Source organism: Dendronephthya gigantea, unplaced genomic scaffold (genome assembly GCF_004324835.1).
Source record: "Dendronephthya gigantea isolate DGI-Jeju-01 unplaced genomic scaffold, DenGig_1.0 000067F, whole genome shotgun sequence".
Taxonomy (NCBI): Eukaryota; Metazoa; Cnidaria; class Anthozoa; order Malacalcyonacea; family Nephtheidae; genus Dendronephthya; species Dendronephthya gigantea.
In genome coordinates, this window is record NW_021163077.1 from 71431 (window position 1) to 308899 (window position 237469).

The following is a 237469-nucleotide window of genomic DNA, read 5'->3' on the forward strand; positions in this document are numbered from 1 at the left end:
TTACAGAAGTGTATTTTTAATATACCAGATTCTACACTAGAAAACTTCCAACTTCTGTAATTTGCTTTGTAAACGAACTAGAGAGCAAAGATGATTAGTAAAAATGTAAATAGACTTAACGAGCTTAGCCTACACGATCCAAGGGAAAATATGCTCAATATATTTAATTAGATTCAACATCTATTGGAAATTGACGGTGTTTGAAACCGTTTTGGCATGCATGAAAACGATAATGAAAACGCTCAAACGTTACCATGTGCACATTATAATCTCGTGCATACAAATTATGGTATTTGCAGTTTTTTTGATACACCCTGTAGTCTTTGAATCGTAGATATTCCACGTGCGATTACGGATTATTTAAATATAGCCAAAATCTTTGTTTTTGCAGTCAATGAACACTGCCGGAAATATTAATGGTAGTTGGATTTCTCAATAAATCAACCAAATACCTTTGTTTTCTTTGTTTAAAACAAATTAATCAATGGTCCTTCTATAACGATTTTTGTCTAATTTATTCAGCCAGTAACTTACAATCTCTCCCTGGCAATGCATGCTAGTTTCGCGTAGAGGAACGTAGAGAAGAAGGAGGAAGTGTTTAATTTGAAACCATTTGAAACCATTTAATTTGAAAATTGAATTGACGAGCAAGGGTATGCACAGAGGAAAAATAACGAATTGAAGTTAATATTTTACGGCAACAAGGTCAGTATATATAATTCATCGCAATTATCGTTACTTGGTTTGATTTATAATGGTAATAGAACGAATATAGGAGTGCTATTAATTGCAAAATCATACGAGTGATTACAAAATCAACGGAAGGCGTAGAGGGTAGAGGGAGGTTGATTTGTTAGTCACAAGTATGATTTTGCCATTAATTGTACGACTGACTCAATTCGTTCGATAACTTCGATTACTTATTAATTATATGCCTTCTGTAATCAACTTGTTTTAAGGAAAAGTACTAAAACACAATTTAAGCTCATGAAAGGGTGCGATTAATGATCAATCGCCCTCCTCTTAACCAATGAAATTGCAGTATTTGCTGCTCATTACAAAAGGTATATAATTAATGAAAGTAATCACACAAAAATTACATTCACAACCTAACGTTTCGACACTCCGGTCTACAGTATAGTGTCTTCATCAGGTATCCCTCAATCCCGCATCGTTCGCAACGCCCTGAGGCTGGCTAGGCCACTGTTTAAAACGACAAATAAAAACAAAAAGAAAGACTACTTTTCAACTCCGTCGACAACGCCGGAGTAATTTTATTTTGCTAAGAACACACATGATGTGATATTATAGGATAATGATGATTTTTTTTAAACATTTAATCTCCATTCCATACACATGGTCGTCCTGATCCAATTGGAAACGCAAAGCATGGGTTAGCTTGTGCTACATAGTTGCTCAATTTAACCTTAAACTCTTGGTTAAAATCAATCACACCATTTGCTGATGAGTGCTTATATAATGCGTTCATTTGACTTGTTTGCTCTGCTTCTTCTGCTATCGGAACCAATGTACAAACAGGGTTAGGAGGATTCTCCTGCGTTGATGCAAATGGGTACTCATCGGCTGTACATGTTGTAGTCGCTACTAAATTCTGACACGATCGGTTTCGGTTGTATCTCGTCTCCGCGCCACCCGATGTTCTTGTAAGCCTGTCTGGTTTTCCTACGGTTTGGATTGCGTAACAGATGTTCTCGCAAGTGGCTTGCATATTGGTGCAATCAAATCTAAGCACAGGCTGGAGAAAAATCACAGATGAAGAAAATATACGGTTATACAGGTACAGGTTAAAAAGAACTATTTTTTTTCTATTTTTATCCTTCTTCCAGATTAACATTTTTTAAAGATTTGCCTATAACTTAACTCAAAGTCTTTGAAAATTGTCTCAGTTCAGGAAACCGAACACCTTTATACATCCTTCATACCTTTACTAGAAAGCCGGGACAAATTACCTCAGGCACATGTTGACTCAGTTTGTCACAAAGTAAGAAATAGATATCTTTTACTTACTCTGTGGCTTTTCCGAGGCGTCTCATGACGTAATAATTTTAGATCATGATTTTTATATATATATATATATATATATATATAATTATATATATATATATATATATATATATACCGTTATAGAAATACTTGTGGGAGTTTGGAAGAGCTTGAAATAACGTGAAAAAACTCGCCCCACTATAGAAACTGTATAGAAACACAAAAAATGTTTTTTATTTCTTACTAATCATGTTTATGATATCGGGAGTAAAATACTTACTATCCATTTCATCGTAGCATCTGCAGAATGCCACACCGAGCTTCCAAAAATAACGAGAGTAATTACAAGCGGCACAAGCTTCATTGTAGAATGTCCTATTGGTATAGATATAATCTTTGTCAGTATGTTAACAGTTAACTTGGATGCTTACCGTGTCAACTAGTTGCTGTGAATCCTGTGATCGCAGCTTCGAATGCACGACTAGCTTCCGAATATACTCGGCACAATTCGGCAAGCTTTCGGCGAATTTTATAGTTCAGTGTTTTATAGTTCACTGAACAATCATACTATGAAACAAAGAATAATTATTGGAAATTTGTTCCCACTTTTAGCAAGAATTGATAATAATATGATAACGATTACGATAAATCGATATAACTCAAATTATTTGCTTTAGACATATATTTGCTTAATTTTGGTGTGATTCAAAGAATTAATATGTAGCTACTTCTATATAATTTTGTGTGAATATCAGATTGCATTTCGTATCCAAAAAGATGAAACTGAAAAATTCTAGTTCGGAAAACTCTTCAAGCCATGGCCACATTCGATACGGTCTACTGAGATCCGCGCCTGATATCATATTACACTAATGATATAAATATATACTGTACAAATATGTACTGAAAGTTTCTTTATTACTATTAAAACTTTCCTACAAAACGTACTCATTCTGTCCTTCTGACACTCAATCTGCATCACTTTACCACTCTGAGGTGCATGCATGGTCTTAAGGTCTTACCAGCTATAGGTTATGTTATGTGATTCAGTTACAAAGGTTCCGAGGCTTAGTTTTCAAGGCTTAATTTCGTATAGTTTTGCTGCATACGGTACAATTTTTTTATTCCTTTGGGATTTTTGCATCAAATTTCTTTGTATTTTATTGGTTCATATTGTGACGGTTTAATTTAATTGTTTATATATAATAAACGGATTAAAAACATACTTGAAAATGAGAAATTTCAAATTTATTCCTCGTGTTATAATAGATTACTTGTTCGCTGTGCTCATTCATAAGATATCTCTAGTATATATAGCTATAGTTTTAGTACCCTGACTATTAATAGTAATGATATAAGATCAGGACTCACCTGAATTTTTTTTACCGTTGTTCTTTATAATTAGAGTGTCAAAGTGTGAATGAAGTCCTCCTTAATAAAGCACCAGATTATCTAATTAGTATGACAGTTACCAGTAATTACCAAAGGGACAAAAAATGCATGAATGGTATCGAATGCAACACAGTGAGGTTTATTTTGAAAAGATTTTTTATCATTTTTACATCTAATCTTGCCACCTGGTTCTTTTCTTGTGTAAAGTAACGCTTCGTGTAGTGATAATGTGATATAATTAGAGTGTCAAAGTGTGAACGATGACCTCATCACAGATTATCTATAATCAGTATGACAGTTACCAGTAATTACCAGTAACTTTGTTTTAACAAAGTTCGCAAAGGATCGAAGTAAAATTCCCAAAATATATATTTAAAAAAGTCGACATATTTAAAAAAGTCGACTGTGGATGTATTTTTGGATATGGATTTTTATTCAAAGGAATGAAAATAAAGAAAATGTGGAGAGTCTGAGGGACCGAAAGTGCTTTGATGCAACATATAGCGAGATTTATTTTAAAAAGATTTTTAATCATTTCTACATCTAATCTATAGCCACCTGGTTATTTTTTTTTTAAAAGATTTTTAATCATTTCTACATCTAATCTATAGCCACCTGGTTATTTTTTTTTAAAGATTTTTAATCATTTCTACATCTAATCTATAGCCACCTGGTTATTTTTTGTGTAAAGTAACGCTTCGTGTAGTGACAGTCGGATATATGCAGGACGTGTTTTTGAAGCTGACCAGTTTGCGCTTGGCGTACGCTTGTCACAATTGCTATTTACTAAAGACCCTGTTACACGGTGCAATTTTTCTTGCAACTTGCAATGCAATTCTACTAGAAGTAATAAAAAAATAGTCAGTGCGTTCGGTGGTAGGATTTCTCATCGTTAAATCACTGCAAAATATATATGTCTGGTTTCCTTATGTTTTGGATCGCGTAACAGATGTTCTCGCAAGTGGCTTGCATATTGGTGCAATCAAATCTAAGCACAGGCTAAAGAGAAAAATTTCTGATAAAAGAAAATATGCAGTTATACAGGTATACAGATTAAAATTTTTTTTCTATTTTTATCGTTCTTCCAGATTAATTACATTTTTTTAAGATTTACCTGACTTAACTTAAAGTCTTTGAAAATTGTCTCAGTTCAGGAAACCGAACACCTTTATACATCCTTCATACCTTTACTAGAAAGCAGGGGCAAATTACCCCAGGCACATGTTGACTAATAGAGTAAGAAGTAGATATCTTTTACTTACTCTGTGTCTTTTCCGAGGCGTCTCCTCGCCACTCACAATGTTTACCACCACATTTAACCATCCCCTTAACTGAACATTCAACTCTTTGCAATTTAACCCTAACCAGATGATCTCTACGGCTTTTGGATCTTCGAAAACATACCATACTAGGCTGTTCAGGCATAACACTCAAAAACTGCCCAGACAAACCTACAATATTTTGCAATTCCCTAAAAATACCATACAATTCACACAAGCCGGGTGAAAATCTATGACTATATATATATATATATTTATATATTATTATGTTACAGTTATATTATAGAAATACTTGTGGGACTTTGGAAGAACTCGAGGTAACGTGGAAAAACACGTAAATACATTTTTGAAATATTTTTGTAAATTTATAGTTTTCTGGACATTTTAAAATCTTCTCCTTTTTTCTTATGCACCCTGTATATATGCAGTTTTAGTACGCCCGACTGGCCATTTATAAGATCATCGCTCATATACACCTGAGCTTCTCTCTCTCCTGAAAACTCTTTAACTACATTTTCATAGTTAATCATAGGTATTAATTCGGAAATACACGACTGTGATTGGCCAATTCTGCCCTTAACTACAGTTATAAAAGTTAATTATAGCCTTTTATACAACTGGCCTCTGAACTTTTGACAGTGTTGTTCTTTAGAGTCTTTGAGTGTGAATGAAGACCTCGTCACAGATTATCTAATTACTATATATGACAGCAGTTACCAGTAATTACCAGTAACGTTACTTGTTTTAACAAAGCTCGAAAAGGAAGAATAAAATCTTTGATAAATAGATATGTCAAAATCACAGTGATATGGATATATTATTCTATTTTAAAAAATGAAAATTAAGATTAATATATGATATAATATCTAATATTTAAATAATATATTGAGAATCTAAGGGGCTAAAAGTGCTTGAATGCAACACAGGAAGAAAATTTTTTATCATTTTTACATCTATAATCTGGGCACCTGGTCCGTGCACAATTACTAAATAACATATCAACCATTATTATGACAACGAAACAACAAATGCAATACTTGTAATGTATATAGGCTATATAGTCCGTTTAAATAAGCAAAGGACAACTGTTGTGATGTAAATAGTACATTGAGAACGTTTTGGGAGATTGAAAATTTTGGAACTGAAAGCAAGCGATCGATAGTAATGACCAACGAAGAGAGGAATGCATTGGAGAAAGTGGAATCGTCATTAACGCACAATGGATATCGCTACTCTATATAGCTGTTCCGTGGAAAGAGGATAGTCCGACTCTTTCAAACAATCGAGAAATGGCAATGAAACGTCTGGAGAGCACGGAAAGACGCTTGAATGCCAAAGATACCTTTGTTAAGAAAGAGTACGAAAACACCATAAAGTCATATCTTGAAAAGGGTTATCTACGAATTATTATCTCCGAGGGTTATCTACGAAGGGTTATCTCCGGTTGTCAAGCTGAACAAGTCAACAACAAAGGTGCGCATAGTGTTCGATTGTTCGGCGAAGTACATGAGGTATGTCGTTGAATGATGTCATAGACGCTGGGTCAAAGTTACAAACCGAACTGTTCGTACGTTTTCGACGAAATCCCATTGGGATCGCTTGCGACATAATAGAGATGTATTTACAATCGAGATAGAAGAGAAAGATCGTCCCTACTTTAGAATTTTGTGGCGAGACTGCGAGAGCAACCGACAGCCTGATGAGTTCGAATTTACGAGCGTCGTTTTTGGAAAAAATTCGGCGCCTATGGAAGCACAATTAAGTGATTTAGCATGAGGAAATGAACGTCAAAGACGACGTAAAAATGGCGAATAAATGGCGTGATGCGCCTAAATATGGACATGCCACGCTATTTGCTCGTCATTTTTACGTCGCCTTTGACGTTCACGTCTTCATGCTAAATCTCCCTAATATGTCGCCCAAGAAAACGCTTGTCGTTTCCAAGATCGTTATCCATTAGCAGCCGAAACGGTTCTAAAGTCTACATATATGGACGATAGTATCGATTAGCGATAGCATCGAGGACGAAGCCAAGGCCAAAAAGCTTCAAACAGAACTGCAAGAGCTATGGAATTAGAATGCTGGTATGAAAGCCAGAAAATGGGTCTCGAATTCGAAGCAAGTTCTAGCAACTATTTCCAAAGAGCACTGAGCATCTGAACTAGTAATTCGAGACGCAGATCAACCAGTGACCAAAACGTTAGGCCTCTCGTGGTTCAGCGAAGAGGCTCCCCCCCAGTTCCAGCTCCGCCGACGACTACATTCGCCCCAGCGACTAAGTCCCGAACGTCATTCATCGTGGATGCGTCTGGTTTGCATTCACGCACGGGTTATTTGAGTTTTGAGCAACATGCAGAAAAAATCAAACCGGATATCTGAAATACCACTACATCCAGATAAAATTCAGGATGCGGAAGAGGATATCATTCGCAATGCACAAATATAAGTTTTTTCCGAAGAGTACCAAGCCCTGAAAAGCAACAAGACAATCCCATCGAAGAGTCCTTTGATCAGGTTATCACCTCGAATTGATGCGAACGGAATCATTCGTATGGACGGCAGGCTGACGTATGCAGATTACCTTCCGTATGAAGTAAAACATCCCATAATCCTACCCCGAGGGCACCACATAGTAAAACTAATTGTTAAATATTACCACGAAAGAGCAAATCACACAGGGGGCGTGAACTTTATCTTATCTCAACTATCGCAAAGATTTTGGATCATAGCCGCACGGGAAAAGATTCGAAGCTGGGAAAACGGATGTAACGAATGCAAAAAGAAAACAACGAAGCTTGCAACACAAGTAATGGTTCCACTGCCCAAAGTTCGTCTAAGGTTCACCTTTCGCCCATTCGACCAAAGCGCTGTGGATTACGCAAGACCTTTTATTACAGTACAAGGCCGAGGGAGACAGCGTCAAAAGCGATGGTTATGTTTGTTCACGTGCCTTGCGACGAGAGTGATCCACTTGGAGATGGCCTGGGCTCTGGACACGGAGAGTTTTCTAAATGCTTTTACTCGATTCACCAGCCGACGAGGTGTGACATCTGAAGTTACCAGTATAATGGAACTAATGTTGTGGGGGCTGTAAACGAACTGCGAGAATTGGTGGACAATTTATCCAGACCGTATTCAGCAGAAGACAAACCACATCTTCATTAAAGTAAAGTGGCCCTTTAATCCTCCAGCCGCTCCACATTTTGGAGGAATACATGAAGCGATGATTAAGGAAACAGTGAAATTCGAGACGAAGAATTGATTACCGCATTTACTGCTGCCAAAAGTTTGATCAACTTCCGTCCTTTAACCTATCAGACGACAGATCCTGAAGATTTCACGCCATTAACACCAAACCATTTCTTGCATGGGCAAGTGGGCGGAGTAGCGGCTCCCGAATCGGTTGACTACACCACTTTTAATTTTTGGAATCGTTGGCGAAGGGTACAACAACTGATCAATCAAGTGTGGACGAGATGGAGAAATGGCGATGTTGTGCTTGCGTTAGACAGCAACCTTCTAAGAGGTCAATGGCCTTCAGGACGCGTTATCGAGACGTATCCTGGCAAAGATGGTCACACGAGAGTGGCAAAAGTTCAGTGTGAAGAAAGAACCTTAGTTCGACCAATACACAAGCTGGTACCATTGTTTCAAGAAAACAGATAGAACAATATAATTTCGAACAGTTCGTTTAGAGACGCGCTCTACGCAGTGCAATCTTAATCTTTATAATTGACATTTTATGATTGATATTGGGCGTTGCTTAGCAACGGGTTTTAGGTTCGTTGGAGAAACGTTATTCAAAAGAGTAAAGGGGAAATATTACCCTGTTTTTTATTTTTCAATTTTTCTTTAATTAAATTCAATTAAGTCTTATAAATTAGTTCGAGTCTGGAGAACAAAATACTTTAAACGAAATTTCAAATTTATTTCACCGTTGTTCTTTATAATTAGAGTGTCAAAGTGTGAACGATGACCTCATCACAGATTATCTAATCAGTATGACAGTTACCAGTAATTACCAGTAACTTTGTTTTAACAAAGTTCGCAAAGGATCGAAGTAAAATTCCCAAAATATATATTTTAAAAAGTCGACTGTGGATGTATTTGTGGATATGGATTAATTTTATTCAAAGGAATGAAAATAAAGAAAATGTGGAGAGTCTGAGGGATCGAAAGTGCTTGGATGCAACATATAGCGAGATTTATTTTAAAAAGATTTTTAATCATTTCTACATCTAATCTATAGCCACCTGGTTATTTTTTGTGTAAAGTAAAGCTTCGTGTAGTGATAGTCTGATATATGCAGGACGTGTTTTTGAAGCTGACCAGTTATGCGCTTCGCGTACGCTTGTCACAATTGCTATTTACTAAAGGCCCTGTTACACGGTGCAATTTTTCTTGCAACTTGCAATGCAATTCTACTTTTGAGAGATGTATATTTGGAAACAACGAAACTTTTGTGTTTATTACACTTTATGCACTTTTCTTCTGTAATACTCTCACTGACCTATACATCTCTTCAAAGTAGATTTGCATTACAAGTTGCAAGAAAAATTTACCGCGTGTAACATGGCCTTAAGTAATATATCAACTATTACTAGAAGTAATAAAAAATTAGTCAGTGCCTTCGGTGGTAGGATTTCTCATCGTTGAATCACTGCAAAAAAGGAATGCTTTGATAAGAATCCTCACTCATCTTTCAAACACTTCAAAATCAAAATAATCTATACAATTCTTACAACTTCGAAATCCCAAATTAATGAAAGTAATCACCTAACGTTTCGACACCCCAGTCTAGTGTCTTCATCAGGTATCCCTCAATCCCACATCTTTCGCAACGCCCTGAGGCTGGCTAGGCCACTGTTTACAACGACAAACAGAAACAAAAAGAAAGACTACTTTTCAACTCCGTCGATCACGCGGAGTAATTTTATTTTGCTAAGAATCTACAAGTACACATGATGTGATATTATAGGATAATGATAAACTTATTTAAGCATTTAATCTCCATTCCATACACATGGTCGTCCTGATCCAGGTGGAAACGCAAAGCATGGGTTAGCTTGTGCTACATAGTTGCTCAATTTAACCTTGAACTCTTGGTTAAAATCAATCACACCATTTGGTGATGAGTACTTATATAATGCGTTCATCTGACTTGTTTGCTCTTCTTGTTCTGCTATAGGAACCAATGTACAAACAGGGTTAGGAGGATTCTCCTTCGTTGATGCAAATGGGTACTCATCGGGTGTACATGTTGTAGTCGGTACTAAATTCTGACACGATCGGTTTCGGTTGTATCTTGTTTCCGTGCCACTTGATGTTCTTGTAAGTCTGTCTGGTTTTCCTACGGTTTGGATCGCGTAACAGATGTTCTCGCAAGTGGCTTGCATATTGGTGCAATCAAATCTAAGCACAGGCTAAAGAGAAAAATTTCAGATAAAGGAAAATATGCAGTTATACAGGTACAGGTTAAAAAGAAATATTTTTTCTATTGTTATCGTTCTTCCAGACTAATTACATTTTTTAAAGATTTGCCTAATTTAACTCAAAGTCTTTGAAAATTGTCTCAGTTCAGGAAACCAAACACCTTTATACATCCTTCATACCTTTACTAGAAAGCCGGGACAAATTACCCCAGACACATGTTGACTCAGTTTTGTCACAAAGTAAGAAATAGATATCTTTTACTATGTCTATGCTTTTACTTACTTTGTGGCTTTTCCGAGGCGTCTCATGGCTCAATAATTTTAGATCATGATTTTATATATATATACCGTTATAGAAATACTTGTGGGAGTTTGGCCGAAGAGCTTGAAATAACGTGAAAAAAATCGCCCCACTATAGAAACTGTATATAGAAACACGGAAATTTTTTTTATTTCTTACTAATCATGTTTATGATATCGGGAGTAATATACTTACTATCCATTTCATCGTAGCATCTGCAGAATGCCACACCGAGCTTCCAAAAATAAAGAGAGTGATTACAAGCGGCACAAGCTTCATTGTAGAATGTCCTATTGGTAGATATACAATCTTTGTCAGTATGTTAACAGTTAACTTGGATGCTGACCGTGTCAACTAGTTGCTGTGATCGCAGCTTCGAATGCACGACCAGCTTCCGAATATACTCGGCACAATTCGGCAAGCTTTCGGCGAATTTTATAGTTCAGTGTTTTATTAGTTCACTGAACAATCATACTATGAAACAAGGGATAATAATTGGAAATTTGTTCCCACTTTTAGCAAGAATTGATAATAATATGATAACGATTACGAAAGATATAACTCAAATTATTTGCTTTAGACATATATTTGCTTAATATTTTAGTGTGATTCAAAGAATTAATATGTAGCTACTTCTATGTAAATGATGTTTGAATATTAGATTTCATTTCGTATCCAAAAAGATGAAACTGAAAAATTTTAGTTAGGAAAACTCTTCAAGCCATGGCCACGTTCGATACGGTCTAGATCCGCGCCTGATATCATATTAAATGATATAGCCATATATAGTTTTAGTACCCTGACTATTAAACAGCAATAATATAAAATCAGGACTCACCTGAATTTTTTTCACCGTTGTTCTTTATAATTAGAATGTCAAAGTGTGATTGAAGTCCTCCTTAATAAAGCACCAGATTATCTAATTAGTATGACAGCTACCAGTAATTACCAAAAGGAGAAAAAAATGCATTGCATGAATGACATGAATGCAACACGGCGAGGTTTATTTTGAAAAGATTTTTTATCATTTTTACATCTAATCTAGCCACCTGGTTCTTTTTTGTGTAAAGTAACGCTTCATGTAATGATAATGTGATATAATTAGAGTGTCAAAGTGTGAACGATGACCTCATCACAGATTATCTAATCAGTATGACAGTTACCAGTAATTACCAGTAACTTTGTTTTAACAAAGTTCGCAAAGGAAGAGTAAAATTCCCAAAATATATATTTAAAAAAGTCGACTGTGGATGTATTTGTGGATATGGATTAATTTTATTCAAAGGAATGAAAATAAAGAAAATGTGGAGAGTCTGAGGGACTGAAAGTGCTTGGATGCAACATATAGCGAGATTTATTTTAAAATGATTTTTAATCATTTCTACATCTAATCTATAGCCACCTGGTTATTTTTTGTGTAAAGTAACGCTTCGTGTAGTGATAGTCTGATATATGCAGGACGTGTTTTTGAAGCTGACCAGTTAATGCGCTTGACGTACGCTTGTCACAATTGCTATTTACTATAAAGGCTCTGTTACACGGTGCAATGTTCTTGCAACTTGCAATGCAATACTACTTTTAAGAGATGTATATTTGGAAACAACGAAACTTTTGTGTTTATTACACTTTATGCACTTTTCTTCTGTAATACTCTCACTAACTTATACATCTCCTCAAAGTAGAATTGCATTACAAGTTGCAAGAAAAATGTTACCGTGTAACATGGCCTTTCACTCATATTTCAAACACTTCAAAATCAAAACAATCTATACAATTCCTACAACATCGAAAACCCAAATGCCCGGTCCTAAACAACAGCTTAATATCGCAAAATAAAATTAGGACACGGTACGAAATTCGGAAGTCGAGCTAACGCAAAAACACAAAAGCGTGGCAAATGCCAAACAAAAATCTCAAAACGACAAAGCATCCAGCCGTGACGTCAGGATTAGGAACACTGTTTGACAATCTGCATCACTTCATTGCTCTGAGGTGGGTGCGGATCTGGGTTGGTCTAGGTTGTATAGGAGGGTCTAAGTTGTATACAATCCAATTCACAAAACTTCGCGAGGTCTGAAGTGTTAGTTCTCAAGTCTCAACGCCAAAGATAGTTTTTAGATTGAAAACTTGATAGTATGAAATTTATTTCTTGTGTTAAAGGATAGTATATAGGCTCTTTATATATTACTCGTTCGCTGCGTTCTCAGTTCTCACTCTTAAGATATCGTAATTCGTTCTTATAAGTTAATCTCTACATATAGCTATGATTTTATAGTACGCCGACCATTAATATGAAAATAGAGCTCACCTGAATTTTTGACACTGTTGTTCTTTAGAGTCTTCGAGTGTAAATGATGACCTCATCACAGATTATCTAATTTGTATGCATGACAGTTACCAGTAATTATACCAGTAACGTTATTTGTTTTCACGGCAAAGCTCGAAAAGGAAGAGTAAAATCTTCGAAATATATGCAAAAATATTGACAGTGTAAATATATAAATATATATCTTATTTAAAAGAATGAAAATTAAGAGAATATATAGTGAGGCTGAGTTACTAAACGTGTTTGAATGAGACATATATAGGAAGATTTATTTTGAAAAAACGTTTTTATCACTTTTACATCTAAACTGGACACCTGGTAATTTTTTTGTTTTGGAGTGATAATGTGATATAACAGCGCCTTTTTTAAGGAGTTCTATTAAGAGTCATCGATCCCCCTGTTTAAATACAAGCAATGTTATATAAAACATAGAAGCATGTTTCTACAAAATATTGACTTTGCGTACTATTACAATACTATATCGAACCATTAACAGTAACATCAAGTTCAATACTTGTAAGGTATATATACTATATAGCCCGTTGATTAAATATTGTATAAATATATATTGTTTTATATGTATTGTTCTATAAGAATTTGTTGTTTTATATGTGTACTGACGGTTTCTTTAATATCATAGGTATAGCTACTGTTCTGACTGTATGATTGTCTTGGGAAAACTCGTATGCTAAGAGGACCGGAGGACTGTTTCACAATCGTAGCGGCTGTCCCCCACTCAATCTGCGCATCACTTTATCGCGCTGAGGTGGACATAAGGTTTTAGCAGGTTGTAATTCATAAAAGGCTTCGAGGCTAAATTAAAAGGCCTATAAGTTAGTTTTTAGTGAGGGAGAAACCGAGAGTGCCAATGCAGAGAAAAACCTCAAACGGCACAAGGGACTGAGAAGAGAACTGGACTAAGTGTTGGATAGCGCTATCCACCATTCAGTTTTCATAAAAATGGGGATCTTCTTTAAAAATTGTCAGTATAGACCTATTCGAAAAAGAGGCAGAGGCCTGTGGCGAGGCACATGAAAGCGAGGTACATGCTTGATTTCACTTTTCCGCTGGACCTGTCAGAAGCTACAAAAACGATGTTTCTTTCAATCAAAATCCAGAAATAAACAAATAGTTTTGAACTAATTTTGACCGAATAAAATCTGACTAGCCTCGATTTTCAGTGTAACTCGCTACAGGTCTCATGCTCTCAGTTCGAATAGGTCTATATACATAATTTGCATATAAATAATTTGAATTTTGGCTACACTGTAAAGGCCTGTTTGCATGCACTTGCGATTTTTGCTGTGATGTGATGTGAGGTTTACTCCTTTCGATATATGTGAACGAGTAATAAGTTACGAATGCTCTTATATATGTGTATGAGCTACTATTTGAAACTAACCAACTACAAGGTAACCTTGTCAAGGTTGGTAAATTAACATAACCTCTGTTTAAAGTGAGATGAGGATGAGATTTATGAGGTATATTATCTTATTATCTATTGTTTGAATTGCATTCGACGCGACTAAAATGCGACGTATAACCTAGGCCTGAAACGTCCCATATTTTGGTCGCGTCGAATGCAATTCAAACAATCTTAGATTCTCATTATCTTTATGAATTATGAGATGATAAACTCATTGCCATCTCATCAACGATTGTTTGAATTGTATTCGACACTACCAAAATGCGACGTTTAAACTAGGCCTAAATGTATTCAGTAACTTAAGCCTGTTTCAGACGTCGAACTTTTCATGTGACGAACATAAACTCATAAAGCATGTGTTGTTAATGATGAGCTGAAGTCTTTGTTTGAGTTCATTTGCATTCGATTTAGCTCATGAAAAGTTCGACGTCTGAAACGGATCCTCGTTGCGCTGATGGTTTCGCATAGGGTAGATGATTGTCTATGGTTCCATTTAGAACCAGTTCAAATCGCAGAACTGTCGAGTACTTTTGGATAGAAATTGGATTGATCCTGCATGTGTTCTAACGAGCAAGCTTGTGGACAAAGAGACGAATACGACACAAGACCCCAACAACCCCAACTGTAATAAATATGGCTATAAAACTGTTTACTTGCTGCAACAGGTTTGTACGTTCAAAACATGCGTATTTTGCCTCCTTCGGCTCCTCATATCATGTGAACTACGACGTGTGGAAAACACGACACTCAATCGGTGAGAAACGAATACAGGCGACAGGTTAGTGGTGTTATTTTATATATTTCTCCCATTTTGACCATATGGTCTATTAATTATGCGCTTTATATCAGTTGATTCAATGATCAGTTGAATACATGTTGTGTACTTATTAGTTATCATTAAATGACGGAAGTAGTTATATATACACCAATTGTAAAGCCAAATGTATAATAAATTTAGTTCTTCATGTTTATAACATTTTTAGATTCGTTGTGCCTTTAATTTTAAAATCGAATACGCATAAAAACGTTTACTTCTTAAAATGATATTTTCCACCACACTTGCGCGAAGTTCACTTGCACGATGTTCATTCTTCAAATCAATTGTTCAATATGACACGGAACTTGACTCAGTGCTGTCTGTATTGGACAATGCACCATAATTTGCTCTCTTTCGGTCCCTGTTTTGACTAAGTTGGGAATGTTCGAGAGGTTTTACGTCAATTGTTCAATATGACACGAAACTTGACTGCTGTCTGTACTGGAAAGTGCACCATAATTTGCTCTCTTTCTGTTCTTTCGCTGTTTTGAATACCTTAGAGCTGGGAATGTCCGAAAAGATTTACGTCGCTGACATGAGCATTTTAGGATCTTGTAAATCGCAGCTCTGAATTGACTAGACCTGATTGCATACACGTAAGGATCGATTGCGGAATTTAGTAGAATTAACCAGAACGCCGCGTCTCTGAACCATTGGATAACCCCACAGTTGCAGTTTGTACAAACGTTTATATAGTAGATCATGGAACCTGCGGAAACATAACAAAGCATAAACGTCCCCACCATTAGTCCTAGTGTTCTTGTTAATTTCATTTGAGTTAAGTTGTCTTTTTCCCGATGCATCTCATTTTTCTGCCATTGTTTTGACGTTTTCTTTAACCGAGCACAAATACGACAAGATGCAAAGCAGACTAGCACTCCAGTGAACAACACACCAAAATTGATCAGGATAAATGATTCGAATACGTAGTCCATTATCCAAATCAACATACCAAACGTTATTGCAACTATCCATATAACCGAGGAAATTATTACGGTCAGTTTCACATTAAAATGTTCCCGATAACAAAAAGGTGAAATTATCGCAAAATACCTTTCGCAAGCTAGAGCTGCTATGCTTAAAATACTCGCCATTGTCAAAATAAAGTACGGTATACGAACTGCAATGTTTACTGATGAACTAACTTCGTGTTCGGGGGCAACAGCTTCAGTGATATGGGCGAAGATCATAAAAGGCTCTGCGACACAGCCTACTATGAGATCAGCCAGACCAAGATTGAACGTAAAACAGTTAAACTGCGTCCTGAGTTCGCGATTTGGGTCCACAATTATAGCTAGACATATCAAGAGATTCGTAGGTACTGTAACTACGAGAAGAAAGGCGGAAATACCCGCCGAAGTGATGGAAAGTTCCATTGGCGCTGTTGTATTCATACATTCTTCCAAAGACTCATCAAAATAACCTGTTGACATGGTGGATTAGCTTTAAATTCAAAGTTGTCACAATTAAGTTTTAGAATATAAATCAACCAAACACTCTTTGCTCTTGTAAGTGTGAATGAATATATTAAATGACCGTGATCTGCAATCGACAATATTTATATGCAATACGTGGGAGGTAAAGGTCAAACCCCATGCATATCATGAGCTTGTGTAACCCGGTCATGAAATCGGTGCAATGCTAAACTATGCCACTGACGTTTAGCTTTCAAAGTACAACATGTTACTATAGTGTGGGCGATATTCTACACAAGAATATATTTTTTCTTTTACTCAACACTGCCGTGGTATAAAGAGATAAAAGTTTCGTTGTTTGTGAATATAGTTTTCCTGGAAAATGCTTCCAGCTTCCAGACGAGTATTTTGTTGGAAAACAACTTTTCTGTATATAACTACTTCTAAGCCTAAGGGCATATGATTCTCGGATGCTGCTTTCGCCCGAATCGAAACCGGACGTCGATTCGCCGACGCAACAAGATCTTTTGGTTTCCACTTCTCATTGATGGATAACTTTTTTGACGGATTTATATCTTCCACTGAAATATTTATGATGTTCTACATTTCAGTCAACCTAGTAAAGTTACGTTTTCTGTGCATCTGTTTAAAATTTAAAAGACATTTTATATAAATCGTTATTTAGACATTTTATCTACTTTTAACTGATTCTTGGAAAAAAGACAGGCCAGTCAGGTCTTGCATAACCTGGTACACTTCTTCTGAACAATAAAACAAACGATCGAGTTTTATCCATATCTCAGCCAGGGTGAAAAACTAAGCATGCTCATGCTTCGTGCGAACATATATTATGAAGAACTGTCTTCGTTATGCTCGTAAGTGAGTGCAAAATCTATCGTGATTTGCAAAATTCACATAATGAAAGCTTTTATTCATACTCCAAAACCTTTCGCAGAGGGTCTGTGTGCGGGGTAATAGCCGCCCAGTTTAAAAAGTGAATGACTGTGATACATTGTGCTTTTCACGTGCTGAACGCATTAAGAACAATGGAAATAAGAACAAATTGTTGCTGTCTCAGCATCCCATGCATTATTGACGTTCTACCGTCAAGATCAGGGCCAAGCCCAAATAAAAACTGATAAAAATTTCAGAAATGAGTGATGCAATGAATTTTTTATATCTTTATTATACTCGACGAGATCACAAGATCCATTTTTTATTACACTCCCCCAACGCATTCGTGATTGCTCTTTCAGTTCACAGAGATCCAGGACTCATTTCCCAGTGCAAATCATTACTATCGCAATCATTACTGTCGCTATTGCAATTCAAGAATCAAGGAATAATGAATTACTGAATGAATACTATAGTATGATCAAGATTTATAGATCAACTGCGTCCGTTCTTCGATTTGACACGAGGCTTGGCTGCTATCAGTGCTGTCCAACGCCCCATAATTGGTACTTACTCTTTGTACGTTTCGTTTGAAATATCTTATCGACTGAAATGTCCGAGGCTGTCTACGTTGCCGACATTTGCATTTAATAATTTTGTAAATGGCATTCCGAAATGTACTTGACCTAATCGCATAGACGTAGGGATCGATGGCCGAGTTAAGAAGAATCAACCAGAACGCGGCGTCTCTGAACCATTGGACCAGATCACAATTGCAGTTTGTACATAAATTTATAAAGTAAACGATGGAACATGCCGGAACATAACAAAACATGAGCGCTCCTATCATTAAAGAGAATGTCTTTGTTAGTTTGGCTTGAGTTATCATATCTCTCCCTCTTTTTATTTGATTTCGTTCATTTTGCTGCCATTGATTTGAAGCTCTCTTCAAGTTAACCCTAATACAGCAAAAAGCAAAGCACACCAATGTCCCCGTAAATAACGCTCCTGAATTAATAAATATAAAGCTCTCGAGTATGTAGTCAAAAACCAAGTTTAGCAAGCCGAACGTGAACGCGATAAGCCAAATAATCGCGGCGAATACTACCGTGAGTCTCACGTTAAAATATCTGCGGTAAAGAAACGGCGAATTGATAGCTAAATCTCTCTCACACGCTAGAGCCGCGATGCTCAGAACGCTTGCCATCGCCGAAATAAAGTATGGTATATGAAACATTTTCAGAACAACATTGCTAACTTCGTGGCCGTGCTCGGAGGCAAACGCTTCAGTGTAATGTGCGTAAATTGACACCGGTTCCGCGATACAGCCGACTATCAAATCAGCCAGACCAAGATTGAATGTAAAACAGTTGAATTGCGTCCTGAGTTCACGATTTGGGTCCAAGATTATTGCTAGACATACCAGAAAGTTGGTAGGAACCGTAACAACGAGTAGCAATGCAGAAATACTTGCTGATGTGATGGATAACGCGACTGGTGCCGACGTATTTCCACATTCTGCTACGGCCATCTCAAGGTGATGCATATTCTGGTAGGCTTACCGCTTACGGAAAGATTTCCCCAATGGTGTGATTGCCGAATAAGTTGATAGCCAAACAATCTTTCTAATATTTACGGAAATGCTTCAAAGATTAAACAAATGTGGGTGTGTAGGTTCACATTACCATATCACGAAATTGATCTCACAAGTTCAACTTTGAGCGCGCAAAGAATAATGGGTTGAGGCTTTTGAGGTAAGGCAAAAAGTTGCCTAGAGCGAAATTTCTTAATGTACGACTCTAAATAAGCAGTAACTTATTTCTTATGCGCCTTGCTGGGGTTTACGGTTTTGCAAGCCAAGGAAAACTTTAAGTGCTATATTTTTTAAGTGCTACACTTTAAGTGTTTTATTTGCTCCTTTGTACGCGAAAAAATTGACAAGTTTTCCTTGACAAGGAGTCTTGTTCAAAAGCTAGTCATGCCAGCTTTTCAACAAGGAAAAATGCTTGTGTGTACGGCGCAGTAGGAAACTTTGTCAGAAAAATTTGTTAAATTTTTCGCGTACACACGAGCAAATAAAACTTGGCAATTATAATGAATACTGTTACACGGAACACTTTGCATAATATTTCGTGTCTTTGTTAAAATACTTCTGGCATGTTTATTTCGGACACTATGATCATAATGCATTGCGAACATGAAAAAAGTATAGGAAGGAAATCAGTTCAAGGGGCACCAAGGATTGTTTTGATTTTGTATACTAGATTACATTTGAACCCAGTCCCTAATCGCCACCCTTTTTCTACAGCCTAGTCCCCGGCCTTGTAAGCGCGCGCTGTTAATTATGCTAGTCTGCTTTTCCTAAACGCAAATGGCGAAATCCGTAAAATAACGATAAAAACGAATGATGTATGCATGCTTGTCATCTTGACGGTCGTATTTCGACGTATAACAAGCCGGCTGATAATTTAACACTACAGACAGACACTTTTATAGTGTACTGGAGAGTGTACTTAGAATAATCCCTAAAACCAGCATCATGAAATATTAGAAATTACATTTCCTATGGTAGGTGGGAAAATATATTCAAGTTTGCACCTAACTCATTTTCAACGCATTTCACCGATTTGACAAATTTACAAAATATATTCCACTTTACTAAAAATATTTTGGCTTCATTAAATTGATCAGTTTTAAAAGAAATCTGTAGAACCATAGGCGTGCGGGCCTCTTTCGATTGGGGGAAGGGAATTATAGGAGTGGGGAATTATATATATATATTGTATATATAATATTACGATTGATATCTATAGATATAGAATAAACAATATAACCTGATATTTGTACCCGAAAATCCAAAATATCTTGCCCGGAAAATGGACGGTATACACCGTATTGGAAAGTGGAGCTGCAGTCCATACCCCCCTGACCCGTATGCCTATGAATAGAGCATGCTAAACGAATACATGAACATCGCTATTGGTCGTCTGATTTACCAGGCCATTGCCTTTGTGTGCGTTATCTAGTTTCAATAGTATATATGAGTGTAAAACATATAAGTTTATCCAAGTAAGAGTTTCAAAAAGTTAGACTTTATTATCAGTGACCTCTGTAACACCTTTTTCCACTGTATGCATATTCACATCTTCATTTTCCTCACCAGCTTGTTGTAGCCTCAGAATTACCTTGAACGCGGAACGGAATTTTGGGGAACGAAACGCGTAACAAAAAAAATTCACGCTCGAATTCGCAATGACGAAGACGAATTGAAGATCGCGAAACGTGTGAATCTCGTCGCAAGTGCAACTCTCGCAAAAATTCATCGCGTATATGAGAATTGTCGAGGGCACGTAGCAACAGAGGACAGCGATGAGAATGACCATGAACATTTCGGTGATGCGCTTTTGATCGTTGTGTGACGGAGGGGTGAGTGCTGTGGGTGAACTGGGGGCGAGTTCTCCGTTTGTATCTTCCGTTGACGACCTACCTGCGCTATGAAATTTCATAATAAGGCGGGTGTAGGTGAATACCGTAACAATGATCGCAATAACCACGGCAGTATTGGCAAATATGAAAGCGTAGCGGATGTAGCCAACTTCGAAATAGATACAAGGGAGTCCTATTGAGATGACCCATATCAATGCGATGCATCCCAACAGCGCCGGGCGGTTCATCAGCAAGCAATGTCGAGCAGGGTGGACTAGGGCGAGGTAGCGATCACATGCCAGCAGGATTATGCTGAGAACGCTGGCTGTACACGAGATGAAGTATGACATGTGTATCGCTTGTATTTCTGCTTTGGAAATATCCTGATTTCTGCCTTCTTTGAAATGGATGTGAATTGACAACGGATCCGTGACGAGACCCACAACCAAGTCAGCTATGGCTAAATTTGTTACCAGGAAGTTGAAAGAGTTGCGCAGATTCTTATTGGGATCGAAAGTGACTGCCAGGATCACAAGGAGGTTGCCAGGGATATTTATGAGCATAAGAACAATAGAGATGCTCCCGGTGAAAAAAGATAAGGCATCCGGAGCGCCTGTTGTTTTACACAGCGGTTCAAACATAGTATTCTTGTTCACAAGTACCTAAAGAACAAAATGATGTTTTAGTTGCACGCATGCAGTCATTATTTACGGCTGTGTTGCCTTCTAGTTTCTGATCCGACATTTGATGTTTTCTGATAATTTATATCTGCGTTGCGACCGGCAAGTACAAAACACGGAAATTTAGATAGCGTGTGGTGAAATAAAGAAACAGACTGCTTTCATGTTTATTGCGCAACTGATCATGAAAAATGTTTACTTTTAGTCCTTTCATGCCTAGTTTAGAGGGACTGCATTTACTCACATATCTTGTGAAAGCTTTCAATGGTGAAACGGATCAACATTAGAGATGTGACTAAGTCAGTTGCGTGGCCACATGTCACAGGCATAAATATGCTGTTTTGGCATCATTTTGGTTTCAACACGTGCAATGTTCCACAACTGTGGTTCCACGTCTCTACAAAACTACAATATCCGATAACAATTTCTTATATTGAAATACATATGATCTACGAGCTTTCACATTACCATCACCATTACCATTGGTAATGTCGTAGATTGGAGATTGGACCTTAAATAATACCAAATGCGACCTACGCTTTATGCAACTTATATATACGATATATTTATTCACCTTATATATAACAATATGACACTGCGTTTCTCCAACCCCACACTTAGCGTCTTAGCCTCATCGTAATGCTGGGGTGACCTGACGCAAAACTGCTCATCCATTGTTTGAAAGAACTTATAAATGTGGCGTGCTCAACATATTTCCTTTTCACAATCGCGGGGGAAATATTCATCAAGATAAATTTTGGCATGAATTTTTCTTATTAGCATAATTCAAACTCTCGTTTTTCGCCATGGAATACAATCTAGTAGATACTCAAGCTCTACTCAAGGGGGCAGTGGGCACCGTTTCCTACGCCCCGGCTTAGGTTAAATAAAACAAACTTAAGTCTTAACCATCGCTGTCTTCTTTTGGAGCTTGGCCCAGAGGGAATTCCCTCGTTTATCTTCCTTGACAACAAGCAGTTGCCGAATGTGTGATATTCGTTATGGTAACTAAATCTACGGTTTTATATAGTTATTTCGTGCAGGTTTATATGTCGACAATCTGGAAGCGTGAAATATGGCTTCAGAGTCCTTAGCCTGTGACGGCGAAGTATGTCAGCAAATAAAAATAAAATTCCACGCTTTGAGTACTGTCAAGTCTTGTCTAAATATTATCTTAAAGGATTTAACACTCCCCAAAGTTATGCAAACAAGGCTTATTATAATAACACAGCACTGATTTTTTTCATTCTTTTGACCTAAGCTATTGACGAAATTAACTAATCAACTTTCAGGCAAAATTGATGAAAATTAAAACCTCGACCTGACGCGCGTTATCCGTTGTGAAATGTTGACACTGCAGGAATATTAAAACATACTCATGCATGGAAAAATAAGCAGCTCTGAAATCAATAGTATGTGCGTGGTGTTTCAAATTAAAGACATGCCATGAATGCATGCCGTTAATTTAATAAAGTTTCACTAATGTTTCATTTAAATAAAGTATCGTCAATGTACCATTTACCAAGAAACCTTTTAACGGCATCTGCGCAGGTCACAGTTATCATTAAGTGCATGCGTGCATGTTTAGTTAGCTTTCTCGGCCGAAATAATTTACGTTACGGTATGGGATCCGGAACTATTTTTACCACCAAATATTCGCTCGAATATATATGTTCATTTCATAACTGCAGTATGTACGCCACGCAGCCGGTATGCTATGTTTATCGCTTGTACACGGTTAGGTGTTAAACGCGAATTATGGTGTCGTAATATTGATAATTTTCGGCGTAAAATACGTAAAGAAAATATGAGGCACGCTATACACAAAAACGACTGTTAGATCACAACGGGAAAAACGCTACAGTTTAAATCCCGGCAATGATGCTAGTTAGTACAACTGTACAACAAATCAGCTCTATACTCAATTCGCAGCTAAGGTAAAATTGGTAAATTGTATGTAGATATTCATATATAAATTAGGTTTATACCTGCTCCAAATGTCGTACGTTTCAGCTTTCTCGAAGTGGAGTAGAAATTGACCAAACAACCTCTTTCACAGACAAATCCTCTTTACTGCTGCCCGCTATAAGCTGCACTGGCTGGAGTTCAAACGCATATATTGACATGCAAAAACAATAGCTAAATGTAAATTGCGGTGTAATTCGAGATGGATGGATGGAAGTGATGATTTATTATCAAATTGACACCCACTTGCCCGAGTTCCACTTGGCAAGCAGCCTGTGCACAGCCTGTATTACGCAGGCGAGAGGCGATAAATGAAAAAAAATTTTTTTCTCTTTCTCTCTCCTTGTTAATTATGCTCTCACAGTCGAGGAGCGCAAATCATATATTGGTCCCGTTCAGGTTATGCGCACGCAGACCAGGGCGAAGCCCGCCTCCCTCACCAAGACCACTTCCAGTCTATGAGTCGTTTTCTGGCATATATTTCAACTATCTGTGGAATCAAATATGTTCGATTTGAATACAGAAGTAAAAACAAATTCACACATCCGGATGAATTTTTAATCGGTGAAAATGACTTGTACGCCACAATTACAATGGAAACCAGCTCACCGATTAAATGGAAACGAGCGTCAGAGTTCATGGAGCACATCTTTGGCGGTTAGGCCTCAGACGTCGAACTTTTCATCCGCCGAACCTAATGTTAATGAGCTAAAGTCTTTGTTTAATCATTTGCATTCGGATTCGGCACATGCAAAGTTCGACGCCGGTTTGAAGAGGGCCTTAATTAGCAGGTAACCTAGAGCGGTTCAGTGGATCAGTTTTCATACCGTGTTAGACAGCATTTTTTCTTGCAACTGCAAAGCATCCAATTTTGAAAGATGTAAATTTGGCTACTTATTACCCTCCGTGCCGGTGGATATATTTCCAAAAAGGTGCAGTGTGCAGCACGGCCTTTATATATATTATAAATGTTTTCATTGTCTAGCCAACTATATAGCAGCTGCTCAACTTGAAGTTCGCTATCCAGTCTGTATTTCATTCAGCGGTATAAGTTCTAAAGTCGATAACTTTCCGCCCAGGGCCGGTTGTTCTAATAAGCTATAGGTTATCGTTAACCCTGGGATATCTTGCATGGGAAAAAATGTTCAACTTCATAAACAAGCGATTAAAAAAATTGATGTAAAAATTGAGTTAACTCAGGGTTAGCTTAACCGGCTTTTGAACAACCGGCACCAGAATATTTAACCTGGCGACTAATGGTTTTAGTATAAATTTCGAGCTGTTTACAAATAATAATCAAGTAATCAACATAATTTCATAAAAATTTCTTCAAATTACTTCAAATTTCTCAATCAGAATGCAGAAAAATCAATAGCCACCTCGAAACTTATACTAATAACTGATTATTCACCCTAACTACGAATTTCAGAGGAAGTATCTCCGGGTCTTTTCAGACGTAATATATACTTAAAGGCGTTCTGGAACCGAGGGGAGCGTAGAGCATAACAAAAGAAATTGACACTACTGTTCATAATTACAAATAAAAACTGTAAATCACGAAACCAATGCAAGGTTTTACAGCTGCAAGTCTCACAAAAACTCATGACATAAATGAAAACGGTCGAAGGACCATAGCACAAGAGCATCGCTATCAACACAACCAAAAACATTTTGGTAATTTTTTGTTCCATTGCTTGGCAGCTGTTGTAGAGAGCGTTGGTCGTTTGAGTTGAGGCAATCGTCTCTTGTGCGAGCTGACTTTGAAGATCTTGAGTCTGATGTAGACTGTTTCCGATTTGATTATTTCTATTCCGTGGAGGCGTAACTGGACTGTTTTGAATTGTACTCAAAGATAACTGGCTGTTGTAATTCAAAGTGTCCCGATTATTCCCAGTATACATCGAACGCCTGTTATGAAACTTTTTTAACATTAACCCGTAAATAAGACAAGTTATGACAAATACCGCAACCAATGCCGTATTGGCAAAAATAAACGCGTACGTTATAAAACCGACTTCGAAATAAAGCAACGGTAGCAGGAGTGATGTCACCCAAATGCCGGCGATTGTGACTAGGATTCTTTTTCCGGTAAGTTTGTTCCTATAGGTATGTGGGTTCCGGATGGCGAGATATCGCTCCACGGCTAAAGTACCCAGATTGAGAACTGATGCAGTAGCGCTAATGAAGTATGACATATATGAAGTGCTTCTAGTTCTTTTATGGATAAATCCAAGTCCAGAGCTTCTTTGAAATGTATGTACACGGACAGAGGCTCAGTAACAGTCCCCACGAGAAGGTCCGCGCATGCCAAGCTGCACATGAGGAAGTTGAAAGGGGTACGTAAGTTCTTAAAAGGATCTCGAGCTACCGCTAAGGTCACTAGGAGGTTACCTGGGATATTCAGCAGCAAGAAGATGAGGGACCAAATTGCGGTGAAAAATGACACGTGATTTGGGCTACCTGTGGTGTGGCAGCGATCTTCGAATTCTCCCTGGAAATATTGCATTTTTGTCGGTTCTTTCACTTTCTCCTACGTTATTGGGTTGTTATAAGAAAGAAAAATATTACCTGAAAATGGTCAGTAAATTAATGGAGAATTGATTGGTGCAGGTTTTTCGATCAATATTTTGAAATTACGCGATATAATTTAATTCTAATTATCAGTGATTTAGTGTAAATTGCTAATATTCTTAGATTTACAGGGGGTTATAACAGTCAACAGTCAATCGGCGGAATAGTTACGGCAACGGCCGCAAGGGAAAAAGGCCATGGGCATGGCGTGGAAAAGATGTCTGCATTTTTCATGCAACCATCATGTACAAACTTTTGCATGCTATGATAAACAGGCATCATAATATTTTGAGACGAAAGCTCGAGGCTGTATTACTGCAACTGGTTATAGATTTTTCCTCTTTAGATAAAACGCTGTGCACGTGAATGACGTGATATGTAATTTTAATCAATCCTGTGCAGGATATTAACAAATGCTTATTTGATAAATACAATTGATGATTGTTGTTTTAGATCTTTCCCACGCGTTCGTCAGTGTTTTCACAAATTATTTACACAGCAGTGTCAGCTGATTTCACACAACATTGACAACCGTATTTTAATCACAAATTGTTTTCCCAAAATAAACTATTTTTAAACAAAATGAAAATATCAGTATTGCCTTGCTTTTGTGTGACAAATGTCTAGATATATCTGTTGCTGCAGCCAAGAAAGTTTTACTTGAGTGTCGAAAGTTAACAATATATGTATTGAGATATTATTATGAGTTTGTGTGACAAATCCGTCTATTATAACTCTGCTTATAATGCCGATGGAAATGTTCTGCATGTCCTTCACTGAAAATCACTTCACTCCAAAGAGTCCTTCACTGGAGGGAGGCTGTTATATGGTTAAAAATGCCCTGATACTCGAGTGAACAAAATATAAGGTTTCGTACATTAAAGTCTCTCAATCTTTCGTTTGGAATATTCGACTCGGCACTCTCAAGCACTGTCAATTTCTTGCTAATACACCACTATAAATAGGATATATTTTCATCTTTACAATTTAGCATCGTATATGATATCTGCTAAAGTGTTGTCGAATTGATTATCAGATTATTCTTTACCATGGACACTACCTTGTAAAATTAAAGTTTCACCAACACAGCGCGAAAGACATCATTGACATTATATATGCGACAGTAGAAAATAGTCATATTCCTCTTACCTATATTTTACACGCTGAATTTTGTTTCACAGTTATTTCACAGCCTTTTGCACACTGTAGCTACGTTGAATTATTATGAATAAACTTTGCTGGAGCTGTGTCATATTTGTTTAAACAAAAATTGGATTTGCGCAACGTAACATCCGGAGTATTTTGTTGTATGTTTTGCTTATGAATATTGAATGTTTGGTAATTGGTATATGTCATGGAACCTGTCATGTTTCTTTTGCTCTTTTATATACATGAACGGCCTATAACGCAAATTATTGCATTGCACAGATCACCAAGCTATAATTACTATATCTATGCATGGCCTTTTTTGAAATATACTTTCTGTTTTTCTGCGCAAGATATTCAATATTCAATATCCAATATTCAATATGTGATATCGTATCGTAATGAAATTTTGAGAACTTTTATCCCACCTTACTAAATTATTTTTATTATTTAGGCAGATATATGTTTGTTTTAACAATATGTTTGGATGCAGATTTCCTTAAACACTCTAAAATCATCAGTAATCCGTCTGGCCGTTTTTGCCGTATAAAGGAAAGCGCCCATAGACTACCATTAACGAACTGAAGACAAACTTTGAATACTGATTTACTAACATTTCAAAATAAGAACAAATGCTTGTCTAAACCTCGGAGATCTTAAAGCGTAACAAAAGAAGTTTAAACTGGAGTTCATTATGACAAACAAAAACTGTAAGTCGCGGCACCAATGCAAAGCAACACAACTGCAAGTTTCGCAAAAACTCATCGTATATATTAGGACAGTACTCGGTCCGTAACACACTAACACCGCAGCCATTACCACCAAAAACATTTTTGTAATGGTATGTTCCAAACGGACTGCATTCTTACGCTTTTTAACGCTGTCGACGTCCGAGTTTATGGACATGGGATTCTTGTGTCTTTTGCTGTTGACAATTTCCGAGCTATCATCCGATGTTGTCGTGCAAGAATCGTCCCGATCTTTCCTCGACCGCTTCCGAAACTTGCCCACCATCAGAGCATAGATGAAGCAGGTTATTACGATAGCCACAATCACTGAGGTATTAGCGAATATAAAGGCATAGGTAATGAAGCCGACTTCCAAGTAAACGAAGGGAAGGGATAATGAGATGCACCAGATGAGGACTATTGTACACAGGATCCTTTTCCCGGTTAACTTGTTCCGATAGGTATGAGGAAACCTAGATATGAAGATTGAAGACAAGACTTTAACAAAAAAATATCTTTCACTTAGATTTTGCTTCACAACACCATGATTGCATATGTACCGAAGACACGAAAATAGATGCAAATAAGATCACTTGATTTTGGTCGTATTTGCCTCTTGTGCATTCCGAGCAAGAAATCTAATGCTAGTGCTAATGTGGTGAGTAATCAATATACGCCACCAAACTCAAAACGGTTTCTTGTTTAGTCCTACAAGATACTGATAATATTGTTGAAATGCCTACCTGATAGCAGCATATCTCTCAACGGCCAGCGAAGCCAAGCTGAGCACAGAAGCAGTAGAAGCAATGAAATAAGAGAGATGGAAAACTCTGATCTGAATTATAGATATGTTCTCTTTCTGAGCCTCCATAAGATGATAATGGATTGATAACGGACAAACAATCGTGCCAACAATCAAGTCCGCCACACTCAAGTTTGTCATGAGAAAATTAAACGGACTGCGTAGGTTTTTATAGGGATCACGGACTACAGCTAGGACCACTAGAATGTTACCAGGAATGCTTGTGATCAGGAATAGGATTGATAATGACATGGTGAAGAATGCGAGGAACTGTGAAGCACCAGTTGTTAAGCAACGTTCTTCGAATGTTCCTTGAAAATACGCCATTTTGGTTGAGTTTACCTGAATCAGAGTGAAGTTTAGATCACTTTCTAAAGCTTTGCTGGACACGATGGACCATGGTCTGCCTGTCGAGCAAAGTCTACTGTCTGGAAATCAAAGGAGAGGCCTTTCTCCAAACATCCATTCTTCAAAAAACTCTGTTAGGATATAAACTGCTTCTGCTTCCAAATATAGCTTGGATTAATTTAGTTTAAACAGCTTGTACTAATGAAACATGCAAGCAAATATTTTGGAAACGAGCTGTCGCAAACGCTGCCCACCTGAAATTGAGTGAAACCTGACAACAGCTCCACAGTTTGATGTAGGAACTTGTTAAGCGGGAACACAACTGGCAGTTAGTGTTTGCAAAAACGTATTTAAAAAATTTAACTGCCTGATGCATTCCTCAATTCGAACTTAAATAAACAATCTGTTTAGTGAGTCATGCTATCAAGCTTATCGAATCATATTTAGCCATGCTATTGAACCCTGATTCTTATTAATCACCGACGGTTGAACTTTAATGAGAACTAGGTCTGACTGTCCAACATGTAGGATGATGCATGTACCTTTTACATGACCAACGAAAGCGACGATGAAACCTATACTTAAAGGTCTGTTCACATGATCCAATTTTGTTGGATCCAATCCACGTCTGATGGATGTTTTATAGTCTCTTGTCTGAGTGTAATGTATATATTAGCAGCAAATCTACCGAAGCCAATGCACTACTGCTTCATCAATGACCGACTACATTCCATACGTCAGAAATGAATTGGATCCAACAAAATTGGATCGTGTGAACCGACCTTAAAACTAACTGTATTATATAACTTACATTCGCTAAATGTCGATGGACGTCTTTCAAGTCCAATGTGTCTTGCTCCTTTTTTGGATATTTATAACTTTACACACCGACTTTTATATCTTTGTTGACGGATATTAATTCAGTCGTTTGTGCAGGTGCTTTTAAGGTAAAATTTCATTTAACTTTTGCATCATTAACCTTTTATATTTAGCCAAGTATAATCGAAGGATAACTGACAATGGATGCACGGTACGTAATTGCCCGAACGTCAGCTCCTTCCTTCTGAAGGTGAAGTTTCACGTCACATAGAAACAATTGAAAAAGTTTGAATTTTTAAATTTCATATCGCTTTATGCCTCGAGCATGACTTGCATTTCAGAAAACAATTATTTTACAGATTATATCGCATTATCAAGCGCCTTTAATTTCAACCATTAACTTATCGTTTATTTAAAAGTTCACAGACTTCATGCTAAATTGCTGCAGCTGTGTAGCATATACAATTCTCCGTCAAGATCAGCAAGGAAAATACTTAAAGAGCGATAGATAGTCTTCGGTCCATTAATATTATGATCATAATTGCAGTCATCGATGTCCTAACGCTATTTCACGATCATGCAGATGATGGAGTGTGGGTGGGCTCAGAATTCATCGTTAACTGTCTAGTGCGACGACATAACATCTGAAACAAAGCAGAGAATGCCTCGCGGAATCTTGGTGATCGCATGGCATAGCAAAAGAAGTTAACAGACGATGTCATGATTATAAATAGAAACTGTAGATCCTTGAACCAATGTAATGCATTGCAACTGCACGACTCACAGAAACTCATAGTGTAAATCAGAACGGTTGCAGGACCGTAGCAAGATAATAGTGTTACCATGACGACCAAGAACATCTTCGTCATCGCGTGTTCCCAATGGACCGCGTTGTTGTGCAAGCGAGAATTCGAGGGTTGGGAACTAGTTGCCAAATTGACTTGCGAAACCGCAGCCATTTCGAGGTGACGGTTATGATCTTTGAATTTATACAGCATCATACCGTATGTGAAACAGGTAATGGCAATGGAGACAACGACTGTAGAATTTGTCAGTATAAAACTGCAGGTGATATAATCGACCTCGAAATATATGAACGGCAAGCTTAACGATACTATCCATATACCGGCAACGGTGCCTAGGATCCTTTTACCGGTGACCTTGTTCCGATAGGTATGTGGATTGGATATGGCGAGGTATCTCTCAACAGCCAGTGAAGCGATGCTAAGTACTGAAGCAGTTCCGCTTATAAAATAGGACATGTGGTAAATATGTAATTCGAAATCTGTAACTTTAATTCCGAGGCCTTCTTTAAGATGAAAGTTAATCGAGAGGGGAATGGTTACCACGCCTACGATAAGATCAGCTAAGGCAAGGTTGCCCATGAGGTGGTTGAAGGGACAATGAAGGTTCTTGTGAGGATCGATAGCCACTGCTAGGATCAATAGGACATTTCCAGGAATGTTTGGGATAAAAAAGATAATAGACAACGCAGTTGAAAAGAATGAGAGCGCTGTTGGTGCTCCTTGAATTTGACAGATGGTTTCGAACTTCTCTTGGAGATACTCATAAACCATTTTGAATGCTCCCCAGAAGGAATCTGCCAATAGAATCATGAAAATAGTAGAGAATGTTGTCCGGCAGTCTATTGTATACTATTATATATCGAATAGAATATTTAGAAAGCCTTTCTTCAAAGTATCTTGGTCAGTTCTAAAACAATTGTAATATCATCCATGCATGTCACCTCAAATAACACGACATCGTAAAAAAGCGACCTCACAAACATTAATCACAGGAAAGTTTCACCTGTGTCGACGTATAAAAACCAAACTAAACTGAACTCTTTAAGTGAACTTCAAACATCGAACTTCAGTAATACTAATAGTAAACATTTGTGATTCTATATTGTATAGACGATAATATCTTACAGTGATAAAATTCCTTTCGTGCGGTTGGAATTTCGAGTTTTTGCTAACATATCTAGATTCATTAATCTTCGGCTGATTAACATTTCATTCTCTTCTGGGGACATTAAAGCCAAATGAAACTGCGTGAAGGGTCAACGGGGAGACAGGGGAATCAATAAGATTCTCAAATCTTAGACATGATTTTACCTTTGTCTGTCGGCTTTATTGTTCAGCCGCTTCAAGAACAGATATCTTTTGTCCACATGCCCACTTTCCGAAACGAGATCAACTTCGTCCGCTTTCGGCAGAAGAATTGAATTCCTTTTTAATTAAAACTCCTCGCTTTAATTTTAAGTTCACCGGCGGAGCACTTCAATTTATTTGTTCCTTGTTTAAATTTACATTTATCACCAAATTATTTTGAAATTAATATCTCATTTATTGTATATCTATGCATGTGTGCCGCGAGTTTTAATTTATCTAATGAGCAAGAAAGTGTTGAAAAGTGCATTCTTTTATGATCTGCTGATGAAGTTTAATGAACGTGATTAGAAACCCGCTAATGGAGATGTTTTTTTTAATAAAAGATAAACTTTTGAATTATCTTAAAGATTTGTTTAAAAGACATGCCTAGTAAATAGTAATCGTAGGTCAAGAACATCTTATGGCGGTTGCTTCGGTATGTTGCCGGTCCATGGAAACATGCAATATACTGAGATACCGGTACGCTGCTTGCCAGTTTAAATACCTAATCAAACTCGCTGCATTAGGAATGTCCTATCAGTGTCGACAAGCTACAAATAGAACTAATACTCAGTCAAAGTTTAATATTCGGAAACTTGAATTTACCTCTATTTTATGTTTACTTTGTAGCCTCACTGCAGTTAACGTGAAGAAGAACATGCAGAATAGCTGCAAAATATTTTAGAAAAGATTACGAGTTAAATACTTCAAGATAGATAGCTATAGACATAATTTACTAGACCGAGGAGTTTCAACAACAGCGTCTTTAAGATAAGCCCTAACATAAGAACAAATGGCTATGTACTATTTACATTTTTTAATTGAATATAACTCAGTAGTGAAGTGAGCTAAGGAAGACTGAGGAACGTTCTGCTTGTGTTTATTTATCGTGATAATTATGACTTGATAATCGTAAATAAATGTTTAAACATCAGAACAGCACTTTTGATCTTTAGGCTTTTTTGGAACTTGATGTTCTGAAGACGGAGTTGACATAGTCATGGAATTTCCTGCAAATTTGGTACGTCCTGGTAATCTCAAGATTGTTGCAAACGCCTTCCTAAACCTTGGCGACCTTAAACCATAGCAAAAGAAATTCACAGACGAATTGAGAAGCACAAACAAGCACTGCAAATCTCTAAACCAATGCAAAGCCTCGCAGCTGCATGTTTCGCAGAAACTCATCGTGTAAATCAATATGGCGGAAGGACCATAGCAGCCGAGCACTGCTGCCATGACAACCAGAAACATTTTTGTGACCTTGGTTTCCATGCGAACCGTGTTGTCACGGCGACAGTCGTTGTCATGGTTACTGATGACGTCATGTCTATTCGTTTTGTCACCATGCCTACTGTGGTCCTGGTGATCTTTACTGACCACGCAACACCGATCATTCTTTTTCTTTTCTGACTTCTGCGCGCTCTGGAAACGAGTTTTATCCGTTTTGAATTTGTATATCATCAGACCGTAAGTGAAACACATGATAACGAGAGCTAGAAAGACTGTAGTGTTTGCCAGTATAAATGCACAAGTTATAAACCCCACTTCAAAATATATGAAAGGTAGTGTGAAGGATACGAGCCATATTAAAATGACTGTCATGAGGATTCTCTTTCGGGTTAACTTGTTGCGATAGTTGTGGGGATTTCTGATGGCGAGGTATCGTTCGGTTGCTAGTGACGCAAGGCTCAGAATGCTCGCCGTGCATGACACAAAATAACTCATATGAAACAGTCTGATTTCCTCTATAGATAGCCGCCCATACAGACCTTCCTTAATATGATAGTTGACCGACAACGGTCCAGTCACTAAACCTACTATGAGGTCAGCGACGGCTAGATTTGACATGAGATAGTTAAACGGGCTCCGGAGGTTTTTATGAGGATCAAAGGCTACAGCAAGGATTAGAAGGAGGTTCCCAGGGATATTTGTAACTAAAAGTACAATCGATATTGATGCAGTGAAAAACGAAAGGTAACTTGGTGCTCCTGTGGTGTGACAGCGTTCTTCAAACGTTTCTTGTAAGTAAGACATTTCCAATGTCGACGATGACCCTTACTTGAAAAGATTTACAGCAGAAATATTGGGGCTAAAAAAAGCAAATTAAAAAATGTGAGCCTTAGCTTCTACAACAATAGTACCTCAAACATAAGCTCTTTGTCACTCGCCTTTAGTGCCATAGCAAAACGCCAAATTCGCTTGTCTTATCGTTTCATATTTAAAAGCTCAGCTGGTCATTAATTTAAATCCTGTATTTCAATATCAGCTATATGTATATAATGCGAGATCATGCGTATATAGCTCTGTCGTTTTTCATGCAGTTCAGTCTGTCTGCTGAAACACTTATATTCTGCCATTTCATACCGAAATCGATGACAATGCATGCTATGCGAGAAGAATATATTTCAGTTACAATCAATTATTTATATATACAGTATATTGTTACAGAACGTATGTATGCGATTTGCTTTCTAATTAATTTGAAGCACACCCCTTTTTGGTGTAATCATTTTTTGTAATCTAGACATTAATTGCATTGACATCCTAAATTCAATATCTCTTCTAGTTAAAAAAATTCTGCTGCTAGTGGGCGTAGCTCGTAATAATCAGGTGTCGTTTTGACAGATTTTTTTAAATTTTAATAGTATATTAGTGCATATGACTGACTTTTCTCGACTTTGAATCAAGGCTAAGGGATATGATATTAATGTCGCATTGTCCTCGTCTGACACAAAATACTATCTTCTGTATAATAGAATGATATTCCTTTCACGAGTAGCAATCTTTTTAGGTAAAATAATCTTACCAACTATTATAACACACTATATACACTCTGTTTGCATATAGATATAGTGACTTTATTTGAATAGTGACCGTAAGTTGTTTTCATGTTTATGTTTTTTTTGTTCTTCGAACTGATGTTTTGTCTAATTGTCCTATATTTCATTAAATTCAGTCTGCTGATAATGTTCCTTGCATAATGATTTGACTCCTCAATCATGCAAGGATATGACCTAGGCGAGGCAATCTGATATGAGTCACGACTGGAAGGAAAATCAAGCGAACTGAAAATTTCGTTTAATCGAAAAATTCATCTTAGTGGAAAACCAACTTTATTTCGAACGCATGTAGACCACTGATCAGTGATGTAGACTATAACCCTATCAATAAGGACGATATTTAGTACAAATTGAAGAGGGGTCATATCAAGTTTTTTTTGAACGATCAGATAGCCTTGGTAGTCAGCTGACTAAATAATAAATAAATTCCTAACTTCAGCTGTACTTCAGCTCAACTGATTTAGTTTAATTGTATGTGAAATTTCAGTCAGCACATCAAAACAACTATATCATTCATGCCGTTCATATATACGTTTACTCTATGGGCGAGAAATATTTAATAAATATGTGTAATAAATAGACTTCCAAGGGTGATAAATAATAAATTATCGAGCGAAACAGGGTTTCCTCTTTTCAGCTGCGCAAATGTAGACTGAAAAATAAAAACTATTCGAAATGAACAGCGGCACCGGAACCATGGGGGCAGCTTCACAACGCGTGCCCGGCTGCATGCATGCCCTCTTTTTACCGCGTACGGGGCCGGAGTAGTGGCAGACCTGCATGCACCCTTTACTATAGCATATAATAGTGTCATACATTCACTTTTCACCTTTCAGCTTAACACTATACAATATATAATTACGATACCCGCTCTTCGAGTTAAAACTAACCGATAGTATTATTGAAGATGCGCTCTCTCACTACCAATAAAAATCCAACTTTATGCGGTAAATAACTATATACTGTAAAAGCAATGAAAATGAATTTATACTCGTGCAGTATTTCCCAAACATATTATTTCCTAGCTCCTATTTCATTTCATTTTGTAACTTGTTTTCATATATGTTATGAAAACAATTTTTTGGCATCAAAAAATATCTTCAGTATTAACCTAGTTTTCACCGAAAGCGAAACATCCCGTACAAAAAATATAATCGTTTCTGTGCATACGTAGACAAAAACGTACGACTAAACAAACGAATTGCTATAGTTCTATTGCTGCCAGCGAATTTGGATCAGTTGTATCAGAAAATCGGTATTCTCTGCAATTGAATTCACAAAAAATAAAGTAGAGTAAATCATATAAAGAAGGAAAAAAGGGAACAATTTGACCACTTTCCAATTTTCGTATATTTCTTAATTCCCTTTTAACTCTTCGACGTTTTCAAATAAACCCAAAAGAGATTAAACCCAAACACACGCATGCAGTCTGTCATATCTCTCACAGTGGCAATATTGGTCTGTGTTATCAAAGTCAGATATATTAATTGATATATTATATTACATATAGGCTACAATATGGTCATTAACGACATCACAGCTTGTGAAAATGAGAGGCATGCTCATATTAACATTTAATATATACAACGATAGTATATATTTATATATTTCACGTGTATAAAGCCATATTCAATGATTATGAATGACATTCGGGGAAAAAACACGATATCGTATACACCCTGAATGAACTGAGTGGTAACGTCGCATGCGGCATTTAGTGGAAATATGTTGTTGCCTGTGTCGTTCACTGAATACCAAAAAGCTTAAATTGCACTAACACGAAATGAAATTGAATTTCCAGAAGCCAAGCAGAAATGACTTCGCTTCTCTACAAAAACGGATCCTCCAAGGCTGGATTTCCACTTACAGAGAAATGGTTCGTTAGCGAATATATTTGCACATTTTCTTTAGAATTTTAACAGCATAAATTAGTTCAACATGATCAGTGTTCTGAATTCAAAAAAAATATGCAAATATTATTTCTATTTCTACTCAACTATTTCTCTGCAGGTGGAAATTCACCCTATAATAGTCTATTAAGCATCGCAGAAAAGTACGCTTTAACTCTCAGATATCTGATACAGCATATGTTCCTAACGTGACTGTGGGGTATTGCATGTTCAATCGCGTTTTCGCCTGATTGCCACTAGGCATTGACATAGAATCGGCCGAGAAAATATATGATATCGGAAATTAGTACTTCCTTGTAAATACAATCGAAGTCAATATTTTTCTATATATGCCATAGAAGAATAAAAAAATTGTTGAATCGTTATCATGTGTTATTGTCGAAAGCTTTAAATCTGGCATTTGCTTTACATCTTACTCATAATTCGTAATATTATATTTATTAATATGTACATTGAATTCCCGAAAGCTCGGTCTATATATATACCGATCGTACTTTTAATAGCGTAACTTACGTCGTATAACTTGTTAGGGTATTAAATGTATAAAATTAAAGACTATAGAATCATGCAAAGTAATAGTTACCGTACTTCCTTATAGGGAGTGTAAAATTGTCTCTGGCGGCTCCGCATAAACAGCGTTCAACTTCCTTCAGCAGGTAACGCAAATTGAGCGATATCCAATTACATCACATGAACCTGTTTCCAGGAATGGCCTGGGAACTAGAGTACAATCTCGAAACCAGAGCCCACGATCCAGATCGCGGGCTCTGGTTTCGAGATTGCGATTATTTATGAATAATTTGATGTTTAGACTCGAACCTTTCCAGCTTATCTGAGATCAATGACGTCATGAAGCGTGGTAGGAGTTAGGGTCAGGTTAGGATTAAAATTAGAAATACATCCGTAGATTCTGAACGTGGAATTACTACCAGAGTTTGCGTATGCTAATCTCGTGTGTGCTAATGTAGACACTGAGAAAGTGCCCTGTGGTTTCAGATCATGCGTGTTTACTTTGTCATATAGTGGGGCACATTTTCATGATAGAAACCTGGTAAAAAATTAAAATTTCTTTTGCTCCCTGGCCGTGCCCAACGTAATGCTACGATTCGTCTACCTGAAGCATTTAATGCAAAAAATACATCCTCGTTCCTAGGTTTTTTCGTGCACTGAAAACCTAAGCACGAGGATGGCCAGAAATAGCAATAATTGATCGGCAGACCTGAATTTAGCCTCTTCTACTTTCTGTACTTCTGTTTCTATACTGCATGGGCTGGCAATTGGAATACGCCTAATACGTAAGCTAGTTTGCTGTAATATCTACGGTATAGAGCAGGAATGCGGGATATAAGAATTAAAATATTAACACACTTCAATTTATTACTATTTTCATTTCCATCAAATGACTCATTCCTGAACCATTAATTACTGACAAATTAAAGCGTTGTCGAAGATTGGAATCAAAATTGTTCTCATAATATTTTAGTTTACATTTAATGTTAACAGGGTCTGTTACTGAAAGTACACAATTTTAATGTGATAATAATGCTAGACTACGCATAGTCTGTTGAAGCGATTGAAGCGAAAAACTACAGCCACCTTTTGTTTGACCCAGAGCGTTTGTGACGCAGGCTATAATAACGCTAGCAATCAAGTGTGAAAATCAGTAAACATCTCCGTTTATCGAGGATTGATCATTTGGGATTTGAAATCGAGAGGACCAGGCTAATCAGTGATGCAACCTGAGAACGAAGCCCCTGGCTGAAGGCCGTGTTAATAAACGAAGCACCTTTCTTTGCGATTCTTCAAGTGCGATTCTCTTTGGAAAATGGAAATTAGTGAAGAGTTTGAAATCAATTTCCCTCATTCTGTGTCGAAATGTATGCATGAATGTACAAGAAAACATTCGTAGGTGTACTAAAGCCTGGTTTCCATTTAGTCGTAATTGTCGTGAACATGTCATTTTCGCCGATGAGAAATTGTCGGGATGTAAATTCGTCTTCATTCCTGTATTCAAATCTGTCATTGTTGACTGCACACGTATAGAAATATTCTATCACATAAGCCACCTTGACATGTTCACGACACTCACGACTAAATGGAAACCAGGCATAAATACCATTGCTAAATACGAAAGTCTCGTAGTTTCCAAATTTCCATCGCTCAAAAGTAGAATCGCATTGCAAGTTCCAAGAAAAATTAAACTTCAATCCGTTTTCGACTTATTTTCGACACTTTCATAACTACAGAGTTAAACTCTATTTTGAATCAACACCACACGTAAACTGTTTTAGGACTTCAATGGTTCAACCTCATCTCTTTATACATTCATAATGTCAGTAGAAGAATCAGCCATTCTGGCTCCCGATTGCTGCAAGTCACTGCTTGAATTTAATCTCAAGATCTTTGTAAAAGCCTTTCGAAACCTCGATGAACGCAACGCGTAGGCAAAGAAGTTGACACTGGAGTTTGCAATCACAAACAGATATTGTAAATCCCTAAACCAATGTAGCGTTTTGCAGCTACATGACGTACAAAATTTCATCGTGTAGATAAGGACAGTGGAGGGACCGTAACAGAATAGCAAAGCAATCAAAACAACGAGAAAACGTTTTGTTATCTTGTGTTCCCATTTTACAACGATGCAGTTATTGCGACTCCCAGGCGTTGTGTGTTTATACCCGGCAATGTTTTTTTTATGTCGATCTTCGTCCTCAAGACTTTCTACTGAAATTTGTTGATGCATCTTGCGAGATATACCCGCCTTACTTTCATGTTCAATTGAATTCTCCAGACAGTTGGCAAGAACTGATAATCCATTTTCTCCTCCGGCGATCCCTTGGTGGTGAGATTTCGAGGGTGCATTTAGTCGTTGTTCCTGATTTTCTGGCGATATCCTTTTGGCATTTTCTACAATGGTGATATTATGCCGACAGGTTACCGGTGTCGCATTTTCATCCGAAAGTTTACCAATTATTGGTAATGGCGTGTCGCTTCTTCCTCTTGATCTCAAAGCACGATACATTAAAAAGTACATAAAACATATTACTCCAATAGTCATCACTACTGCTGTGTTCACAAAAATGAACGCATAGGTAACATATCCCACTTTAAAATAGATGCAGGATAGAGCGATGGATAGCGTCCATATTAAGATAACTGTAAGGAATACACGTTTTGTGGAGAACTTGACTTTATACGTGTAAGGATACCTATAGAATATTCAATCTAAGTGTTAGCAGGGAATGAAAAAATTCTGTTTTCGCACTCATGCACGGAAGTGTTAATAACAAGCCTAAAATGTAGCCGACGGCAGCAGATAACCTACATCTTCTTACGGTACTGTTTCGGGTACTAGAGATTGCACTCACATCCTTTCGCTTGATTTTCTCTTAGCGGTAGAAAATTCGAAAGCCGGGTTTGCCGTAGTTCCAGGATTTCCCGACTACTAGAGTAACATTTGCCGACTGACTACTATAGAGTAACATTTGCCGATTCGCTGACGAGTGGGTATTTTTCCCCCAGCACTTCCCTATCCCTTCCTCTAGCACCGCCCCTGGGTAGTGGGTACCATAATTTTAACTTATTTTTAAAATATTTTTATTTCTCTCACTGACCTGACAGCAAGATATCTCTCCATAGCTAGGGTACCCAAGCTGAGCAAAGACGCCGTGCACGAAACGAAATATGACATGTGAAGAACAGAGAACTGCCCTAATGTCACGTGTTCACTATCGGCCTCACTCCAATGAATATAAATAGACATTGGCTCGGTTACGGTCCCCACCACCAGGTCTGCGACTGCAAGGTTTGTCATCAGAAGATTGAATGGGGTACGTAGGTTCTTATTGGGATTTAACGCTACAGCTACGATCACAAGAAGGTTGCCAGGAATATTTAGGATCAAAAAAATGAAAGAGAGCGTGGTAGTAAAGTAGGATATCTCCGGTGTTGTGTCATGTCCAAAACATTGTTTTTCAAAGTGAAACTGCATTTCAGACATTGTGAATGATCGTTGATTTCTTGTCAACACAAACTCAGATTTATTTTGTAGAAATTATTCGTCTCTATATGATGAAAAAGAAAAAAACGGCAATCAGGTGTGGTTCTAGTACAATATCTACATATTCAAGCAGTTGTATCACCTCGACAGAATTTCTGCAATTAATGGTTTTAATTTTCCACCAGCGCCTAGGCTAAACTAGGAAACATTATTGTAACCTGATTGACTGGCTTTTCCTCTAGTATTAAATCGACCAAACGTCAGAGACGGAGAAATAGCAATAGAAAATTGTTTTGTTTTTCGACACATTCGCTTCTAGATATTTTGGGAATCCATGAACGGTATAATGTTAATTAAGTTTGTGGAATTATGGCAACCTCGGACCTAGGGCATTTCTCCCCTCCATAATATGGAGGCAAAATCCCCTGGTGGCGAGGTTGGAATCATGTATGCGTGAAATTGAATTAAATTTTTATCTTCTTGACTTTATTTAAACTAAGATGAATATCTATTTACCCAAATCGGAATTAATGGAATGAAGGCAAAGAATATCAAATTGTAAACAATGCACTTCCGTCTTCTGGAATTCGCATAGGGAAAGCAGTGAAGCTGTACGTGATGGTTTCTGAGGTAAATCATGATTCATTTCTAGTACAGTGCTTTATCTCTCAGATCATCGACTCCAGTTTTCATGCCTGGCGATATTAATTACCCATTACAGTATCAGTTACCATTTAAAGGCATTAAAACTATATACAGCCAATGAGCCAGATCATAAATATCTTTTAATTTTTAATGACGAGACGAAGCATATAATATGAATTCCGCATCCAAATACGATATAAATTATACTGCTTGTATACTGTCATTTCTCAATCTGAATTATGATGTAAAATACAGGCAGGCAGTGAAATTTATTAAAAATTTGATACAGCTGCGAGCAAATATCTTTTATAAACAAAGTGAACCACCGTGAACCGATAAAAGTAACCATTAAAATTGATTATAAAATACTAAAAAATAGCACTCACTTCTTATTACGAGTAAATCGATGCGTTCGGAATAAGTTTCCAGTAAGAGTAAAAAAATAGTATCTCCAGACCTCAGATGTCAGTTGAAACAATATTCCATCTCTCGTATTTATGTTAGTCCGAAAGGTTAAGTGCTTTGATATGTGTTTTGAAATCGGGATCCCTAAGGTGGTGTCGTGCTAACAGTGGGCGTGTCGTTACCTGAAACCAAATATTCGCATCGTATTTGAGACACTTCCTATTTTCAAGGCGATTAAAAACATGTACTCACGTTTAGATTGGGAGTTCGTATCTTTTGTATCTTGGATGCCAATCATGCCATGCAATTTTAAGACAATCATGAATCGGTTGAATCCGTAAAGTTTGGATTTCTGTTAGAAGAGGGTCAGCTAACAGGTTGGACCTGGCTGACTAAATTTTATGAAATTATTTTTCTCAGGTGGGTAGACCAATATAACTAAAGAGCAGCGAGGGAAATGAAATAGGAACACAGACAGATACTGCAGCAATTGCCTTTCAATGGTTATGTACATTTGTATAGGAATTTAGCGGTACTTTATGATTTAGTTTTTAGTAAGTGATGATAGTGAGCCATGGTGTGTTTTGATATGAAAACACGACAATATTTTTTCTTCCTTTTCCTTTATCACTGACATTGCTAAATCTGAATTAATAAAAAAAATAATAAAAAAACGTGGACAAACACGGCGTCCTGTCCTGCACAAATGAAAACATATTAAGCTGGAAATGAATGCATGACTGAAACATGAAGTTGACTGAAATTATCATAGCTATAAACGAAAATTCTTATCACTTACGTTGAAGGCTGATAGGCCGGAAGTGCGACAAGTTTTATACTGAATCATGACCTTAAACAGGGAATATTCCCTGTTTAATTAAGGCCATGATGACCATGTTTATACTGAGATTACTTCAACAAACATTAACATACCATGCGTGCAAAATTGCTTTAATTAGAATAGGTAAATGTTTGGACAGTAAGAAAAGATTTTTTAGTCTTTGAAGTCTCATTTACACCGCCAATATTTCTTGGCAAACCGTGATGAGGTTGTCCTTTATGTGACATGGGAATTTGCGAGCAACTCGTCCCCGGCAAATGCACTTGTACATGTATCCTAAATTTTTAGAGAATTTGCTTGTGTACAATTAACGAGACACCAGATTCGCATGCACTTTTTTACCGTATATAGCCCTTAAAATTATGATATGTCTTAGTAATAACAAATTTGTACAAAATATTGAAATATGAAAAGTTCAGCATGAGCAGATAGGCCATCTCTTTCTAGTGAGTTGATCGGTATCGCAGGAAAGCAATTTAGCCTTTCTCACGATGACGTTTTGGGGTACTTTCAATTTTCTGAAATGGATTTAAAAATTATGTTTAAACATCAAAAGCAATTTTTTTAGAATAAACAGACCTTTAGAAGAATAAATTCAGCCTAAAATTAAAGACAGTCGCCGTTACCAAGTCTTACGCTCACGGTTTTTGAAAAAAGTACCCCAAAAATGGTTGCATATTCGTCATCGTGAGAAAGGCTGATTGAATGTGTGTAAATGTAATCGGGGTGGATAAACGCCTATTTTCTACGTACAAAGAGAAAAAACTGTAACCCTGTCTTCCTCATATGTTTTCTCCCAATATTTTATTCAGCCGACTAGTGCATTCACTACAAAAGCGATCTATAGAAATCTACATATAATCCTTATTTCCAAAGCAACAGTTTATGAACAGCAAGCATATAGCGTTGTTCGCTAAAATAGGCTTGTGCAACTGTGCTTTTGACCCTATATATATAATTAAAATAAGGAACCCTAATTTGAAAATAGTCTAATATTCAATAACGAAACAGAAAATATACCATGTACATGCGGCTACTAGTTCTTCTTGAGTTAATAGGTATTTAACCCATTTTAACGGTCCGTGCGTGTGATAATAGAGAGTTCAAGTTTCACGTTCTATACCTGAAACAGCAAACGCCAGGTGAAGAAAAAAAATTTGGCTAAAGGAAAATAAAGAGCAAATGTACTCGATTTTTAAAACTTCAGGCGCAATCAATGTTTACAAGCAAGTGAGAAAATTGCCAGAAACGAAAATTCGGCCGAAACATTTCGGCCTTGCCGTTTGCCTTTTCCCAGAAAAGCGAAGCTTAAACTCCTAATGCCAGTGTAAAATGTGTAAAATAATTTAGCTATTATTTCCTTTTTCAAGTAGATAGGCAACGTTTTTCAGTTTTCACCCTAAATGCGAGTATTCAAATTATTATCCGTCGAAGAATGAGTGACTCGTGTCCCAGAATTGGACACCGGTTCCTGATCTGACGATCTTTTGATCCTTAAGATGTGCGCGAAGGCCTTTCGGAATCTCGGTGACCTCAGTGCGTAACAATAGAAATTCACGCTGCTATTCATGATGACAAACAGGAATTGAAGATCGCGAAACCAATGCAGGGTCGTACAGCTGCAGGATTCACAAAAGCTCATGGCATAGATGAAGACAGTCGAAGGACCATAACAGCAGAGAAGCACCAGCAGTACCACCATGAACATCTTCGTAACTTTTTGTTCCCATTTCGCGGCAGTTTGACTGTGTACATTGCTATGTGTTGTGTCGGACTCTGGCGATTTACCCCCCTCGGCGGCATTATCATTCGTTATCGTGATTGCGTCATCGCCCCTGGCTCTTTGTTGAAACTTACGCAGCATCAGACCGTACGTGAAACACGTTATCGCAATCGCGAGCACGATAGCTGTATTGGCGAAGATGAAAGCATACGTGATGTAGCCAACTTCGAAGTAAACGAAAGGGACGGTTAGCGAAATCAGCCAAATGACTCCGGTGGTTAGGAACACCCGTTTAGTTGTGAACCTGCAATGAAATACGAACCACCATTTTATCAACGATAACCCTTAACCATGACCTAATCCTTGCAGTTTGTCATGTAATCTAATCCGATCTAACCTAATCATAATCCTAATATGATCATAATCCTAATAGTCCGTGACGAACGCATTCAAAGAGTAAGAATATAATAGGTTGGTAGAAATAGGTATAGACATACGCCTGGTTATGCAAAGTTCTCTCGTATAATCAATGGAAAGATAATAAAAAAGGTAAAAAAACTGAAAATCAAACTCTCATTTGACTGAACTGAATGTATACGTCATAGAAACGTTATGAAAAATTAAGATTGCGATATTGCATTCAATGAGTTCGAGGAATACAGGCGATACACTACATAACTTTTAACTGGAGTAAAATTTGATGATTATAATCATCATTATCTTTTATTTTTTCATTTAGTTTGCCAAATCACACTAGGGGTTTTTAAGAAAAACCTACACTGGTATATATTTTTACTGATAAAATTATCCCTTTATTGACTTAACAAAAGTTTACCTATTTCGATATGTATGTGGGTTCCTGATGGCCAAGTACCGCTCCACAGCTAATGTTGCCAGGCTAAGCACTGAGGCTGTACACGATATGAAATACGACATGTGTATTGCTTGAACCTCGCTCAACAACAAAGGAGACCTGATACCCTCTTTCCAGTGAATGTAAATCGATATAGGGTCGGTTACAGTTCCCACGATGAGGTCCGCGAATGCGAGATTGGCCATGAGGTAGTTAAATGGGGTACGGAGGTTCTTAAAGGGGTCTAGAAGTACAGCTAGGATGACTAGGAAGTTACCAGGAATGTTTAGGATCATAAAGAGGATCGAAAACGTCGTGGTAAAAAAGGAGAGATGACTTGGGGCACCTATGGTTGTACATCGCTCTTCGAATGTTCCCTGGAAGTAAGGCATTCTTCAGTTTCAGTTGCGGTTCTGTACGAATTACGAAAGTCTAAATGAGAAAATAGTTTGAAAAATCATTAGTGAAAACTATTTCCTATAAACAAAGACAATAGCTAAACCTAGATTACCCGTGTAATAACACCACAGGTAGTTTAAGCAGTAATTATTGCCAAATTTTCTCTCTTTTTTCTGCCAGTGGGGACAGTCGTCAGAGAGCTTTAGGTTGATGTTTTTCCTTCTACTGCGAACGGCAAACCGCGGCTTCACGTTCAGATTTCGCCGATTGACGTACGTTTGCGGTTAAAGTTAGCGGAATTCAGTTGCCCGCGTTTTAGGCTACTCTTTCCTGCAATCTACCCTCAGCACTCGTTGACGGTGAGGCTAGATTACTTCACTTATTTCCGCGCAGTAAACCTTTTCCGCGTCTGTATTTTACATTATTCCCCTTTTTCACTACTCCGCTTCCGCCATTCTGTTTTTCGGGTTTCAAGAAAGGTAATTTGTGCCGTTTCTATCACTTGTTATAACTTTGGTGTTTTTTTAGCATTGATCCAGCTTTATAGGTCAAATGTCGAACTACTTACGCGCCGAATGTGTTGAGAACAATAGATAATAAGCTAAAAGGCCTCGCTATCCAATGTTTTCCATCAGTTCGGCGCGACGTTTGACCTAGGCTTTAGTTGTGAAAGCATTTACATGACACGTTTGCGATCCGCCAACGCGACGCGATTTTTGTTTCCTCATTTTTAAAAGCAACTAAGTTTGATCATGTTATGATAATCTTTAAATTACCGAGCGGTAGTACATTTTGAGTTTGACGTCTGGTGACCAAAATCATTTCCTTTTAGAATTGAATTTATTTGCTTTTGAAAACCGACTATTCGCGTCGCGTTGGCGAAACACGACTAGTGACAGTGTGTAGGGGGGCATTAAAACTCGTTATTATATTGGCATTCCATGCAAAGGCCAATTTTATAGCCATCTTAAAAATGCCATTTTAAATTTAAAGTTGAAAGAACTTCCGGAAAGCACCTATGCACCGTATTCCACCGTGATTCCACAAAATTCAATTCCGGGTATTTCGGCAGGTCGAAAGTTCCTATTGTGCATGTGGGCATTTCCGCATACCAGCGTTCCTTAGCATTGAAGTGGCAACTGCCAAGATTGACGCATTCATTTATTATCCGTAATGAAAAGCAGGAATTATAATCATATATATTGAAAAGCAATAAAAGACCGTAAACCGCGTGGTTTTATTGAAACCGTCTATATAATCTTTCGAGAAAGAAGTTCAAGGAATAAAAGTTTTGAGAAAGAAACTCTTTTGAAAAAGAAACTCTTTTGACGATGGACAAAGATAATTGTGACACGTGTTTGCTGTTTTCGAAATGAGCGATTTACACTGAATTTACACAACCCAGATCGAAATGCTTTCATTCTGAGAGGTTTAGCCTTTTTCATGACAAGATGTCTTAAGAAGCCTTTTCCGGGCTGTTATTTATCATTTATGACTAAGCATCTACTATTTGTTGATGATTTGACGTGAAAAGTTTAACACAACAGGAAATGAAACAAGAGACAAATTATACTAGCACCTCCTAGTGAGAATGTTGAAGCCAACACAAAGAGCTTTTTCGTGTCTATCGATGGCGTGTAACGAAATTATATCACTGTTGTTCAACTTGTATTACAGAGCGCTAATGGCATTAGTCCGTCTGTAGAAGCATCAAGACACCTTGAGCTGTTTTATGTATTCTGTAGTATAGCCGCGAATTATTGTATATACCACAGTTGACGTGTTTGGGCATGCACCTTAAACATTCTTAGCGCTCTTTTAATCTTTGCGAGTTCAGACAATATAAATTCACACACATTATTCACTCTTTTGACCAACCCGCGTGTGCCAAGTTTTGACTATTTTGAACCAAGACCAAGATATGCCTTAGTTTTGACTATTTTGAACTGTATCCCTAATCCATTGAAGATATATTTCTTTTACATTTTTTACATAACGCGAACAAAACCCTATATAGTGTAATATTTGATTATCGCAGGTCAAAATTTAGAACAATTATTACATCCTATAAAATGACATATTTGTATTGTAAACGATTTGAACTTATTAACAACGATTGTAAATATATGAAAATGTTCTCGCCGAAATAATTTAAGTTGACAAATCTGAGTTGACAATTTGATGAATTTTATCTTTATTAAAATAAGTATATAATCGCTGCAACTTCCTGCATCATTCCTTGACCCTCCCTCGATATTAAGTCACAAGTATTGCAATATCAGGTTGGCCACAAGCCGAAGGCAATCAAAAAAAACTTTCTATTTTGCGGTCTTTGTTTGGGTGTGCACTTCCTAAAAGGCTTCGTACGCCATAAATATTAAAACTACACATTCATGCAATCAACTCAACGGAAGCAATAAAAATGCCCAATTGAATTATGTTTTACGCTGGTTTGACTACAGCATTTTTGCGTAATAACAATTGATTCAGGGGTTTTATATATACTTATATAGTTTGTATGAAATCAGGAAGATGTCTCGAAAATTGTCAATGGCCGAGTGACAAAATTGAACGTTCAAATTAAACTCATTACACAACGATTTTTTTTTTATTTACAAAAGTTTCCAAATATATAAACTCCGGTCATCACAGGTTAACCAGGTCATCTTATCTTAGTATTGTGCGTGGAATCAGCCGTATAAGTTTGGGGCTTATAGTAATAATTACAACAACGATAATATCCTGTATCAGCGGAATTGAAAGAAATCCGAGCCGATAGTATATATAAAATTTTTCCTTCATTAAAGATTTTTGTATAAATGCGAAGATTTCGTTGGTGTCACATTTCTTGAGCAGGTCCTAGGTGGACACCATGCATTCATGCAATTGGTGTTAACCGCGTTATATAGAACGAGATATAGAACACATACCTACCTACGATGGAATTAGAATAATACATATAGTATATTGTGGACTGGCCCTGTATACCGTCGGCAATATAGATATATAGGTTCCACTTCCTCAAAGGCATTTCACTACCTCATGGACATATATATAAATAATATTCATGCTTAATACGTATACCTTAATTTAGGTGATCTGCATGAATGAACCGAAATAATAATATATTTCAACTATACAATTTCATAGAGGTCCCTCATTGGTGACAAGTAATAGTATCAATTTATGAATATAACGATTTTTTCCATTCCAATGAAGTCATACATTGAAGTTTATCCCCGACTTCGCCGTTTGCCCGTAAAGCATCACTTAAACCATAGCTTAAACAAAATTTCAGGTCGCCACATTACGTAGATATTTATACAAACATGTCACTTACTATTCACAGTTTCCAAATATCGCTTCTTTCTTTTCGACAATGTGCGAATAACTCTCACGCGAAGTGAGAATTTATGAAAAATCTCCTAAAGTAGTTTGCTCTGAGCTTGGTGGCTGGTTTGCTCACTTTGCTGCACTAATGAACAAGTGTAACGGAATATGATACCCTTGTCCAACGAAGACAAATTGATTTTTGGTAACTTGACACCTTGTGGTTTTACCACGCCACACTCACTTCACCTGTGCTTCGCGTGACGAGACTGGAAAGAGTGGCAAGTGCTTGTGTATTCGACTGATTTATTTGTGCAGCTGCATCTCAAAACTCATCCTTTTATAATTTAAGAATTTGCAAAGTTAAAAGACCGTGTAATATATGCAGGATAATTCAGGATGCGGTTATTTGAAGAATATTCCAGCGATATTTGGTGTTTGGGTTATTTTATATTTTGACATAGGTAATTGGAACCATATTGTAGTTCTTATATAGTTATAAGTTAATTTGTAACAATTGTCTGAATTAGACAAACTAGAGAAAAAAAAGACGTTATGTGTATGTGGGCTAAAGGGGAACATAATGAGTAATTTGTTGAATGGTTAATTGCGAATTGAGGGGCGTAGAAATAGAAATAAAAATAACCAGATGGGGTAGTTTATTTTATATTTTGACATAGGTAATTGGAACCATATTGTAGTTCTTATATAGTTATAAGTTAATTTGTAACAATTGTCTGAATTAGACAAACTAGAAAAAAAAAGACGTTATGTGTATGTGGGCTAAAGGGGAACATAATGAGTAATTTGTTGAATGGTTAATTGCGAATTGAGGGGCGTAGAAATAGAAATAAAATAACCAGATGGGGTAGTTTGGAATTTGTTGGACAACCGCCAACCATGTGGTGTGTTTGAAATAAAATTTTTTTAAAAAAGGGGGTTTTTGTTTATGATGGAGTTCTTCAAGAAACTATGTAGTTGCGTTTGTAGTAATAGGTTGTGTAGCGTTATTGGTGGTGTTTAAGTCAAGGTTATGTAAGGAGGTAGGTAGAAAAGTAAAACAGAAGACAAGAAGGCAAGCGTGCGAATCAGTATCCCCGTACGCGGCGTTTCATCCTTTTGCGGACTCGTCAGCGGGGAGCAGGGTTGGCTTTGTGTGAAGGAACAATGAAGATAAGAAGTGAGTAAAAGTGGTGTGTGTTTGTAGGAGAATCATAAAGAATCAAGGTTAAAGTTATCAAACCTGCGTGAGAGTGTATTCGTAAAAGGCAAAATGGTAAAATTAAACTGTGTGTCTTACCAAAGTTGTTGTTGACTTTAGATAAACCAACGCGGTGAGCCATCTCAGGGTTGATGTGAAGTCGAGTGTAATTTTACTTAAAAATTGTTTTGAATTGCTTGACAGCAGAGCTAGTGTTCGAGCTTGTATCCGTTCAAGAGACTTGATCGAAAAGGGGTCAAGGATTGCACGTGTGTGCATAAAATGCGTTAATATGTTACGTCACTGAGGTCAGGTGTCAAAGTCTGTGTTGGGGATAGTGGGGGTTTACGTGTCAATTATGGTTGTGTGTGGACATCCGAGGTTTAAATGTGTTTTGGTTGTAAGTTGTACTTCATGTAGTATGGTTGGTTATAATTGTTGAAGTTCCTTTTATCACCGTAGTCATGAAATAAAAAATTGGGTTGAAATGTTTTGGGATTTTTGGCGAGGAATTACAGAATTACAGTGCAATATCGTCATCTGTGGGTAGTAAACTACCCCGGGTTCTAAAAACTTCCGTGGGTCGATGTTCGGCGATGCATCAACCGTGAGGGTTTCAATCGTGAATATAATAGGGTTATCAATTTGAGGTAGTCAAGGTTTTTAAGGTTTGTATTTTGAAGTTTTATGATAAGCTTGTAAAACGTGCATATAATTGTGAGTGTAAGGTTGTAGGTATATAGGTATCATTATTTAGTAGGTGTTTAAATTGTCATCGGTAATTAGAAGTCAACGTGGACGTTGTCATGCGTTTGAATTACTATAACTATATATATATATACAGCATATGGATAGCGGATTGTACATTATATTACATAAGGATTGTTCAACGTGACTACATTATCCATGACCATGTTCATGTGGTTTGATTTGAAGTGTATTTAATCCGTGTGGTTGAACATTTAGGTTTTGTTCGGGCATCTGGTCATATTTATGGCTTAATTCTGCTATAAGGACAAGTATTTTTTTAAAAAAATAATTCTATACTTATGTCCGCAGGATGCCCAGGATGCCAGATTTGATGTGACTGGTTAAGTCATGTAGTTTTGTTGTTTTCACAGGAGAGTGCCACAGGGTTTGCTTGTCATGTGTTAATTGGTTCTTGCATGTTCTCACTTGTAACCCAGTGTGTCCCAGGAAGTTCTTTGGTTTGTTATATCCACTCTGGTGTTTTCAAGGTGGTATTCAGACTCAATGTCAATTGGGAGTGGTCAAAATTTTTTTTGTATCTGTGTTTAGGATGGTGTGGAGGTTTTTGGCTGGTTTTGGTTAGGTTTGGGGTTGATGGAAGGCCTGGGGGATTTGGGTTATGGGATGTTATTATGTTTGGTTAGCGTTGTGTCTGGTATTAAGTTTTGCTGTGATAAGTGTGTCTCTCAGGTTAGTATTACGTTGGTAGGCTACAATTGGAGGTTCTTGCCATAGACTCCTCAGTGTGGGGTCATTCTCCAATATGTTCCAGTGTTTACGTAGGATGTTTGCAATATATTTTGTTTGTGTTGTATGGAATGGAGAAAATTGGGCGGCTTGTGTTTTTTTGGCTTTGTTTCCTATTGAGTAGGTCTGTTTGGGTGTATTGTAGGGCTTTGTTGAAGTTGGTGGTGATGGTGTCGTGGTCATATCCGCGATGGATCAGTGCAATCAGGAGGTGGTTTAGTCGTTGTTGTAATTTGTTGTTGTCTGTAATTATGCGTCTGTATCGTAGAGCCTGACTGTAGATGACTGCGTTCTTGCATGTGGTGGGGTGGAATGAGCTTTTGTGTAGTAGAAGGGTTTTGTCAGTTGGTTTAATGTACAGGTCTGATTCCAGTTTGTTGTTTTTTTTTTGTAGATAGTTGTGTCAAGGAAGTTGACAGATTTCTCAGAGAAGGAAAAGTCAAATTTGATGGTAGGATGAAAATTGTTTATGTATTTAAGGAATTTTTCCAGTTTGTCAGTGCCATGTGTCCAAATTGCAAATATGTCATCTATAAATCTTATCCATTCAATAGGTATAAGATTTTCAGGAGCTTGTTGGAGGAGCTCCTGTTCAAGTGCTGCCATGAATATGTTTGCATAGGTAGGTGCCATTGGTGATCCCATAGCAGTGCCATGAATTTGTAGGAAGTGTTCGTTGTTAAAAGCAAAGGCGTTCTTCTTAAGTACAAGGGATAGGATGTCATGAACTAGTTTTTCCATTTCAGGGGTAATTGTGTTGATTTCTTTCAACATGTCTATACAGGCTTGGATGCCTTGATCATTAGGTATGTTGGTATAGACTTCTTACGTCAATAGTAATAAGTATGAACTTGTCTGGTAGTGTGTTATTCTGAGCAAATATCCGGCATAGAAAGTCTGTAGTGTCCTGGACATATGATGGTATGTGTTGTAGGAGTGGTTTGAGTAGATGGTCAGCATATTGAGAAAGCTTGACTGTTGGTCCACCACAACCGGAGATAATAGGTCGACCTGGAATGTTAGTTTTGTGTATTTTGGGTAAAAGGTATAGTTGTGGTGTCCTGGCTTGATTGTCAATTGTGAGATATTTAAATGTTGTGTTGTCAATGGCCTTAGATTTGTTGTGTGCTAGGGTTTTGGTTTCAGTTAGAATTTCAGGGGTCGGGTCATGTGTTAGTTTCTGGTAGTGTTTCTCATTATAAAGTTGTCTATATGCCTCAGTAAGATAATCTTCCATTGGCCATATCACAATGGCTCCTCCTTTGTCTGCTGGTTTGATTATTATATCATCATCCTTTTTTAGATCATGGAGTTTTAAGGCTTTGTGAGGATAAGTGGTTTTTGTAGTTTGTTTTTGTGTTCCAAATTCAATTTTGAGATCGTAGAGTACATTTGATATGTATTCTAACAGGTTGCTGTTGTCGGGGTTTGGTGCTGTGAAGTTACTGGGTAGTTTAAATGGATGTTTTTTAGTGTCCTTTCTGTTTCTGAAGAAATATTTATTGTACATGCTTTTTTTATATTTCAGAAAAGAGGCATATATGGTCTTGTATGGTGTGTGTTTGGGTGTCGGGACAAAGGTAAGGCCTTTCGACAGGGTTTTTTGTGCTTCCTGTGAGATGGGTTTGTTAGAGAGGTTAACAATAGTATTGTGTTGGGAGTTATATTTGAGTTTTTTATGTAGTTTATTTTTGCTTTTGTGTCTGTTGTTATTGTGTTCCGTTGTGTTTTCAAATATTTTAGGATGTTTCGTTTGTTGTAATTGTTTGTATCTGTGTTGAGTTTTATCTGTTTTGTTATTTGTGGTGTGTGGGTTTGTTGCGTCTGAAATATTTGTTGTTGTGTGTGAGATGGAATTTATGTGGGGTGCTGATTGTTGTTCATTGTTGTTTCGTTGATGGTTCGGTGTCTGTTGTTATTAGGTTGTCATAGTGGGTTGGTATTCGAAGTTGTGGTGTTCTTGTTACGTTGTTTTGCTAGTACTAGTTGTTCCGGGTTTGTGGTGGTGTGGGGTGTGGGTTTGCATAAGGGGTTTGGTTTGTGTCTGTTGGTCGGTGGTGTGTGGGTTTGTTGGTTGGTTGGCTGGTTGTTCTGTATGGTGTCTATGGGGTGAGGAGGTTGGAGTGATTCTGGTATTTTGTTGTTAAGTCGTTTAGTTTTATGTTGCGATTGTGGGATGGTGCTAGGCAGGCTTGTTTTGTGTATTTGGTTGCAATGGCGTCTGTTTGTTGTAGTATGTTGTTGGCAGTTATTGTGTCACATTTGTTGTTGATTTGTGCAGATTTGTGTTGTATTTTGAACTCTGTGTTTGTTTATTTCCTGTTTGTGATAGTCAATGTTCAGTCAGTAGTTCTTGTGAGGCATTCATTAAGATGTCCTCCCATCTTTGTCGTAGGTCTTTGTTCAGGTAGTGTTTGCTTTTGTGTGTGATTTCTAGTCCAGGGGGTAGTGTCTGTGCTTTTTTGTGTTCTTCCAGTTCGTCAAGTGTGCATTTGAGTTTGGATAACTTGGTTTTCTGTGTGCTAATAATGCGGAATGTTTCCAGGAGGTGTGGTGGTATGCTGTTGGGGTTGGGAATGGATTGTGGTTGGTCATTGTGTGGTGTGGTGTTGGTTGCGATTTGGGGTTAGTTGTGATTTGGGGTGTGTTGTTTGTCTCTGGGTTTTCGTCTTCTGTGTTTAAAAGTTTTTGTTTTTCCTTATGTAGGCCTTCTATTATTGAATCAGTTTCCTGATCGGATATGATCAATTTGTGGCCAAAAATAAGGGAGGTGTCCAAGTCTGTTATGTCTCCGTCGTCAGTCTGTAAAAATTCGTTTATTTGTTCCTCGGACATGTCCGGTGAGGGTGGGGGGTTGGGTTGGATTGGGCATGGGTTAGTGTCAAGGGTGGGGATTGCGTTGTCAGGGTTATCAATCAACATATTCTGGGGGTCGGTTAGGTTTTTGGTAGGGTTTTCGGTCGGGTTGCTTCGATTTTTGGAGTTGAATGGGACTTCTTAAAAATTAAGGTTATCCTTTGTGAGTAATAGTTCCATTGAGTAGTGATCGTTGTGTTTGTTAGTAAGTGTGTTAGGGGTGTGTGAATAAACAAGGGGGACTGTTTTCTGGTTAACTGTATGAGATTGATTCAATTGTTACAACTAGAACTAAACAATATGGCGAGCTTGGTGGCGCTCTCTGGTTATTTTTATTTCTATTTCTACGCCCCTCAATTCGCAATTAACCATTCAACAAATTACTCATTATGTTCCCCTTTAGCCCACATACACATAACGTCTTTTTTTTCTCTAGTTTGTCTAATTCAGACAATTGTTACAAATTAACTTATAACTATATAAGAACTACAATATGGTTCCAATTACCTATGTCAAAATATAAAATAAACTACCCCATCTGGTTATTTTTATTTCTATTTCTACGCCCCTCAATTCGCAATTAACCATTCAACAAATTACTCATTATGTTCCCCTTTAGCCCACATACACATAACGTCTTTTTTTTCTCTAGTTTGTCTAATTCAGACAATTGTTACAAATTAACTTATAACTATATAAGAACTACAATATGGTTCCAATTACCTATGTCAAAATATAAAATAAATATACGACAAGAGGAGTTCTTGATTTTTTTACCACAAAAATTAGGCGTAAAGCGGTTTCAAAAAAGACTTTCTTTATAGAAACTATTATACATGCATGATAAAATAATTGTATACGTGATGATGCATCATAAAATAATTGCATCTCAGATTTTAAAGTGTAAATAATTGTGTAGACTACAAACGTCAAACGTCTTGCGCAAGATTTTTTACTCAAAATATCGAAAGCAAAAGATTTTTTTGCACGGACGAAGTTTGTGAGTTGGGTATGGTTAATGAGTTTATTATCGTGATATATGTTAACCTTTTTTACAAAGAGGAATAATTGTGACTTCCTAGTTTCGAGTGAGAAAACGTTTACCACAAAAATTAGGCGTAAAGCGGTTTCAAGAACGACTTTCTTTGTAGAAACTATTATACACGCATGATAGGATCATTATACATGCTGATGCATCATGAAATAATTGCATCTCAAATCTTAAAGTGTAAATTATTGTGTCTCTGACCTTGTGTATCCATGATATATCTGTCTATTTCATTTTATTCAATTGCAACGAAAAAATATAGATTTAAGTAATTACCTTAACTTGGAAACCTAAATTTTTCATCTAGTACCTGTACCTATATAGTAACATTAAGCAAGCATTCGGTGTGATATGATTTTTGAAAAACATACATGTTAGTAGACATGCATGCAATTAACCTGAGGTTCTGATTTAAAAACATCCTTTTTATTTTAATACATTACTCAAGTCTCATTGACTAAACTTTTTCCAGTCTATTATAGTTGTAATTCGGGCTAGATTTACCAAAGGCGATTAAACGAACTTAGACAAGCAAAAGGTATAGTTCGTCTTCCAGTTCGTCTGTGTGTAAATCATCCGTGTTAGATAATAAATAATAATAAAAACTTATAAAAAAAAATATATATATAATTATATATATATATATATATATATATATATATATATATATATATATATATACATGCATGCAATCACTAAATTGAAAAGCAGAGCTTTTATATTTCTATACCCAATACATATAAAAAACACTGATTAGACTCATTTAAACTGCATTGTATTGTATAGTCATGCAGTGCACATTATAATATTGAATGTGGAATCAAGACAATATTGCATGTAACTCAGTTCCTCTAATTCTTAATTCCTTGATATGACATATGTACAGTAATTCCTTATAATAAGCCCATAGGCCTTGTCATGCACACACCGTCGTGATATGGGTAAAACCATCAAGTGAGTATAAGTATAGGGTTCAGAATGAACTGATGATACGTGTCGATGATGCATTGCTTCAGCCTTGTTTCTGTTGATGTTAAATTAACTTTGACGGGTTTCACCCAAGTTCTTTGTCTTGAGTTCATTTGCATAAAGTTCAGGTCTGTGTCGATAAGCACGACGTCTAAACGCCGCTTCACGTACGTGTTAGCTCGCTCGTAGACTAAAATCATGACGCGATAGTGCCGTCAGTGGAAATCCGCTTTATTCGTGCATGTACGCAAATAACTATAAAGAAGGCCATCTAGACTACAAACGTCAAATGCATGTTTGTACAAGATTTTGTACTCAAAAGATCGAAAGCAAAAGATTTTTTTGCACTGACGGAGTTTGTGAGTTGGGTATGGTTAATCAGTTTATTATCGCTAATTATTATCTTGATATATGTCAACCTTCCTCTACAAAGTGGAATAATTGTGATTTCTCATGCAGTATCGAGTGAGAAAACGTTTTAAATTTCGTTTACTAGTATTACACAACGTTTTCCAGAACCAATTGTAATCAGGCAGTATCGCAGACAGCAAAACCATCGGACTTATCGGGACTGATAAAAACAGTTAATTTTTTTCAGTTTTGAACGTTTATTTGGTAAATCATTTGAGCATTTCATTTCACGCAAAAACGTATGCAAACACTGACAATTTACGACTGGAATTCATCAAAGTATTTTGGAGGCTATTTTTGAAACCAGGAATAGGTAGAAGGGAAGACGGGGAAGGGAACACGGGAAACGATAAAAAATGAAGGAGAAAAGCCGGAATCTTTAAAACAAGAAAAACGAAAAGCTGGAGTCTTAAAAACAAGGAATGAGAAAAGCCGGAAAAACAGAAGAAAATACACAAAGAGACCAAACGAGGCAAATCTTGCACCAGTTTTTGGAAGTATGCTAACCTCTTTCAATGAGGAAACTTCGATTTTTTATAGCTGTTAAAATTGCTATTTTAAAGACTAATGATTATCTGTTATATGGGACATAAACTGTCACCGTCATGCAATCCTTGACAGAAAGGCTAATAGTGATAGTGCTAGTCTGTAAGTCAGGTCCCGACAACGTATAAACTTAATTTTTTTTCGCGACCTTTCGCCAGTTCTACTTCAGTATGCAATGTTTTAGCTTGGTTTATTCGCACTCGTTTTTGTCGGAAAAGGTATTGATTTTCATCCATTTTGCTCGACAACTATTACTTATCACTTATGGATGTCCCACCCAGCCAATGTGGTGGTGAGCTTAGATAGAGAAAAATATCAAAACGAGGATAAAAATCGAACCAAAATGAGAGTAAAACGAGGCTTATAGTTGGAATGTTGGATAATTAGCATTCAGTTTCTTTCAAGTTTCAACCTTTTACTACTTAAACTGCTGTTGTATCAACTGGGTCCCAGAGCTCTACGTCAGATTCGATTAAGATTACCTTTCAAGTTTCAAAATATTGTTGCCTTTCAGTTGTGTTTGTTGTCAGTCATTTATATCTTCACATTAGGAATTCTGAATACAAGGGTTCAACCACGAGCTGCCTTTTTTTGGCCTTTGAATACATATCAAACTCTTGTAGTACAAATTGGGACATTTGCCCTAGCTAGAGTCTAGTCTCTTTTGAGAGCAATACCGCGCGGCCATAAACAAAGATGGCGTTGAGATCGAAGCGAATTCATGAAGCGAATTTTGAAGCCGGCCCATCTCGGCGTTTTGCCGATGAATACATTAATAATAATGAGTTTTCGTCCGCAAACACGTCAACTAAAAGAAGATTCATAGCCATAGGTTTCTCCGTTCTTTTGCTCAGTGCCTCTCTTTTGATAAAGTATATATGAGTAAGCTGAAATATAGACACAGAGTGTTTATCAACTCCGAACAAAGATATTTTAAACTTTTAATATGGACAATCATCAAAAATTTATAATTTTAATACTTACTTGCTTATTTCGTAATTAAAAGAAGGAACTGTAGTCCGTAGAAAAGGCGTACTTTGTTCGTATTCATGCTCTATCCCTTCGACGGAATGAATTTATGAGGTAAACAAAACCAAAATCGAGAAAGAAACCCCGAAAAACCGAAGATATAGAGCCATTGGTCCACTCTTAATTCGCTTTGAATATGTATGAATTTGGTATCAAAATTTGCGCCAAATCATGTAGATTCCAAAAATGGAAGTAACTAGACGTCACAATGTATTGCAACAGCGCTAGCTCCAGTTTCCCTCTCACTTCCGCCGTGAGTAGGTCACTCAGCGGTGAAATTCTATAATAGCGGCGTACTAAAAAACCCCAAAGTCCAGGTCTAGAACGTGATGAATCTGTATGAAAATTGCATTACCAGACGTGCCGAAGGTGAAATTTTTAAATCCCGCTGGTAACTAAGATGTATTTTTTACGCACAACGCACGAGCAGGAAAAAACCACGAATTTTGAGTCAAATAATATAGCCGCGCAGCTGGAAGCGCGCTAACTTGAAACACGATATACCTTTTGTCTACACAGAGTTTGATATGTATGAATAATTAAATTTATATTTATATTTATATTTAGAACACTTACTTGTGATAAAAAAGCTTTTGTTTTAATAGCGAAGAATTTAGAAACCATCGATTGTTATAATCTATAAACCTTGTCTCATGAAGACAAAACGAAACTATTAAGCATTTAAGCTCAATGTAATATTTTCGTTTTGTCATCGACATCGTGAAATAAATTTTCCGGCTAAACTTAACTCTTTGCTTTTATTACAGGCAGTTGCTCTAATTTTTATATATCACGTTAAATGTAGTTATTTATATATTCGTAAGACAACAAACAGCTCGTAGTTGGAGGACCCTCTGCGTTCCTAAAGCGCCAATTCTTTGTTTGCGCATGACGTTTCGGCGCCATCTTTATTGACTTTACAAAGTTTTATTTCAAATTTTCAAAATAACCTTTCAAGTTGTTTTATCAACCTTTGCGCTCAGAGCTCAAGATTTAATTTCTGAAAGGAGAACCTGAATACACTAACAACAAATAGCTCGTACATCTCAAGAGTCGAGAGATGTGATCCTAACCATACTCCCCCCCTAAAATGATAATCGGCACGCCCTTCCCTGATTATTACGCGCTTGCATCATCATAGAATAACACTGTTTTGGAAATTTTACTCGTTTTTTTTCCAGCAAATTGTTTATTTTGTACTTTGAAATAAGAATGGCAGAAGTAGGATGGGATGAAGTTACCTATTTAACGAAAAGAACTCCAAAAGCCGGAGAAATGCGTTCTCAACAAGTATAAAAATTAATTACAATGTCAATGTGTATATATTATAGGAACGCTTTGGGATTATTAATTATACTTTAATTTTACGCCTATGTACATTTAGGCTGTTCAAGCAGCTAGGAGAGAAGGAAAAACAGTTGACACGTCGAAGAAATGTAAGCATATTCTATGATTAAATGTTTTAAGTTACCAATAATTTCAAAATAATTACAGTATATAAAGTTATAAGCGTGTGATGTGTTTTGTATAATTTCACCTCCCCCCCCCCCCCCTCTAAAGCCGGATCTGGTTCATTCATTGATGACATTGAGTTAACATACAACATACCGACTACACATTGAGTTAACATACAACATACCGACTACGCTAGTACACAAATTGTATATTGCATCGTGTAGATAGACCTTTAGGTGATGGACACACAATTTATGCAGGTCTTATATATTTAACCTCCATTAGTTTCTGCTGGACAGAACAGACAGCACTCTTCGGCTAAAGATACTGCCAAGCTTGATCGAGAAACAGAAGAACTTCATCGTATGTACAATATAGAAATGATTTCATAAAAACATGCTCTGTATCTGGTTGATATATGAAATTATTTACTGTTACAGATGAGAGGGTATCATTAGATGTTGGAAAAATCATTCAAAAAGGAAGAATGGAGAAGAAGATGAGTCAAAAAGATCTTGCCACAGTAGGATTTTTTAAGACAAATATTTTTTATTTTTACACCAATTGAAGATCATATTATAACATGTTTTTCTCCAATACTTTTAAGAAAATAAACGAAAAGCCTTCAGTAATTAATGATTATGAAGCAGGCCGGGCAATACCGAACAATCAAATCATGGCAAAAATTGAAAGGGCAATTGGTACAGAATTTTAATGCATTATCACATTTATGGTATTGCCTTTATCATAATTTTAATTGAATGTCTTTTTTGAACAGGACTGAAGTTAAGAGGAAAAGACAAAGGACAACCAATGGGTGGGAAAAAGTAACAATATTGATGCTCATGTTGTTAAATCTTGGCAGCAAAAAAAACGGTGGCAAATATATTTAATTTGTGCTGTAAATTCTTATCATTAAACGTTCTATTAGTTGAGTACAGTACAGTACAGTACAGTACATGGAAACTTACACATACCAAAGGGTTGTAGTCACTACACTAATAGTTTTAAGTTGGTTCAGATTAAATATAAACTGGTTTAAGGTATGTTTTATCTAGGATGTCTATCATCAAGTGCAAGGGGGAAGAAATCCCTTATAAAACTGTTAAAAAATGTTTAACAACAGTGGCTTATGACAACTTGTTTGAACAACTATCCATAACTATCCATTCAATGTACAATTTAGGAGCACATATGGTTTGATTTCTATAGATGAGGGAAATGACATTATTTTGTAGCACTTGTGGAGGAGTTGTCTTAATAGAAGGTGATTGTAAGGTTTTTTCTACCCATTGAAAAAACCTACTTGTAATTTTGTTGCAAGTGCTTGCATCTAATCAAAATCAGCATAAAGGCATTTGCAGCAAGCTTGCAAGTTGCATGGTCATTGTGATGAGTTAAGGGGCCTTTAAGGCCAGTGAGGTGGAAGAGGGGTTGGAAAAGAGGAATCCAACCTAGGATCCTGGATCCAACCTAGGTTAAGAAATGGGATTTTACCAGTAATTGCTTAGGTTCTGGTTATAGCCAGTGTTTAGTTAAAAATTTTTTTAGGTTAAAGTTAAGATTATATTCGTAGATTCTGAACATGCAATAACTAGCGATAAATGGACAACCCAGTTTGTATTCCAAACATTCCGAATGAGGTAGTTCATTACTTCATTATCAAAAGGTTTTTAAAATAAACCCGCGCGTGCAAAGTACACGCGAAAACAAACGCAAACGAGACGCCATATTTCAAGATGGCGGACTCGTCAGGTGAAACTAAAGATGCAGAAAGCGATATAAACGAAGACTTGTATAAAGGATACGAACACGATCCTGATAGGATTGAAAGACTTTTTAAAGATTTAGACCGGAATAATGACGGCAAAATCGATGCAGATGAGTTGGCGGCAGGACTGAAGAGACTTCGAGTGCGTCACTCAAAGGGTCAGCTGGAAGTAAGTTTTCTAAACTTTGTTTGGAAATGCCAGGTTTTTCTCGATTAAAATGATGAGGGTAAAGAAAGGCCCAGGTATCATAATGCTCTTGCAAGGCTTCTGTATCATGAAGCATAGTACCTAACTGCTGCACAGTACAAACAGGTTTTTTATAATAATAGTTTTGTCCTACAGTCCTACTTTGGTTTTAAATCATCATTTCCTGATAGCTTTTATTTTGTTTAGAGAGTTATAATACTTAATGCGAATTTCAGATATTTTAAATGCCTGTTTGTAATTTCACGAGAGTGTATGTATTTAAAATGCTATTCCTTTCAATAAATTATTTTAAAATTGCCAAAATAATTCCTGCCGATTGATGCATGTCATAATATTGCCATTAGCACCATGACATTGCTGTTTTATTTGTTTTGGATATCTAATAATCCCTGAGCTATTATCTAGTTCTTTAGTGCTATTAGCCAGTTCTTTATGTAATATGTTTTTCCTGCTATATAATGTTGCGAACTTCTTGAGATACTGTGGAAAAGATTACAAGAATGCAAACATGAACTAGAAAATTATACCTGTATATAGTTACTGTATATTAATTTAACTGATGAGTAGTCAAACCATGTTTCCTTTCAGTCCTATTCATTATGAACATTGTAATTTTCAGCTGTGTTATATAGGGTAGATATATATTTGTACTTTCATTATTCAATAAAGTCTTAGTTGACTGGAAAAATGTGGCAACATTCCATTATGTTCCAACATACCACTATGACTTAAATATAACCAAATAGGAAATAGACTCTTTCACATTGGTGCATTATTAGGTTGTCTATCAGCTGATAGTTTGGAGTGTTAAATGCACTATCTTGAAAGTATAACAAAGTTTACTTACATTGCCAATCCCTCTTTGAGACACTAAAATAGAGCATAATACGATTGACCAATGTGCTGTTATTGTTAAACCTGAGTTTTGCTAAAAATGTATGCCCTTGAATTTTTCCTCAGGTTAAATGTGGGAATTTTTTTATATTTAAGAAAATTATGTCACTTGGTGATCAAAGCAAGGATGGTTGTTTATCGTTTGATGAATTTTTAAAATATATGTCAGACCATGAGAGAAAATTGTGGCTGGTTTTCAAGTCAATTGACACTGATGATAACGGTAGGATAGTGTCTGTACTTGCTATTTGTAGAAGGGGATTTTCAATCAGCTATCAAGCATTACAAATTTTATACAAATTTTATCCCATTGATCTGGTTTTGTGTTTAGTAACACTGCTTTTGTTGGTAGGTGAAATTAGTATAACTGAGCTTAAAAAGGCTTTTAAGAAGATGAATGTAAATGTGACTGAAAGTGAAATACATTATCTCTTAAAATGGTATGTATATAATAAACTTATTTACTCTTCCAAGTGTGTTGACAAGTATGTTGACTCACTATATCAATAATATATTTACAGTATGGATACAGATGGTTCATTGAAGATAGACTGGAATGAATGGAGGGAATATCATTTATTAAATCCTAGTGGACATTCAATGCATGATATAATGCAGTTTTGGAGGCATTCCAGTGTAAGTTACATGTGCTATTATCACAGGAAAAGCAAGGGATGGTAATAGAAAATCTAAATGCTAATAATAATACAAATTATAATTTATTTAGTATCACTGGATGAATTAACAGATAGTTTTTTTATCAAAGTATATAGATATAGGTGAGGACTTTGCTGTTCCAGATGAGTTTACAGTTGAGGAGAAAATTACAGGAATGTGGTGGAGGCAGTTGGTGGCAGGAGGTGGTGCTGGTGTTGGTAAGCCATGGTCATGACTATCATCCTCAACATTTTCTTTAAATCCTGAAATATCCCAGCCCTGGTGAAATACTATTTTCACATCTTATATTTGAATACAAATAATAACTTAATGTCCACTACTACATGACCCTAATTTATTGTTTTTTGCTCTAACATAATTTCTGGATTGAACTATGAACATTTAAATGGCATATTGTCAGACATATTTTGATCCTGTCATTATTACATCATCTAAATACTATTTTTTTAAGAAACACTTGGGTTGAGAACTGATTTATTCCTTCTTTCTTAGTTTCTAGGACGTTTACTGCACCATTAGATCGTTTAAAAGTTTTACTACAGGTTCGTAAAAGGACTCAAGATTTCAGCTTACACACACATGGCACCCATCCTAAATACAAAGTAGTAACATATTTCACATTTTCTGCGACCCATTTTGTACACTTTACGAACAAAGAAAAGTCCACAGAATTGGAGAATGTTAACTAATGCTCTTAAAGAGACATAGTATACGTAAGAATCACTGGCGTTTAGCCAGAGTCCGGTGTTGAATTTTATACTTTCCATGAAATTTATTTTCAATGAAAGTCTTGCAATGCATTCTTGCACCGAAAACCTTTGAGATTCCAAAACTAGATCGTTACTATTGAACTTGCTTCCTCCGCATCTCTTATGTATTAAAAATAGGCATATTTGGCTTGCACTAGCTGTGTCGGGGAAGCGAGAAAACGTTTTTCCTCGCCTTCCATGACACAGCCAACCCATACCTAATAACCTGATATAATTTAATACATAAGAGATGCCTGCGCAGGAGGTTATCGAACAAGCGATTAAACTCCATTTTACCCGGTTTCAGGTAAAAGCCACAGGCAGAAACAATCTGGGAGTGTTGTCAGGCATGCGTAAATTAGTGGAGGAGGGAGGTGTGAGATCATTATGGCGAGGAAATGGTGCTAACGTTATCAAGATCGCCCCGGAATCAGCTGTGAAATTTTTCGCCTATGAAAAGGTATCCTATGTGATAAGAAGTGGCTACTGAGGGATTAAATGTTATTCAAACGCGATTAAACCACTATATATATATATATATATATATATATATATATATATATATATATATATATATATATATATATATATATATATATATACGGGGAAAAAGGCCCTGTTGTGTAAAACTATACTATCTCCATAGTTTAATCGTAGATGAGTCCAAAATTCTGACTGACCATTTCTGTCACTAACAATAGATATAGTAACTTCCTATTTTATACCCTATATATCCTATTTACCCCTCCACGGTATTGTTAATCTATGTAGTCTCTAAATGGTATGCATTTGATTTGGCACATCAAATTGTTCGTGATTTTGTGTATTTCTCAGGCCAAGAAACTTTTTATGACACACGATGGTCAGATAGAACCTTGGCAAAGATTGATAGCTGGCAGTTTAGCAGGCATTGCTTCACAGTCTTCAATTTATCCTATGGAGGTAGGAATGAATTGGTAATTAGGTGTTTCAGGTGCTAACTGGTATTGGGAGGCTATTCACTGACCACTACGTTCATGATATCCTTGTGGGTAAATTGAGTTGCAAACCATAACAGCCTTTTTGTAGAATACTATTTTCTGCCTATACTGGGCAAACTGAACACGCTTGAGCGTGTTTGGATTTTAAGTAAAGACGTTACCTGCAAACGATTTTCAGAAGCTCGCTTGAAGTATTGCGAAGATTTTCATATATCTAAGGTCACGCTACAGGCCCCAAATGCTACACTACTTTTAGGTTTGCTTTTGCTGAAATTGACTTTCTGAATTAGCACCGGGCGACCTGGCCCCTACCACAATTCATAGCGGCATTAGCTTCATGTTTGTTCGCAGAATTCATTGCAAAACAACGCCTTAAAATTTAAGAAATCTGTAATATTCACGTCGTTCAAACAAATAACATGATAGCTTGTTTTAGAATACAGTGGCGTCGCCAGCATGATAAGTTGGGGGGATGGGCATATTCATATACTCGTGTTTTACATTATTCATTTCTTTTCAAATTGATTGTTTTAACGGTCTGTGAACATGAATATACATGAATATGTTATCGATACTGGCGACGCCACTGTTAGAATACGAGCTACATTAGACTGTCACAACTCACAACACTTGAGACATCTTTTTTTATTGCAATTTTTTAAATACTGATATAGGCTAAAATAACTTCTACTCCTTGCTCTAGGTGCTGAAGACGCGCCTGGCATTAGCACGAACAGGACAGTACAGTGGACTCGTACATGCCACAAAGGTTATTTTGGAGAGAGAGGGGTTGCGAAGTTTTTATAGAGGATTGGTGCCTAGTTTGATAGGAATAATCCCGTATGCTGGTATTGATCTCGCTGTTTACGAGGTACGAAAGACATATTTTCACATTATTTCAACACTTTTTAAATACCTTTCACTAGCGCTCGATTTAACTGACGATAAAAAAGAGCCTGCTTCTGTCATACTGATTATCTGTCAGGAAAATAATTTCTGCCAGGAAAATTATTTCTAGGATCACTGGTATGGATGGTATTCCGATCATGCGTAGATCATTAAAAGGAGGTCGCATCAACGGGGTGGGCGTATGGCGTCGTTACACTGTAGTACAGTTGACGTTTGCTTCTCTTTCATTATAGACTGTGAAACAATCATGGTTGAACTATCATAAGAATGAATCAGCAGATCCGGGTGTGTTAGTTCTATTAGCATGTGGTACGATATCCAGCACTTGTGGTCAGTTGGCAAGTTATCCCCTGGCTTTAATCAGAACCAAACTTCAAGCTCAAAGTAAGTGTGATAAACCGGAAAATGTATGATTTTTGAAACATAGTCTGTGGTTTGGAACGGGGTTTTTGTTAAGGACCTTCACCTGAAAGGTCGAATGGGTGAAAGGGTTTTTTAGGGGCCTTTTTTTTCATCCTAAATTTTTTTCTCGAGCCTACAATCTTTAGCTCGAAGGGAGGATTGCAGGCTCAGTGTTTAGATTGCAAATTCCCCAATCTCGTTATTCAGTGGACTGCTCAATTGCTAATGAGAGATTCTTTCACCTCTAGCTGGTGTGGGTCGTCATGAGACAGTTCGAGAATTAGTCTCCAATATATGGCAAGCAGACGGGATACGTGGACTGTATAGAGGGATCATACCAAACTTTATGAAAGTAATTCCTGCAGTTAGTATAAGTTATGTTGTTTATGAAAAACTACGGACGTCGCTTGGAGTTGCGCCAAGCTGACTGACCAGGGCTGCGGTGGGACGACGAGAGACCCAAAATCACGCGTCACGCACGTGATATACGAACGTGATGTATGCAATTTTTAACATTCTTGACCGCCTTGGTCATGGTTATTTTATGTGCGCTAAAGCACTTTTCCACAATGCCGAGTCCGAGGAAATGAATTGAACTCATAATCGACCTAATTTCCCATACAAGAGTGTACGACAAGATCCACAAGGCCAGAAGGAGCAGAAGTTTTAAGAGCACCGCTAAAAGGCGACACACACCGGACCCGATCCACCAACGCGACGCGATTTTTACGAATTTTTTAGTTTTCAAAAGCAACTAAGTTTGATCATGTTATCATATTCTTGATAATTACTGAAGGAGAGCATATTTTGACATGTCTGAGGCCTATAGCTCTCAAAAATTACGTCGCGTCGGCGAATTGCGTCCGGTGTGTGGGAACCCTTTAAGAGCGCGATTTTCACGCAGCCGAGACCATGGTTACCTGAATACCCATGGTCAGTAACAATGTACCTACCAGGTTTTCACCCGATCCGAATTGCCTTTACAGTTTATATGATTGTGAAAAATGACTGGTAAAGATTATTCAAATCGTGGCGAAATTATTTAAAAAGTAATTTTAAGGAATTATATCAGTATAAGGAGTATACAGTAGCCGTACTCAAGTTTAGGGCATCTCTGCACGAGCTGCAATAGTGAGCAAGCCTGTTTAGCATGTCGATTGGCCGAAATGTTGAGTAGCTGGCATGTCATCGACGACCATTACTTTGGAAGGTCGATTAAGTGGAATCGCGGGAGGGGAGTCCACTGTAAGGCTCAGTGTCCTACTGTATGTTTTCTATACTGTGTGATTATTAACCTTACCAGCCGTGAAAAGTTTACTGATAATCTACGGTTTTTAAATACCAGCAAATGCTGGTTTCCAATCAGGAATATTATTTCCAGGATCAGATAAGAAAAGAAAAATTGTAAAGACCCGCTCAAACGTTTTCCTGTGCGATTTTCTCCTTTTGATAGATGTGAACGAGTATTTGTTATTCATTCACTTGTTCACATCTCTCAAAATAATCCCACAAAAATTCGCAGCAATAATCTGAAGTGAAATGTACCTTTATTAAAGCCACTAGTATTTGTCGAAGGCTTACAGATAAAAGAAGCTTTCTTGCCCGATCTAGTCCACAGGTTTTAGTTCTCAGCGGTTAGTGTCTAAACAAGGATCGCAAGTTCATTTTTCGCAAGTATTAATGATTGACTAAACAATTTAAAATGCGTTTTACGCTAATATTTATACCAATCATGTATATATATACGTATGAGAGACGAATATATTATATAAATTTCGAACAAATGTCTTTTTCTTATGCTTGTAGTTAAAACGTTTTAAATTGTACCCCATTTTTTGGTCAGAAGGTATGTATTCTATTACACATCATCCTCAGGCAAATCCCGATCATTCTCAGGAAATATGAAATTCAAATAGGTTGGGCCTGTTATCACCCTCCCAAGAACAAGTATCCAACGGGGGGGGAGAAGATTGCAAATTTCTCGTTGGGCTGACAAATCTTCTTTTCCTGGATAGATGAACCAGGCTTTGTTACCAATTCATTGGTTAATAATTTAAAACTCTGCGCAATTACATGAAAAATTTTCAGCTCCAATGCTGCGTTCAACTTGGGGTCGCAATATAAAGTACCCGAGCAAAAATTAATACATATCCCGGGCATTGTCAATGTTTCAACCCAGGGCTGGTGTTATTTACTTTTATTGAAATTTTCTATTATGTAAATAATAAAATAAATAATAACGTATGTATATAATAATAAGTATTTCATATTATTATATACATACGTCATTCGCTGTTCATGCTATGGGGTCGTATGCAAATGTTTATCATTATAATTTTGGCTAAATTTCGCCAATTTAAATTATTCTTGCTTTCTTCATCCCAATTTTTATTATAAATTGACAACATTTTAACATATAATGGGTCGCTTTGCTCGAGGATACTAATTACATTGAAATAGCGAAAATAAATCGTACTAAGCGTACATAAAACAATATTCAGAACAAAGTAAGATTATAAAGCAATAAGAAGGAAACAGTAGGGGGCTCAAACGGGAACTAGCTTCGAGAGCAACTTCCGCCAACTTCCCATTCTATCCTCCTCCCATATCGAGCCCCTGCCCTGCCGCGTAAAGCCCTAATTCCACGGGCTAAATTTTCAAGCGAAATGCGAAATATTTCGCCTGCTTCTTTTGAATTGCGAGCGTTGAACCTTGGAATTAGGCCCTAACTCATTTATTTGAGGTCTAATTCGCTTAACGTGAACAAAACTGAATTAATTGTTTACGTGTGCGTTTTACTCATTTCATCCCAAAAAATTTGCTTCCTGAGAAGGTTATGTAATGTAGCCTCTTTCCTGCTTGATGTTTTGGGCACGTGGGGAAATGCGACGTTTTGATTGGGCTACGTCATGAATGGTTTACGTCGCACTGTGGTGTGTAATAAATTTGTAATTCTGTAGCAATTAGAACGTCGAGTACGATGTTAGCTCTTGCGAAGTTTGTTAAGGCCAGGGACTTCTGGGGTGCTTACCGACAATCAAAAAATTTTCCATCAATTCATTGTGGTGTTCGTTGTTCAAGCCAAGATGCAAGTGCCGGCGTACCTTACAAAACATTGCAGGTAATCCATGTGCTGTTGCTGATGTAGCTTGGAATTTTATTGATAGATGGAAATTTGATGCAGAGAGATCTCAGACTGGTATACGTCTGTACAGAAGACTCCTTGTTAGGGCCTAATTCCACGGGCGCTTTTTCTCGGCGAAATGCGAAATATTTCGCCTGTTTCTTTTGAATTTCGCTTGAAAATTTAGCCCGTGGAATTAGGGCTTTATAAGAGTCTTCTTGTCTTTATAATATTGCTTTGTAATTTCGGGGATTTAAAAGTTAGATTGAATATTATATTCCTATTTGTGTATATTTATCATATTCATATTTATCCCCATACTCGGTTGTCAGAATGTCCATGGCCCTATTTTTTGTAAATATTTGATTCTACTTAATAATTTTTATGTAATTGGGCAAAAATCTTAACAAAAAAGGTCGCGATTGTTCAAAGACGACGCAGCATAAAGAGATGCAGCTTTACACTAAACACGAATTCTTAAAAGAAAAGGTGCTCGATAGGGGGGTCTTTCATTGCCTTTATTTTAAGCACAACACTATTAAACAGCGATGCTTTTTATCAACAACGCGAAGGGCTCAAGGATTTGCGCCAGACGATCATGCTAGCCTGTCTAATGTCTATGAAGCAGTGTGTTTATTTCTAGCCATTTCTGTAGCAAATCTATCTCGGCTTGCAGAAAGATTGATAACATTTCCCTATTCTGCAGTGCTGGGGCCAGTTGTATTGATAAAAGACTGGTTAAATTTTGACTGTAGTTAAAGACAGAATTGGCCAATCAGAGTTGTGTATTTCTGAGCTAACTTGGATTTAACTATGCAAAATGTAGTTAAAGAATTTTTTTACAATAGCCCCTTGGCCCCCTGATGATTAAAGGTCAAGTCCTTATGCATCACCCATTGCGCTTGAGTGTGCTTCGAGTTGTTGACATCTTTTGAATACACTGCTGTGTATAAAGGATTTTTTTGGTAATTCAGTTATGAAAAATTGTGTGCTTTATCAAAGGTTAGAAATGGGTTAGAAATGTGATTGTTCAATGAAAAAAAATCAAGATTTGTTCTAGATATTTAGAAATTTTTGGTGACCATTGACCTGCGACAGGCCATAATGCCTAATATTTTTATAGAGCGATGACACAAGACCACCTGATGCTGTTCCTAATGAAGCTGATGTCGTCATCATAGGTGGCGGCTCTCTAGGGTCCAGTACTTTATATCACCTCACTAAGCTTGGTGTAAAGAATGCCATCTTGCTGGAAAAGAGCCAACTTACGGCAGGCACAACCTGGCACAGTGCTGGCCTTGTTTGGCAACTACGACCTAGTGATGTGGAAGTGGAACTACTCGCTCATACCCGGGCCTTAGGCAATGAAATTTTAGAGGAGGAGACTGGACTATCAACTGGATGGATTGGAAATGGGGGTCTTTTTATTGCTGACAATAAGGAAAGACTGGATGAATACCAGCGACTAATGACGGTTGGTTCTATGATTGCAGCATTATTACCACACATTAATGATTGCTAATCCAGAAAAAATCTTCAGGAATTTGTTGAATGAAACCCTTTTCAAATAACTATACCTTTTGCGGTTTTGCCTACTTGTTTTGTCTCCCAATCCCCTGATTATGATTGGTTAAGTTTAACATCAACTATAAAGACTGGCCATGGTATCAACAGTATGTGAAAAGGCTCAAAAGAGTAGCTCCAAAAATGGTGGTTGTAATGGTCATCATAAAAAAGCAACTGTTTATTTATTTGACCATTATGACCACCGTGATTGACAATTGCTTATATGATATCATTGATATGCCATTTTTTTTTTCTATAGTTAGGTAAAGTTTTTGGTGTAAATTCTCATGTTTTATCACCAAAAGAAACAAAAGAAATATACGCTTTGATGAATGTTGATGACTTATATGGCACATTATACAGCCCAGGTGATGGAACCTTAGACCCAGCAGGTTGGGCAAGTACATTGACAAGAGCTGCCAAGAATGGTGGTGCACAGGTAGTCACTGACACTACTGACTAAATCCCTTGTTTTTAACCCACTGCCCTTTACTGAGAATTCATAAAAATGATAAAAAGAGGAAAGTGAATATAGAAAACGTTTTATTTTGTATTTGTTTGAATCAAAAAAGCATACATACCCAAAGAGCACCTCTTGCAAACCCAAGAGCATAGTAGCCCAACAATGAGGTTAACAGTTTTTGATGAAATAAGTCCATCATAAGACTGATTAACAGAAACTCTCGCCAGACTTCATAAATTTAGACCGCGCGCTGCAGTACGTGAACGTCAGGTCACGTATACGTATATATATAGTATATTAGACTGTCTGTTAATCAGTTCTGCCCAATACGACGGATTTCTATTGTAAACTATCGCACTTACAAAATAAATCCGCCTGAAAGAACTGAATATATGAATAAAATCGATATTATTCTTAGGTCTTTGAAAACTGCCCAGTCACAGGAATTACTACCAGCGTCGATGACCTAGGTGTAAAACGCGTGACAGGTGTTGACACACCTACAGGACATATTAAGACAAAGGCTGTGGTGAATTGTGCTGGGGTATGGGCACCGTATCTTAGTGAGATGGTTGGAGCCGCTGTACCATTGGTCGCGATGTATCATTCGTACATTGTTACAGAGAGAATAGAGGGGATACAGAACATGCCGAATGTCCGTGATCACGATTTGTCTGTTTATCTGAAGTTACAAGGCGATGGTTTGTCTGTTGGTGGTTATGAACATAATCCAATATTTTGGGACAATGTGAGCATAAATGATTGAAAATTATAACTCTGATTACGCTATTTTTTCCCGTGAGAACAATAACCTACACATATTTATCTGGGTACTCACCCATATAGACATTTTATCCATATGGTTATTTTATCCGTATGCCAACACGTTTTGCCATGATATTTTGCTTGCCAGAAATTAATGCTTGCATAGCAAAAGTTTATATATTTTGGGAAGTCAAATACCACCCTTATATATTTGGGTAATCAAAATGGTAGAATGCGAAAGGGTATACCATAAGCCGGAAAGCATCCCGAAGTGCAAAATTGAATGGAAAACTTGATACGTTTAATGAATTTATTTCTTTGTTCAGGTGAGCAAAGATTTTGCTTTTGGTCTTTTTGATCTTGACTGGGACGTATTCAGTGCTCATGTCGATGGCGCTGTCCACAGAGTTCCAGCAATTGGAGAGACTGGGGTCAAGTCAACCGTGTGTGGACCAGGTAATGAAATTAGAAATAGTTTACGGTAAATATTAAGATGCTGTACTTCTTCTAAGTTCATCATCCTTATTTGACTAACACGACGTTGTTAGTATTGGAAGGGACTATTAGATGTAAATGGAGCAACATAGAAACCTTCCTGCAGTAACCCACAGTTCTTTATAACTCACTGTATTTGTGTACTGTTCATCTAAGAGATTTACTTTCACCAGAGTCCTTCACCGCGGATCACAAACCATTGATGGGCGAAACTCCTGAGTGTCGAGGTTTTTATCTTGGGTGTGGTTTCAATTCTGCTGGCATCATGTTGTCAGGGGGGTGCGGAAGAGAGTTAGCCCAGTGGATTGTTCATGGTCATCCAACACTTGATATGTATGGATATGATATTAGGTAATATATAGAGCTTGTTTAAGCTAAATTACATTAACTAGAATATGCTTCCTTTATACCAGGGCGAGCTTCCATCATAAATAATTGATTAAACGTAGTCCTAGTGTACCAACTTATTACTTAATACTCAATTACTGTTCATTATTTTGTTTCTAGACGTTTTCACTCATCTTTAACCTCAAATGATAAATGGAATCGCGAGAGAAGTCATGAATCGTATGCGAAAAATTATAGCATTGTTTATCAACATGACGAGCCTTTAGCGAGCCGGAATATGAGATGTGATCCATTTCATAAGGTGGGCATTTTTGACGTCGGGCAGGAAGCTTGTAGTTTTATTGTTATTATATAAATATAATCCTATAAGAATTTCGAATGGATTGGTTGTTTACTATCATTTTTTTGTGACAGAAAAGTAGAATTCTCGATCCTCATATAACCATTATCTTAATCTCAACCGTAGTCATCGTGTGTAACTTGGAAAGTGGTGTAGAAGTTATCTGACATCATTATGCCTTGTCAGGTCTTACTAGATGCTGGATGTGTATATCAAGAGCGCTTAGGATGGGAAAGACCCGGATGGTTCGCTCCAGGCTCCAAACCAATACTCAATGAGTATGACTTCTACGGTGCTTATGGAACGGAAAGAAAAATTTCTAAATACGAAGAGCTGCTGACAAACGATTACACGTTTGATTTCCCCCAACATCACGACATTGTAAGTAGAAATTTATCCCTTCGCAACGTTTCATATTTTATAAAAACCTCATGCCAGCTTGGCAAAGAAATATCCTGGGCATGCTTGCTCTTATATTTTTTATTATCTGCCAGATTGGCAAAGAATGTGAAACTTGTCGAACGAAAGTCGCTGCATTCAATATGTCGTATTTTGGAAAGTTTTATATCACTGGGCCTGATGCACAAACGGCTGTTGACTGGATATTCTCCAACAACATGCAGAAACCTCCAGGTATGCTTGAAACTTCTAAGTCAGTGTATTGCGTGACTAGCAAGGGCGGGTACAAAAGACGACATCTTATCGTGGAATTTTTTCAGACCTCGTTTTGGATATCTTTATTCTTCCACACAAACAATTGTTTCCTCGCAGGTAGTTTTGACACGAACCTCGGCGATTTATGATCAAATTCTACCAATCACACACAATCATGTTTGGGATGTCTTTTTCAGGTAGTTCAGACAAATGATCCGTGCGTTTGATCAGGACCATGCATGGTAAATGTTTGTTTTAGGTTCAACAACCTACACATGCATGTTGAACAAGGACGGAGGGGTCCAGGCTGACGTCACAGTTTCTGTGTTGGAGGACGAGAGTTCTCATGAAGCTCTGTCACCAAGCAGTGATGGTAAGAATAGCATGACGAATAACGTAGCACTGACGACTAGCATTCGTGCATGTTGCTAATATATTTGGTGGGTGATAATACCATATGGTAGCCATGGTAGTTGCATGATGGTGGTGGGTATTAGCATTTGTCTCTGTATGTGATTTCACTAGGGAGAAGTTTCTATGTTGCTGTTGGTGGTGGTATTGCAGAATACGCTTGGTGTCACATAAAGAAAATTATAGAAGACAATAGGTTTGACTGTAGATTGGTTGATAAATCAGAAGACATGGGTATGTTAAGTATCCAAGGACCAAAGAGGTATGGAGTCTTTTTTTTCTTACTCGTAGGATTTTCAGAAACATTTTAATTTTTTATACGATCACACTACCAACTCTTGGTAATAGCAAATTAAACTAACCGCTTCATTTGTACCATGAGAACAATTTTTGCCAAGTTAGGGTAAAGTTTTGGCATATAGCGTTTTATCAGTTTATCTAATTAACAAGTTTTCTTCAGTCCTGCACGTTGGGAAAGATTTTACCGCAGTCATTCTGCAACTAATTCATGGTTTTTGTCACTAAAAAGTCTCAATATATTTTTGCCTGTCTTTGTCTCCTACGAAAGTGCAATTTCACCCCAAATTGCGTTCAGTTCATAAAAGCTGCATGTCCAAGTTCAGTTTATAAACACCGTTTTCAATTTCCATTTCAGTCGTGAAGTACTTCAGCCATTATTGAACGTCGATTTGAGCAACGAAGCGTTCGCGTTTTCAACTCACAAGAAAGCACAAATTGCAGGTCATGACGTGCGCATATTACGCTTAACCTTCGTCGGGGAGCTTGGTTACGAGTTGCATATACCAGCCGAGTCGTGTATTCCTGTTTACAACGCCGTGATGGCAGAAGGCGAGAAACATGGCATCATAAACTCAGGATATCGTGCTATTGATAGTCTCAGTATTGAAAAAGGTTTCAAACATTGGCATATGGACATTCGTCACGACGACACACCGCTGGAAGGAGGACTGGCATTCACGTGCAAAATGAAAACTGATACCCCTTTTCTCGGACGAGAAGCGCTTGAAAGACAGAAGGCCGAAGGATTAAAGAAGAAACTAATATGTTTGACTTTAGATGAGTAAGTAACTTTTTTAGTTCATTACCTTGATTTCGTTTCGCCACATTCGACAATGACGACCAGTTTAGCTGCGTGCATTTGATTGTAGATAATGTCGGTAATGCAGGTTAAAAGATTGTAGATAATGCAGGGTAAAAGTAATGTCGGATCCTGCTCATAACAGCAAGGGACAGGCTAATTCGAAAATTGTCATATATAACCATAGCAAACCAAACCCTTGTTTTTGTTAGTGCCACCTTTTACTATGATTTTGTGCCATTAACTGCCAGCACCCTCCCCATACTAATCGAATGGGCTTGAAATACATTTTCTTCTTCGTTCAGCCACAAAGCTCTTCATGGTTTAGAAGGTATTTACCGAGACGGACAGCCTATCGGATATCTCCGCCGGGCGGATTTCGGCTTTTCTGTCAACAAAACCATTTGCTACGGTTACGTCACTCACCCAGATGGTGACGTCATCAAGAATGATTTTCTCAAGGCTGGCACCTACTGTATTGATGCGATGGGGGAAATGCATCCAGCTACCCTTTACCTCAAACCTGTATTTGATCCGAAAAACTTAAGAGTGAAAGGAGTATATGAATAGTTAGTGAATTAATCTATTTGTAGTGGTATTACTTTAAAAGTATAAATTTTTTGATTTTTTTTGTAAATGTAATTCAAGGATCGTCGGGGAAAAATACAGAAATATTAGATATGATCTCTTAATAAATGATTGAAATTTTTTTTTATATGTGAGTCAAGGATCTTCTGGTAAAATACAGAAATATTAGACATCTTAGTCTATAAAGAGGGACAATTTTGATAGCCGTGAATTTGCCCAATGATTTTACTCTAGTCACTGAATGTATAGTGATACTTCTCTCATTCAGACCAGGCAGTTGAAGCATACACCCTAGGATGGTGAAGGTTATTGATTGTTTGAATTGTGGTGACAAATGTGTACGTAATTTACGTATTTCAGGTGACGCCCGTGACGGACAAGTATAATTTAGAAACCGATATTATACTTTTAGTTGAGTGTAGAGTAACTTTTGGAGCTAAGACATGAATTGCAACTCTGGAAACTTTGGAAACTTTGTATTGTGATGAGTCAAATATTCTGTTCAGTCACTCAGGTTTCATAGTGTAAACCAACGTGAGGCCTTCAAAACTTCTTTCTGATCGGAATGAGAAGAAGACGCATAATAACAGCAATGGCTGCATGATTTCACTTCCAAACACATGGTAAGTATCAATAGTAAGATGTTTGTTTTTATCGTAAAAGGTTTGATGGTAAGTATATTTGTTGAGACATCTTAACAGGAATATTGCATTTCTGTCCTAATGGTTCCTTTTCAGTTTATCTTATAAATATAACAGTGTTAATTGCCATTCCGGCTCAAATTTATTCACTGGATATAGTTGATTTAAATTACCTCCGGACTAATGGATAGTTTTTTATGCCCTGAATAAGGTTGTATTCAAGGTATTCAAGGCTTTGTGCAACCTGCAAATAACGCGCTCGATAAAAGCTTTTAGTTGGAAAGCGTAGTACTAGTCTGGTCGTCATTTTTATCCATTTTTACTAGAAAAAACCTAAAGGCTTTCGGAAACTGCCCCCTGGTGTGATTTAGGGTTATGTTTAAGTTTTTAGAATGTTGGTAAAGGGAAAGCCGGTTAACAGGTGCAGGAAAAACCTTTACTATTGGGTTAAAATGGGGGGGGGGGTGTAACAGACTGTACTGTAAGGGGTAGTCAGGCTACCGAACTAACAGACGGGTAAGTTAGACGCGAATCCTTTTTCCGGGTTACTCAGAACTCAAAAACTCGTCTTATAATAAACAAAATTATTGTCGTTATAATAAGTAATAACGAACCTTTTTAAGCATTACCCAATCAGTCATACGTCTGAATTTATCCATCCCTATTCATTTAGTCGGTTTTTACACTCTATACACTTTTCCGTCTAAGATGCGTTCTAAACGGTCTATAGAGTATGGACCCTACCCGTTCGCAAGAGATAGTTGTTCAAGTTATGAAAACGTCCGATGTAAATAAGAAGAAACAATTAAAAGTTTTGAAAAATCTGCTACTAAATAAAATCTGTAAACGTATCTAGTTTTTTTCATGGGCCAGCCTTATCAATCAAACGTAATCTTTATTTGGTTAATAACTAGATATTTATCGCACACGTGATTAGGTTTGTGTTTAATAATTAACGAAAATTGTCTTGACGAGAAGTTCATTAAAATTCCTTTCAGTTGTAATAGACATATATGGCTTTTTGGCTGGTGTATCGGAATTTTGCCTATGTATAAAAACTTGTGTTGTCTATCAGGCTTAGCTGTTTGAATTTTTACTTATTCGGATGTTATAAATAGATATTTACAGGAAGGAGAAGAAAACGATTGTTTACGGGTGACAAATCGATCAGAGAGTCATAAGTCAAGTTTGTTGACATGATGTGGAAGTCGCGTCCATTAGCAACCAAAAGCACTCATGTGTAGCGAACAAATAACTTTGAATGTTTAGAAATGGGACGGTTTGAATTGTTATTGTATGCCTGAAATTATCGCCGTGAAATGAGCGAAGTAAATGCAAAAGATGGTACACAAGAAGAAACGTCAACTCGGGTTTTATATGAACAACTACAGAACGAATACAACAAGCTTTTAAAGCAATACGCTGCCGCAGAGAATACTATAGACGAGCTACGGACAGGGGCTACCGTTCATTTATATACTGAACCTATAGAAAGTAGACTAAATAGTCGTTTAAGCTACGATGAAGTGAGATTTTCAAAGAGTATCAATCTACCAAGGCCACTAAATGCAACTACAAGTGAATACTCGACCATGAATGGCATTTGTAGTACGAATACTTCAGGCAGTCGACTTGAGAATATCAGAACGCCATCTCCAGAACGAAATAATGGACAATATCTCTCCCTTGAAGCTAGAATACATGCTTTGAAGCAAAACGTAGCCACTGTTGAATGTATTTTATCCGAAAGCGCGTTAAATAATGAAGATAATCTAAACGAACTTCTTGGTATTTGTACTCAACTTTATAAGGAACATGGCATACTGACACGCGAGTTAAAATTGCAGTCACGAAATACTATTCATCGTTCTGGGCAAAGGTATAATGTACTTAATTATTGTTTTTAGAAATAACTACCTCAAAATGCATCCTATTAGTAAAAGGTTAACATGTGAGCGCAGTTTTAATTATACCTTGTTTATAATATTAGACATTTGACTCATGAATTGGTAGTTTATTACCGAATTTTCATTAATATAAAATACAACCAATTGCTTTTGCAACAATTCGATATCAAAATTTTTAAATTTATATTTCAGCGATGAAAACGGTTTCACGAAAACGGAGTTAGAAAAAGAGGTACAAACATAAGGGTTTTCACAATAACATCTGCTGCGTGGTTTGTTATTAATTTATTAGCAAATTATTCAAATGCATTCAACAATTTACTTATGCTAACAGCTGTACAGAATTGGACTGCGTATTGAAGAAATTCAAGGTGACATTATGGCTAGATTGAAGACAAAGAAACATGCTGTGAAGAAATTGTAAGTTTGCATTCATCAATGCACATAAACATACCTACACAAATATACATTGAACAGGGAAGAACATGATTCTGTGTATATTGTTTTGATAGAAGTATGCAAATGTTACAGATGTACATTGAAGTACACGGAAGTGCATCGAGGAACACATATGTATATATGATATATAAGTGAAGTGTACCTATAGATGTTCTGATAATTGGGATTTTACACCAATCTCAGTAATCTCAGTATATCACGGAAGAATAACGGGGGGTTTTCCAGGTGTGTTTTTTCTTCACTGATTTATTTACTAAACATTTTTTCATTTCCCCACTGATGTCATCAAAATATTTAATGTTCGTAAATTAATTAACCCTTGTTAATTTTCAGCAAAGTATTTTTATATCTTATCTATCTTCACTTCCCCACGTCGGCTACGCATTCTACCGTTAATGATCTTATTATTGTTTATGCCGGGATTTTTTTCAATAGGCTTGCTCACGATGACGAATATAGGCTATATAAATAGCTTGCCATTTTTGGGCTACATTTAATTTTCTTTAACGGGTTTTACAAAATAATAAATGTACGAAGCGATCATTTACAGAGTACGTTTTTCCTGAAGACTCGTCGTTACAGGCTCTCACGGTAAAGATAATTCTCGTTCAGGGTTAAAGTGGCGAAAAACTTTTCTCCACCTTTCCTTCATTTTACACGACATGTTTTTTATTCAGGCTGTGAGCTCGTGTGATCTGCCACCCGCCCAAGATCCCCAGCCGGGATCATTAAAAAATTTAATCACTTTTGAGTGCATTATCCTAAGAAACTCATGTGGTAATTCGCACAAAATAACGCAAATCAACTTTTAGCAGCACTTCTCAGTTGGTAATGCGTCAGGTTGGCGTGAATGACCTCATCACTCTTTTTGAGTGCTCTTTGTTGCTTTTTTTCATAACTATTATCAGATCCGCTTTGAAAATGCGGAAGAGTTCATTGTTATTTATAGAATTACATAAATGAATCAGTATAACAAATGTTGTTGCTATATCTTTAAACATATCTGTCTACTCTGCGCCGCCATTTTTCCTCCCGACCCAAATTCAATGATTAATTAACGTGCCGCTTAAAAAGGTTTATTTTCCATAATAACCGGGCCGCATTTTTTTGAACACGTCAGGATCAGGGGATAAAAAAAGATGCCGTGTTGATGCCGATTATTAATTGCTAACATCAACTTCTTGAAATTTAGCGAAACACCTCCGAATCATGCCAAGTCAACGCTGGGGACACATTTGGAGGGCCTTGTCAGAGAGATGAAAGATTTAAAAGATGCCAGTATTAGAAGCAGTGATGAGGTTCTTAATAGGTTTGTACTGAAAGAAATTTGTTGCAGACAGCAACGACATGTATCATGAAATCTTTTTTGCAGCTTGAGTGCAAATGTACTTTGAGAGATGTGAATTTGGCAACTGCAAAACGTTTGTGTTTATACACTCCCGGATGTTTTCTTGCAGACTTGCGCATATATTTCGAAAACGTTTCACAAATTTACATTTCGCATTAGTAGAGTTGTATTCTGTATTTATTTTATTCAAAGCACCTGGGAACGAGGCTGCAGCACGGCCTTAATTAAGATATCATCCAAACGGATCTTCAAATAACACATTCATACTTTTAAGATAAGATTTGTGCTCGCGGTTAAACCACCACGATGTCAAGTCTTAACTTGTTATCAACTTTTTATTAACAAAGCGCGAGGTCTGTACAAAGGAATATCAGACCGAGATCTTTTTGTACAGCCCAAGTCCGTACAGTGATCGGCTGCCAATCAGCGCGCGCCATTTGCCATCTGTTATAAAATGATGATTCTTTGAGGTTTGCCGAGTTTCCAAACCATATCTTTATCGAAAATACGTAAATTGAACTCACAGGAAGAAAATTTATATCTACTCTAGGGTGATTCTCTGGTCACACACGTGACAATGCTATTCTATTTTGCTACATGCAAAATATGAAGCCTGCATGAAGAAAAAGCAATGCCACTTGTATGACCAGAGAATCACCCTGTAACCCTGGTGACTTTGACATTGTAGTTCTACTAAAATACATTCGTAATACTTGTCAATAATACTTGCCGGTAATCTCTCGCAGTTCTAGAAAAGAAAACTCTTTAAGAAAAAGTGTTTCACCCAATGGGAAAAATTCAGAACATACGCAGGACTTCGCGCAGGACCTCGCGCAGGACATGCTGGACGCACGGTATTTGGCTGCAAGTCCCGTGAATTTGGAGTATCCACCAGTAGACGATCTCTCTGGAAGTGAACGAGGGTGTGTAGTTGATGGTTTCTTCTTTGCATGGTCCTGGAAGCAGATCAGCGGGAGTTAATGTTTGTTTTTTGTTCATAGATCTGATAACAGCAGTGAACAAGCATTTGGTATGACCTGGCCCCCCACTCGCAATGTCCCTGACTCAGACATTGGCGTTTTACGTCACAGTTTCTCAGACGCTCTGCAGGATTATCACCGAAATGATTTTGATCATTCTAAACAGAGCCCTCGAAATAGTGACCAGGCTAAAGCAGACCATTTCAACTCGGGCAATTCCTTAAAAGAGCAACATTCCGGACAGCTAAGACAACACAGACCAGATCTGAATACCTCAATGGATCATTTCAATTCCACACGACAACATTCTCCGTCTTGGAATGAAGACGTTTTACGGCACAGCTCTGAGCCAGACAGATCAGCGGACTATAGCAACTTAGGGCACGATAGCAAAGTCTGTGAAAACCTGGGCCCTACAAATGAAAATTCACCGTTTTCTAGCCAAGAAACTGTACGTTGCAGGTCTGACTCAAAGATCCCAGTCGGTGAGAAAAATGAACATCTCCACTCTGGAGAACATTGTGATCAGAAATCTGTCCGTCAGAAAAAAAGGCACGAGCAATCGGCAAGAGAATTGCAGGAATACGAAGCAGCCCGGAACAAAACCCCTGATTTACAACGTTTTAGCTCGCCTGATGTGAAACCTCGAAAGTGTAACAGTATGTCAAGTTTTGGAGACAGCAGTCGCATGTCTACGCCTCTTTTTCGCCCATCTCGTGGATCTACGCAGGTACCGAAATATAAACGACGAAATACAAATGATGACGTCGACAGCGGTTTCGTGGGTTCGGAGGCTAGTCGTAGCTCACGACTGACTACGGACCATTCCGACGGCGTGCAAAAATTAGGTATCTCCAATCAATGGGACTCAAGTTTACAGCTTGATTTAGTGTCGGAAATTGATGAAAACGAGGTTTCATCGTCTCCCGAACAAATGTCGACAACTTGCGAAGATGGACGGAGATCTCCGATTAAGGCTTTAACAAGACGTCAACTGGACGAACATTCAAAATTTATTAACTCTAGTCCGAGCCCCCTGTCATCCCCAGAAAACAGCTTCAGAACACCCGAAGGTCGTTTTGGGTACAAAACATCACATACTAGGTTGCCTAGCAATGGCAACTTGTTACCAGTCCACGATACCCATGATCCAGAAATTTCAAATGGCAGAACACGTGGAAGTGAAAGAGCTCCAGTAGAACACAGGCCCCACTCACGTCGGGGTTCAAGTATTGATGGGACATCAGCATTAATTGAAACATCGGTGGACAGACAAAATATAAGTCGAAAGTACAGTGGTCCGAGTGATGTTCCACCTGAGGCGACTGCGGACATTAGTAACAGTGGATTTGGCAACGTTGGATCGCGTGACAAAACGAACGAACATAAAAACGAAAGGTGTGTGCTATATATTTAAAGTTAACGTGAAGAAAACCAACGTTATTTACTGGATAGCACCAGGGGCGCAGCTTGAGCGAGTAACTTGGGGGGTGCTTATTCATATATTCAGTTCTGCCCGACGGATTTATATGGTAAACTAAAGGGTGTATTAAAAAGACTGCAACACTTAATATTCACATATGTTCCCTTCTATTCAATAACAAAAGATTATTATTATAAGGTTGCGGTTTTTTTATACACCCTGTATTGGACGTACAAAAGAAATCCGTCGTGCTGAACTGAATGTATGAATAAACACCCCCAATTATCGTTCTAGCCACGCCACTGGATAGCACTATCGATCAGTTTTAAACTGTTTTTATACCACAGTTGTGTAAATCACATCACCTGGTACTAGTGAGAGCTAGAACCTAACCACCGCAATTCACGTTCTCCTTTGGAACAGCCAGATAATTAACTGTCAATTGTTTTTTTTTACTTTTGAAGGAAACTACAATCTTTACGTAGCGAACTTGATTCTCTTCACGATCATGTGAGCAAATTGCAACATCCACGTGTCACAATGGATACATACGACGAGCTACGAGATCACGACGAACAGTTACGGAGAGCCTATGAGCGCAGACACGATAGAAAACTTGACGCTTTAAGACATGAAATAGAGCAGTTAAAGAATAATATTAATAGATCAAGACAGCCATCCGTGAATCGTCGGTTACCTGATCAGGATTCGGAATTCTACGACGATTTCCGAAACGAACTTCGGAAAATTACTGAAAAGTTAAATGAACTAACTGTAATCCAGGGTAGCGAAGCTGAGCAACTAGAGTCCCGCAGTGACCGTGATTCGCCCCACGACGAAGCCATGGCAAAACGGTTCAGTAATTTGGTTCGGAAGGTGGACGAACTCCGCCGCAGAATTGAAAACGACGCTCGCGATAATTCTGAAGCTTCTCACAAAAATTCACGACATTTTTGTCATCTTTGTGACGACGCTGACGAGCATCGCCATCGGCACCGAACTGTAAGCACTTCTTACCATCAACCACGGACATCAACGCCGTTTGTTTCTGACCTCCATCGACCTTACGAACAGTTTCCAAGGGCAAAGGTTCAACACAGGTGATTAGTAACAAATTTTGCAAGAAAAGTTCTAGCCTCTTTTGTGTTGTTCGTTAGTTTTGAGATAAATATTGAACATTTTTCTAGACACTATCTATCTTCAACATATCCTGGTACAACACCACAGCAATCTCCCCTTGTCCATCATATCCACACGTACCACCAAGGTCCAGAACTCAAGCAAGACTATGAGACTGACTCTGATGATGATAACTATGTGAAGAGGTTCGGATTTGACTTTAAATTTATTGAGTAACAATCTATTCTTAACTGTTCCCCCACTGATATAGTTTAGAATGATGCATGTAATTTAAGGATTCCAGTTGTGTAACACTGATGTTGAGTTTCCAGAAAACCAGATGTAGAGTCTCGGTCGAACATAGAAATTATCATTTTTATTCCTCTGATAGGAAGAGAATACCCTAGAGAGATGCTCTAAGTGTTTTAGGAAGAGAATACCCTAAGTGTTTTAGGAAGAGAATACCCTAGAGAGATGCACTAAGTGTCTAAGTGCTTTTTAGACGTGATGTCTCTGCTTGTTTAATAACGGGTTTACCGTTCTATTTTTAGAACTTCTCATCGGAAACGCAGACTTCATCGAACACGTTATCAATCACGTCTGGTAAGTCTGTAACTGTTTGGATTCCAATTTCCAACTGCCAAGTACCTTATCTTGTTCAAATTTTGTGATGCAAAAGTATAAAAAAAAGCATATCGCAACATTTAATTGGAACAGTGTGACAGTATTCGGTTTGCAATTTTACTAATGTTAGTAATTGTAGTCTTTTTCGTGGGAAATTTTTGCGTGGGATGGATTTGCGTCATTTAAATGCAAATTGTGTATTCTCTGGCTTGGGCTTTTCATTTTTTCAACCTTCGTTCAAATCTTTCTTTGCAGGATGCATCTTACGGTGGTCGTGTCTCTCTTGACGAGGCTCGTCGAGCGGCTCGTGATGTTCAGCGGCTTTCGAAGAATATTTTAAACACGATATCCTTAGACTTGACTTCATTAAGAAGCTAGCATCAATAAGATATAAATTATAGTTATATGTATACATTGGTCTGTTCTGACTGTTCAATGGTGTTACATACCATTACCGTTACTTACTTATCATCAAACATTGCGGGAAAAAGGTGTTGTTGGTGTCGTTGGGACAGAATAGGTAGTTAGTAATACGTTGAAAACATTATGAGATATCTAAATGGCTTGAAATATTTTAAAAGTATGTGTTATAGTTTAATATCAGAGTGACGAAATAATAACTTATTTTATAACCGTTGCACCACTGGGCACTGGCACTGTGTGTTCACTAATTGAACTTGGGTGCTTTCCTTTATACGGTAAAAACTGTCAGACCGGTCCTTGTTGTAGTCCCCCCATCTTCGCACATTTTAAATGTGCCAGATTCTTATCAAGTCCCTTTTTTCTGATTGCTAAAATAATCTATTTTTATGTTCAATCCAAAAATGATTCAGTTGTATAATGCTATGTGATCCAGTATCGTGCAGTAATAGCAGTAATATAAAACTTTTACATGCAAAATACATTAGCAGTCAAATAAAGAAACTTGTCAGTATCAGGCTATCAGCATTACATCTTCAAAAGAAAGTTACATAGCTTTTTTATCATCCTCAGCTATTTGGCCATGAAACTCGAGTTCTTCTCCGGGGGGTGCACTTGTTTAGCCTTTAGCCTCATAGAGGTCAGAGGGCAACAATCTGTTGGAGTGTTGCCTGTTGGTCATGGAGATAAACATGGTTGTGTTCAGCACCAAATTCGTTGAGGTAAATGTGGTTGTAATAAAATATTTTAGTAGGTTTAAGAGAAATAAATTGGTCTCATTGTTTTTAAACAAATAACCCTATAGGTCTATTCAAATTCACCGAATTTGGCGAATTACCTCCACTTGTACTTGTCGAGGTATTTCTTTTACATCAGTGCACATTGTTTCTTTTACATCAGTGCACATTAATATTGTTTCTTTTACATCACTGCACATCACTTGTTTATTTGTTTTGTGTTCAACAAAAATGATAAACAAATTCGTATGGAATATATGTGAATTACGCCTTCACGTGCACAACTCATGCGAAAACTAAGAAACATGGGAACATGGCTTGATTTGGGTCAAAGTGATTGATTGATTTATATTCATATTAACATGTAATGATAAAAATATGGCTTCGCTTTAAATACATGCACCGTGTTGGAGGTTTTCTACATTGCCTCTGGTAGCCAATCAAGTGGTTTGTTTACAAATCTAGCTGTGAATTTAATTTGAGTTTTGAGCAATCTATGAACCAATGTTGAATCAATAGTTCCTTGCAAATAGAATATTTGATTTGACTATGTACTATGCATGCTATGCATTCTCCCATGCTTCAATTTGATCATTTGATCTGATGTATTTGTCCCAATTTAATATCTTGCTTTATAGAGTTAAACAAATCTCTCTACACAAAATGTCATGCCCTCTTTTAGGTAACCATACCTCAGTCATGCGATGTACATTATGCCTACATTATGCCAACATGGTTCACTATCACTCACAGACTCACATAGGTGAAAATACTCAAGCAAGGTACCAGCACTTCGTCAAAAATCACTGGTATATTATAGGGGTGATTGACATTGGTGTCAATTAAAAGTAATGAGGGGGACCATATTTATATTATTCTGCTATGCCAGGCCTTTTTTTAAAACAATTTCACTTTCAATAGAAATCAGCTCAGCATAACAGAACATATTAATGTCCATATTAATCATAATATGGTCCCCCTCAATTGTGATCAACAATTAAAAATTTCTTGATCATATATCTACGGGCTGTGGCAGGGATGCTGGAACAGCTAGGAGGGGAGCAGCAGGGGCAGATCCAAAGTAGAAGTGCCACAAACGAGCATCACGAAAAACACAATCGTCTAGTGAAAAAATCAGACACAGAAATTATTTTGGAAAGAGAAAACACGACGATACGAAGTTCAAGGGACGATGTTTTGCAAACATTCTTTATTATACGCCTCTACAGGAATGCCCTTTCAGCAAAATCTGCACCCCTTTCCCTTCGCATTGTTCCGGCGTCCCTGACCTGTGGCAAGGAGATGGGTCATAAGGTTTGGAATGCATGCTTTGATATTGAATTGCGAGTAATATCCTTGCATAATAGCTACGTGCTTTGCAGTTTTATATGAAGCACATTGACATGCATTACGCGCCATGAATGCATTATTTTGATGACCTGCTGTTAAATACAACATTAATTCAGAGGTGATTATAAGCGGCGCAATCACCCCACGAATATAACCCGACCTTTCAAGAACAGTTTTGCAACGTCATCTATCAAAATTGCCGGTATCGTGCGAAAAGTCTTTATATCGCACGGTACGGTGCCAAGTGACTTTCAATGCTTCCAACTGCGATATAAATTACGACATGCAAATTTAACGGTGAAAAAATTCCCTAGACATAACGAGATATGTAATTAAGAGATATGTTTGATATTAATTTTCATTTGGTTTCTCAGACTATAAGATAACGGCGTGTTTTAATGCGAAGATAAAAAAGATTTTTGTTGTACTTTAATTACCAAGTCCAAAAAGACTATGCATTTGCTTTTATATAAATAATACTGTATCAGAGGTTTCATAGAATTTTTAAAGCCGATTTGGAAAAAAAATGCAAAACTTGCAAATCTGTTAGGTATTTCATATAAACGAACTTCACAATATGAAGTTATGAAATACAACATATCTTGTGAATGACTTATGACTGAACCTACATCTTTCTATTTTTATCAAAATATTTCTGCTGAATCTGCTCAGTTGTTCAATATATATAATTTTGTATCCCATTTCACTGGCCCAAGAACTAATAATAGATTGAAGATTAATTAAGGAGACTTTTCTGCATCCGCTCAGCTATAAGTCACTAAACTCCCGATTCGACGTTTACCCATTGACCGCTGGAAAAACCAGACCACCTGATAGTCTGCTAAATAAACTATGAATGCATTGAATTCGGAAGCTTCTGTAATGACTTAAAAAAATTCAACGTTCGTTCGATATAAACACAGATAGCTTAGCTTAAGGACGGGAACGGCAAAACGAGGTGAAAATGACGAAATAGAAATGGCATGGCACGACCATATTTCCTTTATATGTATTCTCTGTTACCCGCGCGGAACGAGTAAAACAACTCAAGTCGTACGATGGTCCGCGGCAGTTCCTAATGTCTTCGGTCTTGTGTGAATGAATTGTTTGGCGTAAACACGTGTACAGGACCGCAAAGGACATTCTTTGCAACGTTACTGACAATGTGGCCTGCCGAAGTGTGAATGTTTGGACGTATTTATGAAGCATTTATGTAATACATTTTGTGGTTACGCTGGTTGAGCAAAAGCACGTCAGCTTATTGTAAAATACCACTTTGACAGAACATCATTTTCGAGAAACCTTGAAAAATAGGTCCTCTGGGCGTACATGACGTAAGGTGATGGTGTAGGGGTACTAAAATCGTTTCTGGTTGAATCATGTTAACATTTTATAGATGGTTACTATATTAGTAGCATTTAATTAAACTCGTTTGATATCAGAGAGAGTATGGTTCTGTATGACTGTATCGCTCTTTTATTCAAGCTTTATAAGATTGATGCGATTTCAGGACTTGTGGCTAAGTTGTTATTCGCCGTTGGAAGCCATGTCATCCAAATATGTACACACAATCAACATTCTTTGCGTCTCCAAAGATTACTATCATTCTGACATTCTTTTTTGTCCGTTTGTTTGTTACCTGTCTTGCCTTTTGAACATAATGATAAGAGGAATGACAATTTAATTAAACGATAACCTTGCTGATGATTTTCCTTCAAGTTCCACGAGCTTTCGATTCGCTTGAGTTCGTTTCCTGTCTCACCGAAAATAAGAGCACGAAATCGTCGTACGGTTCGGTATTCGTACAATCCATGCATGTGAAGAAAGCTTTGACCCACTTTAAAACTTTAATGCAGCAAAGAAACTGTCAAGCTAGCACGATAACCCGATTCACAGGCAATTGACCACGCTAGTACAAACGATCACGTTTTCATAAATCAACACTTGTGACTGTTGTCTAAAGGTCATTGAAAAGCACATTTAAGTAAAGAGACTTCATACGTCTCGGAAGTGGAAAGTCTAATCTCTTACTCTAAAAAGCATATTTTTTCAAATTTAATTTCTTCCGGAAGTACGGATTTGTAACTTTCGGTTCGATAATTACCCAACAAATTTGGCTCACTTATTTCCATGACCAAACTTAGCTCCAAATTGTAAGACCTAATGAAAAATGTAAGAATTACTAAGGTTCTAACTTCGCGAAAGTTCGTTCATTCAGAAATTAAAAATAGATTTTCCTTTAAGTCCATTCGAAAGACTCACTGCATGCATGTTTATTTAAATTTCCTCAAAAAGTCTTTTGTTTTGTATTTAGCTGTATTTATTTCGCAGTATATTCGTTACCCCGGGTAACAGGAGGTCCTGGCTAGTTTTAATAAGACAATACGCACTCGAATAATCGATTTTGCCCTTTTTTAGGCCCCTATGACTGCTGCATACCCAAAAGAAATAGCAAGGTTTTGCCTTGCCGTTGCAGGTGGATTTATTCCCGTTCATTTAAGTTTATATTTACAACAACCTTCGTATGCCACCCGTTCTGTTGAGCATAATAGGACACGTGATGTGTGGTTTGTATGTAACGCTATTGGTCTGTATTGCCAAATAATTAGCATTCATGACAAGCTCGAATTATTTACAAAGAAATTTCGAACGAATGTTAAAATGAATGAACAAAATGGAGCGGTTTTAAAACCGTATTTTAGTTGAAAATACCGTCAAGACATTCGTAGTCATCTCGGCTAACGGTTGCCGTGTCCGACCGTCGAACAGGAAACTAAACTCCAAATATGGATGAAAGAAATCGGCAGTATTTATCGGGCAATATGGACGATGATGTTCGAACGCAGACATTAGGGGAGACACGGTTTCAAGAGCGACCCTTTGGTTCTGACTCACAAACTGAAGTTATCCCGCCTAGAAAAGCCTACACCTCGCTATGGCTGTTCTCCGAAACGAATCCGTTTCGAGTACGATGCAAGGCGATCGTGGATTCGAAAGTATCCTTTAAACCAACGCTTTAGGCAGGTTTGCTTGTGACATGCAGACGCTTGGCCCAGCGTACTTCTACAGCATTCAGCTATTACGATTTGTCAAGGCTTTTTGACAAGGTTTTAACGATAACGCAATGAATGATTGTAGATATAAACTATTTCCATTAAAATACGTCTTTTGTACTTTTACTTCTGTTATATACAGTGAGTTGAGCGTGCTTTAAATAACTGAAACTTTATATAATATTCACCAAGACGCTAGTTTTGAATGCGTTAAGTATTCAGGTAAAAACTCTTACTAAGATATTCTTTCAAGCACATACAACACTCGAACTCTTGGACCAATATTTTCCGTATATTTAGTTCTTATTTTAATTTCTGTCCCGTATATACATAGCTTGTTTAAATAACCCCTTTAACTTTATTGATATTCCTTAACTCATTTCATAGCCATTCGACTATTTTATACTTTTAACCATTTTTGCCAACTGCATTTTACTCGCAATGAACACTCCTCTTCCGAATGAAGATAAATCTATAACAAATGAAAGAATTGTACGTATTTTGTATGCTGAATTTTGACACTGTTGTAGTGTATTATTATGTCGTAACACTTCACTGCACTGAGCCCGGTGCACATATATATACATTTCCCATTTAAAACCTTGTCTTTCTTCGCCGATAGGAAAGCGCCGAGATCTATTTGTTAGTTATATTTGGCATTGAATGCATCCTCAAAGTGATAGCTTTTGGTTTTCTTCTTCATCCTGGTTCGTACTTGCGAAGCGGCTGGAACATGCTGGATTTTGTTGTAGTTGTCACAGGGTAAGCCATGATGCCTCAAAATTTCAATCCAAATTCAATGAATTATGCACAACGAAGGAGCTAAGCAATACAAGCATTATTGATTGGCCTATGTAATGTCTACATATGTAGTTAATTCCCTTTTGTATAACCTATCTGGCCTAGTGTATTTGCTTTGAAATCTCGCGCAAGACGGGGCTGAAATAAGTCGACATAGTCCTAGGTCAATTGAATGCCAGCAGCTAAATATCCGGCATTATAGGATCTTTAAAACCCCTAATATATCTAAGCTCCAATATTGGGATATCACGCCTGTTTTTGACGCTTATATACTGCATGCAGATGTGTTTAGTCAAATTAGGAGCGAAATACGTTGAGTTCATAGAGTGAATACGATTTATTGATTATACATCGATGTTATGCGTGGTTATAAGGCTTGTGAATTTTAAATAACATTGCTTAAAAATACAATCAGAAATATGTAGCAGACTGATCGATTGCTTAGCAACATTATGATCTACAGTTTCGGTTAATTACAGCCAAAACCGTAACAAAAATACAGCAATTTCCCTCTGAATGTTGGGAATTCGTGTCAACTTTTCTTCAAAATAAATTGTTGTGGCCGCCGACATTAAGTATAATGACTATTATAATAATTTTATTGGGCATTACAACATTTTATCAGGCAAGGCAGCATATTTTGCGGGCTTGAGCGAAACATTCCGCCTGCTGATAATAATCAATCAGAAATAAATTTCCATTTTCTTTCTTTATACGATTCGAAAAATGTTGCAATATAGACTCGATGTTCTGAGGCATAAACATATGTTTGGCTATATTATCCTGTAGCTCATTTACGCTCGAGATAACATGCCCGTGAATCAGGCGAAGAGCACTGATATTTGTGCCCACGAACATCATGCATGCATATTTTGTTATACTCGCCCTATATATAGAAGCCATCAAATATTCCCTGAAAAGAAATTCCACGCATGAACTGAATAAAAAACGACAAATGCTAGATTGTCTACTGGCTCATGGTTTTAAGAAACCAGGTTTTAAACTATTAGTTCGGGCCTTATTCCTTAAAATCCGTCTTTGAAAAAACGCGAGAAGGAATATATAACACGATTAATAATTTAAACGCGTTCTATAAACGCTGTATATACTACGGACTTGAATTTTTGCACAAACTCATGCCGCGTTCAGATACGGTATAAAAAGAGTTATCGCATTTCGTCCTCTGGAGAAATTTTAACACGAACGTTTTATTGTTTCAGGAGTATGTCAGTTTTGTTACCCAATTATTTATTGATTTGGCTGTAAATATACACTCGTGTATATACTTGTCACTCAAACATGTAATGTGTCCTAAAACAACTTCTGAATACGTGATATAGCACTTATTTACAGAGTGTGGTCGCGGGATTATAAATTGGGAATTTCGTGTGAACAATTTTACTTATATACCCATGGCCATACAAACGAAAGTCTTTAAATTAATGCTTGAATGCATGATTTCAGTTTAAACGAAATAAAAGGTTTTTAAAATTTTCTAAATAATGCTTTTGAACAAAAAACCAGCAGGAGTTAAGAAAAGTGTTTATAATATACCATTACATCGCCGGGAGAAAATACTACGTTCTGTATATATTACAATACTTCATTTCAATGCTATTGTTATGACGGGTTTAGGAAAATTACAGACTTACGTTTAGATTACTATAGTTGCCTTATCATATCTAAACAATTTTGTTGTATTTAGTATGTATTTTGAATTAGGCTTTAATTTTTGAAAGATATCATGCTGTGTCGACTTGCATGTAAAACGCCATTATATATATTAAGTGAGGTTTGTCACAAGCGCATGTAGACAAATGCCAAATTTGGTATTTGCCAAATTAATGATCTACGGATAGCGAGGCTCAAATTAATGTTTTCGTTTTATATTATATACCATTTCCATCAGTTGTATCACTTGTACTGATAAATTGTGTACATATCGTGCATGGCAATTGATGAAAAGGTGCATACCTTTTTTCGCAAGACATATAAATAGGCTATTATATATACTAAAAGGGATATTTGGTTACAATGACGAGATTAACTATCGCGAGCGTTTTCGTCATTTCGCCTTTTTGTAGGAAGATGATAGTTTACTGTATGTAATTTCGGCAATGCATGTGGCCACTCTCTTTTTTACAAAAGCTGTGCACACTCATTTAGCAGGCAGCTCTACCTGTTTACCGCTGGCAGGAATTTGAAATTCATTTACTTCAACACCTTTATAGCACCTTCTATTTTGTTGCGTAGCCGCTATATCGGGATGTAGTTCACTAACAGGCAAACTTTTTGTTAAAACTTACAAAGCTTTTCCTAGTTTAGCAATTGTATGTTTCCCATGTGGTTTTACTTGCATGTGGAATAGATTACATAATTATACGTTAATGAAATACTTTTAACAACGTTTTTCATGCCTGTTTAAACATTAAGAAAAATTTTTTAATTCAGCTGTGTTTTCGGCTGAAATTTTCCAATATATGTAAGTGTCGGCGTAACGTAGACTGCGAAATATGAAATTCAGTAACATTCGTTTCATCGATCCATGTTTGACTAACTACTTGCATTAAAAGTATTTCAAGTTGTCAGTCGAAGACTGTCCACCAGCATAGTTTTTAAATGTGGCTTCTTTTCAACATGATAACGTCATGCATATATGACGCAGGCAACTCTATGGCGCAGGACACAGGCAGATTATAGGTGTACCGTACCGGAGTATAGTAACGAGAAATTAGGCTCTTTGAGTGCATAAAATTGAATTATTTACACCTCCCCCTGGTTAGGCTTAAAAGATATGCGAATACATTTTCGCTTCAGTTTTCTATAACCAAGTGCCTGAGTTAAGTTAGTTATTGGCATTAGAACTCATTGGCTTAGAACTCATTTTAGACCGATTGCAAGGAGGTTTCACTATTAATGAGCATTATAATTTCAAAGAGTGTTTTTAATCGTATAAACAAAGCAAATTGGAACGTTTTTCGGTTCGGGCTGTAATACACGTATTTCAATTTTCAATTCGTTGCTCGCATTGTAGTTCCGGCTTAGGATCATGACCGCTATTAAAGAATATCTTTTGTAAAAAAATTAAGAGGGAATAAGTTACCGGACGCATAGTCTCTGTCCACAAATATGTCAAACCTGTTATTGAAAGCTTTTAAAGTAGCCTGCCTACTGTTGTTGTTGCTTTGTGAGGTTTAGCGGTTTGTTGGCAATTAAGGAGAGTTTTCCATCCGTGTTAAAGTTGGGGTCGACAACGATATATGTTTGTAAAATTAACAATAGCATTAAATGTTTGATTTTATATACTAATTGAAGCGTTTTTGGGCATACATGCAGTTTCGATTAATATTTCCTGCGACAAATTTGAAACTTGAGTAATTATGTAATCGAAATTTATTAATTACATTTGACACAGATCTAATCATAATTAAGCCAATATGCATAAATAATCACGTTACAGTATCTTGGAGATAGACAAAAGAGGGAGGGGGGGCTGGATGAAGTGCTTAAGCTGGAAATTGGACAGCTACTTTTTAGACCGTGTGGCGCGAAATATGTTTTTATAAAGGCCTCACTCAAATAAAATAACTTTCGTTATATCTAAGTAAAGTTATTGACGTAAAGATTCAATGAAGTGTGAGATGATTTTGAGGTATTAAAAAAAGTCGTTATGAAGCCATGAGTCGACATGAACTTCAAAGACGACGTGCAAATAGCGAATAAATGGCGTGGCATGTACATACTATAGACGCATCACGCCATGTATTTTTGCCATTTTCACGTCGTCTTTGACGTTCACGTTCTCATGCATTCTAAATTTCCCTGTTTCTGGAATGACTACACCACTCCGGCCAAGATCCTGTTATACTCTTTTCAATACCTCCAAGTTCATTCTTCCTTTAATCATGGCTAAGTGGGATAATGTACTAACAAAGCGAATGCCCTGGGGAGGAGGATGAACTGATTAACTTACTATATAGTCAAGTTGAAAGTTAACCAAACACAAGCAAGGATTTAATTCGGAGCCGACTGCGATTTAACTGCGAAACTTGTAGACAGTTAAGAGTTTACAACAACCGACTTCTGTGATCGGTTATATAAAAGTGTATTTACCTAATTACTTGTTACAGTTAGAGACAAAATTAGCCATCAGCATCGGGTATTTTAGAGTTGACTAGGATTTAACAATGCATGTTACCGGTTAAGTGTTTTTTTAAAAAACCTATAATCCACCCTGGTCATTCAGTCCTTCAATTTCGAATCACTGCAAATACTTTCCAATTTTGGTTCATACAATCGACATTGCTTTTCTTCTTTCATCTCTCACAGGTTCTTAAGTTTGCCAGAACTCCAGTTAGGGATCAACGCCGGGAGTTTAAAAGCTCTCAGAGCTGCGAGAGTTTTGAGACCTCTCAAACTGGTCTCGGGTATTCCAAGTAAGTAATCTATAAGAAGCTACAGCTGCATCCACAGAATTGTGTATCGTGGTAGTTCAACTGGCTGTATAGTGCCTTTTGCATGGCCTATATACACGCAAATTGTGTATCGTGGTAGTTCAACTGGCTGTATAGTGCCTTTTGCATGGCCTATATACACGCAGTGTACATTTCATGTTAAGAAAACACTAGAAGTATACTCTTTTTTTCATGAAACAATAAAAAAACAACAGATGAAACTCGTAAAACTATTGCCGGAATAATTCCCCTTTACATGCATGCAGTGTTCAAGTCAGTTGAAAACTTTTCCAAAGAACCTTTTAATACAGTCTCTGGTTAAAGTAATGGTAATAGTACATGTGTATTATTGAGCAATTTTACCGCGTTGAATTAGTTAAATACATTAAAATACACACAATTTAAGTGTTCTAAGACAACGTTATATTTTCATAAATTTTGTGCAGTGATAAAATTTCCTTCGAGTAATCTCGGGTATCTACCTCAAAAATTAAGCAAAAACAAGGGTAATATCATCATCAGAAAAACCGATACACTGCCAATATTCTTGGGTTTCTGTGACGTCATAGGTTCTAGTGAAATGGACTTCAATCAAGACAGTTGTTTGTTGTAGCAAACATATGTAGTAATTTCGTGTCGTTTGGTGATTCCCGTGCGGCGTAAACAACGAAAAATGATTAAACATTCGAGGCTGATCCCCACGCAAATCACTAGCTGATTGGCATACTTAGTGAAACCCACGAAGATGAGATGTTTACACTCAAGTATAATTATTTTTACTTTTCTTTTTATATTTAAGGTCTTCAAGTCGTCATGAAATCAATTATGTGTGCCATAAGTCCATTGCTGCAGATTTGTCTACTTGTTGGATTTGTTGTGGTCTTGTACGCCATTATCGGTTTGCAGTTTCTCAACGGAGCGTTTCATTATGTCTGTATTGAGAATAACGGCACAGGTTTGTGAAGGATTTTAACTTTTTTTTACTCATCACTGCATACAGTACTATATCATGCCACTCTGGACTCTCCTCAGCACAGTCTTCTACGCGCATGCAAGCTGCTACCAACGAAATAAGCAAAAAGAGTTTGAAGATCCCGAGGTATGCTGTTAAGATGATATCTTCGGGTTTTTTAACCCGCAGCGGCCCTAGACCCTACTGTCCTCCTACCACTGACGCTATACGATAGTTCACTGCAGTATATATCAGAGACCATACAATACAATAATATACCTTGCATCACCATAGCATACCATACTATAGTTAATACTATATACATCTCATCATGGGCGTGCTATAATACACCGTTTATACATACCACATCATACTACAGCATACCATACCATACCATACCATAAAATACTATACCATAAAATACCATACCATACCATAAACTACCACTTGAAACTACCACACCATACCATAAAATACCATGGCAGCTGTTTACCATAATATACTATGGCATTACGTGTCTCATAATAACAATCATAACTCGGCATGCCATTCTACAATACTGTACTACAGGGTGTATAAAAAAAAAATAGACAATTTTGAAATGTTTAGAAAACTATAAATTTATCAAAATATCTCATAGATTTGTGCTAGTATGGGTACTCTGGCATCTTCAGGTCATTCTAACACTAAAAACAAACAGAAAAATTAACCTCGAAAAATGGAAGAGCGGTTTGTGGAAGCATCATTTTGAATGGCTTGTGCAAACATGAATGAGAGGTTTAAAATCTAATTTGAATTCAAGGGCTGAACGTTTGGGTATTTGTTTACAAAGAAACGAAATTTCAGAAATTTTGATGAAAATTAAGTCAGCCGCGCAACTGCGTAAACGTGGGGTTTTTTCCGTTTAACTCGCAGCTTGAGTAACTTTTTTCATGCACGAATGATTTCATTTGCGTGATTTCATTCGCGTGATTTCATTTAAGAATTTGCGTGGAAAGGAACGGCGGACATGTTGAGGACTGAAGATAACTTTTGTAAATTCTGCTTTTGTATGCTTTAATGTTTTGGTGTAACAAATGATTACTTATGCAAACTTCTAAATGAAATTAATTTTTTACAACACCATTGTTAGCTTAATCACCCGAGCAATCACTCATGCATGAAATCATTCGTGCATGAAAAAAGTTACTCAAGCTGCGAGTTAAACGGAAAAAAGCCCACGTTTACGCAGTTGCGCGGCTGACTTAATTTTTATCAAAATTTCTGAAATTTCGACTCTTTGTAAACAAATACCCAAACGTTCAGCCCTTGAATTCAAATTGGATTTTAAACCTTTCATTCATGTTTGCACAAGCCATTCAAAATGATGCTTCCACAAACCGCTCTTCCATTTTTCGAGGTTAATTTTTCTGTTTGTTTTTAGTGTTAGAATGACCTGAAGATGCCAGAGTACCCATACTAGCACAAATCTATGAGATATTTTGATAAATTTATAGTTTTCTAAACATTTCAAAATTGTCTACTTTTTTTTTATACACCCTGTATAATAGTACATCCGTTTACTGTCTTTCAATTATGTCTTCCAGCTGCAGTACCAGATGAGCCTCAGATATGTGCTGCTCCAGATAAAGGTGGTTTAGCCTGCCCATCAGGTTCTGTGTGTAAACCGGACTGGGAAGGTCCAAATGACGGGATTACAAATTTCGATAATGTCTTTCTTGGAATGCTGACAGTGTTTCAAGTCATTACCAATGAAGGATGGACGGATATTATGTATTGGGTAAGTTGATTAACTTCTGATTACTACAAAAGACATAATTGGTCATATGTAGCATGAACGGTACAACTTGCTAGTCAGGAATGTTCATGACTGTCCGCACGGAAGACTAAGCCTGCGACACGAAAGAAAAATAACAATCGCGAAACCTAGACTCGGCTACCACAGGTAGCGCGAGTAACAAGCCTTCTACCGCGCACAGTAAGGGGCTGTTTACATGAGAGACCGGCTACCCGAGATTAGACGAAACGTGAAATTATTTTGAAATATTGGATAAGACTTTTTGAAAGCAAAAAAATCACATACTATTGTTAGGATGACTAACGTCTACCTGGATCATGTTTTTAACTCATTTCAATACCTCAAAGTCGTTTTATGATTCGTTAAGTCTCGAGTAACCGGGCTCATGAGTATAGAAATCTGTAAAACATATTGTTATTACGTGAATGTTCGCGGAAATTTTTTTTGCAATATTGTACAATTTTTATTTTCCGACACCTGTATATGCATGGTACGAAACACGAAACAGCTAAAAGGCCACTTCGAAATCTACTTAGGATAAAAGCCTGAATTCAGGGTATAAAATTCAGGACAAATGCACGAGTGTATTTGAATGTGTTAAATTAAAAGGGTGTCTCAAAAAAGGATTGGGTTTTTTCTCCAGTTTTACTCAAAGCAACTATATACTAGCTATAGGCTAGCTGTCAGATAAATGTTATTTGCTATAAAAAATAGGCTAACTTGAATTTCTTTGGCTCCTTTAGAAATGAATAAATTAATCTAATGCATGTGTAAACAGTATTTATCATGCATCGTGTTGACAAGAACACAATTGAATTAAATATTAATGTTCAGACGTTTGCTAGCTGTACTGTGTAAGTGTAGGTAAAAATACGTGCAATATTGACTAAAGTATAGCTAAGTATAATTCAAAACGAAATTTGACGAATGAGCCTATCAAATTGTTTTTAAAAATGTGGCCATTTTGTGACACATTTTCCCTTGTATATGAAATGAATGGTTTCCCTCATATATTTTCTGTTTTATCATCCGAAGAGCCTAAAAATATTGGAAAACAAAGCAGCTGGTTAAAGAATTCATTCTTTTACACCAGTGTTGGCTGATTTTCCACGTCCAAGTCCACGTAATTTTTTTTTGCCAATATCACAGCTAATACTAAACGAAAAATGTCGTGTTATATATCGGGATTCAGCAATGTTTATGCGAGAAACGGGGTATTTATCGTTTTTTCCCTATGATAAATCAAGCCTCTGAACCTTTCTGCGCTACCCGGTATATACATATAGATTTTTATAAAAAGCCTGCTTGTGACGAAAAGTTTTCGAACAAAGCATATTCCTGATTGGTCAGCTTGGTCTCATTGGCCAATCAGAAACATGCTTTGTGCACAGACAACTTCATAACGCGGACTTTTTATGCAAGTCTATTCGAGATATGACTGATATCGGCCTCTCTTTTTAGACATTTGATGCGCTCGATGACAATGCTTATTTCTTCTGGTTCTTGTATTACTCCCTTGTGGTTATTGGATCATTCTTCATGTTAAATCTCGTCCTTGGTGTCCTCAGCGGGTGAGGCTCGGTTTATATTAGCAAAGCTTTGTGGACCATAGTTGGAACGTCACGATTTTCTTCGTTTGGAAGCTTAATTGGGGGGAGTGGGTGCATATTTATATATTCATGTTCGAAACAATAACTAACGAAAGAAATTATATACGAAAATCAGTACCCAATTTTGGTTGATTTGGTAGTTTAGAGTTTACTAGAAACCTCAGCTGAAGCTCTGACAATCCAGGTAGCACCTTATCATCTCAGAGCTAGTGCTTGTACCCCAATGCATGCCTAGCAACTGGTCTGGGGCCGGTTGTATCAAGCCCGTTTAGCTTAAACGGTGGATAAGTTCAAAATAGAAAGCAAGTCTATCGCTTTATTCAAGAAGCAAACTAAATGTTTTTTACCTTAATACAAAGATACTGTTTAAAAGTTGACTCATTCAAGAGAGATGTTAGCGTGCTATTTAATTTTGACTTATCCACCGTTTAAGCTTAACAGCTTTAGACAACCGGCCCCTGCACACAAAACTGGATCAATCACTGACTGAATCAGTAATAATCACTTAGTTCTTCCATCCTTATGTGATTTGTTATGCAACTTTTCGCGAAAAAACTTTTAATGCATGAGTGGTATCTCAAGGCATGACCTCACCCCTCGAAGAAATTCCTTTTTCAAATTTTTCATCATTTTGAAAGTAATATCACACAATTTTCAGTGTTTTAAAAAGCTCCTCACATATAACGAACAAATTCTTGTTTAGTGAATTTGCGAAGGAGAGAGAGCGAGTGGAAAATCGCAAAGCATTTTTAAAAGTGAGAAGATCTGAACAAGTCGAAAGACAAGTGACAGGGTATTTGGATTGGTTAAGTAAAGCAGGTAATTGAAGACGAAGAGTATTATGATTCATTTAAAAGGAATAACATGGCTTGATCTTTACTAGTTAGCTACTTAGTCCATGTCATCCAGCGTTTGCCTTGGCAGCTGAAGTCGACTGCATTCGTCTGGTTTTATTTTGGCACAGCATTATCAGAATACCATTTCAAGTTCGATCAAAATTAACCCCCCCTTCAAATGTATTTATTATGAATATATAAAAATTAATCCCCGCCTCCCACTTTACGATCTTCCGCGGCCAATGACGTCATCTCATTCCGGGGACAATGATGATCATCTCATTTGAAAAGTTTGGTGCTTGATGAATACGAGATGGTTCTTACTCGACCTACGGGTAGCACCGTTTCCAATTTAAACAATAACAAGATACATTTTAATGCTTCTATTTTTCTGTTGCAGAGGATATATTGATGGAAGAGGAGGAGAATGGGGACGAAGGTAAGAAATCGTAGAGTGATTCATCATGCCAATATGACAGTTCTTTAGATTCACTCTTGACGATATTCGTTATTTAGGAATGGAATATGAAAGATATGAAGGAGGCGTAGCTATGACGTCAGATGTGCTAGCTCGACGAAGACACAAGACACAAAAAGAGTAAGTGACAGTTTTTTTTATCTGGGAATGAATAATGGCGAGCATAAATTGGCCAAAGAATACATTCGGGTTGGTTTTGGTATGTCTTTTCGTGACGAACTGTCCAGATATTTTTCATCAGATGATCAGTAGTGTCCGTGTAAAAACAAGCCAGTAAGATAATATCAGGAGAATTCATAGAATGAAGCTTGTTCTTTGTAGCTAGTTCGTCTGGATAGTTTGTTTGTTTTTTGGGGTGACATTTGGTGTATATCAAAACGATTATGCTATACCTAACTGCGGCCAGCCCACTTCAGTCAAGTACACTGTGTGTATAAACTAAGATTTTCGGGTAGGTTACTAAGTCCCAATCACTGACCTGCATATAATAGTATGTAACTGATATTCCAATTTATTCAGGTTAGTGATCCCAGTTGGCTCTGATCCCAGTTGATCCCAGCTCAATTGACTCGTTCTCTCTCTTTATTATAGTGAAGGTTTTTGGAAGAACTTCCCACGTCGAAACAAGCGATGGCGTGTAAAAGTACGTCACATAGTCAAGCACCAAGCGTTTTATTGGACAGTTATCACGTGTGTGTTTCTCAATACTGTCAGTGTGGCTTTACTACATTACAAACAACCTGATTGGCTCACACAGATGCAAGGTAGGCTATTAACTAGTATTATCACTGGTGATCTACCCTCCGTCGAAACGTTTTAGTCTGGGTACAATCCAACGTAATGTAGGATACTTAGCCATACTGCATGATCACCACGTGTAAGTATGTTTCTTAGGTACAGCTCAGATTTATACCACAGCAGCTTATGATAAATATACCATGTATGCATATCGAAAAACGTATGCAGCATGTCGATAGCCTGCTAACTTTTCTGCCTGAATAAATTTTTGCAAGTGGTGAGAATTTAGTTTAAATTGCTAACACTAGATGTAAGAGTGAAGCATTTCTGACAAAATCTGACTTAAGCAGAAAAGTTAGTAAGCTATCGATGTCCTTTTCAGGTAGTTTACACAGAGCTGCGGGTATGCAGGTATACCACCCGTAGGTACTAGGAATATTCCCAATATTCGAAGAAGGTTTAATGTATAATGGAAGACTCCAATATTGAGTAGTGTATAAACAATGAAAAAAAGATAAAAAGTAATAAAATAGCACCCTGTGACAGGTAGCCAGTAAACCAGATCGGAAACTTGCAATTATGATGTTTAATTTTAATTTAATTGAAAAACTATATTTCTTTCAATGTAGACACTGCTGAAACGGTTTTCCTGACATTTTTTTTCGTTGAAATGTGTTTGAAGATTTATGGTCTCGGATTTCAAATATATTTCAATTCACAGTTTAATCGATTTGACTTCGTGGTAAGTTTTCGTTGGTTTTCTAGATGGTTTTTTTAAAAAACTAATCCGTTATTTTATCGGTTTAGTTATCAATCCATATTTAAATTTTACCTAAAAACTATTAAAATTTCTGTTTTGAAATGAGTGGCTAACAGAAGAATACTTCAGGTAAATCTTAGCGTGTAAACAGAAATCCTTTATAGAAATAATACAACTTTCTATTTAGATTGTTTGGTGCAGTATCCTCGAGTACATTCTGTCAAAAGCGGAGGGTATGAACCTTGGTATATCCGTACTCAGAGCTCTTCGTCTTCTAAGATTGTTCAAATTTACAAGGTAAACTTAGTGTGTTTATTATCAGTTACCAACTGTCATCCTATTCAGAATCTTGTCATCAGTTGTAAATCTCGGTCTGTTACTGAATCGCTTTTAGAGTAATAGAACGGATTATATTAACACTTCTAAAATTGACTAAATGACTGTATGTTTCTCTGAATGAATGCACTTCAAGTGAAACGTGTTCATCAGGGAAATTTAGATAGTACACTCCCAGTTAAGATAGTCACACTACCTCCCTCCGCGAATTTTGATGGGTCAAAGTGCCAAACAAAAAGGTTGATTGGCCATTTGTTGTTTTTGGACGGCAAAAGGTCGATTGCCGCTTACTGGCGTAGCACTGGCCTAGTGATAAACATAATCTTCTCTTTTGTTTTTTCAGATACTGGTCCTCCCTTCGTAATCTAATTACATCACTTCTTGGTAGTATCAAATCAATCCTCAGTCTCTTGTTTCTTCTGTTTCTCTTCATCGTCATATTTGCTCTACTTGGCATGCAACTGTTTGGCGCTCAGTTCAAGAAAGTGCGTGATGAAAATCCTAGGACAAACTTTGATGATTTCTGGAACGCAATGTTGTCCGTGTTTCAAATTCTCACTGGCGAGGACTGGAATGCAGTTATGTACGACGGTGTAGTGGCCAGCGGTGGGCCCCATTCGGTAGTAGGCCTTGCCTCGTCATTGTACTTCGTACTGCTGGTCATTCTAGGGAATTGTATCCTTTTGTTTGATCATTGTAGTTGATAAATTGTTACCTCTGAATTTTCTATTATGCATCAAAACGTGAGATAGGATAACTTCGCCATTAGTTAAATGTTGATAAGATGCTCGTGTGCAAATAATATATGATCTCAAAACACATTCTGCTAGTGTCTGAACTTTCCTATAATTCAGTCGTGGCAGTGTAGGTTGGTTCGAATCCTGTCAAAGGACCCAAGTCTACATGTCTATTATTTCTCCCATTCTTCCACAGTGTTATACAGTTTCAAAACTGTATTGTTTGAGTCTGAACAATATTCATTTGAGAACCTTGACCGGTATTAGACACCCTACTAAACGTCTTCTTGGCTATCGCAGTGGATAACTTAGCAAACGCACAACAACTGAATGAAGATGAAGAAGCCGAAGAGCAAGCGAGAGAGGAAAGAAAGAGAGAAATTAAGGCTGAATTTGAGAGAAGAATAAGGTATCATTTCATGCAAGACCTAGCTTAGTATATACGTATGTGTACTAAAAAATAAACGAATAAAAAAATTGAATTCTCTCCTCAGGAACGGTCACGCAATAAACACAGCGGTTGAAATTGATGGACGAAGGACCGATGGTCCCAGGGAAGCAGAATTTGAACAAGAGGATGATGGTACGCCTATAAATAGAATATTTTACAATGAGAGAACAAGGCACTACCGAGTAAAGTAGGGCTTATAGACAGTAACCAAGGGAACATTCTCATCACTGTACCCAAGTAAATGGCAGGAAATAGTATATGGAAAGCTGCAAACACTGAAAAATTAATTTATTTGACTATCCGTGATCATGCTAGTGACCTGCCGAGGCGCCAAATATCAAACATAAATCATTCTGTTTCTGTATCTCTCCCAGGTGAACTTCGTCCTGCAAATTTGGTGAGAACGATGCAAAACCCAGAACGTATCGTTCCACAACCCTCAGAAAATGCTATCATTGACACAAAGACATTCTTTATCTTCTCCCCCACAAATCCGTAAGTTAAATTACACAGTTTTCTCTCATTATCAGGGTGCATTGTCAGGCTGTTATGGTAGAGTGGGAGTCGATGGTGGACGAATTTTACTATATATTTTATGTTCGTTTTTTTCAGTATCCGAATTGTGGCTCACAGGATAGTGAACTTCAGACATTTTGACAATGGAATTCTGGTGTGTATTCTAATCAGTAGCGTTCTCCTGGCTTGCGAGGATGTTGTTAATGAAGAGGCGACAATAAACAAGGTTGGTGAATTATGTCCAGAATATTGTGTAGATGTAGAAATCCTCACACACTCATCCTCATCCGCTATAACGAGTTAACCTTTGGCTTAATTTATTGCACATAGGATTCGATTTTTTCACAAATGATTTCTGTCTAAAAAAAGGCTCTAAAATCTTTGCTTTTCGTTTAGGTTTTAACATATTTCGACTATGTGTTTACGACGATATTCGCCTTTGAGGTTGTCGTAAAGGTAAGTCTGCGAACTAAATGTGTGAAAAATGTAGTTTGAGCATTGTTTTTTTTTTAAATCTAACGAAAATAACTTTTTAGATGATCGATTATGGCGTGGTTTTGCACAAAGGCTCGTATTTACGAAGTGGTTGGAACTTCATTGATGCCTTGGTCGTATCATCTGCCATCGCCTCACTGGTTCTTGCGTAAGGAATTCTTTGTCGTACAACAGAAGCAGTTTTATACCCTTTTTCTCTCCTGGGGATCCATTTCTAATCTTGGCAGAATGAAATTCATCGCAGGAGGAACTTATTGTGACTGTGCTAACAAACCAGAGATTCGATTCCTACCCATTTGGTGTATAATTCAGTGTAGCACGACCCCAATATTAGTTCACCCGAATCACAAACACAATCACAACAGGAGGTGCTTGATAGAGCATCAGTAAAACTGTGAATTTGGGCGGCACAAAATGTTGTAAAATGGAGACAATAAATATATAGCCATGAAAAGTTCGCAAATCTTTTAATCAGAAATTTAAATTGCATTATTAATGTTACTATGAAAGAAGGAACCTGACCACTTATAGAGAATAAAGAACAGAGAATCTCTAGAATAGCCAGATCAAAGTCTTGAGCAGATTTTTAAATTATGATTTTTTTTTCCCAAAAGATCCAACCCAGACTCTTCGCCAAGTGCTCAGAAAGTGGTTAAACTTCTTCGTGTGCTCCGTGTGTTGCGTCCTCTTAAGGCCGTTAACAAATCGAGGAATCTCAAGGTATAATTAAGTATAATTTATTACCTTCCTATGTAATGGATATATTGGTAAACATTTTACTCACTGACCTCTGTAGGAGAAATATTTAACTGAACCACAAAAATGTGCAGTTAACCCTACACAAAAAGATGACAATTGTATATACTTTACCACAATCCATTGCTGCCAGAAGCTGTTTGAAAAGGCGATTTGGAGCTTTTTGAAACAAAGCATGAATACAAGATTATTCCCTTCACAGCATTCAGGCTGCAGTACTCGTTTGTGAGAAATATACTGCATGAAAGACCTCTGTATACAACAGTTTCGAGTTCACATAACTATATGAAAGTGTAACTACGCTTCTCGTTCACTTCAGGCTGTGTTCCAATGTATTGTATTCTCACTGAAGAATGTTATGAATATCTTACTTATTACAATATTGTTCTTGTTCATATTTGCTTGTATCGGAGTTCAGCTGTTTCAGGTTAGTAAGAATAACAGATTGTCTGAATTATGGTTGCAGTCCTTACACCCTCGTCGATGACGGCTAAGATCGACAATTCCCACTTCTTTTCGCTAATTGCGAAAGACGACCACCCTGAAAGTTTATTTGTATTACTTTGTTTTTAAAACTAAAATACTTGAAACATTTTCCGTTTTTTCAGGGTAAATTCTTCATGTGTAACGATGTTTCTAAAATGACGGAGGAGGAATGCCAGTAAGTAACGGATATGAAATGAACATTGTGATGATGCTACACAGCGCACCCGGTTGGTGACTCAGAGTAGCATCATCACAATGTTCATTTCATATATACACCTGAGTCTTAGCCTCTTAAGCACTATTACTATCAAGTAACGAATTATTCATCCGCTTACTTGTTCAAATACTGGAGTCTAGACAAACAGGACGCGATTTTGGTTGGTAAATTTTTGCTTGCGAAGTCACGTAATAGAGATGTCATTTTATGCGCCTGATTTTAATACATGGGAATGATAATCTTTGTCCAGGAACGACAAGTTCTTTTGAACAGTTTGACTGATGGAATCCTAAAAACGGAATAAAAAGGGCCTCCAACTCACAGCAACCATAATTGATACGTGTACGCTGTGCTCGGTAAGAGGATAACAATTCAAAGCATCCGTCTTTACTTCATTTTAGAGGTTCCTATTACGCATACTCGTCAGATTTGAGTGATATTAATAAGCCAGAGGTGAGTCAATTGTAAATTAGAATTTTAATTTCGCGCCCTTCTTTATACTATTAGTAGGAAGAATGGGAACAAATGCCTCCAGGCGCATGATAGCTCAGTTTTGTGGAGGCACCTTATGACGTCATGATCTCAGATCCACTAGATGTCTTCAAACCATTAATTAACGCAATATGTTCTTTAGAAAACTGACCGAGAGTGGGGTAAACATGATTGGCATTTTGACAATGTTTTATACGCAATGAGTACGCTTTTTGCATCCTCGACCGGGGAAGGATGGCCCGCGTAAGTACTGGAATTCAGTGGCAAATCTAGGGGTAGTCAGAATGAATTACACAGCTAAATTTTAAATTCAAAACACCTTAATAACAACGCTATTGGTTATAGATTTCAAAAGAATATCTTTTCTGAAGTAATTTATTCTGACTTCCCATAGATCCACCACTGCTGGATTTTTTTTATTTTTTAATGGAAATAATTATTACCTGTCTTTTTGACCCTCGCTCAAATAGTGCTCTGTCCTTTCTATGCCCCTGCTAAATGTACCCTTTTACCAATATATTTTTCTTTTCACTTCCCCCCAACCCTATGCCCTAATATTCTTTCTAGACAAAGCCAATCAAAATGGCTAAATTTTTAATATTTGCAATTTTTAATACATGTAAAATGGTAAATAATGTACCTTTTTACCGGAAGTAGTCAAAATTTATGCATTCTGATTGGGTTACTGAAAATGTAAACAAACTTGCTGATTGGTCTAAAACGAAATTCCCCCTTGTTACGGTGGAGGCTTAACGGTTTGATTATGGTAGCTATATGTAAGATTATGGTTGGACGAAACTTTGTTCTTCAAACATTTTATTAACTTTCAGTTCTCTCCTACCTATAGAGTTATGCAAGCTGCCATTGATGCAACAGACATTGACAGAGGTCCCATCACTAACAACCAGATTGAAGTTGCTTTATACTTCATTCTGTTTGTAGTGATATTCTCGTTCTTTTTCATCAATATATTTGTCGCTCTCATCATTCTCACATTCCAAGATGAGAAAGAGAAAGAGCAAGGGGACTGTGAACTAGAGAGAAACCAGGTGGGAACGTCAGTCAAATTGTACTTCGGCTAGGAGTGAACCATTCTCTGATTCATAGTTCTATCATTGCTAGAATAGTCCCTAAAGGCGGTTTTCCACTATTCTGAATCTTTCGAGTGAACGAAAATTTTCGTTAAATTTTCTTGAATTTTCATGCGAATAATTTCTTTGATCGAAAAATTCCGTGACACTTTAGCAAAACTTAGCACATCTCTATATAAGAAAAACGTTTGGGGCCGGTTGTTTGAAAGGCGTTACCCTAAACGCATAATAAGTCAAAGTTGAAAAAATACTCTGATACATCTTTTGATTGACTGAACCTGTATCTTATGCATTATATATGTTCTTCCATTGAAAATTAAGCTATTTACATCGAAATATGTCAGTTCATTTGTCCAATGGAGATAGTTTTGGGTTTTTTAAACTTATCCGCCGTTTAAGCTAAACGCCTTTCGAACAACCGGTCCCTGTGGAGAAAACTGTATTTCTTAGACGACTTTAAATACTATTATTTAAGATTAACAAAACAACAAAATAATAGATCATTTCATTTTCCTAGCGTGATTGTCTCCACATTGCCATCATCAAGAAACCAATCCAGCGCTTCATGCCAGACAATCCAAATTCTCCGCAGTATCGTGTATGGCAGGTTGTCGATTCTGCACCGTTTGAATATTTTATCATGTTGCTTATCGTCTTAAACACGTTGACAATGATGATGAAGGTAAATATTTGTTCTTTAAAATGCCTTTTTACCATCTGGTTTACTGCTGTTGCAACAGGAGCATTATTAAAACATTGCGTCTATTCATTATACCTAAAGTTGATAGACCTTCGTATGCATATCATGATACCATGTTTGTTTCCTGTGTGATATCACGTTTAAGGCATTTAACCTATAACTCGTTTTTAGAACTTGTTATTTCAAATAACAAATATCAAATCGAAAGAAAAAAATTTCGAATACCTTCGGTGTGCAGAGGAAATATTTCATCAATTGAGAGCAAATTGAACTAAGTTGTTCATGCAGTCAAAATTCAAAAGAGATTAACAGGGAATATTTTGGTGATGAACTATAGATATCGCCCGAAGTAATCATCCATAATTTGGAAGGAATTTTTTAAGGCCTACCCTGACCTCATCGTAACGATTGATTGAGAATTAGTTCAAGATGGTCGATGTTGCTGCATCACTAACCATTTAAATCTTCACACACATCAATCAAGATATCAAAAACTTCATTGAATAATTTTAGACATTTTGCACAATCCTTTGTTTTCACATTAATATTTCATGTTTTGGGGTGAAAATATTCGCAGCACAAGTGCTCGAGATTCTAGTTCCAGGCTAATCGCACACTCTTTTAGGATACTAATGAAATGTGTAATTTCTTCGATAGTATTACAATGAGCCTGCAATATACCGTACTTACCTGGACAGATTTAATGAAGTTTTCACATTCCTGTTCACATTGGAAGCTGTGCTAAAGCTGTACGTTTTTCGTGTGGTAAGTGGATTCTTAACCAATAAATCATTAATTAAATCGATTAAATAATTAACGCATCGCTCAACTAGCCTATTAAAACTTCACCCGATCAATAACATTAATCTCTTCATATTTAGAATTACTTTCGTGATGGATGGAATTGTTTTGATTTTGTGATTGTCCTGGGCAGTCTACTTGACTTCATTTTAACACACGGAACGGTATGTTCTCAATTGAACTTGACTAAATAATAAATACTAGGTAAAATACTTCCAAAAAGGTTTCCTTTTTTATAACGTGGACAGAAGGTATACTAACTCATCCTATCCATAAACTAGACCCTTTCCCTGACAACTAATTGCACCCTAACCTACGCTATTTGAACAATTGGAAATCCTAGTCAATCTGGCAATCCCCCACGATTAAAAGACTCTCGCGTGAATGAATTGGTTTTTTTTATTTCACAGTCTGGTGCACTACCGTTCGACGTAAGCATGTTCAGATTGTTCCGTGCCGCAAGATTAGTGAAATTGCTGAAACGAGGCTACACCATCAGAATTTTATTGTGGACTTTCCTACAATCATTCAAGGTTGGTGTGAACGTCTTTCTAGTACAACATTACTTAGACCTAAGGGCTGTTTACATGATCCCGCTTAGCCGAGATTCAACGAAGCGTAAAATGATTTTGGGGTATTGAAATGAGCACGTGACACGATCCTGGTAAACGCGTAATTCCCCAACAATAGCATGTTCTTGTTTGGTGTCATAAACACATATTCCAAAACCTCAAAGTCATCTTATGCTTCGTTGAATCTCGGCTAAGCGGTACCATGTAAATAGCCCCTTAGTATATCATATTTTTTCCTTACCTAAATTCGCTCTTTCCTTCCTTGTTCTAGTCTTTGCCGTATGTTGGTATTATGATTGGACTTCTGTTCTTTATCTATGCTATCATTGGAATGCAGGTAGGTCCGTTATGATATTGTAACTTGAAGATAACAGATATGATTGTGTATACACAATTCTTTATCTTGAGGACATTCTCGGACGCTTAATTATGTCCTCAATGAATATTATTATTTTAAGCTGTTTGGTAAAGTTGCGACCAACCAAGGTGAATTGGACAAGGAGAAGGATGGTAGTGATATCTGGGGTCAAATTGCTCCTAGAAATAATTTCCGAAGTTTCTTTCCTGCCATTCAAGTCTTATTCAGGTGAGTTGACTGCCATTCAAGTCTTATTCAGGTGAGTTCAGTACACATATAGAGTTCAATAAGCAAGCACTTGAAGAATGTGGCCAGACTGCAGTTATTAAAGTGAGAAGATATTGTCAAATCCTATTGTTATTGTGTTACAGCGTTGCACTGTGATATATCATTGATAAACTGGTTTTAAGGCATAAAGCTTTGCTTTAAAACTTTACATTATTCTTACATGACTAGTCCTTGTGACTGGTTACAATAAGCGCCACCACGCGAATAAATCTCCCCTCTTTTCATTCAATATGTTGTCTCACCGTTACCACTATTTTCAGGTCGGCTACTGGTGAAAACTGGCATTACATCATGTTGGCCTGCAGTTCTGAAGCGTTGTGCACCGAGGACGCAGTACCCAAAGCGGAGAAAGGAGCGACGTGCGGCAGTGATATCACATATCTATACTTCATCAGTTTTGTATTCCTCTGTTCTTTCTTGGTAAGTCAATATTACGCGTCGGTAGTGCATCCTTGTGAAACGTCAGTGGCAGCATATTTTATTCTTGGTAAACATCTTCACACTTCTTTGGTCTTTATTGATACTCTGTTCACGCTAGTGTAGTTTTGATAAATATGTTGGTGTTTTAACTTGCTATATTGTCCTCAACGGTTGTCATCTTCGTGAAGTGATGTAAGTTACAATGTACAACACGTGCAGTCCTTTTGGTACTAAGCTGGGTGATCACCTTTCATCACGTTGCGATCAAAAACTTTGGAACAACATTATAAAAGACATCATTTAATAATTTGGACGTCTATTTATTTATTTGAGTATATCCGAGACTTAGACTTTTGAATGGCTGCAAGACAATAACAAAATACCGCTTTCAGTAGACCTTTCCGAATTTGCCTCCTGAAATGCACACAAAACAATATTTTGGAAACGAATCTATTGTTAGTTAAATGGTCCTCATTATTCCTGAACAAATTCCGGAAGTGTCTCCTCGTGCGGCGGCTTTTTTTTTCAATCAATTATTGTTTTTCTTTTTGATAGATGTTAAATTTGTTCGTCGCTGTCATCATGGACAACTTCGAATATCTAACTCGAGATGAGTCAATTCTTGGTCCACATCATCTTGACGAGTTCGTGAGAGTCTGGGCCGAGTTTGATCCGGCTGCGACGTGAGTGTCCTGGTTTTTCTTTTAGCTTCAGTTGTAAATATTGTCGAGTCTTGTTACGCTTGTCTGACAACAAAGAATGGGGGTGTTTAGTTTTGAGTTGACTCTTTTTAGGTCTCTATCTTAATTCAAATCTTGCTACCTTGCAAACCTTGGTCTTAAAAAATTTCAATCTCGAAACCAGAGCCCGCGAAAACAAATTTGGTAAAATGTACATCTGCCATTTTGTTCCATTCCCCTTTTGTCAATTATGGCCATCAGGAAAGAGGAATTTGCACCACAGAAAGTAACCATTAATTTTCATCGCGTTTTAACAGGGGTCGTATTAAACACACTGAGGTGTGTCAATTGTTGCGTCAGATGGTTCCTCCGGTTGGTATTGGAATGAAATGCCCAAAGATTGTTGCATACAAGGTTTGTCTATTTTAGGCAGTTGTTAAACGACATTTGATGCAGAGTTGTTTGAAGACGCTGCCACGCTGTTCCTTGGTTATATCTATAGGTCTTTTTTAATATTACGACGCAGGTGTTGGCAAATTTTAGAAATATTTCCCCTTCTGAGCAATTTATCTCGTATCACTATGAAAACTCTGTACATTTCTCTGTTCGTATAGCGTCTTATAAAGATGAATATGCCTCTGGATTCAGACGGGACAGTCGAGTTTACAGCGACGCTATTTGCACTGGTCAGAACAGCGTTAGGAGTTCTGACTGATAATAGTGAGTCGATATTCTGGTCTTCTTTATTCTCAAAGAATTCTCGCTACAAACACAGATATAGTCAACGCTGATCTTCTGCATGAAAATGGCGAACTACAAAGGGTCTCCAGAAGATTTGTGTAATTTATCATATAGACAAACAAAGAATGCTTTAATTATCTATGATTCGACAAATCTTACATTGTTGATGATTTTATTTAAAACTCTATAACTTTATTCCAGATAATTTAAAGAAGAATGATAAAGAAATGCAAGCCTTGTTAAAAAGAGTTTGGCCAAAATTAACAAAGAATACTTTAGATAAAATAATGCCGAAGCCACCACGAAATGGTAGGTTTGCAAGACTATTGGAAACAGTCAATTTTACCATCCTTTATACTCTGCAGCATCACGTCCAAATCCTAAACATTTATTTACACTTGACACCCACACTAACAGCTGTTAATTTCCTTTGTAGCTGGTGCACAACAGATGACTGTAGGAAAAATATATTGTGCAAAATTAATTTATGAAAATTATAAATTTTTGAAAAGGAAGGGAGATGCCCAGGTAAGAAACCCAACGGAATACTTCTAATGCTATACCCTCGCAATCCAACTCTTCCTCTATTAAGTTTGATAGTAAATTTATTGTCTTCATATATTAGACCGTGCTTCTAGTGTAAAAATACAATATTCTTCCCCTTCGCAATTAACACCCCCAGTAAGCCACTGCTGTCTGAAACATTACCCCCTCCCCCCTCGGTGGCTTACTGGGGTTTTTATTATGCCTGCGGTAGAGTTCACTACTGACTCTCGGCTTGGGAAGAATATTTTTATTATTTTTAACAAGATAGATCTCAAACTAAACTGCTGATATCATGGTTTTAGGATGGAGGGAATTTGCTAGGTCGTTTTGTTGGTGGAAATGGTTACCGAAATCACAGTCAGGACATTGAACGTGGCGAGGTAAGATCTGTCTTAGATATCGACTTAACCTTGCATACGCGTTAACATCTGCACTATTGTCATACATATGTGACTACGGAGAGCGTAGGAAACGCACTAAGGTTACGAATGTTTATGTTTGTCTAGGATATCCCAATGAGATCTGTGCATCGCTCAGTTACCCCCACAGATACAACAAGCCACAGATCATTACCGCCATCGCTATTATCTCAAAGTAGGGTAAGTAGAGAATAATAATATATCACTTGAATGTGCTTATAATAGGTTGCTGCGAACGATTGTGAGTATGAGTTTAATCAGTTTATAAATCCTCCTTTCCCTGTGTTACTACTACACGAGAAAACCTAAACTAAACTAACCAGTGTTCTCCCTGTGGTACAGTGGGTAAGCCATAAAGCGGTTGGATTGAATAGATTCCACTTATTTAGTTGCAATCCTTTGCCAAAGTCTTAACTAACATCTGTTTTTAGCATTCACGAACGTCGCTCAGTAGTTCACCTGTGCCACGAACTGGCAGTACTGGTGACAGCGGTGTATCTGAGAATGGTTACCATCCAAATATGAACCAACATATTGCAATGGCAATAAGGAGCGGCAAGAGCCCGTACGCTATATATGGATTGCAAGAGGTCGATGATGGCGATGATTGGTGTTAACAAATCTTAGGAAAATTGAAATTTGGAACTGAAAATGTTCTCTTGTCAAACGGAAGCTATTATATGTTTTCAACTCGTCAAGTGGAAGCTGCGTTTCCTATGACTGGCCAAATGTTTAAATGTCCATCTCTGATTGGTTAGAAAATGTTATATTGCCCGGATTTGATTGGGTAAAAGGTGATATTGGTCTCAAAGACAGAACACCTTGACTTACGAAGAATTATTAACAAATTAATCATCGCTAACAGCATAGAAGATACAGAATACTAAGACAGATATTTACTCAAATGTACAGAAATTGAAGTTCCAGATATTTAAAGATTTTTAAAGTGCTACAATAATACATGAAATACGAGAATAATTACTTAATGAAAATCAAGTCCTATGGATCATGGAATGGATCATAAAATGACTTTATACAGGATTAAAAACAGACAAGCATCACTTATCAGTACTGGGCTCGTTATTTTGGACTTCACGATCCTTGGCCTAAATCAACGTGTGAAGATAATGAACAGCATTGTAGCTTGAGCTTTATTTAGTCCACCGGACAGAAGATCGAAAAAACAAGCCTTATAGTCACCGAACTGCGTTTCCAGTCCTTAGTTGAAATCGTCTGTTACAGGTGTTAGAAATCCATAGTATTTGTAGTTTGAAAATAATTGCTGCGGGACAACTAAAAAAGGTAGAGAATTTCGCTGGTATGACTAATATTGCCATCCCATGTATTTAAATATTATGGACTATTATGAAACTTGCCATTAACTGTTCACATGTAGTACATTGTAGAATTTGTGTCTCAACATGGATGGTAGTTAAAAAGACTGAGGTAAATTTTAGATCATGTCTTGGCACAAACCCAGGCAACGTTTTACATCTGGGACATGGAAAAGAGGCATGCGTGATTTGAAAAACAAATAATAGTATTATCTGCTAAAATATACATGCAATGGTGCATCAAAATGGGAACCTTAAGACATTTACTTTATCATTATGGCTAGTCTCTACGCTGAACATAAAACACAGGTCCTAGATGTAATTTGAAATAATTCAGTTGTTTATGTGGAGTCTCAGCCTGAAAACTATGGATATTGTTCTGTTTAAGAATAAAATGGGAAAATGCTGTCGGAAACAGATTAATTAAACATACAAAATCTATTGTCATTGATCCTGTGTTCCTATCTGATTTTATGAATGTACCAAACAGTCTCAAACTTTCTGTATCAATTGTTTAATTCTCTTTTTCATATCTCAAAAAAAAGTGCGTTTGTCGATCGGCGCTTTACTGATTCTTGAAAACTGTTTTCTAAACTTGAACAAATTGTTGTTCAAAGCCTCAGACTCAGTAAGCTATCATTCATGTTAAACTGAATGACTATTAGCATATATAATATTAACATATAGAATTTAGCCGAAAGATGTTATTTAAGAATAATTTATAGGTCTAATTTATTTATAAACTACATTTATTTCCCTTCCAACAAACGAGGGTGTTAAGTTTTAGAGTAATTTAATATTTTAATTGTGTAATTTTGCGTATAGTGCGCTTATTTTAAAGTAATGTTTGTTAAAGATTTTCAACGCTTTTTTAAATTATTGTATATAAGATTATTATTAATAAAAGATGTTAAATATGACAGAAGAAACACTGTTATGTAAATTTTCATTTATTTTTAACCATTTTACTTTTAGTTTCAGTTTAAACGTTGCACTTTGAAAAAAAAATCGTTTGAAAATCGAAAATCGTTGTGCGTGTGTAAATATTTTTCTGCCTAGACCGACCATAGGCATAGCATACCGGGAAATTTGTGCACACTTGGTTGGTAATTGCAATCCAGTTCACTTTTATAGACTTACAAACATTTTACAATACATTAATGAAAATCATGTCACAATTTAAGGCTTGGTTTTTTCTGCAAACTCGTGAAGAAAAGACAAAATCAAGCGGAGAACCAGCTTTATTGAGAAGGTTTATTCTGGTTGGAGGGTTGAGTTGTTTATTGAAGCTGAGGTTGTTACCAGAGGCTGGTTGTGTGAGGGCGGGTCAGTTCCTTGTCCGCCGGAAGCCCTATGGCCTTCGTACAACCGGTCCCAGACGAAAATATATCAGTATGACATTTGTCAAAATTGACACCAGCTCTATTTGCAGGTCATATAAAAATGCAGTATAAACATGTTGAAGAATTATTCAAATTGCTCAGACCCAATAAAAATAAATTCATCTTTTCAACAGAAAGTACAAGGACATATAAATTATTTGCCGGACGAGAAGTTGAGTTAATGAGTTTTGCCAAAAAACGATTACCGCTGAATTATATAATCTTGTATTCATTACAGGTTCATTGAACAAATATTTTCAGATACATTTTTTTACAAAGAAACTCTTTTGCGTATTGTATACTTCTAAAGTATTCTACAACATTGAACAATTATATTACTTATGAGGGACATTCCAAATTTGAAAGGTCCGAGAGCCTTTTTAGACACTGAAGGCCCCAAAAAGACTAAAATCAGTTCCAAATACAAACGGAATATGTTTTATATAATACAGAATTCGTATCAATTATAGTTCTAGAGCTACAATGTTAAATGTCACAATTTGATAACTCGTATATGACTTCTACAATTCCATCTTCAAAACCGCAACATTTTCTAATTTCATTGACCAGCTTTACATGTCTTAAAACACTGCTCCACCAACGACAACTTGCATCGGGGAAACTCGCAACGATTCAACCACGACTTCTCTGGGAGATAACCGCGATTTTTCTCTACCTTTTCTCTTTTTCATAAACTCAAAAACTTGAGTGAAGAACGAGCCCAATATCAACACAGCACCTCCAGTAAAAACTGTTGTCCCAAATGCATCCACCATTGTATATGTGTGATAAATCGAACAAATCCGAACTTACAAAACCTTAAACGTTTTCATTTAAGCTGCGACATTCGTTGTGACGAATTCGATATTGTCTTTGCTAAAAAAATCTTGCGCAAAAAAAATCACAGGCGTACAACCCCCCGGAAATCGTGGTTTGGAAAACTGGGTCGGGTCTCGGCGAGGGAAAATTTTGAAATATTAATTTCGGAGTTCAGTCTGTAGCTGTGTTGCATACATACGATCTACTGATTCGATCTAATAGATTTGACTTTTTTGTACCATGAAAAGAACGTTTCCACGCGCAAGACTGCGAAATATCATAAAGAGACATCAGAAGGATTGTAAACTATCGAAAAACGTCGATATTTTGGTAAGCGAAGTATTATATATCACCAAGTTTAGAATTACATCACTTTCATTGCAGATTTGTTCATTTTGTTGGTAGATGTTCTTGGATTATATGATGTTTCTTCGCAAGCTTGCTGTTGAGGCAAACCTAAATTGTCAAGAGATGAAGGATAAACAGATATCTGGGGCTCACATTAGGGCTGTGTTACCGGTACAAATATTAGATTTTTATCTATTGACTTTTTGATCCCAAATTTATAGTGTTTCCATTGACCATTGTGAAATTATTAAAGACTCAGCTCAGAGTGTGTCATGAGGGTTAAGGGTAGATAATGCTTAAACCATTGAACGTTTTGAACATACTGGCAAAGTCCGGAAATTTTATAAAAGTTGGGAACAGTCTATAAAAAAGACTGGTTTATTTGCCCAATATTTCCATTGGGCCTATTTACAACCATTTGGGATTTGAAAGGTTACCTATCAATAATGTTGGGTGCATTGAATGCTTAAGGCATTATATTACTGTAATTTCTTCACTGTACATCATCACTAAGTCTAATACAGCTTCATAATATGTTTTAAACAGGCAGTATTAAAGAGCTTCCATGGATAATGAGATATCAGAGTCACTTGGTTAATACAATGGGTTACAGTATAGTTTTAATATCATCATAATGTAGTATTTGTATATGTTATATATAAGTCAAAAATTATTTACTTTATTAGTTTACTTCTGTAGATAATAGCAAACAAGCTTGTGAATAGTTTTTTAGTTTGTTGAATATAATGGAGAGACGTAGGCCAGTTTCAAGACTTTCAATCAAATCCAATGTCAGATTTGCATAGTAAATTCAACCAAATGTACGCCTAAAAATATGATCACAAACCTTAGTCTTTTTTGTGCCCTAGGATATGAGTAGAAGATTCATTAAAGCCAGTTGAAACCACTAGAAATAGTAAATCTCGGCTTTAAGTAGGTGGCTAATATAGTTTCCATGTCAACAGTCAAGCATATACTGGTACAAGTATTTGAACTATAATTGGCATTGGACAACAAGAATTGGATGCAAAATTATTATTCATAGAAAAAAATGGAAATAAAGACAAGAAGTTCTATTCAGTATTCATACAGCTTATATAACAATATACTGGTATCACCAACCTATAATTTTTATCATGATGTATCAAGGTTTTCGAAAGGGTGTAGACACTGACCTATACTATACTGACTCTAATATGGGTCAATGGAAATGGTGTAGATCAGTTGCAGGAAGCATGCCATCAGCTTTAGGGATATTAAAAAATATATATAAAAATGAGAAAATAAGTTGCTACCTAGATCAGAGCCTCGAAAAGGCTGTTGCATTGATTTTCCATTGAGACAAATTTCTTTTGAAAAATGTGTGGTTGCATTGAGGACTAGAGCAAGTTTGCAAATCCCGTGCACCCAGGACCATTGATCACATACATATCACTTTTGTTCATGTTAAATGCGTTTAAATTTAAATTACAGAACTATTTGAAATTTCAGGGAGGTTCAATAAAAAATTGGAAAATTTCTAAGACGGTTCAATAAAATGTTTAAAAAATTCTCACCATCCAGTTCTTCGCCTTTTAAATCTGCATAATGTATGCAAATATATGCTTAGTTCAAAGACAAAGGCAATGAGAGCATATTTATGTTCGTAGTTCAATAATTTTTATACATTTCATGTGGAGCTCCAACAGTCAACTTCTGTTTTGGGCTGAAAGAAAACTCGTTGGGCAAATTATTTTCATGTGGAGATAAAACAATCACAAGCAGAATTTTTAAAGCTACACTATTAAAATGGCAGCAAGAAGTTTATTGCAACTACGAAGACTAAACAGATTAGTAACGACTACGGTAATATTTTAATATAGAAATAGTCAAATAGAGATAGACAAGTAGACGTGATGGCTTCAGTGTTTCATAATCTCATTAAACATATATTAAATTTTTGGTTTTGATTCATAAAATACGCAGAAGCCGGCCACCAAAACGGTCTTGTAAAAAATATTTGATAGAACTACAAATACACGCATTAAAAATATATAACAGTGAGGACCATGCATGTATTGTATTCACGTTTGGCTTTTCAAGAAGTTGAATAAACCGGGGGTATTTGCCATTTTATATAATAGTTGAACGAAATTTGCTTCTTAAAGTCGATAGAATATTATTCCGAGTGTGTTTTGCTTAAAGCTTTGTTATGTATTTAAATATACAAGTGCTAAAGTACAAAGTCCGTATACCATTTTTAGGGATGTTTCATAATGGTTATTACAATATTACTGTACAAGTTTAATATTGTTTAACATAATAGTTATTACTGGGAAATCAAAGTAATGTGCTGTTTACACGAGGTAAGAGGCTGTTTACATGAACCCGCTTAGCCAAAATTTAACGAAGCGTGGAATCACTGAGGTATATTGAAATTAGCATATAACACAATCCTGGCAATTGTGTATCAGTCGAAGTCAGGCATGTGCTTGTCTGGTGTCATCAAGACTTATTTTAATACCTCAAAGTCATTTCATCTTTGGTTGAATGTCAATTAAGTAACTGGGCTTGTGTAAACAGCCTCAAATACAAGAAGTAACATCTTGCACATCTTTTACCATATATTATAAGGTAATCACATGTAATACTATTTGTTCTTCCCAAGTAATTTGCCAAACTACTTTCTTTTGGGGTTAGGGGTGTGAAGGACACATGCACATAGATTTATCAATATTTTCCCATTGCATAGAGCTGTAGCAAGCTTAAAACCTTCAATAGACCTTTTTCATAATGACGTCAAACGCAAAAATTCTGATCTTACACGAAGTTTGATTAGCTCGATAGTTTTGTGGAGCCAATCAAATTCCGTGTATCATCAGACTTTCCGTGTTTGACGTCATTATAAGAAAGATCTATTGTGATAGTGTAGTCAATCATTATATTTTTTCAATGTGTTCTAAAGGCTGGGTTTACTTTATGCATAAAATAATGTTTTCATATGTGGTTCTCTTGAATGTTAAATGTAATAGCCCAACCTTAATCCAATTTCTAGGGGAAATGCTACAGGTATAGCACAGAAGCTGCGAGCAATTCTGGCTATTCATTTGGTAAAGTATATTTTACTACAACATATTGTTTTGTGCATTACATGCAATCATGGCAAAATTATCAGATATAGAGCTCAGTGGCAGATCTAGGGGTAGAATGAATTACACAGCTAAATTTTTAATTCAAAATACCTTAATAACAATGCTATTGGTTATGGATTTCAAAAGAATATTTTTAAAAAAAAATCTACCAATGTGAATGCAACTTTAAGCTGTAGTAATTCAATTTTATTCTGACTAGATCTGCCACTGTCTGATAGAGCTAACCTAGACTATATTGATTAATCATGATGATAGATATGTCTGATGAGCTTGGAGCATTGAGGGATATGGCTCGAAAGTTTTCACGTGAAGAAATCTTACCTGTTGCTGCTGAACATGACAGAACTGGAGAAGTACGATTCTTATAGGATGATTATTGTTTAATAAGTGAAACATGATTTCCCTGGGTATTTTCCTAAATTAAATGTGTTATGGAAACTGTTCTAGATAACCACTGATCCAGAAACTATTTTCTTTTTAGTACCCATGGGATATAATCAAAAATGCTCATGCTCTTGGTCTGCTGAATACACATATTCCGGAGGAATATGGTAATGTCTGTCACATGTGCTATAAATGCAATATAATAATCATAAAAACTCTAGTGCATAGAATTCATCAATTCATCCAAGTCAACATTTAAAATTGAGTTTCATAAAAAATCCAGGTGGTCTAGGACTTGGATCAACTGAAAGTTGTTTGATCACTGAAGAAATTGCTTATGCTTGTACTGGAATTCAGACTGCTATGGAGGGAAATGGATTAGCGGTATGTTAAGGGTATTACAATTCATCATCAATATTCCAAACAACCCATCATTTTTATTGTCTGCTAGAAACCTCCTTTCATGGGCTAGACTATCAAATGCACCGTGATTTCCAGTTTGGTTTATGGCATCATCCTCCTGAACCATACTAGTTGCATGCATATGGCCATGCAAACCTACTCACCCTCCTGTCAGAAATGCTACAGACTGTTAAAGAACGTATGTAGAAGATCTGTAGCTATGAAAATGATGTGTTTTTAGGAAGCTCCTGTGATTTTGGCTGGGAATCATGAACAGAAGAAGAAATATCTAACAAGAATGATTGAGGAACCTCTAATAGCTGTAAGGGCAGGATTTTTGCAATAATTGTTGCATGATACAGAATTTCCCTTAACATCAACACACATTCTGATACATCTTACTAACTGTTTTCTCTGTCAGGCTTACTGTGTAACTGAAGCAATAGCCGGCTCTGATGTGGCAGGAATTAAGACAAAGGCTGAAAAAAAGGGAGATCATGTATGTATAATGCTTAGTCATATATTATGAATTCCTGTTGTTATAAATGTGACAATATTTTATCTTCTTTTCACAGTATGTGCTGAATGGCCAGAAAATGTGGATTACAAATGGTGGCCATGCTAACTGGTATGTAACAATGGTGTGAACTATGCATAGGACAATGACAAGGAGACAAACTCCTTGACTTTGTGGTTCTCCATTATTTACATTTTTTAGTTTTATGCTGTGTAACTGTTATGCATGGGTACTTGCTACTTGCAAGTGAAGTTGTAAAACTATTACTAAACATTGAGCATTTAACAAGGATAGTAAAATGTAGAGGTGTGTGTTGAATGACATGATGGTCTTCAAAGGTTTCTGTTTTTAGACGTATCTCGCAACTTTACACTGTATCCTGTTTAGGTACTTTGTTCTCGCCAAAACAGATCCTAATGCTAAAGCCGGTCAAGCATTCTCAGGTTTTATTGTTGATCGTGATACTCCCGGCGTCTCTGTGGGAAGAAAGGAATGGAATATGGGTCAGAGGGCTTCTGATACCAGAGGTGTCAACTTTGAAGACGTTCTTGTGCCAAAAGAGGTAATAGAGACTGACATACGCATGTATAGTGAAATTATTTAAGGATATTTGCTGGAGACTATGCACCAGGGTGACTTAGCTATGCGCACCAAAGGTGTGAGCTTTCAGTGGCATACTGAAGGTTTGGGGGGTTGTGGAAAAAGTGAGAAGTGTCACAATCGATTCATATAAATTTTCAGTGCACAGACTCCAACACTCCTATTTGATGCTTATTTTAGAATTCAGTATATAGTTATGACTCGTAACTACAGAGTACAGATAGCGAATCAACAATCAATCGAGTGAAAGTCTTCTTTAAAATGACTTGGTTGAATATACGTCGAGTTGAATATACGGTCTATCTGCTAGATAGGGCTATCGGCTTTCGTACAATGGCTACTAATGTCGGAGCTCAGGATTTGTTCTTGTGTTATTTTCTGTAGAATCTCCTTGGCGCAGAAGGCTATGGTTTTAAGATTGCGATGGGAGCATTTGACAGGACGCGACCCCCGGTTGCATCAGGAGCTGTTGGGCTCGCACAGAGAGCGTTCGATGAAGCCACGAGATACGCATTGGAGAGAAAAACGATGGGGAAACCTATTGCTATGGTTTGTAACTTTTTTAGGGCTATATGATTGTAAAATATAGTCTTTCATTAGTAATTTTTAAATTAAAGAATTACACCACTACCTATGCAGAATTGCAGATGTACCAAAGATGTTGCAGGCAGATATATTTTGCCTGTTAACAACTTGTACGCATAGGCTGTTTGTATCTTCTTATCCTGGTTACCCAGTGGGCGGAAAATTGTCGGGCGTCAAATGTGTGACAGAATCAGTAAAAATTTTAGACCCAGGATTTTGAGATGTGGCTAAAACTATTTTATACTCTTTAGCACCAAGCTATTCAGTTTATGTTAGCTGATATGGCGATTGGAATTGAATCGTCCAGATTGACCGTGCTTAGAGCTGCTTATCAGATAGATCAGGTAAACCCATATCTGTTATAAAAGCTGTTAAATTCGTTGTTTTCTAGCTATTGGAAAGTTTGATCTCAATTTAGGGAATAAGGAACACATACTTTGCTTCAATAGCAAAATGTTTGGCTGGGGATGTCGCTAATAAGTGTGCAACTGATGCTGTTCAAGTGAGTGAAGTTAACAATTATTTTGAACTGAATTGTGAACGGCTATGCATAGTCTGTAGCTTTCGTAGGCGCTCGGCAAGACGCAAATTTCACGAGGAAGTGAAGAGGAGCCCCCATGAAAACCTATAGAATAACGTTAGTCTTGAATACTGAGATATTTGCGTGGAACCTCGGGAGCGGATGAGGCAGAAGAAAGGAGGCAAGGAGAAATAGGAGAGGGAATAAAAGGAGAAAAAGTAGGGGGGAAGAGGAAAGCGAAATTTAGGAGAGACGAAAGAGCGATAAGATTAGAGGGTGGCTCAGAAATGAAATTGAAAAGCAGATGCAACAGAGTAGATTCAGTAAAATGTAAGATGGAAGTAAGAAGGAATAGAGCGGAATGGAAGAAAAGAGGAAAAAGAGCAAGAATAAAACGAGGAGGAGGTCAACAAAAATGCGGATAAGAGGATACACGAAATGGGGGAGTGGGGAAAAGCGGTAGTCAAGTCCGTATGTGGGAAAAGTGGAAGTCATGTCCGTAAACATGTTTTTTTACATTTTGACCTTCTATACTTTTTAAAATACAATGTGTTGTCTGAATATCTAACAACATTAAGGTTCGCTCTGCTTTTAAATGAATATAAATGTGTTTTTGATTGGCCAAATTTGAAAGATTCGAAATTGCCCATTATGATGTTAGGGATCGGTTGTACGAAAGCCGGATAGTGATTTTTTCAATCGCTTTAAAATCGCCCGTTGTTTTCCAACGCTAAAATTTTGTTGGTCTCAAAGCATATTTTTTAATAGAACGGTTGAAAAAATCTCTATCCGGTGGGTAGGGCAATCCGGCTTTCATACAACTGGCTTCAGAAGAAAATAAAAAGAGGAACCAAGGGAAGAACAAAGGCAGGGCAAGGGGCAGGAATAAATAAAAGGGAAAAATAATTACCATACATGATTTATCAACCACAGTAACAGAAGATGTTTAGAGAAATTAGAGAGTTAGAGAAATTTGTTAGGAACTCATTTGCACATACTATTTTCAGATCTTTGGTGGAAATGGATTCAACTCAGAATATCCAGTTGAGAAACTTATGAGAGATGCTAAAATTTTCCAGGTAAATCTATATTAAACCCTAACAAAGTCTGCATTTACATGTCAGCTATAAAACAAAATGTAAGAAATTAATCAAACTGAACTTTGTTTAGTCCTAATAATTCCGTAATGTTTTAGATCTATGAAGGAACAGCACAAATCCAAAGAATGATTATTAGTCGCGAGATCTTTGAACAGGCAATGAAAGGTTAAGTTAAGGTTTTAGTTTCACAAACTCCATTTTGAATTGGCAGGAAATTTCCATATATTTCACAATATATACTGTACAATGTTTTGTCATATACTGTACATACTAGATCACACCAAGTATAGAATGTTTTTCAAACCAAATTTCTTCACAGAATATTCAATATTGCATACTCTAATATATTTACCCTAATTAGCACTGTTATGAATTGTTGAGGGGTAAAACCATGTATTCACTTACTGAAATTTTTAAATATAAAATCAACAGTAAACTAATATTTCAGATTTTTGTGACAACACTGATTGTAATTTGCAATATATTTAGTTTGATCCATCGCTACTCTAGTTTAGCGATAGCCCATAATTGCTATGGATTATATACCTGGTTGCTGTGAACTTATTAACTTCAATTCTAAGCATTTGATGTTAAAATATTTAAACACATACATCAGGAATGATTTCCAATTAATTGAGATCCATTTTGGTAAATGTGTATGCTCTGTACAACCATTAATTCTGTTTAGATTGGAATAAAATGCATGGCATCAAATAAAATACAAATATATATATGTATGAATCCAATAAATTAAATTTAATTAAATAAGTTCTTTGCTCTGTGGGCAAGATATATATTGATGAGGTAGGTAGATTTTCTACGCTTACTTATTTTAAGGCCACTTAAAGTGTATAAATAAGCACCCTGCTTTGGAAAGGTCAATTAAAGAATTGCTACTGTAAACCCTTAGCTTCCCAGAGTAATTTACAATGATTGCGCACACTGCTTTTCATTAGATAAATTTTGGATGTTTTTTTATAAATAATGTCTAAGCTCAGGATGGTGAGCCTAGCTCTTTAGGATCCCCTTGACTGTCTACCAGTGATTCTTTCATTTCTACATCATCATCATTTGATTTTGATCCACTTGGCCCTTGACCTCTACAAAATCATACAAAGGGTGGTTACCTTGCTTATGATGTAATTGTATGGACTAGACTTTTGGTGGTAAGCTAGCTGAGAGTCTAAAAGTTATCTTTTTCAATATTTATATATGGTAATGAGTAGAATTATATTTGAGATGAAACACTTAAAATCGGAGAGGTGTCATGTGTTTTAACTTTTAAGAATCTATAAATTTGATAATGATCTGATATCCTGCAGACATCATTTAGTAGTTAGGTATGTGATTTAAATTTTAAAGTTTGTACTTACTTTCTTCCAATAGCCATGACCCCGTATAAAGCTGCTGTTACCATCACTGCACCACTCCCAATAAAAGTTGACAGTTCACGGCACATTAAGAATGGAAGTAGTGCAAAACTATAAAACAAAATGTGAAAATTGGTACATGAATACAGCAATGCATTTGGCTTTCATATTGCAAAAATTAAATCCTATTGTAATCTTATTTTTTTTCAAAAAAGCTGTTTTACCAAAAATAGATAAAAGCTCTAATCCAGAATTTTAGATGCTCTTCAATCCATTTGCTCAACTTTGCAATTGCTTCAATTTTGAAACATAAAACAGGAGCTTCAAATGTTAATATAACTAATCCTGAGGTACTAAAAAGTAGAAAACATTTAGTATTAGTATCAACCAGGTATCTAGTGCCCTTTTGGAAAGGGCACCAGGAGCATATTTTATTTCAATATGATAGCACAATAATCTCTAGATTAATAAAATATAATAAATATGTTGTAACATACACCATAATAGCCCCAGCAGCAAGACATATAGGTGTAACTGTGATCATTACAAACACACCAAACCCAATACTCACTAAAAACAAAATAAGCCAATTATTACATCAAACCTCCACAGCTCTACATTTTTTAACTAAGTAAGGGTGGATTTCCACTTGCAGAGAAATGGTTTGCCAAGAAAATATTATTTAGACTTTTCACTGCATAAATAAATTAGTTCAACATGACTGTTCTCAATTCAAAGAAAATTTGCAAATATTTATAGACTAATCTTAATTAGCCAGAGTTACCACTTATCGCTTATAAATGAAATTGATTTTTCTCACAACATCAAGCACAGAAAACCCGAAATTACATAAAGTTTGATTGGCTTATGAAACAATCAAACTTTGTGTCACATATTTTTTAGAGTGAAAAAAAAGTCTATAAATGAGGGCTAGGTCAGTTAACTAGTTTTGGTTAAAAATAAAACAATGAAGCAACTTAAGCAACAGCTAGCTGTGCTCAAATTTGTCCCTTTCCTGTGCAATGGACAAAATTTTTAGAACATTTCAAATTCAAATATGGTGCTTTAGTATTAAACTTGGTCAGTGTGAACTGGAATTCGGAACGTTAAATATGGTAATTTATTCGCTTTAAGAGGAGACGTGGCCATAATCTTTATACCAAAAAATCATTCTGTCGTACAAATTGGAGTCATAAACACGCCACAAAACATCGCGTTTTTGGTACGTTGCCAACTGCGATTGCCATAAATATATTAAAAAACCACAGAATCATCAATTAAATTTAATAACTAATACTTTTAACATTTACCTACCGACTGCATTCATAATATACAAATATTAAACACGATCGTAAACAAACGATTTTTTGACCTCACGATTTTCACAAACATATTTACCAAAATATAAACTAATATTTGCCATTTTACAAGGGTAACACATTTATTCATACTTGATATGTCATAGAAGAAATGAAATACATTTCATACAGATGTTTTCAACGGGTAAATAATAAATTCTCTATTCAAAACAATGGCATACTGTCATGGAAAAAGTTTATCAAAATGTCAGTGATCAAAATTTGCACTTACAAAGAGCTGAGAACGCTCCCCATACTTTAACCATAAGCCTTATGGCACCAGGAACTTCTCCACTTTCACCGTTAGCCATTTAACCATAAAAATCTATCTATTTCATTGGAATAATGCATTAAAAAGATAAAACTCTATTCATTATCCATTTGGCGTGATTGAAATTGAATTGCAACCTTAAACAGGAAGTGACGTTTCTAGCTTCTACAACCAGCGGAAGTAAACAAACTGGTAAAGCAAAAGCATTAAAATTATGCAATTCCTGGAAAGTAATGAACGTATTTTGGCCCTTGATTTGCAACTAACCAAGTAAATTCCATGGGATTTGGGGGAATATTTTCATGAATTACAAAAAACATTCTGATTTTTTTTTATAACGATTTTGTTTATCTCATACTTAGTCCCCCTAAAATACAAACATTTGCGCGACATTTGGGCAGAATCAAAATCAATCAAAATCGTAGTTTCAAAAAGTAAAATAAAAGCTTGTTCGTTTCTATTTTTTGTCCGTATTCTACACCATGAGGGATGTTGAACTCAAAGCGCTTCGTGGAGACAGTAGCCTAAATATTAAAGTTACCAACACGACAGGAAAGGAGTACGAGTTGTGTCTATGTCCGACACAATCTGTACAAAACTTGAAGGAAAGGGTCTCTGGTGAGAATCCTAAAGATGGGGTACATTACAAACTATTGTCTATGAACTCGAATCGCATTTTAGACGAGAAAAAAACACTGGCCGAAGAAGGGATAAAGGATAATGGTGAGTGTAGCTTATGTATTATAAAAATTAATACTGTATCTCCATGTTAATAATAAGTGTTATCTCGAATTCTCGATATAATAATATTAAATGATTTTGGTTCATTTTGATATTGGTTTGATACCTAATCTTTAGATGAACTGTTGCTCGTAAAAAGACGTAAGCCAAGAAAACCAAGCAAAGTAAGAATCAATTGTATCAATTAAAACGATAATAATAAATAAATCCTCAGAAATCCGGTTCAGCACTTAACTAAATTAGTTTATGTTATTTGATGCTGGATGGCTGGGAAGAAATTCAGTGGTTACAACTGATGTTAAACTGAAACACAAGTAATGGTGTGATGCATCAGTACATTTCAAATAAATTATCTGCTGTAATACATAAATAGTCCCATTTCAACGTCTTTGTAAAAGTTGATACTACAAACAAAAACATTTCTTTGTTGTCACCAAGGATGAGCAAGTTTCTTCAAAAGGTCCTGATGCATCAAAAATTGACAAACTCACAGCAAGTACTGGAGAAGTCAAAGGAAATAAAGTCACAGATGTTGGTGCTGCCGCATTGCATTTTGATGTATGTTAATACACATTAGAAAACATCTATTAATACATATTATATGTTAGCATCAAATGTGGTGGTATAACAACTGCCTGAAATAGACAAAACACTTCTCGACATTTCGACCTGAGGGCCTTCGTCAGGAGAGTTAGTATTAAAATAAATAGGGGAGAATACAAGTTCTGTATGGGGGCAAAACACGTGGTAAAAATGGGCCAATAGAAAACAAAATAATGTTATATGTTAGTAAATAATTGAATTTTAGTAATTAGCAGAAAGGCTGCAAAATATTTGTACCATCAACTATTAAAATTGTGTGATGTTTGATAAGGGTACATCATTAGGTGGTATATTTGATGAAAATCTGTCAATTGAGATTATGTTGTGAAGTTAATACCAGGTTTTTGCTAAAGAAGTCTAGTTTGTTATCTTGAGGGTGCTTCTTGCATTTTTAACTGATTTAGACTATGTCTTTTAATTAGTTCAATCGCGAATTACAAAGAATTTTGATAACCCTAATTGATGCTGCTCATCTGGTACAGTTTGACAATGAAGATGAAGATGAGTCTACAAATTCAGGTAACACACATTAATCTAACTAGTGTATTACTGGGTGAGTGTATAAGAATTTTTCTTTCCATACACAAGTTGTTCCCAGGTATCTATAATAAATATTTAACCTTGTCAATGTAGAAAAAGTGGAATGTGTGAATCAGGAGCATCTTAAACAGTTAACAGAAATGGGATTCACAGAAACAAGAGCTATAAAAGCCCTCAGAATAAATCGGTAATTGTTCATGACTATGCAATTAAGTTATGTTGATAAATGCGGTAGTAAAGCTTTCTTCTAAACAACGACCACTCTGTTATACAGTATGTTTTTTTCAATACATCCTTTTTTTTGCAAGGAAACATTAAAAACAGTGAATAGGGAGATAAAATACCATGTTATTATGTACTATTTAGGAGTTTGTAACATGAAAAGTATAAGCATTTGGAACTGCCCATCATAGACATATTTGGAACTGCCCATCATAGACATATGAGCCCCCCCCCCCCCTATGACAGTCAGAAATATTAATTTGTCTGGTAATTTGTACTTAGTCAGGCAAATTTTTTTAATGCTTGAAATAAATTTTTGGTGCTTGTTGGGCAGACTATTATTTGCCCCCAAAATTTTTGGGTCTATATGGCAATGCTACCCATCACTATCAACATGCTTGCTGAAACCTATAAATGACTCAAGTACAATGTTTCATTGAACAGGCAGTCAGGTGTTGAAGGAGCTATGGAATGGCTGATACAACATGAATCAGATCCTGACATTGACCAACCATTGGAACCACAAGTTGGACATGAAACTGAGCCCAGTTCAAAGACTGCAACCAAATCACACAGTGGTAAACCACACTGGAGGAGAGAATTTGTCCCCAACAAAAAAGTGAGTGAAGTCTTTTGCAGTGTACAATATGTTGTAAAATTCAACCAAAAGTTTAGAACTATGCATGGTCCCCTTAAATGAAATTTCCTTTATATACTTGCAGGGCGTTGAAATGTTAAAAGACATGGGTTTCCCAGAAGAAGATGTTATCAAAGCTTTGAAAGCAACAGGAAATAATCAAAGAGCTGCAGTATGTTCATTTGTACCTTGTTATTGAGTTGTAGGATTAACACATATAACTAGATCTATTATGTAACATTACTGTTCCTCTCACACGGAATTATCTCATGTTAGAGAGAGTTAGACATATCTGGTTGAATTGCCAGATCATTGTTCAATAAACACACTAGTACTGGCAAATAGTTTTGTAAGCCCAATACTGGGAGTACTTTTACAAACAGGTCAAAAGATTGCCTGGACATTTAGTACAAAAATACCTATATATGTATTTTGACGGTATGGTTGAGGACTGGGACCACTGGGTCCACATTTGCACCTTAGCCAAGCTACCAGACCATATTGTAATCGTCTATTAACTATTATAATCTTATTGAAGTATTACAATCTTTGTTTGGCACTGTACAGTGCAATAATATAGCTCAGTGCCTGTAATGCAGTCAGGAGGGGTTATATGCATATATTCATGTTTATATATCATAGGAACAATATCGACAAGTGCGCATATCGCATTAGGGTATCATTTTCTACAATTAATCTTGCCAGCCAATGATAAGTTAGCTTTCTGGCGGTCTGGCCATAAACCACGTTCTTGCATGCAAACGTGAAACGGTTGTAGGGTTTGAATGACTATACTGTGATGGTAACAATACGCCCTCCTTTTAAAATACGTTGAGGAAAGTGATCTGATATCTCATGAGCCTCATGGGGTTAAAACCTATAGTAGAAAGGATTTCTTCTTTTAGTGTGACTGGCTACTTGGAGAAAGGCATGATGTTGTGGATGACAGTGATCCTGGATTGAATCCTGAAAGGTATGCTTGACCAGAATTGAAGCAGAGCAAGTTGCCGTGTTTTGATGAACAACCTGATTGACTTTTGTTTTTATAGTCCTCTTTATGCTGCAATAATGGAGAATCCAGGCGTACAGTTGAGCTTAACAAATCCCAGAATATTGGCAGGTATGTATGGTAGTATGCTTTAGGGACCGGTCCTTAACTTCAAGAGGGGGTCAGATTTTTTTGTACTAGAAAATATATAGCGTTGAATGTTGATTATGGTAGCTAGACTACCATATATAGATATATAGATATAGAGATATAAAAAATGAACTATAACGCGAGGGCTTGACATCAAGGAGGGACGGGGGTTAAATAGCTTACCATTCAGATCTGAACACCGTGTGTGCTTATTAATCATTGCCATTATTCGCCAGCTAGACGTGAACATGATGTGAGACACAAATGATGGCAATAATAGCTATCCCCCCCCACTAGATGTCCTACCCCCTGATGACGCACACCCTCCCCGATGACGCGCGGGAGCCTAAGCACTATCCATGATCCATCTAATCTAATACATTCACTGCTCTAATATCATGACGTCATCAGGTGCCTCGACAAAACAGAGTTATCATGCACCTGGAGTCATTTGTGTTACTAATAGCTCGACTAATAGTATAAAGAGCGCGAAATTAAAATTTTAAATTATAAATGCATAGAAATAAAAGAATTACTTAAAATTTACAATTGCCGAAGCTATATAAAAAGAAATTTTTGTCGAGGATCTGGTTGATTTTTTGTACTCAGATCGGCTGGATACCTAGTTAGCTCTTCAAGCGATGGGCAGTTGGAAGTACCCCACCCGGTGGAAGAGTTAAAACGCTATTTCGTGGCCGGTGTTAGTGAGTTATGATTAGTGGGCTGATCGAATCTTTCTCCGTTGTCTAGCTTTTCAAGAAATGTTAGAAAATCCCCACGCTAACGGACATTATATCACAGATCCTGAAACTGGACCTGTTCTCCTTCAAATATCACGTATTGTGCAAGGTTTCGCCAGATAGCATTATGTGTGATTTATGTCAAATACTAATTCAAACCTCTCGTTTTGTGAGCGTTTGTATTGTAAATTTCCTGCAGATATGAATTCTAATTTACCGGTTCTATGTATAAATAACACCAAGTATTTTGGAGTTGGGTGTTGTTTGTTACACTTCCTTTAGTTGCATGACATGAAAATACCCAGCAATCTAGGATTAACTTTTGCTGTCAATATGCAATATAGGTACAATTTAATTATCATTGAATATATCAAATCTGTACAGTAGTTTTCGCAAGATCGTCAACCCACCTCAAGACGAAATTGGTACTGGTCATAAATTCGTACTAACTTTTACGGGGTCTGATGAGTAATGCTGGTTTTTCACCAGCGATATTTTAGAATTTCGGTTGCACACATCGGGAACAAATTTCTCGAAGACAATTACTAATATTTACTATAAATTCGTTTCGAAACCGGCTTCAAACTAGCTCTGCGCTTTGTTCATGCTGTGAATACCTTTAAGTCCTTTATTTTCCTTTCTTACATATATGTGACGATGTGTAGTACGGTGGACGAAATTCAGACTGGTTCCAATTTTTTTGGGTGCCTGTGAACATAGTTGTTGTGGTATAGTAATTAGGGATCTTAAACGTTAATTGCCTATTGCCACATTATCTATCTTATTATTAATACGTGCATGCCATATGACATGTATCCTTTTGAAGGAATATTAAAATTTTGAATGAATATGAATGATTGTATAAAATTATAAATCAATTGTTGTTTTCCGGCACAACAGTCTCACTTCACGCAGAGTTATGAGATTTCCTTTTTTTATCAGTAGAAGGAAACTAGCCCACGTCGTAGACTTTGAACTCTGAGGAGGGAGGTCCACGACGACGACGTGGCTCACGCACGGTATTTATGGGATATCACGACTTGACTAAGTATTGTATTTCAAATTTTCAGTGGAATACGATAAGCAAACATCTCATAAACACCATAATCCTGCGTGGGTTAATTGCTATAGCCAGAGGCATAGAATGAAAAATGATCATCTTTAAAGTTTCCTAAATCGGAAACTTCAACCCCATTACGAAGCTCTCAGAATAAACCGTTATGAAATATGTACAAAATCAGTACGTCTAGTCCAGTGGTCTAGTTCTTACCACTGGTCCTTAGGCTTACTGAATACGGAATACGAGAGTAGAACATAAAGCTTTCAACAAAGCCTAAAAACATTAAACATTGAGGATTTTTAAGACTTTATACAAATCGTAACTGACAGGTTTGTAAAGCTCTCTTCTACAACAACAACAGCAACACTTCCATTTTACCTGGAAGCAATACAATTTTACCGGGATATTGCGGCAAAAATTATTCAGTATAGACAGCTGTGCCAATATGGCGGACTTATTACCTAATGCTACTGTTAGCCAATCAGAAGGCAGTATTTGGTGTTACATTGGAAAAATGCCTCCTTTGTTGTTCCTTGTTGTTTAGATGAGAAAATTTCCATAATGAATTGAAAAGAAGCTTTGGCCTGTTTAGAAATCTCCAACAGCGATCGGTCCATATGACGTAGGACATAAATATTAGTTTTGAAATAAAGATCACGAAGTACAAGTACATATAGAGGAGAAATATGTATATGCTGCAAAGATGAAACATTACCTATCGAATATTTTCTATATATCATTTTATTGACAAGCTGAAAGATTCCAGAACGCTGTGACGTTCTATTTTGCTTTCAGCATATACTAAATGCAACATGGAGTTTCTACTTCAGTTAAAAATGTTGTTATGGAAAAATTATACCTTGAAAAAGCGACGACCGGTAACGTATTGCGCATAGATACTTCTGTATTTTTTTAGTAAAACTATATATGTATATATAAGCCACGTAGCTGGTTGCACATATATTATCTATAAAATGACTTTTGTTTTTACTCTATTTTCTGTAGTTTGTTGTTGCTTTCGAAATCCTTATACCTTTAGTTTTGTTTATGGTATTGATGGGCATTCGTTTGCGACGACAGCCTACAGCAATAGACGAAAGTAAGTTTATATTCAGATTCTAAAGATAATTTTAATTTTGCGATTATACTCAACTCTGTGGCAAATATTTCAGTGTTTAAAATGAGTAATTAGCAGTAGTTTGTCGTTATTCTACCATGAACTAAACAATAAATTCACTAAAAGGCATTGGAAATATTTAGAGATTTGCCTACTATGAAAACTTGTGCTTTTTGTTTTGAATTGTTTTAAAATGTACACAATAGCCTCTAGGGTCTAGAGGCTATAGCCTCTAGTGTGTAAGATAGCGTTTTTATGTGTTGATCGTTTCTGATTTTAAAACAGTTAATTGCCTTTTATTTCATTCTTAAACCGTTTCTTTTTCGTTAAATACAAAGAATTTTTGTATAAGAATTCTCCAAATTCATATTGTTTTTTTTTATCCATGGATATATATGACAGGCCAAGATGCCAATTTATATTTTACTATTCAAACTAGAAAACAGCAGATCTATTCAAATAGCCTACATCCAGGCTATAATGTATGTGAATACAAATTTTCTGACTTGTTCCACAATTCTATATAGTCACACAGCCATATGGTACTGGTTGAGAAACCTTTAATTTTCCTGGAAGGCAATAAATTAATATGCAATGCCCAATCCTGTTATTTCTTTAGATTTAGTGGAGTATTATTAAAAAGAAAAAGTATAGAATATAGTTATAATATTTGCTATTTTTCCCAACATATGATGAGAAACATCTTAATTGAAAAACATGCATTGATATACATCCATTGATATTGACCGCATGAGAATAATCAATATTCAATTCAAGCAGCTGGAAACCCATATAATCATAAAAATCCTGCACAATGACTGATCCCGAAAGAATTTTGCATGGAAATCAGGCAGTGCAAAAATATATTTATGCATCCCAAAATTTGACCCCATGGTGCTCACATTAGAACAATGCTAGAATAAATTCTTTACAATTATAAAATGTAGCATCTAAAAAACTCATCTATGTGTTCTGATCTGGTGATCTGATCCTGTAACTTCTTATTGTTTGGAAATCCCAATAATGTACATGTAAAACATGAAATATCATATAATGTTTATCAGTGTGCTACATGCTGTAGATTACTATCTCTACAGCATGTTAGATATTTTTGGTGCAGATTATTATCTCTGTGTTAGATATATTTGCTGTCAAAGCATTACCTTCAGCTGGCATAATCCCGCTTCTTCAAATGTTCTGTCCAAACAAGACCCAAGACAAACATGGATTTCCAATTTTTCCTGAATCCAAGTAAGCAACTTTAGTTGTCATTCCTGCTCGATATTCTATGATAACTTAAGAGTTTCTTAAGAGTTCCCAGCCAACTTAAGAACAGCTCTTAAGAGTTGTGAACTTCCATCAACTGTTGTCTTTGTGTATGCAATTTGTTCTCTGTTCTTGTAGTCTTTCAAATAACCATCATTTAAACACCCCTTGTAAACTCTTATCAAATTGTATCCCTGTTAATCTGAAATTGTGTTCCTTGAATTCTTACATGTATTACTTCTATTATAGAACACAAGCTCTTTTAATGAACCTCACAATAATATTAAAAAATGTAGACAAGAACCATGGCAAACTTTCACTTCTGGAAGACAATGATCTTGATTATGATTATGATAAAGTTGTGGATGATTTACGCAAAAACAACACATTCACTGACAGAAATATTCCAGGTATAATTATTACAAAATCAGTTGTTCATATTGTGACCATGTTGTCAATTTTGGAGTACCTTTTCACCATCATCAATCGGGTCATGTCTATGTACCCTCTTTAACATGACCAAATTTATGCTCCCATTTTAAAAATATTGATTTTATCTATTTAGATTTCATTTTACAAGATATTTTAAAAGATCCAGATGATTTTAGAAATTTTTTAATAAAGAATTTATCAATGCCTGAAAACATGACACAGGCATTGCTAAATGCCACTGTGAATGGTAGCAAGGTACAACAGGATTTTTAAATTGAGTTTTATGGTCATGATTTGTAGGATTACACCTGGAGTAGGGTGAAAGTTGAAACAATCTAGGTGTGACCACATCAATTTTAATAAACACTATATATTGATGGCAGTGTTTCCACAATTTATTGTTCTGTTGTCATATGTGGATGAGTTTAGAGGAAAACATCAAGAACATTAATTAATGTTTACCCCTCCCTGCATTATGATGATCTTTGCAAGGTAATTTCCTTATATTGTGGAAGTTGTGTTTGATAGTTTGTTTTTTCCCAGGTGTTGGAAATACTTGACTCTCAGAAGTTAAAGCAGAATCCTGCTAAGTATCAAGAAAAGTTGGATAACTTACGCAGGAAATTATTGATGAAAGCAGCACTTGATTCAACTTTCTTGAACAATCCCTTGGCAGTGGGACAGACGGTTACTGATACTATGTACAAAGATGATGATCATGGCGATGTTGATGCCCTTCTGCTGGTACTGTATGCCATTTTTATTAAGTGTAAGGTTGATTATAGGCGTAGCTATACGAGTGCAAATATTAGTTCACATATTGAGTAGCAAAACAAATATGTATAACAGTGCAGGTGCAAGGGAGCAGGTAGCTGTACAACAAGTCCCATGCAGAGATGCTTAATACAACTGTTTTTAGTTGAGCATCCTCATTTACACCAACTGACCCCTAGGTTTTGCGCGAAGGCAAGTTATCACCCATTCCCCTTCATCCTGGGATTGACTGCTTGTATGTGACTATGCAATATGAACATTACTTTCAAATCTTCGTTTGAAAGGATAATTTCTACAGTCCCGAGAAATTAAGCGAGATATCTTGCAAAAAGGAAAAGTTCGACTCCCTCATTCAAACGAACGAAACACCCGAACGACAGGAAGAGTTGAGGAACTACATGTGTCATAATCTGACCAAAGAACAAAAATACAGTTTTTCTCGAGAACTACGGAACCAGATCAACAAGACTGTTGTATACAGGAAGGTAAGAAATTGTTTAACGATGATGACTCTCAAAACGCGAGAAAGTGTTTATCATGAAACATCAGGAAACGCAAGCCTTGGAACGCAAAAAGTTGATTTTGTTTGTATAATACGTACAGTCGTGGCAATACCCTTGTTGTGGGCGCTTTCATCTCAGTAAAGGCAGCAAAGAGACATTTTGTTATATAGACACTATAGACACATATTAAGACACTTACAGCTGGCATAATCCTCAAAGGGGAGCGTGGTTTCGAAAATTAGATTCATAGACATGGTTTTATTGCAATAAAGCTAGACTGATCGCTACACTTGGAATCACAGTTTCAATTCTAGTTGCATTTTAACCCCTGGTCAAGTCTATAAATGTTATTCAAACTATCTACATTCAATCTACAAGCATTTCCCCCAAAGCATATACCATTGTTTTCTATGCTTTCTAGTTTGGTGAAGGTTTTACTCATCCGAAGGGATCAAAGGTAGCGAAGCATTCTTCTAACACTTTATTTCTATTCTTGCTGCGAAGTAATTCAAACATTTGTTTTTGCAAATGAAACATAACAGTATGTATGTTCTTCAGTCTTTTCAGGATAAATATGGTCGACCAATTGCTTCACTGAAACGAAATGTATGTACATATTTTACGGCCGCGTATTGGCGATGCTATCTAGAAACCGCACTTTGTCTTGCTGCTTGAGTTGTCGGAAAGTCCGATGTTACAAAAAGCTTGATTGCCAATTAAACTTTGCCTATCATTAGACTTTTTGCATTCTTAACTCAACAGCAAGACATTTTTCCATCTATATATCATAAAGTAAAAGCGGTTTTCCACTCGGTGGAATTTTCCTACTTAACCAAATTTTTCACTTGAGTTTCTTTCCAAATATGTGAATTCCACCGTAGCGGGTTTCCTTGACTAGTGGCATAATTATTCAATCTTGGGTTTTAATAAGTCCGAAGATACAATCAGGAAACAAGTCACCAGGCTACTGCTAAAGTATGACATTGGTATATTTCAGCTTGAATTATTACGAGAAAACCAAGAAGTCCTCAACGCTGCCGTGGCGATTGCAAACATGCTGCAAATAAACGACTCTTCCAATGGAAACATTGATGAAAGTGATCTCAGAGAGAATGGCAATGTTCGCCTTGCAAAGAAGATATGGAAGGTAAGATTAATCATACCGTAATAATTTCATGTCGAGCAGATCCTAAACACACGAATTTAAGGGACATGTCGCAGACGTAGTGCTCGGAAACTTTCGTCCAATTGGATAATGCTTTTCTATGCTTTCGAAAGAACGAAGCTATGCTATTGGTTGAAACAGAAATGTATTGTAAAGTTCAGCCAATGAAAATCGTTCTTGCGGGGAGCTGCGACCCTACCCAGGGAATTTAATTCAGATGAGGATAGGGCGAGGATTAAGTATTAGATTAGGTTTATGGTTGGTTAAGGATAACCCTAATTCTAAATCCGATCCAACTTAATCACGAGAATTAAATTCGTGTATTTAGGATTTATTAAACATGGAATTATTACCGACTATACCACCATGCTATAATTGCTTGCAAGTGATGGTAGTGATGATGTTATCAATTTTAACGTTCCTTCGATTGTTTCAGGTAATCGGTCCAGTGTTGTGTGGTCCTGACATGACCGAGTATGAAAAAGATCCGTGCCCAGATGCGATGTATTACCATCCGTCAAACACTCGAGCTTTGGTTCTGATGTTGTACGTGATGACCAATAAACCTCTTATTCTGTACTCACCTCGTGGTCCGGCTGTCGACTCGATTGTTAAGAGGGTTAGTATGTGTATAAGTAGTTCCTAGACCAAAGTCCAAGGGGAAATAATGATCATGGGCAATGCAAGACACATCTAGAAATGGGAAAAATGAGCACACAGGGCATAACATGTTTCCAACCACAAAAGTTGACATGTTAGGAAAGTTTTCAACCCATGTCAGAAGAAATACTAATCAAGGCCTGGTCTCTTTCAATACCCGAATTGATATTAGGGACGGGAAACTCATCCCATCTCCCATCAAACTCACCCCTGTCAGCTCCTCTTCCGCCAAAAAGATTGAACTTGTTGTGTAATGTGTCAAAAAATGACGGAAAACATCATTTGCATTTGGTGAAAGATTGTATAGTCTAAAAATGCCCGAATAATCGATATCTCTTTTTAGGCTAACTGGTCTTTTCAAGCCGTAGCAGACAGTATAAGTGCCGGGCATTGGTGGCTTAGATATTCTAAAACGGCACAAATTACTATCAACTCGCCGAGTTTTACTTCCCGACTTAAATATCTGAAGTCTTTCTTCAGACTGTTGCATGACAGCAAATACGAAAGTAATTTTGTCGAAGACTTTGATGTTGTAAGCACAACCAGGAGACTGAAGTTCGCAGATCATGTCGTTCGAACATGGTTAAGTAAGATTGAGAATATTTCACTGGATGTATTTCTGGGCTTCAATACCTCGAGAGAATTGGATAATTTCATGGTGAACAGAAGTAGTATGCCGAGATATCATGGTCGAAAAATCGTCGCAGGTGAGAGTTCTTGCGCTATCAGAATCATTTCATTTTGCTTGCAGACTTCTACTGAATATTTTTTGCAATCGATTGTTCAAAACCGTAACAGCTGTCAGATGTGTATGATGAGCTGTCAAAAGATTGCAGAATGCGTATTCAGAAGAAAAATTGAACTTTTTAAATTTATTCAATAGTTTTCTTTTTGATAGCGATTCAGAAATACACAATTGTAAACCATGCAGTGATCAGATTTTCGGGTTGAAACTTCATAAACACCATTATTATTTTTTAGCGGTATAATTTTCAAACGATGCTTCATAGCAATTAAATACTTGTTATATTTTAGATTACAGTATGTACTTTCTCTATGTGTCTCAGCTAGTAAAAACATTTTTACGCGGTTACGTGGCCCTAAGTCTATTTCAAGTGTTTCTGCTTTCAATGTCTATCTCCTTCACAAAATCGCTAGCTAATACGGGCTCTTTATTGTAGGTATCGTCTTCACGAACATCGAACCAAATGGCACACTCCCACCGCATGTTGAATACAAGATTAGAATGAATAGTTCTTTCACACAAGACACTACTATCATAAGAAGCAACTATTGGCAGCCAGGGCCGGAATGCGAATATCAACCGTATTACTTTCATGGATTTGATTGGCTCCAAGATATATTCGACCGCGCTATTGTGGATGAACAAGTGAATGCTGGCGATAATCTTGCTCCTGCAACGTATCTACAGGAAATACCTTATCCTTGCTACATGAGTGATAGGTAGGTCTACGTGGTGAACATATGGTTGCTCTGAACTAGTGAACTAGCTCGTTATGAAGCAGTTCATTGGCTGGTCTGAACACGTTAACTATAGCTGGTTTCAACCATTGACCTCAAACTCGCTGGGTAAACTGTTGACCTGGCTACTCTGTGTCAATGAACTAGCTCGTATGGACCGGAGAACCATTATTTTAAAACGATGGTTCATAGCAAAATATTTGTTTTTTTAGACTATAGTATGTACTTTCTATGTGTCTCAGCTAGGAAAAAAATATGTAGACTAGGAGAGCGAAGGCTGCGCTGGCTTTTTTACTAGCTGGTATGGACTAGTGAACCAGTTCAGCTAATATAAACCAGTGGTTTCGACCAAAAATTGCTGGTCTGAACCAGTGACTTTAAAGTAGCTGATCAGAATCTGTAATTCACTTGTATGGACCAGTGAACCAGTTCAGCTAATATAAACCAGTGGTTTCGACCAAAAATTGCTGGTCTAAACCAGTGACCTTAAGTAGCTGGTCAGAATCTGTAATTCGCTGGTATGAACCAGTGAACTTTCTAGTTTTAACCTGTGAACTAGCTGGTAAAAGCCTGTGTTCTGAATTCGTTTTACTTTTGTAGTTTTATGTTCGTCATAAAACACATGGTACCGTTGTGTATGGTGATATCCTGGATCTATACTGTCGCAATTACAGTGCAGAATATTGTTTACGAGAAAGAACGGAGATTGAAAGAATTTATGAAAATGATGGGCTTGAGTAATATTGTGCATTGGATCGCTTGGTTCATTACTAGCCTATGCACCATTTCAATCACGGTCGCCCTCCTCACTGTCATATTGAAGGTTAGTCTCGGAATTTGGCTGAACCGAAAAAAATTTCTCCCAACAAAAAGTCAGTAATGGCCGTCCCCTAACACTTCTCATGAACGTTGCAAACACTGTTGTACCCCACTAAAAAAATTTGCACCCTATAGATGAACCTGAGAAGCTCATGCAGGTGTATATCTAATCAAATACAAGCACATGCATCTATACTATATGCCTATGAACATTTTTTTTGTTACAGTATGGTAAAATCCTGACATACAGCGATCCATTTCTGGTGTGGTTATTCCTTCTTGTCTTCGCGATCGCAACTATCGTATTCTGTTTCCTCATCAGCGTTTTCTTTTCGAAAGCAAAGCTCGCAGCCGCTTGTGGTGGAATTATATATTTTCTTACCTATATGCCATTTGTCTTCATCTCGATACGAGAAGACGCCGCAAAAGTTAAGCTGAGTGGACTGACAAAAAGTTTTGCAAGTTTATTCTCCACTACAGCTTTTGGTTTAGCTTCACGATACTTTGCCCTTTATGAGGAGCAGTCTATTGGAGTACAGTGGTCAAACATTGGGAAGAGCCCGGTATGTTGACAAGTTGTAGTAGGATATGGTTGTTCAGAGGCCGATTTCAGCTAACTCTGCATGGGTTAAATTTTAACCTGCTGTTTTTGTCTATGTATTTGTGGATGGCTGTTCTGCTCAAGACTTTGGAAACCAAGTCTCTATTAAACCAGGGCAAATTTCTATGGCAACCCGTTCAATTTGAAAAAAAAATGTTTGGAAAGTTTGATTTGTTGATCGGCATCAACCCGAGGTTGAGATAACCTGTTCTTGAACCACTGGCCCAGCTGGTAATGTATTTTAGATTTCGAAATAGATTTGTGCGAATGGCGGTTGTATAGTTTGCACTCTGGGTACGATGTTAAATTGTAGATTGCATAATCATATATTCGTCTTTTGCCCGGCTGCAAACAAAATTCGGACATTGTGTTTGATTTCATAGTTGAGCGCGCTACCAACACCCACCCAGTTCTCTTCCACGTGGATTTACCTTAATGCACTAGCCATTGTTATTTTATTCTATACTTCTAGCTTGATGGTGATGATTTCAACATTCGTAAAATATTTTACATGCTAATAGTAGACACGATACTCTACGCCATCCTGGTCTGGTATATCGAAGCTGTTCATCCGGGATCATATGGTCTGCCAAGACCCTGGTACTTTCCTTTACAAACCTCGTACTGGTTTGGACATAATACTCGATCGTGTCCGAAATTCACCCGGAATTACATGATGGTGAATGATGATGATGTGCCCCCCGGTGCAACCGGGATGTTGGCCTGTGAGAAAGATCCAACGAATTCCCCCTTGGGGGTAGTCATTGATGGTTTGGTCAAGGTGAGAAATTATGTATTAGGCCGCGGCTAAACGAGCGTTTTTTCTCTCTATGTATGATGTATTATTGAGTGAATTATGTACGCAGTTGTATAAACTTGCATGGCGAAGTTAAGTAGTACCACTCTGTTAAATTTACTCAGAAGTATACACCAGGGGCCAGCTGTTCGAAAGGTGTTTAGCTTAAACGGTGGATAAGTTCAAAATGGAAAACAAAATCATCCATTTGATTTTGTCATCTATCCGAACAACTGAGCTGAAATATCTCGATGTAAATAGTTTAATTGTCAATGGAAGTACATATTAAATGCATAAGATACAGGTTTAGTCATTCACAAGATCTATGAGAGTATTTTTTAATTTTACATGATCTTAATTTATCTTGTTAGGTTTACAAGTCGCGCTCAAAACCTGCAGTTAATCGCTTGACATTGAACCTATTCGAAGGTCAAATTACGTCATTCTTGGGTCACAATGGGGCGGGAAAGACGACAACAATGTCTCTATTGACAGGTCTATTTCCACCAACTCAAGGGACGGCTTACATCTATGGCAATGATATACGTTACGACATGGACGATATCAGAAAGAGTTTGGGATTTTGTCCTCAACATAACGTGTTGTTTGATAGGTCAGTTCACAAGTGCTTCACATTTGTTTGTTTGTTCTGTAGTTGACTGTTTTTGTTTACTTGTTTTGATGTAGGCTAACTGTGGAGGAACATCTCTGGTTTTATGCCAGATTGAAGGGAATGTCGTCTGGGCTGGTATGTGAAGAGGTTGACAAGTAAGTTGATAAATTAAAACATTTGTATGTATAGCAATATGATAGACTAACCAGGGGCCGGTTGTACGAAGGCTGGATAGCGCTATTCACGGGATAGTGATGTTTTCAACCGTTCTAAGAATTCTTGGAAAGCAATCAAATTTCTGCTTTGGAACTTACAATTGATTCAATTGATTTTAACGCTCCTCTCAGTGTAACTACCGCAGAAAACCTGTAAACATAAGTAACATTATTAATACATGCAGAATTACAATTCCAGCATAAGTCATTACTTTGCCCCAGATTTATATCATTGAGCCAAATTTCTGGTATTATTCAAGATAGTTCTAGTATCTAGTCTGACTCTGAAATATTTCCTCCTTTGTAAGATGCATGCAACGAAATAAACCTTAACAATATCTATTTAAAATTATTACTGTCGTTGGCAAGACTGCTTCCGCTAGAACCCAGTAATGGCTATTACCGATTGTTCTTGTACTCATCTGAAAGACGAACTACTGTTGCTGTACAGTCCTAACTGTCCCTTTTAGGTTGGTGATCGATTTAGGTCTGCCTGGTAAACGACACAGTCCTGTATACAGCCTGTCAGGAGGCATGAAACGAAAGTTATCAATTGCTGTTGCATTTGTTGCCAAGTCTCGTATGGTCATCCTGGACGAACCAACTGCTGGCGTGGATCCGTATGCTCGGAGAGCGATATGGGATTTGCTCATTAAGTATAAACAAGGTAGAGAAGAGCCTGATTATTATGACCATCGTTCTGTATGGTTCAGCGTGATTTTGTAATGGGGTTGCAAACCCTTACACGTGGCATTAAAAGAAAACTAGGGGAACAAGAATGACAATGCATGTGTCTTTAGGAGCCAAATATTGCAGCAAAATTGTTGTTTTTGTTTTAACGCAAAAATCATGGTTTTAAAATCTTGGTGTTGTTCTCCAGGATATCCATTCCCAAAATTAATTCAATCGTCTGCTGCTTTTTCGAATCAACATTGGATTTTATTTCCCATACAGATCGAACGATATTGTTATCAACTCACTTCATGGATGAGGCCGACGTTCTCGGCGACAGAATCGCTATAATCTCCGAAGGCAAACTACGGTGTGTTGGCTCATCTTTATTCCTAAAAAGTCATTTTGGCGATGGATATAATCTCTCTCTGGTAAAGAAAACATCTGGCAGCACTCAGAACTCGTTCTCCAACACACCCCAGGGGTCAGTCTCTAACCTAGGTATAATCCCACCTGCCAACACCCCCCAAGCAAGCACCCCACCTATCGTTATCCCTGGGAGCGCACCTTCTACTTCTTCGTTACCTGGAACACCTCCTAGTTTTGATAGTTTCTTGTCATCGAGCCTTGGTTCCAGTCCAAATATGTCTGCACTGTCTCCACTTGCTAAACTATCAAGGCAATCTCCTGGAGGTTTGTGGGTATTTTTTGATTAATATGTACCGAATGGGTTCATGACTCCTAAACTGTTAATTGTTTGTAGAAATATATAAAGCAACATAGCCTTATAGCCTTCTCCGCATCCCCTTAATTCGCTACGCCACTCCTCTTTACTACTGTACATTTCAGTAGTTATGTCCAATCTGCCATCCCATCTGGTTAATTTTACTGACTGTAAAATACAGTGAATCTGGCCCACTTTCCAATATTTTCATCAGTTACATAGATCCTTGAATTACCGAAAAGAGGTTTCGTAAGTTCTTGCAGCTGATCTTTAAATTTCTTCTACACTGTGAAAACCCAGAATCTATTTAATTTTTTTAAGCAATTTTTGTTCATTTTCAGGAAGTAATTTATCCATCGCGGAAGCAAGCACAGAAAATGTGACGTCGTTCGTTCAGAGTTACATTCCTTCTGCTAAGCTAATTCAGGAAACTCGTCAACAACTATCTTTCATCTTGCCCAATAACGTCGTTAAGAGAGATGGCTTTGGTAATTTCTTTTTTCACCTCGAGAAAAACTTAGAGACGCTTGGTTTGAAAAGTTTTGGCATCACCGAAACACCATTGGAAGAGGTAAAAACATTTCAATGTATGTCGTATTTCGTTAGCTAAGACTCATGAAATCATTTATGATCATTTACCAGGGTAACTAAGTATATGACACATAAATTTTTATGCATTTCCAGGTGTTTCTCAAAGTAACTGATATTTCTGGTCAGGACGAAACGGACTCCCTTGCTGATAGCCGTAACGATGACAACGATGAAGCGGTCATTGATGAACTACCTGGCAATCACATGACTAACAGTGTGATTGGGAACTCCACGGAGCCTGATGTGGAAATGATGGATGTTGCAGGTCATTCTGAGGCCGATTCATGGAATAAGCCACTGTTAGAGTTCAACCGTAGAGCACGGAATCAGATAGACGCCGGTAAGCTTTGCTGCTTTGGTCATATTAAATTCCTATGATCTGTAGGAAAAAACAGTCCCCCAAAAAGTAATCTATCATTGTTTTAAAAATAAGTGCATTTTATTTCCACTGCATAGCTCTATCAAGACTATCATCAATGTTAATCCCTTATTGATCAAATGTTAATCAACTATTGCCATTGTTTTATTATTTGAGATTGTTGTGTTTTTTCCAATAGTAAAATATCCATGCTATTACGAGCCAGCTTCTTCGTTTGAATTTTTTCTTCACATTTTGTGATTTATAGTTTTTGTGAAGCGAAGTCAACCTGTACCAATTTCTAGAACCTTTCAACCTCCTCAAACCCACAGCAACGGCATTCAAGCAAATAACATTAGCAACGGCTATAGAGACACCGAGGGAACTCATAACGAGGGATCTGGTTCCGGTAGTCATGTTGTCAGCGGTGCTCTGCTAAAATGGCAGCAATTCTATGGAATGATCGTAAAACGATTCTATCAAACAAGGCGAAATCTTAAAGGTCTGTTTTCGCAATTATTCCTGCCCTCATTCTTCATTACAATCGCAATGGTTTTTGCTCTATCCGTTCCCAAGCCCAAAGATGCTCCTCCTCTTCCGCTTAACACGCGAATGTTTGAAAGACCGAACTACGTGCCGTTTGCAAACGAGAATTCCAGCGATAATTTGGCAGTTGGCATGGAACAGACGCTCACACTTCCCTCGGGCATTGGTAGCTACTGTTATTTAAGAAATCCTTCAGACATTTTGGGGAACTGGAGCTATTCCTCCTATCCGTGCAAATCTGAGAAACCCGACGGTATGAGTGCTTTTAATGATCAATGCCGCGATATCCCAAATTCCGACGTACGGCTGTGTAAGAACGATACTCGCCACCATCATCGATATCCTACCGGGTCCTCGAATAAAGTGACGCATTGTTACTGCGAGCATAATAAACTGAAGTACGTGTGTCCAGTTGATATAACCCACCCAGTACCGAAGGAGATTATTCCTGCAACACTGGATACATTACGTAATGTTACTGGAAGAGATGTCTCCAAATATTTGTTGTATACAACGGAAAGTACCCGCATGGCAAGGTAAGCGAGGTTTAGCCGCACTAATATTTTATGACGTTTAATATATATGTATGTTTAAATACCATGAGAAGGGATGGATTTACTGAAGGGACGTGTAACTCTCCTAGCTAGGCCAGAGGGGATGCAGGAGGTGTGCAAATTTAGAAAACAGTTCAATATTTGGGAAATTATGTAAGGAAATTATAATTGATTAAGTGTACTTGGGGGTTTGTAATCCTATCTCAGGTTCTGATTATCTAGGCCGAACCATCTCATTTTTAAAATTTTTCAAACAAACATACATTCTAATGGACGGCCCTTATATCTGGTGCTTGACTCCACCCCATAGCCAGCGCCAGGCCTGCATCACGGCTACAAAACCGCACTGGATCTCCTAATGATTGTGTAGTCTGCTTTTGTGTTGGTTTCCTTTCCCCTCATTTGGTCGACTGTACGAATGCTCGATGTGCTATATATACATTTTGTCCTATTTCAACCTCATGCACTCTTTCTTAAGCTAGGGGGGCACACCCCTCGCGTCCCCTAATAGGTCCATCTCTGGTGTCCCATGCCATCTCAAATATGACACTGTTCATTTCAGGTATGGTGGTCTGGTGTTCGGGGAAAATGTTACGAGTATTCCTGCTGATTTCAGTAAATTTAAATGTGTGAATATTAATTGTGACACAGTCCAACGTTTAGGAGTCCGAAAAGCCGTGAAGGTATTTGCTTCAATCATTGTGTCTTCGCCTCCAATAACGATTTTCGGTTCTGTTATGAATCGTCTGCGATTTTTGGTACAATTATGAATGATCAATCGGAAGCATAAAGGCCCGTTTACACTTGCAATTTTTGCTGCGATTTTCCTCTTTTGGTAGATGTGGACAAGTAATTAGTTGCGAATGCTCTGATGTGAACAAAACTAATTCAAGAAAATCGCACATAAAATCGCAGCAAAAATTCCAAGTGTAAACTTGCCTTGATTCATCGGTACGTACTCTAATGCCTCGTGTTGAAAAACAACTTCATACACATTTCACGTTTTTGCAGGCGTTATATAACAACAAGGGATATCATTCACAACCCGTATATCTCAACGCTATCGATAACGCTATATTCAGATATTATTATGAAGGAAATCGCGGCGCTTATGGTAAGAAGATGCCATATTATATAGGGTGAATTATTCGTCCTTTCACACTGTTCTAAAATTTTCCCTCCCCTAGCCCCGTAATAATCCGAAAGTCCAAAGAACTCCGCCCTAGTTTCCATCGAGGAAAACATTGAAGTGAACTTTTGTCCCAAATATTATCTTTGTCATAGGTATTAGCGTGACAAACCATCCATTTAATAAATCTGGTGAACGACTTTCATGGGAATACAGGTACAACCTTGAAACAAAAAACGAAATTATTTGCAGTAACTTTTTCCTCTAAATAGTTTTTTATCTAAAGAAACGTTTGCTGAACTAGTTCCTCGTTTTCTTGATCAATTGTCTAATTTCCATTCTTTTTCGTTTGCCAGACGTTCCGGAACAAATGTTGTGATCGCAATATTTGTGATTGTTGCCATGTCCTTTGTTCCTGCTGGCTTTGTTGTATTCTTAGTAACTGAACGTTCAACCAGCTCAAAACATTTGCAGTTTGTTTGTGGCCTTGATCCTAAAATTTACTGGCTTTCTAATTACTTTTGGGATATGGTAAGTTGACGTTCAGGAAAAAAGAAAATCGGGGCTAATAAAACAACCTGATGTAAAACATTTTAGTTAAAAATATTATACTGAATCAGGTAAAAGTTGATTTTGCCCATGAGTTAAAAAGGGTTGGTGTTATCCCTATGTTATGTCCATTTCTTTTTCAGTGTAACTACCTCATTCCAGCTTCAGTATGTATAATAATATTGTACTTATTCCAAGTCCCTGCGTACGCCTCGACTACGAACTTTCCTGCCGTCATTGCTTTGTTTGTACTTTATGGGTAAGTATTTTGATATGTATCAGTATCATATATAGCTACATGACGTGGTGGGCAATCCAAACTTCTCTTCATGTTTGCAATCTTTCTTTGTATAGATGGTCCGTGACACCTCTCATGTATCCAGCATCTTTCTTTTTCAAAGTTCCAAGTACAGCTTTTGTTTTCATGATTGTTACAAATCTATTTCTCGGAATTACCACCACTGTTTCAACTTCAATACTCGAAATATTCGTGAACGACTCTGTAAGTTTATCATTGTAACTTATCCCAACTGGTTTGATTGGTCGAACTATTATTAACTTTATTTCATTAATCTCTCATTTTTTCAAGGTTCTCACGACGATCAACAAAGTTCTTAACATCGTGTCCCTCGCATTTCCAAATTACTGTCTAGGACGTGGCTTGATGAACTTGGCTTATAATGAATTGAAAAATGACTTCTATGTTCAAGTTGGTAGGTAGTTTATAGTGGTCCATTAAGGAGGTTATTTGAGGAGGCTGCAAGTACAGGATTCCTCGTGCATTTTCGCCTTTCCATGCATGCATCATGCACAGCACATTCATATTAATAATAATAATAATAATGCAGGGGTGAGTACTCTCGTGTAATTTGACCATAACGAAAAAGATGACAGCATGTACATTTTACTACAATGCATTGCAAGCATCAAGCATAAATGATTAACAAAGCATGAGAAGAAAATCACCTAGTACAACAAAGAAAATAACCTCCTTTCTCATATCTGTCCTTCAAAAAACTTCAATTCGCTTTTTTAAACGATTTCCGACCGCAGTGCATTCTGGTAAAATGTACATCTGGTAAAATGATCACAATCCCACGAGGGGGGAAATAAGTGCCACCAGGGGGGAAAATAAAATAAGTTTATTATAAAATACATGCAGCCCAGTGTATCAAGGATTTTGAGAAAACAAATGTATAAGACTACGGAAAGGAGGAAAAGAATCAAAGATCATTGAAGATTATAAAGAATATACACTGGTGCAATGTTTTAGGCCAGTCGTACGAAGTAAAATCTCCATTTGAGTGGTCAGTTGTCACAGAAAATCTCGTCTTCATGGCGGCCGAAGGAGTGGTGTTCTTTGCGTTGACTCTGCTGATTGAGTACAATTTCTTCCGAAAACCAAAGTAAGTGAAAAGATGATATATCCAGATGTAACTGCGTATCAAATTCTAACCCTTGTCTTAACTAGTCTCCCACATTTGCACTGAAAGAAAAAAAACTTAGGCGATGTTTTTGGAACATTTAGAAGTCTTCCTCGACCGTCAAATGAGCTTGAGGATGATGAAGATGTCGCCGAAGAGCGCGAAAGGGTTCTGTCGGGGGAGGCCGACGATGATCTTGTTTGTCTTAAGAACTTAACGAAGGTAAAACTAACTAGATTTGTACTGCATATAGCTCTAAGAATGGTAAGGACGGCGCTTCGCTCTACCTCTGAACTTCAGCTAGCTAGCGAAAAGTTCTAGAGCGGTGATTTGCAATTGTTGGTCATATTTACTAAGCTCGGCAGAAGCACATGGCTTCGTTGATCTCGCTAGCATGTAGCCTCTGCTGCAATCTAGTCAATCCAATCACAGCTTCTTCAACAAGGAACTCCGGCAGGAGCCATTTGCTGAAGTAGTGGGTTTCAAGTCCTGCCTATATTTATTAATTGCCAATTCATCTTTATTCCAGGTATATTTCTCTAAGAAGACTGGTAATCATTTAGCTGTTGACCGTTTATGTCTGGGCATTCAACAAGGCGAGGTAGGTTCAATCCAGGTCATCTGAAATGGCGGGAAAGGTCTAGGACTAGTTGTCAAATGAAAATCCATTTCTCGGTTGAAACAATCTAATATCTCTTTAATATACTTTATTTCGATTTAAAATTTGACATCCGAAGTCGTGTGTCCAGTTGTCAGAGCTATAGCTTTTATAACTAAACCATTGCAAAATTTTGTTCAGTAAGAATAACAGAAGATATAGTCGGTTAAATAATTCAGAATGGATTTCTATTTGACAGTCATTCTTAGTGGTGATTGGCTTAAATTTGAGCGCGAAATTGCCGGTATATCATCATTGAATACGAAATCTTGTGTTTAAACTCATGTTTGCTTTCAGTGTTTTGGCCTCCTGGGCGTCAACGGAGCTGGGAAAACCTCAACGTTTAAAATGCTAACTGGAGATACCTCAGTCACAAGTGGAGAGGCATTTCTCAACTCCTACAGGTAACAAAACTTTGTGTCTGCTGAATAGCATCGAAAATTTCACGGACGATTTTTTGGCTTAAAAATCTCCTAAAATCTAGCAACTTCGCTAAAAAATTCGATATTTTAACCTCCGTCCTTTTTTGTATTTCCTAAAATGCGGTTATTGAGTATTAGAAGGCAACTATAAGTACACTGGAAATTGACATCGCACTTTCTTGTTCGAATAATTTGTACTTAGAACAATCATTTTATGTCAAAATACCTCATGCGTGAACGTACATGTTTACTGTTGTTTGTTTGATCTTTGATGTAGCGTACGTGAGGATATCTTAAAAGTCCATCGTTGTATCGGATATTGCCCTCAGTTTGATGCTCTGATTGACGAGATGACAACTAGAGAACATTTGTTGCTCTATGCAAGACTACGCGGAGTTCCTCCTAAGGAACAGAGACAGGTTGGTGCGGACATGTCACACGTGTACAATTATCGACACACCTAATGGATGTTTGGTCTCTCCCTCCCCTCTTCCCCATTGGTTGTGCATGAATATGTTTCTCAGTGACTTGATAGTCCCTCATGCACAGAAGTTCAGTGAAGGTTGTCCCTCAAAGCCCTTTTTTGCGTTTAGTTCTCAGCTACCTACTTTAATACGATATCCTCTCGGGGTAGGTGTGAACAAGTTCGTGGCTTTTAAGTGTCTTTTACAAGTCAGTTTCTTTTCTCCATTTCAGGTTGTTGAATGGGCGATAAAGAAACTAAGTTTAACAAAGTTTGCTGACAAACCATCCAAGACTTTAAGTGGTGGTATGAAGAGAAAACTGTCCACTGCTATTGCTCTTATAGGCGATCCACCAATCATCTTCCTGGTAAGATTTTGCAGATTCGTTTCAAACCCCATAATTCAAGGGCGTTTACGAGGTCTTTCTTAAGATGTCATTGTTTTGCCAATGTAATATATTTAAGACTTTAATGCTCACACCTCTCTATATGGAAGTGAAATGTTCGGATACTTGCATGTCTTCGGATGCAAATATTCTGCGGTCTTTTTAATGCTTTGAAGGATAAAAAATTGACTGATATCGACAAGACTCTTCAATGTATAGTCGATTAGTTTAACAGTTTGCATACAACACTTCTTTTAGGACGAACCGACAACAGGCATGGATCCAAAAGCGCGACGTTTCTTATGGGACACTGTGATCAGTATCGTGAAGGAAGGTCGTTCTGTGGTCCTTACTTCACATAGGTTAGTGGTTGTTATAGTTAAGCAAATACCTTTGTCTGATCTCGTAACATTAGGGTAATAACTGATTACCGCAGCTAGACTTGAAAAAGGGCATTGGAAATGTTCCTATAATGTTTTGATTTGAACAGCCTGCTCAACACTAGAGCTTATGTGTGTTTTACAACAATAGATCGATTTCATAACTAATCCGCGGTAATATATTTGAAGTACTCCAGTTAATATAGTCTAGTTTAGCCGTTCTGATTAAACTAACATACGTGGGCAACACACTAGAATATTCGATTAAGGAAAACGTTGAATTTTCTTTCAGCATGGAGGAGTGCGAGGCACTGTGTACAAGACTGGCAATAATGGTTAACGGACAGTTTAAATGTTTGGGAAGTAGCCAGCACCTTAAGAACAGGTATAGTACTAAATATCATAGTCTGTTTCCAACTACAATGCGACATGGTTTGAACATAGTGATTAATCTTTTTTTAGATTTGGAAGTGGGTACATAATAACATTGAGAGTCAAAGGTGAAAATCCTGATCTTAACACGACGATGACTATCTTTAACGAAAATATGCCAAGTGTGACATTAAAGGTACAGTCTTTTGTGTTGATTCTTTTCTGTGGAGCTAGTCACATGTTTTAATCACATGCCATGCATGTTTATAGGAGAAGCATCATAACATGCTGCAGTATCATCTCCCGTCTGGCACGATGAAACTTTCCAAAGTGTTTGAAGTGATTGAAAACCATCAAGACCAATTACAAATTGAGGACTATTCTGTCAGCCAAACAACTCTTGATAATGTGAGTTTTCTAGAACAAGGGGATCGAGAGTGAAGGAAGTGGGACAGATGGGAGAGGGAGGTGTTGAGTTTGAGTGAGTGAGGGAAGGAAGGTGGCGCAAGCGAGGGGAGGGAGGTACCCAGAAGAAGATGGGATGACGAATCAACAAAAAAGTAAAAGGAAGCAAATTGTTGGTAGGGGGGAGGGGGAAGAGGGCGAGTAAGAAAGGACAGAAATACAGTGCTGTGACACAACAAAGGAAGGAAATTATGTGAAGAGGTATGGGAGGTAGAGACAGAGTGAGAAGAAAATTGGTGATATAATGCGGTTATGTAACGGAAAGTTATTCTTATTATCTTTGGATAAATTTCAGGTATTTATAAACTTTGCTCGACAACAAACAGATGAAGTGGAATTCAAAGATCACAGGGTACGCAAGAGGTCACGTGCCCTACGCAAGCTTCGACTGAGGCTCGGATTGCTAACACCTGGAAGACTGGTAACTAACAGAGACGACACAGTGAGGTTCACCTCTATTGCAGAAGTGGATGATATGGAAGATGAAAATTTTGAAGTCACTTTCTCCCGTAATGTAAGTAAACTCCAGTAATCACACATACAATACACATCCTCCTTTGGCTCCGTACATATGCTTGTTTCATTCCTTATTTACTTTGCCTATTTTTTCAGTCTCAACTTGCATTTTCATCCGGAGTGAATGCCTAAAAAGAACCTCTCAATAATGGAATATGTGTAATAAGCAATAATCTAGTATTTATTAGTGTGAATAAAGAGAAATTATTTCTCAACAGAGAATCGTTGTATATGCGTGGGTTCACATCAGGAGCCTGTGTAGAAATATGTTAATGATTGGTAATTTCGTTCTGCTGTCTTTCTGCCGTCTCATTATATTTTCGTATCACGTGCTGCCTAATCAAATGTATCTAATTTACTTATTAATTCGAATTTACTCTATTAGCTAATAGTATAGAGAAAAAGCTAATCATTACAATAAAATAGCGAACATGTTGCCATGTTGGTGCCGAACCCAACGATTGAAATGTGTTCCAAGTCCACCAACATGGCCGCCGCGTGTTAGACAAAATAAACATTAACGATGGGCAAAGGGTGGGAGGATTAATAGACCTTTCTCATAATGACGTCAGACGCGGAAAACCTGATGTTACATGAAGTTTGATTGACTCGTTAGTTTTGCGGAGCCAATCAAACTTCGTGTAACATCAAGCTTTCTGCGTTTGACGTCATTATGAGAAAGTTCTCTTACACAAGGTGTGTAGTGTATATTTGATATTGTTATAACTGTTGATTATTTCTGAAATACGGTTAGGTATTTGTTATTTATAGTATTACAGATCCTGTATTTACATTTGGGCTGAGAGCAGAGTATTTTATTGAAAATAAAATATATTTTTTAGAGTATAGCTAGACGAAACAAATATATGTAGTGGTCTTATGCTTGTCTTTTGTCTGTTTTTCTGATCTTGTTTCGTTATAACTGAAATTCTGTCTGGATGGTGACCTCGACAAATAGCATAGAAATTGATTATTTCATGGTGTACAGTGTGTATAAAAAAAATTCGAATCCAACTTTGACAAGCTGCTGTGTACAAAATACTAAAGTAAACGATATAATTTTTACATGGCAACAAAGATTAGCTTATTTAGTTTACGATTATACCGTTTTTTTATCGACACGACCAAAACTGGCCGAGTTATCGTCTTTTAAAAATTGTTGCTTGAAATCAAATTTTTCCGCCGATGGGAATTCGAAATGAGACAAAAGAAAATGTAAATTTAATTAATGGGGGCATTGTGTTCTTCAAACTTCTATCGTTGAACATTGAATAAGCAGAATTTTTGCGATATATTTGCGTTTTAGTTTTCAGTAATGATTAGATTTTAAAGCCCTTTGGGACTAATTTTCAATAAAACAAACGTCCAGTTCCCATCGGCGTGATTTTTATGAACTTTTTTTGTCGAACCAGTACTTCTTCATTTTCAGGGCCGTAGCTAGAAGCTTAATTGGGGGGTGAATATACATATATTCGTCTTATGCCCGAATGATTTCTTTTGTATTCTATTGTTCCTTTGGTATATAAACATGAATATATGAATATACACCCCCCCCCCCAATTAAGCGGTCTAGCTATGGCCCTGTTCATTTTTCAACTAAATTACACGTACAACGTGTCAATTGAAAGAGAAATAAATGAACTTAACAATAGTGTAAAAATCAACCAAATTTGTCAAATATATTTTGCATTATTACACGCAAAATTTCGATTCGAATTTTTTTTATACACCCTGTATAGTATTATTAGTAACTTATTTTTCGTATGATATAACGATCAATTCGAAATTGTAAGATGTCCCAAGGTGTCCCATCCTGATTTTCAGAGACTGAGAAATTAGAACAGGAAAATTATGAAAAAGGACAAGACATACCATCAGGGATGCCGAAGCTGGAGGGGTCGACAAGCCTTTCGAAGGTGAAGTTTCGTCAGGCAGGCCAAAGGTTATGCACTTCTGCTTGCTGAAATGTTGCAGTATTTGCAGGCATTGCAGCACTCGCTGTTAATAACTAACCTCATCTTCAACCACCATAAATCAATAGACAATTTATTAAAATGCAAAAAAATACATCCTAAAAAGAACGTTTTGTAAACGTAAATGTTTTTTCTAACTAACAACAGATTCAAGCCCGATTTACACCACGCGCAATTTAAGGTTAAAGTACGGATGAAATTTGGACTATCTATTTAGGTAGTCCAAATTTCATCATTCCCAATTTTACCAAAACTGAAATTAAACATAGTGCAAACGGATTAAATTGGTACGGTTGAAATTTGGCAGTTTAAAATTTAACCTATACCATTTTTTCGGTACCGTACCAAAAATTGTGCGTAAATGGGGCTTCCGGATGACAGGATATTCCCCAATTTCTACATGAAGTATTATTCGTTTTGTACATTACCCATACTGCACGTGGGGTGGTGTTCACACTTTATTTCTAAACTGAGCAAAAACATTGAAAGTATTTTGCTATTTTGTTATCTATAAGGCTAAAATCGTCGGGATACTTACATAAATACCTAACACAGTTATGGCCAGTGATATAACGGCGGAGAACAAAGCCAAAAGCCTTCCTGAAGAGAAATCTCCACTGCCTAGTTCAACGACTTTGCAGAATGCAGTGCCAACTAATTCGACCCCGAGTCAAAACAACCCAACGAATAACAGTACAGCAACGAGCAAACCAAGCACCGATTCGAAGGTATTCAGGATCTAAATATTGGATATCTATACATTAGTATTTATAAATTTTGGATGTTTTTGTTTCATAATTTCTCAAACTGTTGCTCTCTCAACACGTGTCTGTTGTCGTTTGCACGAGAGTGGACAGATACTGATTGATATATTGTTTATTATCATGAAAAACTGTCAGATATGTCTTGCCCCATTTCATTCTAGTCAGTGGTCATGTGTGATTAGTTTCATGATAACTCTCCAAGCTTTTACAAACCTTCAAGACTTAAGTGATTTTGACAATTGACACATTGATGCTTTGTTCCAAAAAATACAGCATGAAATGGACAAAGTTAGCATGTTGTGCATAGTGCTTTACTATTTTGCCAAGTAAAGAGATGTGTATGAACTTACACATTAATATTCCTTATTGAAGAAACCAAACTATGTGATCAAGTACACTTTAGCTGGTCATACAAAGGCTATTTCCTCTGTGAAGTTCAGCCCATGTGGAGAATGGCTTGCTACCTCATGTAAGTATAATTTGCTCACCTAAATTATAGTTATACTACTGATAGTATGTATAAGTATATTTTACCAATCATTGTATTACCACCATTCCTACCAAGGTAACATGTGGTTATTTTTCTAGCTGCAGACAAAATGATCAAAATATGGGGAGCATATGATGGCAAATTTGAGAAAACTGTTTCTGGTCACAAATTGGTAGGTGGTCTGAATTTTTTTCTTTAGAGTACCAAGGTCACTTCTAAGTGCCAAGGCCAATTACTGAGTAATATTTTGTATGCCTACCTAGGGTATATCTGATGTGGCTTGGTCATCGGATTCAAAGCTATTGGTTTCCGCATCTGATGATAAGACATTAAAAATTTGGGAATTCTCCACAGTATGTCTTAAAATCATTCTCTAAATGCATCCTCAGTTTAGTCATATATCTTTATTCAATCAATTTCATTCTTTGTAGGCACGATGTTTAAAAACTCTCAAAGGACATAGTAATTACGTATTTTGTTGTAATTTCAACCCACAATCAAATCTCATTGTCTCTGGATCTGTAAGTATATGATTTGTGAAGAGTATGCTGATAATGTAAGTAATGTTATCCATATTTTCGTTTATAAAATTATGAATTTCTGTTTTGTACAGTTTGATGAAAGTGTTCGTATCTGGGATGTGAAAACTGGGAAATGCTTGAAGACTTTGCCAGCTCATTCAGATCCTGTTACTGCTGTAAGTTTGAGGGAGTGACAATGTACTTTCATTTTTTCCTGTGTGTTCTAAATGGATGCCTTAAGTAATTGAAAGCTGATCAGCCTTTCAAATATGAAGAATTGTCCTTTTGTGTAGGTTCATTTCAATAGGGATGGGGCACTAATAGTATCCAGTAGCTATGATGGCTTATGGTAAGTTTCCAAAGGAATATGCTTACCTCATAGGTAACAGGGGTCTAACTTACCTCAAAAATTAAGCTCATTCCAACTTTAAGCTCATTTATTTCTAATAATTTTAGCCGTATTTGGGACACAGCATCTGGACAATGCCTTAAAACACTGATAGGTTTGTTAACACCTCTGTTTTTTCAGTGAATATTGTTAGAAAAGATATATGAGAGTCATTTTGTATTCAAATGTTTTTTAGATGATAATAATCCCCCAGTTTCATTTGTAAAATTTTCTCCAAATGGAAAATATATATTGGCTGCAACACTAGACAAGTAAGTATCATATAAAAATTATTCCAATGTACATTTAATGGACAATTAGAATTTAGACTTTGAATCATATTCACATTATTGTGGCTAATCTGTGTCCATATTTCTGTAGTACATTAAAACTTTGGGACTACAGTAAGGGAAAGGTGAGAAGTAAAATTTATCTTTATGTGGTCTAATGCTAGAAAATTTCACTGTTTTATTAATACCTTATTTTCTTTTAGTGTTTAAAAACTTACACAGGACATAAAAATGAAAAATATTGTGTCTTTGCAAACTTTTCAGTGACTGGAGGAAAGGTGAGCAATTGGCATCATGTTCCTAATGTATTTTATCTAAATTTTATCATTTTTACCTGTATTTTAGTGGATTGTGTCAGGGTCGGAGGACAACATGGTCTATATATGGAATTTGCAATCCAAAGAAGTAGTACAAACACTTGCTGGGCACACAGGTGAAATATTTGCAGCTTTTTCTTAAGTAATTTTGTAACTCCAAGAATGGTTACTAATCTATCTTGATGTTTTAAATAATGCTATCGTCATTGGGGACAATTAACAATTAGTCGCCGAAGGCGAGGTGATTACAACCCTATATTCACTAAGCCGAAGGCGAAGTGAATATAGGCTTGTAATCACCGAGCCTGAGGCGACTAATTGTTTTAGTATAATTTCAGTATTGAAAAAGTTTTATTTTTAAATACAACTGATTTATGTTCTCAATTTCTGCTTCCGAAATTTTTCCAAAACGATTTTGAGTTTTTTCAGCCATGTTTTTTGGGGGAAAAGCAATAGTTACTGCTCAGACTGCTCTGAGCAGTAACTATTGCCTCATAGTTACTGCTGAAGGAGCCAATCAGAATGCTCAAAGGTCATTTTTCAATACTGAAATTATACTAATTCCACTTAGAAATACAAAGCATGTATATAGTACAAGATCCAATGCAATATGACATCTGTTGTCAGAGGCTAAAAATTATGAGTTTCGTGAGGTCTTCAAGTTTCTCAGCTTCACATATTTTGGTCAAAGCTCATAGTTTTTAAATAGGCAACCTTTTTTTAAATTAGCTTCATCTTATTGCAGATGTTGTACTATGCTGTGCCTGTCATCCCACAGAAAACATCATTGCTTCTGGAGCATTAGAGAATGACAAAACTATTAAAATTTGGAAGTCAGATATATGACAGCTCTGTGATCCAACTGATTTTCGTACATACACTGTGTAACAGTGGACACACAGGCTAACAATTCCAGCTGCCTTATTCAAAAGTAGAAGGAAAATTGTATAGTAATAATTCAAAACAACTCCTTTCTAATATAACATATGGCATAAGGGTTTTAGAAAAGGAATGAAATGATTATGAGACTCAGCTTGTCAGCTTGATGGAATTGTAAAATTCTGAAACAACATGCTGCTTGCAATATGAAAGCTTGCATCAAGCACTGGAAACATTTGATATAATTTTGTATCAAGAGAGCAAACATATCATGTAAAAAGTAATATTTTGTAAAATATTAAAGAACTTTTCACCCAATATTTTGTAGAGCTTGAGATAATGCAGGTAATTATTACCTGTACCCTGTATGAGTATTGCTATTTTATTTACGAAATACTAATCGTGCCATTTAATTAGACAACGTCACTCCAGTCGCCAAAAGCAAACTAGAGGGCAGTAGCAGAAGTCGAGGGACAATTAATGCTCTATTATATGAAGTACCGCGAAATCTTTTAATGTCCAATTTCAATGCAATCGTGTCATTTGTGGCGAAATATTTCTATCAGAAACACCTTATTTGCTTCTCAGTTTCGCGTGATTTTAAAGGGAAAGGAATATAGATACTTGAGAACAGCTTTTAGTTGTTCAGGTATGGAAAAGAAAGCAGCGGAGAGTCAAGCTGAGGCGGGGAGCGGTGGGGAGGTCGTGAAGAGTGCCAGTCAGTTAAAGAAAGATGCTAAAAGACTGGAAAAATTGGAGAAATTCAAAAAGAAGAAAGAAGCGCAAGAAGCTGAGAAGAAAAACCAGGGAGAAGTTAGTGTCATACTGCCAATATTTGAAATTTATAGTGTACATATTGCATTTTGACCTCTATTGTAGTTATGTACAGTAATAGAATAAATTAAATCTTAAGAACACGTGATCTTTAAAGGCTTCTTTCAAAGTTTTTATTCTGAAATCCCGTATAAGAACTCTGAATAAAGTTGTGATAAACACACCCTCTGAGTGTGAAAATGACTTATCACCGCAGCGTAATTCCACATATTAAACACACATAATTTCTTGCATTGTTAGTAATGTCTGGAAAGACTGGAATGAGGATTAGCTAAGAATTAAAAGCATGCCATTATACTGATTATAGTATAACTATCCATGATTGAAGAATGTTGAGAGGCCACATGAGAGGCTTGTAAAACACTAGACTCACTAGACTATGTAATAAACAGTCATCTATCATATTTTTGCTGCTTTTTTAAAAAGTGATTGTTTTAATGATTTCCAAAAAAAACTTTGTATAACAGATAAAATAATTGCACCACCAATGATACCACCAAGAGGAACATGTCTTCCACCACATACTGCAACAAATGCATATACTTTGTTAATTGAAGGCTTCTTTATCATGATATCATCGTTTTAGAAAAAGAAAGACAAGAAGAAAAAAGAAGATACGAAAAAAGTAATTTCTTATGATAAGAACACTGCTCCTGGTGATAAGAAAGGTACAACCATTATATCAAACACCAATTTGCAAGTCTAGAATTACCATTAAAAAGGCTGGTCATGATGTGGATTAAGTTAAGGCTGTTAGTATTGATTGCATAAAAGGCAATTGCTGAATACAATTAAAATACAACTGGACAATAAAATAAGACTTGATGTTAAGAGATCTTCACTTAGTAATTCAGAGACTTTCATAAACCCCAATGGTTATTTTTCCCTCTCTAAAAATGTCAGTTTTATGTGCTACTGCACTAAATTAACATTGATAAAGTATTTAGTATTCACACAATAAGCAACGTTGCATATCATTAAATGCATTAGATTTACATGAACAATTATATCTATTTGCTGACCCCTTTTATTAATTTTTTGTTACTATCTTTCATTCAAGTTCTCTTGTTTTTGGAAAAATGACCAGAAAACTCTCAAAATACATATAATAAGTATCTGTATAATGAACTAATTTTTAAGATATATCTGGGAATATGCCAGACAGTTACAGTCCAAAGTATGTGGAGGCCGCTTGGTATTCATGGTGGGAAAAACAGGTAATTGTTTAAAAGAGATTGTTAGCTTTACATTGGATCTTTAAATCTTACAAGGAATTTTACCCAAATTCAATTATATTTATTCAGGGATTTTTCAAACCAGAATATAATGTAAGTGTGAATTACTCATTATCATAAAATATTACAATCCAGTACATCAAATAGTTGTATGTGCAGTTGTATCACACTATTCAATCAGTGTATATGTTTTTCACATGCTATTTTCTGCTGTAGCTAGATTTAAGCCAACCAAATCCCAATGGAAATTTTACGATTGTCATCCCTCCTCCAAATGTGACTGGATCACTGCATGTTGGCCATGCCCTGACAAGTGCTGTTGAAGATTGCTTAACTCGCTGGTAAGTTGGATGGTGCCTTGTGCCCAGATTAGGACCGCAAGGGAATTTTTAATAAGTCATGACAGACACCCTATTTTGTGTGAAGAATGGACTGCTTTTGATGTTCTGATTTCTTTTTTGAAGCCTTTATAGCTTACGTTTACCTACGTGCTTTGACCTGGTCCAGGCCAGATCTAGCCCTCTAGTGTAAACGCGGCTTTGATAGCAGCGTTTGTATTTTATTCCAGGCATCGTCAGCAGGGTAAAACAACTCTTTGGGTACCAGGATGTGATCATGCTGGCATTGCTACGCAGGTTGTTGTTGAAAAGAGGTTGAAGAGAGAGAAGAATCTCTCAAGGCACGACTTAGGACGAGAAAATTTTGTCAATGAGATTTGGAAATGGAAAAATGAGTATGTACATACATGTACACCTTAGGTTATCTGCTAGTTTCTGTGGATAATTTATGCTAAGCTGTGTCTTTCTATCGTCCAGAAAAGGTCACAAGATTTACGATCAACAGAAACGTATGGGTGTCTCAACAGACTGGGACCGAGAGAGCTTCACGATGAGTGAGAAATTATCGCGTGCTGTTGTTGAGGCGTTTGTGCGGCTTCACGATGAAGGTTTGATATATCGCAGCAAGAGATTGGTGAACTGGTCTTGTGCATTAAACTCAGCTATCTCTGATATCGAGGTACTTTACGTGAATATTTCAACAAAATACTACGCTCTAGTTAGTCCTTGCACATCAATAGTTTTCTACTATTTTTTGAGCATTTTACGCTTGCAATTTTCCGATTTTTGTGCGATTTTTTCCTTTTGATGGTTAAACGAAGGCTATTAAAGACAAAAATCCACCTAAAAAATGGCACTCTGTGAGTTCAATTCCAAAATACCAATTGTCGTTTCGCCAGGTTGACAAGAAAGAGATCTCGGGACGCACATTACTTCCTGTGCCGGGTTATGAAGAAAAGGTCGAGTTTGGTGTTCTGGTGCATTTTGCTTACCCACTAGAAGACAGTGATGTGAAGTTGATCGTCGCAACCACCAGAATTGAGACAATGCTTGGTGATACTGCGATCGCCGTGCATCCTAATGATCCCAAGTATAAGGTCAGTTTTAGAAAGACAAGATCACTGTGTTCAGCACCAGTTTTGAGTGTGTTTATAGTTAAGAACCAACTTTATTAAAAGCAACACAACAGTGTTCACCCGTTGGTATGAAACTGAAAGCACTCTTCATGTACTCAAGTAATTGATGAACACATGAAAAAATAAAAGACAAAACTAATGCAAGTTGATCAATAATATTCAGCTTCCGGCAACATATATTTTAAACATGTATTTCCGAAGTAAACTATTTTCTCTTTTCTTGCGTCGAGTACGTCATGGTATTTACACGATGTGGTAACAACACGAGAGTGAGAAATGAAAGTTACAGGCCCGTTAAAACGAAATTTGTATCGGGGGGAAGCAATGAACAAGAAGTGCGAAACCATGATTTTTTCTTGTTCTTTAGCATCTTCATGGAAAGGTTGCCCTGCATCCATTTTGTGGTCGTAAGCTTCAAATTGTATGTGATGAAACTGTAGATCCTGAATTTGGCACAGGTAGAATGTTTGTTGATAAGCAAACGGACCAATAGGACAAATTTGACCAATCTTATTTAAAGAGATTCAGTTGGCTAGTAAAATACTGACAGGGATTAGTCACAGCGCACCGTAAGCTGCTTTATTCACTCCGGTCCAAGATTGTCATTTTGATGTATGAAAATGAGTGCTGATACATTTAATAAAGGTGCTGTGAAGATCACTCCTGCGCATGATCACAACGATTACGAGATTGGCGTAAGACATAACCTAAGATTTATTTCCATGATGGATGATGATGGCAATATTTGTGACGTCGGGGATTTCCTCCCGGAATTCAAACGCTATATAGTGAGTATTGTAAAATATTTTAGCCTTGCTCGCGGATTATCTACTATTTGGGGAGGTGGACAAACATATTATGACGAGAGGTTGCCTTGGATGCTCTTTTCTATCAGCGAAATTCATGAATTCTTCTGTTATGTCACTAGTCAGCCTTTCAGCGCACGTTTCTGTTAAAACCACATACACTGTACATGTTTTCAAAATGAAATACGTGTTTTTGTCCACGTATTTGTAAATACATGTTTGATTTTACAGTTCTGCCAAACTTCTACGGACACCAAAGTCTTCCCCCATCCCCCACCCTTCTGATATTATTCCAACATACTAATGGCGATATTTTCTAGGGTTTACAACGTTTCGTAGCTCGTAAGATTGTTTTAGAAGATTTAAAAACTAAAGGACTGTACATTAAGACGGATGATAACGCCATGGTAATTCCTGTTTGTAGGTACGGACTATCGATGTATATAGGGCTACTTATATTCTGATAACGAGTTCCGCTAGCATGCAAACCCGTATGTTTTCTGCGTCAGTGCAGAGCTAAAGACCATTCGTTGCAATTGATAACTTTTTGTTAATTCATTCAACTAAGATATACTTAATGTACTGTTCATTTTGCCTGGGCTGTTGATTGGGTACCGTAACCTGAATTTATATTTTTGCTATATACACTGTATTTCCACCATTGAATGGTGTCCTCCGTATTGAAAAGTGTCCTTAATATTGAATTGGGTCCTCCATTTCATACTCAACCTTATATAGGGAAATCCTCTGCAGGTTTTTTGCTACTCTGCCGAAGTAGTTACTATTTTCAGTTCTTTTTTAGTCGATCAAAAGATATTGTCGAACCTCTGATTAAACCACAATGGTATGTCAACTGTCAAGACATGGCTGCGGACGCTGTCAAGGTTTGTGGTGATAGAATTTGTTTATTGCAGCCAGGGAAAAATATATTTTGACAAGTTTAGTTGAAAGCTTATTTCGTCTTATGTGGGTTTAGATCAGGCACGGGAAACAGACGAATCGTTTCATGCATGCGTATAAAGGGCGACATATGCATGAGGAAGAATAGTTGTGTACTATCAAGAGCCATGCATGCATAGCCAATGTAAATTCTCCGGCTGTAATTCTTCTGAATAGCTCGAAATACACTAATAAACATAGATTCGTTTGGTGGAAAAGCGGTAATATTTCAATTATGTTAGATTGCTAGGAAAGAAAGGTACGTTTCGAAAGTTGAAGTAAATAAATGATTTTGTTGCAGATGGTGCGTGAAGGGGAATTAAAAATAATTCCATCCATGCATGAAAAAACGTGGTACAAATGGATGGAGAATTGTAGGTAGGTATTCAAATACGCACGTGTCCTCTGAGATTTCTGTACAGTGACCGCGGAAGATCATTAGGTGGGAAAATATTTATATATTCACGTTAGGCATCATTAGTTTATTTTTGAATTGATTGTTTTTACGGTCTGTAAACATGAGCATATATAAATGCCCGCAAACACCCCCCCCCGCCATTTAACGATCTTCCGCGGCCCCTGTCCCTGTAATCTTCTCTATAGATAAAGGGGGGGTATTCAAATATTCTTGTTCTACATTATTTCTTAATTCCATATTGATTGTTTTTGCGGTAAATAAACATAAATGTATTGATATCTCCTCTCTACTTATCGATGTTGCTTCGTCGCTGGATGACATCAATGATATTTGTGGTCAGTATCATGCAATGTATAAGACGATGTCGTTAAATTTATAGAGATTGGTGTATATCTCGTCAGTTGTGGTGGGGACATCGTATTCCTGCGTATTACGTCATTGTTGAAGGCGCGCAAGTACCTCTGGACTCGGTATGATATTATTTATTTTCCAGTAGATGATTCTTGTTCTTACCAAAGTTAGAACGGCCTTGCGGCAGGCCCAGGGGCGGAATTCGATCCTAAACCATCTCAAGAAGTTGAGATTATTTAGTTCTCTTCTGCACTCTGACCGTTTCTTTCCGATTACATCACCCTGTGTGTTTTTTCAAGACTATCCTGCATTCAGTCACGTTCATTTCAGTGTGTTAAACATGAACATAATCTTTTTTCAGGATTTGAACGATAAATATTGGGTTAGGTGAGAGTTTGTACTGTAGACCCTTGCTTTCCGAAATTCATCTTGTTTGAGCTGTGACAAACTATATTACGCCTCATCGTACATAACGAATTACAAAGCTGCAATATTTGCGTTATTTTTAGCGGTTTAAGTGAAGAGATAGCAAAAGAGAAAGCCGCTGAACGCTTTGGTGTTTCAAAAGACAAGATCTCGTTACGCCAAGATGCTGATGTACTTGATACGTGGTTCTCGTCTGCTATGTTCCCTTTCTCAGTATTTGGATGGCCTGATAATGTAAGTACCAAGATATGTACGTATTCCTTTGTCAAGTGTGTTGATTTTAATGGTGTGCAATATTTAGGTTGATATTTAGGTAAAGCTTGAACGAAAAGATTCCTCATGGAGCGTTTATATGCACTAGTATGACATCATAGTGTGATATGTATGACTTCATGACATAACTTGTATGACATCATCGAGAAATATCATGTTGTGACATCATAGTAAGCAGTATTTAACTAGACATTTAGGTAAAGTTTGAACGAAAAGATTCCTCACGGAGTGTGTATATGCACTAGTATGACATCATAGTGTGATATGTATGACTTCATGACAAGACTTTATTGACTTGCATGACATCGCAACGCCTTCTGACGTGATGGGTATCCCCTTCTCTCGTTTGCAAATCCTTTCCTGGTCGTCGTGTGATGTGTTCTCCATGTTTTACTCATTTCAGACAGACGACTTGAAATCATTTTATCCAACGACCTTACTAGAAACCGGTCATGATATTCTCTTCTTTTGGGTCGCAAGGATGGTGATGATGGGTCGAAGATTAACTGGAAAGTTGCCTTTTACGGAGGTAAAGTCTGGTTTGGAAAAGATGAAAACTTTAAACCGACTCCAAAACATAACCAATTTTGTTTCTCGTTAATCGCATTTCTCAGTCGTTTAGTGTGTAGCCTGCTCTGTTTTAAACCATTGTCATCATTTATTAGCCATTATCAGTACTATATTAAGAAGACTTCCGTCTTCTCTTCCGTCTATCAGAGAAAATATTATTTGCACAACTGACTACTGACAAGGTTGTTTTGTACCGACGGTACCAATTCTATTGTTTAAAACGAAGTGTACCTTATGGAGTTGTGTGATGGATTTGATACCAAAGCAGGTTATACCCCTCGCCCTCTATCTTTGGTGAACCGAAGCCAGTTCTTTTAAATAGCTGAATAACCTTTTTGTTGCACATAAACACCCCCCGCCCCCCCCCCCCCGCCGTATGAAGGATACAAAGACTCAAGAATTGTATACCTACATGCACACGCTTAAAATCCTAACCCACAACCAAACTAATCGCTTGTCATCAGGGCCGCAACTAGTTCGCTTAATTGGGGAGGAGGGGGTATGCATATTCATATATTCATGTTTACATACTGAAGGAGCAAAAGAATTCCAGGGAAATCAATGCACTCCCTTTCCTAGTTAAGCTTTTAGAAACGGCCTCAGTGTGTCATCAGTGCCAGTATTGCTTTTCTGTATTCCAGGTATTCCTTCATGCTATGGTGCGAGATGCTCATGGTCGAAAAATGAGTAAATCTCTTGGCAACGTTATTGATCCTGTTGATATTATTGAAGGAATCACATTAGAGGTTTGTAAACTGTTTTTCGTCCGGATCACCAACAATAGACATATAAATCATATCATTGTCTCCACATATTCTGTTGTTGTGAATCTATGTTCTGTTATTTTTTATGCAGGACTTGCATAAAACGCTCCATACTGGAAATCTCGACTCCAAAGAAATTGCCACGGCTATGAAAGGCCAGAAACAAGATTATCCAAACGGTATTCCAGAATGTGGAACGGATGCGTTGCGATTTGCCCTGTGTGCTTATACTGCCCAAGGTAAAAAAAACTTGATAAAAACCATGCACATGTTCACATTACTATTCTGAATACAGCCTATAATATCTAGGATACGTTTTTGTCACCCATTTGACAACATCCTGCGGACCCTGAGTGCTAGGTTCTAGGAATGGGCAATCAATGCTATAATGAGTTATTTGTTGTTAGGTCGAGATATTAACCTGGACGTGTTACGTGTCCAAGGATATCGACATTTCTGCAACAAACTTTGGAATGCTACAAAGTTTGCTTTGAATGGTCTTGGTGCTGAATTTATACCTAATGAAAAACCAAAGGTGAATACTTATTATAACTTACCTTAATGAAAGTTTGTCGTAATGTTTTTGTCTAAGTTGTCCATATTAGTAATTCAAATTGCGATTGCCTAGATTCAGTTGTAAAAAAGGGGCTGTTTATATACTATAGATGATCTGTTCGGCTTAATTTTAGGGTGTTTTAAACACATTCTATGGGATTGGGGAAGACTCGATAAACAATATCTTAGAACTGGTAGACATCCTCGTTCCTAGGTTTTTCGCGAAAAACGTGGGAACGAGGATAGGAACTGGTAGACTGCTTTAAGGCCTTGTTACACGGTGCAATTTATCTTGCAACTTGCAATGCTATTCTTTTTTGGAGAGATTTAAATTTGGCAACTACCGAACTTTTGTACAATCCATGGCGTTTCTTAAATTTACATTTTTAAGCCTTTTCACTAATTTACATATCTTAAAAGTAGAATTGCATTGTAAGTTGCAAGAAAAATTGCACCGTATAACATGGCCTTTAGTTTTAGTCATCAATAATCAGAAAGTCATTGTTAAATTCTGCAACACGTTTTTCTACCCAAGTTATGTGGGAACGAGAGTCTGGTTGATCTATGGATCCTGAGCCGTTTATCATCAGCTGAAGCGACCTCAAATGCTGGCTTTAAAGAGTACGACTTTCCTTCCAGTACTACAGCAATATATAACTTCTGGCTTTATGAACTATGTGATATATATTTGGTATGTACGGGTAATTTCTGCATCATTTGCATTGCTCGAATCAATATAAACAAATGATTGTTCCATTCTTTGCCTATTTAAGTTTTTTATTGATAAATGAATATATTAAGAATGAATTAGAAACTGGCTGACTAAAAAGCTTGGGCGTATATTATTATATAACATAGCATGTCCTAATCAGATACTTGAACACAGCTTGTTCCGCTCCTTCGGGCAAGCGCGAATCTTAGGCGCTTCAACGTATAACAAAACGAAATTCAACTAAAAAAAGCTTTATTAAACATGAAATTCGTGATGTAAAAAGGAGTGCTCACTGAGGCGCGAGCCAAAACGAAATAAAAATCATGAACAACAATCCCACCTCGTATTGACCAATTAATTCGCAGGAAAAAGGGCGCGAAAACGGAAATTACTTAAATATACAAAGGGCCCTAAAGGCCAGGACACAGTTAAAAACCTTACTGAAGAGCACACGATGCTCCACATTTGAAATGCAGACAGTCTGTCACTCAGGAGGATTTTCTCAGGAAGAAATCCCTGAAATATCCCCTGAAAGAAATTGCAGTCCATGTTTTTTTTACCTTGTTTGCGATGATGAGGTAATGCACTCCTAGAAGAATTTGAACCGCTTCATTCAAATAAGCTAAGCGGTCATGCACTAGTCTAGCTAATATAGTTTGGTCAACCTTTTAACTGGGGGTATTCTAACGCTGTTAGGTGAAATTGACAGACGATGAACATCATTTTCTTTCTGTAGGAATATTTGAAACCAGTTCTTCAAAGTAACAACCAAGAGGAGATAAACACCGCAAGAAATGTGTTGTACACATGTTTAGAGCAAGGATTGATACTTCTTAGTCCATATATGCCGTTCATTACTGAAGAATTGTTTCAAAGGTTACCAAGGCGTTCAGCTAATGAGCCCCCAAGTATATCTGTTACACCCTATCCTAACAATGTAAGTATCTTTGCTGGATGATGTGTTCTCGTTGTTATATTGCGGTGTACAAATATCGTAACTACGTTGTTGTGTGATTTGATTGTTTTGCACAATGTAATTATGCTGTAGCAGTTTAAGGCAAGGTGGACAGTTTTTTTGGAGAGAAAACTTCTGTATCGACATATGTGTCAATATAAAATTGTGTAGAGAATGTTTCCAAAGTATCCACATTTGAACATTGTCACATGATTTCATTGTCTGGGGAGTTTCCGATTATGCTATTTTAGAAGCTCTTTGGGTGCATTTCTAGCATTGTCTCGGGCAATTTTGTTAATAAACTGTTTTGCACCCCGTAAATCAACAGGGCATTCTTTGCCACCCCTAGCTTGCCCCTGCTGGTAAAACGAAAAGGAGGCAGCTTTCTTGTCTACCCCTTTAGTCCCGGCACCCAGGTAATTGTATCCCATATTTTCCAGCTTCCTTGGCGAGACGAAGGACTTGAGGAGAATTTGGATCTCTCAATGGGTATTGTACGAACGATACGATCAATTCGACAGGAATACATGTTGAATAAGACGAAAGCGGATGGTAAGTGATTTGTCTAAGTGCAGAGAGATTGACCCTATCGATGATTACCTCACAAATACGTAAAAAATTTCATTGCAAGCTTCAGCAAAAATCTTGATTTAGATGGCCTTTATTGAAGCACGAAAATTACACTAAAATTCAACTTTCGTTATAGTGTATCTAACGTTTAGTAACAAGAAAAACGCAGAACTAATCAAGCCACTCACCAGCCTCATTGCGACGTTAAGTTTATCCAGCAAGTGAGTCTTTTCTTCTTTAAATTCTTTATATTCTCAAAGTAGGTAGTGTATTTATATCTTTATAAATATTTCTAGTGTTCATTTCTTGGAAAACGACAGTGCACCTACTGGTTGTGCGATTGGGACGTATTTGGACAAATGTGAAATTAACGTTATGCTAAAGGTTAGTTGTGAGCTGGTGTGATGATATCATCGTTGAAAGGAAGGGTAAAGACGTATTTTGCATTTTCTGAATAATCTCTAGGGCCTAATTGATCTAAATAAAGAAATCACAAAGTTAGAAAATAAGGAGAAACGTCTTGATGCTCAACTTGAGAAACTTCTTAGTTCGATGAAAGTTCCAGATTATGAAACAAAGGTGGGTGTAAATCTTTTATAGAACAATCCCGGCTCATTCATACAAATTGTATGCCAAAAACCCATGGAATAGGGCTTATGAAAAGAAAACAGTAAGTAACTTTTCGTGGCCTTATATCTTCTGACTAGATCCCTGAGAATGTTAGAAAACAAAATGCTGAGAAGGTTAGTTTATATTTATCACAAAATTATAAATTGTATTGCAATTTATTACTTATTTATTTCGTATAATTTTATAGGTCACTCAAGTGGAGACAGAATTAGAAAATATCAAAAAAGCGCTAAAAAATTTAAAACTATCATAAATTTTTAATTCCATTTCGCATGGCATATCATTCCTTAATATAAGCCAAGAGATATGAATATTTAAACAATAAAATAATAATTATTTTTTAAAATTGCTTATAGAAAAGACCAACGAAAAAACTTCAGGTAGAATGGTAGATGACTTCCTAATCTAGCTACTTTTTGTCACTTTAATATTGTTATTACATCGAACGTATGGCATCTGACTGAATGGCATCAATATATTAGGGGTAACATGACGTATCGTTTTAAATATCGCGGCAAATAATTTTTAAAAAAATCTTTAAAATTTTTGGTTAAAATTTCTGGTTAATTGGTCAAATAAATACGAACGGTCAGTGTTGTGAAGCCTGCAATGTTAGTAGATAAATAAATGGAATGGCTGCTTTAAGTAACTCCGTCTTTTGTACACCAGATCTAGAATTGATAAAATTTTACGTAAGGCAAGCAGTTCAAAAAAGCAGCTTCAAATGCGTGCAAATCCTTGATGAAAGTCAAAAACAGGTTGAAGATTTTATAGTTCCTGCCATTCAGCAGTGTATAACGGATTCTTCGACTTCGGGGAATTGGAAAGACGAGAAATCTCATGTTTTGTTGAAAATCCATGGTTGGCTTTTTTTGTCATGGATGACAACAAAATTGGGAAATAATTCAAGTGAATTGTTTATTCCAATTGGGACCATGTTTTATCTTGATGTTCTGACAGCCTGTTCACTTGAAAAATATTTGATACAGGTATATTTTCAAGTATTACTATTAGTTGCAGTATTAGATTTACTTAACCAATTATCTGTTGTTTCTAAGTTACCTTATTAGCAGGTGACCTCCATCCTTTTTTATCCTGAAGGATGATGCCAAGTGTGTGGTAGCATCTCTTGATCTGTAGTTTAAATAGGATTTGTATTGGCATGTTGCATATTTTTTCCACATGGAAAGGAAGAGCCAACCCATCTGGGGTTAGGACAAAAATCACCCCATTGATCCCATTTGTTTTTACCCCCTACTTCTTGAATGGTGACAGCAACCTACTGAAAGAACATTTCTTGCATTGGGGGCCCTTAAGCACTCTAGACCCTAGGTAAAAAGCCCATCCTGTTGGCCTTGTTTTATTTAGAGATTAACCTTTACAATGTTCATTGTGTCATTTTAGTCCTTGTCCAATGTAACCAGTGAAACTACAGAAGTATTGATACAAGATATTGTGATGTATAATGAAATTTGTGGTATGAAATACGAGAATTTGATGTTGCAACTTGTTGCCCAATGTCTGACTCAGATTGATGGTCTTGGTGAAATGTTTTCCCCTGTGTTGAACTATAAACCTTGCCACATTTTAACACAAATTGTAAAGAATGTCCAACATCAGCAAGTTAATGTGTTATCTCAACTATATGACAAATTGAATACACTTTTTACACAGTTAAAAAAAAGTTCAATGCAGAATCTACACAGTGTTTTTAGAAAGAGAATGAACATTATTGAGTTTAATGAAGTCTTAGAGAATTTTACAAGAAACATTGAACAGAATAAGTCATCTGGGAGGATGAAATACATGCCAAAAATTTCAGCAGAAATGACATACAACCAGCATCTCAATGACAAGAGATATGACATCATAAGAACTATTGTTTGTCTAGTGTCTTCCATGAACGTAATTATTACAGTTCAGTTGAGGTGGCTCTTTACCTGGCAGTCAAATGAGAGTGGCAATGAAGTGATAGAAACAATCGAAAATGAAGTGCTTCATAGTGCGTTTTTTGACATATTTACATTGTGTAAATCTTTACAAGCATTACTTATGGAAGGAGACATGTTGTGCAATGAATTGCAAGTTATCATAGATATATTGGAGCCATGTTATGAAAAATATTCAACACCCAAAGACACGTCCAAAACTGGTTTAATTTTCGGCCAAGTAGCAATTAGCAATGACATTACGGCTGAAACAGGTAATTGTAGAAATTTGTATTTGACTGCTTGATTTGACTCTTAATCTTAATCGAATTAATCTTAAATATCTATTTTCTAGTTCTTTTCAATCACTAGTCTATCCATTTTTATTCAAAATCCCTCACTCATTGACTATTTCATAGTTTTATTGAAAGATATATTGTGCACAGATGATAATGCATCATGCATGCCACTGTTTTGAGTTCCATTGTTCTGGCTTGATGTGTCATTAGTAGAAACTTGTTTCTATTACATAATGAGTGTCTGAGGGATGATGAAGATTTTCATGATGAAGGTGGTTTGCAATTTTTCTAGAAACACTAACAAGTGGAACTTTAGAAGAGAAACTACAACATGCACTATTTCAGATTGATGAGAGTCTCTCAGATGATGAAGCCTGTTTTGAATGGTTATTAGTGACAGAAGAGCTTTATACAGATGAAAGATGGTTAACTTGTATTGTGACTCATGCCAGATCATTTGTTTCAATCAAGATAGTTAAAATGATGCTCGATGTCTTGTCAATGCTTCAGGAATTTGACATCACCCATGGAGGTGTCCATTCACATATTTATAGCACCCTAAAGAAGGTTGGTCATGTTGCAGAATACAGTAGTTGCAGAATACAGTACTATAGACAACTAAATCATTGGGGATTTTGACGTCGTTCACACCTCGGCTCCGAGGTTTCAGGTCTTGTGAACCAAATCTACATATCAAGATACAACAACCAGTAGCGTAGTCAGCCTGACGATTTGTCCCGCTACGCTAATATTTTCGTGTTCGTTCACTGTGAAAACAATAAATTTCTAATGAAATAAATCATTATATTAACTGGAAATTTACGTAGCGGGACAAAATCGTCAGGCTGGCTACGCCACTACTAGCTACCTCATAATGGGGCTTAGTAGAATTTTTCTCTGCAAAGATATAAACCAATGCTTTAAAGTTTTAGGGCCTTATATCGTATTAAAATGCATACGTTGTAACATAAATTGTTCGCGGCATTTATTTTACTATAAGTCTATAACTATAAGTTAATTCATTTAAAGAAGTCGTTTGGGCGTTTTCTCGCTGTCTTTGATGCCTTAAATCCTGTTTTATGGTTGCAGGTCATTCTAAAAGCTGTTGTACGTCCTCCATTTTTTGGTGAATGAAACATTAAAATAAACTTTCTTTGCGTTTAGGTAATCCTGGACTTGTTGCCCAATTTGATTCTTCATGAACAAAAAGAAGTAATCCTCTACAACTTTGATTTGATCTGTCTTCACTTCACTGATTCGTATCAACGTCACTCGTTGTTTCTTCTTCCTGGCGATGAAGCAAGCCAAAATACAATAAAAACTATTCTCACTGCGACCATGAACAAGCTCGTAAACAAATCAAGTCAAAGGTTCACTAAAGATGTTATGAATGGCATTATTCAAGGATGTTTATACGCGCCCTATCTTACGTTGAGAGAATTGGTCACTGGAGCGTCGAAACATAACGGTTATGAAAGGGTTGTGTGTAAGGTAAAGACCTACCTACCGCTTGATGATTTTTGTTGTGATATGGCAAGCTATGGTTTGCCGTCCAAACTATATATAAGGCTGCCCAGCGCTGATGCCTGTCACTTTTTATAGCGTCTATAAATTGAACATGACGTTCCCAATAAGTATTATAGGTAGAACTCGACAAGGTCACTGTGCTCAGCATGTTTTATAAACCTGTTTTGATTTTGGACACCGGTGCTGGACACTCAGTCTGAACGCAGCCTAAGTATTAGAACTGCATGCATGGATTATGGATACAGTGAGCCGTCTATCTTGTATTGTTCGAAATATTTTTATAGTGAAGTTCCGGTGCAGATACTAACAGTATTATTGGTTTGTGTCTAAACTTCCTGAAAAAGATACCCCAATCGTGAAGGTCCAGTGTAGATAATAATTCCAAAATTATCTTTCTTCGCAGCTTCTGCAAATGATGCCGTGGTATGTTGGTCTTTATCATAAAGATGAGGACAGTCTAATCATTCAGGTCTTACGTGATGTCATATCTTCACTCTCCAGTAAGAAACAAGAAGAACAGTATTTAAAATTAATTGAAGAGTTAACGCAGGTACTGGCATAGATTGCCAAAAATCGCCGATATAATGTTTCGCACTTGATTTTATAACAAAAACACATCCATTGGTATTGACATTCCCGGTGCTCTCGCTACGATTTTAGTTGCGGTTTTATGTTTTCAGTGTTAAGTATTCCAAGAGACCGCCCAGAGAAGGGGGCAATTTGCCCCAGGCCCCAGGGTTTCAAGGGCCCCCAAAATGCTACAAGAATAAAAATATTGTTGGAAGTATATAGTCTTCTTTCAAAAAAGGTTTTAGGGTATTTATAATTCAGGTAATGCAAAATATATTTGATATTGCAAAAATATCACCCCCAAAAGTGCTCTGAAGGTTCGGGTCATGCATTATCACATTACGGTAGTACAAATTTACATGAACTAATTACTATGGACGTTTTTTTGCTGTGGATTTTGGGCCCCTAATAAGAATTTTGCCCCGGGCCCCAAAAATTCTCTGGGCGGCCCTGAAACCAAGTACTAAGTAGCGAAGAAAAGGAGGCTCTAGCTCGTTTTTAATTATATACGAATGTAAATGTCATACAATTCTACTTTTTTAACCTCCTCGCTATGAGTAAAGACACCAAAAACTCTGCCTTCTCCATATTTTAGCCTTACATACATCCAGATTTTGGGACGAAGGAACCACCATTAGTGCCAGCCGCTCAAATATACAAAGACTTAGTCACACCATTATTAACAAGCGAAGATGATGATGTCATTTCTCCTATCTTTGTACTGAATATGTTAATGAAATGTCTTTCCTGTGGTCTGATCTCTACGGGTAATCAGTCGCACTGGATTCTCGATCAAGAACCTTTGCAACTATTGTTTATTTTGTTGGAAATGTACCAAGATTGCGAGCAGTTTTGGAACGACTGGGTGATGAATTCGAGGTGTGTTAATTATCGTTCCTTTATATAGACCTTTATATAGACGTCACATTAGGCATCTCTGGAGGACAACTCTTAATGATTATGACGTCAGTGCAATGGGTCTATCGGGACCTCCAATGATATCCTGCAATGATATCCACCCATACCCCCTAGTATTGCTCCATAATTCCACACGAATGCTCTGCGACTGCACAGCACTCCAACTGCACAACTACACTTCCTAAGTCCCCCCCCCCCTCTGCACCATCACAGGGTCGATTCCCGCCTCTAGTTAAATTTTCGCAGCTGTTCCTAGTTAGCTAGTCAAACTTTAAAATTTAAAGCCTGTCCGAAAAAATAATATCACAAATCATATCAGTGTCCGCGGTGAGGAACGCGCTCTGAGCATTAATTAACTACTTACGTTTCTTGATCGTAGAGACGACGAGATGGTGGGGAATGATGTCGCGTTGGATGAAGCGTGGACCGAGATGAACGTTGTTTTGAAAATTGTTGAAGAATTTCTGATTCCTTTACTGGCCGAAAATATTTCTCACGAACCTGTCAGATATCATGATTATATCCCTTCTATTCAAGACCATTTAAACATGCAAGGTAAGGTTTTGACGACCAGATCAAACGGCCTGAAAAAGCTATCTAATGTTTTTGCTATCTGGGGCCGGTTGTATAACTACATTTAACTACATTTTGCATAGTTAAATCCTAGTTAGCTCAGAAATACACGGCTCTGATTGGCCAATTCTGCTTTTAACTACAGTTACAAGTTAACTAGTCTTTTATACAACTGGCCCCTGAAAATGATGCGTTATGCATCTCAGGTTATCCAAGGCTAGGGCCTTATCCAACTTAGACCAAATTTGCCACTTTACTCTTGGTTCTTCTTTCGTCGACCGATAAATGGTCTGAAAACGGGAAATATGGAAATTAGAATAGCAAGGCCTTTGATCTTGTTGTATAGTAAATTCGCTTATATTTATTTAGATTGGACGCCATCACTATTGCTAATACCATTGTTACAAAATGATATATTCAAGAAATGCACAATAAAGGTACCCAGTCCTATCATTGATCTGTTTTCAAGCCATCTAAATGTGGAACCAATTCAAGACCAAGGTATGATTTTAACCTATATTAGCTACAGAATACTTATCAAAAAGACAACTCCGTTGTTTTTAGCGTTAGTGTGATTCGTCATGATTCGACACTCCGCAAGCACCGTAAACAGAAGTAATCACCCCCCTGCCAAGGTTTAAAATGGCGCGATATTTAAATATTGCGGTACTTGCTGAGTGACGAATCATGACGAATCACACTCACGCAAAAAACAATGGAGTTTTCTTTCCTGCATAGGGCCGGTTGTATCAAGCCCGTTTAGCTTAAACGGCGGATCAGCCAAAATTAAATAACAATCTTACATCCCTCTTGAATGAGTCAACTTGAATATTATGCACTGAATATGTAGTTGTAAACACTATCTTTGTATTAAGGTTAAAATAATTTTGTTTGCTTGTTGAATAAAACGTGAGACTTGCTTTTTATTTTGAACTTAACCACCGTTTAAGCTAAACGGGCTTGATACAACCGGCCCCTGATGAGTATTCTGTGCTATAAGGTTTAAACTTCACGCTGCGAGATGAACCATGATTTTTGATAGTGGTGATTACACTATGCTGCAAAGTGTTTCTAATGTGTTTTTCAATAATCTCCCAGAGTCACCATTCTGGACGATGTACTTCAGAGGTTGCGCTTCGTCCAATGAGGTGTGTGGAATGTGTTTATCAAAACTGGAGGAGGGTGACGCTTTTAAAAAAGAAGCTTGTGACAACAATCAAATAATTCATGCTTTAGCCACGGTGAGTTTATAATAATCGCTATTAAAATGGTCGACAATCCTTTTTCATGCGCATGCACTGAGGTTTGCGTTCAATATCTATAGTTTACGTTTTCTTTTTACGCAAATGGTGTATCCGACACTTGCAGCATTTCTTCAAAAATTATTTCAAAACATTGAGTGTGATTACATATGCACATTTTGAATGCCAGACTGTGTATTGTATCTTCAAGCGCAAAACCTCGTATCACATACAATTGCAAAGTCGTGAGCCTAATTTATTGTTAGTGATTTCCTCTGGCTCCTATTTAAGTTATTTTGATTTTGAAGCGGTCCTATTCAAGTCGATGAAAATATGATTAAAACATCTTCTTTATGTTGCAGCTTCTGCCGTTCTGCTCTTGGACACAATGGAAAAGAGTATTAAGAGTAACCGCAGAAATGATGAAGTATAAATATCTGGTAGGTTTGTGTAGTGTGTACACTCTCTTGTATGTATCTGATACACCACGATCAGTTGGCTTTTCATATGAGGTATATTCCTATGTCATGTATATGCTCAACATATCTAGGGTCCTCTTACATGCAGTACACGCCCCTGTACGGGACCCTTGCGGTTACCCTTAAGTCCGTCTACTGAGATAAAGAATTTTCGTTGTTCGTTAAGCGTTAAGATCCTACTACATATTGGAATAGTTTGCGTATTTCAATCCATATAACGCTGATTACCTCCAGGTTCTACCAGAGGATTGGAAAACTGATATGATGGTACTTCCAGATATTTCCAACTCAGATGACAGTCTTCCAACATCTGAGCTGTTATTATTAATACTTCGCGATATATCTAGAAACGATTGGACAACAGCTTATGTATGGAATACTGCACTTAAGAACTATGTCTCAACGATGAAGGAGCTATCTTTGGAAATCGGCAAGAATGTACGTTTTTTATTGTTATAAGTATGGAGGGTGGTATCAACTGTGGTATGACAACTGCCTAAAATGAAACGCTGCTTCCTGGTTATATTGGAACTTATATATACTGGTGTTTAAGGGTAGTAATGTTTACATTCGATTAAGAATGACTACAAACATGAGAGAGCAAGAGTTTCGTTCTTGTGTTAAAGGAAAAGCACATTGGACAAAATTTAAGAAAAGTTTCTCAAATGGCTTGATAGACATCCTGATTTCTTTAAGTTCGCAAAATTTGGTGTAAGCAAATATTATATGGCAACGGTATAGCTTTGGCTTTGCAAATTGACTAAATTTCGGATGCTCTTTCAAGATGAAGTAAAATAAACAAGTTTAGGATCCCCTTCAAGAAGAATTTCCAAAACACAATGGGGGCAATCACTTCATTATAGGAGTAAAAAGAGTGTCTCTGAGCTTTTTATGGGGTGTTACATTGCTACCCTAACTTAACTTGATATAAAATACCTTATTTTTCCTTCGTTTTTTTTTCAGAATAACTTTGAGGTCTCATGTCATGTTTTGGCTCATCTTGCATACATCGCATTCAAGATAGTTCCAGAAGCTCTCCAAGAGAACATCATCATTATATTGCTTGATATTTTTAATCAATGTCTTTTGCGTGTTTCCGATGAAAATATGGACCAGTGTTTGAACTATTTGCAAGGTATTTGCGATATGATATCTCGTACTGAACTCAAGCTCACTATGAAGACTAAAATGGATAAGATGTTTCCAGCCAACGTAAGTAGATAAATATTTATTGCTGGTTATAATGCGGTTTGTTTATACTTATATAAAAATGATGTGCTTGGATACGATATTTTCTTGATAGCTACCAAACATTGTTCGTAGGTTCATCTATATCAAAATTTATATAGAAGAAATATAAACATATATTATCACCATGCATCTTTAAAAAGCACTCGCATGCCTGCATGCATAGCATAGCGGAGCGTAACTTTAAATGGTTTTTAGCTCTGCATGTTGATAAGGGCATTTATATGAACATTCAGAAGGTCCCCATGCATATCATATATGGATAGCGAAGCATATTTTCAAAATAGATCTATATGAACTTTCAGAAGACCCTGACATGCACTACTCATATAACTTAGCTCTGCATTTTAGTATTAATTTATATGAGCTTTTAGAAATATCGATCCAAGCCTAATCATGCACTGATATACTGTCAGGCGGGTAAAACAACATATATATAAGCTTTTTGTTAACTTGTTATTAAATATACTACATCATTTATCACAGCAAAAAATATAAATAAATCCAATAAAATATATTTACAAAAATTATTTTCACTACGCCCACGTTTCCCTCTGATATCTTTTAGTTCTTATCAATTGTTTTAAATATTCCTCTGCCTCGTCCTTCGTCAGCTTGCCTTCTGACATAAATGTTTCTTTTAAAACATCTGAAACATCCGACGGCATTTGCTTGGAATTCCTAGAATATTGCATGTAAAAATTAACGAGTTGTCAAAATCAGGCGCCATGCATGATTGTGGTCTCTGATCTAGCGCAATACGCCGGTGTAGTCAATTTAAACTATGCAAAAAATTCAATATCTCGAATATGGAGGTTTAGCGAAGGTTGTGTACCACATAAAAATTATCCCAAAACCTTAATAGTCACAGTATATGTTTGTATTGAACCATGCACATAAAAATTACCCAAAAACCTTAATAGTCACAGCAATATGTTTGCATTGAAAACCATAATATCGATTGATTTACCCAGCTAGGAAGCACCACGCCTGTTGTCGATCTATCAGCTCCCAGACGAATGAGCTGTTTTCCTTTAAACGATCCTGTACATAAATTTTGTTTTCCTATGTCGTAAAATGAAATTGTGGAAGAATAGGTACAGTAAAATGTAAAAGTACACTGTTGATTGTTGGAACGTGAAATCGCATTCATCGGTCATTTATCGAAAAATTCAGAAAAAATTACCTGATCACGTGAGAAAGCGGTGAAAAGAATTAAGCGGCCATTATTCTGTAGAGGTAACCATTCTTCTTCGAAGAAAAAATCCTTACATTTGCTTCTCGAACCAAAGAATAAAACACATTTTCCATCTACGATAAGTAAAAATGAAAGAATTCGAACAAGCAGCTCGGTGCACTATATAGTTCGTATGTTGAAATAATAATACCTTGGTTACTATGACATTTTCGTTCTTCGATAAAACTTCGAAACGGAGCACATCCAGTACCTCAGAAGAGAAAGATATTTCTCAAAAAATATGTTAGGTGGTAGTACCATAGGACGAGCGAAGGGCGTGGCTGGCCCTCGCCCACTTTGGTCGGAATACTACCAATAACCGTAGTATCAAAATATTCCCATATCTCTTACCAGGTCCTATCATGATCACAGGAGTGTCCAGTAATTTGGGAAATGATATCGTCGCTTTCTTAATCCATACAGGTATTTTAACATTCGTTGTGTGATCAAGCGAAGCTAGCCAAGTGGAACAAACTCCTACTCTGGGTTTGAAAAGATTGGTTTTATATTTCACGACCGCCATCAAAATTTGCACTTGGTTTGGATGTACCTAGAAATTTGTAGTAAAGTCGATAGGATTGTTCGCTTGGATATTTAATCCACCACGACACAAAATCCGTCATTGTTGTCATATCCTTATTTGGAATCAGTTATATACTAGATATATATCTCGTTAAATGAGCTCACTGAACATTTGAACCCCCTAAGAATAAGATTGAGATCCGTCCACATATTAAACAATTTCCCGTTCGATTGTTTGCGCTAGTACCTTTATTGATGAAGCAATAGAAAACGCCCTTGGTTTCAGAGGAGTAATCAAATCAAATAAATATTCCAATGTTATATTCTTGCTGGCGTATGGGAAATCTTGGAAAACCTAAAACAAAAATATTTACGCGATTTCATTAGGTTCTTTCTGATAGGTCTCCGTGGAGAGGATACGGTATTTACGAAAATCCGTAATGTGGTATCAATGTGTTGATCCTATATACCTCAAGAGCTGTTCTTCTTGGTCGGTAGCAATATGAATATAATTCTTCCTAACACAAAAAAAACACGGTTTAATCTGCGTGAATATCCTTGAAAGATTTTTAAAGTTGTCAGTACATGTAGGGTCCTCAAAGAACATGAACTTGAACATCGTAACCTCTTACTTAGTCATGCACATTTTGTATATCGTAGTGTTTGGGCAAGAACCACGTATCGTGTTTCCAGTACCTGTCCTTCGGCAGTATTGAATTCCTGTAGTTTTTCTTCTTCAAGTTCGGAAGTAGTGAGATGTGACAATAACTCGAAGAAATATCGCCTGGGAACGCCCTGTATGTCCCAATAGTTTTCAACCAGGTATCTCACCGTGCAAGGTTGGGGTAAATGTTTAGGTAATGGAATGTCTAGAAATGTGTAGAATAAGGTTTTATATTGGGTTAAATGACGTAGGACAATCAAATTAATGAATCGAAGTAACTCTCTAAGAAATGGGTCTCTTGTTTCGTTTAGATTTTACTTGGACAATTTTGATAAATTTTAAACAAAACAGAGCTTTGGGTACTGAAGGGAAATTTTCTGGTATCACTTTTAAATATATGAGCACGCTAAACGCTTGTAAACCATTACGGCAATATTGGGGTATTTCTGTATGCTTCAGGAAATTTAGGGATACGTAGGAACGTCATTTCTCTCGCCGTCAATGGCGGGAAAATTTAAATGGGATTGAGTTTATTGAGGAGAGAAAGCTGGATATAATAAAACTGGCAAAATATCTCCAAAATTGTATCGTAAAGCGTCGACAAATAACGACATTACGACAGAATGTGTATACAGTGGCAGGTGAATTTAATTCCTTTTATATTCGTCAATTTTTGCATTTTGTTTCACTCACAGTATATCCATCTGACACGTGTGTCGTGTTCAGTTTTAGTAAACCATATTGATTATCTAACATTATTGTGGTTAGCTATGGTTTTAAATCACAATAATTTGGAATCTACGTTTTTAAAGTTGTTGAAACAACGAAGAGAGGGAGGAATAAGGTGATGCAAACATGTACTGAACCTATTTGACTTTCTAACATATCGGGGGGGACACACTCAAAAGTTTTCAGAAAAGACTAGGTTCTGCTGCCATGTGGTTCTGGCTCATAGGCACCCCTTGCCAAAACAGGATTTATAAAGACCAACCAACCTTGGTAATTCTGAGAGAGCAATACTTTTTCATGAGGATTTAGACCAAGAAAATTTATAAACTCATTTGCAATTTCACTTAGATTACTTGGTTGAATCATCAAGACATCACCTGGGCTGTAGCTGTTGGCAACAAAGTTAAGGAAGGTGAGATGTTTACTTACTTTGAATCATTTTTGAAATCGCTAGGGGTAAAGCAATTTCACATTTAGGATGACTTGTTAGTACCTAGCCATTCATTGTTGGTCCTTATCAAAAATTTTATTAACAAGTAAGAACCAAAGTGGTTCTTTGAAGCAGATCAGTTTTCTCTGAGCAGTAAATAATGCACAATAACAAGTATGTTAATATTATAGTAATTAGTGTGCTCCATATGTGTGCTACCATAATGTCTTACCTCATACCTGATGATGCTATATCAAAAGTAATTAATCTGACATCTTGAAAATGATCTGGTGTTGTAACCTTTTTATTTTCAATTATTGCTGATAAAAATGGACAATCTTTTGATACAGATCTGGCTTTATGAATTCCTAAAAAAAACACAATACTTTGTCATTAATTCACTGCATAATTTAATCACACCACAATTACCTTCTAAGAATTAAGCTTTCTTTCTTACCATTGTCTCCAAGGGTTTTATTAATTAATTCAGCATCTGTATTTTCAACTTTATTACTACATTCTTGGTCAGATAATATTGTTACTTTATATCGAGGAATAGGTCTAGTATAAACAGAAGGAAACTATTAAATGAATGTAGAAAGAAATGTTAGGTATAGTAAGGCATATTTTTATGCATTAACAGCTAATAGGTAATTATGAAGGATGTTTCTTACTTGTTTGAAGAGCTAATGATCTCCTTTCCATATGGTAAGGGAATTATTTGCAAAATTGTTTCCCAAAACGTATTTAACCATGGGTCTATAACTGCATCTGGACTGTTAACATAATGAAATCATGTGTTAATTCCTCCTGCATACACCAAATAATTTAAACTTTGCACTAAAAAACAACTAACATACTAACCCTAGTTCATGTTGGTCATCTGCTAAAGCTATTGGTACCAGTTCCTGAGCTCCTAATTGTGCAAGGCGTTTAAATAATTTCTTTGCTATAAAATTAAACCTAAAAAGTAATTATCATTAATATAATCAAAATACTAGTAATTTTTTTGCAAATAATTAAATAAATGGATAAATTACTTTGGATAAGATGAGTCTCCCATTCCAAGTACAGCATAATTTATATTCTGAAGACAATGTGATGGTAAATTCTTACGGAGAAGAAATTTCCAAAATGCCTATAGTAAGGAATAAACACAGCTGTCACAGCTGAGGAGAATTTACAATTCACATCATGTTTTGTGATGGTGTGTAGTTACCTTCATATTATCAGGTTCCTCCCCGTCTCCTGTGGTTGCACACACGAAAACAACGAAGTTCTCTTTAATTAGATTTACCTGCGGGATCATGATTAGTTAATTTGTTAGCACGAGATCGCTGATTGTTTAACAAGAAGTCGTCAAAAGTAGTCGGTTTTTGTCGAATGTAAACTCACATGAAACACACAATTAATAGTGAATTATTAGATGCGAATTTGATTGTGAAAACTACTAGCATGATACAAAAACTAATTTATTCTTTGCATAGTTATTAGAGAATATGAGCAACAACCAAGCTTCTAAGACTGTACATAGTCACAGACACAGTGTAGATTGTACACAACAAAATACATACAATTTCATAATCATCCATTCCCATCACAATAGGGACAATATATCTTCTTCTAGCTTCGCGTCCTATCCGTTCTGCAACTTCTTCAGCTGTTCCTGTCTGAGAGCCATACAAAATAACCAGTTTGCGCGAAATTAAAGCTTCGTCTCCCTCCATTTTGAATTTTTCGTCTCCAGGCCACTCACCAAGCACCTTGCATAAATTACGTGCCGAAGCGTATGTATGACTCTCACTCGTTAGTCGTTATTGAGGGATATTGGGGATCGTATGAGAAATAAGATTATCTATAAATGGACATTATATGTTGAAGGTTTAGGCTCACATTAAGTGCTTTTCATAGTTACGTAATCTTTAAAACGTTGTAGAGGAATTTATTTAACACTGAACTTCTGCGGTTCTGCCTTCAGCCAAAATTAGTATGGCTCATATATTATATATATATATATATATATATAGTCTAATTTCTCATATATTAATATATTATATATATATTATATATATATATATATATATATATATATATATATATATATATATATATATATATATATATATATATATATATAGTCTAATTTAGGCCCCCCCACACACACGCACACACATAGACATAGTTGGATTTGCTTGTATGCCAACTTGAAAAGCGAAATCTGAATTACATGCGATCAAAATGTGACCAGGGCCCTCAGGTTTAGTGTGCAGTGCACACGTATGTAGGTTATTCCTGTGCATGAACTAGCCAACATAAATAGTCAAATTAAATGTTCAAAATTCGGACGTAGGAGTATTGTTTGGCAAGTAGCATAAAGACTAAACAGTTTGTCTGAATTTCTTTGTGGGTTGTTACGTTACCTAGCATTAAAGGATGTGACATGCAACCTTTATCACTAAGTGACATTGCTTTTTATAAGCTTGCGTGCCGAGACTGCATGTCTCAAAGAGAAGTCAGACCAAAAGACCTGTGATGCATTCATTACTCAGCAGTCTGTCAGTGATCATGATGACGTAGTGATTCTACTGAAGTAATGAAACAACGAAGAAATCCTTTTTGAAAGTGATCTTGAAGAAGTCCTGTTTTAGGCACATCGCCGAATCAATATTAACTTGAGTCTTGACTTGTCGACGATTCGTTCAGTGCGTTACGACTTACGTTGTGTCTCAAAAAAGGCTTTAAAGTAAAAGCCTACTAAAGGAGAATATTTCTTTAGAGCCGTTTCGTTACCAAGCGATATGGATTTATATGGCTAATATATAGTATGCTATAGAATTATTTACATTTATAATTACTACAGGATGTGCTTTTAGAAATATTGAGTTTTGGGGCTGCGTTTGTTTAGCTGCATGGCCATCGGGAACACGAGGCATACGAGCAAACAATTTCAGAATTTTGTTTTGGTTTTTGTAATTGATTTTTGTAATTGATCAATTAATCTTTTTGTCCCAGTTGCACTGGTAACTGTAGTTTTAGTTGCATTTCGAGTTCCGTGAAGCAGACTTACTGTAAAACGTTTAATTTTAAAATTCTAAATCGCCCTGAAGCGCATTAAGATCGCAACGGTCCTATAGAGAACAGGTCTGTGCAGGCTTAATAATAGAGTCAACATGCAATAAACCCCGTAAGGCAGTGTAAAAACGAGCAAAGTTTTTATAATAATCTTAATTAACCGTACCTTACTTTTAAAGAATTTTATATATTTGATAATATTCGACTGTTCGCGAAAATTAACCCTAACCGTTGAAAAGTCTCATTTACAAGGTTTTTTATCTCGGTTGTCAATGAATTAATCCGTCTTTTGCTACTTTTCTTGCTGCTTGTACACATGAGCAAATCTCCTGCATGGCATGCGTGACTATCTCTTGATCACAGACAATACAGACATAGACAGAAGTTGACAAGGATAACTTGTCATTAGAAACTCAGACTCGTCTGTATAGCAGGCTTTAGACAAAGTATATTTTTTCTCTGAAATTTAGTAAACGGCACTTGCAGTGTATGGTGAATCGCCATATATCGCCTCTCAATCGTATGAAGTGTTCATTAATGGCTAAAGTGGCCGAAAGTGTTTCGTAAACTAAACTGGATAAGATCACCAAATTCCTTTTCCTTGTGAACGAACAATGAATGGGTAAAGTCTGAGGTGAAGGACTGAAGGGTATCGTCTTATGATACGTCGCGACTTCGAATAAAAATCTTTCGACATCAATTAATTAGATTTCAGTCAGTAATGCGAGCATTATATGCTTCGCTTGAGGCGGTTACTTTGTAAAATGGGTGATACCATGGTCTGACGTCAAGTGAAGTGATGTGTAACATACCTACTAAAGCCTATATCAGCTCTTCATTGTCTCGAACACAAAGTTACGGATGTGCAATGTCAATGTCATGTGAAATGATACGTAACTGTAATAACAAACTATGACTAAGACAAACAAATACCAAGTTTGAAACATGCAACTCAGTATAACTCAATAATGAACGTACTGATAAACTCATCACCACATTCACTTTAATTAAATATTGCTATATTTAATTGACCGACTATTTTATGTCAGCTATAAATAGTAGTAGGTAAATTCAGAATGGTGGGTTACTCAACAAGATTTAATCAGACATATATTTAGGTAATAAACTATCTCACTAGGGGCTTAGGAGTCAGCCATTACTATTACCTTTACACAAAAAACGTAGCCTTATTTTTCATGTTAGAAAGTAGTTTTGTAACATTTGACCCATGCATCAACATTCACTATATAACGCGCATGTTATAGCAAATGGTTGTAACTTCTCCTCATATCAGTCAAATGTGGTATAACTTAGCTGACTAAAAGAGCAAGAGAACAGTTCTCGACGTTTCGATTACAAATGCTAAGCCGAAAGGCCTACGTTAGGAGACAGTTTTAGATAGTTAGAACTTAGAACATACTTGATGATGAGTTTTTCAAAGATGCTGCCACACTGGCACTGCTCCTTGACCTTGGTGGCAAACTTACAAGTTACAAGTTTGATTTCGCAGTTCATATGCAGACACACTAAACCCCAAAGTAAAAACATTTACCATCGGCATTGCACTGACAATCTTCATATGATTTGATCCAGCACAAGAGTAATTTTTCTTAATTTCCAACCAGGGGAGATTTAAATTCCGGAAATTAATGCAGTTTGAAACAAATGATAGTTTACACAACCACGACTGAGAATGCTTTTTTTTATCACGCTGGTCATGAAACAGTATCATTGTTGGATTAGTTGTTGAAATGCCAACAATCGGCTTTAAATATAGCCTCTACAGTTATAGGCCCGGTTTATCCTGTAAGTTTCTGACTAAGCTTACACACTACAGTTGAAAATTTTATTGTTAAATCCAAAGCCAAAGCCGGCCTTCCTGGTAACATCAAGGAAAGACTAAAGGAACCAAAACAGTGATAAACAGGGAGTTAACTATTCCACCCAATCCTTGATACATGTTACAAATTCTTTCAAACTTAGGATTTTAGACCTAAGGTTAAGCCAGCTGTGTTCGCAAAAACGTAAGGTATTCTGAGATTCTCATTTCGACTTAAAAGCCTTTATTACCAAATATGAGACTATAAGCGCTCTGAATAACACACAAACACGGAACTTACTGCCGCTGAACAAATACTAAAGTAAAAATACAATATAAAGTTTAATTTTTGTCTTTCATACCCAACAAACTGTTATGAGACTATAAAGCTCTTTCTATATTCACACCGAATTCCTGTTTTGACGAAAGTATTCTCATGTTATCAATAAGCCAATCTCCCATTTTGTAGAATTTTAAGTATCTATACATTCACGTAATACCATCAGGAATTGAAAACGAAATACAATCTTTTACCAGTTTAGAAACCAAACGTTTTTAGCAATGACTAACAGGTATACTCATTACATGGTATGGGTATCTTTTATTGTACAAAAATAGCATCAATGACCTGACAACTTTAACTTACATCTGTTTTAGATAGATTACACACTGCGAAAATGTCTTCGCTACACAGTAACAAGCAGGGAATATGTACAAAATATACACTATATACATTGGTAAAGGTTGAATAATTATACATGTAGTATTGTATATAAATACACTTGTTTGATATAAATTTGTATCAAACAGGGGTTTGCTGTAGGCATTATCTTCAAGATACCTTTGAGTGATAAATGAACTAAAAGAGGCCTTTTAGTAAAAGATTTATTTGTGTTTTTCAGTTAGCTCATCTATCACTCTTACAATATATTAACCTGAGAGCTTTAGTCCTATAAGCTCACTAAGCTGATAAGGTGCATTGCACTTAGTTGGCTATCAGCAATATAGGACGAGAGAAAATGATATAGTTATTTAATAATATTATTATATATCTGTTTCCTATGGTCAAATGACCATATATTAATAAATTTTGAATAATTAAAGATATACTCTCTCTATATACAAGTCAAATTCAACTGTTTGAACAATGAACACATGATATTCTCTTTGCTAGATAAACCTTTGCTTAGTGTAGGCAAAGTCAGGTGTTTGTTAACACTACATTCACAACCAAAAAATTCACTACCTAAAACAATCCATCAGACATCTCTATGGTGTCCTCATCAAATTCAAATGTGATACAAGATGGTCGGAGACGGAGTTCATAATCTTCTAATTTGTGAACAAGGACACTGAATGTTGGCCGTTCTTCCGGTGTGGGTAACCAGCAGGACTGCATAATACTGTATAGGTCATCAGGGCACCGCAATGGTCTGGGCAAACGCTTACCAGTCTCAAGATAAGGCATAACCTCATAATTATCTAATCCTGCATAAGGCTGGGAGCCAAGAGTCACTAACTCCCATAAGACAATACCAAATGACCACACATCACTCTTTTCAGTAAAGATATAGTACAATAAACTTTCCAATGCAAGCCATTTCACAGCCAACTGCGTAGGTTGCTCCATTTTATGCAAACTAAATTGTTTCAGTTCTCTTGCTAAGCCAAAATCACCAATCTTGATGTTTAAATTGCCATCAACCAAACAATTTCTTGCTGCTAAATCTCGATGAACGATTTTTTGACTCGCAAGGTATTCCATACCTCTGGCTATTTGACTTCCAAAATTTACCAACTGCTTAGAACCAATGAGCTGTCTTCGAATACCAATTCCGCGGGAATGGCGTAAGAATTTATGCAAATCACCATGTTGCATGTATGAAGTTAAAATAAGCGGAGATGAGCCAACTTGAAGAACTACACCAAGTAGGTTTAGTAGATTTTCGTGCGACAATTTTTTCATTAAAATTGCTTCGTTAACAAAGGCGATCATTTGGTCGAAATCGACATCTTCCTGACAAATTTTCACAGCTAAATCAACATCGGCTTCCGTAGCTTTGCACGCCACGATTAGCTTCCCACGCATTACACGTCCAAAAGTGCCTTGTCCTAATACCTCGCTACGAATTTCGACATGATCGCGAGATTTTACACTCTCACCCAGCTTTTCGGACCAATATTCATTCAATGTCGCAAAAGCTAACTGACTGTCCGATGCATCTTTCGCCAGCGATAATGTTTCATTATGTTCGTCTTGACTTTGTGCCAGTGCTACGTCAGTTTCATCTGAAATAAACACTTCATCTTCTGGGATGCTTATTTGTGTAAAAAGCTTACTTTCTTTGCTCGATGATTGTCTGTTAAATGAAAAAGGTCTGTACGGGACATTACTAAGATCTTGTTGTGAGCTTGTTACTACACGCGTCTCGCAAGAATGCCCTTGTATTGTTGTTTCACGAGGTTTTTCATCACATTTCGCAACTTTCGTACAGAATTGTCCGGACGTGTGTTTTTTGGGAGAATATACAACAGTAGGAACTTGAGATGGCACAGGAATCGAAATACTTGATGACCCAAAGCTCTCTCTAGGAGAGGCTAATCTCTCTAGCCCTTCATCGAAGCTAAATTTTTTTCGTATTCGCTTCACGTACCGCCAGAAAAACACGACAGCTAGAATGACACAAACGAGAAAGGCTAAAACAGCGCTAACCGTGACTACAAGCGTTCGATCTACTGGCTTTTGATTACTTGATTCATTTGCTCCCTTCTTAAGACTCTTTTCGCTTCGATCGCAATGTTTCGAAAGAACAAATTCCAGCGTGAATTCCAACGAGCGCCCGGTGGTCTTCATGTAATTTGTATAGTTCAACGCAAAATGAATATCGACTAGTCCTTGAACCAAACCCGTGCATTTTAAAGAAACCTCAAACGTGTCAGATGCTTTAGATATAATTCCTTTCAGATTTGGTAGACTCACGGTCGGATTTTTCATGATTTTGAGATTTCCCGAGGTCACACGCAACGAATAACGTTCTTCGTGGTTGAAAGCTTGCCATGTTAGTTCAACCCGGTTCAAGGTCGCTGCCAGTGGAGTTGTTGTCTGTCTAAATAGGGCAGGATTGTTAAATACATCATTCCTTTTCCCATTCTTGATTAAAAATATATCATTTTTTGTATCCAAACCCATTTGATCGGCAGCAAACGTGCGATGAATGTACAACGATATCCCCGCTTGTGTTGTTTCGAAAACAAGAAACAACATCAAAATGGCGATACATATTAAACGTTGATTTTTTCCTCGAGTTTTGCTCGCCATCGTGCCGTTACAGCTTTTAATTCGATGTCAGCTTTGACCTGTCTCACCATGTCATATATATATCAGGAAGTGAGTAAGATAAGAACATTTCTTATGCCGTAGTAATCGGAGAAGCAAGAAAATACGCCGTGATCACACCTTCGAACACAACGTAAACACAACATTCCATTCACGAATTCAGGGTGGGTCACATGACGAGCGTCATTGACCAATCAACGTCAATCAACAACCGGTTATACCGGAAAACTCAAGGTGATAAAGCCGTCATTTCGTCATAAAAACTCAAAGCTCTTTACGCTGAATGTCTCAAGTGTATCGATCTATCTTCATTTAATATTGCATTAACTGCAGTATTATCATAAAACTTTCCATCTAGCTACAAAAATTCGTAATATTTACGCTTGTAATTTAAGATTCATTTACATCTCAACGCTGTCATGGGATTGTGGAGAACAATGAGCGGAATTCCCGCGGTCTTCCTCCTGCTTAAGGAAGTTTGCTTGTTTTTGGATTAGTTCTATAAGCTGGATAAAGTTCAGTTCCCTTTATAGTTTATAATGAAATAATATTTCCATATAAACACCTGAGTTAAATACTCCCATTTGAAATAGATTTCGGAGGATCGAGTTTTACTACGGAAATTCTACAGAATTAGATAGCAGATTATCAATCTGTAATCTATAATTGGTTCCAGATTTGGTGACAAAATGACGCTTTATTGACAATGTAAAATTCATGCTTTTAGCATGCTGAGGCCGGTCAAATCCCACTCTGTGTGTGTTGCGCAAAATTATGACAAAAAGCGATGTTATCCTTATACTAGGTCTAGAGAAAGATAAGAGTTGCTTTAAAATCAGCTGTATAGCCGTTGACAATTATTTGGCTCCAAAACTGTTGCAGATAAATCCAAAATGACTTACTAATGATTCTTGCGGAATACCGCAAATTGTCATTGTAGAGAGACAATAATTCTCCTACCTGTTAGGTGTTGTATTGTTACAGGTATCAGTTTTATTAACAAAATAAACAATTCGTTTATTAAAATAATTTCTTGAAGTTAATTGATTGCATGATAAGTTACTTCAAAGTTGGCAAAGTAGCAAAACACGTACGTCAAAGAGGAAAAAAAATCCGCAGCAATGCCAAAAATATACTACATTAGTAGCTGTTGAAGCCATATGGTATCTGTACATGTGAGTCCCGCAGAAGCATTGACAGCTTAGTCCTCGCATAATTAGGGACCTAAGATTCACCAAAAATGTACGACGCGGACGTGAAGTAATACTGTCTTCATTTCCACAGTTTCACAACAGGAATAGAAATTATGGACTCCTTTTGGTAAACAAGGTCAGAGCTGTATGTAAAACTAATTAAAAGACATTCTGACACTGCCGTCTAATTTCAGTTCACGTTCGCGTCGTAGATTTGGTGTATCTTAAGGTCCCTATATGTATGATCCACCTACGCAATTCTTTTTTACTTTCTTTATCGCCGCTAGACACCAAGGAATTTTATCAGGTTCTTCTATTACCGATGCGTTAAGTCTTCACGTTTTGATATCCACGAATTAGCATATCCTAGACATAATTTCAAAAACGTTTTTGTAGAAATATTCACGAATCACTTAGACGTTAGACCTATACTTATAATATAATTACCGCTACTTTTCTCACCGTTTGCTTTTGTATTCTATTTTGCATTAGACGGTTGCCACCTTTGGGGCTAGGGCATACTGTCCCTCAGATATGGTCTGAAGTTCAAACGCAGTACTGCCCATGCGGGGGATAAGAAAGGGGGAATGTTCAGCTCATACTTCACGAAAAGGGAAAAATATTGTTCACATTTTACATTAGAACACTAGATTCACATTAGACTTATTTTTGTATCACGAAACGTGATTTACAGTATAAGCTATGATTGACGACCGGGAGAATTCTGCTTTATCTCATTGTTTGACGTCATCAGTATGAATGAAAAGTGTCTACGACGACCACCCTGTTGCATATTAACTGTGGTTGCATATATGTAAGTGAAAAGTCATTCGACTGCTGAGAAGTGTTATGCTTGAAACAAGCCCAAGCCTTGAAAATAATGACCATCTTATTATATGAAATTATAAGGACCATTTACACATTACGATTAGTAAAGACACGTGCAATTGTCAGTTGATGCACGTGGACAATACGTTAGTATCGTTTACTGAAAACTGATTATAGCTAAGTTGCCCTAATTCATACCAAGTTATGCCCATAACCCATCCGCTAGCTTCGTATTCTGTTCCTATATAATCATTCACTATGCCAACAAAGAAGAAAATCTCAACAAAATAACTCATTAGAATTTTCATTCTTCACTATACTTCCTTTATATAATTATACGTTGACAGATAAAGATTGTTTTTTGACCCTTCAAATGTCAACCATATTGTGGTTTTTAGAACATATCCCATATTATCTAATCTATAACTCATGGTCATTGAAGTGCATTGCTATAATATATTACTCTGTAACCCTATACTCTTTTCAAAGCATTACGTATAAATGTACGGGATTTTATGCATATTATTGGAAATATATGCCATATTATACTGAACCGTTTAGCAGGCTTTACCTAATTTGGAGGAAAACAAACGGTTATTGAGTCATATATCATTCGTCGGCTCAAGTAACATCTTCACATTTCTTCCTTCCTTAATGGTCAAGTGCTCTTGAAGTTAATAAACCAACCCCTAGCTCGGAGTGCCTTACAAATTTTTCTATATCGATTATCCCTTTGGGCTCATACTTATTATCTTTTCATTGCATGTCTATAAGGTTTTGTATTTTAATATGAAGTAAATATTCTGAATAAAAACCCAGCGAAAATTATCTTTCACCAGAACCCGACGGTTTGGTAAATAATTATTGCACTGCTTCCTGTCATTGTCTTGTTTCACGTTTAGAATTTGGAAAAAGAACTAAGGAAATGTTGCAATATGAAGAAGAGAGTGAGTTGCGCATGCAAGAGCTTTTACGTGGTTTTAGAAAACAAACTGACTTATGCATGCCCGTGGTCGCTTTATACGTAAACAACAGAATTTTCAGGCATTGTCAACATCACAAAATGCAACCAAAAACGAAAGGAGAAGCCAAATTACAAGGGCTATAATTAGGGTAGGGTTGATGTTTACAAGTTCTCCAAGGATTATATTTCATATTTCCTTCCTGTTAATTAGTTCCTATGCTTGCGATAACGTGCCAAGAGACAAGGTAAGCTCAAATATTCAATGTAGACACCGTTCTTAAGGCACTTTTTTACACCCTAATGACAAACTTACTCGCTGCAAGGAATGGAATGGAATGCTTTTGTGTTAACCGCTGTGCTGCAGTGGGCGTGCGAGTACGTTTCTCGCTGTTTCTACGATGATTGGAAAGGAGCCCTTACAGTTGCAATAAAAGTAAAATTTACTACTAAAAACTAACCAGCTGATCATCCAATCATCTCGTATCTCAATTTCTATTTATCCATATATATATATCTATATCGACTCTATAGTATCTATACCAGCTTTTGCCGTCGCAACTCTGAGTTTCACGCGCCTAGCGGTCAAGGTGATTATTGTACAAGCAAGCACTAAGTCCATCAGTCCAGACGTGACTATAATCAAACAAAACAGTCGTACCTGGTTTTAACTTCTGAGACAAGGATAAGATAAGATAAGATAAAAACTTTATTTCAAGAGGGTAACACCTTACAATAGATTGGTAAACTTGTGGCCCTCAAGGAATCCTACAAAACTCGACAGGGAAATAAATTTTCATATTACACCTCTACATACCAGGGATTGGTGCAGTGAAAAAGTATATGAGTATAGGGAAATTGTTGTGAATACGTGAGAGGAAGTTTATCCCGATTTCACAATCCATTTATATTAAAATTTTATTGTATCACGTTCGTAAATCGCTATACATTGATTGCCAATGATCTAATGACAGATAAGCACCAGGGGATTCAGTTTAACCTTTTAACCCATATTGTGGTTGCGTTCCTCTTTGTCGGTAATCGTGCGATTCACACTGCACGTACAGTAAATGGGGTTCACCTTGCTGACGCATTTCCCGAAAGTCAGGCTGCGTCCAGAAGGGGTTGGACCGTGGGCGAAATGTTGGAAGTTTAGCGGTGGTGTGCCATAGCCTATGGACTCTGCTAGTGACACTACCTGAATCAGTAGAAAACATGTTTTAGAAAACATGTTTAGGGAAAGTGTCATTGGACTCTGAAAACTGTCCTATACTTGAAATACTAATATTTAAAAGAATTGGAATACCAATTTTTAGAATAACATTATAAACTGTAACTATATGACTGAGGTTACCCGTAATATAGCAAGATTTGGAACCGATATATACTAATTATTTGAATACTATACAATATAATCCATTTCTTTCACATTTTTACTATATGACATATCATTTTGTTATTTTTTGTAAACCATGACACGACACGTCATAGAATATTTAGAATATTGTAACACCATACACAATTCACTTAACAAATGTTGATTTTCTTACACGCCCTGTATCTCTATCAACTCTCACTACACAACTGCTCAGCTTCTCGATTTACCTGTACCTAAATGCTGGTCTCATGGCATGCACAGAATGTCTCTCTGTCCGATTGAATGTCTTCGATGGACTAATTAGCTATTCCAATTACTCTAAATCTCTAATTACCAAATATCCTAATTACCCAATGTACAATGAACCAATATATAAATAATTTCTTTTACATTGTTATATCATGACGTATTCATTGTTATTATAACTTGGAAAATGTATACGTGTTTTAAAACTTGTTAAGATTCCCACAGGTACATGTGCTCCAAAATCCATCTTTCGTTCTTTTTGTTGCTCTTGAGCCATCAAGAACAACATACTTTGCGACGGTGTTGTCTGGTATGACAGCGGTTGGTAATATTTTCTTAATTTCTGCGCGTATTCGTTTAATGTCGGTTTCGACTTGCACCACATTCAGGTTTATATTGGGGTCCAACAAAATTTCCTGTTCACCTGGAAAATGCGAATATGGCTGTATATCCGTCCCTCTTGCGTTTTTTATATGAATGAACGATTTTCCTTTTGGTGCTAAAAGGAACTGGACAGCGACACCTGGTTTGGTTGTTGTGCTGGCAAATTGATTGAACGAGAACGGTTTACCCAGCGTAACAGCTGCACAATGACAACCACGGTAAAGGCTTTTGAAATCTTTAGGCCCAAGAAGAACAAGACCTTTGCTCAGTAATGCAGCCATTTCACTCCAAATGGGAGAAGGCCTTCCACTTCTAAGGTTTGTGTTTAAAGTGTCGTATAAAGGTTTTCCGGTACTGCCCACGTATGCCTTGCAATCTTGGGTGTATATATTGACCAACTGGACAGCTTTTTGAATATCCTGGTTATACGTACTAAATCGAGTATTTTTTTTCTTTGCTAAGTTTAAACACGAAGGATCAGTTGGGAACAATTTCTTGAAAAAATTGTCGACTTCGGTGCTGTAGGAAACTGCAGCAATTGAACAAGAAAATGCATGTAATTAAAACAGCATTAATTTTTAAAATAAAATTGCATTACTACCATTAGCTATTTTTCATAACTTTTATGAAATTTATAATATTTTAACTGCAACACTAAAATCAATATTATATAGTTTAGCTGTATTCGTTCTTGCAATGATATGGTATTTGATTGTTTAAATTATTATATAAATAAAGTTTTGGATAAAGTATTAAAAAATATAAACTGCATGCGTGTATTTATAATAGACTATAAAATCAGTATATATATTCGTCGAGTGAAGAATCGACTATATAGATCATAGAATGTGTCAACTCGATTTTATGATGACTCGGAAAGTTTATATTGTTCATTAAGAGCCACTGAGTGACCAGTTCATCACTTTGCTGTCCTGTATTTATATAATATAGGCCAATTTGGTTATAGAATGGTCTTATGGTCATAAAATAGTGCCCTCTGCCTCTGGAAGATCGAAACATATATGTAGGGTTTCACCGAATCGTTCTGCAGACAGTTATATATATACATGCATATGAAACTCTTCTCGCACACTATATCTGTTATCAATCTGTAATCTGTGATAATACTTAATTGTTATATACCTATACCTTTATTAATATAAGTTTTATAAAAGCGTCATGTTAACTGGGACAGAGACCTTTGCAGACGCACAGAGACGTTGAAAGAGTATACATGCATGCATGCAAACCCCCTAAACCTATAATATATAACGCAAACAAAGCGGATCACTAAGTACGTACCAACTCTAGTTCTCCTCTCAAGACTGAAATCACTTTTCAGGCTTCGACTTTCGCCCGAATTTACTGTGTATAAAAGGAGCACAAAGTACAGTGCTTTTGAGAATACCATCTTTAAAATGAAAGTTACTTAATTGATTTAATATCTTCGCCTTGTTTCCAAAGTGGAAGAAAACAGCCTCTCCTTAATAGGCTTGATACAAAGTGAAGAATGTCGCGTGATCTGATTTGTGATCTGATTTATGTTGGGTGATCTTTTGTGACTTCACGCCCTTTGCTTGCCAGCCGTTTAACTGGTACTATATATGAACATAAATATATATGTGGAGAAATAGCTTATGAGTATGTCATGTCAAACTGAAATTAATACACATATAAATTTTTATTATTTAGTTTCAGCAGCTTTTACAATTATATATATTTATATATGTGCATGTGCATGGGCAGGCGTCAAAATGATATTCTAGGCAAAAACGATTTTTAAAACGCTCGAAAACGACGCTCGTGTCAGACAGCCTTAAAATCCGTGAAAATACGAACTTTTTACGAAGTTTTTATTTTTCTAATCGTTCTATAGTTTAGTGAAATACTAAGTGGTTTCCGTAATAACAAATAATGCAAACATATGTGAGTAGGGATTTTTTGTTAATTTGCACGTGGTTGGAAGTTGAAGTTTATATTATACGTATATAAGGCCTGATTCCACGGGTGCTTTTTCTCTGCGAAATGCGAAATATTTAGCCTGTTTCTTTTAAATTGTGATCACTCGAAGAAATCAATTCTGCTTGATTGCTCACAATTCAAAAGAAGCAGTCGAAATATTCGCATTTCGCTTGAAAATTTCGTCTGTGGAATCAGGGCTTCAGTCACATTCCATTGCATGTATATCACGTTCGAGTTAAATCGTCAATTTGATTCACAATGATCTAATGACAGATAAGCACCGGGAGTTCAGTTTAACCTTTCAGTTCCAACCTATATTGTGATTGCGCACTTTTTCGGCAATCTTTCATTTCACGTTTTTTTTATTTAACGTAGCTTTTATTGACGCATTTCGCGTATTTCAGTTTAAGTTTCATAAGGGCTGTTCACATGAGCCCGGTTACCCGAGATTCAACAAAGCGTGAGGGGACTTTGAGGTATTGGAATAAGTCTTTATGACAACAAACAAGCACATGCTCAACCTTGTATCCATATCAACACAGCGAAATTACCCTGGGAGTGGAGTAGCCCTTAACTGACCCGTTAGATCAATTTTTTTAGTGACAGGGTTCTGCATGAGATTAGTGTTTTTAATTCGTTTCAACGATTTGCCATTGTAGACAGAGGTTGGCTGGGTTTAAACCTCGATATCGAGCTAGGCAAATTCACATTTCTGTGTTGGTTTGCGGAATTTAAAGGCGAGCTTAATCGAGATGTTCACGCGATTACGATACGAACTTTGTTTGTAACTTATTCTATTTTTATAATTCTTATACTGATTTTATTGTAATATATACTTATATGCATGTATTATTGTAATAATGAATTCTATACAGGACCTGCCTGAAAACCATGCACGTATGTGATGGGAGCTTTCTGTGTAAATATTACTATAATGTAATACTAATAATTTTGTAGCCGATGGCGCCCTAAAATCACAATCCCTGTGTTTGTTCCATCAACCTCGTTCCCAGGTTTTCTTCGCTGGAAAAGGCAAAGCCTACAGGAAAGGTGCAGTACCGTTACACAGCTGCGAAAATCTAGCAGATTCATGTGACGTATTGCAGCACCATTTTGTATTTGCTGGTGAATTTGTAAGAAATCCACACTCTTAGATGAGCCGGTGGGCAAGTTCTTTTCCACTTTCCCTCTGCTTCTCTTTAGTAGATTTCGTGACATCCTACGATAATCTTATAGGATTAAAAAGTGTCTTGAAATGACCCTTTTTAGAGTTTGAAGCTGTTTGTCACAACTCCATTTAACACTGCATGTATCTTTATAGAGTCCGAATTTTGTCATACAGCTAAATAAACTTTTAATAGTGCATGTAGCATTATACAACATAATTGCGCGTATATGATGTATATCTGCGATTTCAATAGATTCTGTCAGTTCGCACTTTTTGACCTTTCAAAGCATTGTGCACAAGTAAAACTAAATCGAGTTCAGGTTTTAGCCTTTTAAACGTTTGGCAGTGTTGAGATCCAACTTGACAAGAATATGCTGAAATATTAAGATTAGCCCTCTTTTGCAATTATAGACATGAAACGTGATGCTGAAATGACCTATTAAATAAGTCTACAAATTCGCACGTTTTTACTGGCAAGTCGCCATAACGAACGGAAACCAAAACTGGCAGAAGGTATCAAATAGATTTATATTTTTTCATCAGTTTTAGTCATGTCGGGTTTTTTAACTACTTAAATCGATACAGTGCTTGAATCCCGATAACAACGTCACACAGTCATTGTATGAAGTACATCCCACTTATGCACGTTATGGTATAATGGTATTAAAATCGCGCCCCATGCAACGCTGCCTATCTGAATATGAATGGTTAAACCTGTCTGAATATGAATAGGGATGGATACATTTATACGCATGATGGGTCGGGTAATGCTGAACCCTAAGCCTGAAAAAGAAATCGTAATTATTACGATAATCATTTGTTTATTTTCTCTTATAAGCCTTGTTCCGTCCTTGACCATGTTGATATTTGAGGAACTCGTCTGATTTATCCGTCCAAATTCGAATTTAAGATGAGTTTCTGGTCCAGACGGGGGTTTCTCGTCCAACTTACCCGTCTGTTTAGACGGGAGAATTCGGACGATAAACCAGACAGAATTCACACCAGACCAGTATCCCGTCTAAGACGCAGATAAGCTATATATATATATATATATATATATATATATATATATATATATATATATATATATATATATATATATATATTATCTTTCTCATCTGTGGTCTAAGACGAGTTTCCCGTCTCTAATATATATATTCGGCTAATAGAGGATGCAAAACGAGGTAATTGATATGCGGGGGGCGGTTCTATATATATAGGAGTTATAGTGACAGAATTGACCAATCAAAGTCGCGTGTGTCCTAAGTTAGCTAGCTTAGCAGACTGTGTGCATGGTACATTAGTGATTAGTGAGCCTCAGCTTGATGTCGTCAGCTGTTGAATGCGCCTTCCTTTTGTCACCGCGACGTACTCAAAAATGCTGATTCATTAAAATGCTGCTTCTGATTATATGTTACGAATCCGTCTTGCGCAACGATGTATATGTTCTTATAGGTTTTATATTTACGATTCTTCGCATTAGCGAAGTTCAGATTTTGCTGGTTGATCTGATAGACCTATCGTTATTTGATTGGTTTATGTTCCCTCGAAAGTAGTGGAGGTCAAATCTCAACCCATGCATACAGGGTCAAAAAATGCAAATATATGTTCATTGAGTCACTTGGAAGTTGGAACTTTAACTTTGGTTCCTCGTGCTAATTCTAGAAATTCAACAGACATCTCTTTTACACATTATTTAAATTATATTTCTACTTTTATGATAACTATAAATATATTCACAAAACGTCAAATGTTGGGTAAATTATTACGCCAACAATGCCTGAATCTTGATACCCAATTATAAGAAAAATGCAAATACTCCAGAGGCCTTGTCCAAGGCTAAAAGCTATTAAACAAGCCACGGCCTCACCCTGTTGTGAATTAACCGTTTTTGGAAATCGTTCGCGGCCGAAGCTTTTTATCAATATCGCTTGCATAAATGGCGCATATATAGCTAATGTCTGAAATTATCATAGCAATCCAACAGATCTTCCTAGTGTGCCAACACAGGTACCAAGTAGGAGTATCAACAGACAGTAGAATGTCAGTGAAAACCTGAGGGTAAAATGTTCTGAAACAACCTGTGAGAAAAAAGCGAAAAAAAAATTAAATTTTGTCTGTCATATAAGTCAGAATAAGATAACCACAACGATTATTCCTTATACCTCTTTATACACAGAATAAAAACTCGTAGGTTTGTATTCTGTGCTTTATATATGAAGCCCAGTTACATTTTAGCAATATTAAAATCACCAATTGTTTTAAATCAGACACTTTTGGAATACCTTAGGTGTCAATGGAAAACTGTCTAAAGAACGCAATGATCTCTGTTTTTGCAAGGCGTCCTGATTTCCAAAATGGCTGTTTTCCGCGTGAATTACAAGTTTGGTTGAATTGGATAGCTCAATATTGCGAACACTACCAAAGAAATCTGTCACAAGAACCTATGGGAATTGAATGAAAACGAAAAATAATTCAAGGTATAAAGACGTTTTACACTGAAACAGTTGCAAACAATTGCAAACTCATAGTGATTGCAAACTTCGTGAATAAACAACTTCATGGAAGTAAAAGTAGTCTACCTCTTGGATTTCTCTTGGGAACAGATCTATTCTTGTACTGGGAGTAGACTGGACTAATCTTGGTGTACAATACTGAAACTGAAAGAGTTAAAAGACCAACAGTCTATAAGAAGTCCATTGAGGAAGAAATTGTTAACAATTTACAAGAAGCCCATTCATTGTTATAATGGAAATTACGACAAGTAAAGCATCATCATACCAACTGGCCAATGGTTGCTCTACTGTTAGGCTCAACTTGCTCCAAGAATTGTAGAACATAATATGTGTATCGGTCAACAACATACACACCTATCTCTGGATCACTATGATGCTAGCAAATTAACAAAAGAAAAAACCCATTTTCACTTCATGCTTTACTTTACTATCTCCGATTTCAAAGATTTTCTCTGGAAAACATCCAGTCATACTAGATAACCTGGACTTACAGACAAAGAATCTTCTCCAACTTTACTGCTTCCAACAGCAAGAATATTTGGGGAGTAAAATTGTTGATGCATCGATCCTGCTTGGCATGTGTCAACCATGAAGAATATCTCATGGTACCTGAAGAAAAAATGTTGAAGTATACCATATCCAATCCATAATACCAAAGAGATACTCGATTCTATCTCTACCCTAAATCTTGCACCTTTCTTTTTGCCACATCTGTTCAAAGGCATCTGCCAACTCAATGTTTGATATTTCTTCTGAATCTTGAAATTTTAAGAATCCATCACCACCATGACCAGTCATATATACTAGAATATTACTTCTATCATCAGAAAGTAACCTTTTGGACCGTGGAACACTTGCTGGCAAACGCCCTAGATAAACATCAAAATTTTTCAACAAATTCACTGGGAGACATTTTAAGAGATTGTAATTTAGAGAATGTGTATAAAGATATATAAAGAAGGATAACATATTCTCACAAAAATTGTAAGATTATTGTATCAAGATGAGCTAGATACATTAATGATGTTCTACTATAACATTAATTAGATTATTAATGTTAATTAATGATAATTAACGTTAATTAACACATCTATAAATACCTGTGATAACTCGGATGAAGTTTTCCACAGTGACTTCATACCCCCTGTAATCAACTTCAACATCATCACCATAAACATTTGTTTGTTGATTTGAATTGCTAAACACAGTCCCTATTATATTGAATATATTTCAGTAATGGTATTACAGTATATTATTAGGCCATTAGGGTTATGAGTGCATGTTTAAGAAATCAAACTAATGTTAAATTATTTCTTTACCTGGCCTGGGATTTCTAGCATTGCAAGCCATGTCATCTGCTAACATCAAAATAATGTGACTAAACAATGGACAAAAATGAGCTTTTAAATGCAATATACAGATGTTGCATACAGATGGTGAATTACTGTATCAAATGTGGTTCAGCTATTGAAACTCAAACATTCCACTAGTTTTACCTATCTGGAATTCCCAATTGTTTAACACTCCTATATATTGCCAAGCTATTAGCAACATGGCGATAGTTGAACCAAAATCGTGAGGTACAAACCTTGAAAAAATTAAGAATAAACTCAGAGAACAGTTATAATCACAAATACCTTGTAGTGTTTCACAATGGGGACAGAAATTATAAAGGCATAAATGTTTACAGAGGTGACACAGCCCTAAATATTACACAAGACACAAGAATCTGATCCAGTGTACTTTCGCCGTATTGTACCATTAAATATCAGACTGCTAAGTGGATTAGAGATTGCATCAATAGTGTCCCAATACAGCCCATACACGCGTAAGCGATCTCGGTGACGAGTCGGTGTGAGTTGGTGAAATGTTTTTTAAAATTAAAAGAACATACTATAACAGCCCAGTTGTTGGTGTGCTTTGATGAGAATGCTTTAGACAAGTCAGGAGTGGCACTATAAACATGGCAAAACAAGAATATAAACAAATAACCAAGAAAAGTTAAATTTTTCCACGCCTTGTCGGCCGCCATGTTGAAAAATTTATCTTGATCATCGGAATTACTCGCTTTCGATTTCGTCACGAAGCCGTCCGACTCAATTTTTTGGTGAAATTTGATCTTTCATACATTTGTAGTAAAAATAAATCACGCTTGAAAAAGTTACAGATTGGTAAAATTTTACAGAAATTTTACAGTTTTTGCCGTTACATATCAAAATATTTTCTTGAAAGAGTTTAGGAAGATCATTGCCAGATTCTAAAATGATTAATAAATATTCGAAAATGATTAGTCTAATAGTTACAAGTGTTCCAGTTTCCATGGCAGCATGGCAAGGTTACGGTCAAATTTTAACAACAAAATATTTTGGCACATTCAACTTTTATGATCTTTCGATCTCACACACGGCAAAATGACGACTAGAGATGCCAAAGAGTATATGAACAAATTAGAAATACCACAGCTTTTTGAAGTAAGGTTTCCTTATAAATCATAGTTTGATTTGATTTTGATTTCACATGTTATATGTTCGAGAGGATTTTTTATCATGTATGTATTTAGTACTAATTGTTACCTTGATTAAGGCTTGAGCGAGCCAGACTGACAAAACGCGTTTTCTCAAGATTAAGAGTGTGGTTTTGTACTAAATCCAGAATGTAAACGGTCCTCTAGCAGGGTATTCAGAATAACTGCCTAGCCTAAAGTAAACGCTAACTGGGTTTAATTGTTCCTTTTGCTGTTTTTTTGCACGGCTTGTCCTTGTGTCTTAGCGTAAGCATTTCTTTGCAACAACGGGATGTTTAATTCAAATACCCAGATTACCAGTACTGGTATTACCATTTTGATTACCATTTTCAGCTTATATATCAGTATTGCTTTGTTCTCAAATCTCAGATCATTTCTACTTTGACGTAGTATTTCTACCAGGTTTTTTTTATATATAATAGTAATACAAACAGTCTACATAGATTACAATTGCAGGTGCATTTATATTACGTCTGCTCGTAAAAATGAACCTACAGCAAATTTCATCTATTGTTTTTGTAGAGTATGCTTACTGGTTTGCTGTACAACAAACCAGATGACCACTTGCAATTTCTTGGAGACTGTATCAATTCTGCAAAACAAATTCCCAACCTAAAATGGGACAGTTTTCTTGACCATAGCAAGAAACCATTGCCTGCCATCCCAAGAGCGTCAGATGGTCCAATTCGATCAGAAAGTTTTGGCCTCTCAGATGAGCCAGTGTTCCCAACATTTAAAACTGAGCCAGTACTTGAAATGAAACTTCAAACAAAACTTCCAGCTATCAGGAAAGACAGTGAAGATGATGTACCAGTAGAAAGCAATCACATTTCTTATGAACAGACTGTAAATGAGCATTTTCTTAATGGAGAAAGTGGACTTCAATTTAAGGAAAATCAATTTACAAACCAGACTGTTATTTTTGTGCTTGGTGAGTTAAACACATATCTTTGGAGCCAGTTAGATCATTGTTACTGAACTCTCCCTGCATGACCCTGGTACTGGGGGGAACATTCCAGTTTTGTCTAAAGATCTGGGTCCAATAAAAAATGAAGCACAGCTAGGGACAAAACTAGATGCAGTAATAGCCTTCTGAAGTGCTTACGTCACACAGTTTTCTATCTATACAATTTTGTCCCACTTGTTTCCCAGATTGCATTGCGATTCATTGTTCGAGACCGACATGACGTAAGCACCTCAAAGGTCTATTGGAGGTGCATATTCATGTGTTTTGTCTGGGCCCGATGTTTTTTTTTTTTTTTGTATGTATATCTACAGTACATATGTTATTTTCAAATGAAATTTGTGGGGTGCAGAACAGAGTATTGTATTTCGAAACTTTGAGATTCCTGAATTTTCCCATGGATAGTGCTACCAAACTCCATACTTTTGCCCATGAAAGGCTTCCACTGCAGCCTTCTTTAGCCAAGTCCGACACTTCCAGACTGCCATGCAGTGACCAATAACTATGCCTATATACATGCATTTTTAAATTGATGAACTAGGTGGACCAGGATCAGGCAAGGGAACACAATGTGAAAAGATTGTGAAGCATTTTGGGCTAACACATCTGTCTGCCGGTGAGCTTTTAAGGGAGGAAGTTGCAAGAAATACTGGAAGGGCTGCCTTGATCGCTGAGTTTATTAAAGAAGGAAAAATTGTTCCTCAGGTAGGATATACTATATAATTGGATTTGGGGTACATGCCTGTATTTTTTTGGAGTTAATATATAATAGTGGAAAGTTTGTTTGAGGGTGTTACCGTATACATGTTTCACATGCAGATTCCACAATGCATTTATGTAAGCTGATGTCGCCTCTTGACTGTAGGAAATTACTATTGAACTCCTGAAAGATGCTATGTTGAAACATTCTGAGAGTCCAGGATTTCTAATTGATGGTTTTCCACGAGAGGTTGATCAAGGAAGCCAGTTTGAAAATGAGGTACGTATATTATTAGCTATATATGGTATAAGGTTTTTCATAGCATCCCATCAACTATTGTTTTTATGGTAAATTTAGTTCATTGCATTGCTTACTCTGCATAAGTAAGTTCTCAGTCCTGAGTTCTATCTGAAGACTGGAGTTTTCTTTTTTTTGCACCTTTTGTATTCATTATTTCCATTTATTATTTTTCCTGATCTATTCCATAATTGTCACTAATTACTTTAAATTTTAGGTGACTAAATGCGACTTTGTGTTGTTCTTTGAATGTTCTGAAGAAGTGATGGAGGATCGTCTTTTAAAACGTGGTGAAACCAGCGGTAGAACAGATGATAATGCTGACACAATTAAAAAACGATTTGACACTTTTATTGGAAAAACTTTGCCTGTTGTTCAACATTATGAAACAATTGATAAACTTAAGAAGGTTTGCAACGCTACATTGTTCTGTTGTTTTCGTTGTTCTTATTGCTGCTATTCTCTTTGTTGTTGTTCTTGCTGTTCTCTTTGTTGTTTTGTTTTTGTTGTTGTTTCTGAGTGTTGTTTCCGAGTGTTGTTGTTCTATGTTTTCCTCGTTCTGGTTGTTCTCGTGATATCTCTTTGTTTATACTGTTTTCCTTGTTATTGGTTTCATTTATGTTGTTTTTGTGTTGTTTTTTTTCCTCAGTTCAATGATTTCAGTTGCTGTCCTCCTGTTCATTCTTGCTGTTATTTTCTTCGTTGTCTTAGCTAATGTATAGTGTTAATGTTACTGTTGTAGTTCTCAAGTTATTGTTGTGTTTTCTGTATCAGGACTGAGTACCATTGCTATATGTCCAGCACTGTTACTGTTGTTGTTCTTAAGTCATTGTTGTATTTTCTATATATCATGGACTAGGTCGACGCTTGTCGTGATGTTGACGATGTTTTCCAATCAGTTTGTGAAATTTTCAACGCAGAAAAGATTTTGCCAAAGAAAGAACGGATATCAAGTACGACATTCGCGACCATTCAAAGACAAATATGAGTCATATTTTTGAGGTTGAGCATTTCTTTTTGTATAATTTTTATTCAAGGTGATGAAGCTGTAGACGATTCTTCCCAAAATTTCAGAGGACAAAGGATACTTTTTGTACTAGGTATAAAGTTACTATAAACCTAGCTGTTATGTTAATTAAAGTTACCTTCAGTCAGACGTAATACACATAGAGAGCACAGATGGTGAAGACACGATGTATCTATAGCTACATTACATATTGGCTCACACCTGCATTATCTAACGCATTGTATCAGCTGACATTACCCTAATATACTATAAAGTACGTGTTTTACCTATAGATCGAGAAAAATCGTTACTTACAGTAGGCCAAGCTTACATTAGGTTAGGCATGAAAAGAGCGACGTTTGACCTAGGCCTTTGGCTATATTGGGCTATGTTTATGATGAACACAGTCATGTTTGAATACCCATTCTTTCTATTGAAATGTTTCTTTGCAAGATGCGAGACACCGCCCTTGATTCAAACATGCCGATACACGATATTTTATAGACATCGATAGTCCCATGACTCCCATCTATCATGCAGAATTTCTGCAAAGAGTCTTTATCTCTTTTTTAGGGGGTCCAGGGTCAGGTAAAGGCACTCAATGCGAGAAGATAGTGGAGAAATTTGGTTATACACATCTCTCTACTGGCGACTTATTGCGGGTTGAAGTCGAGAAAGATACAGAGAGAGCCAGAATGATGAATGAGATGATGAAAGAAGGAAAACTAGTCCCGCAAGTAAGTATAGATGCATCAGTTTAAGTTAATTTTAATTTTAATAATAAAGTTAGTTTATTCAAGAAAAATATCCCAATCCTGATTTCCACCGACAACGCAGACATGATTGACAGCCAAGCACAAAGTATAAAACCATCACACATCTCCCGCCTGGGTGATAATATTCGATAGTTCAGTATAAGTAGAAGACTTCAATTGCTAAGACAAAACATTTTTCATTTATCTTTCAATTAGACAATCATTGTCGAGTTATTGAGAGACGCAATGCTGGAACATCCCGACAGTCCAGGATTTCTCATTGATGGTTTTCCAAGAGAATTGGGTCAAGCTAAACAGTTTGAAAACGAGGTTAGTGGACTTTATTCACTGAATGAAACAAAGTGTTTATATGGAGCGAGTTATCCCGGCTAGGCGAGGTGAAAACTGCATATAATGAAAGACTAATCAGGTCAAACCTTTGTTGTGATGCGCTTTTTCCCTTGCCTCGCCTGGATAATTAAACTCGCTCCATGTCAACAGGCCCTAATTTTTTGATGCAGTATTGTTCACACTGAAAACTAGTCGACCATAGCGAGAAAGATGGCGGAATGCACATTATAGTAATTAAACGGCATCGTGTGTGTGATAGTTAGAGACTTCCCGAGTTTCCGGTCATCTATACTTACATAATAATGTCTTTTAAACTTCTCAGCTCGCGCTTTGTGACCGGGTGGTGTTTTTCGAATGCTCTGAGGAAGTGATGGAAGAAAGATTATTGAAACGAGGCGAAACAAGTGGACGGACCGACGATAATTCAGAAACAATCAAAAAAAGGTTTCAAACCTATATTGAGAAGACGTTGCCAGTCATTGAACATTATGAAACACTTGATAAAGTCAAAAAGGTTTGTCCCATTTGTGTTAGCAGATCAATCGTTGAATTTTACAACTGGAATAAGATTTAAGATTTTAACGCGAACCACAGAATAGACATCATAGTATAATATCAATTCTGTGGCCGAAATGAGTGCGACATTCAATCGCCAAACCTATTACCGCGCATTATGTTCAAAAGAGGCTAAAATTCTGATCAGATTGGTCGTGTATTTTGGAGTAAACTACGATTTAATTACAGTATCCAAATTACTTCGATGAAATAATAATATTTTCTTTCAAGATGAAAATTAAGAAAACTCTACCGGTCCCCGATCTTTTATGGCCTAAAAAATAGCCATAACTTTAATCATGCACGTGCAAAACGTTGTTGTTTTATAGATCGATGCTACACGTGATGTGGATGAAGTTTTCCAAGATGTTTGTTCAATGTTTGACGAACTAGCAAGACCTTTGCCTGGCTTTGACAAGAATGAAACTGGTGGTAAGTTTTGTAACTAGTCTTAGCTATATGAAAATGCGAATGAAAAAAATGAGAGAAATTGAGAAGTTATCTCGAGATGGCTGAGGAAATATATCATTTTTGCACCATATTGCGGAGGAGTGAAGGGTTTGTTAGGAATTGGTCATCATTTGGAAATTCTTGTGTACCTGATCAATGAGCTACGGAGACTACAAGAGTTTTAAAAAGCTAGAATTAGCTCTCTGATGTTTATTTTTTTCCAGAAATAGCTATAATAAAACATGCGTTCATATCACCATGCATGCTAACCAATATAAAACCGTTTTGACAGGCGTTGCAAGTGACCGATTAAAAGTGGCAAGTGATCCTGAACACGCGGATACAAACATCAAGGACGCCGTAACAGATCTGCTTGCCCACATGGAGAAATATGAAGAAAAAGAGGGAGGTGGTGAAGTGGAGAACAAGGGTGAATATGTTGCTAACAAGACTGAGCAACTCGTGGTTGAGCCTATAATCACCGCTGAAGAACTGGTGCCTTTGGGAACTTTGACAACATCCTTACCGACTGAGAAGAGCTTGTTGGACGCTCGCATTGTTTTTGTTATTGGTAAACTGAATTGTCTATTTTTATTTTATTTGGCATTCTCTTTAGTCCTAGGATCCAACACGCGCGCAGGCATAGATTGAATAAGAGTTCAAAACTGAACCTTATAAAAACTGGAACGATAACTGATGGTTATACGGCTATATACGGTTACCGAATTTGAGCCCGAGTTATGCATATATCACTGCCAGTTTCTTCCTAATACCGTGAGCAATAGAATGGACTGGTAATTAATTGGGCTTCAATGGTTTTCCGAGTTGTCGTTCCAATTAAGATAGAGTTCACTGCGGTTCAAAGAAAAAACAAAATCCAAAAAACCTTACTTCAGTGATGTCATTAGGTTCGATAATGCTTGACGAGAAATTGTACCCTGGCGTGTAATATAACGAAATTATCTTCTTTTGTTAGGTGGTCCTGGGTGTGGAAAAGGGACACAATGTGCGAAAATTGTTGAGGAATTCCATTATACCCACTTATCCACCGGTGACCTGTTAAGATCTGAAGTGTCCTCAGGTTCCGAACGAGGTCAGAAATTAAACACTATAATGGAGAAAGGAGAACTCGTGCCCATGGTAGGTTTAGCAGGAAAGCACCACAGCTAGGGGAGCGGTCGAGCAGACAAACCAGTTATGAGAAAATGGTAATACAAAGCATTTCCCAATGATTTCAAATGCTTGCCGTCTTTTTAGGAAACTGTTCTGGAACTTCTAAGGGATGCAATAATAAAGCAACCGAACACAAATGGATTTCTCATCGATGGTTTTCCCAGAGAAATGGAGCAGGCAGTCCAGTTTGAAAACGAGGCAAGAATTTGATATTTACTGATTTAAGCTTAGCCTAAGCACTAAGCACTGATTTGAAAATTGATCTGTGACTGGATATAAAGCACCTATAATGACATACAAAGAACTTTTTTTGATGCTGGAAGTTTTCTAGTGTGACCATCTGTGAACATTTTTCAAATCGTTGGTAAACGAATTAGTTTTGTAGAGACTTCATGTGTCTCTCTAAGCGTAATCTGAGACATAAGCGTAATCTAAGGTGTTGATGGTACGAGGTAACATGTTATTTATCCGCTAATATATAATGGGGGCACTGGCGAAACTGATATTTGTACAAATTTATAATTTCTTTTCAATAACTATTTCGAAAGCCCTTATATATACAAGCCTTTATGTTCGCTTTACCACAATAGATTTATGGGTGTCACATCATATTGATAAAGTTGCATTCAACTGAATATTCCATATCCATCTTTCCACAGATTGCTTTATGCGAGCGTGCTCTGTACTTTGAGTGTTCTGCGGAGACAATGACAGCAAGATTATTAAAGCGAGCTGAGAGCAGTGGTCGTGTTGACGACAATGAAGAAACTATCAAGAAACGTCTGGAGACATTTTTTGAACAGACTTTACCTGTTGTAGAACATTTCGAAGAGAAGGGAACTTTACACAAGGTACACACAATTGTTTAGTTATCACGAGTTTGTGAAAGAGCGATTAACGTGACTTCGTATATTTAGTGCATGCATGCATGTTTCTCCCCAGTAACATTGATTTTGCCACACAGTATAATAATATCGTGCAATCCGTTGGTTTTACCGTTTTACTTGTATCGACCATTATAATTTCCGAAGTACTTTCGAACTGAATTCATAATCATGAGTGGGAGAACAACTTCGTATCCAAGATCTACTGTATACTCTGTATGGATCGTCTGGGGTGTGACAAAGCAAACCCCGCGTACAAGGTTGAGACTATCTCCAAGGGCGTAGGAAGCATCCAGAGGTTGGGGGGGGGGGGCACCAGCTTCTAGAGGCACTTAATTTTGGTTAATGAAAATGGCGGTTAAAATATATATATAGGGAAGGTTTGATTCAGGGACCGCCGACCGCAGAGCAATTGTCGTATTTATTGGGCTGCGTATTGCTACGGGGGTCCGGGGGCATGCTCCCCAGAGAAAATTTTGAGAGTAAAGGCCACTGAAATGGCCGCAAATCCCTCTCAATTAAGGATTATTGGGAAATAGTAGATACTTTTTTGTTTCTTTTCGCTTCCAAAAAGGCATTTTTTTCACAAAAAGGGCACTTTTGGTCCCTTGAAAAATCTTCGGGGGGGCACGTGCCCCCAGTGCCCCCCCCCCTTTTCCTACGCCACTGACTATCTCTGTTAGAGTTACATATCTTTCTACACATAAGTACATGGTTTTTCCTGTGCAGCAACACTTGCAGGGGAGTACTTCAAAGTTTTCACACGTCATACGCTGTTCTTTTTCATTAGATTCCAGCTGAAGGAAACGCTGATGAAATTTTTGTTCAAGTCAAAGAGATTTTTGATGGTCTCCCGCAACGTGAATAAACCAAATATGGTTGCATGTAAGTGGATAGAAAAGGCAACTTAAGGTACACCAAATTATTCAGTTTTTAAATATACAATGCACAACATAAAAGCGAAGACGTTAGCCTGTAACATTGTAGCCTGCCAGAAAATACGGGACGGCACAAGCTTCCGTTCGCCAATTCACAGCCTATATATACTGGGAATGATTTCTGAAAGTCCATCATGACGTCTGAGAGCATCATTTCAAGGCGTAATCACCGTAATGCTTTGCATGGAATTCGTTTGGCACACCAGTTCATGTCATAATTGAATAAACACTTCGCCAAACAGTTATACCCATTGAAAAGTTCCATAGATTTTCACGAAAAAGCCTGGGTATGAATTTGCGTCTTACCGCTTGTATATATAACATAACTTAACTATACCATACATACCACGTGCACTCTTAGTCTTGCTCCACATCATTGATATAGGAACCTAGTTGTGATAAAATATGCATGGTCGTGTATATACCGCGCAATGGGGGGCTCACCGAAGCCAAGAACCTTCCCAAACATTTTAATATGCGAGTATGACGAATTCTATCAATTACACCACTCATTGATTATTATAATTTATGTTAACTGTTGAATCTCAATATATGTATATAATATTACACGCAATCTAGAAGTAGTCGTTTTGCTGAACAAGAAATACGAGTTTTATATATATATATATATATATATATATATATATATATATATATATATATATATATATATATATATATATATATATACACCCATTTGCAAAAACGTTGGCCGCAGATAGATAGATAGATAGATACTCGAAGTCTAATTAGAATTGCATATGAATACATTTGCATGGGATTTCAATCATATTACACAACATATGCAATTCTAATTAGATTTCGGGTATCTATCTATATATCTATCTGCGGCCAACGTTTTTGCAAACGGGTGTATATATATATATATATATATATATATATATATATATAAATATATATAACTGATGTTTTTGCCGTCCCTGGAATTTTGTCGCAATTGTTTTAGAAATTTCAATGCGGTTTGGGGATGTTTTTAGCCTCCTCCGATCCTCAGGCATCACGTTTAAATTGGCAGGCGGGCGAAAAAATCTTTATACGCTTAGCTTATCAGATGCTAGGAGTGTTTTTTTAAATTTTTTTAAAATCATGAAAAATAATTGAAATTTCAAGCGTTTCAAGCAAAGTAATTATTTGCGTGACAAACAGTTTTTTGACCGTAAACTTTGGTCTGATGTGCAATCTCTTATTAAGACCAAGTGATATGAAAACAGTTTATCGGAAATGTGGCTGTGGGAAGAAAGCAAATGAATGGTAGTGCATGTAATTCATAATAATAAATTTTAATATCTTGTGTGAATTTCTTACTCTTCTGCAATAAAGATTAAAGCCTAAAACTATAGGAAACAAAATTAAGGACTAATACTGTCGTAAAAGGCATAAAGAGTATTCAATATCAGGAAAACTGTAGAAAGGAGGGCTACTTGAAATGAATGTATGATATGAAGACATTGAGGTTAACAAGGAGGAATATTTTGTTTTTGAACTAATCCGCACATTTGTTTACATTTTTCAGGCTAAGCCAATCAGAATTCCTAAATTTTTAATACTTCATGTAAAATAACAAATGATGTAACTTTTTACCGGAAGTAGTCAAGATTTATGCATTCTGATTGGCTTACTGAAAATGTAAACAAATTTGTTATTGGTCTAAAACGAAATTCCCTGAAGATTGTATCAAATGACATCTATTATTTACTGGTGTCAATCACATCTTCTATTCGGGATCTCTACGCACCTTCAATGAACCATAGTTCACAAGGAAAAGAACCGCAAACTGATTTAACGAAATGAAACAGTATATAATAATTGGCATTTTCATCCATGTACGTGTACACGATGGTAATGGTGTTTTTCTGCCATGAAATATTCCTTGTATTTGCATGTCCATTGCTTGGTACACACCTTGCGACCAGGACCATGATTAGTGCGGCCGGATTGGTCACATGACACACAGCGCATAGGACGTCGTGGTTGTGACCCTGGTCGTGACCAATGGTGGGATGTCTGTGGAAAGATGGGTGTGGAACGTCATCACTGCCGGATATTCAGCACCGTTTATTCGGCTGCGCTAACTCTGCTGGTCAGTCATATTTTTATCATAGATAGAATTCCGTTTCAAACATTCATTGTGAGATCTGCCTGCCTGAGCTATGAAGCAATATGAATATTCAAAAATGTATTATTGGTATAAAATCTATTATTGCAACTGCTTTGGTATTGTAGGCCAGTGGATCTGGAATTTTAATGGTTTTTTACGGATCTAATATTCTTCTTTATTAATCATCTTGCATTCGAGTGAAAGGTGTTGATATATAGTTCAGTGTCTTGATTCTGCTACCTCATCCGCACGCCCTTTTTCTGGGCAAATTTGCAGTTCTCCTGAGCGCCTGCGGAGTTACATGAAGTATTGCATATGGTTCACGTGATATAAGATGGTGTAAGAATGATAAAACACATGTGAGAATAATATAGTAGGTCACTCGAATACGTGTTACTCTTAAAAATATATCCGTGGTCCATATCCGTTGTTCGCTGTGTCATCCCAAACTCTCTGTTCACACGATCCTAGTTGCCGAAGGGTGACTATACTTCCAGGTGTACTGAAATAAGTAAATGTCACAGTATGGGGATTGTTTGTTGATTCTTGCATAATTGATTTTCAAACCTCGTGCACGAATTCTGTTCCTATCCTGTTGCTGTATTTGGATCAATCTCGCGTATTTGAATATGACAATATAGATTTTACACTACATATTTTTCTTCGAAACTCATTGCTGTTCGGTTCCTCTAATAGCATTTGCATAAGAGAATCGTGTTTCGAATTTATTGGTAATTGGCATGGAATCACGAAAGCATATATCTTGGCTAGAATTTGCATATAGTGATCGGGCGGCTTAACGTCTCAAGTTGCATGTCTTGACGTAAAAAACTAAAATACTTGCCCAATACGTGACCCTTTAGCGTCCGGTGTGTGAAAAAAAAGAGTATCCGTCCTCGGTTAGAATTTACCTATAAGATTAAGTGCCTTAAAAGTTGTTATGATTACTATGTTTTGATGTAAAAAACACTCCCAAAACGTGACCTTTAGGCGGACAGCGAGGGAAGGGTCGGAAAACCCAGATCTGCAGGGGCATACTACAAGAATAAGATTTTACTATTGTTAGTAATATATAAGTAACTATATGACCTATGCTATTTTTGTGAGGACTACATGAGCCTATTTACATATAGTGATCCTATTTGCTTACTGCAGTCCTGGCCCTGCATTTACAGGTTTTCAACATGCAGCTAGTTCACATTTCATGCTTCGATTTTCGTTGATAAATTGTCCCAACTTCAATCAGCTAATAGTTGACCATATGCAATTAGCGGTTTGCTGTAAATTCGTAAATTTAACGCTTTTAGTTCTTCAAAAACTGATAGTGATAGTGATATAAACACATGCATGCAGAGGATTGTGATGCATGTCTGCAGTGTCATTTAGCAAAGAGGTGCATCTAATTAAGTATCACTTAAAAGATCACTGGAAATTTTTTCAAAATTTCATACTATGGAAATATGTGCTATGCCCATACTGTTTCCATACTATATCCATAGTATATGGAAATAGCATTTTAAATTACTGTATGGATGTCATAAACTTCCATACTATTTCATACTTGCATCCATACTATATTTCCATAATATGGAGTTTGAAAAAAAATTTCAAGTGGATTAACACACAGAATGTTGTTATTATATGCAAATGTTTGTTTAAACGAGGTCTTTTTGACTTTTTTCAGTTTAACCGCGATACCGAGTTTTTAAGGGGGTGTTCACATTCGCCTGCCTGCCATGCAGGCTAGTTCACATGAGCCCGATAACACATGAGTAATATAGTTCACATGAGCCTCGGTAACCGGGCTCATGTGAACAGCCCCTAACAAACAAAAATCTTTTGATACAATGTACCGAATAGTGAGGTCTCGACTCGGACTCTAAAAGCCCCATTTACACTACACTCGATTTATTGGCACGGCACGGCTAAAATGGTTACCCGTGCCCACTTCATCCGGCCTTTGTTTTGGTAGCCTGAGCACTAGTAAAATTGGGCACGGGTACCCATTTTAGCCGTGCCTGCTGATAAATTGACCGTCACTGCATGGTAGAGAGCAGGCGTAAAGAATTCTTTGTGTCGCAATTCTGTCCAAAAAAAGCCAAACAATGCGTAGATATGGCACAACATTCCCGACTGTCTGCGCGTAATGTCAAAAACTTAATTGATGTGTATAAATGTGATCGCTTTCATAGTTTCATTCATGTTTTGATTATTCATCTTCGTTCATTCGTTTTAATAACACGTCTTTAAAAAGGGTTGGCTCGATTTCAATAAGCTAAGGGGCGTATATATATAATGGATTAATTTTCTCTATATACTTACAATACATGCATGCACCTATCGCTTTAATGTAAAAGTCTTTTGAAACGATCAATTGAGGCTATATATAACCATAGTAGCCCAGAAATCTTTTTGTACTCAGTCTTCGACTGCATTGTTTACGCGCGCGGTCAGCTTCTACTGTCTGTACTAATTACTGCATTATATATTGATAAGGTTGGCAACTTAATTTCCTAGCCAACGCGTACCTTGGGAGAAATAGTAAAAAAACTTTGGAACTACGCAGCAAAGAACACAAAAAATTACATAGAGGTAAATTAAGATACCTTTAAAAACTTCTAAAAGCCAATGAAATAATGCATATATTGCTATATATTAAGTAATTTTCATCAGTGACTGTACATTTCGTGCACATGAGAGGGACTCATGAATTAAGGCATGCATTGGTGCCGTACAAGAATATTGTATATATTGTATATATTGAGAATTAAATTTTATATATTAAGAATATTGTACATGTGCGAGAACAATCTTATGTATTTACTTGCATGTATATTTACATGTATTAGATCTCTTTTCTTTTTCATCTGAGCTGTTTCATCTTCAGCTGTTAATATAGCTATTAATCCATTTCAAGAGTTGTTCTCCAGATGCTTCCTTGCCTAGCTTATACTAACAAGGAAGAATTGTCAGGCGAGCATTAAAGAGTTAAGCGAATTTCCTTCACTATAGTTATTTTTTTTTTACTTTATACCAAAAATTTATCTTATTTGCAAAATATATATGCCACGTTAATTTGTCGTGTAGATTCCGAATGTGACGTCAAAAGGGTCTGAATTATGAGCTTCGCGTAATTCTGTCACAATCTGCTCCTGTTGACACCCGGCAGCCCTGTACTGTAGCCATATATGTAGTCATAATCTGCTCCAGTAGCTGGCATGCAGCCAAGCGTTCCAACAGAAACAAAGGGTAATTTTCCTCATTTATTTCCCCTAGCTATATATATGTCTCCATGGCTACCTTTTTTCTATATACATGCATGCAGATATCATTTAAATGTGTGGCCTGTGGGCTTTCCAGTTGGTTTATATGGATTCGCGGTAATGTATCACTGCCGCATTTTGTTGTCCACCTATCGATTCTTTTAAAAAATCTTAGTTCAGCATGCCTAGTGCCTTCAGGTTAGGCGAAATTATCTGACGATACAAAAATGTTAGTATCATCACTATCATCTGATATAAACCCAAGCTGGGAGATTTTAGACACTCGGTTATGTCATTGATCATGCATATATAAAACGAGACACAACAGTATAGAGCTGTTACTTTTCTTGCTTTGGACTGCACCTTTATGAAGAGCTCACAGGCACACATGCATGCAATGATTCATACACAAAACTACCATATATAGACCGTACTATCAAAAGCGCTAGCTAAGAAAACTATTACAAGAAGTTATTTTACGCTCTTCCACACCTTTTTAATGTATTATATATACAGGGTGAGTAAAAAAAACTGACACCTTTGAAATTCAAGTTAGCTGCGAACTTATGGCTGGAATATGACAATTCCCATGTACAATCAACAAAAACGATTTGATAAAACTGTTCTTTTGTATTTTAACTCCCAATGGGAACAAACTTTATGCTTTTATTAGGTTAATTAATATGATATGCTTCGTATACCTATATGAAATATTTTAAGCAACTTCTGCCACGTTACAGCCGCTATGCGACTAATTTGAATTTCAAAGGTGTCAGGTTTTTTTTACTCACCCTGTATATATAATACATTCTTAATGACGTCTTTAACGGATGAGTAAACGTAGGTTGAATGTTTTGGGCTGACCAAGATTGAAATACTTTTGAAAACAGCGAATTGTGCGATAGGTAACTATTATAATATATATAATATGCAATATAACCAGGGAGCAGTGTGGCAGCGTCTTCAAACAACTCAGCATCAAATGTGGTATAAGGCAGTTGTTGTACCACATTTGATGCTAAACTATATATAATAGTATAATATACCTGTCGATTTTTCAAATATAGTTTATTTACAATTTTCGCTCTTCGGATTTGCAAACTGGCTTGGCTTAGGCGCAAGTTAACCGTGCGAATTTCACGAAATTTACTAGTCAGGTTCACATAGTTCATATTTTTTGCTTGATATTGTACGACAGGTGTACGACAGGTGCACGAGCACCTGTATAAAAGGCCAATATGAAACATTTATTGATGTGCAATGGATATCCTGGCCCTTTTAATCTAGCTGTATATCAAGTTTATTGATGACCTGAGGTCTCCCTCTTTCGGCATAAATGTTGAATAAGGATAATGAAACGATCTTGCATGATAACGCACGAAACGCTCCCTACCCTAAACAATAGAAGTGATTAAGCTTTTCGTGGCGATGTGCAAGTGGGTTGAAAGATACTTATATAACTGGAGGCGGGAAAAACTAATGTAATGAATTAGCTCGCCCATGCAGGGCTGCCAAGAAGTGGTGATAAAGTGGCCAAAATGGTTTCCATTCATGCAGCATAACTATGGCTCAAATTGATATGATTTTGGCAACAATTCAGCCTATGCATGCATGTACAGTGAAATATTAAAGACCGATCTACGCGAGCGATTAATCGTAGGCTATATATACGATCTTATCCTGACGCATGAAAACGATTGCTGACGCCACTCTTTCTGTTCATAAGTTTATAACGAAGTTTAAAATAGGACACATTTACACGCATATATTCGAATACACACGCCAGAATAAGAATTGTATACGACTAATCGCATCGTGTATATAGGCCGAGTTAAGAAAGTCAAATGCAACATAAAGTTGCCATAATCTGTGTCTGAACATATAATCATCCGTATGAGATGCATGGAAACGATTCCCCGGCTGTTGACATGCACAGCATGAAGCGACATCGATCCTGTGTAGTACAAATGTTCTTAAAACCCAAAATATAAAATGGTTTTAGGCAAATCGAACTGAGAACTACCTAAAATCAACTCTATGCGTGAACGTCCCCACAGCAGCAGTACCGAACAATTATTTCTATATACTTTTGTCAGTGTATCGGCCAGTTGCATGGGTGTTCTGTGTTATCATGCAATATACATTTTGATTCGTTTGAAAGAAAAAGATCAGGGACCGGTTGTATCAAACCCGTTTGGCTTAAACAGTGGATAAGTAAAAATTAAATAACACTCTTACATCTCTCTTGAATGAGTCAACTTGAATATTATGCACTGAATATGTAGTTGTAAACAGTATCTTTGGGTTAAAAACATTTAGTTTGCTTGTTGAATAAAACGATAGACTTGCTTTCTATTTTGAACTTAACCACCGTTTAAGCTAAACGGGCTTGATACAACCTGCCCCAGGGGGTTGTATCAAGCCCGTTTAGCTTAAACGGTGGTTAAGTTCAAAATAGAAAGCAAGCCTATCGTTTTATTCAACAAGCAAACTAAATGTTTTTAGCCTTAACACAACGATACTGTTTACAACTACATATTCAATGCATATTGTTATATAGGTGTTGTGTATTTTAAATGTGATTGGGTCATTCGTAGTCACATGACGTAAAATAAATGCAAAGGGAAAGAAGTGAAAAATTGTTGCCCGCTTCTTGTCATAACAAAGTAAATTGGGTTTTTTTAAATGAAATTGTTGTGTATATAACATATGTTTTTGTTCCTATATAACAAAACACTTAATGTACACTATACCTCGGGAACTGATAGTGAGTTTTGTTTTAACTCGAGTCTCAATGTTTCCCTTTCTCAGACTCCTGGAAAAACAAAGCTCACTATTTCCCTCAGGAGCATACATTAAGTGTATAATATTCAAGTTGACTCATGCAAGAGAGATGTAAGAGTGTTATTTAAGCTTAACGCGGCTTGATATACAACCGACCGCAGGGCAGGTTTCTTCCCTCCTATAACACAGCACGCACAATACCCTTCGGATATTTTGGTGTAGTAGTTTCAATTTTGGGCTGGTTTGTTTTCTTGTTCGGTTTTATTTATAATTCAGCGACACAGGGCACCCAGGAGTAAAGCCGATCACATGTGACGCATATAATTTATTGAAAATCACGATGCGTAAAGGGCGATTTTCCTGCTTCGAATGCAGTTTTTTGTTACCTATAAGTTAAAATAACTCTCATTAGCTTATAAATTTTGGAAGCAATATTGTTGCATATAGGCGATATAGCTTTATCTTTAGGCTATAAATGCCATAATAAGAGCGAGAACGATTATTTATCTGGTGTAAAAAAGGTCCTCTGCATGATGTCCATGATGACTTAAATCTCCTTTTTTAGTCAACGCGAAGTAATCTCCCTCACCAGATAGTCAGATATCATAGTTATTGCGCTGCTTGGTTTATAGATATCGTCTCACGGTCAGTTTTATCAGATAAACCATGCAGTATATTATTATATATTAGACGGCCGGTGATGCATATGTTACTAGTGTTACATGCCGAAATACTGTGGCTAAAATCGTGCTAAATATTGCTTGTTCTTAATTTTTTTATTTTATTTCTGCATGTGCCGAACACGTGAAAGGCAATGGTTAATCATGTCACTCCAGGCCTGAATGTGCATGCATGAAGCAGCTGTACGTTTAATGCGTTCATGATATTAGCATCTAGATTTGACCGCTATTCCATTGGCTAGATGACAAGTTTGACGCATTGATCGTTAATGAGTGTGGTCATTTGGGTACAGCATGCATATATATAAGTCAGGCGTTTGCTGACGACCTAGAATGCAGCATACATAACAGATTGATCGATCACACCGGAGTGTTATAGCCACAGCTTGTGCTATATATATCATTTTACATATTCGTTTTACTTTTGTTTTGTAATAACTCTCGGCATAATTCTACGAAAAAGGTATATTAATATATTTTATATCTGATAACTTCTATGTTTTATGGTTTTGTCTGCATATCTTTTTTAAAAAAGGCAAAATTTGACGAAAAAGGTATATTAATATTTTCTATATGTAATAACTTCTATATAATATGTTTTATGGTTTTGTCTTCATATCTTTTTTCATTATCTTATTTTGAAGTAGTAGTCCCCATACAAATTTGCATAGTCTGGTATAATCTGTGTCAGTGTATGCATGTAAACACCTGCAAGAGAGAAATATCTGTGAATTCAAAATACATGCACCGTTCCCTCTTAAATCAACTCAGTTTTGAACTAGGAAAATCCAAAGTCCTGGGCGATTCATGCCGCTCTGGTCAGCATTGAAAATTCGGTTGGATTGAAAATGTTTTAGATGCGAAATGTTCCATATATATATACACATGCAGCTCAATAAAAGTTAAGCCGTGCACAGTTTGAAAAATTTGTAGTTGTCACTTTTTGTAATTGATAAATTAGTATTAGCGAGAAAAATAACGTTAACACTTTTACATACCGGGTGTGCCCATAAAAGTATACCCTCTATTGAAATAATATATATATTTCGTTGTGAACCTGTATAGTTATACTTTTGGCAATTTATAATAGCTTCACAAGCAATATACGAAGATATCGAATCGCAAAGAAAAGTATAGTTATATAAAGAAAAAAAAACCTTTACGTATTTTTGTTATTAGTTTCTCATTTTCGCCGTGTTATGTTATTTGGCCGATCGGGAAGTTACGTGAACTTATGATTATTTTGCCATACACTTGATTAAATTCCCATGCAGAAATGTCCACAACCCACAGTAAATACAAAAGATCTTATTTTAATGGAGGGTACCTTTTTGGTACAACCGCAGTATAGTCAATATAGACAAATACGTTTTAATAAAATATATCAACGCAATATCGACTGCATAAAAGTGTAATCCAGCTTCAGCATGTAAATTAGGCAAATCACCGGTTCGGTCGTTTGGACAAAAATCCTGGTGCAATGCACAATGTTTCTCACCCCTTAGAATTACGTAAGTGAAAAAAAATTTAAATCAAATTATATGCATGCTTGCTTAATTTGTTTGCGCACATCGCTTTCAATAGCCTGCGAGGTGTATCGGACAGACGGTCATGTCATGCAGGCAAACGAACAAAAAATGCTGAAACGCTTACCCTTTTTAATGTCCGTCTTCCTGGCAGGTTACTCTTTTACCATTTCTCTCTATCACACAGTTGTAAGGGGAAAATTATTTCCACCATGCATTTTGGATCGAAATAATATATTTGCTTGTTTTTCGCCATTGGATACGAGGAAGGTTCTAGCTTTAAAACCTATATAATCTATCTTAATTGATGTGTAGGATATTGCACCTGGCCATATAGACAACAATTTGCGCCAAATGACGTGCTGACCTTAGATTGCATTTTCTACACCCGGCTGTATAACATCGAAACGTTTCGAAAATAATTCTGTTCTAATTTATGCGTTTTTACAAGATTTTCTTCCGCTGGGGAAAGCAAGGCCGAAAGGATATTTTTTCAGATTTTCAAGTGGTTTTCCACTAGGTAGGATTTTTCGATCGAAGGAAATTTTAGCTTAATTTTCCTTTTCAATTGTGGGAAGTAGATCGTAGCGGATTCCATTGAGCGGTCACAACTTTAATTAGGCTCAAAGCCAGCGGTGAAAACACGCAATTCTGACCAACATTTTATCACCGTCGTATTTGCTCATTTTTACTCCATTTGGCACTGAAAATGTGTCATTTCAGACTTAAAAGATTGCTCTTTCCGAATGTTAAACTGTCGCTCACGATCATAGGCTGAGTAGTTCATGAATAAAAGTGTGTTGAAGTTGGATTACCTTTTTTATACACCCTGTGTACTGTACAATGTACATGATTTTATACATGTTAATGATTAGTCGAACATCAGAGATGACTGACGGCTGTTTCGGATCTTTCCAAAAATATGAATTTAATTTTGGTTTTCCGCGATAGCGATTTTTCAGGATAGTCGAGGGAAACGTGCATTATTAGTTGGTGTTATAGTGCCAAGGCTGGTATTACCCTTCCCATCTTATCCTACTTAGGTCATCATGGAAATAGCCAACATTTCATCAAACGCCAGTGGTGTGACGCGTCGTCAGAGGCGATCAACGAGGTCCCTGGACTTTGCCATGCCATATACAGTCGCCAGCGGGTCCTTCTCATTCGTAGGAGGTGTGAGCAATCTTTTTGTGATGTTCATCCTTTTGAAATATGTTGGTCTCAAGCAGAACATGTTCATTTACATGTTCAGTTTATTCTTGTCTGATCTCATATATAACTGTATAGTTCAACCTCAAGTTTGTTACTATCAGTTTCCATCAACAGTTATCACCATCTTTGGCATGTTTTATATTCATGCTGCCCAACTAGTGTGTATCCTCACGGGTACTGCTAGTTTATTCTTCGCTACACTAGATAAGTACATCTTAATTAAGTATCCCTACTTTTACGCCAGCAATATAACAAAAAGTATAACCAGCGCGGTGGTGTTCGGTATATGGCTGGTGTGTATCAGCATCGGGATTGTAAGGTTCCATAACATCGTGATCGTGAGAGATGGTTATTTGGCTCTAATTGCGACACTATTCGTCCTCACAATCCTGGTACAACTCATGATATACATCATCGCACGAAATCAAGACCAAAGGATACAACAATTGAATCGATCCTTGGAACACAACCACCCACGTGATGATGATGCCGGGCGGAATGTCGCACAATCACGTACAAGTCATAACTCGAACAAAGCTGCCAAAACTATTGGTTTATTACTTGCAGTGTATGTAGTATCCTGGCTACCCGTCAATGTATACCGTTTACAATACCGTTGGCTTGGAGGCGACCACGCTGTCTATCACAAATGGATTAAAATCATTAATCTGTTAATTCAACTTCATTCGTGCCTCAATCCCTGGTTGTTCGTGGCGCGCTCCAAAGATATGAAGCTGGGCATAGCTAAGTTTCTGCCAAATCTGGGAATTTGTTTGGCCAGTGGGCAACCTAGTAGCTCCGCCAACAACGTGATTGCCAGTTACATACGTAACGATAACTCTGTTCGAGTCGACGGAAAGTTGAATGGACATGAAAATAATGCTTCTGGTGATGATGATTCTAAAAAGGTGCAGAAGCTAAAGAAGGTGGATGAAACTTACTCAAACAATACAAGCAATTCCAGCGGAGTTTCAAGTGGAAGTATTGATGATAGGAATGATAGGAACGAAGAAGTTAAAAACGTGGATGAAATTGGCGAAAAGAGAATCAATTGTGCAAGCAATCTTAACGGGCATAAAGATAGGAACATCAAGGAACAAACTGTCAACTGTTCTGCACAGAGTCAGTCTGAGCCAATCAAAAGCCAAGATGTAACCAAGTTCAAATTGGGAAAGGAAAACTTGCTGATGGATAAGGATGAAATTGAAGAGAACACAGGAAGTCCTGGAGGAAATGAAGGAAACGAGATAAAAGATGTGAGAGGTGCTACTTGTGGAGAGAAATAAACTGATAACGCTTGAAGAAACGCTTCTTCCACCTCTTGAAAATTTCATGATAAATTGTGAACAGTTAACTTGCATTTTATAATTTTTGAAACTTGATTCGAAGACTTTAACACAGCGTATAACTTAATTAAATATTGAAAGGATTTAAAAACATTAGAACAGACTTTTTTTGTTTTAACCATTGGCTTCATTACATATTCTTTCTTTGTGTGAATTGTGTGTAGAGTGGGGCATAAGACGTCTAAAAATACTTTGATTGTTTCATATATATTTAGTGCGCTTTCCTTTTAGTGCGCTTTCCTTTATACGGTTAAAACGGCCAGACCGGTCCTGTTGTATTTCGGTACAGACAGATCACTGCCACTGGTATTTCGAGTGTTTCAAGAACCTTGCATTCAAGTATATATCGTTATTTATATTTGTTTAGCACGGAAAATGCAGTTTCACTGCAATATTCTTAACGAAATACTCTGTTTCAATTCAATTCAAAATATGACCGGTCTGACCATTTTGACCGTTAGATTCAACAAACCTTTCATGCAATCGTAAAATGAACATTGCCATGATTGACGCATCATATAAATTTTTATATGAAATTGAAGACCACGGGGGCGGACAAGGAGGTTTTGGTTTTAGCCCCTGTATTTTTGGCAATGAAAGCAAAGCCCTGTGTGATTGATCATAGATAATGGATTATATAGTGCTAAAAATGAAATAGGAATAAAATACATGTTATTTGATATAGTGTCGAGTTTATAGTAATTACCTGGTGATAACATAACTCGTAAGGTTGCTTTATTGGTATTTGAAATACATATTTAAAATAAAGTTTTGTCCACAAAAACGATGTCATCACATAGTAATATTGTGAATTAAGTTCCTTGGAAAATATATTTGTCCTTAACTGTCGGCACTTTGAGTTAACTTGAATAAATAACCATGAAAACAGCAGGCCCAGGTCGTCTCACTTATGACATGTCATACACTGGATAACAGATGTCAACCTCGTTCCCAGGGTCTTTACGACAAGAAGAGGAAAGGCCCTGGGATCGGCCATTCAAAATACCCACATTTCTATTTCGGAATAACTACAAAATATTCCGCCAATTACACATAAATTAGGAAAATCCATTTAACCAATCAAAAGTCAGATGTAGCAACTGTACCTATGAAAATGGTACCTATCAAAATAAAGCTAGAAGAAACGAGCTCCTGAAAGATGCACCCTATGTGGAGGTGTCATTATCATCCGACAGGACTTTCTAAAGATCCACAGCCTAATACAAGTTGATATACTTGCTATCGCCTGTTTTCCATGACGGTATTTTCACTCTAAGAGCTTGATTTTTATTGTTTCACCATAGATCTTTCCACTGACTAAGAAATAACTTTCTCTTAGATCAGTAATGAAAAAAATTCAATGTCACACTCAATGGGTGTGAGTATGAGTGAGCCTTTTGAATACAGGCGTATATTCCGTGTATTATCAGCTCATCGACTGGAACAATAGCAATTTAGCATTCCACTTATAGTTATGATACATTGATGTACACTAACATGAATGAAAGCGAGGTAATAATTCCATGTTCAATAAATCCTAAATACACAAATTGAATTCGAGAGGTTAGGTTAGGATTAAATTTAAGATTAGTGTTAATCCTTATCAACTCTAAACCCAATGTAATATCTAATCCTTACCCTAATCTCATATCAAGGATCAATTTAGTGTATTTAGGCATGGAAAGTAATCAACTTGGCGCACATATACCATTGATTATTTTTGAAAATTATAATTGATTTGTTGCCGCTATTTTTTGTATTTTTATATTATATTATATCACTATATTATATGACTAATGTAGCATCAAGTTCTTGAAAATTTTACTTGACTTGAGAAAAACAAATACATATTGAAACTCTTAACAGAGTCACGGATGAAGAATGTGCAAACACCAACTTGCAACAACCGCCGACACACAACAGACTATCAATATCAAACTTTAAATTAATAAATGCGACTTCTCCACAAAACAACTAAATAAGTAATAACAAAATTATGTGAAAATGTAGGTAGAAAATATAATACATTTGCCACTTTTATAAGATCGTCGCATCGTTCTGGCCATAATAGTCAATTTTTAATTATGAAGCTTTATATCTTGGATTGTAACTCAGTGCCAAGTTCTCCGAAATATAGGTCAACCAAGCTGAGATGGTTTAAAATATTTCTCACACCAAAATTATGGGAGACCAACTCGAAATTCTGAATGTCTTCAATTTCCTTGGATTTTAACACCATGTCGTAGATATCTTTGAGGAGATTCCTATAAATTGTGAAAGCATGCCATTCATGAGAAAAGAAACCTTCTGAACGGTATTTACTTGAGAAGCCGTAAGCATTACTGTCTGTACAGTTTACGGACTATGATAAAGCAACAAGTTTACACAAGCTTTATCCTTTTGTCTGGCTGGCGGTCTGCCTGCCTGCCTGCCAGCATAATTTATGCAGCCCTATTATCTTAGCTCATAAATTTCGTACCTGGCTTTTTCAACATCCTGGATTTTTGTCTTGAGTTGCATCTTTTGTTCAATCAGTTTGAGCACGTCGTCAGTATCTCCTGAGACACGATTAGCTGCTTTCTGAGCCAATGAACGAAGAGGAAAATACTGCATGTTAATTTCATGTATCCCATCAGCCAATCTTGTCGCTTCTCGTTGGCAAAGTGGGGTAAGTAGGGATGATATTACTTTCTTCTTTGGTGGTTCGTGAGAGCCAAAGATAAAACGTTTTCTTTTTTGGCCTTGTTTATCAAGTTCAATGATTTCCGAATTTCCAGTTTCTTTTGAATTAGTAGGGTTAATTATTGCAACCCCTTCGTTTGTGCTGTTGTTGGAAGAAATTTCAAGGGGGTGTAATCTAACATCAGTTGGATCGCAGGTAGTTGATGGCGAGCCCTCATTGGTCGTAACACCATTAGCGCAAGCTTCCGGCGTATGTGGAATTACTTGTTTTGCAGGATTAAGTGATACAACTTCCCTCATGCTTCTCCTGTCCTCTGGTGATCCCAAGAAGTGTGGAGGAACCTGTGATGGAATAAAGCCAACATAATCTCCCCTGAGGGTTTCATTGTTTTCATCAATTTCCTGCTGGAACGTCCGCGCGTTTGGTAGAGGAATTTGATAGGTAGCATGTTGTTTATAGTTCCCAGTGGCATTGGTAGTGTAATATGGTGGATATGGGGGGTTCATCGGTGGGACTCTTGGTAGGGATGTTTGGGGTACGGTTGGATGTCGCGGTATTGAGGCTGCAGTGAATGGTTTTGGAACTGTATGTGTAGGTACCATATGATAAGGCTGGGCCTTTGTAGGCGACGTAGGGCAAGGTAGGGCAGCAGAGGGTGGCATACTGTAAGGTATGGTCATAGGGGATGATTTAGTGTGGGGTAGGGTTGGCTCCGGATGGGTTAGGGTCGTTGCGGATAACTTAGGATAGGCTAGGGTTGTTGCGGGTGGCTTTGAGTACGGTAAAGTTGTTGAAAATGGTTTGGCGTAAGGTAGGGTTGATGGATCTCGAACCATAGGATAGGCGTTGTATGGAGTGTGCGAATCTGCAGCATTTATTTTTTGGCTGTGTGTTTGAGTGTCATTGAAATGAACGGTGACGACTTGCGGCAATACTCTTGGCATATTTCTGGTGGGTTCACTTGCAGCAGTTTCTTTTCCATTCTCGGTATTCATGTTTTCATATTGATTGTCGTCAACTGACTTACGGTCAATGTTGGCTTGAAGTCGTTTTTTAAGTTCGTTTCTTAAATTTCTATCTGTCTGTTCCATATTTGTCTTGTTTAAGCCATCATAGCATTCTGATTCTTTTGTCATTTCAATATTCACTAAATGTGGCTTTTTTGTATCATCTAGCTTATCTTTGCGTGTTTCCACGATGAAAAATTCCTCGGAACAAACAGATTGATTGTCGTCAGAATCTTCATTTGGTGATTGATAATGGGAGTCGGAATCCGGGGAGCCTTCATCTGAGGGGACTGGGGGAAGTAGTGACGTCATTGTTGGAAGTGGGGACGAATGAGAGCTCGAACGGTTGCCATGTGATTTCTTATTAGCGAATAAGCAGTCTGTACTTTCATCTTCGGCTTTGATTGATATTGTTTTGAGGGTTGTAATGCCGGGTGATGTCGGAATTTTATTCACCTCATTTTCATTGATGATATTACTTTTAGGTTTCGTAAGTTCCAGTTTTGGAATTGCTGTTTCTCTGTTTTGCTCGAGAGATTGTTGGCTTGATGATAACGACTCCTAAAACAAGATAATTTTGTGTAAAATGAAAGAAATTATAGTGATAAATACGGTTTTCGCGTTACTTGTTAAGACCCATTTACACTATGCGATTTGTCGTATACGATTCGTACCCTGGCGTATGTGAATGTATGAACACACGTACAAATCTGACACCTTAAATTCTAAACTGAACAAAACTGAATAAAGATTGTTAGTGGCAAAGGCACTATTTTGCATTCCTCAGAATGATAATTGCATACAACTTATCGTGTAGTTTAAATAGGCCTTTAGTCTGTTGTGCAGACAAAGAGGTAAAAACCCCGATATCAGTCATCGACTTGAGATTGCTTCATCATTACGATTTTTCGCCTCATTGAAAACTAACTCTTCAGAACTAACCATATACACGCTACCATGCATGTTAGCTAGGAGAAATATGCGGTTACTTGCTGCACTTTAATTATACACATCAGTGACTTATCGTTAACCGTAACATCGTATTCTACTATATAGAGATTTTGTACAACAATGCTACATTGACAATGTTTGAAAATTTTCAAGTGAAAGTGTGTATTATGACCATGCACTACGTCGCTACCAACATATTCCTGAATGTCCACCACAGGTACGTGCATGAGAGAGCGTTTGAATCTTGAAATTTTAAAATATTATCTCAATAATCTCACCCAATTAGTTGACTTATTTTCCACCTCATTCATATCACCATCCATATTTTCAAGTTCTGTCAACTCCGATCCCCTGTTGTATCTTCTTGGCTGCTTTGCCTTTCTTGATCGCGTTCTCTCGGGCTGCACGGGAAGGCTGTTGAGCTCCTTCAACTCCTGACTTTTCTTCGGATTACAAGACTTCACTCGCAGCTTCAAGCAGTGCGTAGCATCATCTACGACAATCTTAGAGACATAATGACTCGTGTTCTCTTGATCGCCAAAATCAATATCCTTTCCTTTTGTTTTACTCTTGTTATTTTTACTCTTACGCTTCTTGCGTGTGCCATGGCTATTTCTATGACTATGTGTCTTTGTCTGTGTTGGTAGCAGATTCACTCTGTAATGAGGCTGCCTCAGCACCGGGTGTTCTCTTGCTGCATTGATATAGCATAACAAAACTTGCTTCTCTTTTTCCACGATTTTCGTGTAATAACGTAGCTCTAAACAAACGGTTCATGCGGGTTTAGTTTAGTTATTGCATGCATGCGAATGCATTTTGCTGACTAACTCGTATTAATATAGCTTCCAATGAAGCGTCACAAGCTAGACAACAGTTACGCGGTCAAGGCCGGTTTTAATACGTTCGTTTTGATAGATGGAAATGAGCGAATGCCCTTATTCGAACAATTTGTAACCCAGCTGTTATTCGCAGTAAGAGAACATCGCATGCAATATTACAGAAAAATTGCAAGAAACAAGAAAATCGAAGTAAATATACACATTTATTTGTCTCCCCGCTAAGCATTTGACTGTTATATATATACTGCACGAGACAATTTCGAAGAATAAAGGTAACATCAATTTATTTAATATATTTAAGTTCAAATTCATATATATGATCTTCATCAAGATGACTTTTCCTCCGGAATTCGGTTCGTTTCTTAGTTTTTTTTCAAACTGTCGGCGGGATGTCGTTCCCACGCTAATAAAAACCAGAGTAAAATCTATGACCATGTACTTAACTGACGACATGCTGCTGAATGTCAGTAACCGCGTTTTCTAAAATAATAGTTTTCATTGCCATACATCTACTAAACAGTTATTATTACATAGACATTTTTCTATAGAATAAGCACTGTATAAATTTCGACCACACGCAGTCTTGAACACAACTATATGCATCGCAAAATGTAGTTATGCAGACATGTTTCGCCATTAAATTCAATGCGTTCCTTACTATATATATATATAATTATACTTGAACTTGAGAAATAGCATATAGAGTAAATTTCCGACGTTTTCAGCTGTACAAACGACTTCAACTTTTTACCATGCAAGGCTACTAATGTGTCAGTATAGCTGTCTAGTAAGCATGTTAATCATAGATATAGGGTTATATTCCACTCTGCATTATTTTGTTTGAGCTACATTTTTTAGGAATGATAAAACTTAAATAAAGATTTTATCTTTTATAGGGCAATTTTCATGCATGGCGGTAAACCTGTGCTGTTTGCTCTTTGTAATGTGTAGGGAGCAGTCAATAGGACAAGCAAGCATCACGCTCGGAGAGCATATTTTCCGCGTTGTACATTTTTCACTTATAAGTTCGTCTATTCGCATTTTCCTTCTTGCTCAAAAGTGTTATTATCGATTTCAGTTTAAAGCACTGAGTTCATACCAACCACAGTTTTGTTTTCTCCTGGCGCTGGGTTTGTCGTTTGGCATGAACACGCATATAGCTTCAGCCGTCTTATAGTAAAACGGGGGGAAGTCAATATAGGTTATGTTTATTTCTTCATGAAATACCGCACGTTTTTCACTACTGAATAAGAACTTTGACCATTCCAGAGTCAAAATTGTGCTGTACCAATATACATACCAGACATATCCTTCTTGATATTGTACTGGTACAGCCCTAATATAAATTACATGATGTTAACCTTCACACAATTCTTAATCCTACCTTCTTTTGAAAGTCGCTTAGTCTGAACACCTGTGCTCTTACTGCTCTCACATTGAATACCGAGACTTCGTGTTTCGTTCATTTCACGTGAACTTCCTCAACTTAGCCTCAATTTGCTATGACGACATAAGATCTTCACTACATTTAAGTGACGGTTAATACGTCCGCCTATACCAGAATTTCTTCCCAAAATCTCACTTTCTCACCGTAGTATTGTTGTCTTCAAGCTGGAAATAACCTTAAGAGACAAATTACGTACAGTTTGTGTGTTAACATTCCCAAAATCAGTGATGTTTGGAAGAATTTGAGATGTTGATGGGAGGTGACGATGCCATTGTTGATCTAAACACTTAAAGCTTTATTATTCAAAGCTTAACTTTGGTTGCTTGTTTGGTGAGCATTGTGGTAGTTAACATGAAATATCACTGACCGTGTACTCACCTGGATGTTCAGAGTCTGTATGTATGGTATAAATGAAATTTTTGTGCGTTTCTACTTTGATAACGTGGATAGTGTAGAACAGAGCGGTAGTGAAATCTGTTCTGCACTAGTGAACAAGCAACATGGCATAATTATGTAAAATATTGTGTCATGCTTTGATCTTGCATAACAACTGAATATTCTTTGCATTTTGATTGACTGGCTCAGTCACACTTCATAGATTTTCAATAGCCACAAATCCCTTTTACTCGCCAAACACACAATAACATTGCGTGGAGTTTCACACTGTAATTATCTTTTAACCTTTTCTTTAAATTTGTTTCAATAAGTTTTGCCAAACAGCATTTAGTGGCGATAGTGCTCAGCTTCGGAAATATTCACGCTCACAGAAACATTGAAACTGAAGTAAACGTTCTGTGTTTGATATTATAATTATTGTTAACATCATTTCTCACTCGGATAGACACTGGTTAATCTGGCCATCTGCATGTCTACTGTCTAATAAAACTCGCCCATACATTTTAAATGAATTTTTCTCATCGGTATGGCTAAGGCCGTGTTACAGACACTGTTATACCCTGAACAGCAAAAGCAACAGACTGTAATCACGTTAGTGTTTCTGTACATTGACGCAGCTATGAAAATAGTCAGAATATTTTATGTCATATATGGCTAAGTTAGTTTCATTATCAAATGAATATCACGCAGTTTCATTATTAAGAAAATTAGTGAAATCTAATCTTTTTGGAACAGATGTAGGTATGTTGTCTTAATACTGAAGGCACTGCACACAGACATGGGGCCTGACATGTATATATTTTGAAGAATTTTGAAGTGGTTTCGTCTCAATCTTTATATATATATATAACGCCTTTCAGTGTCTGATTCCTAGTTCTAATGCGATACTAAATTAATAACTCGACGTAAATGTATCTTGATTTCAAGATTTTCTTATCAAAACAACAGCAGCCGGCCGAATTCTGAACAACTTCGCGGCAATCGCGAACGCCACGGAAGCGGGTGATTCAGCACTCCTCACAGAAATATTCCAAGTATGCACTAGCATTGAAATACTTCATTTAAGGTTACTGAAATGTCATCATCCATCAATGTAAAACAGAAACATAATTGCTATTTCGTTTCTTGTTGCCATTGTATTTTCCTGCAAAAAACCTCTTTTTCTAAACCTTTTTATTTCTATGAAAGATCTTTTAAAGCATGCCAAAAATCATAATGAATCCTTTCAAAATGTTCTGAAAATAGTTACTAATAGTTATCAAGTAAATCACTGCGGATTCGAACCTTGAAGAGCTGCAAAAAGATTTGTTTCAAAGTTATATAATATCAGTTCAGTTGTAATAGACCTTTTTGGCTTTTTCGTAATGACGCACAACGCAGAAAGTCTGATGTTGCACGACTGAGTTTGATTGGCTCAATAGTTTTGTGGAGCCAATCAAATTTCGTGTAACATCGGACTATTGCGTGAAATACTGGTACCAAAAATTAGTTATTGCTGCCCTTTTCAACCGAAGCCACCGTTCAGCTCGGAATTTTCTCGGATCCCATTTACTCCTGGTCACCTGGTGTATGTTTCATAGTGTGTTTGACTCAATGTATATGTGTAGCAAATAAACTAAAGGCAATAACAGACTACATGCCAACCCACACACCAAAGGGGGAATTGCCTAACGGAAGAAAGATATTTTAAATTTTTTTGTTCACATCCGTGATGGGTTGACGTATTAGAAACCTTCTCAGTAATCTTATCATATTATTGGCATTAGTAATATTGGGTACTGAAATAGCACCAAAACAAAAAAATACAGAGTAGATGTATATCTACTCTGACCCAACTTATACCAACGCGGTCAAATTATTTCAGTAGCTATAAAGAGCTCCTTAATTTGGAAGTTTGACGCAATGAATAATTAATATATCGGGATAAATTAGGATTAAATAGAATTCAAGGCCAGCAAACTTTGTTGTCTTCTGAGCCCGTTAAGGATGAATGTGAAACTGACTATAGTCTATAGTTTTATATAATTTATTTACGATACTTGACATAAAATAAAAGTATCTATTTGTTAATTAATTTTTAACTAATGGTTGTTACGTCAAAATCTCTATCGAAATAAACTCTATCCGTCATAATAGTTCCATTGCGTAGGCATCACGTCATTATTGTAGTACGTCTATCATCAGGTTGCTTTTGGAATCGTTTGAAGTTCTCTATTCATCCCAGTTAAATCGATCGTGTGGATTTTCTTTAAAACCCATGCGTGAGAATAAGGTACGTTTTCCACTGCAATTATTGTTGCAATCTACTTTCCATTGGAAACATTTTCCTGGATCTCCGTTTTGTATACAATTCAGAAATGTATTGTGACACGCTGCCAAACAGCCATTGCTTGAAGCAAGGGTGAAATTCACTATCAATGCGAAAACCATGAATACCAGGATGGATTTACGGGATAAACTCGTTGTGGAAGGCATCTGAAAAGTAATAGTGCATGTCACATAGGTGCGTTTTTCAAAGCAAGAATTGCATATAAGCCCTCCCCAGTCATCCAACTTTCAACCCACTGTACGCCACCTTGTTTTGCCCTTTTTTTGTCGATGTCCCTTTCTGACACAGGCCGTAGTTTTTTAAAAAAATGCCCTGTACACTGGACATTTAGCCGAGATTCCACATTTTTCTCGTATGGTTTCAGTTGATCATGCAACGCCAGTGGAAAACTACAGTATAGCACTATTTTAGTACTGTCTTTCTATGTGACTTGGTCAATCTAATAAACTTCATCCAAAGGCAGCGGTAGCGCTAACCTACAGCAGAGACATGGGTGCTGGTCTATATACCTATTATATACAGTTTCCGTTGCATGCTGTGGTAGTCAGGGTAATGGTACGTAGTGGAAATCAAATTATTAAAAACTCGCCGCCATTGTCGGGAGGAGAACCTCTTTACGGAAGTTATAAATCGTTTCAAGATAAATTGTATGAAATATTTTAAAATACTTTTTGATTCGTCAAGAAAAGTAACGAAGTAAAAAAGTAAATATTTCCTAAAAATTGTACTTCGTTACAAGTAAAAAGCACTGTACAAATTGAGAGTACTTCGTTGCAAATAAATACAGTATTTTTTTAATTAGTCTGTAGGTATATAAATATTGTTAGTTTTAGCTAGACGCAGTAAATTTACTTCGTTAGAAGCTAACAATGGTCTTGCTGGACTTTCATCCAACATTGTGTACTTTTGCCGCGGTATTTTCGTTTAGTGTTCCAGCTTTAGCCAAGTCGGAATGTTTTCCATTTCAACCGCACTGAAGCGAAACGTTACGTATTCCTTTGTTTCATAGTCAATAGTGCTATAGCCGAGTACCCAGGCAACAATGATGTTTGCAACTCTTTGCTACAATACGATTGAAATGGAAAACAAGATTTCGTTGCCCCGGGGCATTCTCATTTGTATATGCATATATACTGATATACCTCCCCCGTCATTCTTTTTATTTTTGGAAAATCATTTTAAGTGCACTATTTTAATTAAGTATAGCTGTACTCCTCTCAACCAATCAGCATCCAGAAATTTTATCATGCTAATATTAATTATATTGAAAGTTCAATTGAGAGAAAAAAATAAAAAAATGAACGTGATTCTAAAAACTGACTAAATTATTTAGTATATAGGGATATTATCTATATATATATATAGATCGCCGAGAATGACATGGTTTATTTTTCGTATCATTCGATTACTGAACAGAAATAATATCACATCCCTGTAACTATATATACCTTAAATATATTTTACTTATTTTTTCTTGCCACGCCCTCATCCCTTTGGCGCGTTTGTATAAAAAGGCTGGTCTGAATGCGAACTGATTTTCATTAAATTGTAATTAT

At 36.8% G+C, this 237469-nt stretch overlaps 29 protein-coding genes and 1 long non-coding RNA gene across 35 annotated transcripts; 14 read left to right on the forward strand and 16 right to left on the reverse strand.

Moving 5' to 3' along the window:
* Positions 1 to 1297: 1297 nt before the first annotated feature.
* Positions 1298 to 3424, reverse strand: LOC114531003. The gene is made up of 3 exons (XM_028552630.1): positions 3376 to 3424; positions 2285 to 2379; positions 1298 to 1756 (listed from the first exon to the last, which is right to left on the reverse strand). The coding sequence occupies exons 2-3, from the start codon at positions 2366 to 2368 to the stop codon at positions 1337 to 1339; spliced, it is 504 nt and encodes a 167-aa protein (XP_028408431.1). The 5' UTR covers positions 2369 to 2379; positions 3376 to 3424; the 3' UTR covers positions 1298 to 1336.
* An 11874-nt stretch (positions 3425 to 15298) lies between these two features.
* Positions 15299 to 16467, reverse strand: LOC114530857 (adrenocorticotropic hormone receptor-like). The gene has a single exon (XM_028552446.1). The coding sequence runs from the start codon at positions 16409 to 16411 to the stop codon at positions 15374 to 15376; it is 1038 nt and encodes a 345-aa protein (XP_028408247.1). The 5' UTR covers positions 16412 to 16467; the 3' UTR covers positions 15299 to 15373.
* A 1122-nt stretch (positions 16468 to 17589) lies between these two features.
* On the reverse strand, positions 17590 to 18838 carry LOC114530854 (adrenocorticotropic hormone receptor-like). Its single transcript, XM_028552443.1, has one exon. It carries the CDS (start codon positions 18831 to 18833, stop codon positions 17769 to 17771), a length of 1065 nt encoding a protein of 354 aa, XP_028408244.1. The 5' UTR covers positions 18834 to 18838; the 3' UTR covers positions 17590 to 17768.
* A 609-nt stretch (positions 18839 to 19447) lies between these two features.
* On the reverse strand, positions 19448 to 23610 carry LOC114530858 (adrenocorticotropic hormone receptor-like). The gene is made up of 2 exons (XM_028552447.1): positions 23382 to 23610; positions 19448 to 21375 (listed from the first exon to the last, which is right to left on the reverse strand). Exon 2 carries the CDS (start codon positions 21352 to 21354, stop codon positions 20374 to 20376), a length of 981 nt encoding a protein of 326 aa, XP_028408248.1. The 5' UTR covers positions 21355 to 21375; positions 23382 to 23610; the 3' UTR covers positions 19448 to 20373.
* A 1160-nt stretch (positions 23611 to 24770) lies between these two features.
* On the reverse strand, positions 24771 to 25612 carry LOC114530876 (5-hydroxytryptamine receptor 1A-like). Its single transcript, XM_028552473.1, has one exon. The coding sequence runs from the start codon at positions 25551 to 25553 to the stop codon at positions 24771 to 24773; it is 783 nt and encodes a 260-aa protein (XP_028408274.1). The 5' UTR covers positions 25554 to 25612.
* A 2072-nt stretch (positions 25613 to 27684) lies between these two features.
* LOC114530877 (probable G-protein coupled receptor No18) lies at positions 27685 to 28975 on the reverse strand. The gene is made up of 2 exons (XM_028552475.1): positions 28547 to 28975; positions 27685 to 28276 (listed from the first exon to the last, which is right to left on the reverse strand). The coding sequence occupies exons 1-2, from the start codon at positions 28930 to 28932 to the stop codon at positions 27685 to 27687; spliced, it is 978 nt and encodes a 325-aa protein (XP_028408276.1). The 5' UTR covers positions 28933 to 28975.
* A 1300-nt stretch (positions 28976 to 30275) lies between these two features.
* On the reverse strand, positions 30276 to 31349 carry LOC114530878 (cannabinoid receptor 1-like). Its single transcript, XM_028552476.1, has one exon. It carries the CDS (start codon positions 31347 to 31349, stop codon positions 30348 to 30350), a length of 1002 nt encoding a protein of 333 aa, XP_028408277.1. The 3' UTR covers positions 30276 to 30347.
* Positions 31350 to 32631: 1282 nt separating this feature from the next.
* On the reverse strand, positions 32632 to 37332 carry LOC114530853 (tyramine receptor Ser-2-like). Its single transcript, XM_028552442.1, has 2 exons — positions 37264 to 37332; positions 32632 to 34014 (listed from the first exon to the last, which is right to left on the reverse strand). Exon 2 carries the CDS (start codon positions 33957 to 33959, stop codon positions 32850 to 32852), a length of 1110 nt encoding a protein of 369 aa, XP_028408243.1. The 5' UTR covers positions 33960 to 34014; positions 37264 to 37332; the 3' UTR covers positions 32632 to 32849.
* An 818-nt stretch (positions 37333 to 38150) lies between these two features.
* Positions 38151 to 40733, reverse strand: LOC114530852 (D(2) dopamine receptor A-like). Its single transcript, XM_028552441.1, has 2 exons — positions 40290 to 40733; positions 38151 to 39884 (listed from the first exon to the last, which is right to left on the reverse strand). The coding sequence occupies exons 1-2, from the start codon at positions 40673 to 40675 to the stop codon at positions 38993 to 38995; spliced, it is 1278 nt and encodes a 425-aa protein (XP_028408242.1). The 5' UTR covers positions 40676 to 40733; the 3' UTR covers positions 38151 to 38992.
* A 3010-nt stretch (positions 40734 to 43743) lies between these two features.
* On the reverse strand, positions 43744 to 49193 carry LOC114530855 (neuromedin-U receptor 2-like). 2 transcript variants are annotated; one of them, XM_028552444.1, is made up of 3 exons: positions 48882 to 49193; positions 45125 to 45574; positions 43744 to 44593 (listed from the first exon to the last, which is right to left on the reverse strand). In XM_028552444.1, exons 2-3 carry the CDS (start codon positions 45532 to 45534, stop codon positions 43966 to 43968), a joined length of 1038 nt encoding a protein of 345 aa, XP_028408245.1. In that variant the 5' UTR covers positions 45535 to 45574; positions 48882 to 49193; the 3' UTR covers positions 43744 to 43965. The 2 variants fall into 2 exon arrangements, with proteins under 2 accessions (XP_028408245.1, XP_028408246.1); XM_028552445.1 differs by lacking the exon at positions 48882 to 49193 and adding an exon at positions 45654 to 45770.
* A 1389-nt stretch (positions 49194 to 50582) lies between these two features.
* Positions 50583 to 54883, forward strand: LOC114530927. Of its 2 annotated transcripts, XR_003687796.1 has the most exons (6): positions 50583 to 50740; positions 51964 to 52020; positions 52124 to 52191; positions 52316 to 52375; positions 53098 to 53149; positions 54276 to 54883. It is a non-coding gene; the product is annotated as an uncharacterized LOC114530927 (long non-coding RNA). The 2 variants fall into 2 exon arrangements; XR_003687795.1 differs by lacking the exon at positions 54276 to 54883 and having other exon boundaries at positions 53098 to 53267.
* Positions 54884 to 59546: 4663 nt separating this feature from the next.
* Positions 59547 to 61146, forward strand: LOC114530911 (endothelial differentiation-related factor 1-like). The gene is made up of 6 exons (XM_028552532.1): positions 59547 to 59718; positions 59813 to 59864; positions 60169 to 60246; positions 60324 to 60406; positions 60491 to 60584; positions 60662 to 61146. The coding sequence occupies exons 1-6, from the start codon at positions 59641 to 59643 to the stop codon at positions 60712 to 60714; spliced, it is 438 nt and encodes a 145-aa protein (XP_028408333.1). The 5' UTR covers positions 59547 to 59640; the 3' UTR covers positions 60715 to 61146.
* Positions 61147 to 61559: 413 nt separating this feature from the next.
* On the forward strand, positions 61560 to 68226 carry LOC114530910 (calcium-binding mitochondrial carrier protein SCaMC-2-like). The gene is made up of 11 exons (XM_028552531.1): positions 61560 to 61823; positions 62853 to 62979; positions 63109 to 63196; positions 63278 to 63392; positions 63523 to 63631; positions 63927 to 63976; positions 64491 to 64643; positions 65018 to 65125; positions 65867 to 66034; positions 66306 to 66456; positions 66723 to 68226. Exons 1-11 carry the CDS (start codon positions 61623 to 61625, stop codon positions 66899 to 66901), a joined length of 1449 nt encoding a protein of 482 aa, XP_028408332.1. The 5' UTR covers positions 61560 to 61622; the 3' UTR covers positions 66902 to 68226.
* A 1213-nt stretch (positions 68227 to 69439) lies between these two features.
* LOC114530955 (sarcosine dehydrogenase, mitochondrial-like) lies at positions 69440 to 76454 on the forward strand. Its single transcript, XM_028552580.1, has 13 exons — positions 69440 to 69595; positions 70722 to 71072; positions 71424 to 71603; positions 72046 to 72375; positions 72719 to 72848; positions 73061 to 73238; positions 73395 to 73536; positions 73762 to 73956; positions 74070 to 74208; positions 74489 to 74602; positions 74755 to 74902; positions 75296 to 75721; positions 76045 to 76454. The coding sequence occupies exons 1-13, from the start codon at positions 69455 to 69457 to the stop codon at positions 76307 to 76309; spliced, it is 2739 nt and encodes a 912-aa protein (XP_028408381.1). The 5' UTR covers positions 69440 to 69454; the 3' UTR covers positions 76310 to 76454.
* Positions 76455 to 77987: 1533 nt separating this feature from the next.
* On the forward strand, positions 77988 to 85719 carry LOC114530931. Its single transcript, XM_028552552.1, has 10 exons — positions 77988 to 78847; positions 79068 to 79107; positions 79210 to 79295; positions 80527 to 80643; positions 81429 to 81605; positions 81684 to 83060; positions 83550 to 84185; positions 84273 to 84410; positions 84756 to 84807; positions 85084 to 85719. The coding sequence occupies exons 1-10, from the start codon at positions 78288 to 78290 to the stop codon at positions 85204 to 85206; spliced, it is 3306 nt and encodes a 1101-aa protein (XP_028408353.1). The 5' UTR covers positions 77988 to 78287; the 3' UTR covers positions 85207 to 85719.
* Positions 85720 to 85901: 182 nt separating this feature from the next.
* LOC114531013 (voltage-dependent R-type calcium channel subunit alpha-1E-like) lies at positions 85902 to 116153 on the forward strand. 2 transcript variants are annotated; one of them, XM_028552642.1, is made up of 43 exons: positions 85902 to 85970; positions 86668 to 86767; positions 89754 to 90331; positions 90776 to 90880; positions 91011 to 91150; positions 95519 to 95625; positions 96443 to 96598; positions 98182 to 98375; positions 99855 to 99964; positions 100707 to 100822; positions 101240 to 101278; positions 101356 to 101437; positions 101909 to 102081; positions 102685 to 102797; positions 103003 to 103112; positions 103495 to 103826; positions 104156 to 104297; positions 104383 to 104471; positions 104714 to 104834; positions 104952 to 105081; positions 105252 to 105311; positions 105392 to 105498; positions 105965 to 106070; positions 106426 to 106533; positions 106715 to 106767; positions 107211 to 107262; positions 107444 to 107544; positions 108149 to 108350; positions 108910 to 109074; positions 109750 to 109857; positions 109974 to 110057; positions 110304 to 110426; positions 110737 to 110802; positions 110924 to 111051; positions 111372 to 111531; positions 112087 to 112214; positions 112529 to 112625; positions 112826 to 112931; positions 113154 to 113261; positions 113389 to 113480; positions 113801 to 113878; positions 114005 to 114097; positions 114349 to 116153. In XM_028552642.1, the coding sequence occupies exons 3-43, from the start codon at positions 90122 to 90124 to the stop codon at positions 114532 to 114534; spliced, it is 4980 nt and encodes a 1659-aa protein (XP_028408443.1). In that variant the 5' UTR covers positions 85902 to 85970; positions 86668 to 86767; positions 89754 to 90121; the 3' UTR covers positions 114535 to 116153. The 2 variants fall into 2 exon arrangements, with proteins under 2 accessions (XP_028408443.1, XP_028408444.1); XM_028552643.1 differs by lacking the exons at positions 85902 to 85970; positions 86668 to 86767 and having other exon boundaries at positions 89197 to 90331.
* A 3270-nt stretch (positions 116154 to 119423) lies between these two features.
* On the forward strand, positions 119424 to 125481 carry LOC114530916 (medium-chain specific acyl-CoA dehydrogenase, mitochondrial-like). Its single transcript, XM_028552537.1, has 14 exons — positions 119424 to 119645; positions 120835 to 120889; positions 121187 to 121284; positions 121413 to 121482; positions 121599 to 121699; positions 121959 to 122039; positions 122139 to 122216; positions 122293 to 122345; positions 122622 to 122796; positions 123219 to 123383; positions 123671 to 123763; positions 123838 to 123921; positions 124947 to 125018; positions 125135 to 125481. The coding sequence occupies exons 1-14, from the start codon at positions 119589 to 119591 to the stop codon at positions 125207 to 125209; spliced, it is 1257 nt and encodes a 418-aa protein (XP_028408338.1). The 5' UTR covers positions 119424 to 119588; the 3' UTR covers positions 125210 to 125481.
* A 95-nt stretch (positions 125482 to 125576) lies between these two features.
* LOC114530917 (calcium channel flower-like) lies at positions 125577 to 128163 on the reverse strand. Its single transcript, XM_028552538.1, has 5 exons — positions 128000 to 128163; positions 126907 to 126979; positions 126634 to 126762; positions 126413 to 126520; positions 125577 to 126139 (listed from the first exon to the last, which is right to left on the reverse strand). The coding sequence occupies exons 1-5, from the start codon at positions 128076 to 128078 to the stop codon at positions 126034 to 126036; spliced, it is 495 nt and encodes a 164-aa protein (XP_028408339.1). The 5' UTR covers positions 128079 to 128163; the 3' UTR covers positions 125577 to 126033.
* A 265-nt stretch (positions 128164 to 128428) lies between these two features.
* Positions 128429 to 133495, forward strand: LOC114531014 (ubiquitin-associated domain-containing protein 1-like). The gene is made up of 10 exons (XM_028552644.1): positions 128429 to 128761; positions 128897 to 128943; positions 129218 to 129337; positions 129805 to 129901; positions 130016 to 130109; positions 130589 to 130763; positions 130867 to 130953; positions 131687 to 131754; positions 131831 to 131901; positions 132670 to 133495. The coding sequence occupies exons 1-10, from the start codon at positions 128521 to 128523 to the stop codon at positions 132780 to 132782; spliced, it is 1113 nt and encodes a 370-aa protein (XP_028408445.1). The 5' UTR covers positions 128429 to 128520; the 3' UTR covers positions 132783 to 133495.
* Positions 133496 to 134266: 771 nt separating this feature from the next.
* LOC114530863 (ATP-binding cassette sub-family A member 2-like) lies at positions 134267 to 155251 on the forward strand. The gene is made up of 42 exons (XM_028552453.1): positions 134267 to 134597; positions 134725 to 134818; positions 135976 to 136087; positions 136352 to 136512; positions 136668 to 136789; positions 137078 to 137278; positions 137593 to 137793; positions 138233 to 138268; positions 138370 to 138417; positions 138809 to 138958; positions 139413 to 139595; positions 139980 to 140343; positions 140818 to 141100; positions 141719 to 141941; positions 142165 to 142500; positions 143011 to 143319; positions 143706 to 143947; positions 144022 to 144102; positions 144633 to 144829; positions 145117 to 145527; positions 145900 to 146129; positions 146243 to 146489; positions 146776 to 147589; positions 148170 to 148290; positions 148619 to 148721; positions 148892 to 148952; positions 149093 to 149267; positions 149429 to 149544; positions 149640 to 149787; positions 149875 to 149998; positions 150559 to 150691; positions 150814 to 150931; positions 151239 to 151310; positions 151665 to 151771; positions 152067 to 152208; positions 152486 to 152620; positions 152897 to 153000; positions 153311 to 153403; positions 153481 to 153586; positions 153661 to 153798; positions 154151 to 154369; positions 154468 to 155251. The coding sequence occupies exons 1-42, from the start codon at positions 134532 to 134534 to the stop codon at positions 154501 to 154503; spliced, it is 7362 nt and encodes a 2453-aa protein (XP_028408254.1). The 5' UTR covers positions 134267 to 134531; the 3' UTR covers positions 154504 to 155251.
* A 1535-nt stretch (positions 155252 to 156786) lies between these two features.
* On the forward strand, positions 156787 to 160302 carry LOC114530903 (WD repeat-containing protein 5-like). The gene is made up of 13 exons (XM_028552519.1): positions 156787 to 157072; positions 157481 to 157577; positions 157697 to 157770; positions 157862 to 157951; positions 158030 to 158119; positions 158212 to 158295; positions 158413 to 158468; positions 158576 to 158622; positions 158704 to 158779; positions 158889 to 158922; positions 159001 to 159075; positions 159143 to 159230; positions 159860 to 160302. Exons 1-13 carry the CDS (start codon positions 156902 to 156904, stop codon positions 159958 to 159960), a joined length of 1083 nt encoding a protein of 360 aa, XP_028408320.1. The 5' UTR covers positions 156787 to 156901; the 3' UTR covers positions 159961 to 160302.
* Positions 160303 to 160512: 210 nt separating this feature from the next.
* Positions 160513 to 173658, forward strand: LOC114530864 (valine--tRNA ligase-like). The gene is made up of 29 exons (XM_028552454.1): positions 160513 to 160806; positions 161414 to 161495; positions 161968 to 162044; positions 162132 to 162155; positions 162279 to 162403; positions 162631 to 162795; positions 162878 to 163079; positions 163300 to 163497; positions 163904 to 163994; positions 164182 to 164324; positions 164663 to 164766; positions 165145 to 165226; positions 165583 to 165659; positions 166079 to 166169; positions 166412 to 166437; positions 166560 to 166710; positions 167153 to 167278; positions 167961 to 168065; positions 168175 to 168322; positions 168491 to 168618; positions 169174 to 169329; positions 170087 to 170287; positions 170746 to 170857; positions 171012 to 171096; positions 171172 to 171259; positions 171341 to 171454; positions 171583 to 171618; positions 171693 to 172494; positions 172910 to 173658. Exons 1-28 carry the CDS (start codon positions 160522 to 160524, stop codon positions 171756 to 171758), a joined length of 3288 nt encoding a protein of 1095 aa, XP_028408255.1. The 5' UTR covers positions 160513 to 160521; the 3' UTR covers positions 171759 to 172494; positions 172910 to 173658.
* A 2009-nt stretch (positions 173659 to 175667) lies between these two features.
* On the forward strand, positions 175668 to 181967 carry LOC114530867. Its single transcript, XM_028552457.1, has 9 exons — positions 175668 to 175759; positions 176425 to 176708; positions 177127 to 177302; positions 177690 to 177821; positions 178419 to 178561; positions 178924 to 179001; positions 179275 to 179478; positions 180004 to 180252; positions 181880 to 181967. The coding sequence occupies exons 1-9, from the start codon at positions 175739 to 175741 to the stop codon at positions 181889 to 181891; spliced, it is 1299 nt and encodes a 432-aa protein (XP_028408258.1). The 5' UTR covers positions 175668 to 175738; the 3' UTR covers positions 181892 to 181967.
* On the reverse strand, positions 180269 to 185868 carry LOC114530865 (NADPH-dependent diflavin oxidoreductase 1-like). Of its 2 annotated transcripts, XM_028552455.1 has the most exons (17): positions 185445 to 185868; positions 185090 to 185167; positions 184911 to 185008; positions 184735 to 184833; positions 184545 to 184646; positions 184328 to 184431; positions 184103 to 184238; positions 183707 to 183828; positions 182744 to 182916; positions 182518 to 182565; positions 182295 to 182402; positions 181877 to 182075; positions 181677 to 181736; positions 181475 to 181599; positions 181259 to 181353; positions 180807 to 180969; positions 180269 to 180621 (listed from the first exon to the last, which is right to left on the reverse strand). In XM_028552455.1, the coding sequence occupies exons 1-16, from the start codon at positions 185595 to 185597 to the stop codon at positions 180825 to 180827; spliced, it is 1845 nt and encodes a 614-aa protein (XP_028408256.1). In that variant the 5' UTR covers positions 185598 to 185868; the 3' UTR covers positions 180269 to 180621; positions 180807 to 180824. The 2 variants fall into 2 exon arrangements, with proteins under 2 accessions (XP_028408256.1, XP_028408257.1); XM_028552456.1 differs by lacking the exon at positions 185445 to 185868 and having other exon boundaries at positions 184735 to 184819.
* A 3457-nt stretch (positions 185869 to 189325) lies between these two features.
* LOC114530979 (muscle, skeletal receptor tyrosine-protein kinase-like) lies at positions 189326 to 192241 on the reverse strand. The gene has a single exon (XM_028552605.1). It carries the CDS (start codon positions 192078 to 192080, stop codon positions 190008 to 190010), a length of 2073 nt encoding a protein of 690 aa, XP_028408406.1. The 5' UTR covers positions 192081 to 192241; the 3' UTR covers positions 189326 to 190007.
* A 4012-nt stretch (positions 192242 to 196253) lies between these two features.
* LOC114530967 lies at positions 196254 to 198525 on the reverse strand. The gene is made up of 2 exons (XM_028552593.1): positions 198391 to 198525; positions 196254 to 197617 (listed from the first exon to the last, which is right to left on the reverse strand). Exons 1-2 carry the CDS (start codon positions 198497 to 198499, stop codon positions 196905 to 196907), a joined length of 822 nt encoding a protein of 273 aa, XP_028408394.1. The 5' UTR covers positions 198500 to 198525; the 3' UTR covers positions 196254 to 196904.
* A 3179-nt stretch (positions 198526 to 201704) lies between these two features.
* Positions 201705 to 204822, reverse strand: LOC114530920 (GPI-anchor transamidase-like). The gene is made up of 10 exons (XM_028552541.1): positions 204629 to 204822; positions 204231 to 204322; positions 204054 to 204112; positions 203835 to 203945; positions 203429 to 203603; positions 203226 to 203343; positions 203000 to 203110; positions 202801 to 202878; positions 202504 to 202662; positions 201705 to 202299 (listed from the first exon to the last, which is right to left on the reverse strand). Exons 1-10 carry the CDS (start codon positions 204764 to 204766, stop codon positions 202189 to 202191), a joined length of 1152 nt encoding a protein of 383 aa, XP_028408342.1. The 5' UTR covers positions 204767 to 204822; the 3' UTR covers positions 201705 to 202188.
* A 254-nt stretch (positions 204823 to 205076) lies between these two features.
* On the forward strand, positions 205077 to 213944 carry LOC114530919 (adenylate kinase isoenzyme 5-like). Its single transcript, XM_028552540.1, has 16 exons — positions 205077 to 205205; positions 205781 to 206189; positions 206764 to 206927; positions 207088 to 207201; positions 207437 to 207628; positions 208079 to 208172; positions 208257 to 208319; positions 208799 to 208962; positions 209197 to 209310; positions 209654 to 209845; positions 210216 to 210318; positions 210629 to 210907; positions 211313 to 211476; positions 211594 to 211707; positions 212169 to 212360; positions 213184 to 213944. Exons 1-16 carry the CDS (start codon positions 205146 to 205148, stop codon positions 213259 to 213261), a joined length of 2496 nt encoding a protein of 831 aa, XP_028408341.1. The 5' UTR covers positions 205077 to 205145; the 3' UTR covers positions 213262 to 213944.
* A 10742-nt stretch (positions 213945 to 224686) lies between these two features.
* Positions 224687 to 227014, forward strand: LOC114530996. The gene is made up of 2 exons (XM_028552625.1): positions 224687 to 224876; positions 225160 to 227014. The coding sequence occupies exon 2, from the start codon at positions 225317 to 225319 to the stop codon at positions 226199 to 226201; it is 885 nt and encodes a 294-aa protein (XP_028408426.1). The 5' UTR covers positions 224687 to 224876; positions 225160 to 225316; the 3' UTR covers positions 226202 to 227014.
* Positions 227015 to 228010: 996 nt separating this feature from the next.
* Positions 228011 to 233679, reverse strand: LOC114530978. Of its 2 annotated transcripts, XM_028552603.1 has the most exons (5): positions 233567 to 233679; positions 233126 to 233363; positions 231181 to 231662; positions 228741 to 230512; positions 228011 to 228525 (listed from the first exon to the last, which is right to left on the reverse strand). In XM_028552603.1, exons 2-5 carry the CDS (start codon positions 233205 to 233207, stop codon positions 228354 to 228356), a joined length of 2508 nt encoding a protein of 835 aa, XP_028408404.1. In that variant the 5' UTR covers positions 233208 to 233363; positions 233567 to 233679; the 3' UTR covers positions 228011 to 228353. The 2 variants fall into 2 exon arrangements, with proteins under 2 accessions (XP_028408404.1, XP_028408405.1); XM_028552604.1 differs by lacking the exon at positions 233567 to 233679 and having other exon boundaries at positions 233126 to 233541.
* Positions 233680 to 237469: the final 3790 nt, after the last annotated feature.

Coding starts and splice junctions, on each gene's coding strand:
- LOC114530855 (XM_028552444.1), bottom strand. CDS start 45,534: ATGCCTTACTTCCAGGGAACATTCGAAGAGCGATGTACAACCATAGGT. Junction 44,594..45,124: donor CCACATACATATCGAAATAG/GTAAACTTTTGT, acceptor ATTTCATTGCAG/GTTCACAACTAAACGGGTGT.
- LOC114530919 (XM_028552540.1), top strand. CDS start 205,146: ATGACGACTAGAGATGCCAAAGAGTATATGAACAAATTAGAAATACCA. Junction 208,173..208,256: donor AAAGAAAGAACGGATATCAA/GTACGACATTCG, acceptor TTTTTATTCAAG/GTGATGAAGCTGTAGACGAT. Junction 212,361..213,183: donor AGAAGGGAACTTTACACAAG/GTACACACAATT, acceptor CTTTTTCATTAG/ATTCCAGCTGAAGGAAACGC.
- LOC114530878 (XM_028552476.1), bottom strand. CDS start 31,349: ATGGTTTATGAGTATCTCCAAGAGAAGTTCGAAACCATCTGTCAAATT.
- LOC114530920 (XM_028552541.1), bottom strand. CDS start 204,766: ATGGCGGCCGACAAGGCGTGGAAAAATTTAACTTTTCTTGGTTATTTG. Junction 203,344..203,428: donor CAGATGTGGCAAAAAGAAAG/GTGCAAGATTTA, acceptor TTTTTTCTTCAG/GTACCATGAGATATTCTTCA. Junction 202,663..202,800: donor TCCCAAGAGAAATCCAAGAG/GTAGACTACTTT, acceptor CAATTCCCATAG/GTTCTTGTGACAGATTTCTT.
- LOC114530931 (XM_028552552.1), top strand. CDS start 78,288: ATGAGCGAAGTAAATGCAAAAGATGGTACACAAGAAGAAACGTCAACT. Junction 78,848..79,067: donor ATTCATCGTTCTGGGCAAAG/GTATAATGTACT, acceptor TTTATATTTCAG/CGATGAAAACGGTTTCACGA. Junction 80,644..81,428: donor AGTGATGAGGTTCTTAATAG/GTTTGTACTGAA, acceptor AATCTCTCGCAG/TTCTAGAAAAGAAAACTCTT.
- LOC114530967 (XM_028552593.1), bottom strand. CDS start 198,499: ATGGTATTCTCAAAAGCACTGTACTTTGTGCTCCTTTTATACACAGTA. Junction 197,618..198,390: donor TGAGAGGAGAACTAGAGTTG/GTACGTACTTAG, acceptor CAATTGCTGCAG/TTTCCTACAGCACCGAAGTC.
- LOC114530863 (XM_028552453.1), top strand. CDS start 134,532: ATGGAGTTTCTACTTCAGTTAAAAATGTTGTTATGGAAAAATTATACC. Junction 149,999..150,558: donor TGACTTCTATGTTCAAGTTG/GTAGGTAGTTTA, acceptor GCAATGTTTTAG/GCCAGTCGTACGAAGTAAAA. Junction 153,001..153,310: donor GTGGTCCTTACTTCACATAG/GTTAGTGGTTGT, acceptor ATTTTCTTTCAG/CATGGAGGAGTGCGAGGCAC.
- LOC114530916 (XM_028552537.1), top strand. CDS start 119,589: ATGGCAGCAAGAAGTTTATTGCAACTACGAAGACTAAACAGATTAGTA. Junction 122,346..122,621: donor AATGGTGGCCATGCTAACTG/GTATGTAACAAT, acceptor TATCCTGTTTAG/GTACTTTGTTCTCGCCAAAA. Junction 125,019..125,134: donor GAGATGCTAAAATTTTCCAG/GTAAATCTATAT, acceptor GTAATGTTTTAG/ATCTATGAAGGAACAGCACA.
- LOC114530853 (XM_028552442.1), bottom strand. CDS start 33,959: ATGTCTTACTTACAAGAAACGTTTGAAGAACGCTGTCACACCACAGGA.
- LOC114530903 (XM_028552519.1), top strand. CDS start 156,902: ATGGCCAGTGATATAACGGCGGAGAACAAAGCCAAAAGCCTTCCTGAA. Junction 157,073..157,480: donor AACCAAGCACCGATTCGAAG/GTATTCAGGATC, acceptor TCCTTATTGAAG/AAACCAAACTATGTGATCAA. Junction 158,623..158,703: donor ATGCCTTAAAACACTGATAG/GTTTGTTAACAC, acceptor AATGTTTTTTAG/ATGATAATAATCCCCCAGTT.
- LOC114530911 (XM_028552532.1), top strand. CDS start 59,641: ATGGCAGAAGTAGGATGGGATGAAGTTACCTATTTAACGAAAAGAACT. Junction 59,865..60,168: donor AGTTGACACGTCGAAGAAAT/GTAAGCATATTC, acceptor AACCTCCATTAG/TTTCTGCTGGACAGAACAGA. Junction 60,407..60,490: donor GTCAAAAAGATCTTGCCACA/GTAGGATTTTTT, acceptor AATACTTTTAAG/AAAATAAACGAAAAGCCTTC.
- LOC114530865 (XM_028552455.1), bottom strand. CDS start 185,597: ATGGAGGGAGACGAAGCTTTAATTTCGCGCAAACTGGTTATTTTGTAT. Junction 185,009..185,089: donor AGGAACCTGATAATATGAAG/GTAACTACACAC, acceptor TCCTTACTATAG/GCATTTTGGAAATTTCTTCT. Junction 181,354..181,474: donor CCGCTTTCTCACGTGATCAG/GTAATTTTTTCT, acceptor TTTACGACATAG/GAAAACAAAATTTATGTACA.
- LOC114530910 (XM_028552531.1), top strand. CDS start 61,623: ATGGCGGACTCGTCAGGTGAAACTAAAGATGCAGAAAGCGATATAAAC. Junction 63,197..63,277: donor ATACATTATCTCTTAAAATG/GTATGTATATAA, acceptor ATATATTTACAG/TATGGATACAGATGGTTCAT. Junction 63,393..63,522: donor AGTTTTGGAGGCATTCCAGT/GTAAGTTACATG, acceptor TTTTTATCAAAG/TATATAGATATAGGTGAGGA.
- LOC114530996 (XM_028552625.1), top strand. CDS start 225,317: ATGATATACATCATCGCACGAAATCAAGACCAAAGGATACAACAATTG.
- LOC114530917 (XM_028552538.1), bottom strand. CDS start 128,078: ATGGCTAACGGTGAAAGTGGAGAAGTTCCTGGTGCCATAAGGCTTATG. Junction 126,980..127,999: donor GGGAGCGTTCTCAGCTCTTT/GTAAGTGCAAAT, acceptor TTTTGTTTTTAG/TGAGTATTGGGTTTGGTGTG. Junction 126,140..126,412: donor GTCATGGCTATTGGAAGAAA/GTAAGTACAAAC, acceptor ATGATTTTGTAG/AGGTCAAGGGCCAAGTGGAT.
- LOC114530979 (XM_028552605.1), bottom strand. CDS start 192,080: ATGGCGAGCAAAACTCGAGGAAAAAATCAACGTTTAATATGTATCGCC.
- LOC114530876 (XM_028552473.1), bottom strand. CDS start 25,553: ATGTCATACTTCATTAGCGCTACTGCATCAGTTCTCAATCTGGGTACT.
- LOC114531014 (XM_028552644.1), top strand. CDS start 128,521: ATGAGGGATGTTGAACTCAAAGCGCTTCGTGGAGACAGTAGCCTAAAT. Junction 129,902..130,015: donor AGATGAGTCTACAAATTCAG/GTAACACACATT, acceptor TTGTCAATGTAG/AAAAAGTGGAATGTGTGAAT. Junction 131,755..131,830: donor CCTGGATTGAATCCTGAAAG/GTATGCTTGACC, acceptor TTGTTTTTATAG/TCCTCTTTATGCTGCAATAA.
- LOC114530877 (XM_028552475.1), bottom strand. CDS start 28,932: ATGGCGTATTTTCAAGGAACATTCGAAGAACGTTGCTTAACAACTGGT. Junction 28,277..28,546: donor GAGAGATATGCTGCTATCAG/GTAGGCATTTCA, acceptor CTTCATATCTAG/GTTTCCTCATACCTATCGGA.
- LOC114530867 (XM_028552457.1), top strand. CDS start 175,739: ATGTCATATCTTCACTCTCCA. Junction 176,709..177,126: donor GACTGGGTGATGAATTCGAG/GTGTGTTAATTA, acceptor TCTTGATCGTAG/AGACGACGAGATGGTGGGGA. Junction 177,303..177,689: donor AGACCATTTAAACATGCAAG/GTAAGGTTTTGA, acceptor ATATTTATTTAG/ATTGGACGCCATCACTATTG.
- LOC114531013 (XM_028552642.1), top strand. CDS start 90,122: ATGGATGAAAGAAATCGGCAGTATTTATCGGGCAATATGGACGATGAT. Junction 112,626..112,825: donor CAAAGATTGTTGCATACAAG/GTTTGTCTATTT, acceptor CTGTTCGTATAG/CGTCTTATAAAGATGAATAT. Junction 113,262..113,388: donor GCCGAAGCCACCACGAAATG/GTAGGTTTGCAA, acceptor TTTCCTTTGTAG/CTGGTGCACAACAGATGACT.
- LOC114530955 (XM_028552580.1), top strand. CDS start 69,455: ATGTTAGCTCTTGCGAAGTTTGTTAAGGCCAGGGACTTCTGGGGTGCT. Junction 72,376..72,718: donor ATCCAATATTTTGGGACAAT/GTGAGCATAAAT, acceptor TTCTTTGTTCAG/GTGAGCAAAGATTTTGCTTT. Junction 73,957..74,069: donor TCCCCCAACATCACGACATT/GTAAGTAGAAAT, acceptor ATTATCTGCCAG/ATTGGCAAAGAATGTGAAAC.
- LOC114530864 (XM_028552454.1), top strand. CDS start 160,522: ATGCAATCGTGTCATTTGTGGCGAAATATTTCTATCAGAAACACCTTA. Junction 167,279..167,960: donor GAAAGTTGCCTTTTACGGAG/GTAAAGTCTGGT, acceptor TCTGTATTCCAG/GTATTCCTTCATGCTATGGT. Junction 170,288..170,745: donor TTACACCCTATCCTAACAAT/GTAAGTATCTTT, acceptor CATATTTTCCAG/CTTCCTTGGCGAGACGAAGG.
- LOC114530978 (XM_028552603.1), bottom strand. CDS start 233,207: ATGAACGAAACACGAAGTCTCGGTATTCAATGTGAGAGCAGTAAGAGC. Junction 231,663..233,125: donor TAAGCGACTTTCAAAAGAAG/GTAGGATTAAGA, acceptor CCGTTTGTTTAG/AGCTACGTTATTACACGAAA. Junction 228,526..228,740: donor CAGGATGTTGAAAAAGCCAG/GTACGAAATTTA, acceptor CACAATTTATAG/GAATCTCCTCAAAGATATCT.
- LOC114530858 (XM_028552447.1), bottom strand. CDS start 21,354: ATGTTTGAACCGCTGTGTAAAACAACAGGCGCTCCGGATGCCTTATCT.
- LOC114530854 (XM_028552443.1), bottom strand. CDS start 18,833: ATGCATCACCTTGAGATGGCCGTAGCAGAATGTGGAAATACGTCGGCA.
- LOC114531003 (XM_028552630.1), bottom strand. CDS start 2,368: ATGAAGCTTGTGCCGCTTGTAATTACTCTCGTTATTTTTGGAAGCTCG. Junction 1,757..2,284: donor ATGCTACGATGAAATGGATA/GTAAGTATTTTA, acceptor ATTTTTCTCCAG/CCTGTGCTTAGATTTGATTG.
- LOC114530852 (XM_028552441.1), bottom strand. CDS start 40,675: ATGTCTGAAATGCAGTTTCACTTTGAAAAACAATGTTTTGGACATGAC. Junction 39,885..40,289: donor GAGAGATATCTTGCTGTCAG/GTCAGTGAGAGA, acceptor AATATTCTATAG/GTATCCTTACACGTATAAAG.
- LOC114530857 (XM_028552446.1), bottom strand. CDS start 16,411: ATGTCAACAGGTTATTTTGATGAGTCTTTGGAAGAATGTATGAATACA.